Source organism: Nomascus leucogenys, chromosome 19 (genome assembly GCF_006542625.1).
Source record: "Nomascus leucogenys isolate Asia chromosome 19, Asia_NLE_v1, whole genome shotgun sequence".
In the NCBI taxonomy this organism is placed as follows: domain Eukaryota; kingdom Metazoa; phylum Chordata; class Mammalia; order Primates; family Hylobatidae; genus Nomascus; species Nomascus leucogenys.
Window position 1 is genome coordinate 37213079 of NC_044399.1, and position 243793 is coordinate 37456871.

Below are 243793 nucleotides of genomic sequence, written 5' to 3' on the forward strand. Positions count from 1 at the left end.
ACACCCAGCCATGGGTTTAATGTTAAGGAGTCAACAGTATGTATTGAACATAATGTCTTTGATTGGTTGATGAAAATATTGTTATCAGAGGCCAGGCACGGTGGCTCACACCTGTAATCTCAGCACTTTGGGAGGCCGAGGCGGGCGGATCATTAGGTCAGGAGATCGAGACCATCCTGGCTAACACGGTGAAACCTCGTCTCTACTAAAAATACAAAAAAAAAAATTAGCCAGGCGTGGTGGCGGGCACCTTAGTCCCAGCTACTGGGGAGGCTGAGGCAGGAGAATGGCATGAACCGGGGAGGCGGAGCTTGCAGTAAGCCGAGTTTGCACCACTGTACTCCAGCCTGGGCGACAGAGCGAGACCCCGTCTCAAAAAAAAAAAAAAAAAGAAAATATTGTGATCAGAGGCTCGAAGGAACATAACCCTGTGTATCCCCTAGGAGCAATGGCTTGCTATTCACTAATTCAGTGTTCATGGATACTTTATAAAATACAACTACTAAAAATAGGCCGTGCACGGTGTCTCACACCTGTAATCCCAGCACTTTGGGAGGCCAAGGCAGGTGGATCACCTGAGGTCAGGAGTTGAGACCAGCCTGGCCAACATGGCGAAACCCAGTCTCTACTAAAAATACAAAAAATGAGCCAGGCATGGTGGCAGGCACCTATAATCCCAGCTACTTGTGAGGCAGAGGCAGGAGAATAGCTTGAACCTGGGAGGCAGTGGTTGCAGTGAGCCGAGATCACGCCATTGCACTCCAGCCTGGACAATAGAGCAAGACTCTGTCTCAAAACAAACAAACAAAAAATACAACTACTAAAAATAACAATAATTCACTGTCTCATACATAGTGTTGTTGCAGGCTTAACTAAACTATTGCATGCAAGTGTTCAGCAAATTATGGTAACAAACAAATTATGGTAGCAAAATTCTACGGAAAGCTACATAAGGTGATAAGGGGGTGATACTTTAGTATTACATTTCTACTATTTAATAAGAGCTACCAAATGGGAGTTAAGGACCAATGCAGAATGGTGGTAGAGGTTGGGGTGAGACTCGCTCTGGATATATTCTTGTCAGTTTGATTCTGACGCTTATCCAGGACCACATGGCTCAAAGCAAGAGTTTAAGTGAAAGCCATGAAGATCTAGAAAACTTACAAGAAAACTCTCAGGCTAAGCCAGTGGATTCCCGTTGAGAAAGCTTCAAATAGACCATTTCCTTGCAAATAACAGTTTACTTTCACAAAAATAGGTGACCTAGCTCATGATCATAATTAGCCTTCTGGAATTGAATGACAATTGCTAATGCGTGAATATAATTCTCTCCTTTCACTTCCTATACTGGTAGGGAGTTTCTACTCTTCTTCCTCAGAATGTGCATTTTAATAGTAAAAATGCCACATTTTGTTGATTATTACATGACATACATGCTTATGTAACATCATAAAAAGGGCAAGTATTGTACAGATGAAATAGAATGAATTTTCACAAGGGGTTCAGGAAGGAAATCCATTATTCTCATTTTGAAGATGCTGAAACAAGGCCCAGCAATAAAGTTAAAGTTAGGTGTCAGACCTGAGAAAGACCTGTGCTGCTGCCATCTGTGCATTGTATCATTGCACTGTGCTCTGTTCTTACTGGGATGAGGAACAGTGAAGCCTACACATGCCTTTCCATAAGAGGTTGCACTGGTCTTCTTTCAGTTACACCAAGCCTCCAAGCCTTTTTTCTATCTTAATGGCCTTTGTATATGCCATTTCTCTTCCTGGAATACTCTTCTCCATCCTTCCCCTAACTCTTTTTTTTTTTTTTTTTTTTTTTTTAGATGGAGTCTTGCTCTGTCACCTAGGCTGGAGTGCAGTGGTGTGATCTTGGCTCCCTGCAACCTCTGCCTCCCAGGTTCAACCAATTCTCTGCCTCAGCCTCCCGAGTAGCTGGGATTACAGGCGCCCAGCACCACACCCAGCCAATTTTTGCATTTCAGTAGAGACAGGGTTTCATCATCTTGGCCAGGCTGCTCTTGAACTCCTGACCTCGTGATCCACCTGCCTCGGCCTCCCAAACTGCTGGGATTACAGGCGTGAGCCACCGTGCCTGGCCCTTCCCCTAACTCTTATCTTTTGGGTCCTGGTTGAGATGTCAGAGAGACTGTTTGGGTATCCCTCTCCTGCCCTACCTCCCTCATTCTCTTTCACAGTATTTTATACTTTCCTCCAGAGTACTCATCACAATTTGCAATTATATGTCTATTTGTGTATGTATTTGTCTTCTCTAACAGGCTCTTAGCCCTATGCAGGCAGGGATACCATCTGTTTTTGTTGTTGTCTTTTTGTTTTGTTTTTTGTTTTTTGTTTTGTTTTGTTTGTTTTGAGACAGGGTCTTGCCCTCTTACCCAGGCTGGAGTGCAGTGGCGTGATCTCAGCTCACTGCAACTTCCACATCCAAACCCCATGGGCTCCAGCGATCCTCCCACCTCACCTTAGCCTTCTGAGTATCTGGGACCACAGGTGTGCACCACCACACCACCACACCTGGCTATTTTTTTGTTATTGTTTTTGTTTTTGTTTTAGATGGAATCTCACTCTGTCACCCAGGCTGGAGTGCAGTGGCATGATCCTAGCTCACTGCAGCCTCCACCTCTCGGGGTCAAGCGATTCTCCTGCTTCAGCCTCCTGAGTAGGTGGGATTACAGGCGCCCGCCACCATGCCCAGCTAATTTTTGTATCTTTAGTAGAGATGGGATTTCAACATGTTGGCCAGGCTGATCTAGAATTCATGACCTCAGGTGATCCACTGCCTCGGCTTCCCAAAGTGCTGGGATTACAGGTGTGAGACACTGCACCTGGCCTATTTTTTTTTTTTTATTTTAGTAGGATCTCTCCATGTTGCCCAGGCTGGTCTCAAACTGCTGGGCTCAAGTGATCCACCCGCCTTAGCCTCCCAAAGTACTGGGATTACAGGCGTGAGCCACTGCACCCGGCCCCCCATCTGTTTTGTTCTTCATGTTAACCCAATGCCTAACACAGTGCTGCATGCTGCATGTGTAGCAGGCTCTTAAATACATATTAATTGAGAGAATGAATGAATGAAATGTTGTTTATCACATGCTACTCTGGTAAAGGATAGCTTGGGGTAGAAATAAATGTTACTAACAATATTTAAATGATTGATGTTGGGTTTAAGCATCCTCTACGGTTACCCCATCTCTACCCTCACCATCAAGTAGCATTTGTCTACCACATCTAATCTCCTAGTGCCAAGCCCTAATCTCTGTATATTTGGAGACTAGTTTTTGAAACAGATACATGTACCAAGACTGATTCAGTTTACAGGATTTTAGGCTTAGAGGTTCTTACTGAAATAAAGTTTGATTTCACATTATTCTGGATTAACTCCAGGCATTCACCATTCAATATGAATAATTCAATGTTATTCTGGAGTAACTCCAAGGCATTCAACATGCGAAGGAAAAGACATTTGTTTTGTTTTGCTAAAACTGAACTTAAACTATATGAAAGACACAGCTGCATTTATAGATAATTTTGTGCATTTTAGGTATCCAAGAGTGGGCATTGTTTTTGGATGGACATAATATTTCTTTTCTGTTCTTTTTTCTTTCTTTCTTTCTTTCTTTCTTTTTTTTTTTTTTTTTTTGAGATGAAGTGTTACTCTGTTGCCCAAGCTGGAGTGCAGTGGCACCATCTCAGCTCATTGTAACTTCCAAATCCTGGATTCAAGCGATTCTCCTGCCTCAGCCTCCTGAGTAGCTGGGACTACAGGCATGCGCCACCATGCCCGGCTAATTTTTGTATTTTTAGTAGAGACAGGGTTTCACTATGTTGGCCAACTGGTCTTGAACTCCTGACCTCGTGATCCGCCCGCCTTGGGCTCCCGAAGTGCTGGGATTATAGGCGTGAGCCACTGCGACCGGCCTAAATAATATATTATTTCTATTTGTACTGATATCCTACAAACTTTGTATTATATAGTTTAATAATGTATTCTTTCTAATTGTAAAAACAAGTATGTTCTTTGTAGAAATTTTAGAAGATGCAGAAAAGCATGAAGGAGAAGCAAAAAGTAGAAAGAAACAAAAAATATCACTCAGAATCTCATCATTAGAGATAATCCTTGCTAACATTTTGGTATATAGTTTCTCTCAGCCTTATTTCTTTTCTCTCTCTCTCTCTTTTTTTTTTTTTTTTTTGTTTTTTTTGTTTGAGTCAGAGTCTTGCTTTGTCACCCAGGCTAGAGTGCAGTGGTGCAATCATGGCTCACTGCAGCCTCAACCTCCTAGGCACAAGCAATCTTCCCCACTCAGCCTCCTGAGTAGCTGGGAATGCAGGCACATGCCACCATGCCTGGCTAATCTTTTTTTTTTTTTTTTTTTTTTTTTTTGAGACAGGGTCTCACTCTATCACCCAGGCTGGAGTGCAGTGGCACCATCTCAGCTCACTGCAACTTCCGTCTCCAGGGTTCAAATGATTATCATGCCTCAGCCACCTGAGTAGCTGGGATTCCAGGCGCATGCCACCTGCCTGGCTGATTTTTGTATTTTTAGTAGAGATGGGGTTTCACCATGTTGGCCAGCCTGGTCTCAAACTCCTGACCTCAAGTGATCCACCTACCTTGCCCTCCCAAAATGCTGGGATTACAGGCATAAGCCAATGCACCCAGCTGCCTGGCTAATTGTTTACATTGTTTGTAGAGACACAGTTTCACCATATTGCCCAGACTGGTCTCATACTCCTGTGCTCAAGCAATTTGCCTGCATCAGCCTCTTAAAGTGCTGGGATTACAGGTGTGAGCCGCTGTGCCTGGCCAGCTCAGCCTTATTTCTATGTGTATGTTTGGGTAGGTGCACACATATATTTATAATAGTTATCATCTGTAATCCCAGCACTTTGGGAGGCCAAAGTGGGCAGATTGTTTGAGGCCAGGAGTTGGAGACCGGCCTAGCCAACATGGTGAAACCCTATCTCTCCTAAAAGAATTAGCTGGGCATGGTGACACATGCCTGTAATTCCAGCTACTCAGGAGGCTGAGGCACAAGAATCTCTTGAACCAGGGAGGCAAAGGTTGCAGTGAGCCGAGATCACACCATTGCACTCCCAGCCTGGGTGACAGAGTGAGGCTCTGTCTCAAAAAAAATTATCACATACATAAGGATATACTAGTTATTTACTGAATATGCCAGGAAACTTTATTTCCTTTTTAAACATATTCCCTCTTGTAATCCTCTCAACAGTTATATGAGAAGATATTTTTATTCTTACTTTACAAATGAGTAAACGGAGGCTGAGAGTATCAATTTATTTGCTTAAGGTCATGTCATTAGTAAATGGTAGATCTGAGATGCAAATCTAGATCTAAAAGTCTATAATCTCAATCATTATGCTATATAGCTGTGTGTACATTTCTATGTTTTAAATCAAACCGGAATTACCATAGAAATAATTTTGTTTATTTTGAGATGGGGTCTTGCGCTGTCACCTAGGTTAGAGTGAAGTGGTGCAATCACAGGTCACTGCAGCCTCAACCTCCTGGGCTCAAGCAATCCTCCCACCTCAATCTCCCAAGTAGGCCGGGCGCGGTGGCTCACGCCTGTAATCCCAGCATTTTGGGAGGCCAAGGTGGGTGGATCACCTTAGGTGGGGAGTTAGAGACCAGCCTGACAAACATGGTGAAACCCCGTCTCTACTAAAAATACAAAAATTAGACGAGTGTAGTGGCGGGCGCCTGTAATCCCAGCTACTCGGGAGGCTGAGGCAGGAGAATCGCTTGAACCTGGCAGGCGGAGGTTGCAGTGAGCCAAGATCACACCATTGCGCTCCATCCTGGGCGACAGAGCGAGACTCTGTCTCCAAAAAAAAGTCTCCCGAGTAGCTGGGACTACAGGCATGCACCACCATGCCTGGCTATTTTTTTCTAGAGATGAGGTTTTACCATGTTGCCCAGGCTGGTCTGGAACTCCTGGGCTCAAGTAATCCGCTTATCTCAGCCTCCCAAAGTGCTGAAATTACAGGTGTGAGCCACCACGCCTGGTTCTTACAGCATTTCATATGTTTTACTAACTTAATTTTCATGACTTTATGATCTATAAGATTAAGGAATATAAATGAATTAATAAGATATTGTTTATCACACATACACACACTGGTATAGCTTAGATTGGATAGATGTTCTGATGTTTGAGATTATTTTAATCATCTTAATTTTTTTTTTTTTTTTTTTTTTTTTTTTTTTTTTTTTTTTTTTTTTTTGAGACGGAGTCTCGCTCTGTCACCAGGCTGGAGTGCAGTGGCGCGATCTCGGCTCACTGCAGGCTCCGCCCCCCGGGGTTCACGCCATTCTCCTGCCTCAGCCTCCCGCGTAGCTGGGACTACAGGCGCCTGCCACCTCGCCCGGCTAATTTTTTGTATTTTTAGTAGAGACGGGGTCTCACCGTGTTAGCCAGGATGGTCTCGATCTCCTGACCTTGTGATCCGCCCGCCTCGGCCTCCCAAAGTGCTGGGATTACAGGCGTGAGCCACCGCGCCCGGCTTAATTTTTTTTTTTTTTGAGACAGAGTCTCACGTTGTCACCCAGGCTGGAGTACAGTGGTGCGATCTCGGCTCACTGCAACCTCCACCTCCTGGGTTCAAGCAATTCTCCTGCCTCAGCCTCCTGAGTAGCTGGGACTACTGGTGCGTGCCACCATGCCCAACTAAGTTTTTGTATTTTTGGTAGAGACAGGGTTTCACCGTGTTAGCCAGGATGGTCTCTATCTCCTGACCTCGTGATCCATGCGCCTGGGCCTCGTGAGCCACCGCACCCGGCCTTTTGTCTCTTTCTATAAGAACTGTTTTCTTTGCTTTTAAAATGCTGTCTACTTCAAAAGATAATCATCTGGGTTTTATTCTAAAAGTGCTTACCTTTAAATTTTAAAGAACCCCACCTATTTTCAATATTAAAATGAAATAGCAGCTGTTGATTTCTCCTGTGTATGATTGGGGTATTTAGCATACTTTTATTTTCCCTCATTCTTTACCTCCCCCAGCTCGGTTTTATTAATATTATTTGTCCTTTTAAACCTTTATTATTCCTCTTGGAAAAAGACATTTCTTTTTTTACATTACAATTTTTTCTTACAAAAGTTATTTTGGACATTTAAGTAAAGTTCTATTATGTATAAGTCCTTTTATAGTTCTTTTTTGTTTCTGTTTTTTTGTTTTGTTTTGTTTTGAGACGGAGTCTCGCTTTGTCACCCAGGCTGGAGTGCAGTGGCATGATCTCGGCTCACTGCAAGCTCCGCCTCCTAGGTCCACACCATTCTCCTGCCTCAGCCTCCTGAGTAGCTGGGACTACAGGCACTCGCCACCACGCCTGGCTAATTTTTTGTATTTTTAGTAAAGACAGGGTTTCACCGTGTTAGCCAGGATAGTCCCGATATACTGACCTCGTGATCCGCCTGCCTCAGCCTCCCAAAGTGCTGGGATTATAGGTGTGAGCCACCACGCCCAGCCTCTTTTATGGTTCTTTTTTATTCTTAAGTTCTCATTCAGCAGAAGTATATCTTTGAGCAGTTTTCTTTCAGAACAGATAACCTGGGTGGTATCATTTTTTAGTCTTTTATATCTGAGTACTTATTTCTGAGGTCTTCACAATTGCGTGACAACTTAGCTGAATGTAGAATTCTTAAATTACCCTCAGAATTCTGTACTACATGCTTTAATGACTTGTGGCTTACAGGGTTGCAGAATTCTGCCTGGACTGGTAGCTCACACCTGTAATCCCAGCACTTTGAGAGGCTGAGGTGGGCAGATAATCTGATGTCAAGAGTTCAAATCCGGCCTGGTCAACATGGTGAAACCCCCTTTCTACTAAAAACACAAAAATTATCTGGGCATGGTGGTGGGCGCCTGTAGTCCCAGCTACTCGGGAGGCTGAGGCAGGAGAATCGCTTGAACCCAGGAAGCAGAGGTTGCAGTGAGCCAAGATCACGCCACTGCACTCCAGACTGGGTGACAGAGGGAGACTCAGTCTCAATAAAATAAATAAAATAAAAAAACAGAGTTGCAGAATTCTGAGGCCAGCTTGACTTTTGTTCCTTAGAGATAATTTTTTTTTTTTTTTTGAAACAGTCTTGCTCTGTCTCCTGGCATGATCTTGGCTCACTGCACTCCGCCTCCTGGGTTCAGCAATTCTCATGCCTCAGTCACCTGAGTAGCTGAGACTACAGGTGTGCACCACTATGCCCGGCTAATTTTTGTATTTCTAATAGAGATGGGTTTTACCATGTTGGCCAGGCTGGTCTCAAACTCCTGGCCTCACGTGATCTGCCCACCTCAGCCTCCCAAAGTGCTGGGATTACAGGCGTGAGCCACTGTGCCCAGCCTATAGCATCTTTTCATAGTCCTGTGATTTTTCTCCGTGTTTTTTTTTGAGATAGTCTCGCTTGGTCACCCAGGCTGTAGTGCAGTGACACAATCATGATTCATTGTGGCCTCTACCTTCCTGGCTCAAGCGATCCTCTTGTCTCAGCCTTCTAAGTAGCTGGGACATAGAGACAGATTCTCATTATCTTGCCCAGGCTGGTCTCAAATTCCTGGCCTCAAGCGATCCTCCTGCTTCAGCCTCCCAAAATGCTAGGATTACAGACGTGAGCTACTGAGCCTGGCCACCACTTGCTCATCTTAACATAAAGAGGTCTATGCTTGTCCAGCTTTCGATAATACTTAAATGAAGATTGCAGTGAATTCTATTAGAAACTGGAATGTGGCTGGGCGCAGTGGTGCACGCCTGTAATCCCAGCACTTTGGGAGGCTCATCACTTGAGGTCAGGAGTTCAGACTAGTCTGGCCAACAAGGTGAAACCCCGTCTCTACTAAAAATACAAAAACAAAACTAGCTGGGTGTGGTGGTGCATGACTGTTAATCCCAGCTACTCAGGAGGCTGAGGCAGGAGAATCTCTTGAACTTGGGAGGTGGAGGTTGCAGGGAGCTGAGATTGTGCCACTGCACTCCAGCTTGGGTGACAGAGCAAGGCTCTGTCTTAAAAAAAAAAAAAAAAAAAAAAAGAACTGGAATGGGTCTTAGTATATCCCCTTTCCACTGCCCTCACATTACCCTGAGTAATAGGGTGTTCATAGAACTCTAATGGGGTGATAAGATATTTTATAGAAGTAGAATCTTGATCTGACCTCTCCTTCTAATTGGGACCTTCTACATTCTAACTAGCAGAAATTCCTCAAAGTTTCTGGCATATGGAAAATTTTCCCTCTATTTTTATTCCTTTGATCATTTCAATGCGAATTTAGAATGGGGCAATTTAGAAGCCTGTCCTCGCAAAGCCATTTTATTTAAAAACCACAAAATAACACTTTTTTTCTGTGTGAAGAAGGTTAGAAAAAAATGCTCAAGACTCATAATTATATGTAGTTTTAACATTTTTTCATAAAAGGTTTCAAATCCCTTGGGAAGCTACATGGTCTCGTGGGAATTGAGAGAATGGATTCTGATTGTGATATGTAATTTCACTGCAGCTTTGAACAAACCATTTGAACTTCAGATTCTCTAATCTTAGATTTTCTTACGTCATAGTGTGACAGAGAAAGCACTATGAAAAAAATAAATGTGGAAGCTCTTTGAACTGTTCAAAGATAGACAATAAGGAAATCTGAGGGCTTTTGTTATTGTTTGAATGCTATTATAGCTTTGAGCACTTTAGAGCTAGCACAAAGAGTGTGCGCTTGAGGGATAGCAGATGAGGCCTGGTTGCTGGGAAGCCCTGGTATGCAAAACAGCTCTGAAGTATAGTTGGGGTAGAGACACTGCTTTGGACACTGTCATCTTGTGTAAGATTCAAGACAGTGGTTGGCTGGGCACGGTGGCTCACGCCTGTAATCCCAGCACTTTGGGAGGCTGAAGTGGGCGGATCACCTGAGGTCAGGAGTTCGAGACCAGCCTGGCCAACATGGTGAAACCTCGTCTCTACTAAAAAAATATAATAATTAGCCGGGCGTGGTGGCACACGCCTATAATCCCAGCTACTCAGGAGGCTGAGGCAGGAGAATTGCTTCAGCCTGGGAAGCGGAGGTTGCAGTGAGCCGAGATTGTGCCACTGCACTCCAGCCTGGCTGACAGAGCGACACTCTGTCTCAAAAAAAAAAAAAAAAGACAGTGGTAAATGTAGTCTCACTTTTCTGTTAGGTCAAATTACTACACCAGATTTATCTGAAATTAGTTTGCCTCCCCTCTTTATGGAAATGAAGGCCTCTTGGTGGGTTAATTATGCCTCTGTAAACAACATTGGTACTTCTGGCCAGCACAGGCCACAGATGTTGTCTATTTTTGTGAGATGATTTGAAAGTGTGCAAAAAGAAACATCTGTATGGTTATCTCAGAAGTTTAAAGAAAATATCTTATTGTGCCAGGTAAAACTTTTCTGTTCTACCCCCCTTATGCTATTAATCCTTCCTGTATTTTATGATTCAATTGTTAAATGAAATTTCTATAAGATTCAGTATGGAATTTTCCTAATTGTGGGAAAAGATACTATCTTCACTAAGATCCATGACACTGCAGCTATTTCTGCACTATGGAGATAAGTGGCTCTCTCTGTCATTAGTCTTAGACATGTGACTTTTTAGAAGCGATGGACATGAAATGAAGGAATAAGAATTTCTTCCTTATGGCTGGGCTCAGTGGCTCACGCCTGTAATCTCAGCACTTTGGGAGGTTGAGGCAGGTGGATCACTTGACCTCAGGAGTTTGCAACCAGCCTGGGCAATGTAGAGAGATCTCATCTCTACAAAAATAGAAAACATCAGCCAGGCATGGTGGTGTGCGCCTGAAGTCCCAGCTACTCAGGAGGCTGAGGTATGAGGATCACCTGAGCCTGGGGAGGTGGAGGTTGCAGTGAGCTGTGACTGCCCCACTGCACTCCAGCCTGGGCAACAGAGTGAGATTCTGTCTCAAAAAATTTTTTTTCTTCCTTCTGTGCAATGTTGTGTAAATGTATCACACTTGTAACCTATAGGCCAAAACAGAACAGGACAACTTAATTGTTCAACAACTGATTAAATACCTGTTGTATGCCAGACACTGCACTAGGAGCTAGATAAACATGAGCAGCCAACACATAGTTCCCAGGGAGGAAAATTAATCAAATATATTAATTACATAAGGTGTTATGAAGAAAATGTATAGGATACAATAAATGCAAATAAGAGTAGGAGAGGCAAGAAATACTTTGACAGGGCAGGAAGGAAAAGATTATTTGAAGTGACACTTAAATCAAGCCTTAGGATGAGCAGGAATCTACTATGGGAAGAGCAGAATAAACAGAATGTGCTAAGGCTCTGACTTGTGCAAAGACCTAAAAGTCATGATGAATGGTGGTGACACAGTGGTCGAGGAGAGAGTGAGATAAAATGAGTTTAGAGTGGAATAGAGTGATTAGATTTATGTTTTAAGATTACTCCATGTGTTTTGTGGGGGAACGGGTAGGAGTTTGAGAATGAAAGTAGATAGGATGACAGCAAGACTGAGGGGGAAAAAAAGAATGAAAGTAGAGAGACCTATTAGGAGACTATTGTAGCTTAGACTAGGATGTGGAGGAGATAGAAGGAAGAAAATCCAATTAGTATACATTTGTAAATACCGTTGATAGATCTTATCAATGAACTAGTTGGGGGGTGGGAGAAAAAGAAGAAACAAGTATGACTCCCAAGTTTCTGGAGCAAGTCACTGGGGAATGGTGATATCATTACAGATGGTGAAGACCAGAGAGAAAGGGATTTGGAGAAGAAAAACTAAGAGTTTTTTGTTTGTTTGTTTTGTTTTGAGATGGAGTTTTGCTCTTGTCACCCAGGCTGGAGTACAGTAGCATGATCTCAGTTCACTGCAACCTCTGCCTCCCGGGTTCAAGTGATTCTCCTGCCTCAGCTTCCTGCGTAGCTGGAATTACTGGCGCGTGCCACCAAACCCAGCTAATTTTTGTATTTTTAGTAGAGATGGGGTTTCACCATGTTGGCCAGGCTGGTCTCAAACTCCTGACCTCAAGTGGTCTGCCCGCCTCAGCCTCCCAAAGTGCTGGGATTATAGGCATGAGCCACGGCGGCTGGCCAGAGTTTGGTTTTGGACATGATAATTTGAAATGCTTGTGATGTATCTAAAAAGGTATCACAACTGGACAATTGCATGTCTGGAGCTCAGAGGAGAGGACTGAGGACATACATTAGGAGTGAACACTACTGGGATAATATCTTAGCCCCGGAAATGGGTAAGATCTCCTAGGAAGACAATGTAGAGAGTAGAAAAGAGAGCCCATACCAGCACCAATGAGAGGGTAGGGAAAAAAGGAAAGAAAAGAAGTCCCAGAACTGAGCCTGGAGAACTAACCAGGTGAACAGTTATGTTACTGAAAAGAAATGCTGAAGGAAATTAAGAGGAGCATGTGGTTTAGAGAGGAAATTGATGATTTATGTTTGGAACTTGACAAGTTTGGGGTCCTGACTGGGTTCCTGTCATTCCTAGTGTGGTGCCTGAGCAAAACATATAGGTCCCTTTTCAAATGTTAATGCTACATTTATAGTTTATTTTATGATTCAGTCTTATTGTATGTCCATGAATTTTCAGAATAAAACATCCCTAATCACGCCTGAGTTGGAGTCTGGAATGAGAGAAAACAACTTTACTAAGATCCATGATGCTGCAGCTGTTTCTGAATTATGCTGCTAAATGGCTTTCTATTTCACCAATCTTAGACAACAAGCAGCTATTTTATTTTAGTAATGGACATGAGATGAAGAAAGAAGGATTTGTCCAATGTCGAGCAAATGCACTTTGCTGGCAGCACAGAAACTGAGGAGAACACAATGGTAATAGACATATATTGAGCATCTACCATGTGCCAGGCACTGTGCTAGGCTCTGGGAATAACTCAGAACATGACAGACAAGTATAGGAGCTTATAAACTAGTAAGGGAGATGGAAAAAAGTTAACTTACAGATAAAATAACTACAAATTTTGGTGAGTGGTGTGAAAGAAACAAATACAGGAAAAAAGCAGGGGATGGTAGTTAGGGTCTGGATAGGATATTTAGGGCAACTTTCCTTGAGGAGGTGACATTTACTGATTCCTGAAGGATAGGGAGTCAGTCATACCAAGATTAGGGGGTGATGAGCAACCAAATTGTCTTTTGCAGTATTTGGCCCTGAAAACCTAAGGCAGGCCAAATAGCTTGTATTGGAATATTCAGTAGTGGCGCACCAAGAAGTGGGGTGGCTGGGAGTGATCCGCTCCCATGGGGAATATTTTATCACTGACAATTAAAATTACCAGCTGGAGGCTGGGCATAGTGGCCCAGGCCTATAATCCCAGCACTTTGGGAGGCCAAGTCCAGCAGATCACTTGACGTTAAGAGTTTGAGACCAGCCTGGCCAACATGGCGAAACCCCGTCTCAACTAAAAATACAAAAATTAGCCAGGCATTGTGCAGCATGCCTGCAATCCCAGCTACTAGGGAGGCTGAGGCAAGAGAATCACTTGAACCTGGGAGGCAGAGGTTGCTGTGAGCAGAGATTGAGATCCTGCTGCTGCACTCCAGCTTAGGTGACAGAGAAAGACTCCATCTCACTGACTCTGTTTCAAATAATAATAATAATAATAATAAAATAAATAAATAAAATTGCCAGCTGGGCAGGTGGCACACACCTGTAATCCCAGCACTTTGGGAGGCCGAGGCAGAAGACTGCTTGAGCTCAGGAGTTTAATACCAGACAGGGCAACATAGTGAGACCTTGTCTCTCCAAAAAAAAATAAATAAATAAATGAAATTAGCCAGGCATGGTGCCCCATGATTTGGGAGGCTGAGATGGGAGGATCTCTTGAGCCTGCGAGGTTGAAGCTGCAGTATGCCAAGACTGCACCACTAGACTCCAGCCTGGGTGACAGAGTAAGATCCTCTCTCCAAATAAATAAACAAAAATAAATAAAATAGGCCAGGCGTGGTGGCTCATGCCGGTAATCCCAGCACTTTGGGAGGCTGAGGCAGGCAGATCACCTGAGGTCGGGAGTTCGAGACCAGCCTGACCAACATGGAGAAACCCCATCTCTACTAAAAATACAAAAATTAGCTACCTGGGAAGCTGAGGCAGGAGAATCACTTGAATCCAGGAGGGGAAGGTTGCAGTAAGCTGAGATCATGCCATTGCACTCCAGCCTGGGCAACAAGAGCGAAACTCTGTCTCTAAATAAATAAATAAACAAATAAAATGTAAATAAAATTACCTGCACATGGTGATAATAAAAAGTAGGTGGACTTTTAGTCAGTTTTACTATTATTCTAAAATTCTCTATAGATAATGCCCCTATAGTGGACTGAATGCTTGTCCTTAGAAAGATATGTCCGTGTCCTAATCCCCCAAACCAATGGATATCACCTCATATGGCAAAAGAGTTAATACCACCTTATGTGAAAAGATGTGATGAGGGATTTTGAGAATAGGAGCTTGTCCTGGACTATCTGGGTGGTCCTTAAATCCAATGACAAGTGTCTGTAAGAGTGAGTCAGAGGGAGATTTGATGGACAGAAGAAGTGACAAGGGTCTGCAAATTCAAGATAGAAGACATGGTTGGATGAATTGATGGATGAAACAATAGACGGATATATAGAGGGAGGAACATTTACTAAATAACTGACAAATGGTAAATCTGCTTTTACCAAACAGTTGTGGAAATTTCCATGCTGTACTCCTAAGTTACCCATGATTTTCCTTTTGATACATAACAGTGACTTTGATCTAAACAGTTTCATTTTACCTTATGTAAGTATGTAGACATAACTTTCATGCTTGACAAAATGCTCCATAAGTATTCATATCTCTTTGTCTTAAAAGAAACTTTTTAAGGAGAGGGATATTTTATTTTATTTTATTTTTGAGACGGAGTCTCGCTCTGTTGCCACACTGGAGTGCAGTGGCGCGATCTCGGCTCACGGCAACCTCTGCTTCCCAGGTTCAAGCAATTCTCCCGCCTCAGGCTCCCGAGTAGCTGGGACTTCAGGTGCATGCCACCACACCCAGCTAATTTTTTGTATTTTTAGTAGAGATGGGGTTTCACCATGTTGGCCAGGCTGGTCTCGAACTCCTGACCACCCACCTCAGCTTCCCAAAGTGCTGGGATTACAGGCGTGAGCCACTGCGCCTGGCAGCAAGTAAGGCTTTACAATATAATTACATTTAAAGATAAATAAATACATTACAGAAGAGGTTGAGGGCTAAATTTACTTTGGGAACAGATTATTTTTCTTTTTTTTTTTTTTTTTTTTTTTGAGACAGAGTCTCGCTGTCTCCCAGGCTGGAGTGCAGTGGCGCGGTCTCGGCTCACTGCAGGCTCCGCCCCCCGGGGGTTCCCGCCATTCTCCTGCCTCAGCCTCCGGAGTAGCTGGGACTACAGGCGCTCGCCACGTCGCCCGGCTAATTTTTTTGTATTTTTAGTAGAGACGGGGTTTCACTGTGTTAGCCAGGATGGTCTCGATCTCCTGACCTCGTGATCCGCCCGCCTCGGCCTCCCAGAGTGCTGGGATTACAGGCGTGAGCCACCGCGCCCGGCCAAGGAACAGATTATTTTTCAAAAAACTTTTCATTTTGGGCCAGGCGCAGTGGCTCATGCCTGTAATCCCAGCACTTTGGGAGGCTGACACAATTGGATCACAAGGTCAGGAAATCAAGACCAGCCTGGCCAACATGGTGAAACCCCGTCTCCACTAAAAATACAAAAATTAGCCAGGCGTGGTGGCATGTGCCTGTAATCCCAGCTACTCGGAAGGCTGAGGCAGGAGAATTGCTTGAACCTGGGAGGTGGAGGTTACAGTGAGCGGAGATCCAGCCACTGTACTCCAGCCTGGGCGACAGAGTGAGACTACATCTTGGAAAAAAAAAAAATAGTTACACGTTCACAGGAGGTTGCAAAGAAACATATAGGGAATTCCTATGTATGCTTCCTCCAGCCTCTGTAAATGTTGACCTTTTTTTTTTTTTTTTGAGACGTGGTCTCACTCTGTCGCCCGGGCTGGAGTGCAGTGGCACTACCTTGGCTCACTGTAACCTCTGCCTTCCAGGTTCAAGCAATTCTCCTACCTCCACCTCCCAAGTAACTGGGTTTACAGGCGCACGCCACCATGCCTGGCTTTTTTTTTTAATTTATTTTTAATAGAGACGGGGGTCTCATCATGTTGGCCAGGCTGGTCTCGAACTCCTGACCTCAAGTGATCAGCCCACCATGGCCTCCCAAAGTGCTGGGATTATAGGCGTGAGCCACCACGCCCAGCTAAATGTTGACATTTTACACAGCTATAGCATAATATTAAAATCAGGCAGTTGAGACTGGTATAATCCATAGAGCTTATTCAGATTTTACCTGTTACACATGCACTTATTTGTGTGTGTCTGTGTCTGTGTGTGCGTTATCTTTTTGCAGATACTGCGCTGAGAAATTAAGTCATCTAGTTCTTAAGGTACACAGGTATTTATTTTAATAGAACTATAGAATTTGATGCTGTGTTGGGAGAAATGTTTCTTACACCGAAATTTGCTTAAACACAAATAATGTAGCTCAAGTTAAGTTATCTGCCTGGCCCATGTATGCATTTTTTTCATGTATGCATTTTATATTGTCATTTCTGCTGCCCAGAGCAGCCTCCTATCTGCTCAGGTAGGCCATCTCAAGGCAGAACTATAGTCCTGGATCTGGTCATAAGTTCAGTTTCAGATACTGACCAGCAGTAGGGACATGGAATCACAGTAACCAAAATCACAAGTCTAGCAAATGACAAAATTCAAGCATATAAAAATATTTATTAATTTAATAAATGATGAGGAACACCTGTGTGCTGGTTAGTATACTCTCTCTCCCTGTAGACAACTCATATATGAAATAAAATTACATTCAGAATATAGTGACGACATCAGATCAAGCAGAGTAAGTTTGATGAATGAATGCTTTTATACCTGTAGTAGGGTTTGACCCCTGTGAGATGACCCCCAATGATCCCTGCCTCCTACTATTTATAGCTTGTGTGATCCCCTCCCCTTGTATATAGGTTGGGCTGAATAACTCACTTTTTTTTTTTTCAGAGGGAGTCTCGCCCAGGTTGGAGTACAGTGATGAGATCTCAGCTCACTGAAACCTCTGCCTCCCAGGTTCCAGCGATTCCCCAGCCTCAGCCTCCCCAGTAGCTGAGATTACAGATGTGTGCCACCACGCCCAGCTAATTTTTGTATTTTAGTAGAGACAGTGTTTCACCATGCTGGCCAGGCTGGTCTCGAACGCCTGACCTCAAACAATCCACCCGCCTCGGCCTCCCAAAGTGCTGGGATTACAGGCATGAGCCACTGTGCCCAGCCTAAATAACTCACTTCTAACAAATGGATATAGAAGTATTAATAACAGGATGCCCCTTCAGAGATTAGGTTACAAAAAGACAGTAGCTTCTTCTTAAAAACTTTCTCTTGTTCTTTGCTCTGAGGAAAGACAATTGGTATGTTGTGAACTGCCCTATGGAGAAACTTCCAGTGAAAAGTCATGAGGAACTGAGTTCTTCAGTCCAACACCTCATGGGGTTGAAAACTAAGTCCTACCAAGAACCATGGGTGAGCTTGGAAGTAGATCTTCCCACTGATTTCATGAATGACCCTGAGCTAGAGGCACCCAGCTAATCAGCACCCAGATTCCTGACTCACAGAAACTGTGAGACAGTCAATGTTTGTTGCTTTAAGGCACTAAGTTTTGGGGTAAATTGTTAGTAGCAATAACTAACAATACCAATCATACGATGTGAAATACTAATTTGAAGCATTAAAATAGAATAGAGGAAGGAAATAAATTCAATAGGTTGTAGTTTTGTGGGTTTTTTTTTTTTGAGACACGGTCTCATTCTGTCACCCAGGCTAGACTACAGTGGTGTGAACATGGGTCACTGCAGCCTCCATCTCCTGGGCTCAAGTGATCCTCCTACCTCAGCCTCCTAAGTAGCTGGGACTACAAGCACACACCACTATGCCCAGCTAATTTTTGTATTTTTTTTTTTAGAGATAGGTTTTCACCATGTTGCCCATGCTGGTCTCGAACACTTAGGTTCAAGCAATCCACCCGCCTCCACCTCCCAAAGTGTGGAATTACAGGTGTGAGCTGCCATGCCTGGCCAATAGGTTGTAGTTTTTTTTATAGCTTCTTAGACATCAAATCATACTGACTAGATTCTTATTAGTGGCTAATTTAATCCAGTTTATGTTGAGTCTTACTAGTTTTACTTTCAGGGATCACCTTTAGACAAACTTCTGTATGCATCTGACTATTGATTCCAACATACTGCGTATACCTACTGACAACTAAATATTTACTGATTCATTCATACATAAATTCATCACGTCTGCTGGAGATTTAAAATGGCATCCAAAATGGCATACTAATTCCCTTGGTCTTTATTTTGTTTGCTTTTTTAGAGATAGGTTTTTGCTCCGTCACCCAGGCTGGAGTGCATCCAGGCTGGCACAATCATAGCTCACTGTAGCCTTGAACTCATGGGCTCAAATGATCCTCCCACCTCTGTCTCCCAGGTAGCTAGAACTACAGGTGCAGGCCACCACATCTGGCTAATCTTAAAAAAGTTTTTTGTAGCAGGGCGCCGTGGCTCACGCCTGCAATCCCAGCACTTTGGGAGGCCAAGGTGGGCGGATCACGAGGTCAGGAGATCGAGACCATCCTGGCTAACACGGTGAAACCCCGTCTCTACTAACGGTACAAAAAATTAGCCGGGCGTGGTGGCAGGGGCCTGTAGTCCCAGCTACTCGGGAGGCTGAGGCAGGAGAATGGCATGAACTTGGGAGGCAGAGCTTGCAGTGAGCCAAGATTGCACCACTGCACTCTAGCCTGGGTGATAGAGCGAGACGCCGTCTCAAAAAAAAAAAAAAAAAAAAGTTTTTTGTAGAGATGAGTCTCACCATGTTGCCCAGGCTAGTCTTGAACTCTTAGTCTCATGTGATCCTCTCACCTCAGCCTCGCCAAATGCTGGGATTACAGGTGTGAGCTACCATGCCCAACCCCTTGTTCTTTATTTTAGATTAACGTTTATAAGACAGTTGAATGCTGAATTCATTCTTTAAAAATGCTTTTTTCTTTTTACAGAAAAGAAATACATATTCTAAATGTTGAACATTCTAAATGTTCAACATTTAGAGAAATAGACAAACAAAAAGAAGAAAGTGAAAGTCACTTTTTTTTTTTTGAGACAGGGTTTCACTCTTGCTGCCCAGGCTGGCATGCAATGGCGTGATCTCAGCTCACTGCAACCTCCACCTCCTGGGTTCAAGTGATTCTCCTGCTTCAGCCTCCCGAGTAGCTGGGATTACAGGGGCCCACGACCATGCCTGGCTAATTTTTTGTATTTTTAGTGGAGACAGGATTTTACCATGTGGGCCAGGCTGGTCTCAAACTCCTGACCTCAGGTGATCCACCCACCTTGGCCTCCCAAAGTGCCAGGACTACAGGTGTGAGCCACTGTGCCTGGCCGAAAGTCACTTTTGAATCTGACACTTAGAGAGGACTGCTATTGAGATTGAATGTACTTTTTTTTTTTTTTGAGATGGAGTCTCACTCTGTCACCCAGGCTGGAGTGCAGTGGCATGATCTTAGCTCCCTGCAGCCTCCGCCTTTTGGGCTCAAGTGATTCTCCTGCTTCAGCCTCCCAAGTAGGTGAGACTACAGGTGCCCGCCACCATGGCCAGCTAATTTTTTGTATTTTTAGTAGAGATGGGATTTCACCATGTTGGCCAGGCTAATCTTGAACTCATGACCTCAGGTGATCTGCCTGCCTTGGCCTCCCAAAGGGAGGGATTACAGGCATGAGCACCGTGCCCGTCCTGAATGTGCTCTTGAATTTCAGTTGACAGCATTTGCCTTTCCTTTCAAAACTTGGGAAAACACTCTATCCTTGGTTAAACAGATAATTGATTTCTTTAAAACTCAGTTTCCTTAATGAAATATCTGAAAGCTTAGCTTTATATATCTAATCTCTAATAATTCAGTATCACAAACATTTAAGATTTAGTACTAGCCTCGGCAACATGGCAAAACCCTGTCTCTTAAAAAAAAAATACAAAAATTAGGCTGGGCGCGGTGGCTCACGCCTATAATCCGAGCACTTTGGGAGGTGGAGGTGGATGGATCACCTGAGGTCAGGAGTTTGAGACCAGCCTGGCCAACATGGTGAAATCCTGTCTCTACCGAAAAATACAAACATTAGCCAGGCGAGCCGGGCGCAGTGGCTCACGCCTGTAATCCCAGCGCTTTGGGAGGCCGAGGTGGGCAGATCATGAGGTCAGGAGTTTGAGACCAGCCTGGCCAACATGGTGAAACCCTGTCTCTACTAAAAATACAAAAAATTAGCCAGGCATGGTGGTGGTGGGCGCCTGTACTCCCAGCTACTTGTGAGGCTGAGGCAGGAGAATCGCTTGAACCTGGGAGGCGGAGGTTGCAGTGAACTGAGACCATGCCACTGCACTCCAGCCTGGGCAACAGAGTGAGAATCCATCTCAAAAAAAATAAAAATAAAAATAAAATAAAAATAAAAAATTAGCCAGGCGTGGTGGCAGGCACCTGTAATCCCAGCTGCTCAGGAGGCTGAGGCGGGAGAATCGCTTGAACCCAGGAGGCGGAGGTTGCAGGGAGCCGAGATCACGCCACCGTACTCCAGCCTGGGCGACAGAGCGAGACTCCATCTCAAAAAATAAACAGATAAAATAAAATAAAATACAAAAATTAGCTGGGCATGGTGGTGTGTGCCTATAGTTTCAGCTACTAGGGAGGCTGAGGTCAGAGGAGCGAATGAGCCCAGGAGGTAGAGGTTGCAGTGAGCCAGATTGCACCACTGTACTCCAGCCTGCGCAACAGAACCAGAGCCTGTCTCAAAAAAAAAAAAAAAAAATTAGTACCACTTACTGATGTCATAAGCACTAGACAACTTTTTTCCATTATTTTATTTAAACCTCACTGAACCTTGTGTGTTGGGTAATAAGATTACCCTCAGTTTTCAAATGAGTAAACTAAGGTTTAGAGAGATTAAGTAATCTGCCCAAACAAGATCATAAAAATGAGGAGTTTCATGAAAGGGATTCCATCTCAGTTGTTTGACTATAAAACTTATGCTCACACCACTCTGCTGTAGTTTCTCCCTCAAACTTTTTCCCATTATACTTTTTATAAATGCAAAATGTCATTTAAAAAAACTTTCAGTCAGAAAAATCGTCAGATTCCAGTTATTAAAACACCAACCTAATTTATCCACACCTCTGTACCATTCCTTTGAAATTTTTTGAAGTTAGTGTCTCTAGGCAAAAATTTTAAGATCTAAAAGAAATATACATTAATAAAATTCTTTTCCTGCTGAAATAAAACAGTGAATGTTACCAGTGATTTGCCTCATTTTGAAACTGGAACTATCATCAGAGAGCCAATTTCCATTTATATAAAATTACATAATACTGTTTCTGATTATAATTTCTGTAAAGTTATAGCCAATTGTTACTGTTGAAAACTAGATTTTTTTCAGCAAAATGTCCTGCGGTTGTATGGTTTTATTATAATGAAATAAATGCCTGGTTTGGGAAGAAAGAGCAGAGAATATGACCATGGAATGCTAGAGTAGAAACAAATTTAGAGACCACCTACCTCATCCTCCATATTTTAGAGATGAGAAAACTGAAGCCCAGAGAGTTAAACATTTCTGTCTCTTTCAGGTTGTCATAGTACACAAAGTATAAGATTAATGGCCTGTGAAACTTTTCATCTGATAATTGAGACAGTCTTGCAAATATACTTAACCAATTTCTAAAGTTGTATAAATAAATGAAAAAAATTTAAAAATATAATACCTGGTACATAAAAGTTGCATAATACATATTTGTGAGTGAACAAATGAATAAAACAATTTATTACAGCCGGGCATGGTGGCTCATGCCTGTAATCCCAGCACTTTGGGAGGCTGAGGGGGGTGTATCACCTGAGGTCAGGAGTTCGAGACCAATCTGGCCAACATGGTGAAATCCTGTCTCTACTAAAAAATACAAATAAATTAGCCAGGCATGGTGGCACATGCCTGTAGTCCCTATAGTCCCAGCTACTCGAAAGGCTGAGGCAGGAGAACTGCTTGAACCTAGGAGGCGGGGGTTGCGGTGAGCTGAGATTGCACCATTTCACTCCAGCCTGGGCAACAGAGCGAGACTCCCTCTCAAAAAAAAAAAATTGCTTTCATTTTTCAAATTCTCTCATGGTCCTTAAAAAAAAAAAAAAATATATATATATATATATTCTTTACTTTAAAAAATAAATAAAAAATATATATGTATATATTTTGAGACACCCAGGCTGGAGTGCAGTGCAGTGGTGCAATCATGGATCACTGCAGCCTTGACCTTCTGGGCTCAGGTGATCTTCCCACCATAGTCTCTCAAGTAGCTGGGACCACAGGCACATGCCAACACACCCAGTTAATTTTTTGCATTTTTTAGAGATGGGTTTTTGCCATGTTGCCCAGGCTGGTCACCAACTCCTGGGCTCAAGTGATCCACCCACCTTGGCCTCCCAAAATGCTGGGATTACAGGCATGACCCACCGTGCCTGGCTGAAATTATATATATACCTATAATTGTTATATGGAGTTTCGCTTTTGTTACCCAGGATGGAGGGCAATTGCATGATCTCGGCTCACTGCAACCTCTGCCTCCTGGGTTCAAGCAATCTCCTGCGTCAGCCTCCTGAGTAGCTGGGATTACAGGTACCCGCCACCATGCCCGGCTAATTTGTGTATTTTTAGTAGAGACGGGGTTTCACCATGTTGGCCAGGCTGGTCTTGAGCACCTGACCTCAAGTGATCCGCCCGCCTCAGTCTCCCAAAATCCTGGAATTACAGGCCTAAGCCAACGCACCAAGCCTGAATTTATAGTTTATATGCAGTCATACTACATACATATAATTTGTTGCTTTGCTTTTTGTACTTGAGTTACTGGTGTCCACATTCTTCCGTATTGTTATGAAATATAATCCTTTAAAGTACTTACTGCAATTACAATACTTCTAAGTCGAATTCCAAAATGACTATAAGTAGAGGTGAATCCAGGTTTTGGGGAACTCTCATTAAGAAAAAAAAATGTAGCCGGGCACGCTGGCTCACGTCTGTAATCCCAGCACTTTGGGAGGCCAAGGTGGGCAGATCATGAGGTCAAGAGATGGAGACTATCCATCTCTTGATGGATAGAAAGAAACCCCGTCTCTACTAAAAATACAAAAATTAGCTGGGTATGGTGGCATGCACCTGTAGTCCCAGCTACTTGGAAGCCTGAGGCAGGAGAATCACTTGAACCCAGGAGGCAAAGCCTGTAGTGAGCTGAGATGTGCCACGGCACTCCAGCCTGGCGATAGAGCGAGACTCTATCTCAAAAAAAAAAAGAAAAATGCAAAAATTTCTAATGACTTCTGGATTCTGGTCAACAGAAATTGAAGAAAAAAATTGACTTGTGAGATCTTTGGGGAAAAATAAAAAAATATAAAAATAGATTACTTTTAAAATTTCCACAAGGCCAGGTGCAGTGGCTCATGACTATAATCCCAGCTACTTGGGAGGCTGAGGCAGGAAAATCACTTGAACCTCAGAGGCAGAGGTTGCAGTGAGCCGAGGCTGCACCACTGGACTCCAGGCTGGGCGAGAGAACGTGACTGTGTCTCAAAAACAAAACAAAACAAAACAAAAAACCAAAAAACAAAACAAAAAAACCCCCCAAAATCATCCAGGCATGGTGCCATGTGCCTGTAGTCCCAGCTTGGGAGGCTGAGGTGGGAGGATCACCTGAGCTAGGAAGGTCAAGGCTGCAGCGAGCCGTGATGGCATCACTGCACTCCAGCTTAGGCAACACAGTGAGGCCCGTCTCAAAAAAGAGAAAAAACTGTATATGAAAAGTAATAACTACTACAGAACATTTGGAAAACAGAGAAAAGAAGAAAAAAGCACCTATAATTTCATCAGACTTATGCTATATTCCCTTCTTGTGTTTTCTTCGTTAATGCAGATTCCATTTTATAAAAACATGCTTGAAATAAGTAGACCCAGTTATTTTCTTTTCACAAAAGTTTAGTGTTAGGGCATTATTATTATTATTATTATTTTGAGACGGAGTCTCGCTCTGTCTCCAGGCTGGAGTGCAGTGGCGCAATCTCGGCTCACTGCAACCTCCGACGACTCCCTGGTTCAAGCGATTCTCCTGCCTCAGCCTCCCGAGTAGCTGGGATTACAGGCATGTGCCACCGTGCCCAGCTAATTTTTGCATTTTTAGTAGAGACGGGGTTTCACCATGTTAGCCAGGATGGTCTCGATCTCCTGACCTCGTGATCCGCCCTCCTTGGCCTCCCAAAGTGCTGGGATTACAGGAGTGTGCCACCATGCCCGGCCTAGCGTATTATTATAATGGAATATTTCACATTCATGGCAAATCCCAATTATATTTTATATAAAACAACTTCAGAAAAATCAAGAAGAAAAAAGGTCTATGTTTTACTGTTGTATTTCCATTCTTATTTTTAAAATTCTTGTTCTTCAAGATTATGATTCTAATGTATACAAGAATGTAATATTCTGCATTTTTTCTTACATTATATCATCAGCCTTTCTCCATACTACTGCATACTACTAAGGCAACATTCATAGTAACTAGAGCGTCTGAGAATAAGATTTGGTTTCTTAAACTCAGTCAGCACAACTGCAAGTGAAAAGCTAAGGCAGGCAAAAGTGTGATAAATCAGAAATACAGAATGAGTGGTTTTGGTTTGCCTGCAAGTATAATGTAGAAAACCTAGACAGGGAAGTCGGAACTCAGAAATTCAAGCCTTCCAACTAAATGTCTAAGTCAACAAAAAATACCGACACAATCCAAAATTGTATATATACTTTTCTTTCTTTCTTCTTCCTTTTTTTTTGAGACAGGGTCTTGCTCTGTTGCCCAGACTGGAGTACAGTGGCACAATCACAGCTCACTGCAGCCTCCACCTTGAGGGCTCAAGTGATCCTCCCATCTCAGCCTCCCAACTACAGGCACACACCACCATGCCAGGCTAATTTTTAAAAATTTTTGTAGAGAGAGAGTCTCTGTATGTTGCCCGGGCTGGTCTCTAACTGCTGGGTCAACTGATCTGCCTTGGTCTCCCAAAGCGTTGGGATTACAGGTGTGAGCCACCACACCTGACCTGTTTTTTCTTTAATAATTGGGAACGTGGCAGAATATTATCCAATGGTAAAGACTTATTGTGATATGATATTATTATTAGGGTTTTCATTCTCAAAATTGGGTAAATGTACCCCCAAAGAGGTTTTTCTTTAAAATTTAGCAAGGCTGGCTGGGCCTGGTGGCTCATGAATCCCAGCACTTTGGGAGGCTGAGGTGGGCAGATCACCTGAGGTCAGGAGTTCGAGACCAGCCTGGCCAACATGGAGAAACCCCATCTCTACTAAAAATACAAAATTAGCCTGGCACAGTGGCGCATGCCTGTAATCTCAGCTACCCAGGAGGCTGAGGCAGGAGAATCGCTTGAACCCGGGAGGCGGAGGTTGCGGTGAGCTGAGATCATGCCATTGCACTCCAGCCTGGGCAACAAGGACAAAATTCCGTCTCAAAAGAAAATAAAATAAAATTTAGCAAGGCAATACAAATTCTCACTATATAGAACATGCCAAAATTTGGTCATGGTTTTCAGGATTCGATGACATTTGTTGTTGGAAACCAGCTTTTATGTTTTAAATAAGCTTTTGCATTGACATTCATTAATTTCATAGCATAGACTTTTTGCTTTTAAGCTTCTTGTTCCTTTAATGTTGTCCTGTTGTAGGAATTCAAGCCACATTTTAAAAACTCAAAAACGTAACATACATTGAGGAAACAGTCCATATGTCCGTTGCTGAGTGAATGAACAAAATGTGGTATATACATATAATGGAATATTAGCCTTAAAAAAGAGGGAAATTCTGATGTATGCTACTCTGAAGACATTATGCAAAAAAGCTAGTCACAAAAAGACAAATACAGTACAATCCCACTTATATGAGGTACCTAGAATAGTCAAGTTCGTAGAGACAGAAAACAGAACAGTGGTTATCAAGGGATGGAAGGAGGAGGGAAAAGACATTTATTTTTATTGGGTATGAAGTTTCAGTTTGGAATGATGAAAAAGTTCTGGAGATAGACGATGGTCATGGTTCTACAACAATACGAATGTACCTAATGGACCTGAACCGTACACTTAATATTAAGATGGTAAATTTTATATTAGGAATATTTTATGATTAAAAAAATCCCCCAATCTATAACATACATTGGGAAAAGTGCATTTTACCTGTATATTCAGTTTAACAAATAATTACCAAGCAAATATATGTAAAATCACCACCTCGCCCCCAAGATGAAATATTATCAGAGTAACCTGTGTCCCTCCCCATCACAACCCTCTTCCTTCCTGAGTAACCACTATCATGGCTCTAACATTTGCTTTTGAAAATCATACTGTGATGCGGTAATGCAGGATAAATTAAATCTACACTACAAAACGCTACAGAATATTTCTTTTAATTGCAATTTTTCCGTAAGTGCCAAAAAAAAGCCCCACTTAATAACTTTTAAGTGCTCTTTCTCCCCTTCCTTTGCTCTTGAAACTTCTCATTCTAAAACCTATTTTGGTTCCACAGTTGACCTCACCTGCAGAGTTTAATTAAAAAAAAAACAAAAACAATAACAAAAAAAACCAAAAAAAACCCCTTCAGTGTAAATTTTCATTCCTCCCGCTCTCCCTTGCCTCCAACTACAAAGAAACAATGATTTAAACCCTTTGTGCCCTTTTAGAAAATTACACAGATACCCCATTGTGGAACCCTATAATCCCTTCGTGGAAAGGAAGAGATTAGCATATGAATACAAAGCAAAATGAATCCAGAATACAAAATGATCTACTGGATTGTGAAGCTCTTGTATGCTTAAAAATGTATTTATTTCCTCTTTTTATATTGCCCCTTCAGTGGTCTCGGGGTTAAGGGAATTGAGCTTCCCTTTCTGGTTACCCGGAAAAGGATTAAAAACAAAACAAAACAAAAAACAAAAAAACACCAGATTCTAAGAGGTGCAAAGCCAGCAGATGGCTCACAGCGCCAGTGGAATCGCCAGTGGAATCTGCTACCCTCGACACGAGCTTGCTTGCCGGCGAGGAGTGTAGAAAGTGCTGTTCACAGACTGCGTGGTGAAGGAGAGAAAGCGACAGAAAAGAGAGCCATAGTGCTGACGTTGAAGGCCCGGCCCTGTGAGGTTGCACAGGGTAAGTGGCGTTGGCCAGGCGGCAGCGGCGAAGGGGAAGGAAAGAGGATTTGAGCTGGGGGCGGGGCTTGCGGCACAGCGTGGCTCCTGATTGTTGAAGCGCGGCTGCCAATCTCGCAGAATCGCTCGGTTAACCAGTGCGCTGGCGAGACGCGCTCAGATATACTGAGTGAACCCTGAGAAGCAGTCTCAGATCCTGACGGTGCAGCAGCCCGCAGCCTCAGCCAGGGAGTCCCAGCCGCTTTCAATGGAGGAGAAGCCCGGCCAGCCACAGCCTCAGCACCATCACAGCCACCACCATCCGCACCATCACCCTCAGCAGCAGCAGCAGCAGCCGCACCACCACCACCATTATTATTTCTACAACCACAGCCACAACCACCACCACCACCATCACCACCAGCAGCCTCACCAATACCTGCAGCATGGAGCCGAGGGCAGCCCCAAGGCCCAGCCAAAGCCGCTGAAACATGAGCAGAAACACACCCTCCAGCAGCACCAGGAAACGCCGAAGAAGAAAACAGGTCTGGGAGGGAGGACGGGTGGGGGAAGGGGGTTGGGGGTGGAGGACAGGGGAGATGGGGGTGGGGGATGGATCCGAAAAGCGCGGACGAGTTCGGGGTGTGTGTGTGTGTCCCCTCCGGCTCTGGGGATGCCCCTTTCATTCTAGAGCTCCGGCTGAGCAATGGGGTTTGCAGCGCCCTCTCCTTCCCTCCAGCATGGGAGAGGCCCAGCCAGGCCAGCGTGACCTTCCTGGCCCCGGCCCCGGCTGAAGGGAGACCCGCTGGGTCGGCCTTGCAAGTCCAACCTCATTATTCTTTTCCCATTCACCTCCCTTCGTCCCTGGAGTTACCTCAATTTGGGGGCCGTGAGATGGGGTAAACCTACCCCCCAAAAAAATCCCTCGAGGTGTAACTCAGGAAGGCCTAGCGAATCCCGACTCGGATGGTGTCGCGAGACCCTTTTGCAGGCGTCGAGGAGTGGGTAGGTAGGCTGAGTTGAGGAAGTGCCCCTCACCCGCCACCCCAAGCCCACCTGTGGCCTTGGGGCTCCCCGTCTCCGGGGGGGGGCTATTGGGACCCCTCATTTCATGGGTCATTTCCACCACTAAACGCCCTTTTTGGGCGCCAGACCCCGCAGTCTTGTCCCGCGGCTCCTCCCGAGAGCCGGCACCCCGCGCCCGCTCCCCCCAGAGCCGGCGCGGCTGGAATGTTCTCTCCTCCTCGCGGGGCCGCTTCCTGTCCGCCATGTTGGAAGCCGATTCCTGTCACTGACTCCGGCCCACTGAGGAGCGGAGGGGGAAGGGTGTCGAGGGCCACACGGGGCGGCGGAGCCGGGTGACCCGGGATCACCACCGGCCGCAGCCTCGCCCCCTGCACTGCGGGGGCGCCGGCGCCCCCCGCTCCGCGGCCGCCCCTCCCCCCGTCGCCGGCCGGGGTTGTGTAACCCGGTGGCGGCGCGCGGCCCCGGGCGGGTCCCTGGGGTGAGGGGCGGGGGTGGTTGGGGTGGGGGAGGGAAGCGGCCACGAGGGGAGCGGCCTGCGCAGGGCCCCGCGCGCCAGCGGCCGCGTTTCCCGCTCCCGGGTGCGGCGGGAGGCGCGGGCAGTCGGGGCGGGGAGCCGGCCTCGAAGCGGAGCTGAGGGGAAGGAGGCCGCGGGCGGCGGCCCTGGCTCTCCTAGGGGCAGGAGGCCTGGGGGGGGCGGCGGGGGGATTCATTTTGGGTAGAGGCGGTGCCTGAGGCCGGGTGGGGTACCCAGCGGGAACCCAGCTCCCCGGTCACGAGTTTCTCTGCCACAGGAACCTCTTCTCCTGCCAGGTTCGCTCACGACTCCGCCTCTGAGGCTTTCACTTGGGCCTTTTCCTCCTAGCAGCTCATTTTCTACAAAAAAAAAAAAAAATCCAAAAACCTTGTTCCATTCCCCTCCCCACCCAGCACTTACCTTCTGAGCTTGGGTAGTGTCTTTGAGGTGAGGGATTTTAAAAAATGTTAGGATGGGGAAGAGTGCGAGCTTTTTGACCCCTCTTTCTTGTCCTTAAGGGTAAACCCAAGTGGCTCATCCATGAGGTTAGATTACTACCATCTTGCCTCGGATGAGGCTTCTCTCCGTGTTGGAAAGGTGTTTTCCGTATTTTAAAATCGATATTGATCCCCAAACTAATCTTAACAAACGAGAAATTGAGGGTAAAAGTCATGTAAGAAGGTATTTCACGAGAAGTGAGTTTAAAAGTTTATAACACATGCAGATTTTAAAAAATAAGGGCTCTTTATAAATTGAAGAGAAATGAAGCGTAAGAAAGCGTATGTTAAACCCAGCGTATCGAATTTGATAGAAGGAATTGTTGAGAGCTGGAGAAAAACTAAGTGCTTTTTTATTGCAGATTGTAACTTGAGGAGTGAAATTAGAATGTCAGATTTTCCATCTTGGGACTTCGTAGGGACCCGATAGTATGCAATAGAAGTGAACACATACACGCGAGTTAGGTGTTTAATCCTAAAGATTTGGAACAGTTTAAAAACTGTTAGGGACTATATAACTAGATTTTTTAGCATTAGATCTTGTTCAAAAGATGAGAAAATACTACCATATTATGGCTGCATAAGGCAATATTACTGTTGAGATTGAAAAATTGTATCTCATCGGTCAGGTTAATATACTCTTGCCGGACTTCTCTCTACATAAAGAAGCAACCCCTGAACCATTCAAGGTGGTATTCCTCCAAATGTTTCTTATCTTGGAAGGGGTGAATAAAGAGGAGGAAACTGGAATTAGCAGTTTTGACAGAATGTAAACAATTTGGGGCGAATGTATGGTTTGGTCACAGTACTGTTGCTTTGACATGCATAATGCTAATAACCAAGAAAACATTACAATATTTTTGAAATTTATCTGTAACATGTTGAGGTAGGCTTTGGTAATCCATTACTCACAAACCTAAAGAGGAACAGTTTTGTTTTATCCAGAAGAGGGCGCAAGAGGCGGCCAAATGTGTTGAGTAATTTGTTTCTAATTGAAAAGCTAGATTTATCAGAACTCAAGTTTCACTGAGTCTTTTGGAAGTAGGGTTAGTATAAGCAGCCCTAAATAATAAAAGTGCTAGGAGTCCTTTAATTTCTTAAATTTATTCTATAATGTTTACATTTTTCTTAAGTATCTACTATTTAAAAAGAAAATTTCTTTCCGGCATACTTCATACATATCAACAAGGTGGTTATGAGAAAAACTTAATGTAGTTAAACGAGATTTTCTTTTTTTTTTTGTTATTAAAACTTGCGGGTGGGAGCACAGTGGCTTCTAAGCCGGTTTTGCATTGTTTGGTGATTTCCAATATCTGAGTCACTACATACTAGTAATCTTAGGAAGAATTATTCTAGTTAGCTTTGGTTCAGCTCAGTTTGGAGATTGGATTTTTTGCTGTTTCAGATTGCTCATCTTTAATTGAAATCTGAAAAGTTGTGACTAATGGGCCCAAGGATATAAACCTTTGTTTAACCTGTTAGCATGTTAAATGATATAGGTAGGTCTTGTATTCCCTCCAGAGTTAGGTAAGGAGATAAAGTTACATCTGTTAAAAATGATGAGAGCCTTTATTTAGGAACTTCATGCTTTTCTTTCTTTTTTTCTTTTTCTTTTTTTTTTGAGACAGTCTCACTCTGGCCCAGGCTGGAGTGCAGTGGCATGATCTCGGCTCACTGCAACCTCTGTCTCCTGGGTTCAAGCGACTCTCCTGTCTCAGCCTCCCGAGTAGCTGGGATTACAGCCATACGCTACCACGCCCAGCTAATTTTTTTTTTTTTTTTTTTTTTTTTTTTTTTTTTAGTAGAGATAGGACTTCACCATGTTTGCCAGACTGGTCTCAAACTCCTGACCTCAAGTGATCCACTTGCCTGGGATCCTAAAGTGCTGGGATTACAGATGTGAGCCACTGCATCTGGCATTTTTCTGAGGAAAAAAGCTTTTAGAAAACATCCTAAGCAATCATCTCTTTCTTCCTGTTTCATAGTTAAAACTGTGCCACCAAAAATTTGATTTGATTGGCTATCATAGCTTTTCCAGCAGCCAAAAAATTTTTAAAAATGTAACCCTGTGGAATCTAAGAACTCTTAAGAGTTCTAAGAAATTGAAGAGGCTGGTGTGGTGGCTCTCACCTGTAATCCCAGCACTTTGGGAGGCCCAGGCGGGCGGATCACTTGAGGTCAGGAGTTCAAAACCAGCCAGGCCAACATGGTGAAACTGGGCATTGTGGTGCATGCCTGTAATCCCAGCTACTCAGGAGGCTGAGTCAGGAGAATCTGGGAGGCGGAGGTTGTGGTGAGCTGGGATCACATCATTGCACTTCAGCCTGGGCCACAGAGCGAGAGAGTGTCTCAAAAAAAAAAAAAAAAAAAAAAAAACTCTTACAAGATGTATTCTCTCATGGTACAAGTTTTGTGCCAGTCTGTTTTAGGAATGATTATGCCTTGAGTATGTTTTCTTGGGTTACTTTAATACAGTAGAAGAAAATGCCTTTATTTGTTCAGTTTTAGTATTTGTACCTTTTTTTCTAATGTAGAATGAATAAGTCCTGTTGTGAATCTAATAGACTTCTACATTAATTTATTTTGGAACAATGGTTCTCAGACTTATAAAAATAGTATTCCTATTAGACTCCTCATTTCTGCTGCCTTAAATGTGTGTGGAGTGTCCTTCTATTGTGTATCTCTCTTTTTTCTTTGCTTTTTTTTTTTTGAAGCGGAATTTTGCTTTTGTTGCCCAGGTTGGGGTGCAATGGCCCAATCTGGGGTCACTGCAACCTCCGCCTCCCGGATTCAAGCCATTCTCTTGCCTCAGCCTTCCAAGTAACTGGGATTACGGCGTGCACCACCATGCCTGGCCAATTTTGTATGTTTAGTAGAGACGGGGTTTCACCATGTTGGTCAGGCTGGTCCCGAACTCCTGACCTCAAATGATCCACCCACCTTGGCCTCCCAAAGTGCTGGGATTATAGGCGTTAGCCACTGCACCCGGCCTGTATATCTGTTTCTAATGACTTGACCTCAAGATGCTTTTGTGAACATTTCATAAAAAGGTAGATAACTAATAGCACCATTTTGTTACAGTGGAAAACTATTTGAATCACCTATAATAGAATTGACTTTTTATGGTGGTTGAAGGTTTTTTTTTTTTTCTTTTTTCTTGAAAGAGGGTCTCACTTTGTCACCCAGGCTAGAAGGCAGTTGTGGCATCTCAGTGCATGTTCACTGCAGCCTCGATCTCCTGGGTTCAAGCTGTTCTTCTCCCTCAGCACCCCCAGCTGGGAGTGTAGGCACATGCCCCACGCCCAGCTAATTTTTGTATTTGTAGTAGAGACAGGGTTTCTCCATGTTGCCCAGGCTGGTCTTGAACTCCAGCAGTCCGCCTGCCTTGGCCTCCCAAAGTGCTATGTTTACAGACATGATCCACTGGCAGTTGAAGATACTTATTTTATTTTATTTTTTTTATTTTTTTGAGATGGAGTCTCGCTCTGTCACCCAGGCTGGAGTGCAGTGGCGCAATCTCGGCTCACTGCAAGCTCCGCCTCCCGGGTTCACGCCTTTCTCCTGCCTCAGCCTCCCGAGTAGCTGGGACTACAGGTGCCCGCCACCAGACAGGCTAATTTTTTGTATTTTTAGTAGAGATGGGGTTTCACCATGTTAGCCAGGATGGTCTCATCTCCTGAGCTCGTGATCCGCCCGCCTCTGCCTCCCAAAGTGCTGGGATTACAGGCGTGAGCCACCGCGCCCAGCCTGGCAGTTGAAGATTTTTAATTAAACCTGAATACCATAACACTAAAAAATTGGATGCTTTTTATTGTAGTTTTGTTAGTAAATATTTTCTCATCGCATCTTTTGAGTCAAGGCAGTATTGCATAGCGGTAGGAAATCATGGATTGCAGATAGACTGGAGGTCAGATTTCCAGTTCTGTCACTTTGACTCTGGCAGTTTACTTCATCTCTCTTAAAGTCTGTTTGTCCGAATGTAAAATGAAGAAAATATGTTTTATAAAGGTTGGAAACATTGGTACATAGATATTTTGGTTTCACATATTAACAATATGATCCAATATCTGGGAAATGTCAAAATGAAATTTAAGAATACTTTAGAAAAAGTTCACAAGTGTTAGATATTTGTCTGATAGATGCATTGGAAACTGCTGATAGTGACTACCAGCTATTTATGGTTTTGTAGAAATGAAGTCTTTAATTTCCTTATAATACTGTTTCAATAAAACTTGATTTTTGCCCAGAGGGCATCTCTGCTCTGAATTGTAAAGAAAATTTTAGGCCGGGTGCGTGGCTCGTGCCTGTAGTCCCAGCACTTTGGGAGGCCGAGATGGGCGGTTCACGAGGTCAGGAGATTGAAACCATCCTGGCTAACATGGTGAAATCCTGTCTCTACTAAAAATACAAAAAAGAATTAGCCTAGCATGGTGGCGGGCGCCTGTAGTCCCAGCTACTCTGGAGGCTGAGGCGGGAGAATGGCGTGAACCCGGGAGGCGGAGCTTGCAGTGAGCAGAGATAGCGCCACTGCACTCCAGCCTGGGCGACAGAGCAAGACTCCGTCTCAGAAAAAGAAAATTTTGGCCGGGCGCGGTGGCTCACGCTTGTAATCCCAGCACTTTGGGAGGCCGAGGCGGGCGGAACACGAGGTCAGGAGATCGAGACCATGGTGAAACCCCGTCTCTACTAAAAAATACAAAAAATTAGCCGGGCGTGGTGGCGGGCGCCTGTAGTCCCAGCTACTACAGGCTGAGGCAGGAGAATGGCGTGAACCCGGGAGGCGGAGCTTGCAGTGAGCCGAGATTGAGCCACTGCACTCCAGCCTGGGCAACAAAGCGATACTCCGTCTCAAAAAAAAAAAAAAAAAAAAGAAAATTTTATAACAGCCTTGTGATAGTGATGGGTAGATTGATTCTGTTAGATGAGAGGTATTTGGCTTACCGCTTAAGAGGTCTTGTTTTCTCTGGCCTCAGACTTCGGTTTGAATCTTGGCTGAGTTCTACCTCTTGCTTTACTTAGCAGTAGATTGCATTTCCTAGTCTGAAAATGGGGCTGACAGGTGTCTTCTCATAGAGATGTTAAATAATATAAAGCTACAGCTCATAGCATAGTGTCTAGCATACAGTAAATAAACAGTTCTTAAATGTTAGGTATTAGTGTAATTTACATGTTGTGATTTTTTTTTTTTTTTTTAATAAACCCTTTTTTTTCCCCTCCCCTAGGCTATGGTGAACTAAACGGTAATGCTGGAGAAAGAGAAATATCTTTAAAGAATCTGAGTTCTGATGAAGCCACCAACCCTATTTCCAGGGTCCTCAATGGCAACCAGCAAGTTGTAGACACTAGCCTGAAGCAGACTGTAAAGGCCAACACCTTTGGGAAAGCAGGAATTAAAACCAAGAATTTCGTTCAGAAAAACAGTATGGACAAAAAGAATGGGAAGTCTTATGAAAATAAATCTGGAGAGAATCAGTCTGTAGATAAGTCTGATACTATACCAATTCCAAATGGTGTGGTAACGAATAATTCTGGTTATATTACTAATGGTTATATGGGTAAAGGAGCAGATAATGATGGTAGTGGATCTGAGAGCGGATATACAACTCCTAAAAAAAGGAAAGCTAGGCGCAATAGTGCCAAGGGTTGTGAAAACCTTAATATAGTGCAGGACAAAATAATGCAACAAGAGACCAGTGTCCCAACCTTAAAACAGGGACTTGAAACTTTCAAGCCTGACTATAGTGAACAAAAGGGAAATCGAGTAGATGGTTCGAAGCCCATTTGGAAGTATGAAACTGGGCCTGGAGGAACAAGTCGAGGAAAACCTGCTGTGGGTGATATGCTTCGGAAAAGCTCAGATAGTAAACCTGGTGTGAGCAGCAAAAAGTTTGATGATCGGCCCAAAGGAAAGCATGCTTCAGCTGTTGCCTCCAAAGAGGACTCGTGGACCCTATTTAAACCACCCCCAGTTTTTCCAGTGGACAATAGCAGTGCTAAAATAGTTCCTAAAATAAGTTATGCAAGCAAAGTTAAGGAAAACCTCAACAAAACTATACAGAACTCTTCTGTGTCACCAACTTCTTCATCATCATCATCATCTACTGGGGAAACTCAAACCCAATCATCAAGTCGCTTATCCCAGGTCCCTATGTCAGCGCTGAAATCTGTTACTTCTGCCAACTTTTCTAATGGGCCTGTTTTAGCAGGGACTGATGCAAATGTTTATCCTCCAGGGGGTCAGCCACTGCTAACTACTGCTGCTAATACTCTAACACCCATCTCTTCTGGAACAGATTCAGTTCTCCAGGACATGAGTCTAACTTCAGCAGCTGTTGAACAAATTAAGACTAGCCTTTTTATCTATCCTTCAAATATGCAAACTATGCTGTTGAGCACAGCACAAGTGGATCTGCCCTCTCAGACAGATCAGCAAAACCTGGGGGATATCTTCCAGAATCAGTGGGGTTTATCATTTATAAATGAGCCCAGTGCTGGCCCTGAGACTGTTATTGGGAAGTCATCAGAGCATAAAGTGATGGAGGTGACATTTCAAGGAGAATATCCTGCCGCTTTGGTCTCACAGGGTGCTGAAATAATTCCCTCAGGAACTGAGCATCCTGTGTTTCCCAAGGCTTACGAGCTGGAGAAACGGACTAGTCCTCAAGTTCTGGGTAGCATTCTAAAATCTGGGACTACTAGTGAGAGTGGAGCCTTATCCTTGGAACCCAGTCATATAGGTGACCTGCAGAAAGCAGACACCAGTAGTCAAGGTGCTTTAGTGTTTCTCTCAAAGGACTACGAGATAGAAAGTCAAAATCCTCTGGCCTCTCCTACGAACACTTTGTTAGGCTCTGCCAAAGAACAGAGATACCAGAGAGGCCTAGAAAGGAATGATAGCTGGGGTTCTTTTGACCTGAGGGCTGCTATTGTATATCACACTAAAGGTAACTCATTTGTTTCCTATACAAAGATTTTTATTGGCCAATTTAGTATATTGTTTATATTAAGAGAATTTTAAGAGAATTAGTTGTTCATCTTAAGAGTATTTTAAGAGAATGACAATGTGGATAAGCAGCTGGCGTCAAACTAATTCAGGGTCCTTGGAACTAGTATGATTAAAATTTAGAAGAAATGTTCACTTTTCCAACTTAAAAGGATTTTTAAAAATACAAACATAATTGACCTACCTGGTTCAAAGAATAGAAGTGAGGAGAACTTGCTTAAAGTTGTTGATGTTATATTTTCTCTTGACTGAGTGCTTGAAAAAAATTTTATTGAGCATATGTTCTCCTTCCGTGGCTTTTTTTGTCTTTGCCTTTTTGTTTTGTTTTGTGTTTTTTTCTTTGAGACGGAGTCTCACTCTCTTGCCAGGCTGGAGCGCAGTGGCGTAATCCTGGCTCACTGCAACCTCCGCCTCCCAGGTTCAAGTGATTCTCCTGCCTCAGCCTCCTTAGTAGCTGAGATTACAGGCAGGCACCACCACGCCTGGCTAATTTTTGTATTTTTAGTGGAGACGGGGTTTCACCATGTTGGCCAGGATGGTCTTGATCTCTTGACCTTGTGATCCACCTGCCTTGGCCTCCCAAAGTGCTGGGATTACAGGTGTGAGCCACCACGCCCAGTTGTTTATTTGTTTTTGAGACAGAGTCTCACTCTGTCACCCAGGCTGGAGTGCAGTGGTGCGATCTCGGCTCACTGCAACCTCCGCCTCCTGGGTTCAAGTGATTCTCCTGCCTCAGCCTCCCGAGTAGCTGGGATTACAGCCACGTGCCACCACGCCCAGCTAAGTTTTGTATTTTTAGTAGAGACGGGTTTCACCGTGTTGGCCAGGCTGATCTCAAACTTCTGACCTCGTGATCCGCCCACCTCTGCTTCCCAAAGTGCTGTGATTACAGGTGTGAGCCACTGCGCCCAGCCTCTCCTTCGCTTTTTATATCATATGCGTCTTTATTAGTGAGCTCATTTAATAGTTCTAATTTGATTAAAATGAGTAGAAGCACTGTTTTTGAAGAGGAGTCTGATAAGTCTTAGAAGGAGTAGTGGATGCCAATTTGTATCTGGAAAATAAGTTAGACAAATTACAGTGTCAAGTACGATTAGCATAGTTGAGACCAGGCTCTTGGGATTCTCCTTTTCATAGCCCTAAAGCCCAAGTTTAAAGGGAACCAGGTATCTTTCAAGTTTCATGCTAATAACTTTCTTTTCTTTTCTTCTTTTTTTTTTTTTTTGAGATGGAGTCTCACTCTTGTCACCCAGGCTGGAGTGCAGTGGCGCAATCTTGACTCACTGCGACCTCCACCTCCCAGGTTCAAGCGATTGTCCTGCCTCAGCCTCCCACATAGCTGGGATTACAGGTGCCCACCACCAGGCCTGGCTAATTTTTGTATTTTAGTAGAGATGAGGTTTCACCGTGTTGGCCAGGCTGGTCTCAAACTCCTGACCTCAAGTGATCCACCCACCTGGGTCTCCCAAAGTGCTGAGATTACAGGTGTGAGCCACCGTGCCAGGCCTCACGTTAATCACTTTCTTAGAATGTGGTTTGTGTCTTAAAGAAAAATTCGCTGTATGACATAACTGTAATCTAAATCCTTAGAGCAAATAATGAGGTTTAACGATGATGTTTATATCCTTTTGCTTTTGAGAACAGTGGATTTCAGTCTTCCCGTACTTTCCTACCTCTTCCTCCTTTCTCTAACAGAAATGCATACTCCATGCATGCATGTGCACGCTTAATACATAGTGCACATTCCCATTTTAACAATGGCTCATTTAGGCAGTGACTTGGAATTGCAGGGAAAGGGGACCATACCAGATTGTGGGAACTGGGTAATTACCATATTCTCTCTGGAAGAAATACTGCCTCAGGGATGAATAACAAAGTGATTTATGTGACTTTTAAGCAAATTTCCTAGTTTGCATACCTTTCCTTATCTGCAAGCTGGAAGACATTGAGTATAATAAATAGATGTCCTTTTAATATCATTTTACTTCCTTAAAAACGGAAGTAGTAGAATTACTTAATGGAAGTTTAAGAACAGGAATCCTCACAGATAACATTTACCTGATTTCACTTATTCTCCAGCTCTGCTCTTTGGAGGTAAATACAGGAGTTGGTTGTTTTTAGGAATGTTAGGGCAAAAAGATAAATGCTTTGTTTTTTAAGACGTGTATTATACATTAGTTAACCTCTGCCAGGAGAGTTGGGTTTTTTGGTATTGTTTTCTGTGCCGTCTGCCCTCTAGAGACTATTACTGGAAAATGTTTACCAAAGTATTTTGCACTGGTGATCATTGTGTGAGCCTGAGAGGATATCTGGTTGTGTTATGTTCTCTTACCACCTCCAAAATATTTTGGGAGGCCCAGTGTGGTGGGTCATGTCTGTAATCCCAGCACTTTGGGAGGCTGAAGTGGGAGGATCACTCGAGCTCAGGAGTTGAGACCAGCCTGGGCAACAATGTGTAGTCCCAGCTATTTGGGAGGCTTAGGAGGGAGGATCACTTGTCCCTGGGAGATCCAGGTCTGCAGTGAGCTATGTTTGCACCACTGCATTCAAGCCTGGGCAAAAGAGTGAGACCCTGTCTCAAAACAAAACAACAAAATGTGTGGGATATGTTCCAATAGGTAACTGGTTAATAGTTTTTATATATAATTTCTATTATGTGGAATTGCAGGCCATTTTTAAATGGGAATGTTAACTTGAATTTACTCTTTATGCATTTTCCCTATCCATGAGCTAACTGAATATGAAATCAGTGGTATTTAGATAAGCTGAATACCCCTATATGGGTGCAGTTATATTTAGTTTTGCTGGTACTAATGAAAAAATTTGCTTTAGGTAAAGTGTCATCTTGAGTTTTGTATTTGGACATGATTGGAAATTAGATTGGCATCAAAATTTTTACCCCTCTAGAACAATGAATAATACTCAGTTCAATTAGGTTCCAGAGTAGTAAGTTCTTTGAATTCCTGCCAAATGTTGATTGGTCCATTAGTGGTCCATTGGCCACTCATTTTTCTTTACTTGAATTAGATTTGAAGATCTTTTATAAGTGAAGGCTTTTTTTTTTTTTAAGTTAACTCTAAAAGAAGTAATAATCAGTTGGGCTACTGGAATATCCTTTAAGAACATCTGTATTATTTTCTTTGTGCTTTAGTGTAGTTTTCAAGTGTTCAGTAGTAATCTCTGAGTAGTTGAAGTTGGGCTTAGAATTTGGAAGTTCTCTGCATTTCTCCTGACTTCAAAAATAAGCCCTTCAGCAACTTAATTTGGAAATAGTGGGTAAGAGAGTGCGTTATGTCACTTCTTTAAGAATGGTGCGCTATTTATTTAATTTATGTAAAGAAAGATGTGTTTATTTTGTTTTTTGGTGTTTGTGGTTTTTTTTTTTTTTTTTTTTTTTTGAGATGGGGTCTTGCTGTGTCGCCCAGGCTGGAGTGCAGTGTCACAATCTCAGCTCACTGCAACCTCCGCCCCTTGGGTTCAAGCAATTCTCCTGCCTCAGCCTCCTGAGTAGCTGGGATTACAGGTGCACGCCACCACGCCTGGCTAATTTTGTATTTTTAGTAGAGACAGGGTTTTACCGTGTTGATCAGGCTGGTCTCCTGACCTTGTGAGCCCACCTGCCTTGGCCTCCCAAAGTGCTGGGATTACAGGTGTGAGCCACTGCACCCAACAAAGAAAGGTGTTTATTTGACTCAAGGTTTTGGCGGCTGGGAAGTCAAAGTGTATGGCGGCAGCTTCTGGCAAGGGCTTTTTTGTATACAGGAAGTTTTTAGATTAAGCAGTTACTTGGAACCTTAAGCGTACTATGGATTTTTAAAAATTTGAGTGTTAAGTACAATTGAGGGTATGAAGTAAAGATACAGTAGAGCATAAAAAGGGGATTTGTGCCGGGTGCGGTGACTCAAGCCTGTAATCCCAGCACTTTGGGAGGCTGAGGCAGGTGGATCACAAGGTCAGGAGATCGAGGCCATCCTGGCTAACACGGTGAAACCCGTCTCTACTAAAAATACAAAAAATTAGCCGGGATGGTAACGGGCGCCTGTAGTCCCAGCTACTCGGGAGGCTGAGGCAGGAGAAGGGCATGAACCCGGGAGGTGGAGGTTGCAGTGAGCTGAGATCGTGCCGCTGCACTCCAGCCTGGGCGACAGAGCAAGGCTCCGTCTCAAAAAAAAAAAAAAAAAAAAAAGAGGGGTGGGGGATTTGTGTGGATTCTAATTCTTGGGATTTTCCTTTTAGCTGTTTTTTAAAGAGACAGGATCTCATTGTCACCCAGGCTGGAGTGCAGTGGCACTATCATAGCTCATTGCAGCCTGGAACTGGGCTCAAGCTCTCCTCCTTCCTCAGCCTCCCGAGTAGCTAGTACTACAGGTGTATGAGGTGTATGCCACCATGCCTGGCCTCTTTTAGCTTATTATATATGTTATATGTTATGCCATTAACTTTTCTTTCTTTTTTTTTTTTTTTTTTTTTTTTTGAGACAGGGTGTTGCTGTGTTGTTGAGGCTGGAGTACAGTGGTGTGGTCATAGCTCACTGTAGCCTAGAGCTCCTGGGCTCAAGTGATCCTTCTGCCTCAGCCTCCTGAGTAGCTGGGACCGCAATGCCCAGCTAATTTTTTTATTTTTTTGAGATGGAGTCTCGCATTGTCGCCCTGGCTGGAGTGCAGTGGCGTGATCTCAGCTCACTGCAACCTCCGCCTCTCAGGTTCAAGCGATTTCTCCTGCCTCAGCCTCCCTAGTAGCTAGGATTACAGGCAAGAGCCATCGTGCCCAGCTGCCCAGCTAATTTTTGTATTTTTTATATATATATACACATATAGTGACGGTGTCTGTGTATTTTACCTAGGCTGGTCTTGAACTCCTGGCCTCAAGGGATCCTCCTGCCTCAGCCTCCCAAAGTGCTAGGATTACAGGTGTGGGCCACCATGCCTGTCCTAACTTTTCTTTTCTTTTTTTTTTTTTTCTTTTTTTTCGGAGACAGAGCCTCACTCTGTCACCCAGGATGGAGTACAATGGTGCGATCTTGGCTCGCTGCAACCTCTGCCTCCTGGGTTCAAGCGATTCTACCTCAGCCTCCCGAGTAACTGGGATTACAGGCATGTACCACCGTGCCCAGCTAATTTTTTTGTATTTTTAGTAGAGACGGGGTTTCGCCATGTTGGCCAGACTGGTCTTGAACTCTTGACCTCAAGTGCTCCGCTCACCTCCGTCTCGGAAAGTGCTGGGATTACAGGCATGAGCCACCACACCTGGCTGTGATGGCTCTTTTTTAAGAGACAGGGTCTCACCCTGTGACTCAGGCTGGAATGCAGTGGTACGATCCTAGCACGCTGCATCCTTGAACTCCTGGGCTTAAGGAATCCTCCCGCCTCAGCCTCCTGTGTAGCTGGGACCATAGGTTCGCGCAACCACCCATGTTGTCTGGGCTGGTCTGGAATTCCTGCCCTCAAGTGATCCTTCTGCTTCAGCCTCCTTAAGTACTGGGATTACAGGCATGAGCCACCATGCTTAGCTTGTGATGGCTCTTAGTGTACATACCTGGGGCATATAACTGTGCCTTCTTAAAAGTAGTTATCTCAGAATGCTTAGCAAGCCTTTCTTTGACTTGACTTTAAAAGCTTTGAACACTAGATCCTAACTCTTTGAAGTAAACTTTTGATTTTGAAATGGTTGAAAGTCATTTGAAGCCAAGTCGTTGGAAATAATAATTGATATGAGTTGTGTGTTTGGTCAAAGTGCCAATTTAAACTGGGTTGATCTGTCTTACATGGCTATTATGGCACTGAAGGATATGAAGCATTTGAAATGCTGACATTTTGGAATATTCATTTAAAAATAGGCTGGGGCCGGACATGGCTCACACTTGTAATCCCAGCACGTTGGGAAGCCGAGGTGGGTGGATCACCTGAGGTCAGGAGTTTGAGACCAGCCTGGCCAACATGGCGAAACCCCATCTCTATGAAAATACAAAAATTAGCCAGGCATAGTGGCACAGGCCTGTAGTCTCCGCTAATTGGGAAGCTGAGGTGGGAGAATCGCTTGAATCTGGGAGGTGGAAGTTGCAGTGGGCTGAGATCGCACCACTGCACTCTATCCAGCCTAGGAGACAGAGCAAGACTTCACCTCAAAAAATGAAAATAAAAATAGTCTGGGTACCGTGGCTCTCGCCTGTAATCCTAGCATTTTTGAAGTGAGGCAGAAAAATCACTTGAGCCCAGGAGTTTGAGATCAGCCTGGGCAACACAGCGAGTCCTGATTTCTACAAAAAAATTTTAAGCATTAGCTGGGCATGGTGGCATGTGGAGGCTGAGATGGAGGATATCTCCAAGCCCAAGAGGTCAAAGATGCAGTGAGCCATAATCATGCTGTTGCACTCAAGGTTGTGCAACAGAGTGAGACCCTGTCTCAAAAACATAAAGCAGTCGGTATTAAGCAATTGCTTACAGATCTGTGTTGAGGTAGATTAATATGGCACCAATTTGGGTAGACTGGAAGCCATTTTTCTGTTGACTAGAAGATCAGTTTCTTGGAATAGTGCAGGTAGAGGTATAATAAAGGTCTTCTGCTTTGTATTTTCAACCATGTAAATGATCTGAATTTTTAAAAATACTTTATTTTTTTAAAAAGCTTTTAGATTGGGAAAGGGCATAAGGGAACAGATAAGATTACATAACAAGATTTGGGAAACAGGATATGAAGAGACAAATTATGATTAATCCATAAAATTGACAGGGACTAGGTATACAGTTTGGACATTTGTTCGAAGAAGGATCTGAATATTAAATTTTCTCTTCTAAACACAATGTGAATAAGTATTTTCACATTTACTGCATTTTATTGCAATTGCTTCCTGAATGCCTATGGCATCACAGCTGTCTTTCTAATAATTTTATTAGTGTGCGCCTGCAAATTTGACAATTTTAAGATTTGCCTTGATTTTAGCCCTGGTTGGATTCCCTAGATTTGGAAAGGATACCTGTTTATGAGGATATAATAATGTGGGACATATAGGAATGAATGTAACAAATAATTCCTAATAGGGGATAAGGTCCCCATTCTCCCAGTGAGAGAACTCATACTGGCTGTTTAGCACCCATACTGATTGCTTGATGTTTCATGATGTCTGCTTTATGAATACAGTAATAATAAATTTACCTTGATACTGTTGAAAGATCACTTGTAAGGAATTTTTGGAAGTTAAAATTTAACTTCCAATTTCACTAGCTTAAGTCCTGAGTGTGAGGGAAATAACCATCTATGCTGTAAGAAGAGCAGACACTGTTACTATAATGATAGTAGCGAAACCAGAAATTGTTTATTACTATCATAGTAGTAGCAGTTTCATTCCAAGCAACTTTTACCCTTATAAAGTACATGGGGGGCCGGGCGTGGTGGCTCACGCCTGTAATCCCAGCACTTTGGGAGGCTGAGGCGGGCAGATCACAAGGTCAGGAGATCGAGACCATCCTGGCTAACATGGTGAAACCCCGTCTCTACTAAAAATACAAAAAATTAGCCGGGCGTGGTGGCGGGGGCCTGTAGTCCCAGCTACTCAGGAGGCTGAGGCAGGAGAATAGTGGGAACCAACCCGGGAGGTGGAGCTTGCAGTGATCCGAGATCGTGCCACTGCACTCTAGCCTGGGCGACAGAGCGAGACTCCATCTCAAAAAATAATAATAATAAAGTACATGGGATTAGAATAAGTAGAGCAGTAGAAAAGAGAAAAATAACAAAAACAACTTGAGTTCCAAGTTTCTATTTAGGAGTAGTCTGGATAATTCTTCTTATCCTGGTTTGTTGTAGCTTCAGAGAAGAGTTCATTAAGGGGTTTACTGAAAAGGTGGTGACTTCTAACTACCTTAATTCGGAATTACTTGCAAACATGCTGTATTTCTTTTTCTTTTCTTTTCCTTTCGCTTTCCCTTTTTGACAGAGTCACTCTTGTTGCCCAGGCTGGAGTCCAATGGCACGATCTCGACTCACTGCAACCTCTGCCTCCTGGGTTCAAGTGATCTCCTGCCTCAGCCTCCTGAGTAGCTGGGATTACAGGCTTGCATCACCACGCTCGGCTAGTTTTGTATTTTTAGTAGAGACTGAGGTTTCACCATGTTGGTCAGGCTGGTCTCAAACTCCTGACCTCAGGTGATCCACCTGCCTCGGCCTCCCAAAGTGCTGGGATTACAGCCGTAAGCCACCGCACCTGGCCTGAAAACATGCTATATTTCTCTGTGTGGGTATTGTCAAATTGAAAAAGGGTGGTAGAAATTTCTGACAAGCTTCTTTGTAAAAGAATAGGCAAGTATGGCAGACTGGTTAAGGAAAAGGAAATCAGAATAGCAAAACATGGTATAATAACCTGTAATCATCCAAAAAATGGGCAAATCTGAATTAGGAGGGGAAAAGCAGAATTTTAATTTACCATGTCACCATCCTTGCCGAATTTTACAGAATTTGATCCAAAATGGCTTAATAAGGGATTGGAAGGCATGATTAGTGATAAATTGATTTGGGGATTCTCAGTTGTGGGAGTCAGTCTGTTTGGCATTATGTTGGTTTATTATCTATCTCTGGTGGAGCCATTTAATTTAGATGTTAATTTTTGAAAGATGTTCTAGGTTCAGGCGCCGTGGCACATGCAAATCCCAGCATTTTAGGAGGCTGAGGTGGGCAGATCCCCTGAGGTCAGGAGTTCGAGACCAGCCTGGCCAGTGTGGTGAAACCTGGTCTCTACTAAAAATACAAAAATGAGCCAGGCATGGTGGCATGCGCCTGTAGTCCCAGCTACTCCGGAGGCTTAGGCAGGAGAATCTGTTGAACCTGGGAGGCGGAGGTTGCTGTGAACCGAGATTGTGCTGCTGCTCTCTAGTCTGGGCGTCAGAGCGAGACTGTCAAAAAACAAACAAACAAAATGTTCTGTTATCTGAGACAATAGTATTATTCATTTTTAAATGCAAAAAATAAGCTTCTAGTTAGTTTTAGCCCTTTTAGCTTCAGTCTTTTTCCTTGAGGGATTTAATAACTAAATGCTGTATCTGTTCAGTTTGACTATATGAAATTGCTATTTTTGTAGGTCAGAAGAAGTTGAGTGTGAGCAATGCCAAATGGGTCTGCCTAATACTGTTTACAGTTATATTATTACTTCCGGGCTGACTTATGAATAGTATTTGTTCACATCAGTATCTGCTTATTGCACCAAGCCCTGTGGGAAGCAGTAGTGATAAATAGATGAAAGGTGAGAGTTTGTGTCATTAAGAAACTTGGTCTAATAGTGAAACATATGGAAAGAAATGTATTACTATTGTTGGCTGGGCACAGTAGCTCACACCTGTAATCCCAGCACTTTGGGAGGCCAAGGTGGCAGATCACTTGAGGTCAGGAGTTAGGGACCACCCTGGCCAACATGGTGAAACCCCCATCTCTCCTAAAAAAAATATACAAAAATTAGCCGGGCATGATGGCGTGTGCCTGTAGTCTCAGTTACTCAGGAGACTAAGGCAGGAGAATCACTTGAACCTGGGAGGTGGAGGTTGCAGTGAGCCAAGATTGTGTCAAGTGTAATTGGAACCCCTAAGATGGGGGCAGGCTGAGGGAAGGGCAGTCAGGATTCCAAAAAGAAGTGGGCATTAGTCTGTTTAGTGTGCCCAGAGAGTAAGATTACTTTCGGTGGAGGGAAATAATAGTGTTTGAAGATTGCCAGCCATTCAGTTTGTTTAAAGGAAGGTGAATGGTACAAGTTTAAAGTCCATTAACTTAGTTATCTAATTAATCTGTTGATGTACTAGCTATTGTGTCAAGTGCTAGGAGACACAAATTTGGTTTCACAGTGCTAGTAGCTTTTGCTGTAAGCAGTGAGAATCCATTGAAAAGTTTTGAGCAATGTGGTCACTTTCAGATACATATTTGAGACGGAGTCTCACTCTGTCACCCAGGCTGGAGTGCAGTGGCGCGATCTTGGCTCACTGCAACCTCCGCCCCCTGGGTTCAAGCGATTCTCCTGCCTCAGCCTCCTGAGTAGCTGGGATTACAGGCGCGCACCACCACTTCTGGCTAATTTTTGTATTTTTAGTACAGACAGGGTTTCACCATGTTGGTCAGGCTGGCCTCGAACTCCCTGATGGCAAGTGATCTGCCCGCCTCGGCCTCCCAAAGTGCTGGGATTACAGATGTGAGCCACTGCACCCGGCTGTCAGATTTACATTTTTAAAGGAAAAGAATGGTTAGCCCGGTTGTAGAAGACAGAAAGTGAGGCCTGAGTAATGGCAAAGGAGGCCAGTTAAAAGGCAACTGCATAAACGTTCAAAAGATACTACTGCTTGAGCCAGGGCAATGACATTGGGCTAGAGAAAAAGAGATAGATAACTAGAAAGTTGCAAGTGTCTTACCTTTGGTTAAGATTTACCAGAGTTAAACATTGCCTCTGTAAATTCCTTAGTTTGAATTTCCTTGACTCTACCCACTCTTATATCCTACACCTTTACTATAACCCTCCTGGGGTCATTCTCTGTGTCTCAAATGTTGTTCCTTGAGTTCCCTTTTCATGTTACATCAATTTCCCTAGATAATCTCGTCCAGTTCTGTTACTATGTATACTAGGCTTAAGACTTCTTCAGAGGCCAGGCGTGGTGGCTCACGCCTGTAATCCCAACACTTTGGGAGGCCGAGTTAGGTGGATCACCTGAGGTCAGGAGTTCGAGACCAGCCTGGCCAGCATGGTGAAACCCTGTCTGTACCAAAAAAAATACAAAAAATTAGCCGGGTATGATGTCTCATGCCTATAATCCCAGCTACTTGGGAGGCTGAGGCAGGAGAATTGCCTGAACCCAGGAGGTGGAGGTTGCAGTGAGCCGAGATCGAGCACTCCAGCCTGGGTAACAAGAGTGAAACTCCTCAAAAAAACAAACAAACAAAAAAACTGAGTTCAGACCATATATATTCCATATCATCGCTGCAATTCTATGTATATTAAATTGAATTCATTCTCTTACAAAACCTGCTTTTTCTTTCCTGCTCTTAGTGAATTAGCATTAACCCAATTTTTTGTCATTAGATGATATGGACCATTTCTCTTAAGATCTCCATTTTTTTTCTATCTCGCATACTGTCTTCATGTCTTCTTAACATTTATTGGACCCTCTGTGTATTGTTACTTCATCTGTTCTGTTCATTACCTGGAAGAATCATTACTATTTAGTACAATAACCTTAGATTTCTTCAGTGGCTTCCCTTCACCTATATAATTGAATAACAAACTTTACTTCATATGTAGCTTTTTACTCTGTCCCCTGAATAATGTTCTTTCTCTAAATCTCTCATTCTTAGTGACTTTGTGAACCATAGCATCTTTGTTGCAACCACTCAATACTTGGTTCTGCATTGTAGCTCAAAAGCAGTCATAGATGGTACATATACAGTGGATGTGGCTGTGTTCAATTAAAACTTTTGTTGTTGTTTTTTAAGACACGGTTGTCTCACTTTATTGCCCAGGCTGGAGTGCAGTGGCATGATCATAGCTCATTGCCTCCTTGAATTCTTGGACTTGAGCAATCCTCTTGCCTCAGCCTCCTGAGTAGCTGAGACTACAGGCATGTGCTGTTAGCACACCTAGCTAGTTTTTAAATGTTTTGTAGACATAGGGTCTCACCATCTTGCTAAGGCTGGTCTCAAGTGATCCTCCCACCTCTGCCTCCCAAAGTGCTGCAGTTACAGGTGTGAACCACCACAGGCCCTCATTAAAACTTTATTTGCAAAAACAGATGGTGCATAGTAATTGTTTGTTCACCCCTGCTCAAACACACCTTGTTAAAGCACACACATACCACCGACCTTTGTTTATTGCTAATGCTCCTACTGATAACCCACCGTCCCAATGAAGTTGCTTACTAGAGTAAGCTCACAGAGGGCAGACTCTTTGGTTTTGCATCTATACCCTGAGCTGGTGAGTAGTATTTTTTTTTTTTTCAATCAACTTGGAATTAAGAACTTGTGGATAACTGGACATTTCGCTATAGGAAGCATTGTGATAGGGAGGTATTATGTAGAAAGTCTGCTCTAGGAAATTGAACATTAACTTTTCATTTGAGTGGCATAGCTAAATATAAGTTTTGATATAAAGAAATTTCAGATTGGGTGGTGGTAGTGGTTTAAAATACAGAATTTTGACAAAATTGCCTACTGGGTATATCTTAAGAGCAAAAACTTTCACTTAGGTTCTATTAGGTCTAATTGCCTACCTGGGTATATCTTAAGAGCAAAAACTTTTACTTAGATTCTATTAGGTCTGGCCCTGTGGGCATTTCTCAATAAATATTTGCATAATTAGATGCTGTGATCACTCTTCAAAAAGAACTGGCAAGTTAGATTTTGTGCTGTGTGTGTGTGTGTGTGTGTGTAGAAGAGAGCAGTGTTAAAATATCAAGGCTGGGCGTGATGGCTCACGCCTGTAGTCCCAGCACTTTGGGATGCCAAGGTGGGTGGATCACCTGAGGTCAGGAGTTTGAGACTAGCCTGGCCAACATGGCGGAACCCGTGTCTACTAAAAATACAAAAATTGGCCGGGTGCGGTGGCTCACGCCTGTAATCCCAGCACGTTGGGAGGCCAAGGCGGGTGGATCCATGAGGTCAGGAGTTCCAAGACCAGCCTGGCCAATATGATGAAACCTCATCTCTACTAAAACTACAAAAATTAGCTGGGTATGGTGACGTGCGCCTGTAGTTCCAGCTACTTGGGAGGCAGAGGTTGCTGTGAGCCAAGATCTCACTATTGCACTCCAGCCTGGGCAACAGAGTGAGACTCCATCTCCAATATATATATGTGTACATATATATATATTAGCTGGGCCTGGTGGCATGTGCCTGTAATCCCAGCTACTTGGGAGGCTGAGGCAGGAGAATCGCTTGAATCCAAGTGGTGGAGGTTGCAGTGAGCTGAGATCGCACCACTGCTGCTCTTCAGCCTGGGCGACAGCAAGACTCTCTCAAAAAAAAGAAAGAAAAAGAATCAGTTACTGAGGTTGACCATCCCAAATCTGAGAATCTAAGATCCAAAATGCTTAGCGATCCAAAATTTTTCAGATATTCAAAAAGGAAATGCTCCTTGTCCAATAATATAATAGAAACATTCCAAAATCTAAAACACTTCTGGTCCCAAACATTTCAGATAAGGATACTCAACTTGTGTGTGTATGATGATTTTGTATAATTCAAATTGCCTTCCTTAGCCTTCTTTATACTATTCACTTGTTTTGCTTCTCAGGGATAGTCAAAACATTAAATCACACAAACGAGGTGCCAGGCGCAGTGGCTCACGCCTGTAATCCCAGCACTTTGGGAGGCCAAGGTGGGCAGATCACAAGGTCAGGAGATCGAGACCATCCTGGCTAACACGGTGAAACCCCGTCTCTACTAAAAATACAAAAAATTAGCTGGGCTTGGTGGCATGCGCCTGTAGTCCCAGCTATTGGGGAGGCTGAGGCAGGAGAATGGCATGAACCCTGGAGGTGGAGCTTGCAGTGAGCTGACATAGCACCACTGCACTCCAGGCCTGGGTGACAGAGCAAGACTCTTGTCTCAAAAAAAAAAAAAAAAAACCACACAAATGAACACATTTCATATTTAAAATCTGAATTGAGACTTTCATAACCTAAAAGGACAGAATGTAATGTCATCCCTTTCCTGTGTGTTCTATTGATAATGTCGTTTCTTTCTTTCTTTCTTTCTTTCTTTTTTTTTTTTTTTTTTAGACAGTCTCGCTCTGTTGCCCAAGCCGGAGTGCAGTGGTGTGATCTGGGCTCACTGCAATCTCTGCCTCCCGGGTTCAAGTGATTCTCCTGTCTCAGCCTCCCGAGTAGCTGGGACTACAGGTGCCCGCCACCACGCCTGGCTAACACTAAGTTTTTTGTGTTTTTAGTAGAGATGGGATTTCACCATGTTGGTCAGCCTGGTCTTGAACTCCTGACCTCAGGAGTTCAATCCCTCACAAAGTGCTGGGATTACAGGCGAGAGCCACTGCGCCCGGCCATGTCATTTCTTGTTAGTCTTGTTAAGGTTAAGCATAGCATCATGCAAATGCTATTTGGTTCATTTTCCCTTTCTGATCCTAACCTTGTCTGAGTTTCAGGGAAACTTTTAAATTTTGATCAAGTAAATGAAGTTGCTAGTAGTCAAAGAAGTAATTAATATTAAGTAACATGAAGGGAAATTGCATTCACTTCTTAGTTCAGCATTTCTGATAATGCTGATTTCTTTCTTTTTTTTTGTTTTGAGACGGAGTCTTGCTCTTTCGCCCAGGCTGGAGTGCAGTGGCACGATCTCAGCTCACTGCAACCTCCGTCACCGGGGTTCAAGCAGTTCTCCTGCCTTAGCCTGCTCAGTAGCTGGGATTACAGGCGTGCACCACCATGCCTGACTAATTTTTGTATTTTTAGTAGAGACGGGGTTTCACCATGTTGGCCAGACTGGTCTCGAACTCCTTACCTCGTGATCTGCCTGCCTCGGCCTCCCAAAGTGCTGAGATTACAGGTGTGAGCCCCACCGCACCGGGAATATGCTGATTGATTTCTTTGCTAGAAGCTTGGCTTCATAGCTAGTTTTATAGGTACATCATACATCCCTATTTCCCCCTTAGAAGTCATGATCAAACTCACTACTCTAGAGCTCACATTTAAGGGTAATAACATTTTATCATAAATCATTTTTAAATGTATAATATTTGAGTAAAACCTCAAGCTGCAGTAAAGAAGTATCTTCAACTTAGGTGTTTGCAAATAGTTGTTCTGTCTTCTTTATTCTAAAATGCGTATGTTTGCTTTGTTTTTAAAGCAATGTTGTTACTGTAACTCTGAAGTGTATTCTCAAAAAAAAAGGGGGAAGTGCAGGGACAGGTTGAGTTTCCAGTGGGGAAGAAAAAAGGAAATGTTATTTATAGGTGGTTAACATGAAAAGTTGGATTAACTTTTTTCTTTTTTATTTATTTTTTAATAATAGAGACAGGGTCTCCCTATGTTTCCCAGGCTGGTCCCTCAAGTGATCCTCCTGCCTTGGCCTCCCAAAGTACTGGGATTACAGGTGTGAGCCACTACACCCGGCCAATTATTTTTTTTTTCAACATATGACTAAATATAGATTTATCTTTGCAGTAGACAAAGTGAATATCAAGTTATTACTATATACAGAATTCTTCAGGAATTTATTTGCTACAAAATATGAAATTTCTGTGCTTTAACTAAAATAAAAAATATTGGTTGTATTGGATTAATTTTTTTTTGCAGTAGGTCAACCAAGAGAAGGCTTATATTTGGACTTTTTAAAATAGGCCATTCTGAAATCCAGAAATTTGTAAGATAATAAAGACCATTTAACTGTTCCTCATTGTTTGAAACTAATGGAATAAGAAATTATATTGGAGTGTTAAGTGTGATTTCTGTGACTAGAATTCCTGAGCATCATCTTTTTTTTTTTTTTTCTCCAGATTAGATTGATTATAGTTCTCCCCTTTTTAGACATCTCAGGAGAAAGGGAATTTTCCTGCCTTTCTTTGGATAGGTGTCTCTGCAGAGATTTGATGGACATACCATACAACTAGGCTTGGACAATTGGCACCTTTACTGCATACTCCCAGATTTGGTTTCATCACTCTGGTATCTTGAATGGGATTTTATCTGGATAATTATCTTGTTCGTCCTGAATTATTAATTGATCCCAGTATATGGATCTGACAAATTTTCAAAAAGCTGAGAGTACTGTAAAAAATATTTTTTAAAAGTGCCAGGCTTGGCTAGGCGCGGTGGATCACCTGAGGTCAGGAGTTCGAGACCACCCTGGCTAACATGGTGAAACCGCGTCTCTACTAAAAATACAAAAAATTAGCCAGGAGTAGTGGCAGGCACCAGTAGTCCCACTTACTCGGGAAGCTGAGGCAAGAGAATGGCGTGAACCTGGGAGGCGGAGCTTGCAGTGAGCTGAGATCACGCCACTGCACTCCGGCCTGGGGGACAGAGCGAGACTCCATCTCAAAAAAAAAAAAAAAAAAACTGCCAGGCTTGGTAGCTGAGGTGGAAGGATTGCTTGAGCCCAATAGTTAAAGACCAGCCTGAGCAACATAGCAAGACCCCATCTCTACACATGGCATGTGTCTGTGGTCCCAGCTACCTGGGAGGCTGAGGCAAGATCGCTTGAACCCATGAGATTGAGGCCGCAGTGAGCCATGATTATGCCACTGTACTCCAGCCTGGGCTATAGAGCAAGACCTTGTCCCCCTGTGCAAAAAAAAAAAAAATGGTTTTTACACAGAGTTTTAATTTTTGCTAGGGGAGTAGGGAGAGAGGAATATGATTCTACCATTCCCTACCCCTATTTATACACATACAATCAGAAAATAATAATTCTAGATCTGTATCTTATTTTGTCCTATGGAGGGATTATGTTGTGCCTTAACTGTAACCCTAGTCTAGATGTATCCCATCTTAATGAGTTTCACTTTTACTTTTCTTTAATAATTGATTGCTGTTAAATTGGAATGTAGTTATACACATAATAGTTAAGCAGGGTTAAAATAATCTTTTTGTGCTTTCAAAATGATAGTTTTATTACCACAGAAGACTACTTATCCTTAATGTTTGTTATAGTTCATTTGTATTACTAAGTAGTTTGTGTTAATCTCCAGATAGAATATTTCCTTTCAAGGTCCAATTCTTTGGTTCTTGTGTAATAGTCAATTACTGTTGACTATATATAGCCCCCCGAAGCTTTCATGTATTGCAGGTAGAGTTTTTAACTGCATTCTCTGTGTATGTCACTATAATTTGTACATGTACATAATTTTCTCATTTTAAGATGCCAAACTAAGCACATTGTAGACATTTTGGATGAAATTAGAACAAATGATTGTGTGCCATTAATAATAGATGTGGATTGGCATTCTGACCTTAAAGGTTAAAATAAGAGGTGTGTTTAGGGCTGGGCGTAATTAACTGGGCATGGTGGCGCATGCCTGTAATCCCAGCTACTCGGGAGGCTGAGGCAGGAGAATTGCTTGAACCCGGGAGGCGGATGTTGCGGTGAGCCGAGATTGCGCCATTGCGCTCCAGCCTGGGTAACAAGAGTTAATTCCATGTCGGGGGTAAAAATAAATAAATAAATAAATAAAAATTAAAAAGAGGTGTGGTTTAGAGGTTAGAACCACTTGCCTGAATGGTTAAACTAATTAAACATCAATTTTAATTAGTCAAACTTGATGAATGCTTTGTTCAAAAAATTTGGGCACCTCATTGAGGAGTCAGTGGATTACCAAGAAATACTTGGTGTTTTTTAAATAATGATGAGCTGTTATGAGAAGTATTATTTTATCTGTAGCATGTGTCTTGCATATCCTTGCAATTTGTGAAGACAAAATTATTCTGGCATTTGATTTCAGATAATAATAATCTACATGACACTTAAGAATTATAAGAGCCAGCTGGGCTGGCACAGTGGCTCGCGCCTGTGATCCCAGCACTTTGGGAGGCCGAGGTGGGCAGATCACTTGAGGTCAGGAGTTCAAGACCATCCTGGCCAACATGGTGAAGCCCCATCTCTACTAAAAATACAAAAATAGCTGGGCGTGGTGGCAGGCACCTGTAATCCCAGCTACTCAGGATGTTGAGACAGGAGAATCACTGGAACCTGAGAGGCGGGGGTTGCAGTGAGCCAAGATGAGGCCACTGCACTCCAGCCTGGACAACAAAAAGCGAAACTCAGTCTCAAAAAAAAAAAAAAGAAGAACTACAGGAGCCAGGCTCACGCCTGAGGCAGGAGGACCAGTCTGGGCAACAGACTCCGTCTCTACCAAAAGAAAAAAAAAAAATTAGCTGGGTGTGATGTCAGGTGGCTGTAGTTGAGAGGCTGAGGTGGGAGGATAACTTGAGCCTGGGAGTTTGAGGCTGCAGTAACAGAGCAAGACCCTGTCTCTTTAAAAAAAAAAAAAAAAATTATAGGAAAATGTGAATGCTTTGTCTGAACTTCATAGAATTTTGCCATTTTCAACCCTACCTCCAGTCTGGCAGTAATCAGTCTAGGATTTTTAGATTTAAAATGAAAAGCATCGCTTCAGACTTTGCTCACCAAAACTTAGTATGTAATTCTCTTTTTTTCTTTGCAGAAATGGAATCTATTTGGAATTTGCAGAAGCAAGGTAAGAATGATTAGATTACTTAAAATGTCACTAATAAGTAACCAACTGGACATTATTTTTGGGTGGGATTAACAGATGGGTGGTAATTTACCAAATAGACTTTGTATTTTGAGTTATTTAATAACTGCAATGAAAAGGCACTAGCAGCTGGGCAGAGTGGCTCATGCTTGTGATCCCAACACTTTGCGAGGCCAAGGTGGGAGGATTGCTGAAGTCCAGGAGTTCAAGACCAGCCTGGGCAGCATAGCCAGACCCCGTCTCTATTTTTTAAATTAAAAAAAAAAAAAAGTAGGGCCGGGCGCGGTGGCTCACGCCTATAATCCTAGCACTTTGGGAGGCTGAGGCGGGTGGATCACCCGAGGTCAGGAGTGCAAGACCAGCCTGACCAACATGGTGAGACCCTGTCTCTACTAAAAATACAAAAATTAGCCGGGCGTGGTGGCAGGCGCCTATAATCCCAGCTACTCGGGAGACTGAGGCAAGAGAATAGCTTGAACCCAGGAGGTAGAGGTTGCGGTGAGCCGAGATTGTGCCATGGCACTCCAGCCTGGGCAACAAGAGCAAAACTCCGTCTCAAAAAAAAAAAAAAAAAAAAAAATAGTATTAAGAGTGAATATGAAAAAAGAAAACAGCAACAAAAAGACACTACCATACCAGGACTCGTGAGGATGGGGCAATACTGTAAGTGAAAAAAACAGATAAAAGTATCATTTACCTACTAGATGAAGATATGAATGTTTTTTTTTCCCCTCCTGGAAGTAAGACAAGCCATAAATGTTATTAATGTAGGAAACCAACATGAATAAGTATTTCCACTTTTGGCTGGTCTTTCTCTGTATTTGTGTGGTAGACAACAAATAGCCTAAGAATTGAAATTCATAGTTCAGAAAAATATTAGCTGTTATAGGAGCCTTATCTGGGCTGGATATTCTCTGAAAAGATGGTTAGAAATTAAAATAGATTATCCTGATTATTGTGTGCCTTCTTCTTGAATATATTAAAATATGATTATTGTGGAATACGTGAAATAAAGTGAGAGTTTTGTAGTAGTCACAATAGATTTGGGTTTTTAGAACCATGTAACTGAATTGTATCCTATTCCTCATTTACTTTGCTAATTAATATAAGTGAATTTCAGATGGATGTGAAATTCCTAGAATTTCAGGACTTGAAATGTGTAGAAATTCTCTTATTTTACATATTAGGAAAGTGAGGCCCAGTGAGGTTCCTGTAAACTAGAAAGTGGCAGGACTAGAATGTAGGTTCCCCTGATTTCCCAACATTGCTCTTTCTTTTGGAGTTACTTTCTGTGTATCTTACCATGCAAATGAAAAAAACGTAGACTAGAAAATACACCCTGCAGGCTGGGCACAGTGGCTCACGCCTGGAATCCCAGCACTTTGGGAGGCGGAGGCAGGTGGATCACCTGAGGTTCAGGAGTTCAAGACCAGCCTGGCCAACATGGTGAAACCCCATTTCTATTAAAACAGCCAGGCGTGGTGGCACATGCCTGTAAATCCCAGCTACTAGGGAGGCTGAGCCAGGAGAATTGCTTGAACACGAGAGATGGAGGTTGCAGTGAGCTGAGATCACGCCATTGCTCTCCAGCCTGGGCAACAAGAACGAAACTTCGTCTAAAAAAAAAGGAAAAGAAAATATACCCTGCAAAGTAGACCTACCTGTCTTTACTGTAAAATGGCCGTTAACTCTTAGGAATGAGCATGTTCTTCACGGCAGATTTCCAGTGGGTGGCCCTAGGAATCCCAGAAAGGATATTATTATCTCTGGACTAAACTGGATTGATTCTTAGCTGAAGTGGACTTGAGTTTTTCCGATATTATTTTCAAGCCTTTAACATTTTCCATTGGGTGACCAGTTGTATTGACTTGCCTTTTTTTTTTTTAAAAGCATGTATACTTGAAAAATTCTTAGGATAGGTAGAAATTATATATGTGTGTGTGTGTATATATATATAATATATATAATAATATATAGTAAAAACAGTGCCCCTCCAGAAGAAGGGAGCATGCAGCTAAATAGTAAGAATTTAGAATAACCCTGGAGTCTTTTTCCAGACACATTCTAACAGTTTTATATTCTGAATCTGAAAGATCCATAGTCGTTTGTTAGTGCTGAGAATAAAGGCTGGTGTTACTGTGGGAGATTGAGTAAGTCTTGATTAGGACTGAATTGGTAGTTCTGCTAATTAATTTAACGTCAAGTTTTGGTGCCAGGTTTTACTTAGATAGTTCCCACACTGGTTAAAATAAATTTTGACTTCATTTGCTGAGAACAGCAAAAGAAAAATCCAAGTGTTTCTTTTAATATTGGATTATTGGTGACAAGCTTTTTTCTTTGGCTGCTGTTTTCAAATACACTGCTTTTGTAATCAGTAGAAGTACATAAAACCCTTAAGTGAACTCAACCATCTCTGATCTGTAGGAGTTGAGGCTCTCACTGGCTAGAGGACCCTGTACTTGGAATTCATTGGAATTCCAAATAGCTACTTCCAGGTTGAGAAACTGGATCATACATGTGTTAGTACAAAGAGGAAATGGGCTTGAAGTTCTGTTTTCATAAAAAAATTGGGCAGTTTAAATGATGGTTATTTGGGATTGTTATTGGAATATGGGCATTTTGAGATTCTAGACCTTATTTTTATTTATTTTTTTAACCTTTCTAGATCCCAAAAGGATAATCACTTACAATGAAGCCATGGATAGTCCAGATCAATGAAGGACCAGACTGCCTATTTGTAACCTTTCTGCAGCATTAGAGCCATCGTTCATGGGGGACACAAGGCTTTTATGCTCCTAGATCTTCAACGCAGCAGAGGAACCATAAGTAGAATCACAGGATAATATATACAAATATATATATATACATATATATATATATATATAGTTATTTAAAAAAGGCAACTGAAAGTAATTAGACTTCTTAAGGAATCAAATTTATTTCAAGAGACTACACATGGTTATTTAATCTCCGGTACTGAATAGGTTTTTTTTCTTCTGTTAGTTTTTGTTTTTAAGTGTGAATGCAAGTGATTAATGAATACAGACTTAACAAGTGTGGTTCTAAAGTTCCTGCTGTCATCAACTTGGGCAACAAATGACCCACTGGAAAGGCAAATCCACTTAAAAGATTTCTGTATCTTGTTCTGTGACTGAAGTGATACACTAATCATGGGGAACCAAGAATGATTCAACATTTTCCCCTCACTCCTCCCTTGATCTTTTTGGTTTTACTTTAAGCCCTGCGAGAATGCTGGATAAATGCCTTGAAGTTAGCAGGGTGTATTTTTTTAGCGAATATGATTTGCATGTCTTGCCAGGAGTTAAGCGGCCTCTGTGGGGTGTTGGGGAAATACTTTATTTCTTTCCATTTATTTTTTGTGGGGTGGGGATAGGGGAGGGCATTGAAGTTCTACAATTCTGGAATAGTTGATGGTACATAGTTAACTTGGCTTCGGTTACATATTGGACTTTAACAACTGAAGAATCTATGCGTGTCATTTAAAGAAAAGTTTCAGAACAAGCAATTGGCTTAGATATACAATCTGGAAAAATATTCCTGTGCCCGTATTTTAATGTAATTGTATAACTGGGAGCAAAAATATATTCTGCTTTTCAACTGTAGGTGCTCCAGACTTGCTCTCTGTCACTAACACTAAATGTGCTGTTTTCCTTGTTTTTCATCAACCATTTAAGACAAACTTAGACCTTTCTGTAAATTATCTTTTAATTTCTCAGCAAAATCTAAAAGGGGAAGAAAAAAGTCCGTGAAAACTAAAACTTTTCATGTTTTTAGCCAGTGAGAAGGTAATAAACCCTGACTGTAGAAGGTGTGTTTTCATGCAAACTGTACTTCTGAGCTTGTTAGCTTCTAATTATATCTTAATAAATATATTTTATTACTAGAGCAAGATGGGTTTTTAAGGAAAATAATGTGAAATTCTGGAAATTTTCTTTGGGGCAGAGAAAAACATTAGCCCTGTCTTATCATTACATTGCCATCCTGTTGCACTGCAGCTTGTGTATAGCATGCTAAAATAAATTTGTGTGTGTGTGTGCAGAAATTAAGGGTCCAATTGAGATTGGGTGATGTTAGTAGCATAATAACAAGTTGTCTGGCCTGACACAGCATCACATCACACACACAGAAATTAGTATATCCATGTATGTCAAATACAGGTTAAAATATCAGGGCATTTATATAAAGAGTTGTAGTCTTCTGATAAAAGTAGACTGGATCCCCTGGGGTATTTGGGGAGAAAGTAACTACTTTTGCTCTACCCCTAGAAATGTCCAGTTTTGAGTGACTGTAGTATGGATGGGTTTTCTTGTTTTGTTGATTATTTGAGGCTTTTAAAACAAGTAGTTCATGAAAGAAGCTGTTGGACTCAACAGAGAGTAGAGTAACTATCTTTTTAGTCTGGATTTCTGCCCTGCTTAGATTTTAAAAGTATAAGCATGGATTGCCAATTCCACTTGATGTAAACAAAACTTTTATACATAATATATATATATATATATAAAATAACTTATTGTATCAGTCCAGGTTCAGAAACTTGTGGTAGGCCAGTTCCAGATAGTTTCATTTCACCTGTAAACTGTATCACTTTTACTGATATTGTAATTTTCAAATGTATAATATGTTTACAGATGTGCCCTGCATTTAGTCTGCCTTGTTCCTATTTTGATTTTTGTTGAGTCTCCTGCCTGCTTGCCAAAAGCTAGGATGCTTCAGGCCCATGTACAATTGAAAGCAGAGGCATCCTTGAGCTTTAAAGCATTGAACAAACTGGAAAATGCAACATACCACATAACTGAAGTGAAAAAAGTCTGTGTTTTTGTGTTTTTTTAAATAAAAATTTTCAAAAAGTTAAAAAAAAAGACATATAAGGTTGATTAAAGGGAAAAAAGGCTCCAGTTTGTTTTACAGGTTTTAAAGTTCTGCTGTGTGTTCAATTGCCTTGTGTAACCACTTGTCGCCTTAGGGCCAGATTCCCCTCTCCAGTCCCCTTTTTTTAAATGTCCATTTTGCTTGCCTGGAATTTTAAAGTTCTTCTGTCTCACAACTCACAAGAAACTTTCTGGGTTTGTGACATACAGAGGTTGAATGAATATATATTTGAAAAGGAAAAAACAAAAAACAAACCCAGCCCCCACCTGAATTGGGCTTTTTAACTTAGAAGCAACACTTGATTAAACATGTTTAGAAAGCTATTGCTTTTCTAATTTCCTTCCATATCCCTCAGGCCTCAGTGTTCAGAGAAGCCAAAAAGAATGTATCACTTCTCTGTCTGTCCAAAGGTTTTTGAGAGTCTCATTTCTAAATGAAACAATGCAACATTTCACTTTGATTTCTCCACTGAAATTTCCTTGATCATATGGTTAGAGGTATGTAGTTAGGAATGTCTGTTAACTTTCTGAGAACCCTAGTGCCCCATCATATTAACTGTCAGTATTTTGGGGGCATTAGGTTAATAGACTTAATTGCCTAGGTACAAGCAGGACTTTGGGACAAATCTCTTTGTGCTGTTTGGTAACACTTAACTCTATTTGTTGCAATCTTTCTCCTTACGTCCTCACACAATTCCTTACAGAGCACTTATTAAAAAAAAAATCTTAAGAGTTGATCTGTTTTCTGATTATTTTGTGTAAGCTTCTAAACAAACTTCAGCTGTGATCAATTTAGCACATTTAAATAACGTGTTATTGTTTGGTATAAAGAATTTTCCTTCAACTCAGAGTATTAGTACTGTAGCATAAACCAAATACAGTCTAGAGGGGATTTTTAACATCCCTCCATTATAAAGACTGAAAATGGGGTGTGTGGTGTGTGTGTGTGTGTGTGTATGTGTGTGTTGTGTGTGAGGAAAAGTTGGAGATATTAAAAATTAGTAAATGAATGTGTATAAGACATTAGTATTCAGAGAATGAACTTGTATTTATTTTGTGCCATTTGTTTTCATTACACAGAAAAAAGTCAGGTGGTTTAAATCCTTAAAAGGGTAGTATTGAAAAATGGCACTAAGAATGAAATTATGACCTATTTTTTTAATAGCTATGAAGATACTAATTATGGGTGAAGATTTCTTTTTAAATCTGTTTTGATTATTGTAGGCTTCTGTGTCACATACCACTCTTGTAGGTGTCCTCAATAATCCCCTTTTCCCACAAAATACACAGGGTGTATTATCTTTCTCTTTATTCACCCCCACTTTGCTGAACTGAAGTTAATTACATAGCCTTTCTTCTAACCTCCTTAGTAATGAACCTTCACGTAAAATGTACAGCATCTATAGTAGCCAGCCCTTCCTCCTCTACTTTCTAGGAGGGGATAGCCAATAACTAGGAATTTAATGACAGATTTTTTTTTTCTTTGAAATAAATGGCCAGAGAGTTTCTCCATTTTAGAATTTTGTTGTCCTCCTTAATCATCTGCTTACCTAGTTATTACTCAATCTGCAGAAACTTCATAAAGGAGAACTGCTGCATTGTTTTTACAAATAACAGTTTGTAGGTCAAATATGACAAACCTCAACTATGGGAGTTGTCCACAATAAAAATTTTGAAAAAACATTACATAGTGATAATATCATACTTGGTTGTTAGGCTTGTTGCTTCCCCACATCAGAGGCATCTAATGATTTATCTTTTGTAATTGCTGTTAGCTTTTTTAAATAAGCCATTTAGTGTGAAATCGTCATGTATCAAATGGCTACTGGCAAATGGCTATTGGAAATGGACTTTACTCAATTTTAATTCCACTGTAAATAAGGAGGGAGTCATTCCTGCAAGGCTCTCTTCAGAGAAATAGGTTAAAAGTCCAATTTCCAAGTATTAGTATAGTTATGCCATTGGGCCACATCCTCAAATAACAACAGCTGATCCCTCTTGTATGTTAACTGTGCAGAACAGTTATCTTATAGGACAAATATTAATGGTCATTAGGGTCAGATCGGTTGATGCCACACCAGTCAAGGTAGAGTCTAATAGGGCAGTATCTTAATAACCCTACCCATGACTTAACTGTTGGATTTGAAAGGAAAACGTAGGATTTGCTCTTCTCCCCTTACCTGCCACAAAATTTTGATAATTTGTTTAAAAGGGAGAGGCAGAGGAAAAGACTGGAAGCATAAATAGCTGCTCTAAGTTTGCCAGAGGCACATAGCTTAACATTAGTTCTTAATATCGATGTTATTTTTACTAATGTAATTAATCAACAGAGCGCCAAGATTCTTTCATGGTGAAAAGGGTGGGCTTCTGTTTTGGTATCTTAAAATGTTTCTTTTAAAATATACATCACCTGTGTGAGAACCAGGACCACCTGGGAGAGTGATGAATCATTGGCTCCACTCAAAAGCACTGCTTTACTGAGTTTTAAATTTCACACTGTTTTGCTGCTCAGGAAAGATCTTAAAGTAGTTAAAGGATGCCAGCAATAGTGCGAATAGAATTTTCGGTTGTCTGCATAATAAAAACACCCAGTGCAGCATGATTGGTATGTTGCTCTTGCATTATTGGGAGTGGTAAATCAGTTATGGGCTAGAAACTATGGAATAGCCATCCTCATATGTGATGGGATTGCTGATTCAGACTTCCCTGTTTATCCATACAATTTTGTTATGTCCAGAGTTCTAAAGCCATTTTATAATACTGCAGTATCCGCCCCCCCCCCCTTTTTTTTTTGAGACGGACTGTCTGTTGCCCAGGCTGGAGTACAGTGGCACAATCTTGGCTCACTGCAACCTCCACCTCCCTGGTTCAAGCAATTCCCCTGCCTCAGCCTCCCGAGTAGCTGGGATTACAGGCGCACACCACCATACCCAGCTAATTTGTATTCTTAGTAGAGACGGGGTTTCACCATGTTGGCCAGACTGGTCTCGAACTCCTGACCTCAGGCAATCTGCCCGCCTCGGCCTCCCAAAGTGCTGGGATTACAGGTGTGAGCCACCGTGCCCGGCCAAGTATCTCTTTTCTACAGCCTTATTAAACTAACTACATTTATTTTCCAATTTAGTTTTACTTTCAGTGCATATCAAAGTTGTACTCTTCCAACAAACTAACTTGAGGGCAAATTACATAGCTTTCCATGTACCCTTTTTTCCTCAGGTGCTAATCAAAGGCTCTGAAAATGGATACTGCTTTAGTGATGTCTGCTTTATTCTTAAAATGCTTATTTCTTTTGCTAGATGTAAAGATTTGGTGTTAACAAAAGTGGTTTTAATATGTAAATATGAATGAATGCCTTTAGTTTACCCTGTTTGTCTATTATTATTAATCTGTTTTCATTTATCCTCCATAGAGGAGGATCCTTTCATGATCTTGAATACATTTCATTAGATATTGTTGCATTTTAAGAATGAAAATACAACTGTTTTCTGTCTTAGATTAATCCTGCTGCTGCTATGAGAAACTGAAAATCAAGAATGTGATGCACTTTTTACATTACTATATACCATACATATACCATAGGTTGCTTTGATACCTTTCCTGTAGCACAGCCACTAACAAGAGTGAGTGAGTTATAAAATTCTCTTTGGGAGGGAATCAGTACAAGTAACTAATTCTTAGCTGATATTGTCCTATGAAAGACAATAACTTAGGAATATAAGAATTCTGTTAATAGTACACTTTTTGGCCTTAAATGTCTTCTACTACTGAAAATAGTTTAAATCTTAGCTTTGTTTCTATTACTCCCTCTCTCTGCCTCAGAAAGAGGAATTGGGAAGAATGGCTTAAAGGACGTGGTGTCATTGATTTGTTGCTGATCTTTTAGAAAACATTTGTCTATGTAAGCTGGGGACTTATTTTTTGTTTGTATATAGAGGAGAAATAATGCTGCCCTGAACCAATCAGATTTAGTTTAAATCAAATCAGTCAAAACTCCAACTATCTGTTTCTCTTGTCTTGTTACTTAGCAAAGGAAAACTTTAGTTAATGCTACTTGACAAGAAGAAAAGTCATTTCTCAAGCACATACCCAAACTTGAAGGTGATTGAACCCAAAATAATGGGTGGGAAACACCAAACGAGGTGGAGGAATATGAGAAAGATGTGTGGGCCAAAGCTGTCTGGTTATATTTTGATGTTGCCAATATCGCAAAGCCAAAATTTTAATTTGCTTATTTAATATATTTGTTGGCCAGAGATCTATTTTTATATCAATGTGCCTTGCATGTATATTAAAAAAAAAAATTTGGAAACGCCATGTAGTAATGCCTGAGATAGTTGATGGTTCTTACCACCTCACTAATTTTTATGCAGTATGAAATGCTCATTCTATTGCCCAACTGGTGCTCTCTGTTTAAAGTTACAGATCTTGTCAAACTGGAACTATTTTATAAGCTGGGGAAGTGATTTACTTTTTTTGTTGTATCTTTTTTGTTCTTAGTCTGTTAGTGGCTGTCCTGTAGTGGGAAATAGTAAAAGGATTCTTCACTCCCTTTTCTTCTCCCCTCGGCACCTTCTTCAAGTAAACATTTCTTGTGTGCTTTAAAAAAAGTTTCAGCTTGCTGTCTCTTTTAGTGTTTTAAAGAAGTGTTATACAAAGCATTGTTTGCAAAATATAGGGAGATAATGGAGTCCACTTTAATTTGGAATTCTGTGTGAGCTATAATCCAAGTTATCAGCTCTTTCCAACTTTAAAAATTTTGTTAAAAGCACCTTGCTTAGAAAATTTTAAATATTTATGTCTGCAACAATTGTCTCAAAATAATAAACTGTGCAATTCTTGTCATTAAAAAAAAAGATCTGAATTTTCCCTAATGTGACTTGTTAGTTTCTCTCTGTATTTCCTGCCAGTGTAAATGTGAAAGCTTTGCTTGCATTACGTTTTAGAAATGCATTTTGCACACTCGAATTTTGCCGAAGCTCCGTGAAAAGGTTAGATCTAAGTAGATGAATAAAGCTATGCACATGTTTTGAAAGTTTAATTTGTGTGTCATTACCAAAAGTGACCGATTTGTCCTTAATACTTTGCTGTTCTTAGCTTTACCATCTTTGGAAACTTGGCTCAAAGTTATAGTTGGGTTAGTTCATCAGTGGAACTAGGAGAGAGGAAAACTGGCACCTATTTTAATAAAGTTCAATTTAAACGAGAGCTTGACTTGTATCTATTAAAGGGCTTTTCTTGAAACAGGGCAGTTTTGTCAGCTTTACAAATCATTGGATGCTCTTCCTTAGTAATATTTTGGTTTATTTGATCAAATAGAAATGGAAAGTAATTCAAACTGAAAGACCCTTTTTTGTCATATGGAACTTGGTGACGATTTTATGTCTTTAAGCTGGTTTAAAGGTAGGATAGCCTTTTACCTTGGCTTTAGCATAAATTTGGTTTACTGAATTGACTGGCTTAAGATTAGAATTATTCAGTTGTTTGTAAGATCAAAGCACAGGTTGTTTTAAAGATAACGTGTATCTTTTAAAAAATTGCCCAAGCTGATTAGAACAAGTTTAGAAATTGGGTACATTTGGTTCAAGTGCTGCAATCTGCATGTACTAAATAGCTTTACTTTGTGTATGTGTACTTATAATGTGTAGATGTACTACCCAGGTTTTGTCAAATCATCTTTTTTAAAGTTTTTTTTTTTTAATTGCTTCAGAACCTTTGTAGGAGAGGCTAATATGTTTAAGTAGAAGATATTACTGATAGCATTTTCCCCATGCTCCTACATATAAAATAAATATTTCAATTTTATAGCTTTTTCAATATACAGAAGAGGGTTACTTCTTCATCAAGTATATTGTTGCCTTTGAGGACACAGCAAAACCCTTCTATATGTATCTTCATTGATAGTGGCAGTTAAAAACTAAGTTATCCAGTTAAGACTCAAAAGGTGACCCATAATTAATTGCATGGCCTTAAGAGGCAGAAATGCAGGAGTGTAGCAAGCATTTAGATGGCTATGGTTCCTCTTCCGCATCTGTCAGTAGTTCTTTATGTTCAGTCTTAGAACCTATTGGAAGAGCAAAGTAATTTCTCTGTCTTGTGCAGAGGCGCTTAGGAGCTGAGTTACCTCTTAATCTGGGGGAATGGATAATAAGTGGAGTACAGTTATGTTAAAGGATGTTCCCCCCCCTCAAAAAAAAGTTTCAATGTTTGTTTTGCCCAGTCAAAAATATAGATCTTTTCTAGATATAAGAACAGTGACCAGAAATTTTCCTGTTTGCTAAATGCTTAGGTATTTGCTGTAGCTGTTTCTGATGTCATGGATTCTGAGGAAGTGTCAGTTACGTGATGATCTTCCTTTACTGATGTCTTCATCATGTTCAGTGTTTTAAAAATATAAATTACAAACACTCTACAACCATACCCAGATTTACTTATTTTATCAGAAAAAAAACCTTGAGAAATTTGTAGATCAAATTGAGAGACAATAAGTGTACATTGTTGAATAAAAAATTTTAAAGTTTCTGAGGTGTTTGTTATCTTTTGTGTGCTTTAATTTTTTAAAAAGTCTTTACTGACTAATCTTAAATTCAGCTGATAAAAAATTTAAAAAAAAAACTGAAAACTAAGTTTGTGACATTGATAATGATTTTTTTCCAAAGGGTCAAATATGTGAAGAATTTAAGTCTTAAGTGTACTATGGTCCTGTGATTTTTTTTTAATTTTTTTAACCATACAGGTTTTTACAGTGCTTAGAATTAGCTTGCTTATTGAAAAATCTAGAGCTATCCTGCCTTTTTGCAGGACATTAAGCCTTATGCTCTTCCAATTGAAATAAATCAAAATTGAGCTAAGCAGTTGAGCAACTAGAATGTTAAGCTGCCAAGATTCTGGATTTATTCATAACTTTATGTTGAAATATGTGGCAGTACACACTGGAGAAACTTCCTGTTTCTTTAGTACTGATTTGTCACAAGGTGAAAGGAAAATCAATGCCAACTTCAACATTATTAGAAAGAGCAGGAGACGGGAGGAAAAGACATAAAAACATTTACCAAAAGTGTCAGTCACTATAGAGATTGATAACATTTAGGTCATATGCTTTATTGTTCTTTGAGATAAGGAATAATTGTCCTTGGCCTGGTGAGTGACTTGCAAGGACACAAAAGAGAATGTGGAGTTTTATGGAAGCTTGACTTAAAAAATTCTCATCCAGGTGGGCGCAGTGGCTCAACACCTGTAATCCCAGCACTTTGGGAAGCCACAGTGGGTGTATCACTTGAGCCCAAGAATTCGAGACCAGCCTGGGCAACATAGTGAGACCTCATCTCTACAAAAAGTACAAAAATTAGCCAGGCATAGTGGCAGGCACCTGTAGTCCCAACTACTCAGGAGGCTGAGGCAGGAGGATCACTTGAGCCCAGGAGATCGACGCTGCAGTAAGCCAGATCACACCACTGCACTTTAGCCTGGGTGACAGTGAGACCCTGTCTCAACAACAACAAAAATTCTCATCCACAGGCCAGGCGTGGTGGCTTACGCCTGTAATCCCAGCACTTTGGGAGGCCGAGGTGGGCGGATCACGAGGTCGGGAGATCGAGACCATGGTGAAACCCCATCTCTACTAAAAATACAAAAAATTAGCTGGGCGTGGTGGCGGGCACCTGTAGTCCCAGCTACTCGGAGAGGCTGAGGCAGGAGAATGGCGTGAACCCGGGAGGCGGAGCTTGCAGTGAGCCGAGATCGCGCAACTGCACTCCAGCCTGGGTGACAGAGCGAGAGTCCGTCTCCAAAAAGAAAAAAAACACAAAATTAGCCGGGTGTGGTGGCACATGCCTGTAATCCCAGCTACTCGGGAGGCTGAGACAGAGAATCACTTGAACCAGGGAGGCGGAGGTTGTGGTGAGCCGAGATAGCGCCATTGCACTCCAGCCTGGGCAACAAGAGCAAAACATCTAAAAAATAAAAAATAAAAAAATTCTCATCCACTTAGGTGTGATTTATGTGAAGCATGGTAGTTAATTCAGTCTACAAAGTTTTTTTTTAAATGACGTTTATTGTGGATTTCAGCAGCTAACATGAAAGCAATGTCTGTGAGCAGAACATAAAACTTATTCTAGAGTGCTTAGCAAGGTCTCGTGCTTGAGAAATTATCCTACTTGGAGCTTTTAATCAGCTACTCTTGGATTCGGCGAATCGATTGGATCTGCGAAGTCTGGGCATGAGAGCCCCACTCTCTCCAATGTTTATAGTCTCCTCCGTGATGGTCACATTCCAAGATATACTGATACCCACGATAGCCAGGATATTGGTAGCAAACCCAGCTAGGAAATTCAAAGTACATTTTTATTAAAACTAATTAGGAATCTGGTTAATACCCCAAAACCTGAGCCTCTTTACTCAACACAATGGTATGAGATGCTTTTAGGCTTAGAAAAAAATAGCCATCCTAAATGTGTCAGGCACTATTTGTAAGCATAATATGGCTATAGCTAATTAGCCTTAATCATCAAAACAGGTATAAGTAGTCAACGTAAATTCTTGCATAGAGGCATGTCTGGGGGCGATAAATCTGCAACCTTAAGTGGTAGTTGGTATAAAGAACTTGAGATTCAAAATTATGTAGAACTAGAATGTGACATCTATACCGATACGTATGAAATCTGATTAAAACATAACCATTGATGCAACCCCAGGAGTTACTTTGAAGTATATTCCAACCCTGTTTTTGTACTTACGCCCCACTTTGTATCTTCATGGAGCCGACTTCCTTGTTGAACCAACCCATGGCTTGCAAGGAGGGGTAGTCGTCAGAGATCTCCCACTGGCGTCCAATAAAGTTTTCCTTCTCAAAGATAGTCATCTTAGACTCCTTATGATTCTGTAATTCAGAAATTGTTTAAAAATGTTTAGTACTAGTGCTATGGCTATCATATGTTTCAAAATTGAAACACTTTTTTGGATTACACAAGGAAGCACATGATAAAAAGATTAAGGCAACAGATTTGTGAGAAAAAAGTTACCCATAATTTTGTTTATTCCAATTTAAATACCATAACATTTAGAATGTACAAATAACTGATACACTATTTTGGAACAATGAAGAAGATTTGACAGTGAGAAAAAGTACTAACAAAATGCAGCCAACCAAGGGATTAATGTTCACTAATGTGAAAAAAGATCTCACAAATTAATACAAAAAGTAAGCCCAAATATGTATGTGTGCGCTTGCGTGTGTATGTGTGTTGTTGGAAATAACCTGTATGTCCAGTAGGGGACATGAATACTACACAGCATTAAAAAGGCAGAGACTAACCTGTATGAACTTAAAAAATGGACAAAACTGTTTGGTAATAGAAAGTGATAGGGGAACAATTGAGTGGAAAGGGACACCAGGGAACTATGATGAAATGTTCTTTATATGGTTAGGGTGTTGGTTACATGGATCTATATATTTTTCAAAACTCATGAGAATATTCACTTAGGATCTGTGCATTTTACTGTATGTCAGTTATACCTTAGGGTGGGCAAATGAAATGTTTTTAAAAGTGAGATTGAAATAATTTCCAGACAGGGAACTATTTATTTGGATTAGAGCTATTTAGGTTAACTTCTCCACCAGTTGAATTTTGGCAAGACTTTGAACCAAGGTGAGATTATTAACCAAAATCACGAGAAACTCACACATAGACTGAATATTTGGAAAGGTTCTAACTCAACCTAACTCCTAATACAGGGATCATTTTCAACACACCCCTTAAGGTCATCCTGCTTTCTGCTTGACCTGTTTCCAAAGACCAGAAACATCCCAGCCTGATGCATTATTGAGTAATACTTAAGTGTGCAGAACAAGAAGATTATTGTCAATCAATGTAGATCGATACTGGAAGACTTGCCTATTTCTTCAATCATTCCCACTTACTGAAAGGTTACTTCAGCATTTTCCTGTTTCTGCAGTAAAAATGTTACACAGATTGAAATTTAACTGGCCAAGGGTTTACTTTTTGCTACAGGGTAAGCACTTTCACTCATTTACTAGTGTTTCACAAGTTTACTGGGCTCTTGAATATCCACTTATTGCCACCTGTAAGACCCTTAGTTTTAGCTTAAGGGAAGTACCACCTGGTGGAGAAAAATCAAATAGCAGGCTTAGAGAATAAAGTGATGTTTTCTCTTTTTTTACTTTTGTCTTTTTTCCTGCCACATTCAGCATAACTGATGAGAAATAGCATGAACGTCAGTCTGTCCACACCCTCTTGTCCCATCCCTCATATGCACAGAAGTGGAAATTTCAGAGACTCACAGCTGAACAGATGGGGCGGAAGGACATGAGACGCTCAATGTGGTAGGCATTACTCCCACTCCAGGCATCCCAGCGAGGGTATTCTCCTCTCTCCAGGATAAACTGTTGCCCACAGAAGCTGGTATGCTCATAACCAATCCAGCTGCCAAAGACATGTAGTGTTTGTTCATGGTGTTCGAAGCCTATATGGCCTTGGGGAGAAGGCATCTTTTGTTTTAGATAAGTTAATAGTGGGGTAAAATATCAAGCCAATCCTAGTAGAGCTGTACGAAGTAATTTGTCACAAGAATTGAGGAATGAGTTGACAGGTATACTAAGCAGGTTAGTGAATGTAATATTTGTTTGGGGATTATCACTGAAAGGGTCTATCTACTTCACTGGTCTGAGTGAAGTGTATTAGCAAAGCCAATCTAAAATTATATTTCCTGGCTGGGTGTGGTGGCTCACGCCTGTAGTTCCAACGCTTCAGGAGGCCAAGGCAAGCAGATCGCTGGAGCCCATGAGTTGGAGACCAGCCTGGGAAACATGGCGAAACCCCGTCTACAAAACTCAAAAATTAGCCAGGCGTGGTGACCCACTACTGCAGTCCCAGCTATTCAGGGGGCTGAGGGTTGAGCCTTGGAGGTGGAGGCTGCAGTGAGCCATGATTGCCACTGCACTCCAGCCTGGGTAACAGTGACACCTTGTCTCAAAAAAAAATTTTTTTTTCTTTTTCTCCAAATCACCTATTCTCTACCTGTTTCAGGATCTAGTGACTGACTATTGCAAGCTTGTCCAACCTGTTGCCCAAGGGCTGCATGCAGCTGAGGACAGCTTTGAACGCAGCTCAACACAAATTTGTAAACTTTCTCAAAACATTATGAGTTTTTTTTTGTTGTTGTTAGCTCTATGTGGCCCAAGACAATTCTTTCAGTGTGGCCTAGGGAAGCCAAAAGATTAGACACCCCTGGACTATTGCTTTGGCTCAAGCCAAACCTGTTGGCTTCTTCTTAAGAAAGCACAGGGATGAACAAGCAACTGATGGATTACAAGTCTTTTTTTTTCCTGTGACTTGCGAGTTCTTTCTCCTAGTGCCCCATACCTATACTTAAAACTTGAAACACTCAGCTCAAACCCCTTCCTGCCCTGTCTACCCTGGAAGAGACCTCATCAGGCATCCCAGGCTACAGCTGGTAACAAAGCAAAGAGTCAGACTCAAGTTAAGCTGTTGACCTGGGCCTCTGTTTTTCCTGATGTTTTAGCTCTCTTGCCCATTCAATCTCATTTCAGATAACCATCTATGATCAGGAGAACTTTCAGGGCAAGAGGATGGAGTTCACCTCAGTTTTTCACAATTGGGTCTCAGTTAGTGATGACACCTTAAAGTGTTACATCTTTTAAAGGACTGAAGAGCTTAATTTTGGTGGCAAGTAACTTGTGGAAGCCTATCCACATGCAAGGCCAATTCTGCCTAGTCAAGGGGGAGTCTTTTCCTTAGGTATTTTCAGGCTAATGATAAAGGCCTCAACTACTCTGCCCAGTCAGAGGAGAAAAATGAGAGGGTCTCCCTCACCAAGATTAACCATCAACAAGAAACTGCCTGAAAGATGAATCAGGAGCTAATATGTCTCTGGAGTCATGGGGTTAAGGTTTTCTTTTCATAAAGAAATTAGCTAACAGTGTCTGCTCTGGGATATGCAGGAGGAGAGTTAGCCATGAAGAGGCAGCCACTTGACACTTTCTTCTCTACCAATTTTCTGCAGGCAAGAAAAACTCAAGGGTCTTGTGGCTGTTCTGAGGGCACCCGAGGTAGCAGCCTGTGAGCTCCAGAAGCAAAATTTTGATTATTGCCACTGCCCCACCCCATTGTATGTATTTCTTTATCCAGCCCCTGAAATCTAGTACCATGCCCCTGAGAACCTCATGTTCCTTCTAGCTTTGGCTTACTGAATTATGCATGTAGTGATTTCTTTCGAGGCCTCTCTCCGAGAAATGACTAGAGCCTAGGGGAACATCCTTCTTCCCCTATCCCCACTCTATGGTCCCATGTCTGAAGGGGCCTGAAATAAGGGGCTGCGGTTCTGCAGAAGTCCATACTCACGCGCCACATTCCACCTTCAGGGACCGGACGTTATCAAAACTGCGCTCAGAGACGTTTGGACAGGAGCTGGTGAACTCCATCCTCTTGCCCTGAAAGTTCTCCTGATCATAGATGGTTATCTGAAATGAGATTGAATGGGCAAGAGAGCTAGAGCATCAGGAAAAACAGAGGCCCAGGTCAACAGCTTAACTTGAGTCTGACTCTTTGCTTTGTTACCAGCTGTAGCCTGGGATGCCTGATGAGGTCTCTTCCAGGGCAGACAGGGCAGGAAGGGGTTTGAATTAATGCCACTGGTTGGTGTTCATTTGCCCAGAGTAGGGATGAGGTGGAGGGAGGATTGGTTTATGATAGAAATGGTCTGCCAGGGATAATATCTAGACCAATGGACAGGCCAAGGACTTATGGGCTCCCATTCCACCACAGTTCCTTCATAAGCATGGCCCAGAGGCCAGGATTCTGGGAGTCCCAGGAGCTCCTTATAGATTCTTAGCTTCTCCAGCCACACCCCCTACAGAAACTTAGAGTGTAAAGGAGAGTTATGGTCAACCCTTTTTGTACTTTGAGCTAAAACCTGGCTTGTGGACCTGGCCAGAGGACCACTCCCAAAGCTGTGAGCTGGCCTCAGGGTTGACCCAATGAGGAGAGTGGGGAGTGTTGGAGAGAAGCCAATGAGAGGCCTGAGGGTCAGCCACTTTGGCCAATGGTTAAAGCCAACCTCAGGCTGGGAGGCTGAGTCCTGTAATTTATTTGGGATCTAGTAGTAAATATCTTTTTTTTTTTTTTTTTTTTTGAGACGGAGTCTCGCTATCTTTATGGGCCCTCATTTTCTCCATGGACATAACCTTTGCTGGGCTGCTGTATTTTAAGATGACTTCAGTGGGGAGGAGAGAGGAGTTAGGAAACTAGGTATCATCTCCCACCCATCATTGGCGTCCACAGAGAGATCCTTCCTTCGACAGCACTGGAGCTTGTGTGGACCTTTCCCCTACAAACTGGGGTTTTTCTGGTCAGTCACTGCCTTATGGACGAGCACAGGCCTGGGGCCTGCTCTGTGCAGCATCTCACCCCTGCCCTGTTGGATGTGATGGGGGTGGGCTTACCTTCCATGGCCCCAGGGACCCCGGCGTAGGGTTGGTCTGAGCCATCTTGGTGGTCGGAAGGGTTTCTGGAAGACAGAGCACACACGAATGATGTGGCCTCTGGGGAGGAGGGTGAGGTGAGGGAACGCCTCGAAAGGTAAAGGAGACTTGAAGTCTGCAAGACAGACTTTGGTTGGAATTCTGGCTCTGCTGCTCACTAGCTGTGCCTTGGGGTTTTTGTTGTTGTTGCTATTTTGAGACAGGGTCTTGCTCTGTCATCCAGGCTGGAGTGCAGTGGGGCAATCTCACTTCACTGCAACCTCTGTCTCCTGGGCTCAGGTGATCCTCCTGCCTCAGCCTCCCATGTAGCTGGGACTACAGGCGTGCACCACCATGTCCAGCTAGTTTTTGTATTTTTAGTAGAGATGGGGTTTCACCATGTTGGCCAGGCTGGTCCCGAACTCCTGACCTCAAGTGATCCACCCACCTCGGCCTCCCAAAGTGTTGGGATTACAGGCGTGAGCCACCGCGCCCAGCCTGAGCCTCAGTTTTTCCATTGGTAAAGCTTCGACATGCAGTTATTGTAAAGATCAGAAATAATAGGCCGGGCACAGTGGTTCACGCCTGTAATCCCAGCACTCTGGGAGGCCGAGGCAGGTGGATTACCTGAGGTCGGGAGTTTGAGACCAGTCTGGCCAACGTGGTGAAACCCTGTCTCTACTAAAAATACAAAGATTAGCCGGGTATGATGGCACACACCTGTAGTCCCAGCTACTCGGGAGGCTGAGGCAGGAGAATCACTTGAACCCAGGAGGCAGAGGTTGCAGTGAGCTGAGTTCATGCCACTGCACTCCAGCTTGGGCAACAGAGTGAGACTCCATCTCAAAAAAAAAAAAAAAAAAAAAAAACAAGGATCAGAAACAATAATGCAGGTAAAGCACTGACAAGCATTGTGACCCTGTCCTCTCATTTGCTTTCAGATGATAGCATTGCCTCTGTCCGCAATATAAACTCTTTGGCAACCACCTAGGCCAGACCCCTCATGTGACTGGCCAAACAGCCAGCCATGCCAGGATCCCAAGCCCCAAACTCCCTCATAACCTTTCACGGTCTCATCCTTATCTGGCCTCTTTCTGCTTTTTCTTTTTTTTTCTTCTTTTGAGATGGAGTTTCACTCTTGTTGCCCAGGCTGGAGTGCAATGGCGCAATCTCGGCTCACCGCAACCTCCGCCTCCCAGGTTCAAGAGATTCTCCTGTCTCAGCCTCCCTAGTAGCTGGGATTACAGGCACGTGCCACCACGCCCGGCTAATTTTGTATTTTTAGTAGAGACGGGGTGTCTCCATGTTGGTCAGGCTCGTCTTGAACTCCCGACCTCAGGTGATCTGCCCGCCTTGGCCTCCCAAAGTGCTGGGATTACAGGCATGAGCCACCACGCCTGGCCATTCCTTTCTGCTTTTCTATCTCCTAGATCCTACCCAGCCTTGACCTTGCCTCCTCAGGCTTTCCTGCCTTCTCCAGCCCACAGCCACTTGCTTGCTTTCTTGATTTCTAGCACTCATCACAGTACCAATCTGTGTTCTGGTTGGATGTCCTGGTGAGCACCTCAATGGCAAGGCCTGGGTCTTCTGGGGGATTGGTATAGCATCGTGCTGAGCACATGTGGGGATGAGGGATTGGGGGACATTGAAAAAGACTTATTGAAGGAAAGTGAAGAAGAAAAGAGTTACAATGCTTAACACTCAACAATGGCTATCTACATGTCCAGCCCTGTTTTAAATGCCTTACATGCATTCACGCATTTAATCTTCACATAAAGCCTATGAATTAAGAATTATCATTATCCCCATTTTACAGATGAGGATACTGAGGCTCACAGAGGTTAGGTAGATAGTAAAGATGGTAGGATGAGTTTAAAAAAAGGAAGGACAGAGCAAGAAAGAGGAAGGAAAAGAGGGCGGAGGAAGGGAAGAAGGAAGACAGGCAGGTGTGTATTAGGTTTCTTAGGACAGACATTCATGGCCCTCCTCCTGGCTGGTATTGGGCCCAGGAATGATGCATGTAAACTCTGTAATATATTTTTCCATTCTGAATCTCTGAATAAGCAACATTTCCCAGGTCCTGCCCCCATACCTTCTCCCTGCTCATTTCTTGGGGGCCCATGCCCATCCCCCAGCCTTAGTTGCTAGGGCAGTGGTTATTGCTGTATAAGTGACTCCTCTTGGGGTGACAAGAGAAGGCTGCCTTCCGCCAGAGTGCCCCACTCTTCTCCAGCCACCCTAGAAGGCTCTACACACTAGGCAGGAGAACTGGGCCCTCTCCTGGGCATGTCTCTGCAGGGCAAGGAGAGGAAGGGCAAGGGCACCCTGAGGGCCTTACTCACCCAGCTCCTGCTGCTCAGCCTGGGTCTCCATCTGGTACCACTTGCTCTGTGGCCCTCCTCTTTATAGCCCTGTGGCCTCTGGCCTCTGGCCCTGTCAGCACTCTGCTCTCCCTCTGCCTTTGTTCCTCATGATCCCCAGAGCTTTGGTGGCTCAGCTTGCTCGGGCCTTTGTTTAAACCAGGGATACAGAAATCCAGAGAGGCCCCTCTGTTGTGGGCATGGCTGGCTGCTGCAGGCCTTGGCTGCTCTAGTCTTTGTTAATCTCAGAGCAGCCAGGGGGTGAGGACAGAGGTCTCTGCCATGAGTATTTGTCTCTTGTCCTTCTCCAGGTTCCTCACACCACCTTGGGATCTTCCTAAGATCCTAAGACCCTGGGAGACCCCATGTCATATAAAACACATCAAAATGCACCTCACTTCCATACAGGATATGCATTTTTTGTTTAAAAATGTGAAAGAATTATTGTAATTCTAAACTCAATATGAGAAAAAATGGTTCATTATATTCTTGGGAATCTTTATTATGCTGTATTTATATATAACTATGTAAGAGTTGACCTCAATTATAGTTGACTAGCAGACATGAGTCTCTCTGTAGCTATTTTATTAAATATTCCTTTTAATTTTGCAATTTTATTTTAAAATTTTGGAGCTATAACTTTTGGGTTTTTAAAAAAAGAATTAAACCATTTATTGAATAATTCCTATATATTAGACATGTGCTAAGTGCTTTACTTAAAAAGTTTGAATTAAATACTTTTCCACAACAAAAGAAAGAAATACTTTTCCACAGCCACCACAACAGTGCTATTTTCACCTCCATTTTCCAGATGAAGAAACTAAGACAGAGAACAATCAAGTGACTTGCCTAAGGTCACAATATTTATAATGGCAGAGCCAAGACTCAAATCCAGTTCTAACCAACACCAAAGTCACTGTCGGGCACTGCCCCTCCCTCAGGAGTAATGCATAAATGGCCCAAAAAATTCCGGGAGAGGAAAGAGACCTCACCCAGTCCAGGGGCGAGAATTCCTGCCATCCACACCTTCAAAACCAATTTTTTTTTTTTCTTTTTGAGACAGAGTGTTGCTCTGTTGCTTAGGCTGGAGTGCAGTGGTGCGATCTTGGCTCACTGCAACCTCCACCCCCCAGGTTCAGGTGATTCTTCTGCCTCAGTCTCCTGAGTAGCTGGGATTACAGACACCTGCCACCATGCCCAGCTAATTTTTTTGTATTTTTAGTAGAGATAGGGTTTCACCACGTTGGCCAGGCTGGTCTTGAACTCCTGACCTCAAGTGATCTGCCTGCCTTGGCCTCCCAAAGTGCTGACATTACAGGTGTGAGCCACTGCGCCTGGCCAATTTTGAGGTTTTACTGTATTGTTTTAGGTCTTTGGAAATCTCACAGGCCCAAGTTACTATGCGTATAGTACCTTAAAGTGTAAAATGACTTCTCCCAGAAACTTCAGGACACTTGATGAAGGTAAGGTAGGGGAATCGTGGGCCTCCCCAGGGGCCCTGAAGGGGAAGATGTGTTCTTCAAACATCACAGATATTGTGAGAAGCAAGAGGCTGCAATGGATGTGGAGGGCTTTGAGCCAGGCAGATGTGGGTTCAAATCTCAGTTTCCCGGCTGGGAGATTTGAAGCAAGTCACTCAGACTCTCTCAACCTCAAAAATAGAGAGAATATCTGCCTGATACATTGTAGGCTTATGATTCCTTACCCTACTCTCTTTCTAATGAAAGATACTGTTGAAAATTTCATAGCAGCTTGGAGAGAAGAAGAAAGTTCTCCCAATTCCTCTGCAATGTCTCCAGTCCCCGACTCAAGTTTCATCAGTGCCCCCTTTTATTCAGAACCAAAAATCAGGGGGTGAGGTCTGGTATGTATTCGAGTTTTGGCTTCCCTGGGGCACATTAGAAGAATAATTATCTTGGCCCACACATAAAATATACTAACACTAATGATAACTGATGAGCTAAAAAAAAAAAAAATTACAAAACAAATCTCATAATGTTTTAAGAAAGTTTGTTAATTTGTGTTGGGATGCATTCAAAACTGTCCTGGGCCACATACCACCTACAGGCTGCTGGTTGGACAAACTTGCTGTTAGACATGTAAATCTGATGCTAAGCATGGCACATCGCCCCAAGGATGTTTCTGACGCCTTGATTAACTTGTGATGTCTGGACGGATGTCTGGCAGGGGACAGAGTTGCTTTTGGTATCATAGCATGCTCTGGCCACCTGGTGGCTGTGCAAGGGCTTAAAGCACTAGCTGTCTATGGTTGGTGATTCTTCTTTCCTTTCCCTTCTCTTCCTCCTTCCTTTCCTCTTCAGAATTAGGGTCTTTGGGAAACACTCATTTAGTCATTTTTTCAATCATCCACTCAGGCTGGCTTAGGCCCTCACAGTGTGTCCTTATGGCATCCTGTGCTTTTCCAATTACACAAGATCACATTGATCATGCTGCAGAAATTGCTTTAGGAACTAGAAGTACTGGTTTCCAAAGGTTGGGGGAAACTGAGGCACTTGGGCCTCAGATATAGGACAAGACTTTTCATAGTATATTTTTCTGTAATCTTTAAATTTTGAACATTGGGAAAATATCTTCTATTAAAACAAAGTGATTTTAAAAAATAAAACGTTGTTTACCTATCGAATTCTTCCACTAGGCTTCATGCTCTCTAAGGGCAGGAGCCTCATCTGTCTAGTTCACTGGGTTTTTTTTTTTTTTTTTGGTTGTTTCTCTTTTTTTTTTATTAAGACAGGGTCTCATTCTGTTGCCCAGGCTGGAGTGCAGTGGCACAATCATGGCTCACTGCAACCTCCACATTCCGGGCTCAAGCGATCCTCCCACCTCAGCTTCTCAGGTAGCTGAGATGATAAGTGCACGCCATCATGCCCAGCTAATTTTTGTATTTGTTTGTAGAGACAGAGTTTTGCCATGTTGCCCAGGCAGGTCTCGAACTCCTGGACTCAAGGGATTCGCTGGCCTCAGCCTCTCAAAGTGCTGGGATTACAAGGGTGAGCCACTGCACCCTGCCTGGTTCATTGTTACATCTTCGGCTCTAAGCATAACTTCTAGCTCAATAAGTATATTCTGAATGAATGAATGAATGAATGAATGGGTTTTGTGATTCCGGTGGCATAGTCCTTATTGCTAGGAGCACCCTAGCAATGAGGACTGGGTTTGGCCTTCTCACCCCAGCCACAGCTGGCCTGCTTGGACTTCACACACCCTCGGCATTGTAATATAGGGGCTTTACATCCTACTGAATTGCTAGTACGTGGAGACCAACTTAGCTAATTTTTAATTTTTGCGGAGAAGCGGGGCTTTTACGTTTGATTGAAAAGCCCAAACACACATGCACAGAACTATAGTGGGGGTCGGGTGGGAATCAGGGTTATTGTGCGAACAATTTACAAATATCCATCATACATTCCTGGAGTCATAAGTCCTCATCTGGCCTCAATCCACTTTTCTCAATCCCCTTAACTCACAAAAGATTGAGGATTCTCAGCTCTCCAGTACTGACCACCAAGCCTTCCAAATATCAACTCGATATAGTTTTTAACAGAGTTCCAGCGGATTCCCCCTCTGACATTGTCTGGCACTGCTGCTTCCCTTGTGGCAGCCCCCAGCCCCATCTCGTTCCAGGAAAGTTAAAGCAGAGCCACTCAAGGAGTGGGAATGAAGGGAGCAACCAGCTTGGAATCCCTTCTCCCAGGCTGAGTTTGGGTCTCTCCTGTTCATCCTTATTAATAGTAACTACAGCTTACTGAGAATTGACTGCAAAACCAGATAGTGCCTTTGTAATCCTTACCACAATGCCGTGAAGTAGATAATAATACCCATTTTACAGATGAGCTAACTGAGGTTCTGAGAGGCCAGGGAAGTTCTGGGCCAGGGAGCCTGGCAGGGACTTCAGTACATGTCTATCTGACTGCAAAGCCCATCTTCTTTCTTCCTGGCACAAAGTAGGGTGATAATATCTACCTTAACCACTGCTATCAGATGAAGGGAAATAAAGGGATTTAGAGCAATGCTAGGTACTCAGAACTCATCACCACATGGTAATTGCATTACTGATTGTGCCAAGTCAGATACCATCTTTTGCCAGATTCTCATAGAGACAGGTGGGAGCAAGCAGCACAGATTTTAGAAAAAAATTCGGATAAAAAATGTTTCCTTTGAATTTGGAGATTTCACTCCATTTTTCTTGTTTTCCGATATTTTTCTTTATTAAAGTTTAGCAGCGTATTCTGTCAGTCTAGTTTTCTAGAGGGCATGGATCTTTTGGGGACACACAGGTTGCAAACTGTGTTCTCAGCATGCACACTAATTGCACAACTGAATGAGACAACTGGCTGTCCAGCGGGGTGCGCTGTTAGATTTAGAGGTGATATCTGACATTAAGAGGACCATGACAGCTCCCCATATGTAACTGGGACAGTTCGAACCTTGGGCTTCTGGACACCAGGGCTACATGCCAAGCAGCATAGATGCTCAGTGGAATTTTGTGGATGGCTTGGACTCCCTGGCCTTGCCTCTAGGCCGGGGGAGAGGGAGTGAGGTCATGGGGCCAGGGAAGCCCTTGGGCTCAGCACTTTGTGGTAAGTGCACAATGGAGCTGGCCAGGCGGCTGAGCAGCACTTTTGTTGTGTGGGAATAAGCAGGATGGGTACAAAGCAAAGGGCCCAGTCAGCGTTCAGCCTGCACCCACCTCCCCCATGAGGGGCTGCTGCTGCGGGATCTTGTTTTTTTGCCCTGTGCCTTTCTACCTCTTTAAACAGGCAGGGGAGCCAGGGCCTGGCTGGGCCTGAAAAGGCAGTAGGGCATGCACTGGGGGAGAACTTGCCTCCATTTCTTTCTGAACGCTTTCTGAGGTCATCCATTCCTCTGCTTCCAGGCAATAAAGGATGCCAACCTGCTGGGAGAGCTGTTGTCCTAAGGGCCCAGCCTCCACAGCCTGCTTGCTCTGTGTGTAAATGACTCAGAGCATCTCAGTTCAACTCAGTCTAAGTGAATTTCTCAATGCTGCAGATTTAGTCACTTCCTCTCAACTAGAACCCCTATGAAGCAGCTAGAAAAGTAGATACAAGGATGAGACTTGTCTTATTGTGTGACACTCAGCCCACTCTCTCCACTGTAGCCAAGCAGTCCAACTCTGTATCATTCCGGGTTGCTAGACTGAGCAAGTAAAAATATAGGACACTAAATTAAATGTGAATATCAGGTAAATAATGGCTTTTTTTTTTTTTAGTATCAGTAGATCTCAAACATTTTTTTCTACTCAAAAATTATTTGTTGGCCGGGCGCAGTGGCTCACGCTTGTAATCCCAGCACTTTGGGAGGCCGAGGCGGGCGGATCACGAAGTCAAGAGATCGAGACCACGGTGAAACCCCGTCTCTACTAAAAATACAAAAAAAAATTAGCCGGGCGTGGTGGCGGGCGCCTGTAGTCCCAGCTACTCGGAGAGGCTGAGGCAGGAGAATGGCGTGAACCCGGGAGGCGGAGCTTGCAGTGAGCCGAGATCACGCCACTGCACTCCAGCCTGGGCGACAGAGCAAGACTCCGTCTCAAAAAAAAAAAAATTATTTGTTGTTTATCTGAAACTCAACTTTAATTGGGTATGTATCCTGTGTTTTATCTGCCAACCCTAGTCTTATCTTGCTTTTGTCTGGAGCATCCCATGATCCGCCTCTGCCAATCTGCTTCTCTTTTGTCCTTAGGAGAAGACAGTGTAAAGAGTCACCACCTGCAGGAAATCTTCCCTGGCTTACCCAGGCCAACCAGCCAACCACAGCATCCTATAACAAACAGGAGAAAGGAAGAAAACCGATATGTTTTTAAGTCTTTTTCCAAATGTTATCTAGTTTAGTGCTCCCAAATAACCCTGGGAGATATGCCTAACTAGCTCCATTTTCCAATGCAGAGAACTTATGTTATCAACCTGAGGCCACATAGCTAGGAGGTGGCAGAGCCACATTACAAACTCAATTATCTTTGTTTCAAAAATCTGTATTTTTTTTTATCATGTTGCTTATAGGCATCCCTGTTCCTCTTGACTTGTGTGAACAACAGAGTAGCCAGAAAAGCAACTTTATTCTCATCTCCTCGGCCCCTTTATTTATTTCTTTTTCTGGTGGGGCTAGTTTCTCTTCTTTGCCTTGGATGTAAATTTGGATGGTCTCATGGCTTTTCTGGACACTTGTTGGTAATAAAAAGTTAGATGGTTACTTTTATTTTATTTTTATTTTATTATTATTATTATTTGAGACGGTCTTGCTCTGTCACCCAGGCTGGAGCACAATGGCATGATCTCAGCTCACTGCAACCTCTGCCTCCTGGGTTCAAGTGATTCTCCCGCCTCAGCCTCCCAAGTAGCTGGGACTACAGGTGCCCACGACTACGCCTGGCTAATTTTTGTATTTTTAGTAGAGATGGGGTTTCACCATGTTGGCCAGGCTGGTTTCAAACTCCTGACCTCAGGTGATCCGCCCGCCTCAGCCTCCCAACGTGCTGGGATTGCAGGTGTGAGCCACCACACCCGGCCTATTTTATTTTATTTTTTTGAGACCGAGCCTCACTCTGTTATCCAGGCTGGAGTGCAGTGGTGTGATCTTGGCTCACTGCAACCTCCACCTCCTGGGTTCAAGTGATTCTTGTGCCTCAGCCTCCCAATTAGCTGGGATTACAGGCACCCACGACCATGCCTGGCTAATTTTTGTATTTTTTGATAGAGATGGGGTTTTGCCATGTTGGCCAGGTTGGTCTCAAAATTCCTGGCCTCAGGTGATCTGCCTGCCTCGGCCTCCCAGAGTGCTGGGATTATAGGCCTGAGTCACCTCAACTGGGCCTAGATGGTTACTTTAAATCACAAAAAAGACAATCTCAATTTTAAATGCGTATGTTCAGTGTATGGTGGTAGCAACCAAAACTTCAATCTCCATTCAAAAGTAAGTCGTCTATTTGTAATCCCAGACAGGACATGCTTTAGGCAGAAATCCTGGACCCAGGGACCCAGGGAAAGTGAACCCTTTTTTCTTTCTTTTTTTTTTTTTTTTCAGACGGAGTCTCGCTCTGTCGCCCAGGCTGGAGTGCAGTGGTGCGATCTCGGCTCACTGCAAGCTCCGCCTTCCGGGTTCACGCCATTCTCCTGCCTCAGCCTCCCGAGTAGCTGGGACTACAGGCGCCCGCCACCACGCCCGGCTAATTTTTTGTATTTTTAGTAGAGACGGAGTTTCACCGTGGTCTCGATCTCCTGACCTCGTGATCCGCCTGCCTCGGCCTCCCAAAGTGCTGGGATTACAAGCGTGAGCCACCGCGCCCAGCATGAACCTTTTTTCTTTCTCCCACTATTTCACTGGTTTCTGACCCTTCCAGGAGTGGAAGGAACAAGAGAGGAAGAGGGCAGAAAATTTCTTCCTTGACTGGTCCTGTGGTTAGATGGCTTCACACTCTCTGTATCTGGCAACTCTTCACAGCTGTCAGTCTTGTGGGCACTTAATGGTTCTTGGGAGAGCCCCCACTTGCAATAACTTTGATCTAGGTCTATCCATCTCCACTCTGGCTACCTGTTCCTTCTACAGCTCCTGGGCACCTGGTGGTCACCTCCAGTGTCATTCTACTAAGGACACATCAGTCCTCCAGGTCTGAGTTGCTACAGCCCCATTCCAGCTCCCTCTCAGGCATGACCTCCCTCTCATCCATGGGAAGCACTCATACATGCTTTGCTGTGGCCAGTTCTGGCATGTGGGCTTGTTCTTACTCAATCAGCCTCCTTTGCTTGGCCTCATCCCTCAGCAGTTGCCCAGCCTAACTTCTGACCTTTAGATTCTAAACTGCAGGGGATACATCTTAAGCTTTCAGAGTGGGCCCCTTGTAGCCTTCTCCTTTGCCTTGCAGTGAAGCTCCTTCACCCCTTCCCCTGAAGGGCAGTGGGATTCACAACACAGCTATCTCCCAAAATTTTCTTTCTGCCTGTCTCCAATTCTTTTATATTCTTGGTATAAGAAGGAAGGGTAGGCCACACGCTATGGCTCATGCCTGTAATCACAGCACTTTGGAAGGCCGAGGCGGGTGAATCACTTGAGGTCAGGAGTTGGAGACCAGCCTGGCCAACATGGTGAAACGCTGTTTCTACTAAAAATACAAAAATTAGCCAGGGCATGGGGGCACATACCTGTAATCCTAGCTACTGGGAAGGCTGAGGCAGGAGAATGGCTTGAATCTGGGGGTGGAGGTTGCAGTGAGCTGAGATCGCGCCACTGCACTCCAGCCTGGGTGACAGAGTGGACTGTGTATCAAAAAAAAAAAAGAAAAAGAAAAAAAGAAATTTCTGCATAATGGTCTGTTGCACAACTCACTACTTTGGCTTCTAATATCTACCACTTTGGTGACTCAGCCAATTTTTCTTTTTTGTTTTTTTTAGAGACAGGACCTTGCTATCTCACCCAGGCTGAAGTGCAGTGGTGCGATCATGGCTCACTGCAGCCTCGAACTCTTGGGCTCAAGCGATCCTCTCACCTCAACCTCCTGGGTAGCTAGGACTACAGGTGTGCACCACTATGCCTGGGTAATTTTTAAAAATGTTTGTGAGACAGGATCTCACTATGATGCCCAGGCTGGTCTTAAACTCCTGGTTTCAAGTGATCCTCATGCCTTGGCTTCCCAAAGTGCTGGGATTACAGGTGTGAGCCACCACACCCAGCCTGAAATTTCCACAGTAACATCCTGCTCCATGTGTGTGTTCCTTCACGCTGTCTTCAAGCTGCTCAACGCCTGGACTCCCTTTGCTCCCAGCAGGTGACATTACAACCTATTTCATCAGGCATGGATTTCCTCAACTTTCTGCCCCTGGAACCTGCAATACCTGCAGGAGTATCTATTACCACACCCACCTCACCTCTTTATCTCCAGCCCCAGATGATCAGCACTTCCTGTCCTGGATTATATACCTTCCTACCATCTCAGGAACTTCATTTAATCAATAGCCCCCTTTTATCTAGTATTTTAAAAAGCAACTCCTATATTTCATTAGAAAATTATGTATAACTTAAGAAGTCGCCCGGGGCGGTGGCTCACGCTTGTAATCCCAGCACTTTGGGAGGCCGAGGCGGGCGGATCACGAGGTCAGGAGATTGAGACCACGTGAAACCCCGTCTTTACTAAAAATACAAAAAATTAGCTGGGCGTGGTGGCGGGCACCTGTAGTCCCAGCTACTCAGAGAGGCTGAGGCAGGAGCATGGCGTGAACCCGGGAGGCGGAGCTTGCAGTGAGCTGAGATTGCACCACTGCACTCCAGCCTGGGCAACAGAGCGAGACTCCGCCTCAAAAAAAAAAAAAAAAGAAGTCATATTTTCTTGTGTAATAAATATTTGGTGATCAAAGGTATATAATATATGTATATGTTTGTATATTATTTATTTATTTATTTTTATTTATTTTTTGTTTTTTGAGATGGAGTTTTGCTCTTGTCGCCCAGGCTGGAGTGCAATGGCACGATCTCAGCTCACTGCAACCTCTGCCTCCTGGGTTCAAGCAATTCTCCTGCCTCAGCCTCCCTAGTAGCTGGGATTACAGGCGCCCACCACCACACCAAGCTAATTTTTGTATTTTTAGTAGAGACAGGGTTTCACCATGTTGGCCAGACTAGTCTCAAACTCCTGACCTTAAGTGATCTTCCACCCGCCTCGGCCTCCCAAAGTGTTGGGATTACAGGTGTGAGCCACCGCACCTGGCCTACATATTTTTTTAAAACCCAGCAGCGGCCGGGCGCGGTGGCTCACGCTTGTAATCCTAGCACTTTGGGAGGCCGAGGCAGGCGGATCACAAGGTCAGGAGATTGAGACCACGGCGAAACCCCATCTCTACTAAAAATATAAAAAATTAGCTGGGCGTGGTGGCGGGCGCCTGTAGTCCCAGCTACTCAGAGAGGCTGAGGCAGAAGAATGGCGTGAACCCGGGAGGCGGAGCTTGCAGTGAGCCGAGATCACGCCACTGCACTCCAGCCTGGGCGACAGAGCGAGACTCCGTCTCAATAAAAAAAAAAAAAAAAAAAAAAAAAAAAAAACAAAAAAACCCAGCAGCTACTCTGCCCAGAGGTTACCATTTTCAACTTTTTAAGCTTTTTTTCTGGTATTCATCGATTTTGACATTATATATTATAGGTTTTGACAGGTAAGATTTTATCCCTCTGGCCAGGCGTGGTGGCTCATGCCTATAATCCCAGCACTTTGGGAGGCCGTGGTGGGAGAATCACTTGAGCCCTGGAGTTTGAAACCATCCTGGGCAACATAGTGAGACCCCATCTCTACAAATAATAAAAAAAAAAATAGCTAGGCATGGTGTTTCATTCCTATAGTTCCAGCTACTCAGGAGGCTGATGCAGGAGGATTGCTTGAACCCAGGAGACAGAGGTTGCGTGAGCTGAGATGGCACCACTGCACTCCAGCCTGGGCGATAGAGTGAGACTCTGTCTCAAAAAAAAAAAAAAAAAAAAAAAAAGGGCCGGGCACGGTGGCTCACACCTGTAATCCAAGCACTTTAGGAGGCCGAGATGGATGGATCACCTGAGCTTGGGAGTTCGAGACCAGCCTGACCAACATGGAGAAACCCTGTCTCTACTAAAAATACAAAAAAATTATCTGGGCGTGGTGGTGCATGCCTGTAATCCCAGCTACTCGGGAGGCTGAGATAGGAGAATCACTTGAACCCAGGAGGCAGAGATTGCGATGAACCAAGATCACGCCATTGCACTCCAGCCTGGGCAACAAGAGCCAAACTCTTGTCTCAAAAAAAAAAAAAAAAAAAAAAAAAGATTTTATCCTTCTTGTGGCTCTCTCCCCCTCCCCACCATCCTATGGATGTATTATAAATTTTACTTAAATCCATATTCAGCATTTCCTTGCCTATGAGTTTGTAAATATTGTTCACTGCTGACCAAGTAAAATTTAATAACATTTCCTTTCTTGAACCATGTTTTGCTTTTTCTGGAGTTAAGAAAATGCCTAATGTTTTTCGTAGGTTCAGTTTCCCAGCATCTTCATTAAATACTTCTAATACAGGGTGGGGAACATCACACACCGGGGCCTGTTGTGGGGTGGGGGGTGGGGGGAGGGGGGAGGGACAGCATTAGGAGGTATACCTAATGTAAATGACGAGTTAACGGGTGCAGCACACCAACATGGCACAGGTATACATACGTAACAAACCTGCACGTTGTGCACATGTACCCTAGAACTTAAAGTATAATAATAAAAAAAGGTAAAAAAAATACTTCTAATATGATAGTCTACGTTTGAACCTGTCAGATCATGTCTCAATTCCATTTTTCCCCCAGGAGACCTCCTTTCAGGAAGCTTCCCACCTCAGCCTCCCAAGTAGTTGGGACTGCAGATGCATGCCACCATGCCCAGCTAATTTTTGAATTTTTTGTGGAGATGGTGATTTGCCATGCTGCTCAGGCTGGCTTCAAGCTCCTGGGTTCAAGTGATCCGCTCACCTTGGCTTCCCAAAGTGCTGGGATTACAGGTGTGAGCCACCACGCCTAGCCTGGAAGCTTCTGTTTGGTTCCAATCTGGGGAAGTTTCTCCCTATGCTACTCCCTATGCATAGCTACTGCCCAGAGATTTCTCTTGACTGATGTCCTGCGCATTCCCTTTGCTTGCCTTCAGCGTTGAACCCTATATCTTCCTCTTTCGTAGTTTATCCTCTTGTTTTGGTAAAGCACATTCTCTAATAGTGTCCTGAGACATGGTACATAGAGATACTTTTTTTGAGATCAGAATGTCTAAAAATGTATTTTTGTACAGCAGCATTTGATCGAAGGTTTGGCTGGATATAGAGTACAGTAACAGTACTCTACAAATTGTGAAAATACTTCCCCTTTGTCTTCTATGTGCAATGTTGCTATTGGGAAGTATGATGCTATTTTTTTTTTCTTTTTTCAGACAGAGTTTCACTCTTGTTGCCCAGGCTGGAGTGCAATGGCGCGATCTTGGCTCGCTGCAACCTCCACCTCCCAGGTTCAAGCGATTCTCCTGCTTCAGCCTCCCGAGTAGCTGGAATTACAGGCATGAGCCACCATGCCTGGCTAATTTTGTATTTTTAGTAGAGACGGAGTTTCTCCATGTTGGTCAAGCTGGTCTCAAACTCTCAACTTCAGGTGATACACCCGCCTCAGCCTCCCAAAGTGCTGGGATTACAGGAGTGAGCCACCACGCCTGGCCAGTATGATGCCATTTTGATTTCTGATTCTTTGCGTAAGATTTTTTTTCTTTCTAAAAGCTTTTGGATTTTTTTTAATCCCTAAAAATCTGAATTTCCTGAGGCTATGCTTTGGTGAAAATCATATTTTCTTTATTTTTCCGGGCATTTAGTAGACTTTTCCAACCTTAGGAAATCAATGTTCTTCAATTCTTGGAAATAGTCCTGTAATTTTTTTAAAAATCATTTTCTCACTTGTATTTAATGGTTTTTTTTTGCAACTTCTATTGGTTGGATGTTGGACCTCCTGAAATGATACGCTAGTTTTCTTACATATCTCTACTATTTTAAGTGTCTTTGTCTTTTTTGTGACCTTTTTTTTTTTTTTTTAAGACAGAGTCTCACTCTGTTGCCCAGGGTGGAGTGCAGTGGCGCGATCTGGATCACTGCAACCTCCACTTCCAGGCTCAAGCGATCCTCCTACCTCAGCTGGGCCCACAGGTGCACGCCACCGTGCCTGGCTAATTTTTGTATTTTTAGTAGAGATGGAGGTCTTGCCATGTTGCCCAAGCTGGTCTTGAACTCCTGGGCTCAAGTGATCCTCCTGCCTGGGCCTCCCAAAGTGCTGGGATTACAGGCATGACCCACCGCTCTCAGCCTTTTTTTCTGACTTCTAAGAGATTTCCTTGATTTAGCTTTTAACCCCTATTAATTTCCTATTGCTGCTAAAACAAATTGCCCCATAAAAAGGGAACACTTATACACTGCTGGTGGGAATGTAAATTAGTATAACCTCTATGGAAAACAGTATGGAGATTTCTTTTTTCTTTTCTTTTCTTTTTTTTTTTTTTTTTGAGACGGGAATCTCACTCTGTCACCCATGCTGGAGTATAGTGGCGCTATCTTGGCTTACTGCAATCCTCACCTCCCTGGTTCAAGGAATTCCCCTGCCTCAGCCTCCCGAGTAGCTGGGATTACAGGCACACGCCACCACACCCAGCTAATTGTTTTGTATTTTTAGTAGAGACGGGGTTTCACCATGTTGGCCAGACTAGTCTCGAACTCCTGACCTCAGGCAGTCCTCCTGCCTCGGCCTCCCAAAGTGCTGGGATTACAGGCATGAGCCACCACACCCAGCCATGGAATACTACTCAGCCATAAAAAAGAACAAAATAATGTATTTTGCAGCAACTTGGATGGAGCTGGAGGACATTATTCTAAGTCAAGTATCTCAGGAATGGAAAACCAAATACTGTATGTTCTCGCTTAGAAGTGGGAGCTAAGCTGTGGATATGCAAAGGCATGCAGAGTGATATCATGGACTACGGACACTCAGGAGGGGGAGGGTGGAAGGGAGGTGAGTGATAAAAAACTACATATTGGGTACCATGTACACTACTCAGGTGATGTGTGCACTAACATCACCACTTTACAATTCATCCATGTAGCCAGAAATCACTTGTACCTTAAAAGCTATTCAAATTAAAACAATTTTTTTAATTAAAAAAAATGGCTGGACATGGTGGCTTACACCTATAATATCAACACTTTCGGAGGCCAAGGTGGGAGGACTGCTTGAGCTCAGAAGGTCGAGACCATCCTGGGTAATGTAGCAAGACCTTGTCTCTACTTAAAAAAAAAAAAATTGCCAGTTGTGGTGGCTCGCACCTGTAATCCCAGCTGTTTGAGAGGCTGAGATGGGAGGACTGCTTGATCCTGGGAGGTCAAGACTGCAGTAGGCCGGGTGCGGTGGCTCACACCTGTAATCTCAATACTTTGGGAGGCCGAGGTGGGTGGATCACGAGGTCAGGGGTTCGAGACCAGCTGACCAACATGGTGAAACCCCGTCTCTACTAAAAATACAAAAATTATCTGGGCGTGGTGGCGGGTGCCTCTAATCCCAGATACTTAGGAGGCTGAGGCAGGAGAATTGCTTGAATCCGGGAGGCGGAGTTTGCAGTGAGCTGAGATCGTGCCACTGCACTCCAGCCTGGGCGACAGAGCGAGACTCCGTCTCAAAAAAAGAAAATTATTTAGTTCACTTAACAGAAAATACACAGTAAGGTAAGCCTCAGGCTTGTTGATCCAGTGATGTTTCCATGACTCAGATTTTTTCCATCTCCGTCCTACTGAATTCATTGTTGACTTCATCCTAAGGCTGATTGCTTTCATCGTTGTTGGGTGTTTTCCAGTAGCAATTGGGGCTGTATTCTTCATTGTTCACATCCATGGTGGGGGAGCAAAGGGGGAGTTTCCTGAGGTTTTCTATTTTTTTTTTTTTTCTTGGACAAGGTCTCACCATGTCACCCAAGCTGGAGTGCAGTGGCCTGAAAGCTGGAGTGCAGTGGCATGATCACAGCTCACTGTAGCCTTGACCTCCTGGGCTCAAGTAGATCCTCCTACCTCAGCTTCCCAAGTAGCTGAGACCACAGGAGTGTGCTACCATGCCTAGCTAATGTTTTATTTTTTTGTAGAGACCAGGTTTCACTGTGTTGCCCAGGTTGGTCATGAACTCCTGATCTCAAGTGATCTGCCCACCTCAGTCTTCCAAAGCACTGGGATTACAGGGCTGAGCCACCACTCCCAGCTCCTGTGTGTTTCGAAAGAGCAAGGAAGGGGTGGGTGTGGTGGTTCACGCCTGTAATCCCAGCACTTTGGGAGGCTGAGGTGGGTGGATCACTTCAGGTCAGGAGTTTGAGACCAGCCTGGCCAACATGGTGAAACCCTGTCTCTACTAAAAATACAAAAATTAGCTGGGTGTGGTGGCACGTGCCTGTAATCCCAGCTACTTGGGAGGCTAATGCAGGAGAATTGCTTGAACCTGGGAGGCAGAGGTTGCAGTGAGCTGAGATCACACCACTGCACTCTAGCCTGGTGACACAGTGAGACTCCGTCTAAAAAAACAAAACAAAACAAACAAAAAACAAAAAAAAGTACATGTAGGCCGGGCGCAGTGGCTCATGCCTGTAATCCCAGCACTTTGGGAGGTGGAGGCAGGTGGATCACCTGAGGTCAGGAGTTTGAGACCAGCCCGGCCAACGTAGCGAAACCTCATCTCTACTAAAAAATACAAAAATTAACCGGGTGTAGTGGCACATGCCTGTAGTCCCAGCTACTTGGGAGGCTGAGGCAGGAGAATCGCTTGAACCTGGGAAACGGAGATTGCAGTGAGCCAAGATCGTACCACTGCACTCTAGCCTGGGCGACAGAGCGAGACTCCTCTCAAAAAAAAGTACATGTACATTGTATATGATGTATATGACACATAAAATCTGCAAATCAGGCCGGGTGCGGTGGCTCACGCCTTTAATCCCAGCACTTTGGGAGGCCGAGGTGGGTGGATCATGAGGTCAGGAAATTGAGACCATCCTGGCTAACACGGTGAAACCCCGTCTCTACTGAAAAGCAAACAAACAAAAATTAGCCAGGCGTGGTGGCAGGCGCCTGTAGTCCCAGCTACTTGGGAGGCTGAGGCAGGAGAATGGCGTGAACTCGAGAGATGGAGTTTGCAGTGAGCCGAAATTGCGCCACTGCACTCCAGCCTGGGTGACAGAGTGAGACTGTCCAAAAAAAAAAAAAAATCTGCAAATCACTTTCTCCCTTCAACATTATATTTTTGAAATCTGTCCATATGGATACATGTAGATCATGTTGACTCATTTTATGAGCTGTGTAGTACTCCACAGCATGAATATGCTACAATTTACAATCTTACTTTGTATCTCTCTTTTTTCATTATTTTCTTCTTTCTTTCTTTTTTCCCTCCCTCCCCACCTCCACCCCCACCCCAACCTCTTTCTTTTCTTCTTCTTTTTCTTTTTTTTTGAGACAGACTCTAGCTCTGTTGCCCAGGCTGGAGTGCAATGGTGCGATCTCAGCTCACTGCAACCTCTGCCTCCCGAGTTCAAGGGATTCTCCTGCCTCAGCCTCCCGAGTAGTTGGAATCACAGGCACTGGCCACCACGCCCCGCTAATTTTTTTTGTATTTTTAGTAGATACATGGTTTCACCATGTTGGCCAGGCTGGTCTCGAACTCCTGACCTAGGGTGACCCTCCCACTTTGGCCTCCCAAAGTGCTGGGATTACAGACGTGAGCCACCGTGCCTGATCTCTTTTCTTCTTTTTTAAGAGACAGGTTATAGTTATGTTGCTCAGGCTGATCTCAAACTCCTGGCTCAAGCAATCCTCCCAGCTTGGCCTCTCAAAGTGCTTGGATTACGGGCGTGAGCCACTGCGCCTGATCTTTTCCATCACTTTTTGTGCTTCTTGCCCTCTATTCCTGCCTTTTGCTGGTGTTTCTTTTTATTCTCTTTTTTTTTTCCCCTCCAATAATTTGAAAGGTATACATTCTATTTCTAGTATTTGTAAAATTACACTTTCATTTTAAATGTATTCAGTTTCTCTACCCTTCTGAACAAGATAGAGATGGGAACTTTCCATTCCCATCTTCTATGTTAATATTTGGTTTGGTTGTTTATTTTATTGTTTTAGTGGTCGATACTTATTTAGATGTACCAATTTATATATTTACCATTTCTTCTTGTATTTCACTCCTTCTTTCTGGATTTGTAAAGACAGTAAAGACTGATACTGGGCTGGGCGCGGTGGCTCACGCCTGTAATCCCAGCACTTTGGGAGGCCGAGGTGGGTGGATCACCTGAGGTCAAGAGTTCGAGACCAGCCTCAACATGGAGAAACCCCGTCTCTACTAAAAATACAAAATTAGCTGGGCGTGGTGGTGCATGCCTGTAATCCCAGCTATTCGGGAGGCTGAGGTAGGAGAATTGCTTGAACCTGGGAGGCGGAGGTTGCGGTGAGCCGAGATCACGCCATTGCACTCCAGCCTGGGCAACAAGAGCGAAACTCCATCTCCAAAAAAAAAAAAAAAAAAGACTGATACTGAAATAATCTTTTAATAGTTCTTTCAGCAAATTTCTATAAGTAATAAACTTTCTTAATATTTATGTGTCTGAAAACAACTTTACTGCAGCCTTACTTTTGAATGTAAGTATAGCTAGAAATAAGATTCTTGGTTGGTAGTTATTTCCCTCAACACTTTGATAATATGTCATTATCTTCTGGAAACTCCTGCAATGACGTGCAATCCCCTGTCAGTCTGTTTATTGTTCTGATGTAGGTATCTGTTCTCTTTGGTAGCCTTTAAGATTTTCTGTCTCCCTTGATGTTCTGCAATCCCACAGGAATGTGTTAGATATAGACTTGCTTTTATTTATCCTACTCAGGACTTCTGCTTCTTCAGCTGGCAAACTCCTGTCTTTCTTCAGTTCAGGAAACTTCCCCCATTACCTCTTTGTCTGCTGCCTTCCCTCCACTGTTGTGATTTTTCTCCTTCTGAATTCCTGTTTGGAGCTTCTCATGCTATACACCATGTCTTTCATTCTGTCTTTCTTATTTTCTATCTCTTTACCACTTCCTGAATGATTTCCTCATAGTTGTTCTAATTCATTAATTCACTGTATAGCAGGATCTAGTTAACTGTTTACTAAGTTTTGTTTAGCTGGATGTAGTAATGCACACATGTAATCTCAGCTGCTTAGGAGGCTGAGATGGGAGGATCGCTTGAGCTTGGTAGTACAAGGGTGCAGTAAGCCATGATCGCACCACTGCACTCCAACCCAGGCAACGGAGCGAGACCCCTTTTTTTTTTTTTTCTTGAGACGGGGTCTCGCTTTGTTGCTGGGACTGCAGTGCAGTGGCACAATTTCTGGTTACTGCAACCCCGACCTCCCAAGCTCAAGAGATCCTCCCACCTCAGCCTCCCAAGTAGCTGGGACCACAGGTGTGCGCCGAGCTCATTTTTGTATGTTTTTTTTTTTTTTTTTTGAGACGGAGTCTCGCTCTGTCGCCCAGGCTGGAGTTCAGTGGCGCAATCTCGGCTCACTGCAAGCTCCACCTCCCAGGTTCACGCTATTCTCCTTCCTCAGCTTCCCGAGTAGCTGGGACTACAGGCACCTGCCACCACGCCCAGCTAATTTTTTGTATTTTTAGTAGAGACGGGGTTTCACCATGTTAGCCAGGATGGTCTTGATCTCCTGACCTTGTGATCTGCCCGCCTCGGCCTCCCAAAGTGCTGGGATTACAGGTGTGAGCCACCACGCCCGGCCACATTTTTGTATGTTTTGTAGAGATGGGGTTTCGCCATGTTGCCCAAGCTGGTCTTGAACTCCTGGGCTCAAGCAATTTGCTCCGCTCGGTCTCCCAAAGTGCCATGATTACAGGCATGATCCACCACGCCTGGCAACCCTGTCTCTTAAAATAAAATACGATATAAAAGAAATATGTTTAAAATGTTCAAATATTTAAAGGAAGAAGTAGAATGTATATGATGAGGATGAGATATTATGGGGGAAAAGGTGGGTTTGAAAATACGATGAGAGGCTGGGCGCGGTGGCTCACGCCTATAATCCCAGCACTTTGGGAGGCCAAGGCGGGCTGATCACGAGGTCAGGAGATTGAGACCATCCTGGCTAACACGGTGAAACCCCGTCTCTTCTAAAAATACAAAAAATTTTTTTTTTTTTTTTGAGACGGAGTCTCGCTCTGTCGCCCAGGCTGGAGTGCAGTGGCGCAGTCTCGGCTCACTGCAAGCTCCGCCTCCCAGATTCACGCCATTCTCCTGCCTCAGCCTCTCCGAGTAGCTAGGACTACAGGCGCCCGCCACCACGCCCGGCTGTTTTTGTATTTTTAGTAGAGACGGGGTTTCACCGTGGTCTCGATCTCCTGACCTCGTGATCCACCCGCCTCGGCCTCCCAAAGTGCTGGGATTACAAGCGTGAGCCACCGCGCCCGGCCAAAAAAATAAAAAATAAAAATACAAAAAATTAGCCGAGCGTGGTGGCGGGCGCCTGTAGTCCCAGCTACTCGGGAGGCTGAGGCAGAGAATGGCGTGAACCCGGGAGGTGGAGTTTGCAGTGAGCCGAGATAGCACCACTGCAGTCTGGCCTGGGTGAAAGAGCGAAACTCTGTCTCAAAAAAAAATAAAATAAAATACGGTGAGATTGAGATATTATGGGAGGAAAGGTGGGTTTGAAAAAGAACTAAAATTTTAGAAATGAAAAACATATAGACATTTAGGTTTTTTCCTTTTTTTTTTTTTTTTTTTGAGACAGAGTCTCACTCTGTCGCCCAAGCTAGAGTGCAGTGATGTGATCTCGGCTCACTGCAGCCTCAGCCTCCCGGGTAGCTGGGATTACAAGCATGTGCCACCACTCTTGGCTAATTTTTCTATTTTTAGTAGAGACAAGGTTTCACCATGTTAGTCAGGCTGGTCTCGAACTCCTGACCTCAGGTAATCTGCCCACCTCAGCCTCCCAAAGTGCTAGGATTACAGGCGTGAGCCACCACACCCAGCCCAGGTTTTTGTTTGTTTTTTTAACAAAACTTTTATCTAACTTTTTGTTTTCTTTTTGGCCTGGAGTGTTGGCTCACACCTGTAATCCTCACACTTTGGGAGGCCGAGGTGGGCAGGTTACTTGAGGTCAGGAGCTCGAGATCAGCTTGTTTACCAACATGGTGAAACCCTGTATCTACTAAAAACACAAAAATTAGCTGGGTGTGGTGGCGCACGCCTGTAATCCCTGCTACTTGGGAGGCTGAGGCAGGAGAATCGCTCAAACCCGGGAGGCAGAGGTTGCAGTGAGTCAAGATGGTGCCACTGCACTCCAGCCTAGCGACAGAGCAAGATGCCGTATCAAAAAAAAAAAAAAGGGGCCAAGTGAGGTGGCTTATGCCTGTAATCCCAGCACTTTGGGAGGCCAAAGCGGGTGGATCACAAGGTCAAGAGATCGAGACCATCCTGGCCAACATGGTGGAACCCCATCTCTACTAAAAATATAAAAGTTAGCTGGGCGTGGTGGCAGGTGCCTGTAATCCCAGCTACTTGGGAGGCTGAGGCAGGAGAATCGCTTGAACCTAGAAGGTGGAGGTTGCAGTGAGCCAAGATCACGCCACTGCACCCTGGCCTGGCAACAGAGCAAGACTCCGTCTCAAAAAAAAAAAAAAAAATTATTTTTCCTTTTTAAAATAGAGATAGGCTCTCACCATGTTGCCCAGACTGGTCTAAGACTCCTGTCCTCATGCGATCCTGCTACCTCAGCCTTCCAAAATATTGGGATTACAGGTGTGAGCCACTGCACCCAGTCTGAAACACATTTCTTTTAAATTAGCATTTGTGTTTCATGAATTGAAACATTTTTTTCAAACTGTCCTTTTATCTGTGATTTCTGGCGCATACCTTTTCTGATTCCTTGCATCTGCCATCTGTTTATGATGGCATTTGCTTTTTTATTCGTTTCCTAAGGGAGCAGGGTCTTTCTCATTCTCTAGGTTTTGGACGAACTCCTGTGAGGCTATTTTGTGCTTCTCTATGCAAGTATTTTATGCAGTTTCACTGCCTGTGGGTGATTTTTACTAATTTCTTGCCCTGGGTTTCTCAAACAGTAAGTCTGGTGTGTACTCAGGTGCCACTCCTCTGATTGGCACAGTGTTGGAGGTGTGATTTTTTCACCCACAGGCTCTAGGCAGACACCTAGCTCTTTGCTCTGGTGCAGTTTTTCTGGAACCTGTTTTATCTACAAGATAACCCTTTTGTTCTTGACTTTTAGCAGGAAACCTGGTTGCAGCTCATGGGCCTGAGGCCGCATCTCCCATCCCCAGAGGGCATTAAATTTCTGATTCTGATACCCTGGGGGACTCTGGGTTTATGATAAGTGAGGCCTGGGTGTGTTCTGTGATTGGTCATGAGGGACTCACGAAGAGTTTTTTAGGTAAACTTTTAATTAAAATCTAACTTTTCATTGAAATCTATGAATTCATACTATAGAAAAGTGCACAAATCATGAGCAATCAGTCTGATTAGTTTTTATAAAGTCCAGACACTTTGTATAATTGCCACACAGATCATGATATAGAACATTATTGGCAATACCCTCCATGAAACCCCTTTAGCCCCCCTCTAATCACCACCCCGCACCTAAAGGCAATTAGTATTCCAGTTTCTAATGGCATTTCATTTCAACCATTTGGTACTTTATATAAATGAAATCATACGGTATGTACTGTTCAGTGTCTGGCTTCTTTTGTCATTGTATTTGTGAAATTTACTCATGTTACCGCGTGTAGTGTTCTAGTCTATGAAAATACCACAATTTAAAAATCTAGCTGGGGCCGGGGATGGTGGCTCACGCCTGTAATCCCAGCACTTTGAGAGGCTGAGGCAGGCAGAATCACTTGAATTCAGGAGTTCAAGACCAGCCTGGCCAACATGGTGAAATCCCGTGTCTACTAAAATATAAAAATTAGCTGGGCAGGGTGGTGTGCGTCTGTAATCCTACCTACTCAGGAGGCTGAGTCAGGAGAATTGCATGAACTTGGGAGGCGGAGGTTGCAGTAAGCAGAGACTGCCATTACACTGCAGCCTGAGCGACAAGAGTGAAACTCTGTCTCAAACAAAACAAAATAAAATAAAATAAAAAATAAACATCTAGGCCAGGCACCATATCTCATGCCTGTAATCCCGGCACTTTGGTAGGCCGAGGCAGATGGATTACTTGAGGTCAGGAGTTCAAGACCAGCCTGGCCGACATGGTGAAACTCCGTCTCTACTAAAATACAAAAATTAGCTTGGCGTAGTGGCGGGCACCTGTAATCCCAGCTACTCAGGAGGCTGAGACAGGACAATTGCTTGAACCTGGGAGGCGGAGGTTGCAGTGAGCCGAGATTTTGCCTTTATACTCCAGCCTGGGAAACAAGAGCGAAACTTCATCTCAAACAAACAAACAAACAAATGCACACAAAAACCTATTGTAGTGTTGATAGACACTTAGGTATTTCCCCACTTGGAGGCTATTATAAATAGTATTGCTATAAACATGCTTGTATATGTTATCTGGGTAACATGTAAACATGTCTTTTGGGAATATACCTAAGAATGAAATTGCTTGGCCATAAATATGCTCAGTTTTAGCGACACTATCAAACAATTTTTCAAAGTTGTACTAACTTGCAATCCCACCAACAGTGTGTAATAGTTTAGATGTCTATGTGTCACATATTAGAGGATTCAAAACCAGAGGAAATCTTGTCTCTCAACTACACTGGATCAAGAATGTTTTCTTTTTTTTATATGGGGTCTTGGTCTGTCACCCAGGCTGGAGTGACTCACTGCTGCCTCCAACTACAGGGCTCAAGCGATCCTCCTGCCACAGCTTCCTGTATAGCTGGGACTACCGGTTCATGACACCATGTCTGGCTAATTTTTTTTTTTTATCTGGAGAGACAGGGGTCTCACTATGTTGTCCGGGCTAGTCTCCAACTCCTGGCCTCAAGTGATTCTCCCACCTTGGCTTCCCAAAGTGCTGGGATTACAGGAGTGAGCTACTGTGCCTGGCCTCAAGAATTATTCGTGTTCCTTTTTTTTTTTTTTTTGAAACGGAGTTTTGTCTTGTTGCACAGGCTGGAGCGCAGTGGCGCGATCTCGGCTCACCGCAATCTCTGCCTTCCGGGTTCAAGCGATTCTCCTGCCTCAGCCTCCCGAGTAGCTGGGATTATAGGTGCACACCACCACGCCCGGCTAATTTTTGTATTTTTAGTAGAGACAGGGTCTCGCCATGTTGGCCAGGCTGGTCTTGAACTCCCAGCCTCAGTTGATCCACCCGCCTCGGCCTCCCAAAGTGCTGGGATTACAGGCGTGAGCCACCGCGCCCGGCCCATTTGTGTTCCTTTTTAAGGTGAATGAATTGAGGCTGATGTTAGAACCCTGGTGTATATAGTGTATACTTTATGGTATATAACTACAAAGTATTATATTTCAAAATACCTACAACTTTTTTTAACGTTTATCTTGTGCCAGGCACTAAGAGACCATTTCATCACACAAACCTTTGAGACAGGTGTTATTATTATTCACATAGTTCAGGTGAAGCAGCTGCAGCTTAGAAAGATGAAATAACTGCCCCCGGGTCCCAGAGCCTGAAGTAACAGAGCTGGAACAGCCGGACTCCAAAGGCTTGGGCTCTTCTCACTGCACTGCAGATATACATGCTCCTGTGTTTCCTTCCTGAGTGTGGACTCAGCCTTTTTCAAAAAACTCTTTTTCAGCCTCCTAAAGACCTAAGATCAGAGCTATATGTTGCCAGATACGAATACTTAGACCAGGTGAAATTTGTCCAATTGCAGCTTGAAACTGATGCCTTTGTATCCACGGATGAAAATAGGCGAGCAGTCACCTTGAAAAATTCTGTCCCCAGAAGTCTTCTTTCTCTCTAACGTGCTGTGTATTACAATGGCTCAGTGCTGGCCCATAGTGGCACCTCAGTAATACTGGCTGAACGAAATCCTAGAAAAGTTCACAAATTTGTGCGGTTGACGGGACCCTGCTGGCTGCAGCTCCTAGCCTCTAATTTCTGACCACCAGGGGGCATACGTCCGTTTCCAGAGTACCCTTATTCCCAGCAGGCTCCGGAAAGCGGGGTCCCGTGAGGACAGGGAGTCCCCAAGGAAGGGAGGGATTCTGCCAGAAAACTCGGAATTGAGAAAAAAGATACATTCGAACTGGTTTTTTTCAGGGAGTGGTCCGATAGCCACCAAACCATAATCACCTAGGGTGCATGGCTAAAAGGCAAACTCCAGCTTGTTCACTTCAGGCCGAGAGAATCAGACTTTCTGAGGGTAGGGTATAGAAATTATACGTTAAAGCCTCCAGGCAATTCCCCCCCCCCCCGCCCCGCTCATGGCTCTTTATTTGGACTACCTGTATTCAATATTGTGTTAACTGTGTGACCTCAGGCAAGTCAATTAACCTGACCCAATATTGTCATATTAGGGGAACATAAAAACCTAACTCTCAGATATGTTGTGAGTAATAAACGAATCAATCCATCTAGAGAGCTTAGAATGAAGCCCGGAAGCACCTCGGCTCTTATACCTCTTAAGATACGATTATTATTATTATTATTTTTTGGGACGGAGTCTCGTTCTGTCCCTCAGGCTCGAGTGCAGTGGCGCGATCTCGGCTGCAAGCTCCGCCTCCCGGGTTCACGCCATTCTCCTGCCTCAGCCTCCTGAGTAGCTGGGACTACAGGCGCCCGCCATCACGCCTGGCTAATTTTTTTGTATTTTTAGTAGAGATGGGGTTTCACCATGTTAGCCAGGATGGTCTCGATCTCGTGACCTCATGATCCGCCCGCCTCTGCCTCCAAGTGCTGGGTTACAGGCGTGAGCCACCGCGCCCGGCCTAATTTTTAATTTTTTTTGTAGAGATGGGGATTCTTATTATGCTGTCCAGGCTGGTCTTGAACCGCTGGGCTCAAATGATCCTCCTGCCTCAGCCTCCCAAAGTGTTGGGATTACAGGTGTAAGCCACCATGCCTGGGCAGCCTGGGCCTCAGTTTGTACACATATAAAATGAGGGAGTGGGACTAATTGGTCCGTGAGATCCCTTCCAGTGCTAACGTTTTATAAAAACTTCACAGGGGCCAGGTGCAGTGGCTCACACCTGTGATCCCCAGCACTTGTAGGAGGCAAAGTTGGGAGGATTGCTTGAGCTCAGGAGTTTGAGACCAACCTGGGCAACACAACAAGATCCTGTCCCTAAAGAAAATTTAAAAAATTAGCTGGGCATGGTGGCAGACATCTGTGGTTCCAGCTACCAGGGAGGCTAAGGCGGGAGGATCGCTCGAGCTTGGGAAGTTGGGGTTGCAGTGAGCCATGACTGCACCACTGCACTCCCACCTGGGCAACAGAGCAAGATCCTGTATCAAAAAACAAACAAATGGCTGAGCATGGTGGCTCGTGCCTATAATCCCAGCACTTTGGGAGGCTGAGGCGGGTGGCTCACTTGAGGTCAGGAGTTCGTGACCAGCCTGGTCAACAAGGCGAAACCCTGTCTCCACTAAAAATACAAAAATTAGCTAGGCGTGGTGGTGTGTGCCTGTAATCCCAGCTACTTGGGAGGCTGAGGCACGAGAATTGCTCGAACCCGGGAGGTGAAGGTTGCAGTGAGCTGAGATCGAGCCACTGCACTCCAGGCTGGCCAACAAAGCAAGACTCTATCTTAAACAAACAAGCCAACAAACAAAACCCCAAAACTTCACAGAGTTTGAGGATCCTCCTGAACACACACACACACACACACACACACACCACTTCCCTTCATCTATGTTCCTACAGCCCCTGTGTGGTTCATTCACCTCGAATTACATTGCTAACTCTCTTCCCTGCTTTTTCAAGGGTAGGGTCTGTGTCGTCTTCATCCCAGCACCTCAGAGCCTGGCATGGTGCCTACCATATGGTTCCTGTGCAGTAAATATCATTTATACTGGAGAAAGTAGAAATATAAAGTGTGACACAAAGGGGAGGAATGGGGATAATTTTTATTCCTAGTTGGTCTTTTGGGAAATAGTTGTTGGGAGTAGCTAGAGGGGCCTGGAGACCTAAGGAGGGCGGTCTGGTGTATTGGGTGGACCGAGACCTTGGTGCAGGGAATGGGGAAAAGGAAGAGCAGTTTGGAGCGGAGGAGCTTACAATGTGTTTCACCTCCCAGGTTCCTCCTGCAGTTGACCTGCTTTTTGGTTGTTTTTTTTTTTTCAGAGAAGTGGAAATGGGGTCAGGGCCCAGCCCAGTAGCCTGCAGAGGGTAGGCCTGCAAATATTTCAAATATTTAGCCATAGCATCTGAGAGCTAGAAGGAAACACAGAGGTTTGAGGCAGGCTTCTCATTTTTACAACTAAGTAGAAAACTACAAGCCAGAAGGCAGTGTCCCTTGCCCATCAAGATGACGCATCAGGTAGTGATGGCGAAGGAATGTGGGTCTGTCAACTTCCAACCCAGGGCCCTGCCCTGCACCCCACTTCCTCCAACACTTTGTCTGAACAATGAATGACTTGCATGGGAACGTTTTGGAAAGCGTGGTCATGTCTTCACTAGTCTTTGGTTCCGTCCAACCGTCTAGCTGCCTCCTGCATGAGTCCACCTGGATGGCCCCCGGGGCATTTGAAATACAGATAGCCAAAACTGAGCTTGTTACCTTCTCCTGAGTCTTCTGCTTCCCTCTTGTTTCTGCTGTCAGCAAAGGGTGCCACCATTTGTTATTGCATCATCCAGATTAGAAATCTGGGTGCGCTCCTTGACTCCTACTTCTCCCTCGCCCCCCGATCACTCCCAATGCCTGTCAATCCCACCTCCTGCTCGCTCCATTTCATCCCCGTCTCCAGTACTGAGGCTCCAGTTCAGGGTCTCCTCACATCCAGGCAGGCTCCTCATCAGTCTCACTACACTCAGACTCCAGCAGTCCCCAGCAGCTCAAAGTGTCACCTGCAGGCTGTTGGTAAAATACAAACCTGGTCAAATGTTGATTGAAGTCCTGTGGTTGGTGCTAAATGAATGATGATGAACCAGACAGATGGGATCCAAGGGTTGACCAGGGCAAAGGTGATATGGACGAGTATATTCTAATTATAATATACCACAGTGAGGGTTGTGGCAGGGGAAGTGCGGAGTGAGATGTGAACCTCAGGGAAGGACAGCTCCTGAAACTGGTGTGTGGAATGAGTTCATGTGAGTAGATGAATACTCCTAACCTAGTGAGATTTCAACATTTGCGTCTCTCCCTGTGTCTTGTGGGCTGCGTGCACTGTCATTGAGAGTATGTGTGTATGCCTGTGCAAGTCTGTGCATATGTGTGTTTCTGTTGGGGTTGCATTTGGCCGTGAGTGACAGACAACCAAAACAGCGGTGGCTTCAACAAAATGGAAGTTTATTTTTCTCTGACTTAAGGTCCAGACCCAAGTGGTCCAGGATTGCTGTGGTGTCTTGCGTGTGTGTTTGTGTTTCTTTTTTTGAGACAGGGTCTTGCTCTGTCACCCAGGCTGGAGAGTGCAGTGGCGTAATCACAGCTCACTGCAGCCTCAAACTCTTGGGCTCAAGCCATCCTCCTGCCTCAGCCCCTGAGTACCTGTGACTACAGGTTTGCACCACCACACATGACTAATTTTTCTTATTTTTGGCAGAGATGGGGTCTTGCCCTGTTGCCCAGGCTGGTCTTGACTTCCTGGCCTCAAGTGGTCCTCCCGCTTTGACCTTCCAAAGTGCTAGGACTACAAGCATGAGCAACTGCACCCAGCAGGCTGCAAATTCTTTGACACTTCTCTCATTGAGCAGTTGGTCAGTGAGAGACAGCCTCATTGAGCTATAAATAAAAGGTTCAATTACTATAGAAGAAACAGAATCGCCGGGCGCGGTGGCTCACGCCTGTAATCTCAGCACTTTGGGAGGCCGAGACGGGAGGATCACGAGGTCAGGAGATTGAGACCATCCTGGCTAACACGGTGAAACCCCATCTCTACTAAAAATACAAAAAAAATTAGCCGGGCAAGGTGGTGGGCGCCTGTAGTCCCAGCTATGCCAGAGGCTGAGGCAGGAGAATGGCGTGAACCCTGGGGGGCAGAGCCTGCAGTGAGCCGAGATCGCGCCACTGCACTCCAGCCTGGGTGAATGAGCGAGACTCCTTCTCAAAAAAAAAAAGAAAAAAGAAAAAGAATCTCATATTGGGGAAGGTTAGTAGTCTCTGTCACAGCGTGTGTGTGTGTGTGTGTGTGTGTGTGTGTGTGTGTAAAGTTTCTAAGTGTTCTCTGTCCCTTCTCCTTGAATGTTGGTGGACTTGTGACTGCCTTGACCCAAACAGTAGGTCTATTAGCGTAGGCAGAAGTGATGGCAAGTAGCTTCTGAGGCTCAGTTGTAACAGGCCATAGAGCATCTACTTTGATTACTGAAATACTTGCTCCCGGAGCCTGGGCTGCCGTGTAAGAAAGTCCAACTCTCCTGAGAGCTGGAGAGGCCACATGTGGATGTTCCAATTCGCAGTTCTGGCTGAGCCTTCCAGCTGCCCCTGCCAGCATGCCAGACATGAGTGAAGCCGTCATGGACCCTCCAAGCCAACCCGTGTACCAGCTAAACTCCACCAAGTGACCTCAGTCAATGGCACAAGGAGTAAAAAAATTATCCAGCTGAGCGTTGCCTGGAAGATGCACTTACCAACACAAGGTTTATCCTTGTTGACCAGGGAGTAGTCGCATGGCCACACTAGCTGAAAAGAAGGCTGGAAAAAATAAAGTCTTTATTCTGGGCGGACATTGCCTAGGTATAAATAAAAGGCCAATTACTATAGAAGAGGAATCTCGCATTAGAGGAAGGTTAGCTCTGTCACAGCATGTGTGTGTGTGTAATGTAAAGTTTCTATGTGTTTAGCACTGGAAAGTCATTCAATATTTGTTGGTTCTGTTACACAAATGAAGACCAGAGAGGTAGAGTGAGCTGTCCAAAGTCACACAGGAAGTGATAGTGCCCCGGGCCTCTAATATCAGCTCAGGAGCATCCAGGCAGTAGATAGACTAGGAATTTGCAGCTTCTGGTCCCAGGCCTGCCCTATCACCTCCCAGGACTATATTACTGGCACCTGTTCCACCTGGCACCCACTTCCTTGTACCCACACTCACTTCTGGGTGAATGAGGGGACCCTGGATTAGGGCAGTACTTTCCTAGCATCTTCCAGAAAAGAGGGAAGACAGGCAGGAGGTGGCTCCAGCCTAGAACCCTGGGCAACACTTCTGAGTGTGGCCTGGGAAGCCATTGACAGGTGGGCCTGAAGGACCTACAGTTGGACCTTTTGATCCTTGGAAGGAAAATGGCTAGGAAAGACATAAGTCTTTCCTAGCCATCTTCCTGCTTCTGCATAGTGAATCCAGTTCACGCCAGCATTTCATCACATCCTCTTCCAGGGGGCGCCCTTCCCATCTACTTGCTCATGGACAGTGCTTCCCGATGCTGGTGACTGGGCAGCCTGAGGAACACTGGCGAGTCTTTGTGGTGCATCTGAACGGTGTGGCTCAGTGATTGGATGACCCCATGCAAGATGATTTTGCCCTTTGAGGATCAGCTTCCTCTTAAAATGAGGATCATAAGTGCCTTGTAGGATTTTTATGAGCATTAAATGAAATAATATTGGCCGGGCATGGTGGCTCACACCTGTAATCCCAGCACTTTGGGAGGCCGAGCGGGCAGATCACCTGAGGTCAGGAGTTCAAGATCAGCCTGACCAACGTCGCGAAACCCCGTCTCTACTAAAAATACAAAAATTAGCTGGGCATGGTGGTGGGCGCCTGTAATCCTGGCTACTCAGGAGGCTGAGGCAGGAGAATCACTTGAACCTGGGAGGTGGAGGTTGCAGTGAGCCGAGATTGTGCCACTGAACTCCAGCCTTGGTGACAGAGCAAGACTCCGTCTACAAAATAAAAGTAAATAAATAAATAATATAGGTAAAGCGCTTATCACAGTGCCTGGCCATAACAAGCACTTAACACATATTAGCCGTGATTATTATTGCTATTAAGTCCTGCCAGGCTATAATGTCTCTGGCTCTAAGAAAAAGGAAATTGGAAGAAATAATAATAACAATAAGGTCAGACATAGTTATTGATTATTATTATTATTAGAGACAGAGTCTCACTCTGGAGTGAGGCTGGAGTGCAGTGGAGTAATCTTGGCTCTCTGTAGCCTCAACCTTCTGGGCTTAAGTGATTCTCCCGCCTCAGCCTTCCGAGTAGCTGGGACCACAGGAGCACATCACCATGCCTAGCTATTTTTTTTTACTTTTTGTAGAGACAAGGTCTCATTTTGTTGGCCTTGAATTCCTGAGCTCATGTGATCCTTCCACCTTGGCCCCACAAAATGCCGGGATTACAGGAGTGAGCCACTGCACCCGAACTTGATGTGATGTTTTGCAGACCTTACCCATTGTTTCCTTACTGGCATTTTAACACTTCATGGCCACCACTGGCCCCTTTTCTAAGAGCTGGACTGTCCTGTGCTCATTGCCTCAGAAGATGATGCTGTAGAAATAAAGTTGCTTCCTGGCCTAGTTCTCCAGAAACCCAGCCTTTACGGGAATGGAGAGGTTTCTGAACACAGGCCACATAGTTGAAGGAAATACCGTAAGTGAAAGCTGGGTGGGGTAAGTTTAAGGGGAGTGGGCTTCCCTTTAGAAACTAAAGAAGCTTCCTCCAGGCTGGTGGTAGAGGAAAAGGGATGACTGTGTAGGTGGCCATGAGTTCCAGCAAGAAGAACCCTACTGTGTATTTGGGGCCACAGCCTAGGCGAGCAGAAAGAGAATGGCCCCATTGTGAGGCTGGGCAAATGGGAACTTGGCTCCCTGGAATCCTGGAACATCAAGGCTGGCATGAATGTAGTAAAAAAAAAAAAAAAAAAGCCACCAGAAGCCAGGCATGGTGGCACAAATCTGTAGTCCCAACTACTCAGGAGACTGGGATGGGATGATGGCTTTAGCCCAGGAGTTCAACGATACAGCGAGCTGCAATCACGGCACTGCACTCCAGCCTGGGTGACAGAGCGAGATATTGTATCTAAAACAAAAAACAAAAAACACCCATGTGTGAGCCAATGACTAGCTGAACAGTGGATGACATAGAGGCGGAGTGCTTCCACCCCTGCGTTCGGACACTTCGAAAAATTCCTGGTGCAGAAGGAGGGGGAAACTAAAATTGACTGGGATTAAACTGAGTTATACAAAAGCTAATACCTATTTCCTATACCCTGCAGTTGAGGGTGGAGTCATTCCTGCTACACTTGTGTCAAGTACTGTATAATTTATGATGGAGTTTGAGTCAACCCAGATCTGAGTTTGAATTCCAGCTGTGTGACCCAAGGTAAGTTACCTAACCTCTCTGTTCCTCAGTTTCCTCTGCTACAATGTGGGGATCCTAATATCAATCCCATAGAGTTGGCAGGAGGATTTGAATAAGGAAAGGGATGTAAAGTTTTTATGTGTTTAGCACTGGAAAGCCACTCAATATTTGTTGGTTCTCTTACACAAATGAGGACCAGAGATGTAGAGTGAGTTGCCCAAAGTCACACAGGAAGCCATAGAGCCCTAGGCCCTTGGTTTCAGCCTTGGATGCTAAGAGAGGTCAGGAAGGCCAGAGAAGCTGGGCAGGCTTTCTGGAGATGGTGGCCCTCTCTTGGGAAGGTGCTCCTAAACGTCATTCCCAAGCTTCGCTGCTTCTTCCACCAAAATGGGAAAAAGAACTGCTTTGGGGAGGGATAAGCCACAACTCCTGATTCACTCCTGCCAGTGTAGACCAAGATCTCTTGGGGGCCAGGTGGTTTCCAAGCCAGGCCTCATCGGCCCTTCCACACAGGTGACCACACAGGACCCTCAGGGCGTTCACACACCTGTGGAACAAATTTAACAAATCTGGCAGGCCATGGGCACAGCTAGGTCCTGAGTGCTGGCAGTGGGGGGATTCTCGTGGCTTCTGTTGTGCCGAGTGGGCAGGATTTTGAGCACGAGGGATGCCCATTGTGTCTCCCAGCTTTTGTCCCAGCTTTTTCTGAGTTTTCCTCCTGCAGGGCCCCCAAGGCCTGGGGATAAACAGCCCACATTCTGCACATTCCCTGCTCTTCAGTACCCCTCAGCAGGCAGCAGATTTATTTGGACCTCCAGCTCTCAGAGACAACTACTCCCTTTCAGGTAAGAGAATGGTGGGCCTGGCTCTGGGGGTTTCCAGAAGGCAGAACCATACTCAGAGGGATTGAAGATAGACAGGAGCACCTTGCTGATGGGGAGGAGAATGAGGCTCTGGAGCAGGTTTTGTCTATGGGTTTGGTTCAAGTTTTTCTCTCTTTTTTTTTTTTTTTTTTTTTGTCTTCTGGGATCATGAGATGTACAGGCCTTTCATGTCCTACCATCTCTCCTTTGGAGGCTGCAGAGTACAAAGGGCACAGGCTTTGGAGACAGCAGACCTAGATTGAAATCCCAGCTCTGACATTCAGTTTTCCCATCCATAAAATGGGGAAAACTATATATAATTATATATATGGAATAACTATATATATCCTTATTATAAATTCCATATAGCCATTCATTCAAAATGCTTTCATTGATTTTTGAGGAATACTTGTACCAGTAACCAACCTAAGGTTATGAATGATAGACAACTGTTGTTTTGACATGAATGTTGGTTGATACTCCATTTAAGTTAAGGAGTAAGATGAAAGTGAAACAATGAAAATTTTTGTCCTGAATTTCATTCCTTATTCAATGACGTGAGCAACCTCTTTGGTGAATCAGATAGTAGTTTACAAACACTGGAAGAATATTTCCTTGAATTCTTGTGCTATTCATAATATAATGGCTACAGACAAGACACACTATTAAGTTTAATCTACATAATTAACAATTTCTCCATCTTTTTTTTTTTTTTTTTTTTTTTTTGAGACGGAGTTTTGCTCTTGTTGCCCAGGCTGGAGTGCAAAGGTGCCATCTCAGCTCACTGTAACCTCCGCCTCCCAGGTTCAAGCGATTCTCCTTCCTCAGCCTCCCGAGTAGCTGGGATTACAGGCACGTGCCACCGGGCCCGGCTAATTTTGTATTTTTAGTAGAGTCGGGGTTTCTCCATGTTGGTCAGGCTGATCTCGAGCTCCTGACCTCAGGTGATCTGCCCACCTCAGCCTCCCAAAGTGCTGAGATGACAGACGTGAGCCACCGCGCCCGGCCTCCATCAATATTTTAAGTCTCAACAATCAACGAAACAATAGACCAAGCCCTGTTTTGCGGTTTTGCTGATTTCCATAGTCTTACCATGGCCAAGTTCATGCTACCAATGTGACACCACTGAGCATGGAGTTGGGAGGAGATTTACAGCGGCACACCACAGTATTGCACTTCTGCCATACAGATGTAATAGACATTAATAATCTCAAGAACATAGATAATAGGAAAATGTAGTAAAATAATTAGGAAGTTATAGTTTTGTTTTGAAGATTATTTAATTGTAAGTTTATATAATTTAATTTTTTATAATGACTGTACTTAACTGACTCTGAAAATTTGACAATCAGCTCTTGTGAAATGGTGCAAGCTGGCTGCAGCTCACCAGTGCTCAGGAGATAAGGTGGGTTTGTAAATGGGAGAAGTTGGCTGGGTGTGGCTAAGGGAAATTGGGCAGCACCCCCTTTTCCTAAAGGGGAAGCCACTAACCAGGTCCCAAAAGCTATTGCCCATCATGTGTAGGGTTGTCAGATTATCCAATTTTCTTTCCCAGAAATCTGGGTTTTTATGTGATTCTCTTGATTTAAGAAAATTGGCAACAAGTGAAGACATTTTCGCAAACATAGTGCAAGCCAAACAAAACCTATTTGTGTGCAGAATGTAGCCTGTGGGCCCCCTCTGCCTTCACACATGCCTCATGAACTCTCCTGTTAGGGACCCAGGGAGCAGGGCCAGGACTAGGGTGAGGGGAGTGAGGCACTCACTTCAGTCATAGTACTCAATGGGATGCAAAAAACTCAGTAATCAAAATAAACAATATTTTAATGCCATATTAAAAAAATTTTTAGGCGTGGGGTCTTTCTATGTTGCCCAGGCTGGATTCGAATTTCTAGGCTCACACAATCCTCCCACCTCAGCCTCCCGAGTAGCTGAGACTATAGTTGCACCCCACTGTGCCTGGCCAATGCCATACTTTTTAGCAATCAAATTAATGCAAAAAAAATCCATATTGAACAAAATAATATTTTCAATAAAGACAGAATCAGTAACAGCATCATGCCAGGGCACACTGGAGCCTGAGGCAAAAGGAAAAATCCATACTACTGATTTGGGACTAGGGGAGCTTAATGTGCACTTGTTCGTGGAGCTTAATGGCACCATTAGTGCCATTCTCTGGCCCAGTGTTCTAGGGCTTTGGGGAGGGCAAGGATACTTTAAGATTTGAAGCTGGGAAACTTCCTTCCAGGCCTTGGCTCTTCTTGAAGGCTTCTGTTTTCCATGTAGCTCCTAGGAAGGCCCAGAGAATGCTTGCTCAGCAACCTGCCCCAACCCCAGAAGATCTGAGTTTAGAGGGGAAGTGGAATCCATCCACAGTGGAGCCGATTCGCATGACAGGGCTTGTCATTGCTGAGGACCTGGGGAGTCACCACTCCCGACCCTGCAAGGTCCTTGCTGTGTGACTTTGCGCAGCTGACTGGAGCTTCACAATTTCCTAGGATATGGGGCCTATGTTATTCTCCTTGACTTCCAGCCAGTCACGACGTGTTGTTTACCCCTTGTGGAGTTTGACGTTGTATTATTTTTTCTCTCTCTCTTTTTAAATTTTACTTTAAGTTCTGGGATACATGTGCAGAACGTGCAGGTTTGTTACATAGGTATACATGGGCCATGGTGGTTTACTGCTCCTACCAGCTTGTTATCTAGGTTTTAAGCCCCACATGCATTAGGTTTTTGTCCTAATGCTCTCCCTCCCCTTGCCCCCACCCCGTGACAGGCCTCCCGTGTGTGATGTTCCCTTCCCTGTGTCCATGTGTTCTCGTTGTTCAACTCCCTCTTATGAGTGAGAACATGCAGTGTTTGGTTTTCTGTTCCTGTGTTAGTTTGCTGAGAATGATGGCTTCCAGCTTCATCCATGTCCCTGCAAAGGACATGAACTCATTCCTTTTTTTTTTGAGATGGAGTCTCGCTTTGTCACCCAGGCTGGAGTGCAATGGTGCCATCTCGGCTCACTGCAACAGCCATCTCCCAGGTTCAAGTGATTCTCCTGCCTCAGCCTGCCGAATAGCTGGGATTACAAGTGCCCACCGCCATGCCCAGCTAATTTTTGTATTTTTAGTAGAGATGGGGTTTCACCATAATGGCCAGGTCGGTCTCGAACTCCTGGCCTCAAGAGATCCCCCCGCCTTGGCTTCCCAAAGTGCTGGGATTACAGGCGTGAGCCACGGTGCCTGGCCGAGTTTTACATTTTACATCCTAGAATATAAAGGTCAATTCTTTTCTCCCTGGTTTCCAAGCAGAAAAACACTTTGTTTAGCATAGATCAGTGGTTCTCAAATACGGGTGGGGGGAATTTTGTCCATCAGAAGACATTTGACAATAAAGGCATTTTTGGTTGTCATGGTCAGGAGCAGGGGTGCTACTAGCATCTACCGAGTAGAGGCCAGGAATGCTGCTAACCCTCCTACAATGCCCAGGGCAGTTCCCCACACTGTAGAATTATCTAGTCCAAAATGTCAACATGCTGAGGTTAAAGCTGAAGTTAGGAAACCCTGGCCTATAAAGATAGATCTCTGCCCCATTTTCAAAGTTCTCCTGGGAGACTATATTCTCTTCCATTGCCTTAAAGCTCTGGCAACCAGAAACTTCTTTTTTTTTTTTTTTTTTTTCTCACAGATCCATTTATTCATGCCATGAAGTAAACGGTACTTATACAAGTGTACAGTGACATTCCACGCTCCCCGTCTAACACGGCTTGCTTAAATTTACAGGCAGACTGACATTTTCTTTCACACGTACTCCAAGTAAATCTGGTTAGTGATGACCAGGAGCAGGCGCCGAAGCTTTCAAAGCCTTACTTCTTTTATCAGCAGCCCGGATTTTATAAACGATGAAGCCCATCAGCCCCATTCCTATCCAAATCTCCTGGTAAACTTGGGTGTAGTAGGGCTTCATGGGGATCCATACGTTTTTAATAATACTTTGAAGCATCTTGGCGCAGGACAGACGGCTCAGAGCGCACCACAAACCCGCAGCCAATTCAGAAAGCGGCAACCAGAAACTTCTAACTCATTCACTTCTATTGTTATTTTATAACTTTTTTCCCTTCTAACTTCAAGAGAGAGAGAAAATAAGTTCCTCAATCCCCACTCTTTTTTTTTTTTTTTTTTTTTTTTTTTTGAGACGGAGTCTCGCTCTGTCGCCCAGGCTGGAGTGCAGTGGCGCAATCTCGGCTCACTGCAAGCTCCGCCTCCCGGGTTCACGCCATTCTCCTGCCTCAGCCTCTCGGAGCAGCTGGGACTACAGGCGCCCGCCACCACGCCCGGCTAATTTTTTGTATTTTTAGTAGAGATGGGGTTTCACCGTGGTCTCGATCTCCTGACCTTGTGATCCGCCCGCCTCGGCCTCCCAAAGTGCTGGGATTACAAGCGTGAGCCACCGCGCCCGGCCTAATCCCCACTCTCTTCTTGGGCTAACTGGCATTTCCCCCTCGCTATTCTATGCCTTGTTCATTTCTTTCTTTTCCACCCTTCTCCCACCAGGGCTCAAATCAAGAGAAGCAGGGGCTCAGTTCTGGCTTTTGGGGTTTGAGAATGAGCCCCAGCCTCTGCTCTGTGGAGAGGCAGGCCAGGGATACAGGAGCTGACAAGGATGAGCAGGGAGCTCACCAGATGATTAGTAAATATTTGAACCCTGGGGGGCAGGTAGTTTCCTTTTGCCACTCCCTCCTGGATGTCTTTGCTTGGCCAGAAAAGAAGGCCAGGCGTGGTGGCTCATGCCTGTAATCCCAGCACTTTGGGAGGCTGTGGCAAACGGATTGCTTGATCCCAGGAGCTCCAGACCAGCCTGGGCAACATGGTGAAACCCCTTCTTCATCAAAAAAAAAAAAAACAACAAAAATTAGCTGGGTGTGGTGGCGCAGCTACTTGGGAGGTTGAGGTGGGTGAATCACCTGAGTCCAGGGAGGTTGAGGCTGCAGTGAGCTGTGATCGCACCACTGCACTCCAGCCTGGGCAACAGAGTGAGAGCCTATCTCAAAAAAAAAAAAAAGGTGGGGGGGAAGAAAATGTCCAGAAGCCCCCATCTGCCAAGTGCCTCCATCTCCCAGGTGCCTGCTGCCTGACCAAGGAGGCATACATAAACTTGCAGCCCTGCAGGAACTTCTGCTTCCTTAGTGGTGGTGGCGAGGAGTCTAAATACTCAGACGGGGGTTTCTAGTATTTTCTGCCTGAAGAGTGAAGAGAAGGGGTTTGGGGCAGCAGGAGAGGAGCTGCTAAGAGCAATAATAATAGCTTCTATTTATCACTGAGCACCCCTACCAGGTGCCAGGTACTGAGGAAGGTCCTGCCCACCCCCCACCATTTGGTTACATAAGCTTTTTGGGTTTTCTGTTTTTGAGACAGACTCTCACTCTGTTGCCCAGGCTGGAGTGCAGTGGTGTGATCTTGGCTCACTGCAACCTCCGCCTCCTGGGTTTAAGTGATTCCCATGCTTCAGCCTCCCAAGTAGCTGGAATTACAGGCACGCACCACCATGCCCAGCTAATTTTTATATTTTTAGTAGAGATGAGGTTTCACCATGTTGGCCAGGCTGGTCTTGAACTCCTGACCTCAAGTGATCCACCCGCCTCAGCCTCCCAAAGTGCTGGGATTACAGGCATGAGGCACTGCGCCCAGCCATTTTGGTTTTTTTGAGAGAGAGTCACTCTGTCGCCCAGGCTGGAGTGCAATGGCACGATCTTGGCTCACTGCAACCTCCGCCTCCCAGGTTCAAGCGATTCTTTTTTTTTTTTTTTTTTTTTTTTTTTTTTTTTTTTTTTTTTTTGAGACGGAGTCTCGCTCTATCGCCCAGGCTGGAGTGCAATGGCGCAATCTCGGCTCACTGCAAGCTCCGCCTCCCGGGTTCACGTCATTCTCCTGCCTCAGCCTCTCCGAGTAGCTGGGACTACAGGCGCCCGCCACCACGCCCGGCTAATTTTTTGTATTTTTAGTAGAGACGGGGTTTCACTGTGGTCTCGATCTCCTGACCTCGTGATCCGCCCGCCTCGGCCTCCCAAAGTGCTGGGATTACAAGCGTGAGCCACCGCGCCCGGCCTAGGTTCAAGCGATTCTTGTGCCTCAGCCTCCCAGCTAGCTGGGACTACAGGCGTGCGCCACCATGCCTGGCTAATTTTTGCATTTTTAGTAGAGACAATGTTTCACCACATTGGCCAGGCTGGTCTGGAACTCCTGACCTCAAGTGATCTGCCCACCTCGGCCTCCCAAAGTGCTGGGATTACAGTCATGAGCCACTGTGCCCAGCCGATTATATAAATTTTTTGTAGTAAAATATGCATATAAAATTTACCATTCTGGCTGGGTGCGGTGGCTCATGCCTGAAATCCCAACACTTTGGGAGGCCGAGATGGGTGGATCACCTGAGATCAGGAGTTTGAGACAGCCTGGCCAACATGGGGAAACCCCGTCTCTACTAAAAATACAAAAACTAGCCAGGCATGGTGGTGCGCGCCTGTAATTCCAGCTACTCGGGAGGCTGAGGCAGGAGAATCACTTGAATCCAGGAGACGGAGGTTGCAGTGAGCCGAGATCACACTACTGCACTCCAGCCTGGGCAACAGAGTGAGACTCTGTCTCAGTAAATAAATAAATAAATAAATAAATAAATAAATAAATAAATAAATGAAATAAAAATTTACCATTCTAGCCATTTTTAGGTGTACACTTCATTGGCATTAAGTATCTCCATGGTGAGGCACAGCTGTTATCACTCCCCACGCCCAGCACTTTCTCATCATCCCAAACTCTGCACCCATTAAATAATAACTCCCCATTCCCCCTCTCCTAGCCCCTGGGAACCTCTGTTCTACTTCCTGCCTCTATGAATTTTGGGCAGAGTTTATAGTAATACATTATCTCTCATTGTCAATATGTCTTTGTCATTCTATGTTAAAAATCTCTGCTTCACAGATGGGAAAACAGGCCCAGAGGAGTTAAGTAATTGGCCCCAAAGTCACACAACTAGCAAGTGACAGAACAAGGATTTGAACCCAGGTCTGTCTGGCTCCAAAGGCCAGAGAAAGGAGGGGCAAAGAGGGAGAATGGAGGAGCTACCCGAAGTGAGGTACGGGTGAGGAATGGAGGAGGCTTGCGTTTTCTTTCTTTCCCTTCCACTGACAGCTTGCTCCGGGACGCTGACTGGATGTGCCTCTCTCTCTCTCGGACCTACCTAATTTAGGCCTGGAGCTTTGAATGAGAACAGGTGGGTTTCTTTCCTACCTGGTGCATCTGTTTCCCCAGTTTCATCTGACATCCTTCCTAGCTATGGTAAGGAGGAGCCAGCAGTGGGGGAAATTTGAATTCTGGGCTCTGAGTAAAATCTGGCAGAGCTTCCTCCGGAACCTCCCTCCTCTCAGGCCTTTCTGTTCCTGGACAAGTTGACCAGTGTGTGAGTCTATCTGAGCAGCTCCTTTGTGCTGGCTGCTCTGTAGGGCACAACAACAAGATAAGGCTTGATAACAGGGAATGAGGCCAGCCAGAATGTGCACAGGGATCCTGCATAGCAGTGAGCATAAGGAATTCAGGGATGCAGGCATTCGGGGTGGGTTGGAATAGTCAGGGGAGAATTCCTAGAGGAAGTGGGTCTCAAGAGGTGGGTAGGGTTGGGATGAAAGAAAAAGCAAAGAGTGTTCTTGGAGATGGGAACAATTCAGAAGTCTTGGAGAGTACGCCTCTCTCTGGAGCTCTGGGAACCCCAATGATGGAGGAATTCTATCATCTACCCATTCATTCTTTCACTCATTCGTTTAATAAACATATATTAAACACCTACTTCATATTTAGAGTGGCGATGGCCGGGTGCGGTGGCTCACACCTATAATCTGCACTTTGGAAGGTCGAGGCGGGCGGATCGCTTGAGCCCAGGAGTCTGAGACCAGCCTGGGCAACATGGTGAAACCTCGTCTCTACAAAAAAATACAAAATTAGGCAGGCATGGTGATGCACACCTATAGTTCCAGCTACTTGGGAGGCCGAGGTGGCAGGCTGAGGCGGGAGGATCACTTGAGCCTGTGAGGCAGAGGTTGTGGTGAGTCCAGGTTGTGCCACTGCTTTCTAGCCTGAGTAACAGAGTGAGACCTTATCTCGAAAAATAATAATAATAAGAGTAGTGACAAATAAGATACAGTTTCTGCCACTGAATGATTCGCAGTCAAGTAATGGAGATAATTCTTATGTTTTAAATGAAATTTGTGTATAAATGGAAATTACAGACATTATGTTCAGCAGACAATGCACTAAGCAGGAGACCACCATGGGAATGGTCAGTCCTTTCTGGGATAGGATCAGGAAACTTCCTTGGAGAAGATGCTGCTTGAACTGAATGTTGGGAGGTAAGAATTGGCTGGAAGGACAGTGGGGCTGGACAGGCAGAGGAAGAGTGTGAGTGACTGCTCAGGAGTATGAAACTGTCTGCAGGTGTGTAGGGCTTCTAGGAATTCTGAGAGCTGGAGGGTAAGGAGGGCACAGATGGGGCTGGAGGTGTAGGTGGAGGCTAGATTAGAGAGGGTCTTACATGCCATCTTGGGGAGTTAGGCTTTATCCCGAGGACAATGGAAGCCAGTGGAGAGTTATTTATTTATTTTTTCTGAGACAGGGTCTCATTCTGTCACCAAGGCTGGAGTGCAGTGGCACGATCTTGGCTCACTACAACCTCCACCTCCCAGGCTCAAGTGATCCTCCCACCTCAGCCTCCCAAGTAGCTGGGATTACAGGCATGCACCACCACACCCAGCTATTTTTTGTATTTTTTGTAGAGACAGGGTTTCACTGTGTTGTCCAGACTGGTCTCAACTTCTGAGATCAAGTGATACACCCACCTTGGCCTTCCAAAGAGTTGGAATTACAGGTGTGAGCCTCTGCACGTGGCTGAGAGTTTTAAGGAGGGAGATGAAATGACCAGATAACCAGATATGCATTTTAGGAACGCAGCCATTTAGCCAGGCGTGGTGGCACGTGCCTGTAGTCCCAACTACTCAGGAGGCTGAGGCAGGAGAATCGCTTGAACCGGGGAGGTGGAGGTTACAGCGAGCTGAGATCACACTACTGCTCTCCAGCCTGGGTGACAGAGCAAGACTCCGTCTCAAAAAAAAAAAAAAAAAAAATCTATATGAATGCAGCCATCTGAGGGTAGATCAAAGGGACAAAACTGGAGGCAGAGCAAGTTACTAGGAGGTTAGCGTAATAATGCCGGCAAGAGAAAGGGGAAGGTCTGGACTAAGTCTGTGCCATGGACTGATGAGAAGGCAGTGGGTGTGAGATATTAAGGAAGTAGTACTGTGGGGACTTGGTTACCAATTAGATGAGGAGAAGCGAGAGGGAGACATGACGGATAATGATCAGGATTTGGGCAACTTGGATGATGGTGCCATTCACCAAGACAGGAAGAGGAGTAGGTTTGGAGGAGAGATAATAATACTTAATATTAATGAAGTACTTACCATGTGCCAAGCACTTTTCTAAGTCCTTTACATATATTAACTCAAGTAACCCATACAACTCTATGAGGTAAATCCCCTTAGAATCTCCATTACACCGATGAAGAAACAGAAGCATAGAGAGTTTAAGCAACTTGCTCGAGGTTACACAGCTCTGGGTGTCTAAGTCCAAGTTCATAGCCACTATAACACTCCTTTCCAGGACAGTAAGTTTTTTTTTGTTTGTTTTGAGAAAGAGTCTCACTCTGTCACCCAGGCTGGAGTGAAGTGGCACGATCTTGGCTTATTGCAACCTCTGTCTCCCAGATTCAAGTGATTCTCCTGCCCCAGCCTCCTGAGTAGCTGCAATTCCAGGCACCTGCCACCACACCCAGCTAGTTTTTGTATTTTTAGTAGAGCTGGGGTTTCACTATGTTGGCCAGGCTGGTCTCAAAAACTCCTGACCTCAGACAATCGGCCTGCCTCAGCCTCCCAAAGTGCTGGAATTACAGGCGTGAGCCACCACGCCCAGCCCAGGAGAGTACGTTTAATGTGAGTTGGAGATGCCTGTGGCCATCCTAGTGGACTGCATCCTCCAGGACCAGTAAAAGGCTTAAAGTATCTTGAGGAACATCAATGTCTACAGAGTGGAGAGAAGAACAGCACATTGACTCAAACGGAGCAACCAGAGAGATAAGAGTCAAGACAACTTGGCTTCCTAAAAGTTCAGGAGGAAGAGGGAGGGGTCTCAGCACGATCCCCAGGATTCTGTTTAGGGGGAGTTAGGGAAGGCAATCAGTTACAGGGAAGGCTGGGGTCTGGTCTTTACCCTGAGTTTGTACAGTAAGCACGCTACGTACTGCTGCGTAGTAAGCACGCTACGTACTGCTGCGTAGTAAGCATGCTACGTACTGTGTCAGCTGGGTGCAGTGGCTCACGACCGTAATCCCAGCACTTTGGGAGGCTGAGGTGGGAGGATCACTTGAGGCCAGGAGTTCGAGACCAGCCTGGGTGAGATAAGAAGACTCCCCCATGCCTCTACAATATATATCTATACACACACACACACACACACACACACACACACACACACACACATATTTTTTGAGATGGAGTCTCACTCTGTTGCCCAGGCTGGAGTACAGTGGCATGATGAGCTCGGCTCACTGCAGCCTCTGCTTACTGGATTCAAGCGATTCTCCTGCCTCAGCCTCCCGAGTAGCTGGAACTACAAGGCAAGCGCCACCACGCCTGGCTAATTTTTGTATCTTTAGTAGAGTCAGGAGTTGGGGTTTTGCCATGTTGGCCAGGCTGGTCTCGAATTCCTGGCCTCAAGTTATCTGCGTGCCTCAGCCTCCCAAAGTGCTGGAGTGGCAGGCATGAGCCACAGTGCCCAGCAAATTTTTTTTTTTTTAATTAGCTGGGCATGTGGGACACACCTGTAGTCCTAGCTACTCAGGAGGCTGAGGCGGGAGGATCACTTGCGCCCAGGAGTTTGAGGTTACAGTGAACTATGTTCATGTTACTGCACTCCAGCCTGGGTGACAGAGTAAGACTCTGTCTCTAAAAAAATACAATAAATAAATAAACTACATGTTTATTTGAGAGGCAGAGAGTGTTGACAGAAATAATGGGTGTAAATGCCCCACAAGCTATACCCTTGGGAATTTTTTCAGTAATTCTCAGGGTCAGAAGCTGCAGAAATGTAAAGTAAAATGAGATTGTTGCAATATGAGGCCTTAAGGAGAATCCACTGGACAGAGACAGGAGGATGTAAGGCCCGTCTCTTTCAAACCCTGACATAGTAGTCAAAAAACATGTTACCCTGGACTCGGGAAGAAACACAATCTAGGTCATGAATTTCCACCGTGGCATCTTGGGAGAAATATGCCTGGTACTATGTCGATCTGAAGAAAATGCCAAGACAGTTGGGAGGCCCAAAAGCCTGTTGAGTTAGGAAGAGTTCAGTGGAAGCCTAACTGTAATAGAGGCGTGCAGCCTGTCTTGGTGAATGTTGGGCTGCGCTGGGCTCCTTCTGGGAGTCACTGCTTCCATCTTTTCTTCTGCAGTGTCCTTTTCTCTGCCAGCTTGTTCTTCCCGTCCTTGTCAGGCAGCGAGTGGCATGCCTGGGCGTCAGGCACAGATGGAGCTGGAGCTCTCGCTGTGGGCCAGAAATAGCTTTGCAAATATCTGGCTGTGGGGGCATTATGTTTTCGTCCCCTTCCCTTCCTGTCCCCTCACTTCAATTTCTTGTGATTTCTGTGTCCACAGATGAGTGACTGGTCATTCCTGGGCTGGCTCCTGACCCGAATGCAGAACGATTCCACCGTGGTTGGCAAGGTATGGCTCACTGTCCTGGTCTTACACATCCTGCTTGTCGCCCTGCTGGGAAATGCTGTCTGTGGGATGGTCACTGCAAGTTCATCTGCAATACCCTGCAGCCTGGCTGCACCAATGACCACTTCTCCCACTTCCGCTGGGGCTTTGCAGATTGTGCTGGTGGCCATACCCTCCATCTTCTTTGTTGTCTGTGTGCTGCACTAGATGGTGAAGGGGAGACAGTGAGTGTGGAGAGGGGGTACCTGCTGGAAACCGTGCAAGAGATGGCAGCTGGAGGGGCTCTCCCTGGACCCAGGCTGGGGCCCCTTGGGGCTTCTTTCTTTCTAGAGGGGCAGCTCTTAGTAGGAGAGGAGGTTTTTCCCCAAATGCCTTGGGGCTGCCGCCTGGTACCCCAGCCTGCAGTCATACAGGCTCCCAGCTGTCTGCACTGCCCATTGGTGCTGCGGGCGTGCATGGAGCTGGCCTTCCTGGTGGGGTCTACTCTCTGGGTGTGATGTGCCATAGTTGCTTCACTGCCACTCCTCCCCTGTCCCTCCAGTCCTGACTGCTTTGTGTCCAGAGCCATGAGGAAGAAAATCTTCCTGAACTTCATGTGCAGGTGGGGTTGGGCTGCTTCCTCCCAAACCCGGTGGAGTTGCGCTACCTGGGCTGGGTCTTCCCTTGCCAGGCACGCTCTGTGGCCTGCAGCAGCTAGTGCTACTTCTGCTCCACTGTGATGAGGAAGGACCGTGCTCCAGGTGCCCTCCTGCTGGTGAGTGCCCCGGCAGTGCAGGCCCCAGCACCGCACGCCCCAGGCTCACTGCCCGGTGGTGAGAAGCAGCTGGCTTAGGTAGCGGCAGAGACCTGACACTCCCCCCCAACAATGCCACCCAGCAAAAAAATCCTGCCATCCTGCTTGGTCTTTGAGGGTGGGGAAAGTGGAGTGGGAGTGGAAAACCCTGCTTCTTCCTGAAGACGCTACCTCAACAGACACAGTTTAGTGAAGTGATGAAGAGTGAGGCCTCTGGAACCCAGGTTCAAATTCCAGCTCTGCCATTTACCAGCTGTGTAACCTCAGACAAATTGCTTAACTTCTCTGTACCCCAGTTTCTCTACCTGAAAAATGGAAATCATAATAGATCCTCACTCCGACTTCATAGGAATGCTGTGAGGGTGAAATGAGTTTATACATGTAAAGTGCTTACAGATAGTAGCTGGTAACAAACGTTACCCATTTGTATTAACCTCAGCTGCCTACAGCATTGCTTTTGCCTTGCCTAGTTTCCTGGGCCACCCACAATCGTGGAATCAATTGTCAATTCCTCCCTCAGTTGCTCTTATGGCTGTTGGAAGCCAAGTCCCCACACATTCTTCCTTGCAAGTCTCTCCTACACCTGTCCCCTCTGTTGGGTCCCCAAGTCATCTTCCTTGTTCAAGTTTGTATTCTCGGCCCCCTGCACTGCTGTTGCTGAACCTGCCAAGCACCTCTCTGCCTGCACTGCCCTTCCCTCCATTCCAACGTACACCTGCCTCACTGTGGAACCTCCTTGAATTAATCACTTAAAGCTCCTATGCCTGGAAACCAGCATCTTCCACGAGCCAGCCCGGACCTCCTTTTCTAGCCTGATCACCTACTTTTTCCAAAGAAGCCCTCCATTCTAGCCACACCAGGAGCTGTGCCTGGGGCCTTCACAGGCTCCCTCCCCTACCTCCCACCCTTTGCTTGTGTTCCCTCCTGGGGACCTCTGACCTGGGAGGCTTCAGGACTGAGTTCGAATCCTGCCCCGCCAGTCGGTGGTTGTGTGAGCTTGCGTAAGCTACTTGGTCCTCTGGTGATCAGTTTCCTGCTGTGTCAGAAGAGACTAATTATACTTTCTTCACAGGGTCATTGTGAGGATTAAACAAGATACTCTGAGTAAAGTGCAAGGCACACAATGTTCATCAACGAGTAGTAGATGCCATGATTATCACCTACATTCTACTATTATTGCTCAGATACTACCTTTTTTCTGTGCAAACGTTCCTTGACCACTCCTCTGACTTTTTTTCCTCTGTGCCTCCAAGGCAATTTCACTTAACAATTAGTCACGCAGTGTTTTGTGACTTCCCCTTTACTGTGGTCTTCAGCAGTTATTTAAATCCCATCCCGCTGTGTAACTTTGCACACGTCTCTCATTGGTCTTTCATCTCAGTTGCAAGGAGGGGTGGTGATGATGTGCTTTGCAGGAAGAGGACACACACTTCTGCTCCCAGCTTAGCACTTTGCATGGAGTAGGAGCTCAACTCGTATATGCCAATTTAATTAATGTCGAAATCTTTAGGCTACAATTAGAACTGAGTCCAGACTGAGCTGTACTTGAGGCATGTCAGAAAAGCAGAGTGACAGACATTCCTCCACTGTCTTCCACAACTTGGGCCGATTTCTAACAATCCTTTAACAACTAAAAAAGTTCCTCGCAGGGTCTAATTTGAGTCCTGCTTGCTGCAATTGAAGGTGCTTTTCAGCCTCAGATTATTGATGTCTAGGTCCTAAAAAGGGGGGGGGGCGTGGGGGCGGCAGGCGCAGTGGCTCACACCTGTAATCCCAGCACTTTGGGAGGCCAAGGCGGGCAGTTGCCTGAAGTCGGGAGTTCGAGAGCAGCCTGGCTAACATGGTGAAACCCTGTCTCTACTAAAAATAAAAAAATTAGCCAGGCATGGTGGCACACGCCTGTAGTCTCTGCTACTCAGGAGGCTGAGGCAGGAGACTCACTTGAACCCAGGAGGCGGAGGTTGCAGTGAGCTGAGATCACACCTCTGAACTCCAGCTTGGGAGACAGAGCAAGACTCCATCTCAAAAAAAAAAAAAAAAAAAACAACGGGGGCGGGGGACAATATCTAGGATAATTGGAGATGTAAACCTCCTGTGACCCAGCAATTCTATTCCTAAATATATGCACCGGAAAATATCTTGCACAGTTAGCACCTGAAGATATGTCTTAAAATGTTCATAGCAGCATTATTTTGCAATAGCAAAAACCAGAAATAACCATGAATATTTATCAACAGAAGAATAGACAGACTGTGTTATATTCACATCATGGAATATTATACAACAGTGAAATGAATAAATTAGAGCTAATCATATTAATAGGAATCTTTCTTTTTTCTTTTTTTTAAATAATAGGAATCTTTCAATGATGAGGAAAAAGAGCAAGTTTTGGAAGAGTAATGAAAGTGTGGTATTATTTTTACAAACTAGGTAAAATAATATTTTATATTGCTTGAGGATATATGCTATGTAATAAAAGCATATGGAAGTGCATGGAAATAACAAACATCCAATTCAGAATAGTGGTTGCCCCTGGGAAGGGGGAGGATAATGCAGGGTGGTACTGAGTGTTCAAACTGAGTTTGAGTAATTCTTTCTTTCTTTCTTTACCTCCCTCTTTCCATCCCTCCCTCCCTTCCTTCCTTTCTTCCTTCCTTTGTTCCTTTTTTTGGGACGGAGTTTCGCTCTTGTTGCCTTAGGCTGGAGTGCAATGGTGCAATCTCAGCTCACCGCAATCTCCGCCTCCTGGGTTCAAGCAATTCTCCTGCCTCAGCCTCCCAAGTAGCTGGAATTACAGGCATGTGCCACCAAGCCAGCTAATTTTGTATTTCTAGTAGAGACAGGGTTTCTCCATGTTGGTCAGGCTGGTCTTGCACTCCTGACCTCAAGTGATCTGCCCGTCTCGGCCTCCCAAAGTGCTGGGATTACAGGCGTGAGCTACTGCACCCAGCTATTAATTTTTTAATTTTTTGTAGAGATGGGGTCTCCCTATGTGCCCAGGCTCATCTTGAACTCCTGAGATCAAGCGATCCTCCCGCCTTGGCCTCCTATAGTGCTGGATTATAGGCGTGAGCCACCGCACCCAGCCTAAATAGATTTCTAAGTAGAGCCATTTTCCAAGGAAAGAATAATGGAGACATAATCTGGTTTTGTTCCTTCTGTCTCTGCTGGGAGGATTATAGCCCCCCTCTATAAGTGGGAACTCTGAGCTGGAGAGAGGTGACAGGATTTGCTGGATGCTATGTGGGAAATCAGGAGACCCTGCTGCTTCCTCTTTCTTTGAAACAAACTGGATTTGTGGAAATTACTTGTGGTTTTAGAGCCATTGAGACGTGAGTTTTAATCCTGCCTCTGACATTATCTATAACAGCTGTGTGGTCTTGGCCAATCTCTGACCTTTTAAAGCCTCAGTTCCTCATTTAAATAGGAAAATAACAACATGGAGTTTGCAGGGTTGTTGGAAGAATTAAAATGGGAGTGGTCCACCTTGCTCTGGTTTGGTACATGGTGGAAATATAGCTCAGGTCCTTTTTCCCATGCTCATATAATCAGCTAGTCAGTGACCTTCTTCTCCTGGGCCCCATCTGTTCTCAGGGAATTTAGCCAGCTCTTCTGCCTGACTATAATCAGGGCTCTCGACTGAAGGGAAAGCCCCTTTCCATGTAATTTTGACATCTTGTGCCATGGAAATAATTAATACCTTTATTCTCTTAATACATCTATTAATTAAGCAAATAACTACTGGTCAGTATAATATGGCAATCAAACTTTAGGCTTCAGGGTCAGAGATTTGAGTGCTAGTCTTGGCTATGCCATTTACTAGCTGTGTGACCTGGGCAAGTTACTTCTACTGTCTACGCTTCATTTCCTCATCTGTATAATGGGGATAACAGTGCCTACCTCCATGGGCTTTGCTGAGAGTATTACATGAGAACACACGTATGGTGTTTAGCAGTAGCTATTATTACCCTATCATAATCCCAGCAATGTGCTTGGGACTTGGGGGAGGAAAAAGTATAAATAAGACTGGTCTTGAAGCATCACAGTCAAAAGACGTGATGACAAATAAATACCAAATACATTCATTGAATGATAAATATGGTAAAAGAGACAGAAAGTGCTGGAGTCGGTGAGTGACTACCAACTCCACCTGAAGGAGTTGTGGGGCAGCTCCACAGAGAAGCTGACATTTGGAATAGACCTTGAAGAACTAGTGGACTCCCTCAACTTGGGAGATGGGGAAGGATGTTTCAAATTGAGGGGGCGGCACATACAAAGGCATGGTGGTATGTTCTGGCGAGAGCAAGGCATTTCCCATGGCTGCTGCATGTAAAGAGTCTTCTGGGTTATGCTAAGAAGCTTGGATTCTGCTGGGCATGGTGGCTCACACCTGTAATCCCAGCACTTTGGGAGGCCTAGGCAGGCAGATCACTTGAGCCCAGGAGTTTGAGACCAGCCTGGGCAGCACGATAAAACCCTGTCTCTACAAAAAATACAAAAATTAGCTGGGAGTGGTGGCATGCACCTGTGGTCCCAGCTACTTGGGAGGCTGAGGTGGGAGGACGGCTTGAACCCAGGAGGCGGAGGTTGCAGTGAGCCAAGATTGCACCATTGCACTCCAGCCTGGGTGACAGAGCCAGACCCTATCTCAAAAAAAGAAAGAAAAAGAAGCTTGGATTCTATTCCCTAGGCCAGGGGTCAGCAAACTACTGCCCTCGGGTCAAAGAGAGAGGTGGCTGTTATGCTACATGTTTTTGTAAATAAAGTTTTTTTGTTTCTGTTTTTGTTTTCTTTTGAGACAGCCTCTTACTCTGTGGCCCAGGCTGGAGTGCAGTGGCATGATCTTGGCTCATTGCAATCTCCACCTCCAGGGTTCAAGCAATTCTTGTGCCTCAGCCTCCGGCGTAGCTGAGATTACAGGTATGCGCCACCACACTTAGCTAATTTTTAGTCGAGACGGGGTTTCACCATGTTGGTCAGGCTGGTCTCAAATTCCTGACCTCAAGTGATCTGCCTGCCTCAGCCTCCCTAAGTGTTGGGATTACAGGCGTGAGCCACTGCACCCAACCTAGATTTGAGAGATATTTAGGGATTAGATCAATGGGACTTGGTGCCTGAGTGGATGGTGGCTGAAGGAGAGGAAGGAGGCAGGGAAAGTGGACTTCTGGCCCCAGCAAAAGAGGGTTAGGGTTATTAACCAAAAGGAAAAAGTCTGTGGTGAAGGTTGTACATTTCACTTTGGATACAGCTTGGGGTATTTGTAAGTGATGGTGGAAATACCAGGCTGGCCTCTAGAGTAATGTCTGCGTGGAGACTTGGGAGTTATCCACTGTGTGGGAGGTGTTTGGGAGTCCTGAGAATGAACAAGATCTCCCAAGGAGGGAGTGTAGGATCATAAGAGCAAAAGGCAAAGGAAGAAATCCTGAGAAGTGTCAGCAATGAAAATCAAACAGAGGAAGTATATCTAGCCAGGGGATCCACAAGTACTTCTGGAGGCCAAGTTCTAGAAGGAAGGCAGGTCAAATAGGCATTGACTAGCAGGCCAGGGAGGCAGGCTCTAGAATTAGCAATTGGGCGGTTACTGCTTGGGTGACCAACTCACAACTGGAAATTTCTCAGTTTTAGCATTGAAAACTCCCATCCTGGGAATGCCCTCAGTCTCAGGCAAACCAGCAGAGTTGGTCACCCTACTGCTGACCTTACCATGAGTGATGTCAAGAAAAGTTTAGCTTGCAAAGAGCTAGCTTCTGAAGGTATCAATTTTCCATTAAGTTGATGACCTAAGTCTTAAGTGGAACCTTTTTTTTTTTTTTTTTGAGACAGAGTCTTGCTCTGTCGCCCAGGCTGGAGTGCAGTGGCGCGATCACACCCCACTGCAGCCTTGACCTCCCACTCTCAAGCAATCCTTCCACCTCAGCCTCCCGAATACCTGGGACTACAGGCACACCTGGTTCATTTTGATTTTTTGTGGAGATGGTATCTCACTGTGTTGCCCAGGCTGGTCTCAAACTCCTGGGCTCAAGTGACTAGGTTGATCCTTTCTGAATCACTCCAACCGTAATAACAAAAAGCTCTCTTGGTACAGCACTTGACCATTGTATGACCTCATTTGATCCTTACAATAACCCTGCGAGGTAGGAGTCTGTAGCTGCAATTGCACAGGAGTGGAGATGGAGAGGTTGGCATTTGATGATGCACCTGTGCCAAGTAAGTGGCAAAGGCAGGGCTCAACCTCAGCCTTTTGACTCCAGAAGCATTTGCCTGGCTACCTCCTGGTTGTAGACGTCCATAGTTTGGGGAGCTGGGCTCCTGGCTGGCTGGGCTACGGATCCCCTGCTCACTGTAGAATCAGGCAGAGGCCAGGAAATTCTTGGAAGTGTGGAAGGAGCCCCACAGCTATGTATAGATCAGTGCAAGAGTAAGGCTGTAGATTCATAGAAAGGCCACTACATAAACTTATGCCATCAGGGGTTTGTAAGAGGGGCCATATTCTATGCAATAGCCAGGCTCTTAAACAAATTTTTCTTGTGGTAAAATACACATAACCTAAAATTTACCTATTTTTTTTTTTTTTTTTTTTAAAGACAGGGTCTGGCTCTGTCACCCAGGGTGGTGTGCAGTGATGTGCTCATAGCCCACTGCAGCCTCGAACTCCTGGGTTTAATTATTTTATGTATAAAATAGTTAATCTCTGCATTTTAGCTATTTTCTGTGTACATTTAAACTATTTTATGTGTACAATTCAGTGGCATTAAGTACATTCACAATATTGTACAACCATCACCACTATCCATTTCCAGAACTTTAAATAATCCCCAGTAGAAACTCCATACCCATTAAACAATGACTCACAATTCCCCCCACCCTTAGTCCATGGTAACTTCTATTTTCTGTCTCTATGAATTTGCATATTCTAGGTAGCTTATATGAGGAGAATCAAACAATATTTGTCCTTCTGGGTCTGGATTCTTTCACTTAGCATAACATTTTTAAGGGCCATCCATGTTGTAGCCCATATTAAAATTTCATTCCTTTTTATGGCTGAATAAAAATGTGCATATGTTGTATGTATATGCCACATTTTGTTTATCTATCTGTTGCTGGATAGACTCTTTTTATATTCTTATATTTCAAGTGAAGACAATCATGAATTTCTGATAAAGTATCGTTTCAGAGACAACTGGATACTATGTGCTTCCAGATATAAGAAATATTCTTGCCAAAAAAGAAAAAAAAAATCAAACTCAAAGCTGTTCAAGCCTCTAGATCTGTCTACCAATGATAGGATATCAAACTGCACTATGTGGATGCAATAAGCAAAATCCTGACTGTGAGAAAATCTATAGGATAAATGACCATGTTTCTTCAACAAATAAGTTGCAGGGGGAAAACAGAGAGAGATTGAAGGGAAATCTGTAGATTAAAATATACTTAAAAGTCATGTCAACTGACTGCAATGTGTGGATCTTGATTCAAACACACATTTTTAAAAAAAGACATTTATGGAGACAATTGGAATTTATGGAGATCATTCCATCATGGAGATAATAGAATGACGATATTAAAAAATTATTGTTCAAGGCCGGGCATGGTGGCTCACGCCTGTAATCCCAGCACTTTGGGAGGCTGAGGCGGGTGGATCACTTGAGGTTGGGAGCTCGAGACCAGCCCGACCAACATGGAGAAACCCCATCTCTACTAAAAATACAAAATTAACTGGGCGTGGTGGCGCATGCCTGTAATTCCAGCTACTCAGGAGGCTGAGGCAGGAGAATCACTTGAACCCAGGAGGTGGAGGTTGCAGTGAGCCGAGATCGCACCATTGCACTCCAGCCTGGGCAACAAGAGTGAAACTCTGTCTCAAAAAAAAAAATGATTGTTTAAAAATTGGTATGACCATTGTATTATGGTTTTGTTTAAAAAATAATCCTGGCTGGTGCGGTGGCTCACGTCTGTGACCCCAGCACTTTGGGAGGTTGAGGTGGACGGTTCGCTTGAGCTCACGAGTTGGAGACCAGCCTGGGCAACATGGTGAAACTCTGTTTCTACAAAACAAACAAACAAACGAACAAAAATTTACCTGGGCGTGGTGGTGAGTACCTGTAGTCCCAACTACTTGGGAAGCAGAGGCAGGAGAATCACTTAAGCCCCAGAGGCAGAGGTTGCAGTGAGCCAAGATAGTGCCACTGCATTCCAGCCTGGGTGATAGAGCCAGACCTTGTCAAACCCTTATCTTTTAGAAATACACAATGAAATTCCCTTCCTTCCTTCTTTCCTTCCTTCCTTCCTTCCTTCCTTCCCCTTCCTTCCTTCCTTCCTTCCTTCCCCTTCCTTCCTTCCTTCCTTCCTTCTTTCTTTTTTTGACAGAGTCGCTCTGTTGCCTAGGCTGGAGTTCAGTGGTACGATCTCAGCTCACTGCAACCTCCACCTCCTGGCTTCACAGGATTCTCCTGCCTCAGTCTCCCAAATAGCTGAGATTACAGGTGTGCACCACCACGTCTGGCTAATTTTTGTACATATATTTTTAACAGACAGGGTTTCACCATATCGGCCAGCTGGTCTCAAACTCCTGACCTCAAGTGATCCACCTGCCTCAGCCTCCCAAAGTGCTGGGATTACAGGCATGAGCCACAGTGCCCAGCCTTTTTTCTTATTTTGAGACAGGGTCTCACTCTGTTGCTCAAGCTGGATACAATGGTGTGATCCTGGCTCACTGCAACCTCCACTTCTCTGGCTCAACTGAACCTCCTGCCTCAGTCTCCCAAGTAGCTGGGACTACAGACACACATCATGCCAGGCTAATTTTTTTTGTTTTGCATTTTTTTGTATTTTTAGTAGAAGCAGGGTTTCACCATGTCAGCCAGGCTGGTCTCGAACTCCTGACCTCAAGTGATCTGCCTGCCTCAGCCTCTCAAAATGCTGGGATTACAGGCATGAGCCACCATGACCCGCCTGAAATTTTTTTTATTCTTATTTTTTTTTGTTTTTTATTTTTTTGAGTCTCGCTCTGTCGCCCAGGCTGGAGTACAGTGGCATGATCTCGGCTCACTGCAAACTCCGCCTCCCAGGTTCGAGCCATTCTCCTGCCTCAGCCTCCCGAGTAGCTGGGACTACAGGCACCTGCCACCATGCCCAGCTAATTTTATGTATTTTTAGTAGAGACGGGGTTTCACCGTGTTAGCCAGGATGGTCTCGATCTCCTGACCTCGTGATCCTCCCACCTTGGCCTCCCAAAGTGCTGGGATTACAGGCATGAGCCACTGCACCCGGCCTGGCCTGAAATATTTTTATGTAAAATTATTTGATATCTGAGATTTGCTTCAAAATTATACTCAGTGTGGGGGTTGGGGAGTAGGTGGAAAGATAGTTGAAACAATATTTCTGTGAGTTGATAACTATTGAAGTTGTATGCTGTCTACTTGGGGGTTTATTATATTATTTTGTTTACATGTATATGTGTTTGACTTCCTGTTAGTAGCTTTTTTACCTCATTTCAGAGACGTGTTTCTTCATTTTGGACTGATCTTCAGCCGGTACTCTAACAATTTAGCTTTAAGTTTCCTGGAGAGCATTCTCCACCCACACTCCCAGTTTCTGCACAAAGGGTAAAGGATCTTAAGCTAATAAATGCAATAAGCTAATAAATGTTTGAGGAACAACATTTAAAGGTGTGCTTTTGACGTTTGAACAACACGAGCTATCAGGCAGATCTGCAATTCTGTGGACTTTTAAAAAAGCAGACTTGCTTATTTTCAATTCTTTTTGGAGAGTCATATCGTGGTAACTTACCACATGGTAGGCATCATCTTACACACTTTACATTTGCTATATCTTCTAAGCCTCACAGTAACTCTACATATTATCAGCCTCCATTTTACAGATGAAGAAATGGAGATGCAGAGAGATTAATAATTCCTAACACTTGTTAACCACTTACTATGTTTCGAGCACTGGGCTAATTGCTTTAAATGAATTTGCTTATTTTATTATCTCACACCCTTACAAGGTAGGCAATATTAATATTATTATTATGTTTTTTGAGACGGAGTCTCGCTCTATCCCCCAGGCTGGAGTGCAGTGGTGGGATCTCGGCTCACTGCAACCTCTGCCTCCCAGGTTCACACCACTCTCCTGCCTCAGCCTCCCAAGTAGCTGGAACTACAGGCGCCCGCCACCACGCCCGGGTAATTTTTATTTTATTTATTTATTTATTTATTTATTTATTTATTTTTAGCAGAGACGGGGTTTCATCGTGTTAGCCAGGACGGTCTCTATCTCCTGACCTCATTATCTGCCTGCTCGGCCTCCCAACGTGCTGGGATTACAGGCGTGAGCCACTGCGCCCGGCCATATTATTATACCTCTTCTATAGATGAGGAAATTGAGATTTAGAGAGGCTAAGGAGCTTGCTGGCAGCTGCTAGAGCCAAGCATCCTCTCTGTGTGGCCCCAAAGCCCAGGCACTCACCCACTCCACCCAGGATGCAGCCCAGAGCTTCAGGGCAAGCATTCCAGGCTCTGCTGTTTATTAGTCACAGTGCCTTGGGGAAATTAATTCACTTTCCCAAGCCTGGTTTCTAATCTGTGAAATGGGGATAAGAATAGCATCTCCCTAATATGGTAATTCTGGGGATTAAGTGAGAGTGCATTAAGGGGTTAGCATAGTGCCTGACCCATAGTTAGGCTCCCTTGATATAAGTGATTTTTATTACCCAGCTTCTTTCTGGGGTGGAGGGCTTCTTGATTAAAGTCGGATCATTTTAGGACTTTAGGAATCTTCTGGAAAAATTGGCCTTGCCGTGACCATCTGGGTGATTTTATGTGGATACTGCTCTGGCTTTTTTCTGTGCGAAGAGGAGAGGGGTGCTTTACTTTTACTTTTACTTTTACTTAGAGCTAGGGCAGGGTTTATTCTGGCATTTGGGAAGGAAAAGTCTAAAATCAAGTGACCAAGAACCAGAGTTATTGTGTCAGTGTGTTGCCCTGGAGTTTCAGTCTTGCTTAGTGTCTGAAACTGGTTCCTGATTCAGGCAAGAAGAGCTCTCAGGGACACCATATGCTACCTAGAGAGTGCCCTAGGTGTAGACACATGTAAATAAAAGAGTTGTTGACTGGCACGTGGTAGCTCATGCCTGTAATCCCAGCGCTTTGGGAGGCCAAGGCAGGCGGATTACCTAAGGTCAGGAGTTTGAGACCAGCCTGGCTAACATGGTGAAACCCTGTTTCTACTAAAAATACAAAAAGTTAGCTGGGTGTGGTGGTGGGTGCCTGTAATCCCAGCTACTCGGGAGGCTGTGGCAGGAGAATCACTTGAACCTGGGAGGCGGAAGTTGCAGTGAGCTGAGATGGTGCCATTGCACTCCAGCTTAGGCAACAAGAGTGAAACTCTTTCTCAAAAAAAAAAAAAAAAAAAAAAAGAGTTGTTAATATACCTATTCATTTCACTGCCATGGTGTAGGGAAAAGAATGGGCTTTGGAGCCTTAGGGACCTCAGTTTGAATCCTGACTCTGCTACTCTTAGGCTGGGTGCAAGTCACAAAGCTGTCTGTGCTTCATTTCCACAACTATGAGTTAGGAAAGATAACCAAGCTAACAACTGTAGAATGCTTACTGTGTGCTGGGCATTGTTCTTTTTATATATTAAATCATGTAATTGTTAAAAATTAATAAATACAAGGCTGGACAAAATGGCTCACACCTGTAATTGCAGCACTTTGGGAGGCCAAGGTGGGTGGATCACCAGAGGCCAGGAGTTTGAGACCAGCCTGGCCAACATGATGAAACCCCATCTCTACTAAAAATACAAAAATTAGCCTGGTGTGGTGGCACATGCCTGCAATCCCAGCTACTTGGGAGGCTGAGGCAGGAGAATCACTTGAACCTGGGAGGCAGAGGTTCCAGTGAGCTGAGATCACAGCACTGCACTCCAGCCTGGGTGGCAGACTGAGACCCTGTCTCAAGATAATAATAATAAATATTATTTTAAAAATCAGTTTAAGTTCACAGCCAAATTGAGCATAAAGTATAGAGATTTCCCATATGCCCCCTGCCCCCACACATGCACAGCCTTCCGCATGATCACACTCTTCACCAGAGTTGTACATTTGTTATAATTGATGAACCTACATTGACACATCAGTATCCCCCAAAGTCCATGGTTTACATTAGGATTCACTCTTGGTGTTGTACATTTTGTGGGTTTTGACAAATGCATAATGACATGTATTCAACAGTGCGGTATCACATAGAAGAGTTTCACTGCCCTAAAAATCCTCTGTGCTTTGCATTTTCATCTCTCCCTCGACCTTAATCCATGGCACCACTAACCTTTTTATTGTCTCCATAGTTTTGCCTTTTGCAGAATGCCATATAGTTGGAATCATACAATATGTAGCCTTTTCAGATCAGCTTCTTTCACTTATTAATATACATTTAAGTTTCCTCCATGTCTTTTCATGGCTCGATAGTTCATTTCTTTTTTAGTGCCACATAATATGCCATTGTCTGGATGTACCATAGGTTATTTATCCATTTACCTACTGAAGTTCCTCTTGGTTGCTTCCAAGTTTTGGCAATTGTGAATAAAGTTGCTACAAACATCATGTGCAGGATTTTGTGTGGACATAAGTTTTCAATTCATCTGGATAAATACCAAGGAGTGAGATTGTTGGATTATATGGTAAGAATATGTTTCATTTTCTAAGAAACCATCAAACTGTCTTTCAAAGTGGCTACACCATTTTGCACTGCTACCAGCAGTGAATGGGAGTTCCTGTTGCTCTACATTCTTGCTAGCATTTGGAGTTGTTGGCATTTTGGATTTTGGCCAAAATCCAAATTTAGGTAAATAAAGTAGTTTTATCTCATGGTTATCTTAATTTGCTATTCTCTTTTATTTTTTATTTATTATTATTTTTTTTGAGATGGAGTCTTGCTCTGTCACCCAGGCTGGAGTGCAGCGACGCAATCTTGGCTCACTGCACCCTCTGCCTCCTGGGTTCAAGCGATTCTCCTGCCTCAGCCTCCTGAGTAGCTGGGACTACAGGTGCGTGCCACCACACCCAGCTAATTTTTGTACTTTTAGTAGAGACAAGGTTTCACCATGTAGGCCAGGATGGTCTTGATCTCTTGACCTCCTGATCCACCTGCCTTGGCCTCCCAAAGTGCTGGGATTACAGGCGTGAGCCACTGCACCTGGCTTTAATTTGCTATTCTCTAATGACATACAATGTTGAGTATCTTTTCTTTTGCTTACTGCTATCTGTATATCTGTATCTTATATATCTGTATATCTGTATATCTGTACCTTACCTTTGGTAAGGTGTCTGATCAGGTTTTTTACCCGTTTCTAAATTGGGTGGTTCATTTTCTTATTGCTGAGTTTTTAAAACTCTTTGCATATTTTGGATAACAATCCTTTATCGGATGTCTTTTGCATATATTTTATCCCAGTTGTGGCTTGTCTTCTCATTCTCTTGACAGTCTTTTGCAGAGCAGACATTTTTAATTTTAATGAAGCCCAGCTTATCAGCTCTTTCTTTCATGGTGCCTTTGGTGTTGTATCTAAAGAGTCATTGTGATACTCAAGGTCATCTAGGTTTTCTCCTATGTTATCCTCTAGGAGACAGTTTTATAGTCTTGTGTTTTACATTTAGGTATATCATCTATTCTGAGTTAATTTTTGTGAAGGGTATAAAATCTGTGTCTAGACCACTTTTTTTTTTTTTTTTTTTTTTGCATGTGGGTGTCCAGTTTGTTGAAAAGCCCCATGTGTTGAAAAGACTAGGCTTATATAATTTTCAAAACAAATTTTGAGGGAGGGAGTCACTGTTATTATCCCAATTTTTTGGATGAACAAAGTGAAGCACAGAGAGGTGATTTATAAAAAATCACCCAAGGTAACACAGCTAGTACTTGACAGAACTGAGATTTGAACCCAGGCAATCCAGCTCCAGAATCCATGCACTCAACCCCTATCTATAATAATAATGTCTCCCTCACAGGTTCATTGTGAGGAATAGAGATAGTGTCTAGTATATAGTAGGTACTCAGGAAACACTAATGATAGTCATTGTTCTACCTAGCCTGCAAGGTTCCACTCAAATGTCATGTTTTTGGGTTTCTTTTTTTTTCTTTTTTGGAGACAGAGTCTTGCTCTGTCGCCCAGGCTGAAGTACAGTGGTGCAATCTCGGCTCACTGCAACCTCTGCTCGCTGGGTTCAAGAGATTCTCCTGCCTCAGCCTCCCAAGTAGCTGGGATTATAGACATGCACTACCAAGCCTGGTTAGTTTTTTGTATTTTTAGTAGTGATGGGGTTTCGCCATGTTGGCCAGGCTGGTCTTGAACGCTGGCCTCAAGTGATCTGTCCCCCTCAGCCTCCCAAAGTGCTGGGATTACAGGCATAAGCCACCATGGCTGGCCTCAAATGTCATGTTTTTGAAGGTGCTCTTCTCACTCCTCAAGCCAAATAAATCTCCCATCATAGCACCTATCTCATCATCCAAGTTATGCCAGCATGGTGAACCCTACTACTGTCACAGCTCAGCTCTACCTGTTCCCCATGTGATTTCCCTGGAGATATGCCATGTCCGATCTCCTTCTGTGTCACCCCAAGTGCCTGGGGCTGCACTTGGCACTTAGCAGGCAGTTTGTTAAATTGAGTTTGAGTTGCATGTTATTCCAAAATGTGTATCCTGCCTGGGTCTATTCCTCAGGAACTCCTAACTCTTACTCAACTCTCTGCTTCTGAGCCTCCTTGCTCCAGCCTTCCTTGGTCTGTCAGGTTGGGCTGCCCTTGCCTGGAGAAGTTCCTGTTTGGGCTGTCTAGGGAGGCAGCCGCCTTTGTCTGCTACACCCTTCTTCCTGCACCACCCCACTCAGTTTCTTCCACGTTCTGGCGCACCCCACTCCAGCATGGACACTGCCCAGGGAAGTGTCCCCGTTTCTTTCTTTCTCCAAACTCTAGACATAGCACCTATCTTGGAGGCTTGGTATCTGGATGTCCCTTGGCCTCTCCCAGGAAGTATAAACTGTCTTCTTGGTGGGTAGAGCAGCTCACTTGATATTTACAGCACACGGTGGACCCAGGGACAGACTGCATTCCAAAGAGCTTCTGAAAGCGTTAATCTTGGCATTGGTGAACTCCTTCGGAGAGTGAGTGGCACTTACAGCCATGGCCCCTGGGCCCTGGTACGCCTCTTGATCCACTCCATTTTGAGGCAGGGCTGTATCAGACCAAGCTATTGGGAGTCTGTTTTTACCTTGGGGAGTGCATTCTGGCAGTGCCATCTCGGACATGGCAGGCAGTACCTGGTCTGGACTGAGCCTGGGGCACCATCCAGCAGGGCCCTGTGTGTGCCTCTGCAGAGCCACCTTGGGAAGAGGCGGCCAGTAAGACTTAATTGCTTCCTCTAGACAGCACTACCTTGAACACAGCCTGCAGAGTTCGGTGCCTGCCTTGGACAGCCCCTGTTCTATACGTTCATCATGACCCCGGTGCCTGTCCTGGGCAGTGCCACTCAGCCCCTTTCGGACCCTTTTCGGACAGCCTCCAGTGCCCAGTGCAGACAGAAACTCCAGGCAGGGCCTCTCTCAGACACAGCGAGAGGGGCTTCGGAGTCCACTGCGGACGGAGGCTGCCAGGGCAGCGCCCGGCCCGCCTGGCCCACACGTCTGGCGGCGCGCACTGGCGCTGCCAGGCAGGCCGGGCGTTTATTCCCACAGCCGCCAGCAGGGAGCTCCCTTTCGGCTCGGCCTGCGCGGTCGCTGGGGGCGGCGCCGAGCTGCGCCGCGCTGCGCTCTGCTCCAGCCCTGACCGGGCCGAGGCTGCTGGATGCCGCGTCTCCGCCTCTGCTGCCTGCCGGGCGGGCTCCGGTGGCCGGTGAGTGCGGGTCGGCGGCGGCGGCCGCTCGGTGGCGGGCCCGGCTCGGTGGGGCCGCGGGGCAGGCTCCGGCCGGGAGGGCGGCCGGGCGGCGGGGCCCGCCGGCTCCTCCTCCTCCCCTGTCCCCTGGAAGCAGCGGCCCGGACTCCCGGCTCCCGTCCCTGGCGGCGCCGTGGAGCTCGACGCCAGGGGGTTGGGGCCGACCGGGAGCGGCGGGGAAGGAGGACCACCGGCCCTTCCAGCCAACCTGGGGGGCGCAGGGAGGCAGCACAGGGTGGCCTTCAGTGTGGGGGGATTTGGCGTTTGGAGGCGCCCAGGTGGCCCGGAGCTGCGGGGTGGGGGCTGCAGCCTCGGGGGTGTGGGGACTTCTCCTGCCCCCGTCCAGGCCCCCCGATGGAGCGAGCGAGCGAGCGAGCGGGGCGCTGAGGAAGGCAGCGGGGAAGGGGAGCACCTCTACCGACCCTTTTATCCCTCCCAGCGGCCTTCACTCTTTCACTGCCGGGCAGACTGCGGGCTCCTCTCAAAGGAGCAGCTGCTAGACAGCTGGCAAAACAATGGAGACCCCGCTTCCCTGGGCCCCCTCCTCTTGGGACAGAAGATGAGAGGGTGAATGGTGGCAGGCTTTGGGGATTAGGGAGTGCAGGCTGTGCCCTGCGACTGAATGCTCACCTCACCTTTCCCTGCAGAGGGGTGGGGTGCGTGTGGGAAGGTCGGACAGGCTGCCCCAGGCCTCTGGAGAGACCGCCCCGTCGCCCCGCCCTGCTAACCTGTCATGCCAGTTGTTTCGCCAATGGGAAGGGGAGGTGGTAGGGGTGGCTGCCCCCTCACCCTGCCCGTTGTTAGTGGGGGTGCTCTCCTTGGTCCCAAACCCGGCCAGGAGTGTGGGTCCTGTTCCTGGGTGCGATAAGGCCGCAGGGACAGGCCAGGCATTGGGGCTTTGTTGTGGGGGTGGAGATGGGGGAGTTGCCCTACTGCAAGGCACATGTGTCTTGCTGATTAGTTGGAAAGGTTGAGGCCAGAATGAGCTAGAGGTGGGGGGTGGGGGAGATGGGGAGGAAGACAGCCAGTTTGTTTTTGAGCCGGTATTCATTTTGCCTGGCCACTTTGCCAATGGGGCATGTGTTTGGCGCTGGCCTCATAGTTTGTATTTGTGTGGGGAGGGCTGGGGGAATGCTTCCTGAGAGGGACTGTCCTGGCTAGGGCCTTCATGCCCTCAGATGGCCGCCCCGAATTAAAGAATTGGATTCCCTCCCCGCTTCACCCTGCCAATGACTTGGGCTAGTTAGTGTGGGTTCGTCTTGTCTTTTGGAGCCCCTGGCGTGTCTGTGGCCGAGAAGGCCTCATCAGTGCCCCTGTGGCAAGTGAGCTCTGGGAAATGTGTATGCACTGGGCTGCGCTGGAAGGGAGGGGAGGCCACCTGGGTGATTAAGAGCAAGATCATCTGAGCAGGACGGTGAGTAGAGAGCCCACTGAATCAGCCGCCTTTCCCTTGTGCTTTGGAGCCCTTTTCTTGAGCAGGTTGGTGCCCTGTTGTTGTGGCAACAGGCCTGGCCTAATGTTCCCCGCCCTTTTTAGTTCAGGGGCTACGTTCTATCTGGGGATATTGAAAGTTGCTCTCCTGAGGTCTCTGGCTTCCTGACAAGCTTCACTGGCTCTTTGTCCATGGCTTCCCACCTCCTCAGCTTCCCCTCTGTTTTTTTGTGATGAAGACTTTCCAGGAAACATCCTCCTGGTTTCTGGATTTGACATGACGGGTTATATATAGCCTCGGGTGGAGGTGTGCTTGTCCATTTTGGGTTGAGGACATCGGGGTTGTGGCCTCAATTCCAGGAAGACCATGGCTTTGGGGGCAGCTATTGTGTTGAGGGGATTAGGGGAATGAGAAGGGTAGTAGGTGGGGGTGGAGAGTGGGCATGGGAGGGGCCACAGGCTGGCGGTCACTTCCTTTGGGAGCTTTGAACTTTGAACAGTTGATGACCTGGTGCCTGGTGGCTCTGAGTGTCTGGTTTGTTTACTCTCTCCTGGCCTGGCCTAGGTGCCAGAGTGTGTGCCTGAGGGCTTCCTCCTGCGCCCCAGACTTTCCTCATGTGGGTTATGCCCTTCCTGACTCCCACCAGGCTACTCCTGGGCCGTCTGGGTAGCCAGCCAGTTCCCTGGAGGCCCCCTCACTGGCCCTGGTAGTGGCTGTTCATTGAGGACCGCATGTGTCTTCAGAAACTGGGCCTGAAAACTCTGGGTCCCCCAGAGGCAGGTACCTAAAGGTGGACTGGGTGGGGCAGAACTGGGGCTCATGTGAAAGGGAGAATCCACCCTGCTGAGGTAGAGCTGGGAGTTGTTGGAACTCAGGAAGCCTTCATCCGGACTTGGTGTGTCACAGGTCTTCAGGGCAGCAGGGTTGTTCTTAATCCTTCAAACCAGAGGTCTCTCCCCAGCCAGATCCTCTCACCTGGAGTGGACGCCACAGGCAGGAGCCAGAGCATCTATGTGAGCTGGGTTTTGTTGGTGGCCTGGGGTCCCAGGCCTGAGTGTGGTGGGAAAACTGAGGGGCTCTGGCTGGTTGTAGTTTAAAGGTATGGGGCAGTAGGAGGGCCCAGCCCACTGTCTGCTGTAATTGACAGGTTCCCACAGGACTTGGGATTGGTAGGGGGGCTTGGTGGAGTTTAAGTTCTTCTTTGGGTCAGACCCCCGGGTGCTTTAAGATCTGCACACCCCACCCCTATCACCATTTTTTTCCCCCTAGCATTTTCCAAGGTGGCCTGAATTAGAGGAGGTGGGGAGGTGTTGAGGTAGGAGCTGGATTGGGAGGGGTGATGAGCAGACCTGGTGAGCCTCCACTTCCCACCTTCACTTCCCTGCCCTTCTCTTGAGGTAGGAATTGCAGGGCTTAATGTCAATTTCCCTTGCCATTTCAAACAGTTTAGAGTCAGGCAGCAGTTTTGGTTGTTGGACTGATGATTTTACAGGACCCAGGGCCCTTTCTGTCTGCCAAGTACTTTATCATCACTTACAAGAGATTATTGTGATTATTCTCTAATATTCAGAGAGGTTGGATGATGGGCCGAAGGTCACACAGCAAGTCGGAGGCAGAGCGGGATTACAACCTGCAGTGTGTGGTTGAGCAGAATACCTTTCCAGCAGAGGCTGAGGGCCAAATCTGAGCTCTCAGGCCCTTGAAGATACTGTAGCTGAAATAGTGGAGGCCTAGAGAGGGGAGGGGACTTGCTCAAGGTCACACGGAAGGGGATGTTAGCGGAGCTGAGCGCCAGGCGGTGCACCTGGAAGAGCAGCAGGGGACCTGGCGGGGCCGCAGGAGCTCTCCCGCTCGAGTTCCTCCTGGGCCCGCGGGATTGCTGCGTTCCGCGGGAGATGGGATCGCAGCGGGAGGCGCAGCGGGGCTGCGGCTGCGCCGGCCCAGCCGCGGGGAAACGCCAAGTGCCGCCCGGCTCCCCGCGCGGCGGCGTGAGAGCTGGCTAATGTCACGTGAGAAGCGTGCAGTTGGAGTGAGGGAGCACACCTGGAGCCAGATAAGCTCCGTGTGACCTGGCAGGGAGTCACCGGGCGCTGCGGAGCTCAGCACAGCCGGCCGGGAGAAGGCTCCCCCTGGAGCACGGGGCCAGGCCAGGTGCTGGCGACCCCTCCGGCCGTTGCTACAACCCTTGGCGAGGGGCAGAGCCGGGATGGGGGTCCCGGGGCTGGAGGAAACGGCCGCTCAGGGAGGTCAGAGGCCAAGGGAGAGAGGCCGGCTCTCTCGGGAAAGTATTTCCTTTGTATTTATTTATGAGTGTGGTCTGGGAGTGGGGGTGGGCGGACTGGCCTAAGTATCCACCACAGCCAAGTCTGGGCACCCTTGTCTTCCTTGTCTTGGGACCCTAACGTTATAGTTTCCATTTCCTGGGTTTTTTTTTTTTGCCAGCTGCTAGGTGACCCATTTAAATGTGTCCCCACTTACACCCACAAGACACCAGTGAGCTCTATTTTAACCAAGTCCCCCAAGCCACTGAAACTTTTTCAAGACATGAAGGCAATCCTTAAACTGACCATTACCCTGTTTGCGGCTTTACTGCTAGTGGATTGCCTACTAGTTTGTCCATTTTTTTTAGTCTGGAAAAAAGTTGAATCATTAGGTAGGAAGCTAAAGCGTTACTAAAGTGTTACCCTTCTTCTCCCCTACTCTCCAGAGATGACCACTGATAAATTTTTGGATCGAATTTTCCCAGACTGCTGTTTTTTTGAGAAGGAGTCTCGCTCTGTCACCCGGGCTGGAGTGCAGTGGCGCAATCTCGGCTCACTGCGACCTCTGCCTCCGGGGTTCAAGCAATTCTCTGCCTCAGCCTCCCGAGTAGCTGGGATTACAGGCGCCCACCACCACTCCCGGCTACTTTTTTGTATTTTTAGTAGAGACAGGGTTTCACCATCTTGGCCAGGCTGGTCTTGAACTCCTGACCTCGTCATCCACCTTCCTCGGCCCCCAAAGTGCTGGGATTACAGGTGTGAGCCACTGCGCCTGGCCAGACTGCTTTTTAAAAGCTTGTTATATATATTTTAGGCATTATATATGTTTATAGTTTAATATATGTTTTATAAAATATCATCTTATATAAATATTTTAAAAATTTCTGTAGGAGGCCAGACACAGTGGCTCACACCTGTAATCCCAGGACTTTGGGAGGCCGAGATAGGCAGATTGCTTGAGCCCAGGAATTTGAGACGAGGCTGGGCAACATGGCGAGACCCTGTCTCTGCAAAAAATACAAAAATTAGCTGGGTGTGGTGGCACATGCCTATAGTCCCAGCTACTCAGGAGGCTGAGGTGGGAAGGACCGCTTGAGCCCCAGGAGGTTGAGGCTGCAGTGAGCCCAGATCGCACCACGCTCTAGCCTGGAGGACACAGTGGGACCCTGTCTCAAAAAAAAAAAAAAAAGATGAAATAAATGTAGAAGAAAAATGATAGATAATCCCACTCCCTAAAGCTCCTAGGTGTAAGCAAATACACATTTACCAGATGAATGTTCTTGTAAAAAATTAAAATATAGCCCGAGTGTGGTGGTCCATGCCTGTAATCCAGCACTTTGGAGGCCAACGTGGGCGGACCACTTGAAGCCAGGAGTTCAAGATCAGCCTGACCAACATGGTAAGACCCCCTCTCTATTATTTAAAAAAAGAAAAAAAATTAAAATATGGATGAAACACAAGTCTATTTGACCCTTCTAAAATTCCAGTCTCCTCCCCAGAGCATATATTTTTCCTACACACATGCAAATATTGTACACAATGTACATGTAATATATTCACACACACACACATATATATATAGGTTTTTAAATTTTAGCAAAATTATAAACTATCCTGCAACCTGTTTTTTCACTTAACAATATAGTATGGAATCTTTCCAGGTCAGTGTATACAAATCTACTTCATTCTTTTTACTTTTAATTATACAACTGCTCAGTTGTATAATTTAGCTTTTTTTTTCTGAGACAGAGTCTCGCTCTCGGGCAGGCTGGAGTGCTGCAATGGTGTGATCTGGGCTCACTGCAACCTCCGCTTCCTGGATTCAAGCGATTCTCCTGCCTCAGCCTCCTGAGTAGCTGGGATTACAGGTGCGCCACTACGCCGGCAAATTTTTGTATTTTTAGTAGAGATGGGGTTTCACCATGTTGGCCAGGCTGGTCTCGAACTCCTGACCTCAAGTGATCTGCCTGCCTCAGCCTCCCAAAATGTTGGGATTACAGTTGTGAGCCACCATGCCCGGCATTTTTTTTTTTTTTTTTTTTGAGACATAATCTCCCTCCACCCAGGCTGGAGCACAGTAGCACGAATCTTGGCTCATGCAGCCTTGACTTCTAGGCTCAAGTGATCCTCCCACCTCAGCCTCCCAAGTAGCTGGTATTACAGGTGTGCACCACTGCCTAGCTACTTTACAAACAATTTTTTTGGAGTCAGAGTCTCACTGTGTTGTCTAGGCTGGTCTCAAACTCCTGGGCTCAAGCAGTCCTGCCTTGGCCTCCCAAAGTGCTGGAATTAGAGGCCTAAGCCACTGCACCTGGCCAGTTTTACTACTCTCTAGTAAGGACTTTTATATTTATAGACTTGCCTATTATAAACAATGCTGCAAGGATTAGCCGTGTGTATTATGTGAATGTAGCTATAGATGTCTTATAATGGAATTGCCCAAAGAACATGTACATAAATATTTTCATATGCCAGGTGCAGTGGTGGTGCCTGTAATCCTAGCTACTCAGGAGGCTGAGGCAGGAGGATTGCTTGGGGCCAGGAGTTTGAGACCAGCCTGGACAGAATAGCAAGAACCTGTCTCTGAAACAGTTTTTAAAAAGTTAGCCAGTAATGTGGTGCACACCTGTAGTCCCAGCTACTCAGGAGGCTAAGACAGGAGGATCACTTGAGCCCAGGAGTTCAAGGCTGTAGTGATCTATTATTGAGCCACCAAACTCCAGCCTGGGTGACAAAGCAAGACCTTGTCTCTTAAAAAAAAATTTTTTTTTTTTCACAGATACCACTAACTTGACCTCTGAAAATACATTAGTTGGTGCAAAAGTAATTAAGGTTTTTGCTATTAAAAAGTAACGGCAGGCCGGGTGCGGTGGTTCACGCCTGTAATCCCAGCACTTTGGGAGGCCAAGGCGGGCAGATCACGAGGTCAGGAGATCGAGACCATCCTGGGTAACACGGTGAAACCCCGTCTCTACTAAAAATACAAAAAATTAGTTGGGCGCGATGGCAGGCGCCTGTAGTCCCACCTACTCTGGAGGCTGAGGCAGGAGAATGGCGTGAACCGGGGAGTTGGAGCTTGCAGTGAGCAGAGATCGCGCTACTGCACTCTGGCCTGGGCGAAAGAGCAAGACTCCGTCTTAAAAAAAAAAAAAAAGTAACGGCAAAAACCATAATTACTTTTGCACCAACCTACCAATTTGTGTTTCCACCAAGACTTATGAGAGTCCCTGCATCCCATACCCTAATTGGTTGATGTTATCAACCTTGATAGTTTTTACTAAACTGCTAATTGAAAATAGTATACCTCAGTTTTACATGTCTGTGAATGTTGTGGAGGCTGAATGCCTGTTCATGTTTATTGGCCATTTGTATTTCTGCCCCTACAAATTGCCTGTCCATAGTATCCTTGGCACTAGCTACGTGGGCCCTCTGGACTCAAGCCAGTGTGATCCAGCTTGGCCTTGTGCTTATCAAGTTACCTTCACTTCTTTGGACTTTTCTTTCCATGTACAAAGGTTCTGACTTATTTTAGTCATACTTGTGCACTCTGTTATCCTCTCTACTGTGTCATTTAGATGGCAAAAAATGTGCCCTGCTACTATTAGGTACCTGTCTGAGGGTAATTAAATATATTTCATTTAATTCCCCCACCTTAGTTGGTAGGTACCATTATTATCTCCATTTTATAGATGGGGAAATGGAGGCCTGGAGGCCTTAAGTGACTTGCCTGAGATTTCATAGCTATTTACTCAGATTTTTTTTCATTTTTATTTAATTTTTTTTTTTTTCAGACGTGTTTCGTTCTGTCGCCCAGGCTGGAGTGCAGTGGCGTGATCTCGGCTCACTGCAACCGCTGCCTCCCGGGTTTCAGCGATTCTCCTGCCTCAGCCTCCTGAGTAGCTGGGATTACAGGCGCATGCCACCATGCCCAGCTATTTTTAGTAGAGACAAGGTTTCACCGTGTTGACCAGGCTGGTTTCGAACACCTGATCTCAGGTGATCTGCCCTCCTCGGCCTCCCAAAGTGCTAGGATTACAGGCATGAGCCATCGCGCCCTGGCCCTGTTTACTCAGATTTGTTCACAGGTTTGTTACTTGATATCCAAAGCCCGAGCTCTGACACTGGGCTTATTTATCTTTATGTTGCTTGCCTTTAGGAAGTGGCTGATAGATACATATTTTTTCCCCAAATTTTATCACAATGACCTGCAAACATTTAGAAAAGTTAAAGAATTTTGCAATGAATACCCTCCATCTCCTAGATTCTACAATTAACATTTTCCTATCCTTGCTTTTACACATCTTTATCCCTTGGTCCATCCATCAGGCTATAGTTTGTTTTTTTTTATTTTTTTCTTTTTTTTGAGACAGGGTCTCAGTCTGTTACCCAGGCTGGAATGCAATGGCATGATCGTGGCTCACTGTAGCCTTGACCTCCCAGGCTCAGGTGATCTTCCCACCTTAGCCTCCCAAGTAGCTCCCACAGGCATGCACCACCACATCCAGATAATTTTTTGTATTTTGAGTAGAGATAGGGCTTTGCCATGTTGCTCAGGCTTGTCTCCAGCTCCTGAGCTCAAGTGATCTGCCTGTCTCGGCCTCCCAAAGTGTTGGGATTATAGGTGTGAGCCACCTTGCCCAACCTCATCAAGCTGTCTTAAAATTTTACGCATCTCAAAGTAAAATGTAGACATCAGTATGTTTTGCCCCAAATACTTTAACATATATATCATTCACTAGAGTTCAATATTTGTTTATAGTTCTTTTCTTTTGAGTGAATATTTACAACAATGAATGCACAAATCTTTTTTCTTTTTTGAGATGGAGTCTTGCTCTGTCTCCCAGGCTAGAGTGCAGTGGCGCGATCATCTTGGCTCACTGTAACCTCCGCCTCCCAGGTTCAAGCGATTCTCCTGCCTCAGCCTCCCTAGTAGCTGGGACTACAGGTGCGTGCTGCCACGCCCGGCTAATTTTTTGTATTTTTAGTAGAGACGGGGTTTCAGGATGGTCTCGATCTCCTGACCTCGTGATCCACCCGCCTCGGCCTCCCAAAGTGCTGGTATTAAAGGCGTGAGCCACCACGCCCAGCTGAATGCACAAATCTTATGTGCACCATTTGATAACTTGACAAGTGCATATACTTATCAACTCAAACCACTATCAATATACAGGACATGAACATCACCCCAAAAAGTTCCCTCATGCGATCCCACTCCTACCCCCACCATAGGTTAGTTTTGCCTGCACTAGAACTTCATATAAAGAGAATCATACCCATATGTGCTCTTTGTCAAAGACTTCTTTCCCTCTCACTTGACATCATGATTTTGAAGTCCATCCCCATTGTGTGTATCTTTAGTTGTTTCCTTTTTCTTGCTGAGTGGTATTCCATTGCATGAATATGAGCATTGTTTATGCACTCTGATGGACAGATAGATGTATATTTGAGGTTAATGGTCATTGCCTTCAGGATGCTTACTCTCTTAAAGTGATAGAGCAGCTGAGTTGACAGATTGTACTTTGTTTTTGGGGATAGTAAGATCAAGATAGTTTGGGTCCATACCCTAACTTACATAGATGCCTTCCTTTTCTTAAAATTAGGAAAAACTTCTTAGAGTATGATGAGGAGAGAAACACAGAAAAGGAGGTCAGGAAAATTGTAAGGTTACCTTTACTGGAGTGGAGGGAGAGGGTAGGAGAGGAACGGGAGGCAGATGGAAACTGCAGCCTGGGATAGGGGGTAGGAAGGTGGTGGTATCAGAGCTGTTGGAGACTTTGGACCTGAGGCCAGGAGGTGCCGGAAAGTGCAAGGTCTACAAGAAGGCGATGGAGCAGCAGTCGCATTGCAGATCTGATCCTGGACGGGAGGATGCAGGCAGCCAGGCAGCTCTAGACTCGGGAGAGAACCAGTCCACAGCCAGGCCTGGCGATGATGGGGATGGCAGTTGGGAAGAGGTGCCTTGTGAGCTGTAAAGATTGTGGTGGCAGGACAGGGGTGGCAAGGGAAGGGCTGGCATAGCCTCGTTTTCTGAAGGCCCCAGGGTTGGGATGAGAGGGGTGCCTTTCGCAGAAGGTTAATAACGTAACCTGTGTCCACAGGAGACTTAGATATTTAGAATTTTAGAGCCAGAAGAGATCTAGAGCATGTAGTTCAACCTTGAGCAGAGTGACAGGCTCAAGGTCCCCCAGAGATTTTTTGGCAGATCCAGGCCTAGTTACCAAATCTCCTAAAACTTCTAGCCAGCGCCATCCCTTGTGCTGCTGCTGTGACCGTCTGCTGTCCTGCCTGCTGCAATGACAGTGAGGAACAAGCTTTTGCTCAGACTTTTTCGGGGACCTTTCCAGCCCAAAGATCCTAGAATTCTGGGAGATCCTTTCCACTCATATTACTCAGCGATCTAGCCCTCAGCAAAGAGCCAGGATTGGGTAAGCATTATAGACCGAGAATTGGGCATCTTGGTGGGACAGTATTATAGTCAGTTGGGTTCTCTGTGGTTGAACTGGGGCCAAGATACTCTTGTTTGTCCCATCCAAGTCCCCAAGGTGGATTTCTTTCTTCATTTCTCCCACAAGTGCCCCTGGAGTTATCTTCTAAACCATCCGTTTAAGATGGTGCAGGCAGTGGTGGGTGAGGTATAAGGTGGGCAGTAACAGCTGAAGACCCCACATCTTGGTTTATGGTAGATCTGTGCCACACCCCGTCAACATTCAGGAGGAGGGAGACTCCCCTTGTCACAGTAGAGCCCTGAAGAGAGAATGCTGGCTGTCAGGTACTCCTCCATCCCAAATCAGTCCAGACCTACCTGGCCAAGGACCCTGGCTGTGTGCCTTTTGGGCCCTAGATTTCCTGTTTTCTAACTCCCAGGTACTGTGCATGTAGCATTTAGAACCAACAAGTTCAAGGCTGGGCGCGGTGGCTCACGCCTGTAATCCCAGCACTTTGGGAGGCCGAGGCGGGTGGATCATGAGGTCAGGAGATTGAGACCATCCTGGCTAACACGGTAAAAACCCATCTCCACTAAAAATACAAAAAATTAGCTGGGCGTGGTGGCGGGCAGCTGTAGTCCCAGCTACTCGGGAGGCTGAGGCAGGAGAATGGCGTGAACCCCGGGAGGCAGAGGTTGCAGTGAGCCGAGGTCGTGCCACCTCTGCCTCCTGGGTTCAAGTGATTCTCATGCCTCAGCCACCTGAATACCTGGGATTACAGGCGTGCGCCATCACGCCTGGCTAATTTTTGTATTTTTAGTAGAGATGGGGTTTTACTATGTTGGCCAGGCTAGTCTCAAACTCCTGACCTCAGGTGATCCGCCCGCCTCAGCCTCCCGAAGTGCCGGGATTATAGGCATGAGTGGTCTTGAACTTCTGACCTCAAGTGATCTGCCTGCCTCAGCTTCCTAAAGTATTGGGGATTATAGGCATGAGCCACTGCACCTGGCCTTGAATTATATTTCTTATGGACAGCACTGCTCTAGAAAGGAGATGAGTTGGTATGCCAGGAGCAACACAAATCAGGATGCTGGGCAGGGGGAAGCAATTAGCCATTGCACTAGGGCCTTTGGGAATTTCTGACCTTGATACCTTCCTGAGCATTGTACCAGGGTTGAAGGGTCGTCCCTCTCAGTAGACTGGGGATCCCGGAGGGCCGTGCTTGGTTGTAGGGGTGGAGCACACAGAGAGGAAAGGCCTGTCCAGGGCCTGGCAAGAGGCCATTACTAGAAGGGATAAGCTTGTAGATCCTATGTCTGAAACTCAGAGGGGTAGGCTTTCAGAGACAGAGAAAAAATGTCATTTAATTTCCAATTAGGTGGCATGGCCTATTTCTTCTTCTTGTTCCCTGCTGGTTAGAACAAGAAAGACTCTCTTAACTCTTCCCCACCAGGTTTTTATCGGTCCTGTGCCCAGTTAGATGTGCAGGGGGTTGGGTATGTTGGTGGGTAGGTTGCACACACCCTGGGGCTGGGATTTTCTTTCAGGCTACCACAGTTTTCTTCCTGGGGCTATATTTAGGTGTTGGTCTGGGGAAAAGGATGTGAATTTTTTAGGATCCTGTTTATCCAGTGGACCCTGCCCCACCCCCACCTCGCAGCTGTCTATCCTCTGTTTGGTCTGGAGCTTCCCTTCCTTCTCTTGCTGCTTTACTTTGGTCACCCAGGCCCTAGAAAGAACACAATATTTGCCACTGAATCCCAACATCACCATTTATTAGCTGTGTGACAACTAACATGTATTTAATTTTCTGTGTCCCATTTTCCTCCTTTGTACAGTGGAAATAATGATATCTACCTTGCAGGAATATGCTGTGAGGTTCAGAGGAGATAGTGCGTGTAAAGTGCCTGGCATTAGGCCTAGCCAGTGGTAGTCATTAAATAAATGTTGGTTCCTTGAGTTCTTCTGTTAGGCGGTGGTTAAGGGTTCTACTCTAGGGATAACAGGCTCAGGAAAGAGTCCAAAGAATGGGATGTCTGTTGCTTAAACGAACATTGTCTGTGGGAGGTGATATTGCATTGAGTCCCTTTTCTTTTTCCTTTGAGTTTGAATCTTTTTTTTTTTTTTTTTTTGAGACAGGGTCTCACTCTGTTGCACAAGCTGGAGTAGTGTGATCATAGTTCGCTGCAACCTCGACCTCCTGGGCTCAAGCAATCCTCAGATTCCCAAGTAGCTAGGACTGTGGGCATGCACCACCACGCCTGGCAAATTTTTAAAATATTTTTGTAGAGATAGGATCTCACTGTGTTGTCCAGGCTGGTCTTAAACTCCTGGGCTCAATCGATCCTCTTGTTTCAGCCTCCCAAAGTGCTATGATTACAGGCATGAGCCACCCTGCCCGGCCTGTGTTTGAATCTTAAGTCAGGTCCCAGGTTGGCTTGAAGCATTTTCTCACCAGGAGGTCAGGTCTCCCACATACTACCTCCAGATACACCTAAGCCTTGGTCTATCGAAGATTCAAGGAAATGACAGGCTTTGGAATCTGGGCTTTTACCGCCTTATGTAAACCTCAAGTTTCCTTATTTGTAAAATGGGGTAATAATAGTAACTACCTATAGAAGGGTTGTAAGGATTAAATCAATGGAGACAATATTGGGTAAAGCAGAGTGCCTGGCACATAGCTAGCACCCAGTGAGGAGTAGCTGTATCATTTGGTTATGTCTGGACTGGAGACACATGAGACTCTGTTCGAATAACCTTTCTCTCTGTGTGTTTCTGTTTGCAGCAGCAAAGTGGGGCACCAAGGCCCCGTGCTAAGCACTCATAATCCTCTGGGGGTGCTACCCCTACAAACAGCACCCCCACCATGTTTAACCTAATGAAGAAAGACAAGGACAAAGATGGCGGGCGGAAAGAGAAGAAAGAGAAAAAGGAGAAAAAGGAGCGGATGTCAGCGGCAGAGCTTCGGAGCCTGGAGGAGATGAGCCTGCGACGTGGCTTCTTCAACCTGAACCGCTCCTCCAAGCGTGAATCCAAGACGCGCCTGGAAATCTCCAACCCCATCCCCATCAAGGTGGCCAGCGGCTCTGACCTGCACCTGACTGACATTGACTCCGACAGTAACCGGGGCAGCGTCATCCTGGACTCGGGCCACCTAAGCACAGCCAGCTCCAGCGATGACCTCAAGGGTGAGGAGGGGAGCTTCCGTGGCTCGGTGCTGCAGCGGGCAGCCAAGTTCGGCTCACTGGCCAAGCAGAACTCACAGATGATTGTCAAGCGCTTTTCCTTCTCCCAGCGTAGCCGGGATGAGAGCGCCTCAGAAACCTCGACGCCCTCAGAGCACTCTGCTGCCCCCTCACCACAGGTGGAGGTGAGGACTCTAGAGGGACAGCTGGTGCAGCATCCTGGCCCAGGCATCCCTCGACCAGGGCACCGATCCCGAGCCCCTGAGCTAGTGACTAAAAAGTTCCCGGTTGACCTGCGCCTGCCCCCCGTGGTGCCCCTGCCCCCACCTGCCCTCCGGGAGCTGGAGCTGCAACGACGGCCCACTGGAGACTTTGGCTTCTCCCTGCGGCGCACAACCATGCTGGATCGGGGCCCCGAGGGCCAGGCCTATCGGCGTGTGGTCCACTTTGCTGAGCCTGGTGCAGGCACCAAGGACCTGGCCCTGGGGCTGGTGCCAGGAGATCGACTGGTGGAGATTAATGGGCACAATGTGGAGAGCAAGTCCAGGGATGAGATTGTGGAGATGATCCGGCAGTCAGGGGACAGCGTGCGGCTCAAGGTGCAGCCCATTCCAGAGCTCAGCGAGCTCAGCAGGAGCTGGCTGCGGAGCGGCGAGGGACCTCGCAGGGAGCCATCCGATGTGAGTGCTTCCCTGGGCACCTGGGCTGAGCAGGGATGGGGAATGTGGGCACCTCCTGCTGTCGTGCTTGACTGGGTATCGGGAGCTGCGATCAGAGCCTAGCAGTGTGTAAGTGGGGAAGCCCTGCTGCTCTCTGAGCCTGTGGGGAAGCATGAACTCAGGAGAAGGTGCCCCATGCTCATAATCCTCTGGGGGTGCCACCCCTACAAACAGCACCCCCACCATGTTTAACCTAATGAAGAAAGACAAGGACATTAAAGGAATCACACCTTTGTCTCTCAGCCTTGTCTGGGAGCTGAGGACAAGTCCCCAAAGGTGCACTGCGGTAGAGTTCTGAGCAGTTTGGTCAGGCCTCATGGTTTTATGGTTCCCTCCAGTGTTCTGTGTCTGTTGGATTGACCTAACTGAATTCAGCGAAATGCCTTTCTCAAGGGTGCTGGGCTAGACCGAGCTCTGCCTGAACCTTAGTTTCAGCCCTGGAGCCCTTGAGAGAGCTCTGCTGTTGGTTAGTAATTACCATGAAAGTATTCAGCTTCTCCATTACAAGGACGGGTGAGGGGTTTGGGCACCGTATTTCCTGAGCCCTAAATTGGGGTGTATAGGCTAACATGTGTCACTTCCAGATATAAGAGACAATCTGGACAGTAAAATACAATATTTCCATGTTATTTAGATCTTGCGGATAAAAAAGGACAAATGATTTCAAATTAGGGCCGTCATGGAACATCTGAGATGTACAACTGGTATGATTATATCTTTGGGAAACATGACCTCAGGCCAGAGCCTCCTCTTGCCCCTGAGTGAGCAAGGGAATACCAGGTGAGGCTGCAGAGAAAGCAGGGGCAGATCGTGGAGGACCTTGTAAGTTACAGTTGGAATTCAGATTTCATCCCAGTGAAATGGGACTATTGAAGGGTTCAAAGCAGGGGAGTAACTGGATCTGATTTATAAAGGTCACTTGGGCTCCAAGAGTCTTTATTACCTCTCCTGGAAGGAGAAAAAGCGTGGACCTGGAAAAGCAAGAGGGATAAAACCTACACAGATAGTATGTCCTGACTGTCCCTGAGACCCCAGCTGCCCGCACAAAAAGAGCAGCAGGAGGCACAGGAGCAGAGAGGTTTAGATCAGATGGAGGAGCAGATCTCCATGGGGCATCAAGCTCACTAATCCCAGGGGTCTTTTGATAGGGTGGCTACGTAGCAGTTTGAATGTCCTGCCTGGAGATGGTATACGAAGGACAAGTTGACCACCTCTGGCCATCTTCCCCTCCCAGCTGTGGGTTTTAGGACCATCCAGATCTGGCCCCTGCTGCCTGACCAGGACCTTTTGGTACTAAGTGACCAGCCAGATGTGTCAAAGTCAGAGATGGGAGGAAGTGCTAATGGGAGGAAACAGGCAGAGTCCCGGTCCCAGCTTTCTCCCAGGGAGGGGAAGCAGCTGCTAAGGATGGCTGCTCAACCCAGTAGTACCTTGGGCCTGAAGAAGGGCTGGCAGTGGTAGGGTCAGACTGTCAGGAAGCACTGTAGTTGGGTTCCAGGCCTTCCTTTAATCCAGAGCTAGCTGGATTTAGGCAGCTTTGCTAGTCAGGGAAGGGTAGTGAATGGGAGGAGGCCTGTGTGGAAGACCTGGACTCTTCATTCCGGAAGCACACACTGAGCACCTACTATGTTTTAGCCACCAGGTTAGGTGGAACTCAGAGAACCACGAGGTAGAGAGGGAAGAACAAGGAGGGGTCTTTATGTCAGAAGCAAAGACTGGGCTGGGTGGTGGTGGCTCACGCCTGTAATCCCAGCACTTTGGGAGGCCGAGGCGGGTGGATCACTTGAAGTCGGGAGTTCGAGACCAGCCTGACCAACATGAAGAAACCTCGTCTCTACTAAAAATACAAAAATTAGCTGAGTGTGGTGGCGCATGCCTGTAATCCCAGCTACTCGGGAGGCTGAGGCAGGAGAATCACTTGAACCCGGGAGGCGGAAGTTGTGGTGAGCCGAGATTAAGCCATTGCACTTCAGCCTGGGCAATAAGAGCTAAACTCCGTCTCAAAAAAAAATAAAAGAAGCAAAGACTAACATGTTGCCATGCCTGTCTGCGTTCTTCCAGGCTAACACTGCTTTTAACAGATGGAATTTTCTTCTTAAATAGTGAATCCCCCAGGGGATTGTTGCCAGCTCCCTGCTGAACCACAGCAAGGCCTCTGTGGGGCCCTGGGCCTGGCATCCCAGATGCTGTTTGGTTTTCTCTTTATAGCACAGGGATCATCCTGGCATCTCACATTTTCCTAGCTTTCCCTTCCCAACTAGCTGCTGCTATCCCATCCCTGGGGAAGTAGATGGTTTAGCTTTGGAGGCCCTGGTGGATTCCAAGTTACAGCTGGTATCCCTGAAATGCTGGCTCACTCTAGCTCCTATGGGGTAAGCCCAGCTGGTGCCCAGAGGACTTCTTCCCCGAGCCTCAGACTGTTTCATCTGCCAGAGGACACAGTAGCAAACCCCATCCCCATGCATCTCCTAGAGCCATGTGGCAGGATAAGGAGACACATAGGGCTGAAAGAAGCCCGTATCTTTTCTCACCCAGGTAAGTGGTGGGGACTCATGCCACAAGCAGAGAGGAGCAGGGTGAGACCAGCGTTTCCAGCTTCCTGGGACAGGGCTGGGAGTGGCGTGGGGTGCTGCAGCCTCTTCTATACCCTCAGCCTCTATCTCCTCCTCTTCCTTTTACTCCTCCTGCTCTCTGTCTTGGCAGCAGTTCTAATCCCAGTTGTGCACCAAGAGAAGTCTTCCCGCCTCCTCCAGACTCCTGGGAGGGATATCCTGATGACTGTAGCCCCACAGGAACAGCTCTTGCTGGCCACCCTGCCATCAGGCCATCTATCAACTGTGTCCACACATTGCCTGTCCCCAGGGAGCTCTGAGGGAGCTGACTAGCCATCTGTTCTCTTCCTGCACACAGATGGGGCCAGGCCCCCGGCTCCTCTCCATGGCCTGTTTAGAGGGCCCCAGGGAGACACAGCCCCTTGGGTTTCCCTCTCACATGGTGTGTGTCCAGAATGCTGGGTTCACACCTTCATGTGTCCTGGTAGCTGCTAGATGAGGTTCCACTGGGAGCAGGGGTGAGCCACAGTGGTAGGGTAGACTTGTGGCCTGGTAGAAATCAACCAGCAGGCCTGGGAGAACAGCGTTTTCTTCTGCCATCTATCCTTCCACCTGCCTATCCATTAGGGAAGCATTTGTTGAGCACTTAATGCATACTAGGTCCTGGGCTCCAGCGGTGAGCAGCACATAATCCCAGCCCCAAGGAGCTCATAGTTAGCAGGAGAGATGGTCCAGTAGCAGACCATGACATTACCCTCTGAGAAGCTCAACCACAGGAGCCAGTCCTGGTGCTGGCAGTGCAGCAGAGGGGCGTCAAGTCCAGTCTTGTGGATGGGTCAGCCAAAGCTGACATCTGGGTAGTAGATGAGTGAAGGGGAGGCAAGAGGAAGGGAAACGCTGTCACAAACACATGCCAAGGCCTAAAGTTATGGAGAGAGAATCACACGTTTCAGGAATAAGGCTGGGAGACGGTGTGTGGGAAGGGAATGCTGGGAGAAGCACTAGGAGGCATCCACGGGAGCCAGGTCACGGAGGCCCCTGTGAGCCGTGCTGGGGAACGTGAACTTTAACCAAAGGGCACTGAAGCAATTTAATCAGGGAGCAATAGGAACAGGTTTTAGGAAATTGCTCTGGCTGCTTATGGAGCATGCTCTAGGGTGTAGCAAAGTTGGCTGTGGGGAGAGTGGTGAGGGAGTGATTGTGATCCTAGGAGAATGGATGGAGACCTGCACTCAGGTAGAGGCAGTGGGATGGACAGCCATCTCAGACTCGAGCAACTGAGTCACACTCTGGGGTCTTGGTGACCCACTGGTAGGGGCCTGAGGGAGAGGAGGGGTCATGTGACCACCAGAGTACTGAGAAGATGCTACATTCTTTCCCCTTTGATTCCTTAGGGAAAGTTCTTGGGGGGCATCTGTATTTGGATCAGTTACTCTTAAGTTTGCTGAAGGCCAAGTGTTTCCTGAGTCTGGTGAGGTTAGGGGAGATGTTGGTAAAGTTGAGGATCTTAAAACCCCAGTTTGATCAAAATTCCCTCCTCCACTTCCGTAAGTCTGGATGGGAAAGTCAAGGCCCATTGAGAAGGGGCAGAGGCCAGGCTGGAGACTAGGGCCTGGGAGAGGAGAAGGCGAGTCTGTCTGTATCCTCAGTCGGTCCATCCTAGGGGAGGACAAATGGAGTGCCTTAGGACTAGGCATGTCCTCCTGCATCTGGGAGTATAGGACTTTTCTGCTGAGCTCAGAAAAGCCCACCCAGCTAAACCCTGGCCAATGTGGTTGTCCTGCCATGAAGAGCCAGAGGTGCTGGCCAGAAAGCAAGGCTCCTGAGCATTTTTCTTTTTCTTTCTCTTTTTTTTTTTTTTTTGAGACAGGGTCTTGCTCTGTCACCCAGGTTGGAGTACAATGGGACAATCTTGGCTCATGTGCTCAAGCAATCCTCCCGCCTCAGCCTCTTGAGAAGCTGGGACCATAGGCACACACCACCACACCTGGCTATTTTTTTTTTTTTTTTTTTGACATGGAGTTTCACTCTTGTCGTCCAGGCTGGAATGCAATGGCGCGATCTCGGCTCACTGCAACCTCCGCCTCCCTGGTTCAAGCGATTCTCCTGCCTCAGCCTCCTGAGTAGCTGGGATTACAGGTGCCTGCCACCACACCTAGCTAATTTTTATATTTTTAGTACAGACGGGGTTTCACCATATTGGTCAGGCTGGTCTCCAACTCCTGACCTCAGGTGATCCACCCGCCTCGGCCTCCCAAAGTGCTAGGATTATAGGTGTGAGCCACCACGCCCAGGCTAATTTTTGTATATTTTATTAGAGACAGGGTTTCCCCATGTCGCCCAGGCTGGTCTCAAACTCCTGAACTCAAGCAATCTACCTGCCTCGGGCCTCCCAAGTGCTGGGATTACAGGCGTGAGCCACTACACCTGGCCCTCCCTGAGCTTTTGAGAATGGTGGGAAGGGAGAGGAGGTCTTTAAAGGAAGGCTTACCACTCCCTCCCAGCCAAGTCTAGTCGCTGTGGTAGAGGTACTCCTCCTGGTGGACCATGAGGCTGCTAGTTGGAGGTTTTAGTGTGTGGGGTGGAGTTTCTAGTCAAAGGCTTTCAGGCTGTCGGGTTCCTCATGAGGTTGCCATGTTCACGTAAACCACCTCACGCTCAGGTGGGTCTGGGAGAGGGCATGTTACAGTGGAAAGAGCATGGGCTTTGGAGCCAGAAAGACCTGGGTTCGGGTTTTACCACAGTTTATCAAACTTTTCAGAGCCTCAGTGTTCACTTTTCCCTCAGTAAATATTTAACGAAGTTGACCTAAGGACTGGGCACTGTGCTGGCACTGGGGGATTAAATAAATAAAATATAACCTTTCCTTGAGGAAGCATAGACCTAAGTAAAGAAATGCAAAGCTGCTGTCGCAGAAGTCTGTGCAGGCATACGGTGGGGCAGGAGGAAGTTCTGCCTAGGGGGAAGGGGGGGCAATCAGGAGAGGCCTCCTGGTGAAGGTGACCTGTGATCTCTATGAAATAGGCCTATTTTATCCTCCTAGAGGTTGAGAAGGTTAAGTTGGAGAAAGATGCATACCCAGTGAATTCACTCCAATTGCCTCTGAGAAGCAGAATAGAGTTGCAGGCTGAAAGGAGACTTGCTTTTTATTCTGTATATTTTGTGGGTCTTTATATAAGGTAAGCATGTTTATGTTAGGCAAGTTCACGTATGTGAGATGTTGGCAGGTGGTAAATGCTTAGAAACGTTAGTACCTTCCCTTCCCTGTGCCCAGTCTCTAAAGCCATCCAGGGAGGGTAATTTTGCAGCTTCTTTAATTAATCCATCCTAGTGTTCACCCATCCTTGCTCCTGAGGTTTTCTGATGCTTTCGTCCGGACTTTTCCTGTAGCCCTAGCCTTATAGATAGCCATCTGAAGGGAGAGATGGGCTTCTGGGTGCTTCCTATCCTTTTCTAGCTTATTAGAGGCCAGCTTCTCGGGCCTGCAGGCTTGGCCATTGGTGGCCCTGCAGGAGATGGGCAAGTCAGGGTTGCCTGCATCTGGGAGAAGGACAGGAGAGCCCTTTTGCTGTAGGGGAAGCCCTAGACCCCTGGGTAGAAACTGTATGAGCCTCATCAACCTTGTCCCTAGGGTACCTGGCTGCTGCCAGGAGTGGGGCCTGAAGGATTCCCAGGGAGGACTCAAAATGGTCTTGCCTCCAGGTCTGCCAGGCCGGGTTTGGAGCACTGGGCTTTCCTAGGGCCTTCTGGTGGTGGTGGAGCAGCTGTGTGCTGCCTGGCTCAGTGTTCTAGAATGCTTCTGTTCCTGATTTTACTGCAAGTGATCCTTGGAGGGTTTTTGTTTTGTTTTGTTTTGTTTTGCTTTGGGTTTTTGGTTTCTGTTTCTGTTGTTTTTTTGGTTTCGTTTTGTTTCGTTTAAAAACAGGAAAGTTTTCTTCATTTTGTGCCAAAGCTTCAGGCACCCCTGGCATCTGAGTCTCGCCATGTGAGAATCCTGGCTTGGGGGCTCAGTGAGGGACCCTATCTAAGTCCTTTAGGTAATGAAGGGCCAAGGGGCAGGGGGCAGGGGGCAGGTGTCAAGGGCATGGGAAGTGGTGGGTGAAAGGTCTTTGGGATTGTCTGTCCTGGATTAGTGAGATGCATGGGACTGTCAGGGCAGAGCAGTGGACTAGATCATTTCCAGGGCTCCCTTCTTCTGTCCTTGGAGGCACCATTCTACCTTCTTCCTTATGAGATGCTCAATGAATTGCAGCCCTGGAGTACCCTGGCCATCCAGCCCGTGGGTGGTGGGCACAGTGCCCAGGCTGCATTGACCTGAGTATGGGTACATGACATGGTCATGGCTGCTTCTGTGGGCACAGCTTGGAGCCTTGGCGCAGGGGCAGGGTCTTAAAGGTAGCCTGCCCTTGCCCCTTCCTGTCCTGGTCCCTTCCTGCCTGCCCTGACACCCCAAGTCACCCTGCCCTCTGCTCCCTTCTCGTCTCTCCTATTTCCATTGGAATGGTTCTGGAAAATACCAGATAAGCAAACACCCTGACTGGGGGTGGGCGGGGAGTAGGGTGAAGGGGAGTGTGTGGCGGGTGGGAACACAAGTATTTTAAAAATGCTGCAAATCTCTACAGCGTTTCCCAGAAACCACAGGCACGCGCTGCCTGCCAGCAGGGCTCCCGCCACCCCACTGCACTAAGCTGCTGTATTCTACTCACTGCAGTCTTGGGGGGACGGTGGGGACTGGTGACCCAGCTGAGGTGAGGGCTCCCCTGCTGCCTGGGCAGGCAGCCTGGCGCCTCCATTGTCAGTCCTGGGCAGCGGGTACGGTTGTGCCCCAGGCATCTGGCAGCACTGAGGGCGCCCACCATGCCAGACAGCCACTGCGAAAGAGCAGAGTTTTCAGGGCCCCCACCTCTGCTGTGCAATTTGATGGGGGGCAGCCAATTCAAGAGTCCCGCATGGTGTTTGGCAGCAGCTTCTGTTCTGTTAAATACAGGGGACAGTGTTAGCAAAGCTTATTTTTTCAGTTGTGGGCTCTAGTTTGGTTGGGAAACTATTTCCTTAGACCTGGGTCACCCCTCGGGCTCCCTTAATCTCCCGCCATATGTTCTCCAGAATCAGGGCATGGCGTTCTGCCCTGGTGCGACTCAGCCCGGTTGCTTTGCACAGACTCTGGGCCAGGGCAGGATGTCGGGTGTTTGCTGGGTGTTCGCCGGGTGTTATCTGTAGCGCTCAGTATGGTGCATAGTGTAGACACGTGCCCTAGGTGGTGTTTAATTGATCTGGGTAAGACTCAGCCGAGGCAGGGCACAGTGGCTCACGTCTATAATCCCAGCACTTTGGGAGGCTGAGGTGGGCAGATCGCTTGAGCCTAGGAGTTTGAGACCAGCCTGGGCAACATAGCAGAACACCATCTCTGCAAAAAATACAAAAATTAGCCGGAGGTGGTAACGCACACCTGTAGTCCCAGTTACTTGGATGGCTGAGGTGGGAGGATCCCTTGAACCTGGGAGGTTGGGGCTACAGTGAGCCGTGATTATGCCACTGATTATGTCACTCAACTCCAGCCTGGGACACAGAGCAAGACCCTGTCTCAAAAGAAAAAAAAAAAAAAAAAAAAAGACTGAGCTGAACAGAAATGCCTTGGGGCAAGGGCATGAAAAATTCTGGCAAGGTGAGGATCACGTCTAACATTCACTGTAGGTTAGGCACTGTTCTCAGTGTTTACATATATTCACTTATTTAATTTTTTCAACAACCCTTTGAAGGAGGGATCATAACAATCTGTTTTAAAGTGAGGAAACTGCATTACTGAGAGGTTAATTAGGCAAATTGCATAAGGTTGCACAGGTATTAAGTGACTCACCAGGACTTGAACTCAGGCCATCAGCTCTTGACTAGTCTGCTGTATAGGGGAGAGGAAGGCAGTATCCGGATATCCGTATAAATCCACTGCCTAGCTCAGACCTGATTCCTGCTGCCCTGTCACTAAAAGCCTCTTCACCTCCTTGTCATCCTTCCAGAAGGAAGCCAGGAGTGACGAGCCACTCTTGAGCTGTGGTGGTGTGCTGCAGAAGGGTGTGACCATTGCTCTCAGTGTCTCCTGAGGGTTAGCCAGAGGAAGTGAGCCCAAGTGGCAGCAGGCAGGATTCAATCTTGTGGGAGCTGGGAGAGGGAAGGGTGGAAGAGGGACGCCTTAAGAAGAGAAGTGGCACCTACCTTGGCAGTATTTGATGTGGTCCCCAGGAGTGGAGGGCCATATGCTAGATCTGGGAGTCTGGGACGTTGCCCCTCTCACCTTTTTGGCCCATACTGGCATGCTAGTGCTGATCTCCGTAGCACTTGGGGTGACAGGATCCCTGCAGTGTCACCTCTGACCAAGGGCGGGCTCGCCGTGTTGCTCAGGGCCACGCTGTTGTTTCCTCTGTGTGTTGTGGAAAACAGTGGTGGAGCACAGCCTGGCAGAGGGCCTAGCAGGGGTGGGGGCAATGCAGGCTCCTCACTGGCGTCTACCCTTGAGCTCCTGCTGTTCCTTTTGTCTGTAGCCCCTTTCCCTGCCCTCCCTTGTACACTTCTACACATTGGCTTCAGTTTGAATATCACTTGTCCCTGATCCTCCCAGACCATGTCAGGTCCCCACCTGGCAGCACCCCAGCCTTCTCATAGCATTCACAAGATGGTAATTACTGAGTTATCTCACTCCTTCTCCAGTGCTGGAGCATTGCACGAGGGCAGAGGATATTTGTTGAAGGAAAGAAATGGTTCTGTAATCAGGAACTGGTTTCTCATTCTCTCTGTTCGGGCTTCCAGACCAGAACCAAAACTTTAGCTCAGTTTTGGGTCCTGGACCCCTCCTGCTCCAACTGACCTTGGTGACTTGTCTCTAGGACCTTAGCGTGTCCCGTCTCCACCCATGGACTGTTTCTTGCTTGCCTGGGGCCTGGCATCTCTCACAGGACTGGAGGAGAGGCAGCTCTGTGGGCATCCAGGAGCAGGAGCCTGGGAAGGGGGGTCCTGGGGACAGGCTGCCTCCTGCCCCCTGTATCTGTATCCCCATCACCTGTATCTGAGCCCGCATGAAGGTGCCAGGCTTGAGTGAGAAGAAGAGTCAGGGTTACATGGGGGCTATGCAGTGTCTGGCCCAGACGTTGGAGGAATGCGCCTGTCTCACTGGCTGCAGGTCTCTGAGGGGCTGGAATGTGGCCCAGTGGGGCTTCCTCTTCCCTTCTGCTGCTCTCCCTGAACTGCCTTCATGCTGGAATGTCAGCAGGCTGGGAATTTTCACAGCAAGGATCTTGCCCAGTCACAGCAATGGATTCCAGCTGGAGCCTGGGGACAGCTCCCACATGTCCCTACCAGGGAGGAGAGAGTGGGTGCTAAGGCAGCCCCAGTTGCTCTGCTCCTGGGGCCCAGGCTCAGCTCCCATCCCCTCTAGGAGACAGTTTTGGTTCCTGGAACCTTCCTGTTCTGACTGGCCTAGGTGACTTGTCTGTAGGACCTTAGCATGTCCCTACTAGGCCAGGTCAGGGGGAACCTGGGCTTCTGGAGCTGTAGGGCTCAGGAGAGGCAGTGGGAGGCCTTGGAGCCCAGAGACTCCACCTCTGAGGAGAGAACGAGGCTGGCCATGTCCCACAAGGCCTTGCTACCTCTGATGTGAACATGAGTCAGGGAGGGGAGCTGCCTCGGATTCCATCCTCAGGTGGGGCCAGGCTTCTGGACCCAGGTTCTCTGGCCTACTGGGGCCACCCAGCCTCGGTTGGAGGTGGCCCTGCCGAATTCATCACCTGTATCTGTCTTCTATTCTGTGGGTCCTGCAACACCTTCAGGGCCTGGTCCCCTCTCTTAGTGACCTTTCTGGCTCCTGTGCCCTTTGCCCCCGATCTCATTTCTGCTGGCTCCTCCCTCCCACTCCCATTTCTGCAAGGAGCTGACTCACTTCCTCCCTCCCTCCCCAGCACCTCTCACTGCCAGGCCCTGGGGCAAGCAGGGTCCACACAGGGCAGCAGGTTCTTCCCATGGAGCTCTTCTCTGGCAGCAGGACTGAGGCTGCCCCGGCCTTGGGGCAGAAGAGGGCTGCATATGTGGTGGGGAGGAGGCAGAGCTATGTGCTGTAGGAAAGGCCAGATGTGGATGTCCCCAGAGCCTTGTTGCAATCAGGGTGGGACGTCAGGACACCTTGATGAACACTGCTCCGTGTCAGCCCCTGAGCCTGGTTCTGTGGAGAAGAAAGGCTGAAGATAGCACCCTGTGATGATGGAGCCTGTGCTTCTGCAAGGACAGAAGACATGTGCAGGAAGATCAATCTCAGCCCTGGGTGGCATGGGCTAGAGGCCAGGCAGTGACAGCACCGTCAGGCAGCGTGAGACTGTCATGACTCTCCGTGACACCCAGTTTCATGCCCGGCCCCAACACATCAAGGGGAAGGTATCTAGAGATTCCAGTAGAACCTTCCAGGGACATGGCGAGGGGAAGGGTCTGATACCATCTCCTTGTGTGGTTAGTTCTTCCTGCTGGGGTCCCTGCCTTCTGCCCCTGCCCCTCCCTCATGTGTGGACTGCTTTGGTTGTGGAGCTGATTGCAGAAGCACTGGGCCCAGAGCAGTAAAAGATTTCCTCCCCGGCTGGGCTGGCATCTTCTGCCTTGCCCTCCCCAGAGCTGTCCAGGCTGTGGGAGCTAGTGTGCCTGGCACTTCAGGCACGGGGGAAACCCAGCATGTGCTGAGCCTGGCACAGCCCTGCCTCCTCTGAGCAGGCACCTAGGTTCCCTAAAGGACACGGGCACAGGCTGGGTCGAGTCCCCACTCACTTGGCCATGCCTCAAGATCAATAGAGGCAAGAGGGAAACTGGGCCCCCTGCCTGAGAAGCCTGGGGGGACTGCTGTGGCCTGTCTTCCTGGAATCGGTGACCAGCAAACATCCCTATTCCCCTTAGCACTTGGCTTTGCCTGGCAGAGCCCCGATTGCCCTGGCAGCCTGAGATTCTGGCCTCAGGATTTTTGAACAAGAAAAGGGGTTTCTCAGCCGGGCGCGGTGGCTCACGCTTGTAATCCCAGCACTTTGGGAGGCCGAGGCGGGCGGATCACGAGGTCAGGAGATCGAGACCACGGTGAAACTCCGTCTCTACTAAAAATACAAAAAATTAGCCAGGCGTGGTGGCGGGCGCCTGTAGTCCCAGCTACTCGGAGAGGCTGAGGCAGGAGAATGGCGTGAACCCGGGAGGCGGAGCTTGCAGTGAGCTGAGATATTGCGCCACTGCACTCCAGCCTGGGTGACAGAGCGAGACTCCGTCTCAAAAAAAAAAAAAAAAAGAAAAGGGGTTTCTTGCTTAGATGAGGTGAGGGGCAGGCAGGAATGAGGCCTTCTCCTAGGGGTACCAGCCTGACCACCTCACCCCAAATGCCCTTGCCGTCCCTCGAGGGAGGCGAGCCACCCTTTGTGGGCACACTGAGGCCTGTCTACACGCCTCTCCCAGGGCTGCCTGATCACTCTTGCCTCCACCCATCATCACCTAACCTCGACCTGGGGAAGATAACCACAGAACTGGGCTCTGTGGCAGGACACCCAGCTTAGGAATGGCTAGGCGCCACATACACATGCACACACACACACTCTCTCTCTCTCTCACACACACACACTCTCTGCAGAATTTAGAATGGGTTGTCCTTTTCTCCCAGACTCCTCCAATTTCTGCCACTTGCTTCTAGCCCTTACCTTCTCTGTCCAGAGGAAAGCAGCTGGCTTCGCACCAGAGGACTTTGTCTCTGGGGTAGGGGAAGCAGTTTCGCTGCTTTAATCAGGGCTTTGGGTTCCTCCCCCAGCCCCCTTGTCTTCCTTTGATGACTGATTTTGTGGTCTCTCTTCTGTGCCTCTGAAAGAGGGAGCCATCCTATAAAGGGTCCTCTACCCTTTGTCCCGCCCATTTTCTTCAAAATCCCATAACTGCGGCTCTCATTGTTGCTGTAGAAACAGATGCTTGTCAAACATGAAGTTGGTTGGAAGGGCTAGTTTTGGCTGCAGGAACTGCTTTCAGCTCATCTGGGGAGGAGAGAGGAGGAAGAGAGGAGGAGAGAGAGGGCCCTAGGCAAGGACCCACACAGGTCAGGAGTTGTGTGTGGTTGCAAAGGTGTTGTTAACACATTGGTAAGTATTGCCTACAGCTTGGCCTCTAAAGCCAGACTGCCTGGGTCTGAATCCTGGCCATGCTGCCTATTGGCTGAGTGATCTTAGGCAAATTATTTAATTCCTCTGTGCCTCATTTTCCTCATCTATAAAATGAGAATAATCATAGTAGTTTCAGTCCAGTGTGGTGGTTCATGCCTGTAACCCCAACACTCTGGAAGGTTGAGGCAGGAGGATCACTTGAGCCCAGGAGTTCAAGACTAGCCTGGGCAACATAGTGAGACAAGCCCAGACAACGTGGTGAGACCCCATCTCTATTAAAAATAGAAAAATTAGCTGGGCATGGTGGTGTGTGCCTGTAGTCCCAGTTACTTAGGAGGCTGAGGTGAGAGGATTGCTTGAGCCCAGGAGTTTGCTGCAGTGAGCCATGATTGCACCACTGCAGTCCATCCTGGGTGTCAGAGCAAGACCTTGTCTCAAACAAACAAGCAAACACAAAATAATAGTACTTTCCTTGTAAGGTTGTCTTGAGGATTAAATGAATCAATACATATAAACCACTTAGAGCAGTGCCTCAAAATAGTGCCTAGAGTCAGTGAGCCTGGCCAGGCATGGTGGTTCACACCTGTAATCCCAGTGCTTTGGGAGGCTGAAGTGGGGTCTCTTGAGGCTAGGAGTTCAAGACCAGCCTGGGAAAGATAGTGAAACTTTGTACAAAAAGTAAAAATATTAGCCCAGTGTGGTGGTACATGCCTGTCCTAACTACTTGGGAGGCTGAAGCAGGAGGATTGCTTGAGCCCAGGAGTTTGAGGCTGCAGTGAGCCATGATCACACCACTGCACTCCAACCTGAGTGACAGAATGAGATCCTGTTTAAAAAAAAAAAAAGTGAACATTATCATCATCATCATTAATCTGTCTCTGGTACGTCAGGAAGCACTGGTGCCTGGTAGCTTGGTACCCGCAGGAATGTCACAGGTGCTGTTCCTGTTAATGGCTCAGCTCTGCTCACGGGGAGTGTTGGGGAACTGCTTTATTCTTGTCCCCACGCTGATGCTTTTGCCCAAAGTGCCTTTCAGGTAGAGATGGGGAACAGGCCCAAGCTTACTCAGGGCTGCACAGTAGTCTTAGCGAGGGATTGCTTTGGCCTGAGTTTCCAATCTGGTCTGAAGTTTGATTCCAGTTTTTAAAATTGGGCTACTTCTCTGTGACTCCCTCCAGTCAGATTCTTAGCTGATGGCAAGACCTCTGGAGTACCAGGTGTCTTTCTACCTATTTGTTTTCCATTTGAACAAACACCCTACTTTTTGGTCTTTCTACAGTTTATTTTGTTTCTTCACACCTGTCTTGCTCCTGACAGCCCATTTAGATTAGGACTAAGCAGGGATTGAGGCATAAAACAGAAAGACAGTCCTGACCTGCCAGTTCCAGAGTCTGTTCTCTGCTCCTTCCACCACCCATATGAGCGTGCCCAGACTCTCCCACTTGTAATTTTTACTGCAGCAAAACCTCTCCAATGAAGTCTCTGTGATGGAACACAACAGTGGTCAGACCCGCCAATCTGTTCCTTTGCTCTTCTGTGGATGCGGGGCTGTGGGGCTTCTCTGAGCCTCCTCTCCAGCATGTCAGGTATGTCCAGAGTCCATTCTCCACCGTGTCCTCCCCTTCCTACTCCTCCTTTGCTTCATCTAGTTGGTGACACAGGGAGGTGTCCAATTATGGGCCTCACTGCTCCATGGCAGAAATCCTGGCATGCCCTGGACGAGGCTTCATTGGCCTTATTTGCTGTTGAAAGTTCAGGATTCTGTTGGGACTTCTGATTCTATAGGAGTACTAACATCAGATAAGTCCTGCAGCGGGTGACTTGGGGAAGCCCTCAGGCCACTGCATTCCAGATGTCTTACTGGTGCTTGGCCCAGAGAATGCAGAAACAAGGAACCATTGTGCGATTGTGCAGGCACTGAGGGGCTTTCTCCCAGGCCTGGGACGCCTTGGGGTGGGAGCAGGTTTCCATTCAGCCTTGGCTTCTGCTCCCAGCTGGGTATTAAATTGTGACTACAGTCCCCTCCTCCACCTCTTTTGGAGGCCTAGGGAACAAGGCAAGGCATGTGGGGATAGGAGTCTAAGCAGACTCTGGGGTGAGGAAGGGAGGCAACAGCAGGTAGCAGGGGCATCATCTATCTGAAGGAGGCATTGGTAGAGGGACCAGGACACACTGAAAGGGAACCTCTAGACCAGACCTGCCCAACAGAACATTTTGCAAGGGTGGAAATGATCTATAATGCTATCCAACTTAGTAGGAACTGAACCTTAAATTTTATTTGATTTTAATTTAATCAGAAGTATCCTCATTGTTTCCGTTTAACTGGAATTTTTTTTGAGACAGGGTCTTGCTCTGTCATCCAGGCTAGAGTGCAGTGGCACCATCACAGTTCACTGCAGCAAACTCTTGGGCTTGAGTGATCCTCCCACCTCCCCCTCCCAAGTTGCTGGGACCACACCGGCTAATTAAAAAAATATTTTTTTGTAGAGACGGGGTCTCACTATGTTGCCCAGGCTGGTCTTGTGTTAACAACACCTTTGCAACCACATGCAACTCCTGACCTATGGGCCCTTACCTGGGGCCCTCTCTCTCCTCCTGTCTTCCTCCTCTCTCCTCCCCAGATGAGCTGAAAGCAGTTCCTGCAGCCAAAACTAGCCCTTCCAACCAACTTCATGTTTGACAAGCATCTGTTTCTACAGCAACAATAAGAGCTACAGTTTTGGGATTTTGAAGAAAATGGGCGGGACAAAGGGTAGAGGACCCTTTTATAGGGTCTTGCAGAGGCACAGAAGAGAGACCTCAAAATCAGTCATCAAAGGAAGACAAGCGATCTTGCTGCCTAGACCTCCCAAAATGTTGGGATTATGGGCATGAGCCATCACACCCGGCCAACTTCAATTTGAATAGCCACTCATGGCTAGTAGCTACCATATTGAACAGTATGGCTCTAAACAGCTCCCAGAAAGAAATAGTTGGGTGTTCTTGAAGGTTCGTTTCCTCCTTCAGAGTCCCCTGGTGAGGCAGGGGATGGTGGCATTTCCCCTTCCTCTCAGGAAGGAAGATCTGTCCTCTCTGGCAATTTCTACACCTCACCAGCTCTGGAATCCTAATGCCCCAGGGCCAGCAGGTCCCTGGCTCTGTGCCGCCATAACTGGGGCAGCGCTTCCTTTCCTCGCCAAGCATGTCTTCTGCCCAGCTTTGTAACACACAGGTACTCACATGCCCCAGTGGATTTGGCCCAGGCTGTTAGCACGGAGGTGGTGGGTTGGTAGGCAAGGTAGAGGCTTTTGCTTCTTCCTGTTTCTATGGACATAGGGTTTGTGCTTTATTTTTACTTCAAAGGGTTTTAGAAACAGGCCCAATAGAGGCTCCAGAGGTGAACACACAGATTCTCAAATATTTATTGGATGTCCAGTGTTACGAGGAACCTGAGGCTTGTCTAGAGGAACTTCTCTGACTTTGAGAATAAGCACCACAGGCCTCCATCTCTCACACCCTGGAAGACCTTACTGATATTTAAATTGCTGTGGCTGACCCTTAAGCTGGCTTCCTTTTTTTTTTCTTCTGTGGAAATGGAGAAGAGTTGTCATTTATATGAAAAAGAGAACAATGCTTCATTATGTTTATTCCCTCGTGTCTGCCAGAGGGGGTGGGGCGGAGAACATAGTGCATGTGGTACATTTAGGAGACCCAGAAGTGACCCAAGTCCTGATGATATGTGGGGCAGGGCTGTGGCGGATTTTGGGAAACGATCCTCAAGGCTGGCTCATGGCTTTGGGCCTTGGGGGAGCTTGGCAAAGCAGAGGCAATTTGGAAATCCCCAGGGGCCATGAGGAAATCCCCAGCAGCTGAGAGACCCTAGAGAGCAGCAGGCCTGCTGTGGGGCCAGTCAGGTGGTCCCTGCAGTCGGCCGCATATGCCTGCCTAGTCTTTGGGGATTGACTCCGGGTCTTGGCAGAGAGGACAAGCCCAGGCGTCCCTACTTGGGCTCTGTGCCCGAAAAGGTGTGGTGGCACATGGCTCTGAGCAAACCGATGGGTGTGCCAATACAGGGACTGGGTGGGTGTAAGGGCTGGGGGGAGTGTCAGAACCCCAAGCCTCGGCGACCACCTCTGGGGCAGTGATCTGTGGCTCGCCGTCCCATACCCACTGACCTTCCTGATTGCTTGTCCTGGGCCCCTCTCTAGAACAGACTCAAGGCCTTCCTGGCGTCTTTTGACCTTGCATTCATGTATTCATTCATTTATTCCATCAATAAGCATTTACTGAATGCCTACTATATGTAGGAACTGTTTTAGTTTCTGGGGATAGAGCGGTGATAAAAACAAAGTGGGCGCCGAGCTCATCCCTGCCTCTTCTTGCCCTACGCGCCCTGGCGACGGCGAGAGGCCATCTTGCCGCCGCAGCCCCCTCGGGCCGGAGCTCCTGGGGGACGCCTCCTGGGGGTGGGGCCCGGAGGCCGGCCTGGCGGAGGTGAAAGCGGCCCCAGCAAAGCGGGAGGGTAGATGAGAAGAGGGCTGCCACCCTCTGCTGGGCGCCAGCGGCGCTGCAGGGCGGAGCTTCCAGGGCTCTAGGCGCATGTGCTGGGCCTGGCCCCACCCCCTTGGCCCCGCCCAGGCTCCGGCTGGCCGGTGGGCCAACCCGGGAAGTGCCGCCCCGGGCGTGGGGCTGACGCGGCCTTCACAGACCCTGACCCGTGCGTAGGGTGCTGAGTGGCGGGGGTGGCCCTGGGCATGCGCCGTTGGTCACTCCAGGTTTCTTCTCAGCCCTCCCCCTCTCGGAGACCATCCCTAGGCTTCTTAAAGGGAGTCTGCCCTCTGACCCTTCAGAATCCACTGGCTATCGGCATCGGTAGAATTTCATAAAAAATCTTGGCACCTCAATACCAATCGCTGCCTCCTAACACTGCTGTTTCATACGAGGTGACAGTTTGTTACACACACACACACACACACACACATGCACACACACACAAGAATAAAGGATAATTCCTCCCAAGAAAGGGAAGGGACTCCTGCGCTGGCATTTTCTTTGAGACAGGTGTAGACTCTAGTACTGGCACTGGGGCAGCTGGTGCTGAGGACCTCTGAAGTGGTCATCCAGGAAGTGCACCTGCCACCCTAGTGGCTGGGTCCTCCCACTCCAAAAGCAAGTGCTCCAGGCCCTCCTGGGCCTGAGCTCTGAGTGCTTTAAACAGGACTCTCCCCAGCTCCCTAAATAGAGTTCTATTAGTGACACTTTACACACCGCAAATTTGTAATACAAGGATCATATAATTAGAACCCATTTATGGCAGCAGTGCTTATGGACTTTTTCTTAGGAGTTTTGATTTACAGAGGAACTAGAGGGACAAATGGGGTCAGAGAAGTATTCTTTTGTTAAGATATATTTTGTTAAGATATATCTTAACAATGAGATATATCTTAACAAAATATATCTTCCCAAGCTTTAAACCTTGGTATCTTTCATTCCTTTTCTCAATCTCCACCCAGACCCGCTTGTGACCATTTCTCATCCTTCCCCAAATAGTCACCAAGTCCAGCTTATTTTTTCTCTTGAGTCACTCTCTCTTCCCCATCAACTGCCAGAATCCTAGGCAGACCCTTCTTATCTCTCATTTGGCATCACCTTTACCTTGACTTCCTTTTCTTCTGTCACCCAGGCTGGAGTGCAGTGGCATGGTCGTAGCTCACTGTAACCTGTAACCTTGAACTCCTGGGCTCAAGTGATTGATCCTCCCACCTCAGCCTCCGAAGTAGCTAAGACTACAGTTGCAGGCCACCACGCCTGGCTAATTTTTAAGTTTTTTGTAGACGGGTCTCTCCATGTTTCCCAGGCTGGTCTTGAACTCCTGGTCTGAAGTGATCCTCCTGCCTCTGCCTTCCAAAGTTTTGGGATTACAGGTATGAGCCACCATGCCTGGCTACCTTGACTTTCTAATGTTCTTTCACCTTCCAGCCTCCTTTCTCCTCCTCTTGCATCCTGTTAGCTCAGAATGTTCTTTGTTTTTTGTTTTTTAGGCAGGGTCTCTCACTCTGTCACCCAGGCTGGAGTGCAGTGGTGTGATCATGACTCACTGCAGCCTTGACCTTCCCTGGGCTCAGGCGATCCTCCCACTTCAGCCTCCCAAGTAGCTGGGACCACAGGCATGCCACCATCACACCCAGCTAATTTTTGTGTTTTTTGTAGAGATGGGATTTTGCCATGTTGCCCAGGCTGGTCTTGAACTCCTGAGCTCAAGCAATCTGCCTTCCTCGGCCTCCCAGAGTGCTAGGATTACAGGAATAAGCCACCATGCCTGACCTGCTCAGCATTCTTAAGGCACAGGTTAAATCATGCCCCATCACTCTCCAGAAACTTGTTGTGCCTCCCATTGTTTTCCAGGCAGCTGGTGGTGTGTAAGGAGCTGGGCTCTGGAATCTGAACAATCTGAGTTCAAATCACCTGGCCAGTCACAATCTGTGTGATCACAGGCAATTATTTAACTTCTCTAAACCCCGTTTCCCCATTCCACAATTCCCCTTTTCATTACCTCGCAGGGTTTTGAGAGGAAAACCAGCAGCATGTGCCTGGCCATGGCTAGTGCTCGGTGTGTACCTTCTTGTTCCTTTGACTGCCCACCTTGCTTTCATCTCAGGTACAGCTCTTTCAGGTGAGAGTAACAGAAAGCCCAGCTCAACTGGCTTAAAAAGAAGGTATGCGTTGTCACCAGTATCTGAAAAGTTCAGCAGTAGAACCGGCTACAGGCTTAGCCTTATCTGGAAACATTAACAGTGTGACCAAGACCTGAGCTTTTCTGTCTCTCACCCCATCTTCTAGGCAGGCTTGGTCCTCAGACAGGTAATGGCAAAATGTCACAGCCCCAGGTTCTAGTTGTGTGGATAGAGATGTGTGACTCTTTGAATAATCCCAAAGTTTCATTATGTATCCTGGAAACTGATTGGGTCACATGCCCTTCATGAACCTGTAGCCTGAGGATATTCTTATTGGCCAGGATATTCTTATTGGCCAGGGCCAAGTCATGTGCTGGGGTGGGTCCCCAGAGGGGAAAATGGGGTGCTATAATCAGAGGATGGAGTAATGGGTGGTGGGCAGCAGAAACAACACATGTCCACTACAGCACACACCTGCTTGATTTGAGACCCAGCTTCCTTCCCAGCTTTATCCCTCCTTGGTGTCCTGTATGTGTCATACATTTCTTCCAGACTTACTGTCCACATCTCATGCTTTTCCACTTCTTTGCCTTTTATTTTATTTTATTTTAATTTTATTTTTTTGAGATGGAGTCTCTCTCTGTCGCCCGGGCTGGAGTGCAGTGGCGTGATCTCAGCTCACTGCAACCTCCGCCTCCCGGGTTCAAGTGATTCTCCTGCCTCAGCCTCCCTAGTAGCTGCGATTACAGGCATGTGCCACCACGCCTGGCTAATTTTTGTATTTTTAGTAGAGATGGGGTTTCACCATGTTGGCCAGGCTGGTCTTGAACTCCTGACCTCAGGTGATCCACCCGCCTCAGCCTCCCAAAGTGCTGAGATTACTGGCGTGAGCCACCAAGCCTGCCCGGCCCCTCTTTGCCTTTTCTTACACTACTTCACCCTGGAATTCCCTTCCTACCTCACTGCCACATTATAACATTTCTCTCTTTCATTGGCCTAGCTCCAAGTTGTCTGTAAGCTGTCTACCTAATTCCCTAACTGGAACAGATGTTTGCCTCTAAACTTCCCTAGACTGTTATTGATGTCCCTGTTGGAGCACTGAGCACATTCTGACTTGAATTTTAATTATTGGGGTACATTTGTTATCTTCTCTGCTGGTCTGTACATTTTTTAAAATCAGGGAGTATTTAGTTGAAAACAAGAACTAAATTCTCTTCTTTCACTCAGTCACTCAAACGTGCCTCATATTATCTCTGAGCAGGGCCCAGTGCTAGGTGAGTGCTGGGGATAGAGCAATGAACAACACACAACCTCTGCCTCAGGAAGCTCAGTCTGTGGTGGGGAAGCTGAAAAAGAAGCAGGCACGGTGCTTCCCCACAGTGTTCACCTTGAGGTATTACAGTTCACAGCTAGTTGAATAAGTGAACGACTTCCTCCAGCCCTCAGAGCCTCCTGTCTGGCCTGCCCCCAGCTCTGCTTAGCCACTCTGCCTGGTCAAGTGCCTGAAACAGAGCCAAGGACCTTCCACTCACCCACGCCACCAATGTGTGAGAGCAGAGCAGTTGAAGTTGTCACCACACATGGAGATCCCCTTGCTCCCCACTCTATTCCAGCCCGCTTATTGTGCATGCACCGTTCAGATCAGTTGGTTAAATCCATATGGATTTTCGTGGAACACCTGTTGTGTGCGTAGTGCTGAGGAACGGGATGGGATCTAAAGGAAGTAGGAAATGGTCCCAGCTCTCCAGGGAGCAGGCTTAAACATTCAACACGAATCGATTATCATTCAGAACATTAGTTATGCTGTATAGTCATGGCACGTGGACAGTAAACTTCAATAAATTCAACTATATGGTTGTGAAAGAAACTATATTACTGTAGCCTAAAATTATAAAAGTTATATTTTGTATGTTTTTACTATATGCTGTACATGACTATTATGCTTTCCTGCAGCTATATTATATCAAATGGCATACTCAAAATCATGTGTACTATACTTCGTGAGCAGTTTAAGGGATTTTCAGGAGTTTTGGACTATATTCTATTTTTGCCTTACATGCTGACTTTGGAATCTAACCCCAGATAGTGTGTGACTCCACTGTATATAATAGAGCACCATATTGAGTATAACCAAGAACCATATGTATGTAATGTGTTCAGGTGTAGACAGTGAGTGCTATGGTTTATGATAATAATGATATTAATAATTTAATAACTATAATTTGCCAGGCCTCATGTCAGTTGCTTTACATGTACTGCCTTTTCTATTCTTATAACAGCCTCCTAAGGTGGATATCATACTATTTTAAGGCCAAAAAAGTAGAAACTCTAAGAAGTCAAGTAACTTTCCCTTAGGTCAGACAGCAAGAAAGAGGCTGGGATTCAGACCCAGGTGTGTCTGGCTGCCAAGTCCACGTTCTTTGCATTGCCGGGTGGGTCTTGGGTTTCAGGGAAGGCTTCATAAAGGAGGCGGGAGTTGAGATGGGCCTGGAGAGATGGAGAGGGTCAGCCAAGGTAGAGACACATTCGTAAGGAATGGCTCTGGTGGTGACAAGGGCAGGCAAATGAGGGAGAGCCAGGCTGGCTGGGAAGAGGGAGAGGAGACTAGAAAAGTGAAAGTAAAGTCTGAAGAGGGGCCAGATTATAGCTTCCAGCTGTCCTTGGAGGCAAGCTGAGGGGCTTGGGGTGGACTGGCTGGCTGTGGGAGTGCCCACATGGCCTCTGGAGCCATCAGTTAGACTCACCGAAGAAATGGACCATGCCCTGATATTGCACCACCATGCTTTGAGCAGCAGAGGGACTAGCTGTGGTTGCATGTGAAGCTGAGTGGAGACAGGCACACCGACAGACGAGTGACAGCTGATGGCCTAATGAGGTAGGGGACAAAAGAATTAAAAAGCAGACATATGGCCACAAAGGGTGTCTGGCCTTCCTAATATAGGCATATGCAAGGCTTCAGCGTGGTGGTGCCTAAGAGGGGCTGGTGCCCTTGGAGAGAGGCTGGGGCATTGGTGGGGCAGAAGCCAGGCTGCTGTAGCCAGGCCAGGAAGTCAGGAGTCATCATGGTGGAGATGGTGTGCCCTTCAGTACAGGGTGGAGCAGAAATGGATTGGGTTCAAGAAGGAAAGCTCAGAGTTTGAGATCTTTGAGATGAATTAGGAGTGTTGTACTTAAGGAAGCAGGGTATATATGTTGGTTATTTTTAGGATTATAAATAGTATAGAGTTTAGAAAATGACTTAAATCTTTTATCCCTTAAAAAGGGTAGGCTCCAGTTACCTGGAAATTTTGCTTACAATGCCTCGTTTGTTCCCCCGCTTATGATCATAGGTAGATAATAATAGTTAAAATGTATTAAGGCCAAATGTGATGGCTCATGCCTGTAATCCCAGCACTTTGGGAGGCTGAGGCAGGTGGATTGCTTGAGCACAGGAGTTTGAGACCAGCCTAGGCAACATAGGGAAGCCCCATCTGTGCAAAAAAAAAAAAAAAACAAAACAAAAAAAACAAAACTTACATGGTGTCATGGTGGTGCATGCCTGTGATCCCAGCTACTAGGGAGGCTGAGGTGGGAGGATGGGCTGAGCCCAGGAGATGGAGATTTCAGGGAACCAAGATAGTGCCACTGCACTCCAGCCTGGGCAAAAGAGCAAGACCCTGTTTTTTTTGTTTGTTTTAAGTATTGAAAATGAATGTGCTGGACACTGTTCTCAGAGCTATGTATGTACTAATTCTTTTAACCCATGTAATAACCCCACCTGGTAGGTGCTATTATTTTCCCATTTTACAAATGAAGAAATTGAAGCACAGAGGCTGGGCGTGGTGACTCACGCCTATAATCCCAGCACTTTGGGAGGCCGAGGCGGGCGGATCACTTGCGGTCAGGAGTTCAAGGCCAGCCTGGCCAAAATGGTGAAACCCTGTCTCCACTAAAAATACAAAAATTAGCTGGGCATGGTGGCGCACGCCTGTAATCCCAGCTACACAGGAGCCTGAGGCACAAGAATCGCTTGAACCTGGGAGGCAGAGGTTGCTGTGAGCTGAGATGGAGCCACTGTACTCCAGCCGACAGAGTGAGTGAGACTCTATTTCAAAAAATAAAATACAAATGAAAAGAAGTTGAAACACAGAGAGGTCAAGTTGTGTAGTTTACTACATGCAAGAGCCAAGATTAAACCAGGCCACGTGGCCCTGGAGGTCACACTCCTAACCATGGTATGCTGTGAATCATTCCTTTCAAGCCGTGCTCCTCAGACTTTAATGTGCCTCAGTGTCATCTGGAAGCCTAGTTAAAACACAGATGCTGCACCCCATATCCAGAGTTCTTGGTTCAGCAGGTCTGGGTCGGGCTCCTGGAATTTGCATTTCCAACAAGTCCCCAGGGGATGCCCACGCTGCTGGCCTGAGAACTTGGAGAACCAAAGCCCTTTCACATTCATTATGTACCAGTCTCATACTGGTTGGGTAAGAGTCAGTAAAGGTGTAATCCTCATTTTACAGATAAGGGAAATTTAAGTCACCTGCCTGTGTTCACGCAGCTAAATCATTCATTCATTCACTCATTCATTTAACAAATGGACATTTCTGTGCTAGGCCTTATGCTGGCCTTAGAGTCTTGCGGTTCTCAGCCTTGGCTGCATGTAAGAATCACCTGGGGAGCTTTTATCAATAAAAAATCCCAGTGCCTAGCCGGGCGCAGTGGCTCACGCCTGTAATCCCAGCACTTTGGGAGGCTGAGGCGGGCAGATCACGAGGTCAGGAGGTTGAGACCACAGTGAAACCCCGTCTCTACTAAAAATACAAAAAATCAGCCGGGCGTGGTGGCAGGTGCCTGTAGTCCCAGCTACTCAGGAGGCTGAGGCAGGAGAATGGCGTGTACCCGGGAGGCGGAGCTTGCAGTGAGCCGAGATCGCGCCACTGCACTCCAGCCTGGGCGACAGAGCGAGACTCCATCTCAAAAAAACAAAAACAAAAACAAATCCCAGTGCCCAGGCCCCCGCTCCCAGACCAATTATGTCAGAAACTGAGAGGGAAAGGGTGGGCTCCAGGCATCAGTATTTTTTTCAAGTTCCCCAGTGGATTTCAGTGAGCAGCTGAGGCTGGCACCATTGTTCTAAGTAGCCACTGGAGATGTGAAGACCTGTGACACTGCACGTGCTTCAGAAGGGCCAGATGCTTCCCCTGGGGAGACATCCCACTCCCTAGAGAGCAGGACACAAGCGCCGTGTCCTAAGAGTCTGTGTATGTGACTGTATGACAGTGAGACTTGGACAGTGCATAGCAGGTAGGAGGCAGGGCTGGGTTTCCGTCCTCTCTGGCAGTGCTTACCAATCTTTTCATGGAGAAAGTCAGACAATTTATAGAACCAGTGGCCCTTAGAGCTGGCCAGGGGCAAGAAGCATGGGGTATATGCCAGACTGGTTGGGAGGTGGTTCTGTACCAGGGCTTCCTAGCACCACCCCCACCCCATTTTTTTTTTTTTTTTTCCTGAAGAGGAAGAGGGAGGCAATGACTGTTTCCTTTTTTCTGCAGAGCTGACAGCTTCTGAGACTTGCTCTCCCTGTCTTTTGGCCCCTTCTATTCTGTTCTCCAGCTCCCATTTCAGCCTCTCAGCGGGTCCCTAGTCCTGGTCTAGGCATCCCATGGTGCTAACTGGAGAGCCAGGCCAGGATTTCTCTTCACAAGAAACACTGGCTTTTCACAGGCAGCCGTCACTCATTGGCTAGACACCCATGACTTCCTCTGTCTGCAGGGCTGAGGCCCAGCCCACCCTCCTCTCTGCCTGTGCAGTCCCTGGTATGTGTGGAGGGGAGAGGGATGTAAACAGACAGAGTGCAATTGATTCTCTGCATGTCCCCCATGTGCTGATGGCAGTGGGGCAGTAAGTGGGCCTGCCCCTGTGGGTCTCTGCTCCTGCCAGACCTTATAGGACTGCTTTGCGGCTGCTGTTTGGGCACAGTGTGCAGTAGGCCCCATGTGTTGTCTTGGATGTGACGTTAGTGGCTGTCTTGGCCTCTGCCGCAGTAATTAGATGGCTAGGGTAGGCCTGTGATTTGGGTGTTCTCAAGAACACTGTGTTGATTGAATGTTCGTGCATGCTGGTGTGTGTGTGTGTGTGTGTACATGTACATGTACGTGAGTGCACATGTGCTTGTCTCAAGCTTGGCCTGTGGGGCCGGGGGCTGCAGGTCTCAAATTCCTCTGCTATTTTTAGAAGCCATATCAGCCCAGCTGTCCCGGAGCTGGGGTGTGTGTCCATAGGCAAGTCTCACCCTCCCTGTCCTTGCCCTAACCCCCCAACACTGCCTGCCCCCGACCCCAATGGCTTTACCCTAAGAGCCTTCTCCTTCCCTTTCACACACACTGCTGTATCACCCTCTCCCTCCTGGCATACCTGATACCCGCAGTCCTCCGGGCTACTGGCTCCAACCAGGGCTGGGCAGCTCGGGACGGGAGGGGCCGGGGAGAGGGCGGGAACTGGGCGGGGCCACAGCCTGTGCTATTTTGAGCTGCTAACGGAGCCAGAGCAGCATCAGAGCGGAGTCTCCTTGCTCTGGGCTGCTCCAGGCCAGGCCATGCGGGTGAGTGTCCCTCTGACCCCCCACCCCGGAAATGTCCCAGGCTCCTCATGCTATTTCCTCATTTAGGAAAGGAGGGACCTTTTTGTGATTTCCCCAGATGTAGCTGAAGTAGGTGGGGAGAGGGGTGGGGCGGCCTTGGGGCTGCTCTCCGAGCTTCTTGGTAAGAAGGGAGTTAGTTACCCAGCCCCGGAAGCCTCAAAACCCCTCCGTGGCTAGGAGCAGGGCATCCTGGGCCTGACTCATGACTTCAGGAGTTTTGGAGGGGCACTGTCTTCCAAACCTCAGTTTCCTGGGGTTGCATCCACCCCCAAGGCTGTGACACGCCTTCCCCACCAACCATTAGTGCTTTTTTGGCGTTCATTCCTTAGAGCGCTATTTTCTTCCAAAGCCCCAGCCCCCCAGCACCCAAGGTCTTCGGTAGTCTTGTCTCTGCTTTGTTGCTGGTACAGCTCTCTCCTCTCTTCCTCCTTGAGAGGGGATGGTCATTGGAGTTGTCAGGGAGCACCCCTTCTCGATGCCCCAAGAGTAGTCTTAGCATGGCCACCTCCATTTCTGTGCATAGGACACTTGCAAGGGGCACAGATGGCGTGTTGGGGATGCTCTGACTGGCTCTAAGTCTCTTTTTTAGTAGAGATTACTCCAGATAAGTAAGTTCCTTAAAAAAGAAAGTGAGGAGAGACATAGCTGCCCCCAGTCCTTTCCGTTCCCCTGACTCTACCCCTCCCAGCCACCAAGGGTAAGGTTTTCAGTTGTGTCAGCAGTTGGCAGAGTATGTGGGCTGGCCTGGTGCGGAGGTGCATCAGGAGCCTGAAATGTGCCCGTGAGCACTTGTATCTCTCTGTGCTCAGGACTGCCCTGCCTCAGCCCCCAAACTGGCACCAGGGCTGAGTTGTGTGGGCAGTATGCCCAGGGATGGGGGAGAGGTCAGAGAGCGCTCCTCACCCTGAGAGATGGGTGCTTCCTTGTCTAGATTACTCTCCCCCAGCCACCCCAGGGCCACTAGCACCAGGTCACAGATTCAGGGCCATGCACAGTGATATCCAAGCAGACAGCAAAGTGCCCTGCAGAGGGGCAGTGCGCATCCCCAGGGAAGGGAGGCCTCCAGCAGGTTCAGTCGTTGGAGGAGGAAAGCAAGACCTTTCTGCAACTGCAGTTGCGGCAGGAAGCCATTCCAGTGCACCTGCTTCCTCTGGGCTGGCCTGCAGTGAGGCGGGTGCCCGGCTGCTTTCTGTTCCGCCCTGGGGCTGGGGAGGGCTCTGGCTGGAGGCTGGACTGCAAGGGCCAGGTTGTCCCTGCCAAGCTCATCTCCCCCTCCCCCGCTGTCTGGCAGCATGGCCTTCAGTTCATTCCTTAGAGAGCTTCCCTTCCTCTCAAGCAGTTCCATGTAAAGCATATTCAGGTCGGTGGGTGGAGGGGCGGGTCATCATTGGGAACCCCTGCTTTCCTCCCAAGCTGCTGTTCTGGCAGCTGATGTAGGACAACAGTGCAGGTGAACCAGGGGAGATGGAGGGCAGGGCGTGCCTCCATCCCTTAAAGTGAGCAGTGGAAGTCTTTCGCAGGAGACCTCAGTATGAGTCCCAGATCTGCCACTTGCTGCTGTGAGGCTTTGGGCAAGTCACCTGACCTTCTGAGCCTCCTTTTGCTCATTTGTAAAGTAGCAGTCACACAGTCACACTAGTATCTATTTCAGAGGGATGTTGTGAGGATCAAATGAGATGATTCATGTGAGGGATTCAGCACAGCGCCTGACACATACCAAATGCTCAATAATGATCAACTGTTTTTTACTATTATGCTAGTATTTCTTCCCTTCTCCTTTGTTCCTCCCACCCTCCCTCGCCCCAATCCCTAGATAAGTTGGTGCTAGGTTGGTACTGGGAGGAAGAAGTCTCCTGGGAGCTGCCCTCTGTGCCTCTGAATGGGAAAGAAGGAGGAGAGGAGAATGCCCTGCCTCTTGGTCCTCAGAAGGAGAAGCCTTGCGTGTGTGAGTGCTGTCAGAAGCGGCGAGGCGGGAAAGTGACCTCAGCCACCAGCCACGTCTCGGCTTCCTCTGGGCACTCTCTTGAGGGTTACCTGCTGCTGTTGGGGGCTTGCAGTGTGCAGATGTCTGGCGTGGATGCTTGGGCCTCAAAGCATTTGTCCAGGCCGGGCATTCCAGGCCTGAGGGGCTGCCTGAGGCATGGCATTATTCTCCCAGGAGCATTTGTGCCCCCATTCCCTCCTGTGAGGGGCCCAGAGAGTGCAGGTTAAGGGTGGGTAGGCTTTGCTGGCATAGTGGAGGGTAAACCCCAGCTGCTCCCAGAGTGTCAGAAGCCTCCTGGGGCTGAGGCTTGACAGCCCCTCAGCACATTTCTTAGATTTCTCCTCTTTGAGAAAAAATGCTTCTAGCTATTATCTCCTTTGCTTTTTCTTTTTTATTGACTATTTAGCCATCTTCACAATAAAAATAAGCAGTAAGTAACAAATACATAACAAAATAAATACCAGGTGTTCCTATTGTGTCTAATTCACACAGTTTACGAGATTATTATGATCACTCTTTGTATACTATTTGGGTTCCAGTTTTTTTGATTGATGTCATTTTATATGGAGCTTTCCTTATGGTTACATTGTCCACACATTTGTCAGTTTAAATGGCAATACAACAACGGGCTGTACCTAACCATTTCCTAATTCTAGGCCTTTGGGCTCTTTCCAATTTGGAGCTGTTAGATAGAGTGCATCTATAAAAATCTTTGCATTTTTTTTCTTTCTCTTTTTTCTTTAAGTCAGCTCACTGGGCATACATTCCTGAAGATGGAATGGCTAGGCCAGAGGATGATGCATTTTGTGGCTATTGTTCCACAAAGAGCTACTAAGCAATTTCAGTGTCCTTGCCCTCCCCGCAAACCCAGTCATTGAGTTGACTATGTATTTATTGTGAGCAGGTTTAGAGATTATACCTCCCTTGTTTGTACCATGTCCCTGGGAATCAGAATGGGCAAGTGTTGCTCTCTGTAGTTTACATTTGGGGAAGAGATAAGATGGGAATAAGAGGTTTGTGCGAAGAACCGCTGTCCCAGCACTCTCGTGCAGCTAACATTTATTAAGCGCCTACAGTATGATGAGTAAGATGGGTAAGTTCTCCTCAGAGGTGAATCACAGTCCAGGGATGACAAAGACGCACAAACAGCTCCCCAAGATCCATTCTGGTTGGGGCTCCCAGCTCTGCCACTTAATAGTTACAGCGCTCTCGGCAACTCACCTTCTTTATTTCCTTATCTAGAAAGTGGGTTGTTACGAGGATTCAATGAGGAGACCTGTATGAAGTGCCTTCCCCTGTGCCTGGCTCATAGTAAGTGTTCAGTGAGTGTTAGTCTCTCTTGCTGTCCCTCAGAAGTGCCACAGAGGGAGGAGGTGGGTAGAGCTGCAGAGTGGCAGAATCATGGTGGGGTCTCCCTTTTTGCACATCCAAAACCTCGATTTGGAAAGTGGCACACTAGTAAAACACACTATCAATCCATGCTTTGGCTTGACCAGATCTTCTGAACCTCCATGCTGATGAAGTTTATCAACCAGATTTGGCTACCAAGGCTGATGCCTGCCTAACATACCAGAAAAGGTGGGCACTAAGGAAGCAGCACAGGCTTTGGAGGCAGACCAGTGTGGGTTCAATTCTGGGTTCCCCCACTTAACTAATTTCGTGACTTAATCTCTTTCTGAATCTTTTCCCTCATCGATAAAATGGGAATAATAATAATTCCCATATCACCAATCCTCAGATTGTTGTAAGATTTACATTAGAAAATAAATGTTCAATACCTTGTATAGGGCCCATCTCATTGTAGGTGCTCCATGTTCAGTCATGTTGCTGGAAATGGCTGAAATCTCTAGGGAGAGAACAAGTCAAGGAAGAGAGGCCTTAGATCTAAACACCCTTGCTGCAGAGAGCCATTTGTTCCCAGCACAGGTGCTGCCACCATCTTTGGGGCCTGAGTTCCTTACCCATTCTGTCATGGATAACAGTAACTTGATCTTTTTTTTTTAATTTTTGTGGGTACATGGTAGGTTTATATACTTGTGGGATACATAATATATATATATATACACATATATACATATATACACACATATATACACATATATACATATATACACACATATATACACATATATACATATATACACATATATACATATATACACATATATACATATATACACATATATACACATATATACATATATACACATATATACACATACACACACATACACACACACACACACACACACACATATATGTTTTTTTTTTCTTTTGAGATGGGGTCTCACTCGGTCACCCAGGCTGGAGCATGCAGTATTGCGATCTCTGCTCACTACAACCTCTGCCTCCCATGCTTAAGCGATCCTCCCACCTCAGCCTGCCCAGTACCTGGGACCACAGGTGTGCACTACCGTGCCCAGTTAATTTTTTGTGTTTTTGGTAGAGACAAGGTTTCACTGTGTTGCCCAGGCTGGTCTCAAACTCCTGAGCACAAGCAATCCACCCAGCTCAGCCTCCCAAAGTTCTGGGATTACAGGTGTGAGCCACCATGCCCAGCCCATGAGATGTTTTGTTTTGATATGGGCATGCATTGAGAAACAAGCACATCATGGACAATGGGGTCTCCACCCCCTCAAGCATTTATCCTTTGGGTTATAAACAATCCAGTTCCAGGATAACTTGCTCTTGATCCTAAACAAATTCAGTGATAAGGAAGAGAGGAAAACTGTCTAGGCAATTCTGCATGAAAGCCACAGAGAGAATTTCCGCTGGGGAGAGCCCCACATCTGTGTTCAGAGTGATGCTCATAGGAACAGCTGATGCAGAGGAACAGGCCTGGGTGGAAATGGCCCAGTGTCCTCACAGCCTGGGCCAGATGGGACCTCTATGGACAAGTAGGAAAACTTGGACAAGAGATCAAAGATCAAATGAGTTAAAATTACACCAACAGACAAACTTAAAGTCTCTAGCACATTAACTGAATAATAAAACAGAAGTCAACAAAGCAAAACAGAAGTCAACAAAGCAAAACAGAAATAATTAATTGGAAACAAAGCATTTCCTAATTTTTAACTATTCATTCATGATAAGCAGTTTTAAGAATGAACCACTTCTTGGCCGGGCGCGGTGGCTCACCTCTGTAATCCCAGCACTTTGGGAGGCCGAGGCAGGTGGATCATGAGGTCAGGAGATGAAGACCATCCTGGCTCACATGGTGAAACCCCGTCTCTACTAAAAAAATACAAAAAATCAGTTGGGCATGGTGGCGGGCACCTGTAGTCCCAGCTACTCCGGAGGCTGAGGCAGGAGAATGGCATGAACCTGGGAGGTGGAGGTTGCAGTGAGGCAAGATTGTGCCACTGTACTCCAGCCTGGTTGATAGAGTGAGATGAGACTCTGTCTCAATTAAAAAAAAAAAAGAACCAGTTATTAAACTCCACTGACGTGTACTGATTCTTTGGATGCAGGCTCTGCCTGGACTGAGGCAAATTCTGACTTGATTTTTCAAGAGGCCCAGCTCTGGTTTCTAATCCATAGATGGACAGTTTTGCAGTTCTCCAGGCCTCTTGCCCCAGGTAATTGTGTGTTACAGCTGGAAGGCAAAGTCGCTGGAGTCCTGAGGCAGATTCCTCAATTCCTCTCCTAGGTCACAGGCCCGCAGCTTTGGTTTACTGTATTAAGGGTTTGAGTGTCGGCCGGGTGTGGTGGCTCACACCTGTAATCCCAGCACTTTGGGAAGCTGAGGCAGGTGGATCACCTGAGGTCAGGAGTTCGAGACCAGCCTGACTAACATGGAGAAACCCCGTCTCTACTAAAAATACAGAAATTAGCCGGGCATGGTAGCAGGCACCTGTAATCCCAGCTACTCCGGAGGCTGAGGCAGGAGAATCGCTTGAGTCCGGGAGGCGGAGGTTGCAGTGAGCTGAGATCGCGCCATTGTACTCCAGCCTGGGCAACAAGAGCGAAACTCTGTCTCAATAAATAAATAAATAGATAGAGTTTGAGTGCCTCTCCCCACATAGACTCCTAAGGTGCCAGACATGGAGAGGCCTTGAGCCATTATCTAGACTAGCCCCTAATTCTACAGAGAGGCCCAGAGAGGCGAAGTGGCTTATTCAAAGCACACAGCTTCTGGCTGGGCGCGTCGGCTCACACCTGTAATCCCAGCACTTTAGGATGCCGAGGCGGGTAGATCACCTGAGGTCAAGAGTTCAAGACTAGTCTGGCCAACATGGTGAACCCCCATCTCTACTAAAAAGTACAAAAATTAGCTGGACGTGGTGGTGCCGGGGAGGCTGAGGCAGGAGAATCGCTTGACCCCGGGAGGCAGAGGCTGCAGTGCGCCGAGATGGCACCATTGCACTTCAGCCTGGGCTACAGAGTGAGACTGCGTCTCAAAAAATAAAAATAAAAAAATAAAAACAAAGCACACAGCTTCCAAAAGTAGGGAGTGCTATCTTCTGTGCCTACTTTCCTTCATTTTCCTTTAATATTTTATTCCTTACTCCAATGCCCTTTTGAGTTTTGTAATCCTTCCTCCTCCGCTCCATCCCTCCTTTCCCCTTGTTGCCCACAGCATTTATCCTGGCAGGTTCTGGCCTTTAGGAAGACTCTGAGACACTGAGAGACCCTGCCCCTCATTTCTTCTCTGACCCAGGGTACAGGTTACCTTCAGCGCCATGGCCTTTTCATCAAGGTTCGCCTTCTGGGAGCAAAAGGAAAGTTGGATTTTAAAATCTTTATGTTTTTCCTGTGTGCTTGGCATGTTGTATCTGCAGACAGGAGAATGGCTTGTGGGAGAGGGAGCTTTGGAAGCTAGAGATGGACTGGGGCATGTGTGTATAATTGGGGGTGGCAGGGAGAATGACAGGGGCTGGTGAACTCCCTATTCTGGCTGGATGGGCTCCTGCACTGAGTCATGCTCCTCCCCTAAGCCCCACCTCTGGTAAGGTGAGCTGCCTTTTGTCCTGCTGGTGTCCCTCTGGGTTAACCCCTCCACACCCTTCCCACCACCCTGCTGCCTTGACTCACCCCTGGAACGTGGGCTGCTGTGGAGGGACCGCTGGAACTGGGTCTCCCTGATCCTGGGGGCTGCAGTGGGTAGGAGGACAAGGGGCCAAGGGTGGGGAGTCAGGCCAGTTGGCCACCTGGGTCCAGAGGGTGATTCAGGCCGCAGACTTGGGACTGCCTGTGTGTGTGCCTTTATGCGTGTGCATAGTCCCCAGCTGGGCAGTGACCTACAACAGCCAGAGCCCTTCTGGTGGGGGAGGGAGCAGTGAGTCAGCCTGATGCTAAATCCAGAGCTGAGCTCAGAGCTGGGCCCAGTGTTTCAGACACTTGAGGGGCACCCAGTGTTTTCCCCAATGCCACACCTTGGGCCAGACATTTGGGGTCCCAAACTTGAGCCACTGGAGGGAGGACAGATTTGGAACTGGTGAAGAACACAGAGTGGACTTGGAATCTGGGCCACCCCGGCACCCAAGTTAACAGCACTGCATGCAGTAATGCGTGTGTCTGTGTGGTTTGCGAACACTTGTCCTCCCACTAACCTGTGTGCCCCGGAACTACTGCATGGTGTGATCCCTGGGGCAACAAGGGGGGGAGTGATGGCTTGGTGGGGGGCAGCAGGCACAGACCTAGACCCTGCCACTCTTCCTCACTCTGTCCACCAGTCCCTCCCTTCCCTTTCTCTGCTCTGATTCCAATTCTTAAAGAAGTAGGCTCCATTCTGGTGAATATTTGCCATTTCCCCTCGTCCTTGGCATTGTGAGCTAACTATGAAGATTGAGCCCGTTGCAGATAGCTCTGTGGACAAGATGCAGCTTTAAAACTGCAGCGGCCATCACGCCAGCCAGTGCCCCTGGCACTGCTAATTTGAGCTCAAAATTAGCCATAGACCCTGGTTAAAATTGGAGAATCCCCCCAAGTGGATCATGTAAATGATTCTGGATGTTTCTAAGGATTTTTTCCCTTAGGAATCAAGTACTTCTTGCCATGCTCCTACCCACATTGTGCTGGGAAGGAGGGGCACGCTGAGGAGGAGGTAGGGTTGGTAACAGGGCTGTCTTTTTCCTGTGGTCCTAGGTGACACGGGAAAGAGGAGAAATTAAATCCACTAGGACTGCCTGAGCTTTTGGAGGGAGAGATACTGGTGAGGGGAAAGGAGAAGACTCTTTTAAACTTGAGGCCTGGCCCCTCTGAGTCTGTTGTGAGCCAGTTTCTGAACTGAAGGAACCTTCAGAGCTTCCACATCATCTGCCCTTTTTCCAGATGTGTGATGGTATCTGCTGTTTCCACGACTCCACTCCTCCCCTCTGACTCAGGCCAGCCAGCTCCTGGGCTCCAGCACAAACCCCTGGCCACAGTGTCCAGAGCTTAGGCATCTTTCCTTCCTCCATACCCCACCCCTAACTTCAGGGTTGCCTCCCTCGGCTGCGTGGTTGGCAGTTTTGTGGGTCTGAGGTTGAGAAAATATCTGGCCTCCTGAATCTCCGCCTCTGCCCCACTCCCTGTCTCCAGCAAGAGCTCAGCTGAGCTGGGGGAATTGTGCAGGATCAAGAAGCAAGCCAGAGCCAGCCCGATAGGGGCCAACATTCACTCTACTCTAAAAGCTGCTGGCCCACAGGTACCCACACTGGGTTACTTTTACCTCCTCAGTCACTAGATCAGGGGCTTTTTGTTCAAACCACTTCTTGCCTGAGCTGGGGATGACTCTTGTAGTTTGGATGAGTTAAATTAGCTGGATTTTCCCATCCGCCACGTAACCAAAGCCACGATGGTGCTGTGGGTGGACCTCTTTAGACAGCCCCCAAAGTGAGCAAAGTGGCTGGTTGCTGAGGGCAAGGGTACTTGGCTTTTGCCCCCACAGAATCTTCATTCTTGAAGTCATCACTGAACAGTTCTGATTCTAGGATAGGATAGCTCTTGCCCAGCTCTCCTAGCCCCGGTATTCCTAAAGACTCAGGAGTTCCATCTCTTAGGGTGAGGGAGACCCCTTGAATGTTCTCTCCCTGTGCTTTTAGTGCTGGGTCTCCCAGCCTTGACCTGCCAGTGACTTCTTCATCTGCTCCCTCAGGTTAAAGAGGAGGACAAAACTCTGCCAAAGCCTGGCTCTCCTGGCAAGGAGGAAGGGGCTGTAAGTGCATCCCTGAGTTCTCTGAGGCGTGCGTGCCTGCGTGCTTGCGTGTGTGCATGTGTGTGCGCGTGCGTGTGTGTGGGCGTGTGTGTGTTTGCCCCTGCACCCGCTAGCCCTGGACTAGCCTGTGAGACAGCTCCATGGAGTAGGTGGGGATTGCAGGGGGCCCCTTCCTGTGTGGCTCAGCTGGAGAGAATTCTAGTAAAGGGGAAGAAAGTACAGTGTGTGTGATGCCAGCTTCAGGTGTGTGAAGGAGATGGCCAAGGTGCTTTGGGGACCTCCCCTAACCTTCTCCCCAATCCCCTTAAGTTGCCTCCCTTTGGTTCTAGTTTCCTGAACCCTTTGGGCCTGGAGAGGCTTGGGTGGGCAAACTCTTAGGTCAGGGAGCGTCGAATGAGAGCTCAGCTGTTGGGATTCTTCAGCCTGCTCTGGGTGGCACAAGGCAAAGGCATGGAGGGACTTCGCTGCAGTCACTGCTGTCTCTTCCAAGACCCTGTCAGCTGCTTGGTGCAGGTGACCTGGAGGCAGGCTCCAGCTACTCACTGCCTCCAGCCCCAGTGCATTGGGATAAAGACCCTGAATAAACCTGGACTCTCCTAAGGCAAGAGAGGAGAATTGGTTTCTGAACATCCAAGTTTAGAGATGTGTAGTTAGGAGAGGGCAGCTGGTAGCACAGGGGGCAGGAGTGCCCAGGGCTCTGGGGCAAAGCTGGATCACAACACAGATTCTTACTTCATTACCCCAGATGGTGCCTGTCCTGGCTCCCCGCACTTCCTTGGTCAATTTGATTAGCCAAGCACTGTGGCTTCCACCTGATCTGCAAACAATCCTGGAAAGCCAACCTGTGATTTGAAAGGGTTGTGTGTGTGTGTGAGGGAGAGGCCTCAGAGTTGCCCAGAATTTATTTTATTTTATTTTTTTGCAAAACCTACATGTAAAGTGCTTGGAAGAGTGCCATGGCCCATAGTAAGTACTGTGTAAGTCTTACCAATTACCGTCATCATTGTCATCATCGTCATCATTTTCTTTCTTTTTTTTTTTTGAGACAGGGTCTTACTCTGTCACCCAGGCTGGAATGCAGTGGTGCCATCTCAGCTCACTGCAACCTCTGCCTCCCAGGCTCAAGTCATCCTCCCACCTCAGCCTCCTGAGTAGCGTAGCTGGGACTATAGGCACACACCATCAAGCCTGGCTACTTTTTGTATTTTTTGTAGAAACAGTTTCACCATGTTGCCCAGGCTGGTGTTGAACTCCTGAGCTCAAGCAATCTCCCTGCCTTGGCCTCCCAAAGTGCTAGGATTACAGGCATGAGCCACCACACCTGGCCCATCGTCATCACCTTAATGATGGAAGGGGGATGGGAGGAAAGCCAGAAGAGGGAGGGGAGGAGTGTAGGATCCAATGGGTAGGGCCACTGGCCAACTCTGCAGTGCCCTGGCATGCCATTGAGCACTCTTGGCCTAAGAGGTTGAGAAAGAGGCACCTTCAAGCCCTTACTCTCTCTATCCCTTCAGCACAACCAACCTGTAACCAGGGCCTAGATTAAGGCCCTTGGCTCAGCTCTGCTCAAAAGATGGAGCAACTTCTCCTTGTGGCATCCAGAGGCAGCAGCTCCCAGGTGTGCCTGCTGTGAGCATCTTCCTGCATCCAAGCAAGCATGGGCAGGTGGGCCTTCACGGAGCCCAGTGCCCATATGTGTTCTAGAACCAAGATCATTGTTTTGGGCAACAAGGACTCACGCACAGCTCAGCTGGTGACAGAGCTCTGCCTGGCCAACAAGGAGACCCCAGGTTGCCCTTGCGCCACTCAGGCAATGGGGCTGGCTTTATGGGAAACTCTATCCTGCCGTTAGCCAGCCTGGCCTTCCAGTGGCAGTCCCTTGGGACCCAGACAGTTAGCAGCAGTGTGTGGGGGAAGGGTGGGTGCACCAGCTAGAGTATACCAGTCTGCTCCAGGGAAGAATGGAGCTGAGGCTGCTTGAGTGCTTAACCCTTTGTGGGCTATACACACACTCTGGGAGCTAGGGGGTCGCCAATCCCTTGAGAGGTTTGCAGGAGGAAAACTGCAAAGAGACTGGCAGAAAGCAGGCTGAAGTGGAAGCTTCCTGGGCCCTTGCTGGGCTCCACAGTGCTTGAGGACATAGGTGAAGGGCAGACAGTGGCCACAGATGAGGGACGCTGTGAGGAGGAGGCCTGGCATGTCTTGGGGCCAGGAAGAGCTCCCTGATCATTTTTTCCTTCAGGATGGGTAGGCTCTTGGTCTGACTGCCCGGAAAACAGGTGATGGAAGGACCAAGGACCACAAAGGGCGGGAAGCCCTGGAGTTAGGCCTGGGATTGGTGGTAGGAATGGAGGTGGGACTCGGCTGTTTGCCCTCTCCATGCTCCATCTCTGCTGCGTCTGGGCTGTGAGGCAGTGGGCTCGCCTAGATGGGGAGTTGGTTGCTGCCCTAACACAAAGCCAGTAACCCCAGAGCACCTCATAGGCCTCTGTGCCGGCATCTCACAGGTCCATGCTAAGTCTGGGGATAGACAGCAGGTGACAGTAGTACCTGATTGTGCTGATTGTGCTTTGTGGGAAAGAAGCCAAACTCTTAGCTGCAATTGTCCTATCTGGAAGATGCAAAGTGGGCTTCCTGGAGTAGCCTCGTGGAGCCATGTGTTGCTTCGTAGATGAATGGGAGATCTGTTCCAGGGCGTGAGGCCACACCTTCTTATTCCCTCTGCATGGGATGGGCAGGGCTGCAGGGGTGATGCTAATGTCTACCTGTATTTGTATGACTGTAGCTAGAGGGCAGCTCAAAGGAAGGCAGTGGCCCATCTAGGAGTCCTCAGCCTCCCACCAGCCCGATACCCCCAGAGACTTCCCAGAGAGCCAAGAGCCCTGCACCCACACTCGCCATAAACGGCCTGGGAGCTGCCACAGCAGAAGGCCTAAGCGAAGAGGCCCAGGGCCTGTCCCGGAAGCGGGTGGCAAATGCAATGAGGAAGGTGGTGAGTAAGGTGCTGCCCGGCGAGGAGCTTGGGAATGCCAAGGAGACCCCAGGCAGAGGAGTCAAGTCCCCTGAGCACCCGCCTCGAAGCAAGAGGGGAGAAAAGGCAGCTTCTAGTCCCAAGCCGCCACCGCCTCCCCCACCTCCCCCTGCTCCGCCTAAGCCTGAAGTGAAGAAGGAGGCAGCCAAGGATGAGCTCTCCCTGGGCCTGCGGAGCCTGATGTCTCGGGGCAGGAGCAAGGAGCACAAGGCCCGTGGCAAGCAGTCTCCTGGGAAGGGGGAGAAGCCCTCCAGCCGGGAGCCAGGCTCCCCAGACTGGGTGGACTCCCCAGATAAAGCAGGATCCCCAGCCAAGCCTGAAGCCCCAGAGAAGCAGCGCTCCCCAGCCCCACCGGAAGAGCTGGCGGCCCCAGGCTCCACCGGCCCAAAGTCAGACCTCACTGGAGAGCAGCAGTCCAAGTCACCAGTCCCTGGTGTGAAGCAGGAGGTACAAGAGTGTGTCACTAACCACTCCTGCCCCTCACCACCCTCGCTCAAGGGCCAGGCACCCTCACAGCCGGCTTCCCCAAGCCACCTCAACGAACCCCGCATGACCGAGAGGCTGGGCCCAGGGTTGTGTGCTGACGGCAGGGGCTGCATGGCTTTCCCTAACCTAGTGCGGACCCTGCAGTTGCCTGGGCTCTGGCCTGGCGGCTGGGATGGAAACTGCTAACCAGCATGCTGGCCTTGCCATGGGAGTCAGGGCCTGGTCCCAGCTACATGGCGCCAGCTTGAGGCCTGAGACCCAAAGCCGAGAATCAGAGTCTCAGCAGATCAGTTCCGGGCGGAAAGACTGTTTTCTCAAGTCAGGGGTCTGGGCTTGCATTCCCAGCCACTCATCCACTGGGACCTCAGCAAAGTCCCATCTCAGACTTCCTCTGTGGAGTGGGGATAATACAGGTCCAAAATCTCTTCTCTGATACCCTGGGTGTGGCAGTATTTTGGAAATTAGTAATCTTTGTATTTGAGTGCCATACAGTATACATGATGAGCAACAACGTGTAACAAACATTAACATTTCCAAAGCAAAATCTATGAATATTCATACTACAGGGGCATAGAGGATAAACTGCCAGGTTTTGCCGCCAAAATAGTTAAGAAAAATTTTTTGTTTTTCTTTAAAGTTTTGTTTGGGGGCTTTTGAGATTTTGGAATTGCAAATAAGGGTTAATAAGGGTTTTAAGTAGCCAGAAGATTAGAAATGATACAGATAATGCTCCAAGCCGGTCCCTGGCATGGTGGGTGCTCCATAAATGGTAGCGTTGATAGTGGTGCTAACAGTTGTTATTGATGCCCTCACTGCCATCACTGCCTTCTTTAGGCCTGGCCAGCATGACCTTCTGGCAACAGGACTCTTGAGGAGCCCTGTGCTTGGATGGCAGATGGGTACAGTGGGCCCCTTGGGATATAGGGACAACCCCATCTTCCCAGAAAGTGTTCTCTGGGTGGGGCAGGAGGCTGAGAAGCAGGAGGGAGGGTCAGCCCAGCCTCTTTCCCTTGGAAAGTGTTGCCTTCTTGGCTGGCCTCTGAGTTGGGGACAGTTTTCTTCAAGCTTCCCTTTTGTGGACCCTGCTGAGGCCTCCCAGGGTGTGGGGGAGGAGCATCAAGTTTTGCCACTACTTCCCTTGCTCATGCAGGCTCCTTCTGGCTGGAAGGAGAGGGGTCTGGAGGGTATGGGGGAACAGCCTGAGAGGCCTTGAGGCCCTCCCTGACTGTTACCTCCTGGAACCTGGGGAGCCTTGTTGCTCCCCATTCTTCTGGGCATTGCAGCACTTAAAGAAAAGCCAGCCGCCGCTTCCCTCACCCACCTGGCCCATTCTGAATCAGGGAAGTGCCTGTTCCTGCTCACCGGGAGGAGCTGGCATGGGCATTTTGGGCAGGGTACGGGCAGAACTGTTGTTCGCTCTGGGGAACCCATAAGCAGGTGGGGAGTGTCATGGTCCTGTTCCCGGGCGGCTGCCCTCCCTTCCCTCCGCCCTGTCCCTCCTCCCTGTCCCTCCTCCTCTCACAAGGGAGGAGTTGGGAGCTGAAACATGCCCTGACCTGGAGTTTAGCCACCTGTCACCTGGGCCTGGGGCAGGGTCCAGAGGGCATGTGGGATAATAGGGCCATTTGGTGCTCAAGATAGGCAGGTGGGAAGAAATAACCCCAGAACTCCCAGGCACTTGTTTTTTGTTTTTTTTTTTTTTCTAATATGATGGTTTAAAAACTCAGATTGCCACGCGGCTTGCTCCCTGGCCCTGCTCCCCTTCCCTGGTGGGTCCCAGTGGCTTCCTGGGCTGGGAGCTCTGCATGCTGTGGCCTCGCCATTTCTGGGCTGGGACTAATAGTGGTTTAACCTTTAGGCAGGAGCTGCCAAGGTCCAGCTGACCCCCGTGGAAGAGGCCCACCAGCGGCTGGAGAGGATCTTCACAGCTTCTGTAATGCCACTCTTGTGTGTGGGTCCCAGTCCCTGGCCGCCCTCTTCCTGAGGCTGGCGGCAGGACCCTGTGTGTGTCCGTAGGCGCGCTGACCATGAAGGTGGCTCCGTGGCAGCCTGTGGGCCCTCATGTTGTGCTCTCTCCTAAAGAAATGAGAGAAGTGCTCTGGGGAGAGTGGTTCCTCCAGAGAGCCCAAAGTCCTGTGCATGTGGGAGGGCGCCCCTCCTCGCTCAGGGCCCAGTCCCTTTCTCTGGCCACATGGTCCTGCCTCGAGGACACGTGTTGGTGTCAGGGCCTGACACCGGGTGGTAAGGAAGGGTGCTGTCGCTATTTTTGATGCCCTGGCTCTCCAGACCCAGGTGGGGCCTGATAACTCCTTGCCCATTTCTAACCGGTAACATCCAAGTCCTGGTTGACTCGCCTTCCTCCCCAGAAAGGCTTTTCAGGGCTTTAAGTAACCAGAGAGGTCACGGCTGGCTACAGGGTTTGCCCACAGTGCCTTGGCTCTTGGGCAGCTGTCAAGTGGTCCCCAAGTTGGATCTAGATGGGGTCGGTGTGCCTGGCTGGCAGAGGTGGGAGTGCTATAGGGTGCGTCGGGGTTGAGGAAGAGATTCTAGACTGGAAGCTTCTGGGAGCTGTGTTCTATGAGAGGTGCAGGGTGACAGCTCTGAACGCAGCCCGTGGCCTGGGGAGTGGCACCCTTGGGCTGTGTTAGAAGGCAAGGAACAGCTCTGTGCTCGTGGCCACAGGGGAGCTAGGCTGAGAAATGCCCTGGAGATAAGGCAAGAGGCTGGCAGGGGGCCCAGGCCTTGGGTGTGGTGAGGTGGCCTGGCCTGGTAGACACACAGAAGAGGGAGTCTGATTCAGAATAGACCGGATGGCCAGCCCAGGAGAGACTGCAGCCAGAGGCAGAGTGGCAGACCCCTGCCCGGGCCACTGGGAATGACTTAGAGGAGCATCTTCTCTGAGAGGCCTGATGGTCACTAGTGTCTCTTCACCTTCCTGGCCTCTCCTTGACTGGGTGCAGTTCACCTGCTCAGGCCAGCTCCCAGGTCCTGGCACCAAGCTCCCCCACCTTCACCCCGAGCCTTGGACAACTAGAGAGTGCCGGCCCACTTGACTCAGGAGCACTTGCTAAAGGGGGCGTGCCAGTGGTCTGCTTATCTTCACCCTTCTTCTCTCTCTCTCCTTTGCTTGCTGTCGGTAGCTGGACTCTGAGGCCGCCTCTCGTGCCCACAGCCAGGTAGGGTGCTCTCCCCCGACTCAGGAGCCCTCCGCTCCCTCCGGTGACCACTCAGCGCCCCCAGCCTGCACCTGGGCTGGCGTCTGTGCTTGGGCCTCCTGCTGGAGTGTAAGGCCTCTTTCCCCTCCAGGCTCACACCCTGTGTCTGGGAGGACCCCAGCGGGAGGTAGTGCCGGGAGCTTGAGATGGTGCAGCTCTGTGTCAGGCCCCTGGGGAGCATCTAGACCAAGTGTCACCCTTCAAGTTGGGCCCATGTGGCATATGGTTCTCAGCCACTGGATCCCAAGGGGGGCCTGGTTGAGTTCTAGGTGTTTCAACTATGCTCACTCTGGAGGGAGAAAGCTGAAAAGCTGGAATCTCTGCCCTCTTCCCAGCCCATGCCTGAACATGAGACATTCTCTGTCTCCACCTCCTGGCCAAAGTGAGAAACCCATTTTCAGATGAGCTTTAAAGGAGTTAGTTACAGGCTATGATGTCACCTTCTTCATCAGTCCCCAAATACCTGGCCCATAGAAGGTGCCTATTCAACACAAAGGTCTCCCCTGTCTTATGTGATTTGAAAAAAATATATATATACAACATGGTAATTTTTTTTTTTTTTTGAGACAGAGTCTCGCTCTGTCGCCCAGGCTGGAGTGCAGTGGCGCAATCTCGGCTCACTGCAAGCTCCATCTCCTGGGTTCATGCCATTCTCCTGCCTCAGCCTCCCGAGTAGCTGGGACTACAGGTGCCTGCCACCATGCCCGGCTAATTTTTTGTATTTTTAGTGGAGACGGGGTTTCACCGTGTTAGCCAGGATGGTCTCGATCTCCTGACCTCGTGATCCACCCGCCCCAGCCTCCCAAAGTGCTGTGATTACAGGCGTGAGCCGCCGCCCCCGGCCATGATTTTTATAGTTATAGTTCTTCAGATATAAAGAACTAGCCTTTTTAATGTCCTCACTTAACACACCAAAATGTTGCCAGCCACGTGGTGATCCTCCTATTCAGAGTTATTTCATGGGTCCATGAAACCCAGAGATCTGGGAGCCACTGGTGCAGCCCAGCCCTCCTACTCCAATCTGGGGAAGGGCGATCCAGCACTGGAGGGATCTGTCTAAAGCCAGAAGCCAGCCTGAGAGGAGAGCCCACATCTCCTTTACTTTCAACTCCAAGAAATGTGACAAAGAACATACTTCTTATGTTTTCTTATCTTTTCCTGATTTCTCACCCAGGGGGTCAGGACCCAGGCAGTGTCCATGCTTGGGCCTCAGGTTTCAGGCTGATTGTGCCTCACAGCTGGGGCCCTCTGAGAGTGTAGGGGCTTGGGCTAACCTGAGGGTGGGTCCATGCCACTGGGGTGCCCATCCCCCACCCACGGCACGGGACGACCTTGCTGCCATTTCGCCCACACACAACAAGAGGAGCCCAATGGGAGTCCCTTGTCTGTTTCCCCAGCTCCCCCAGACACTGTTTCTTCCCAGTTCAAGTGTCCTTCTTAGAGGGTGCCAGGTTTGACAGCCCCACACCCTGTCAGTACCTGTGAACGCTTATGTCCGAGTTGGTGACCTCCTGAGGCCTCTGGGGGCTCCTAGCCCCTTTACACCACTCCTGTGCCTGTCTGTATAATGTGTAAGCCTCTCCCTGTGTTTGACAGAGCAGGGCAGGGCTGCCCCTACCCCCATATCTCTGGCCGCACTGCCTCGTGCCTTTGTGTGGCATTAGCGTGTCCACTAGGTCTGTGTGACGGGTCTTTGCTGACGGTGGCATGGAGAAGGAGCAGGGAGGCTGGTGTGTGCACCTGGGCACTGTCCCCCACCCGGGTAGAGCACCCTCTGGAGGGGAGGGCCAGGGCTAAGGCCAGGGCTCCCAGCCCACCTGTCATTCTGTACTTCGAAGTCCGGGCGACTCCCCACTGAGATCTGAGGACATGCCCTCTCCCAGCTTGGCAAAGGAGGCCCTATCATTTGGATGAAGGGAGAAGCTGGGCATGGAAGATCCCAGTAGCTGTGGCTAGGGTCTAGGGCCTTGGACTCAGGACACTGATCTCCTGGGCTTGACAGGGTGGAGGGGCAGAGGGTGGCTGAGGGAGAACCTGGTGATTTGCTTTCCTGGGGTCTCCTCTCTCCTGGGCACAAGCTCCCTGTGTCCTTGTCTTGCCAGACCCTCACTGATGGTATGGTCCCTAGCCTTTGTGTCCTGTCTTCAGGGCTCCTTAGAGCCACCCCTGCCTCCTAGCTTCCCCCCACTCTTTCCCGGACACCTCTGATGTCCCTGTGTTCTGTGTCTGTCACCTAACTCATTCCTTGCCCAGTGGCTTGTCTCAAAGCCCATGCCCTCACTCATCTCCCTTCTACGGCTGTCGTTGTCCCTGTCTTCCATAGCAGGGCCTGTTTATTCTTCTCTCTCTCTGACAGGCGAAAACAGAAGAACAGATTGCAGCGGAGGAGGCCTGGAATGAGACGGAGAAGGTGTGGCTGGTCCATAGGGACGGCTTCTCACTGGGTGAGTCTCGGAGGGTCCGGGGCCACATGTCAGGACTCACTGGTCTCAGGGCTGGGCAGCAAATGTGCCTTCTGCATCTGGTGAGGGCTGAGCAGTGAGCAAGGAGAGGCTGGTGATGCAGTGGGGAGGAGGGTAGGACCGAGGAGTTCCCAAGTGGAGTAGCAGAGGCTTCCCAGGCCCATCCCAGCTGTCTGTCCCTCCCCTGCAGCCAGTCAACTCAAATCCGAGGAGCTCAACTTGCCTGAGGGGAAGGTGCGTGTGAAGCTGGACCACGATGGGGCCATCCTGGATGTGGACGAGGATGACGTGGAGAAGGTGGGCAGGGGGCTGGGTGGGGGGAGGAGGCTCAGGAGTGCACTGGGCAGGGCAGGCCAGGCCCATCCTCTGGCAGTGGAGATGGGCTCTGCTGCTCCAGTGCCCACCCGCCTGTCCTCCCACACAGGCTAATGCTCCCTCCTGCGACCGTCTGGAGGATCTGGCCTCACTGGTGTACCTCAATGAGTCCAGCGTCCTGCACACCTTGCGCCAGCGCTATGGCGCTAGCCTGCTGCACACGTATGCTGGCCCCAGCCTGCTGGTTCTTGGCCCCCGTGGGGCCCCTGCTGTGTACTCTGAGAAGGTGCAGCACCCTCAAGGCTACCCTGCAGACTCCTGGTCCCACCCCCTGCCCTGGCTCTCTGTCCTTCCCCTGTGGCATCCCACTGGGCTCCTGTCCACTCTCACAGTTGACCTTGGGAAGAGGAGTCATTTCAAGAGATGGGGGACAGGACCTCCCCACAACCTTTGATGGAGTCCAGGACTTAGCGTCTGCATTTCCATGCACAGCGTTGGCCTTGGAATCCCTGGGCACTACAGGAGGGAAAATCCAGAAAGATGTGGACCTTGGGGGTGAGGGTTGTCTTAATGGGATCAGCTAAGAGCCAACCCCTTCTCTCCCTTGCTCTCCTGCCTAAGGTGATGCACATGTTCAAGGGGTGTCGGCGGGAGGACATGGCACCCCACATCTATGCAGTGGCCCAGACCGCATACAGGGCGATGCTGATGAGCCGTCAGGACCAGTCGATCATCCTCCTGGGCAGTAGTGGCAGTGGCAAGACCACCAGCTGCCAGCATCTGGTGCAGTACCTGGCCACCATTGCGGGCATCAGCGGGAACAAGGTGTTTTCTGGTGAGGCAAGGACAACGGAGAAAACTGAAAGTGGGATGAGGGGAGGAGAGGGATGAGGGTTCAGAGGCTGAGAGAGCACCCTCTTAAGTGCCAGATCTTTTTCTCCCTGGCCTTTCCATCCCCCTGAAACTCCTCTGTCCATGGGCAGTTCTGGTCTGAATGGCCCCAAGCCTTCATACCTCTGGAGCTCCTAGCTGGGGGATAAGCTGCCCCTGGCTTTCCTGATGTCCCCTTGGGCCTGTATTCTGCAGTGGAGAAGTGGCAGGCTCTGTACACCCTCCTGGAAGCCTTTGGGAACAGCCCCACCATCATGAATGGCAATGCCACCCGCTTCTCCCAGATCCTCTCCCTGGACTTTGACCAAGCTGGCCAGGTGGCCTCAGCCTCCATTCAGGTGAGAGTGCTGCCCAGGACTCGGGGTAGTAGGACACAGGCCACATGATTTCATGACCTAGAAGTCAGGCTGTCTCCCATGCCTCATTTTCCTGGGATTCTACCCCAACAAAATTGACCCAGGCATGGGCAGGGTTGGCCCGTGCTATCCAGAGGCATCACCATTCTGCCCTCAGGGCCTCCTGCCCTGGATGGGGCCCAGTCCAGCTTTCTGCCCAGTTCCCTTCACTCTCCCAACCCTGGGGTTGTCCTCACTCTACTGCTGGGCCTCAGCCTTACACCCACTTTCTGAGATTCATGCTCGGGGCTTCTCTCGGGCCGATTTCACCCAGCAGAGCACTGGCTTGTCAGTAAAGTAAGGCCCAGCCAAGGCTGATTCCCTCCCATGCTAAATACCTCACCACAAGCTCCCATTTCCAGAAGGCAGGCACCTGGGGGTTGGGCAGAGCAGCAGGGCCCCTTTGGGAGCTGGGCCTGTCTTCTTCCACCTCATTCTGGTTTCTGTCCCCCATTTGATCCTAGAGGGATCTGGTATCTGATTGAGCACCTTGGGAATAAGATGCACCTGCTTAATTGAGCCAGATGTGGTAGTGCATGCCTGTGGTCCCAGCTACTTGGGAGGCTGAAATGGGAGGGTCACTTGAGCCTGGGAGGTTGAGGCTGCAGCGAGCTGTGATTGCGCCACTGCACTCCAGCCTGGGCAACAGAGTGAGACCCTATCTTAAAAAAAAAAAAAAGAATTAAAAGACAAGATGCACGTTGGGTGCAGTGGCTCACGCCTGTAATCCTAGCACTTTTGGAGGCTGAGGTGGGTGGATCACCTGAGGTAAGGAGTTCAAGAACAGCCTGGCCAACATGGCAAAACCCCATCTCTACTAAAAATACAAAAATCAGCCGGGCGTGGTGGTGCATGCCTGTAATCCCAGCTACTCAGGAGGCCAAGGCAGGAGAATTGCTTGAACCCAGGAGGCGGAGGTTGCAGTGAGCCAAGATCACTCCACTGCACTCCAGCCTGGGTGACAGAGTAAGACTCCATCTCAAATCTAAAAAAAAAAAAAAAAAAAAAATGCAGCTGCTTGTTCCCTAGGGCCTAGAGGACCATGGGTTTGATACCTTCTGATGTGGGGTGGGAAAAACTTGATCTGGCACTACCCTCCTTACCCACACATCCATGCTGTGTCACAGACAATGCTTCTGGAGAAGCTGCGTGTGGCTCGGCGCCCAGCCAGTGAAGCCACATTCAACGTCTTCTACTACCTGCTGGCCTGTGGGGATGGCACCCTCAGGTGAGATGGCTCAGAGGGTGTACAAGAGTGCTCTGAACTCCAGCCCACTGACTGGGCTCCTGGACCTTGATTGCATCCAGGATTAAAGCCACTTGCTCGCATCCTGCACTGTTTGGTCATTGCATGTCTGCTGTGTGCTAGGCTCTGACCTAGACCCCAAGGACAGTGAGATGGATGAGACGTAGTCCCTGCCTATCAAGAACTCCCTGGTCCTGGGTACTGGGGCCTGGCTATATGGGAGGGGAACAGCCAGCCCTTCAGTGTTGCCAGGGCCTAGCTAGGATCTCCATTACCCATGAAGCCAGTTCTGGAAAGCAAAGCACACTGAGGTGCCGGCGGTTGGGGACTTGCCTACCGTCGCATGACTGGTAGGGGGCTGAACTGGTATTTGAGTCCACACTGGGGCCAAAAGCCCATGCCTCTTCCAGTGCCCTCCAGACTAGCCCTTCCTGCCCCACGTTGGCTGCCTCTGCCACGCTCTTCCCTTCAGACCTTTAGATTTGCCGTGTGTGTTCACTGAAAAGAGATAAATGAGGCTGAGCCAGCAGCCCCAGGCCATTGTTCTCTTTAGCCCTTCTTGTAACTGAGGGCATGGTCTCTGCCTTGGCTGGACTCACGGTTCGGGCAGGTTCCCTGCTCCCTTCCGGGGGCCAGGTTGCATCCTCTCACCAGGGCATGTCTGGTGGCCTGTCCTCAGGAGAATGGTGCTCTGACCAGGCATCCAGGCCAGTTAGGAAAGCAGTGGCAGCTGTCCCGCCAGTCGGGGATGCTGGGATGATGGGCAGACAAAACTTGGAGTCTGGAAGCTGAGTCTGTCTGTCTCCACCCTGGGGGGAAATGGCCTTGGCATGGGGACCAAGTGCCATGCTGACGCCTCATTTGTACCCCTAGGACAGAGCTCCACCTCAACCACTTGGCAGAGAACAATGTGTTTGGGATTGTGCCACTGGCCAAGGTGAGGGGTCTGTGGGGTCTGGGTTGGCAGCCCTGGGCCTTGGGGGGTAGGAGAAGCCTCCATGGGTCCTGTGGGAATAGTGGGAGCCCAGCTCCAGCTGCTGGCTCTACCCAAGCCTTGCCCTGGGGGCCCAGCCTCATGGGGGTGTGCTGGGAGGGACGGGCCTTTGAGGTGGTCTATCTCCACAGCCTGAGGAAAAGCAGAAGGCAGCTCAGCAGTTTAGTAAGCTGCAGGCGGCCATGAAGGTGCTGGGCATCTCCCCCGATGAACAGAAGGCCTGCTGGCTCATTCTGGCTGCCATCTACCACCTGGGGGCTGCAGGAGCCACCAAAGGTAACCTGCAATGGGCCCCAGTCGGCTGGCCTGTCCCCTGGGTGACCTCATAGGGGCCCTGCCCACTCCCAGTTTATTCTTGCCCAGCACAGACTTAGCCGTTCCGGGACACCCCTCTTTTGCTTGTGCCTCTTCTCAGCCCCCCACATCAGAGCAGAAAGCCCAGGAAGCATCTTTGGCAGTGAAGGCCCAAGGCCTGGACTTAGCTGGCTGTGCCGGAGGGCACCGTGAGGAAGCACGGAGGGCTAGGGGTTCAGAGGCTGAGGGATGAGAAGGGCACTAAGGCAGGGCAGCCCTGCTGGAATAACCCTCCTTCTTGTTCCCTTCCTGACAGAGGCCCCCGAGGAGCAAGCGGGTAACTGACCTTGGCCCCGCCCTTGGGTGTAGGGGCCGCTGTGCCCTGTCTTGGTGCTTGCCCAGGGCTTTCTAGGGGCTGGGCTTGTTCTGTTGCTGCAGAGAGGACTGGTCTGGGGAGAAGCCCGGAGGTTGAGAGTGGAAGGGGAGCCTGCAGGCTGTGGGGTGTCTTGGAGTCCCAGGAGTAGCTGCTTCTCCTGCCGGTTTTGGATCTGAATCCTGGAACCTCTCGGGATGCCCACCATGGGGTGGGGTAGGGTGGGCGTGCTTCCTGGGGCCTCCCGAGACCAGTTTTCCCCAGTCCTCTTCCCTTGTCTCCACTGGTTGGGCAGCTGTGTATCTTCCACTTGCATGTCAGGGTGGCGGCCACTAGGGGGCAGCAGGCACCGTGGTAACGAATGGGCTGCAGCTTTGGCACTTGCGCTTGGGGACCTGGCCTGGCTTGGAGGAGCTCTGCTCCATCCTTCAAGATGACTTACGTTGGAGGGTGGCGATTCGAGCACCTCTTCACCCCTTTTTTCTCCAGTTTAGGGAAAGGGGATGCTGGCGCTGAACAGCACCTTGGGCTTTGGCTTTGTCCCCTTCTGGGATGTGAAGGGCCCCAGGCTGCTCAGCTGGAGTGAGAAAGTCCTGGCAGGTGGTGGGTGCATGGAGGAATGGGTGCCCAGGCGTGAGGCTCCATGCAACCCCAAGAAGTGGCATCCCTGCCCAGGAGGAGCCAGGCTCTAGGTTAGAGAAGTTTTCTCGAGAATGTGGAGGATGGACAGGCAGGCAGGCGTGTGGCTGTGTGTTGAGGGAAGTTGCTTCACTCTGAGGCAGCGACAAGCCTAGCTTTCCTCTAACCTACCCAGCCCCAGCTGCAAGCGGAGAGCTCCGGGTGTCAGCACAGGGACCTTCTCAAGCAATGTCTGTTAGCGCCTCAGAGCTTCCAGTGTTTTCCAGGGGGTGTGTGTGTGCGCGCACGCACACGTGTGCACGAATGTCTTTGTGGGTCTCTTTCTGTGTGTGTCAGTGTGATTACACCCACAAACATACTCCCTGGAGACTGTGTGAGTGTGTGTGCGCGCGCGTGCGCGTTTGTCCCAAGTCTGACTGTGGTTGTGTTTTCTTGCCTGCTCATCCTCACAACACCCCCGCCGCACGGTCCCTCCGAGGCGGCGAGCTCCATCGATGACTGTTTGCTAACACACTCTTTTTCTTTGCATGCTGCATGCTGGTCCTTTGCCTTACAGAAGCTGCTGAAGGTAAAACCTTGTTTCTTGTTAGCTTTCCCTAATTGCCGTGATTAGACACATGTTGGCTGAGGCACATATGTCTGTGCGGGCTGTTCCCTTTCCCCTGCGGCTTTTTTGCCTCCCCACTGTTGGGCCATCAGTGGGTGTTTGTGGTCTCCACTGGCAGATGCCAGGGGGCAAGAGGGAGGGTTCTAATGCACCCAGGGAATGGGGAGGCATGAGCGATCTCTCAAGATAAGTCCCCCACAGGCACACAGGGTTCTTGTGCCCATCCCAGGTGAGCTGGTTCATCCTCTGACTCCGCCCTTCCCCTAGTTGGGCACCCCCGGAGCTGAGCCATCTGAAAAGGGATTTTTACAGCTGGTTTGTTGCCCTCTGGTGGCAGCGTGTGGAGTTACCTCCTCCTTTAGGACCTGCTCATTCTCTCCATCCCCACGGGACACAGGAAATGCTGGCCACTGCTAGCTGCCCCTGTTCTGCCTGAAGCCCATCAGGTGTCATCAGGGCTGGTTTTTGCCTCCAGAAGATGCATAGTCATCAGCTGGTCATCAGGTCATCAGCTGGCCTAAGGAAAAAGACCCAGGATGCCAGATCCCTTTTTCCACTCCACAGCTGGGCGCAAGCAATTTGCCCGCCATGAGTGGGCCCAGAAGGCTGCGTACCTACTGGGCTGCAGCCTGGAGGAGCTGTCCTCAGCCATCTTCAAGCACCAGCACAAGGGTGGCACCCTGCAGCGCTCCACCTCCTTCCGCCAGGGCCCCGAGGAGAGTGGCCTGGGAGATGGGACAGGTACCCTTTGTCCCTTGGCTGGTAGTTGTGAGCGTGAGGCCTCATCCAGGGCTTGCTGCCATCCCTGGGGCGGGAGGGGACTGCTGGAGTGAACAGATGCTCTGTCAGTGGCAGAGGCCCCGCCGCAGGCCCCGTGCTGACTGGGCCCTGGGCAGGTCAGGGGCTTACCCAGGTGGGGAGCACTGGGGAGAAGGAGATAGCGCTGCTCCCCCTGCCCCACAGGCCCGAAACTGAGTGCACTGGAGTGCCTTGAGGGCATGGCAGCCGGCCTCTACAGCGAGCTCTTCACCCTTCTCGTCTCCCTGGTGAACAGGTGAGTGCCAGGCAGGACCCAGGGCTTTTCCTGCTTTGGCAGAGGTAGAGTAGATGCCTTTGTGCCTTGTTGGCTGACGCAGAGCCGGTCTCCTCCAGTAGGGGCTCCCTGTCCCATGGGCTATGAGCAAGGCCAGCACACCCCCCCCACCAGGGTCCTGGGCACCTGGGCAGGGATAGAGGTCTGGCTTGGGCAGGGTGGGGCTTCCTGGTGCCAGGGGCCAACCAGCGGGGCTCTGACCCAGGCTGTCCCTATTCAGGGCTCTCAAGTCCAGCCAGCACTCGCTCTGCTCCATGATGATTGTCGACACCCCGGGCTTCCAGAACCCTGAGCAGGGTGGGTCAGCCCGCGGAGCCTCCTTTGAGGAGCTGTGCCACAACTACACCCAGGACCGGCTGCAGAGGCTCTTCCACGAGCGCACCTTCGTGCAGGAGTTGGAAAGATACAAGGAGGTAGCTCTGGGGCCTGGGCCTCACTAGCCTCAGATTCTGGCCTTGGCACCCCCAGCAAGGGCATCTGTAGATGCAGGTGTCACCTGACTCTCCATTTCTGTCCTCCTGCACTCTCTGGAGCAGGAGTCGTTCCTTGCCCCCTTGTCCTTGGCCTCTGGCTTTGGCTACGTTCTTACTTGTTGGAGAGTTTACTCTCCAGGAAGCCTACAGGTGCATTGAGGGCCCCCAGGAGGCCGCCCTTGGCCTCTTTTGAGGCACCTCCCAGGCCTGGTGATTGCCACTGTGTGGTTCCTGCTCCAAGTGTGTCTGGGCCTGGCCTTCCCGTCGCCCTTCCCTGATCTGTGAGGGTGCCAGGTGATGACTTAGTGCCTTCTGTGAAAGGGTGTCCCGGATGGGACGAGAAGTGGAAATCCTGCCTCATCTGGAAGTGAGTTGAGTGAATTGTCAAGATATTTATTTGGGGCGAGAGAGGATTCAGAAGGAAAATGGCAGTTGTCTTCAAGTGTTTCAAGGATGATTGTGTGAAATTGAGAGTGGGCTTGCTCTGTGTTGCCTAATCAACTGATGTTAGTAATGAGAATGTGACTCTGGCTTAGGATAAAAAGAGGTTCTGAGAATTTTAGCTGTGCAAAAAATACAGTGTGTTGCCTTGGGAGCCGTTTCATTTGGGATGATGGAGGGAGCTCCTGCACGGCACAGAGGAGGTTGGCCTTGGCTGATCTCAGAGTCCCTTCCCAGCCTGCTCACAAGACTATTCCCCCCAACGTGACCCCCATGCTCAGTACTGCTTGGCCTTCTTTCCCAGGAGAACATCGAGCTGGCGTTTGACGACTTGGAGCCCCCGACGGATGACTCTGTGGCTGCTGTGGACCAGGCCTCCCATCAGTCCCTGGTAGGAGCTCCAGAGAGGGTTTTGGCAAGCCTTTCCTCTCATTTCCCACCCCTCTCCCCGGGGTGGAGCCCTCCCCATCTGAGCTGCTGCCGGGGGTGCCACTGTGGGCTGAGAGAGGGTCCAGCAGCTTTGCCCAGACACCAACTACTCTGTGGCGCTGGGGCTCTGCCCCTCAGCACTCAGGCAGTCTGGCCAGGAAGGTGGCACTTTCTTCTGCCCTGGTGCCCTGGGGAGCAACAGCCCACGGGGGTCCCAGTCAGGCAGGAAAGCATATCTCCTTTCTCAGCAGCTGAGGCTCGGGCCCCAGCTGGTGACTGGCTGAGCCTCCAGTGTGTCTGCTAGGAGCCCTGGTGACCAGTCCCAGGTGGTGAGGGCCCAGACCCCAAGGACATAGTCATTCCCTCCCATTGTCCCCAAGTAGAGGACTGGTGCAACCTAACAGAGCAGGGCCAGGAGCCAGCCTCCCGCTCCCAGGGTAAACAGTGCTAAACTGTCAAACGCCCTCTGGTGGACTGTCATGGATATGAAGCCTCGCCCCTCAACTTTGGGGGCAGGCTTTGTCACCCTTTGTGCTAGTGTCCAGGGCACCTTGGCACTCGGTGGGGGACTGGCTGGCCTAGCAAACTCTTGGCATTTGGCGATTGTCCGCCATTAGGGAAATTGCATAAGGTGCTTTATTGGAGAACTGGCATTTTTGCGAGGTTGCCGACCTCCCTCCTCTGCTTTGATTCCTGCCTCTCCCTCCCTCTTCTCTGCCATAAGGCCCTGCTTGGCTTGGACAAGTGGCAGGGCTGAGAAAGAGTGAGTATCCCCCTGGGGACAGATGTTTAAAGTGCCCAAGCACCGCGTCCCCTCAGGGAAGTGAATTTTCTTTTCCTGACACCTGGGCTCCTGTGGTGGCCTCACTCAGAACTGTTGTGGTTCCCGGGAGAGGGGGGATGTCAGCATGAGCAGCAGGGGTCAGGCAGCGTGTGGGAAGAGCTTGGCCCTCCTTTCTCTTCTGTGGTCTCCCCTGACTAATGGGCCTTGGCATGGGGCAGCTGCACCCCTGGGGAAGGGGCCCTCGGTGCCAAGCCTGTCTTCCCATCTCATGGCTTCATTGCTTGTTCCTGCTACTGGGTTCCTGCCACTAGAGTTGCCTTGGCCTTTGGCCACATTCTGCTTCCTTCTGGTAATCGTGCCAGCTCCCCTGGGCATCTGTGGGGAGCAGATGCAGGCAGCTGGGGTGAAAGAGAGGAAAAACGGCCCTTTTCTCACTTCTTTTTTCCTCCAGCCCCTAAAGGCCAGGCCAGAATAGGGTGTGGGGAAGGTTCCATCTTTCCTGCCCAAGAAAGATGCGGGAACTCCATAGAAAAGGCACCTTCAGGCCAGATGTGGCCACAGGCCTAGTTTGTTTGGCCTTCATGGGATATTGGAAATTAGAATTGGATATTTCCACCTTCTCTTGAAGAACCAGAGGGTTTATCAATGCTGGGCCAGTGTTCTTCCAGGAGAGGAGCTGGCTGCAGCGCAGTGGTGGTTTTCCCCTTTGGGTAGGGACATCTGCTCTCTAGCTTGCCCCAGCCTCTACCCGTTTTGGCCGCCACGTCCGTCAAGTCACCTGTCTTATGCTTTTGGCCCTTGAGTGACCCTGCAGTGATCCCGCTGGCAGCCATCTGAGCCCCCTCTGGGTTCTCTCCTTTCAGAGACCAGGATTAACCCCACAGCTGTCACTTACTGACAGCTTCCTTAGGGCCAACCCTTGTGCTCAGGGCCTTCCAGACTTTATCCCACTGCCAGGGAGTGAGAGCAATATGGGGTTCATCCAAGTCCCTGGTGACCTCTGAGGGGACGAGGGTGGAGGAGGGCCTCGGGGCGCAGGCTTGGGCCAGCAGGAAGGCTGCAGTCTTTGGTGACTTTGGACTGCAGTGCTAAGCACCCTCTTTTGCTGTGGGCTTCCCTCTGCTGGCTTTCTTGGCTCCCCTTTCCGGCTGCCTGCCTCCTCCACAAGGTGTCAGCAGTGAGCGGCAGGAGCTGCGGCATGTGTGTGCGTGCATGTGTGCACGTGTGTAGCATTCTGTAGGGTGTGTTTGGGCCCAGCACCACCCTGGCCCCTTTCCCACAGCTCCATATGACAAGGAGGGATTTCCTTCCTTCTCTGTAGGTCCGCTCGCTGGCCCGCACAGACGAGGCGAGGGGCCTGCTCTGGCTATTAGAAGAGGAGGCTCTGGTGCCAGGGGCCAGTGAGGACGCCCTTCTGGAGCGCCTTTTCTCCTATTATGGCCCCCAGGAAGGTGACAAAAAAGGTAGGTGGCATCCCTAGAGGGTAGCTCCTCTGCTTCCTCTTACACACAGGTGGGTCCAGGTGGCACTCCCTGGGAGGAGGGCCTCACTTTGTGCCTGTGCCCTGACAACCTAAATCTTGCTTCTCCCACCGTCAGGCCAAAGCCCCCTTCTGCATAGCAGCAAACCACACCACTTTCTCCTGGGCCACAGCCATGGCACCAACTGGGTAGAGTACAACGTGACTGGCTGGCTGAACTACACCAAGCAGAACCCAGCCACCCAGAATGCCCCCCGGCTCCTGCAGGACTCCCAGAAGTAAGACCACCACTCCCTCTGCCCCTGTCCTGTACCCAGGACTGTTTTGATTTTGGGGCTCCCTCCCCCTGGGGTTGTCTCAGAGGCCCCCTCACTAGCAAAATAGATGGCCTTCATTCCTGAGAGGCAACAGCCCAGGGCACTTGGCCTTGAGGAGCTGGAGGGGCCTCTTGGAGTAGAGGTGGGAGGCAGACATGGTGGGAGAACCTATGGTTTAAATGTGAAGAACATCCCCAAGTCAAAGAAGGCAGGAGTGGCCTTAGAAACCCCCAGCCCCACAGGCCCTGAGTGGCCTTAGAACCCCCAGCCCCACAGGCCCTGAGTGGCCTTAGAACCCCCAGCCCCACAGGCCCTGAGTGGCCTTAGAACCCCCAGCCCCACAGGCCCTGAGTGGCCTTAGAACCCCCAGCCCCACAGGCCCTGTCATCTGCTCTACTCTTCAGAAGATGGTTAGTGGGCACCCACCCTGCAACAGGGGCTTCTAGGTGCTTGGCAGATAATAGTGAACAAAACTGAACTCCCTGCCCTTGTGGAATTTACATTCTAATGGGAGAGACAGATAATGAACAGTAAACATAATAAGTAAATTATATCATATGTTAGAAGATGTTGAACCCTAACCCCTCCTGTCACATTGGAAACCCTTCCACACCTTTGCCCTCCCTGACGAGGGGAAGTAGATGAGTAGATCGCTCCCCTCTGTCCGATTCCTGTCCACCTCTTGGCTTCTGCCCACCTCTGGCTTTCTCTCCTTACTGTTTGAAAATTTCTCCAGTTTGTTTCTCTGTAGGGTGTGGGGCATGCAGTTCAGGTGGCCGGGCCCCTGGACGTGGCTGAATGGGACTGTTTGGTGTTCTGGGGCCGTGGGGGAGGAGTGGCCTTTCCCGCTCCATCGATGTGACTGCTTTTCCTCCCTTATCCTCCCACCTCCGGCAGAAAAATCATCAGCAACCTGTTTGTGGGCCGCGCAGGCAGTGCCACGGTGCTCTCTGGCTCCATCGCGGGCCTGGAGGGCGGCTCGCAGCTGGCACTGCGCCGGGTCACCAGCATGCGGAAGAGCTTTGCCACAGGCATGGCGGCTGTCAAAAAGAAGTCACTGTGCATCCAGATGAAGCTGCAGGTGGTGAGTGCCAGCCGGGCCCCTGCAGGCAGGCCTGGGGACTCTTCCTTACCCCTGGTAGGCAGGCCTGGGGACTCCGAGCACACTGAGGCCATCTGGTGCCCACTCAGCGTCCCGCTGTGACTCAACGGCTGCTGGTGGGGTCTTCTTTTCAGTGCTGCCACCTGTGAGTGGCCACCCAGGCCTGGCGAGGGCAGAGTTGTCCAGGTTTAGCATGTCCTGGCTGGTGCTGGGGCCCCTGCTGCCCCGCGAGCAGTGGAGATGCTGGCACCAGTCCCTGCTCTTCTGAGCACAGGCCATCAGAGCCCACTGAGGGCAGTCCCTTCCCCTCGGCAGGACGCCCTCATCGACACCATCAAGAAGTCAAAGCTGCATTTTGTGCACTGCTTCCTGCCTGTGGCTGAGGGCTGGGCTGGGGAGCCCCGTTCCGCCGCCTCCCGCCGAGTCAGCAGCAGCAGTGAGCTGGACCTGCCCTCGGGAGACCACTGCGAGGCTGGGCTCCTGCAGCTCGACGTGCCCCTGCTCCGCACCCAGCTCCGCGGCTCCCGCCTGCTCGATGCCATGCGCATGTACCGCCAAGGTGGGGCCTCCTTTCCTCTCCACTCTGGGCTCTCTTTTCCAGGGCTGGCCCTGCCCGGCCCCACCTCCCACCTGGGACCCGTGGGCTGCAGTGGGGCTGCTCCTGTCTTTACTCACGATCCTTTCTGCTCTGGTCTCTCCTCGTCTCTCCCAGCCCACAGCCCCTTCTTTTATCCATTTCTTTCCATCCTGCAGAGTCCCCGCCTCCTCCTCTCCCCTCCATATTCAGTTCTCTTCATCCCCCTCCCTTCCCAGCTCCACCTCGCACCTTGTCATTTGTCCACAGCTCCTTTTCTTCCCACGTCCCTAGTTTGGACAGTTCAACTTTGCCCACAGCAGCAAACCCAGTGCCCTTTCAGAGCCATCTGCCCAGTGAGAAATGAGGTGCTAAATCTTTCTGAAGTACTTAAAATTCCCAAGAAAGGTCAGACAGACCCTTTTTTATGGACCCATCTGAAAGAGGAGACAGAGAGGTTGATAGTATTAGTGGTTACTTAGAGTCCTTAGAAGCTGTCGTCGGTGGCTGGGGGCCGGGATAGCACACTGCTATCATTCCAGATGAGGAGATTGAGGCTCAGAGAGGTTAAGTAGCTTGCCCAAGGTCACACAGCTCCTGAATGGCAGAGTGGGATTTGACCAGGCAGGCTGGCTGTAGAGTCATGTCTCATGTCTCTCAAGTAGGGTGGGTTTTTTTTTTTTGGTTTTTTGTTTTTTGCCTGAGAAGTTACGAGTTGCTGGGTTTCTGCTGTTTTTCTCCTTCGCTAGAAGAGCAGGTAGGGTCCCACCCACCCACAGCCAGGTCTCCTTCAGGCATTCCCATGGGCACCGTCACTTTTCCTTAGCAGCCCAAGCCAGGAAACAGGCTCCCTGCCCTGCTCTAAATAAATCATCGATCTGTCCCCACGTCTTGATATGGAGTTGGTGTTTATTATTTCAAAACCAGATTGTTACTGCTCTGAACCAAAATCAATGTGCTTTACTCAAACAAGCAGATCGATGAGGCCAGCAGCGGCAGGCCCCCCTTCCCTCACCCGGCCCCCAGCCACCAACGATAGCACTGATGATTAATTAAGATGCCAGGCATCCAGACCTGCTATCCTGGCCCATCAATTTAATTGCAATTCAGATACAATCAATAGCTCACTTTGTCTTGGCCCCTCAGCAGCCCCCACCTCCTGTTTCAATTATCAGGCACATGCATCAGCCTCACCTCCCAGCTGGAGGGTTTCCCAGAGCCAGCTAGCCCGTCATTGCTGTGGAGCGAGCCCTTGGCTAGCTGTTAGGAGTCCAGGTTTGGAAGCCAGTTCTGCCCCCAGCGGCAGCCTTTGTGACCTTGAGCAAGCCAGTCGCTCCTCCCAGGCCTCCGTTTCTGTGTCTGAAAGATGAGTTGGATCTGGTTTAAGATCCCTTTCTGGTTTGAAATTCTGTGATTTTGTGGGAGTGGAGTTCGTGGCCCCCCACCCTGGGCTCTGGTAAGATCAGGGTGACTTGGGGTCACCTCCTGCTAGCCACTGCTCTGACCTTGCTCCAAGCCAAAAGCCACTTTGCTCCAAGCCAAAAGTCAGGTCACACCTCCCCTGACCTGAAGCCCAGACACTCTTCAGGGAAAGAGAATCTACAAGTCTTTTTGATCACCTGGCCTAGGACTCAAGGTCAGGGTGAGGCAAGGAGGGCGGCCTTTCTGATGTCCTGCTTCAGTGGACAGAGGGGGAAAGGAGTGTTTATTAAATGCCAACCAAGTGAGTCACACTGTGCTTTTTACCTTGTTTCTCATTTAATCTCCATGACTACCATGCGAGATAAGTGTGAGGGCCCCTGTTTAAAGGTGAAGCTGAGGCTCAGAGAGGTTGAGTGACTGGCCCAAGGTCACGTGATCCTAAGAGGCAGGGCCAGGAATCCAGCACGTAGCCAATGCACGATTCCTCTCAGCTACTCTCTGGTGCCTTTTTTTTTTGACAGAGTCTTGCTCTATCTCCCAGGCTGGAGTGCAGTGGTGTGATCTTGGCTCACTGCAGCCTCTGCCTCCTGAGTTCAAGCGATTCTCCTGCCTCGGCATCCCGAGTAGCTGGGACTACAGGCATGCACCACTGTACCTGGCTTACTTTTTTGTACTTTTAGTAGAGACAGAGTTTCACCATGCTGGCCAGGCTTGTCTAAACTCCTGGCCTCAAGTGATCCTCCCACCTTGGCCTCCCAAAGTGTTAGGATTACAGGCATGAGCCACCACGCCTGGCCTGGTGTCTTTTTTTTTTTTTTAAGACCATAAGACATTATTTTGTCTGGGTTATCACTGAGGCATAGACTTGGAGGGCTGGAAAGCATCTTGGGGACTGGGACGTAGCCGTCCTCCCAGTTGGTCAGCTACCCCACAACCCCCCATTTGCATACCTCACTGACTAGGAGCTTACTTCTCTCTGAAGGAGGCTGTTCCTTTTTCGGGCCTTCCTATCCCCCTGTGGAGCAGGCCTGATTGTCCTCCTGACCTCCTCTTCCTCTTCCCTGCCTCCGCCGTCACCTTTCTAGGCCTGCCTTCAACCACAGGCTCCCCACCCCCTGCAGTTTCTTCCCTTTTGGTGACTCTCCACTGACTGCCCAAGCACAGTGGCTACTGGGGTGTGTTGGGAGCAGGCGGCGTTGACAGGCCTGGCTCTGGGCTGCTCTCTCCAGGTTACCCTGACCACATGGTGTTTTCCGAGTTCCGCCGCCGCTTTGACGTCCTGGCCCCGCACCTGACCAAGAAACACGGGCGTAACTACATCGTGGTGGATGAAAGGCGGGTAGGTCCAGGTCCCCAGACTGCTCTCCCTCTGCCCAGGCCCCTCAAGCAGCTGCCCTTTCCAGACTCATCTGCCTTCCCTTCCCTGGAGACTGCTCATCTGGCCCTGCTCAGGCTCCCAGTTTTGGAAGCACCCAGCTGTGTCCTGGGGCCCAGACCGTAGGAGCTGGAGAAGAGCCACCCCCTCCTTGGAGGCCTGAGCTGGGGGGTGTCTGCTCGCTGGTGAGCCAGACAATCATCCAGGAGCAAGCAGGGCCTGGGTGCACTGAGGGTGCATGAGAATTTGATGGCACCTGGGCCCCCATGTCAGGGATTGGTTCTTGAAGCAGGAAGCTGTCCAGGGCTGGGCGAACATTCCTCCTAGAAGGAAGGTGGATATGGCGAGACCTCCGTGGTGCCAGGTGACATAGGCTGCCGGACCGTTTGCCGGCCCTGGTTGGTGAACCGGTGGCTGCGAAGGGGTGTCCCTGCCCTTCTGGGCTATCACCTTGAGCCCCAGAGGCAGCCACTTAGACAGTCACAGGGCTCCCAGAGCAGAGGACCCCTCCTTTACTGTGCTCGGGCCTCAGGCACCCAGCCTGATTCCGAAAGCACCTCAGACCTTAGGACGGCTTCCCTAAACGGAGGGGATGCTGCAGAATGGGGCAGAAAGCCCACAGAGTGCCCAGCCTGTCTCTGTGTGTATCCCCCTGCCCCTCCACCCCTGCCTTAAGACCCGAATTCATGGAGGGAGCTTGGAAGAACTTCCCTCATCCTTTGGCCTGCTGGTGGCCTGGGCAACCTCGTGTGGACATAGATGCCCGTCCCACACCCCCTTCTCACGGGCCCTCAGCCTCCATTCCAGCCTCCCACCTGTGGCTACACCAGTACCTCATCGGCTCTGGAAATGCCCCACCTACAAAATCATAAATCCCAGCATGGCCTTCTCTGACCACAGCTTCCTGCCTGCTGGTCCCACTCCTCTCTTCCCCTCAGGACACCCGCTCTCTGGCTCCATCAGAACCTCTCTTTCTGGATCACACTCCATTTCTCTGTGAATTGTCTCCTTTTTCCATGGTTCACTCTGCAGTCACTCGGCCTCCCTCGCCCTCAGCCCTCCTGAGCCTCCCGCAGCGCCTGGCCTGCCCAACTCCCAATGAAGTGCCAGCCTCTGGGTGTCCGCACTCCTTGCTTTGGGCTCCGAAGGGTGGTGGGAGAAAATTATACAACTTTGTGGACTTGACTTCCTACAGGTTCATGGTCTTCAGCCTTTGGTGGGCCCTCGGGGGGACCAGCAAGTCTTCTAGATGTCCCCTCCTTATCTGGCTGTGACTGCAGGCTTCCTGTCTACTATTGCATTCTCCATCTTTCTTCTCAAATCCTCCCCACCCCACCTTCCTGGCTTACCTTCCCAGCAGATGCCTAGCCTTCAGATCTCAGGACATCAGGCTCCAGCTTCTTCTGCCTCCTGCAAACCTCTCTTCCTCGGCCTCCTTCTTCCCGTACCCCTTCTGTCTTGGTGGGGAGGGTCCCTCTCGTCCAGTCCCTTGATCCTGTGCCTTGGAGTCCGTTTCCTTGGGTCTCCCCAGAGACCTGTTCCATCAGTGTGAATTCACTTCTCTCTCTTCTTCCTCTGGCATCTCCTTTTCCCCTGGCCCTTTTCTCTCCATGGAGAAACTCCCCACAGACTTGCAGGTTTTACTCTCTGGAAGGAGCCTCTGTCACCTCTGTCATCGTCTCCCTGGACTGTGCTCTGCCTCCTGCCTGCGCTGGGCTTTCCTCTGCTGCCCTCACTGCCCATGGCTGCCTGGTCCCTCTCCCTGATGCCCTGGCACAGCTCTTCTTATCCTTCACGCCCTCCATATTGCCAGAACCAACTGGCACTTTTCTTTTCTTTCTTTTTTTTTTTTTTGAGACGGAGTCTCGTTCTGTCGCCCAGGCTGGAGTGCAGTGGCACGATCTCAGCTCACTGCAACCTCCACCTCCCGGGTTCACGCGATTCTCCTGCCTCAGCCTCCCAAGTAGCTGGGACTACAGGCCCACACCCGGCTAATTTTTTGTATTTTTAGTAGAGATGGGGTTTCACCGTGTTAGCCAGGATGGTCTCGATCTCCTGACCTCGTGATCCACCCACCTCAGCCTCCCAAAGTGCTGGGATTACAGGCGTGAGCCACCGTGCCCGGCCCAACTGGCACTTTTCTATCCCTCTGTTACTTGAATTCTTAGTAGCATGGGGCTCCGTTCTTTCTGGGACATTCTGTCCTGGGCCTCTTTGCTGCCACTCCTGGTTTCCCCCTTGACTCTGTTCTCACTCCCTCTGAGCTGCTCTTTTCCATTTGCCCCTGAAGTAAAGAGGTGTCTTCCTCAGGACTCTGTCCTTGGCCATATGTATTTTCTATTCTGCACCCTCTTCCTGGCCATCCTCATTCACACTCATCACTTCAATTATCACATATATATTGATGACTCCCAAATCAATACCTCTAGCCCAGGCCTCTCTCCTGAGCTCCAGACATACATTTCTATCTGGCTGCCTTCTGGACTTCTCTACCCCTATCCCTTATGGCATCTCAGACTCCGCTTGTTCAAACCAAACTCATTCTCTGTCCCCACAAGCTGCCTCTTTCTCTTATATTCCCTACTTTGGGGAATGGCATAATTATCTGCTTAGTTACGTAATTCGGAAATCTCAGTATAGCCCTAGATTCCTCCTTACATACCCTATCCCCGTATCTGGCAAGGCTCTGTCTCCTTAACACCTGCTGCATGTTTTCCTCTTCTTTTTCCCTTGGGCCGGGCTCTAGCCTCCCATCCTGTGGATTACTGCCTAAGTGGGATGGGTCTCCATCCATCTACCCATTTGCCAGTGAGACCTCTACCAATGCAGACCTGATCATGCCCATCCCTAAGAGAACCCTTCAGGGGCTCCTGAAGCACATGGGGCTCTACGTGCTTTGGCTTCAGCCCCCTCTAGTTGCACCTTCACTACCCACCCCCCGGTTCCAGTGAGCGACTTGGAGTTTCCTTAGTGCATTTTGCTGTCTTGTGCTCCCAGGCCTTTGCGTACACTGGTTCCTCTGCCTGAAATGCCCTCTCCCCTACTTTGTCCAGCGAATTCTCACTTGTATCATAAGTTCTCAGCACAACCAAGAGCTGTCTGAGGTGCCTTGTGCAGGTGCCACCTCCTGTGGGCACTGCACTAGTTCACTTGTCTTGCTCCCCAGCAAGATGGTTTGTTCCTCTTGTAGTCATCTCTCTGTCCCCAGAGTCCAGCCCAGTGCCTGACACTGAGGAAGCCCACCCAAGTGCATGAACAACAGACTGTCTAGGAGGAGGGAGGGGAAAGGCCAAGGGCCTGGAGGAAGCCCTGCATGGTGAGGGGAGGCCCAGGCGGGCTGCCTGACAGGGGCCTCTCTCCACAGGCAGTGGAGGAGCTGCTGGAGTGCTTGGATCTGGAGAAGAGCAGCTGCTGCATGGGCCTCAGCCGGGTGAGTTGTCCCACAGGAGGGCAGTCAGGCCTCACTCCAGGCGCCCCTGCCAGGTGGCTGGCCCACTCCTCCTGTTCTCCTTGCTCAGCCAGACATCACCAGCCTCCTGGTGCCCTCTGAGTCTTGCCCCCAGCTCCACCCCGCCCAGCCACTCATGGGCTGCCCCCTTCAGGGCCAGGGGCCAGGGAGCTAGAGGTTTCAGATGCAGCAACCTGGCTTTCCTTCCTTCTGGAGAACTGGCTTATTCAGTGCCAGGAACACCGCTGTGATGTCAGGAGAGAGTGGGCGGAAGGTGGCCCTGAACTTGGCCCGAGTCCTGGTGTGGGGAATGGGGGAGACAGGAGGGCTGGACCCAGAGGATGTGGGCCGGAAGAGGCAGGAGGCCTTGGGTAGACCCCCTGTGGAGAGTTATCTGGGGCTGCTGGGTTCCAGAGAGCAAGCAGGACATGGTGAGGCTGTGCCACCACCACCTGCCCACAGGCCGAATTCCTCATCTGAATGGAATGCCATGCGTAAAATGCAGGCACGCCGGCCCCTGGGTGCCAGTCTGCCGCATCGCTCCTCACCAAAGGGTCAGCTGAGCGTTCCTCCCATAGGCAGGAAGCCCTGCATGCCCCTCTCTTCCGAGCCTGGGAAGCTTGGACAGGTGGCACCCGCATGTGTGCTCCAGGGCCAGGGTGGACAGGAGGCCAGTGGGGAGCCAGAGAGGGCTCTGGACCGGTTGTCTGGCAGCAGAGAGGGAAGGAACTCTGGGTTGCAGGGCCCCGTGGGGCGTGTGCAGTGGAAGGAGGTGCTTGCAGAGGCTTGAGTCTCACTTGTCCTGTGTGCTTGGTCCTCTCGGCCCTGCATGTTGAGTCACTTTCCAGGCTCCTCCTGCCCTCCCTCACTGTCAGTCGCTCCCATCTCTGTGTCTTTGCGTCTTCCCCTCTTTGCTTCTGCCGTCTCTGGCTTTCCCTTTGGCCCCAGCAGTCCCTGCTGGTCTCTCTTCCTTGGTTTCTAGTTCTGTTTTTCTGTTTCTCTCCTTGTTCTCTGTGTGTTTGTGTCCCATCCTCTCTCTGTGTCATTTTCTGGTTTGTGTCACTGCTTTGTCTACCTCTGTGTCTGGCTCAGCTCTTTTCTCTCTGTCTGTTCCCCCCCTCCTGCTTTTTTAACCTGGGGCCGTCTGCTGTCAGGATTTGCTTCAGCTGCAGGGTCTCTCCCTGGGCCCACTCACCCTGGTCTTTCCCGCCAGGTTCCTGCCTCTCAAGCAGGCTGAGCTGCTGCTGGCTGCCATTGGGGATGGCACCTCCTCCAGCCCATGCCTGGGTCCCCAGGCCTATCTCAGGCAGGGCAGGAAAGGGCCTATACAGGCTGATCCTCTTCCCAGCTGCCGTCTCAGACCTTCTGTCGTCCTGAGCCATGCCAGGTGCCTGGCTGAGGCAGGCAAGCCCCAGGGCCCACTGTCACTCAAGGGCAGAGCTGGGCCAACATTGGGTGCCTGCTCACATCTAGTATGGGAAAGAAAGTTCAGGTCGTCTAGGCTCTGGTTAACACTGACTCATGAGCGAGGATTCCCTGTGTGTCACATTGCTTCAGAGGAGGGGGGTCTTCATCTGAGCCATGGGACCCTGAGAGTTTCAATAAGGACTTTGGGGGGCTCAGAGCCTCCTGACATTGTAAAATTTGTATGAAAGTGTATTTTGGGGAGGAGATGGCCCTGAGCTTTCACCCAATACCCAAAAGGACCCTTAACCCCGCAAATGTTCAAGAGAGATCTGAGGCTCACTGCTTTGGCCTCTAGACCATTCTTTCTCTTCTCATTGTGTCTCTGGGCCATTATCCACCCCCCACTCCAGCACCTCACTTCTGCCCTGGTCAGGTGGCTATGTGTCCTAACCAAGCGTGTTTGCTGTCCCCCAGCAGGACTTGGATATTCCTTACCCCCAGCGGGATTTCAGGCTTGCACATTATATGAAATTAAGCAGCTGGGGGCCAGGCATGGTGGCTCACGCCTGTAATCCTACCACTTTGGGAGGCTGAGGTGGGCAGATTGCCTAAGCCCAAGAGTTTGAGACCACCCTGGGCAACATGGTGAAACCCCATCTCTATTGAAATACAAAAAAAGTATCTGGGCGTGGTGACAGGCACCTGTGGTCCCAGCTACTCGGGAGGCTGAGGCAGGAGAATTGCTCGAGCTCAGGAGGTGGAGGTTGCACTAAGCAGAGATTGCACAATTGCACTCCAGCCTGGGCGACAGAGCAAGACTCTGTCTCCAAAAAAAGAAAGAAAGAAATTGAGCAGCCAGGCACGGCAGCTCATGTCTGTAATCTCAGTACTTTGGGAGGCTGAGGCAGGAGGAGTACTTGATGCCAGGAGTTCAAGACCAGCCTGGGCAACATAGGGAGATCCCGTCTCTAAAAAAATACAAAAATTAGCTGGGAATGGTGGTGCACACCTGTAGTCCCAGCTACTGGGGAGGCTGAGGTGGGAGGATAGCTTAAGCCTGGGAGGTAGAGGTTGCAGTGATCCATGATCACACCACTTTACTCCAGCCTGGGTGACAGAGCAAGACTGTTCAAAATAAATTTAAAGAAAAGAAATTGAGGCTCAATTAGAACTTAAGACCCATGGGAAACCCCATGTTCAATGGTCGGATTTAGGGAAGTGTCACAAAGGACCGAGCTGGCTTTTTCCAAGGCCAGCCTCAGGGGACCAGGTTTCTGTGGAGTTGCCAGAGGCAGAGCTTTCTCAGCAGAAAGTTTAGGCCCTCTCTTTGCATCTTTGCTGAAGGGGGCCTTGGGATACTGTGTCTGTTGGCTCTGAGTGCATTTATGTAACCTGTGTTTCCCATCATGTTCACATCTTCTCTTTGCCCCACAAAAAGGAATTTTCTGTGTTCTGTGCCAGATGGAGGTAGGCCTATACCTAGATGTCTCTGCCCACTCTCATGGATACAGAGTCATTTTTTTCACCCAATCCTTCCTGTTTCACACACACTCCCCTTTGTGGCGTGTGGCAAATTTTACCGAGCCCTATCTCAGGGCAGCACAGAGTGTTAAGGAAAGGCTGGGCGTGGGGGCACCCAGCTGGTTCTGCATATGCCTGCCCTCCAGTCCCCAAACCTGTATGACAGGTCCCTCAGCTGGGCCAACCCCCGCCTACCTCACTGGCTTCTTCACCCAAGAAGGTGAAACTTGGGTGTGTTGGGGGGTGGCACATGAAAGAGGAGACCATCTGAAATGAAACTAGCAGGGAGGGGGAGGAGAAGTCAGGAGCTTCCCACCACCCCCCTTCCCATTCTCCCCGCTTTTCCTCTGCACACTGCTCCCCAGCGCTGCTTCTCACACAGTCATCCTCCAGCATCCACTCCCCCTGATCCCAGCAGTCGGGAGTCAGAAGGGGCTGGAGCCCAGGTTGGGCCCTGCAGTGGGCTGTGGGCACAGGGGGCATTGACAGGGTTGCTGGCAGTCCTGGGTGAGGAAGCCCTCACAGATGTGGCAGGATGCCCCCTCCTTGTCTGACCAGTGACTGCTCCATTTCCTTCCTTGCCCCAGGTATCTTCCCTTTACCTTCCCTCTCCTTTAATCTGTCTTTGAAGTTAAATTTCACACCTTACTCCTCCCCTGCCAAAACCTCCCCAGCGCCTTCTCCCTCAGCCTTCCCAGGGCCTCTTCCTGCTCCTCCCCTCCTCTCTTGGACAATTGGATTTTGAGGCTCTTCCCAAGCCAAGGGCTGTACTCCCTGGCCTGCTTGTTGCTCCAGTTCCTTACCTTCCCCCCCTTTCCTCTGCTGGGCTGGCCCAGTCTCCTGCCTTCACCTGGCCTGCTTTTTCACAGGTGTTCTTCCGGGCGGGCACCTTGGCACGGCTGGAGGAGCAGCGGGATGAACAAACCAGCAGGAACCTAACCCTGTTCCAAGCAGCCTGCAGGGGCTACCTGGCCCGCCAGCACTTCAAGAAGAGAAAGGTGCTGCTCTAGGGACATCCCCTCCCCCTCCCCAACCTAGATGGGCACAGCCAGGTTCCTGGGGTGGGGGCTATAACGGGGAGAAGAGGCAGGAACTTCCCAGGGCACCATGTCCTGGGCCAGGGTGGGGAAGAGGCAGCTCCCTGGTGCCAGCAAGTGTGCTGGTGTGCCCAGCGACGGGGCCTGGTTGGAGGGCTTTGTTGAGGGGTAGGGGAATCAGGGCCCAGGCAAAGGTGGGCTCTGGATCATAGGCTGCTCCATGAAGATAAGGAGCTGTGTCAGCGACTCCTTTTCCTATTAGCAAGTCCATAAAACAGCCAGCACTGCCGCCTCTTGTGTTTCAGCAAGATTAGGTTTTATAGGATAGCTAGGCCAGGGTGCTGGAAATAATCAGGCAGTAAATAAAGCAGATGAAATTATTCCTAATGGCAGCGGAGTGGCTAGTGCCCAGCACAGTGCTCCCAGGGCTGGGTTCTGTGCTGCCCATCCTCTGAGGGATAGAGGGAGCCTGGGGCAAGGGGGAGCATAGGAAGTATCTGACTCGGGGTCAGGGGGCCAGAGGAGCAGCCCTGGGGGCCTGTGCTGGTGCTGGGGAGGATCCTGGGCCGAACTTGGCCAGGGTGACTGAGAGCCCCGCTGTGCACCACCCCCACCCCACCTGCAGATCCAGGACCTGGCCATTCGCTGTGTACAGAAGAACATCAAGAAGAATAAAGGGGTGAAGGACTGGCCCTGGTGGAAACTCTTTACCACAGTGAGGCCCCTCATTGAAGTACAGCTGTCAGAGGAGCAGATCCGGAACAAAGACGTATGTGACAGCCTGGGAGGGCCAAGTCTCTGGGTAGGGGGAAGCCTTGCCAGTTTATCTTGGGCTTTCAGGCGCTTCTTTTAGTCCAGAGAGCTGGCATCCTTGAAATGTGCTCATCAAACAGAAGATGTCCCTCTGGGGTGCTGGCTGAGCCCCTGGGCAGCCTCTTACGATAAAATCTTGGGCATCCCTAGCTTACTGGGAAGGGTCTAGGGACAGGATCCCTGGGAGGCAGTGGCTCTGCTACTGGGGACATGCCTCCCCCATGGTGTCCTGGCCCAAGCTTCATCGGCTTTGTTCACTACAGGGGTGCAGACCCAGGGCCCCAACCCCTCGCAGTGCCTTTGGCTCACTTTGCCCTCTTTGGTCCACCCTAGGAGGAGATCCAGCAGCTGCGGAGCAAGCTTGAGAAGGTGGAGAAGGAGAGGAACGAGCTGCGGCTCAACAATGACCGGCTGGAGAGCCGGGTGAGTGACTCCTGGCACCACACCAACTGGGCATGGCTGCAGCGAGACCCAGCCCCTGCAGGTCCCCCAGGTGTTCTGTCTGAGTGAGGCAGGCACTTCAACTGGTGGTGACTCCCTCCCCCAACCCCAGATCTCAGAGCTGACATCGGAGCTGACAGATGAGCGTAACACAGGAGAGTCCGCCTCCCAGCTGCTGGACGCGGAGACGGCAGAGAGGCTCCGGGCTGAGAAGGAGATGAAGGAACTGCAGGTGAGGGCAGGGCCTGGGTGAGAACAGCAGGCTGGTGACTGCCATACCCTAGTGCCCATTGGCTCCCCCCAAAGACAGTTGGCATCTTCACCCCTAGCCCAGCATCCCTGTCTGCCCTGGGTAAGCATGTGATCATGGTCTGTGTGGTTCGGGGAGTGGGTATGAGGGGACGGAATGGCACACCCTGAAACCCTGTCTTCTGCAGACCCAGTACGATGCACTGAAGAAGCAGATGGAGGTTATGGAAATGGAGGTGATGGAGGCCCGTCTCATCCGGGCAGCGGAGATCAACGGGGAAGTGGATGATGATGATGCAGGTGGGCCTGAGGCCCAAGGAGCTCGGCAGTGGCCTGCAGTGCGAGCCCTGATGCCCACCCCTGGGTAGTCATGCTCCTTGTCCAGGCCTGTCTCCCCTGCATAGGGCTAAAGTGAAAGAAACAAATGAGAAGGCAGAGGTGCCAATAAATGCAGGGGATTGTTAGGTAGAGCTGAAAAAACCACGATCATGACAAAGACTGAGGGCCGTGGTCCCAGCAGTCCCTTGGGGGGCACAGCACATGTAGCCACATCTCCCGCTCTGGTCTTCTCCTGGCTGGTGGCTCCTTCTGCCTTGGGAGGAAGCCGTCATTGCAGAGAGCTTTCTGAGCCCTAGCTGACTCCACCTGCTGCTTCCCCTGCCCCATCCTCCTTCCCCTCTGCCCCTTCTGGGGACTCTCAGCACCTCCATCCTCCCTTGTCTGCCTCAACCCCACAGGTGGCGAGTGGCGGCTGAAGTATGAGCGGGCTGTGCGGGAGGTGGACTTCACCAAGAAACGGCTCCAGCAGGAGTTTGAGGACAAGCTGGAGGTGGAGCAGCAGAACAAGAGGCAGCTGGAGCGGCGGGTGAGGCTGGGGAGGAGCCGAGGCCTGTGCCTGGGAGGGCCAGGAGGGGACTGGTGCCTAGTGTCGGTCCAGTGAATGCTGGGGGCAGGCAGGCCTGGCCTGGGACGGATCAGGGAGGCTGGCATGTTAGCTTCTCGGTGCAGGGGCAATCAGGAGCAAGCTATCATTAGAGCTTCTTCAGTTCCCTGGGAGACCCGACTTCCTCCCGCATCCCTGGGTCTTCCCCTCACTCACCCACTTCCCTCTCCTCACCTTCTCCACCAATGCTTCTGGGCCTCTCTGTATATGCACCCCATCTTGGCCCCTAGCTTGGGGACCTGCAGGCAGATAGTGAGGAGAGTCAGCGGGCTCTGCAGCAGCTCAAGAAGAAGTGCCAGCGGCTGACGGCTGAGCTGCAGGACACCAAGCTGCACCTGGAGGGCCAGCAGGTCCGCAACCACGAACTGGAGAAGAAGCAGAGGAGGTGGGTGGGCCCCCTGCCCTGGGCCCAGAGAACCTTCTGGAGCAGCCACAGACAGGACTGCCTCCTCGCCCTCCAGGGAGGAAAGAAGGAAGGACCTGAATTTGTCCAGGGGCCTTGCCTGCCTGGTCACTCATCTTGGAACGTGAAGGGGCCCCCTCCTGACCTCCAGGGTGGACTCAGGCTGTGTCCCCACTGAAGGCCTGCCCAGGCCTCTGCTTTCAGAGGTGCTCCCCACATCAGATGCCTGTCATCTTGTGCCAGGCCCCATCAGGAAGGGCATCAACCAGGGCCTGTGCAGGAACCTCTATGTCCCTGCCTCCGGCCCCCAGCTCTGCCTCTCCCTCACTTGCCTCAGCTACACAAACACACTCTCCTGACTAATGTTGTTAAACTACCGTGCCACTTCCATCTCATTATGGTAATGACACAAAGGAGGGGGGTGGCCCTCACAGAAGAAAATCCAATCTAAATTAATTTCCTGGGCTGGGAATGAGGATGGGACGCCTTCATTAGCAGTACTGAGGAACCCACACACCCTAGGAACAGCAGGGTGCCCTGGGGAGCGGGAACAGCGCCCATTTCTCCTCTGCAGGGGAAGGGCTTCTCAGCAGAGGCACCAGTTGCCTTTGTGAAGGGGTATCCCCACACCCACAACCCTGGGAGTGAGGATGGCAGAACAGAACCTTTCCAGTGACCCTGGGTTACCCCCGGCCTCCTGGACCCACCACCATCTTCCCAGCTGGGGGAAACAGGAAGGTTTTCTATTCCTCCCACCTGACACCATGACCGCCACTTCCCTCATTCTCATCTCTGCCCCCACCCTACCGCTTTACCCAAAGGCTGGCACCCTTAGCTCGACCCCCCTTCTGAGCAACCGACGACAATGCCAGCTTGGCCTAGTTACCGTGCTGCCATGCTCCCCGCTGGGCAACTTACTAGGTTTCAGCTGCCCGGAGTTTTCTTACCTTTTTTGATGTGGGGTTGGGGTAAGGGGAGCGTTCAACTTCCACAGGAACCTGATTAGCTATTCAGGGAAGGTGTTAAAAGGAATTTGAGCAATTTGCTCCATATTTAGTGGGAAATGGAAGGCTGGCAAGTGGAGGAGTGAAGAACGAGGCCCCCTGTGTACCCGTTGAGGCATGTGGCCAGCTGGGCACAGTGGGAATGCCAGCTCGGAACCCACTATGGAGTGTCCTGGTGGTGTCCTGCTGGCACTGCTGGGGTGCGTGGTCCTGGGCAAAGGCTGGTGCCCAGAGGCAGGGGCAAGGAGCCAGCTGTTGCCCTTACAGTTGCCGAACCAAACTGTGGAAAATGAGTTAGTGGAAGCAGGGTGCTAATCTCTACCCTTTTCCCACCCCACCCTCACCTGTGTCCCTCATTCTTTGATGTGTTGAAATGGAAAGTGTAGAGACTTAACTCCTGAGAGGGCCTGTTAAGCAGTCTGTGAGTCCCTCTTAGGCCTACTTGGCGAAAGGGCTCACCTGAGTGCTCCCTAGCCCAGACCCAGTTGCCCGATAGGGCCTCAGTGGCCTGACCTGCCACCTCTAAATGTCACCGCTGCCTTACAACTGGCCCCACATTAGGGCTGCATGGGTCCCCCCACCCCTGCTTGGGTCCCGTCCATAGCACCACCTCTTGACAGTCTCTGTGTGGGAGACCCCAGCTCTTCCCCATCTGATGGAGCCGCCACGCTCCCTCGCAGGTTCGACAGTGAGCTCTCGCAGGCGCACGAAGAGGCCCAGCGGGAGAAGCTGCAGCGGGAGAAGCTGCAGCGGGAGAAGGACATGCTCCTCGCTGAGGCTTTCAGCCTGAAGCAGCAACTAGAGGTGGGTAGGGCCACCCACCGTCTGTGCCCTGTCCCCCTCACAACCTGGGGTCAGCCCTGCACCAAGCTCATCTCCTTTGCTCCAGGAAAAAGACATGGACATTGCAGGGTTCACCCAGAAGGTCGTGTCTCTAGAGGCGGAGCTCCAGGACATTTCTTCCCAAGAGTCCAAGGATGAGGCTTCTCTGGCCAAGGTCAAGAAACAGCTCCGGGACCTGGAGGCCAAAGTAAAGGATCAGGAAGAAGAGCTGGATGAGCAGGCAGGGACCATCCAGATGCTGGAGCAGGTACAGGAGGGCTTGGCCAAGGGAGAGGTGAGGTGCAGCGAGGCCACCACTATCCCCACAGCCAGCCTCAGGCATGGGCCAGAGGATCCTGCCTCCATTCATTCGTGTGTTCACTCACTCACCTACTCCCAAAATGTGGAGTGACCACCTGATCTGTGCCAGCCACAGTATGAAGACGCGCTCGTGGAACTTCCCACAAAAACAAATCTGATGGAGCTGTAGTAGGGAGGGGCTCAGGATGCATGGCAGCTGAGGGCCACAGGCCCACCCAGCCTGCCACCCAGCCACCAAGGCAGTTCAGGGAGCTAGAGCCTGCAGGCAGACGGAGAAGGTGCAGGACTGTCCCCACCCCAGCTGCCTCTCTCTGGGCCTATGCCAGACCTCTAGTAAGGGACTTCAGCTGCTCTGGAGAAGCTGCTGCCACGGGAGCAAGGTGCCAGCAAAGGGAACTGGCTGGTGGACGTTCTCAGCCCCTGAGCCTAGGGAGAGCCATGCACAGGTGGGAAGGGGGTGGGCACTGCTGGGGAGGGAACCCAGACCCTACTCCAACCACCTCCAGGCCAAGCTGCGTCTGGAGATGGAGATGGAGCGGATGAGACAGACCCATTCTAAGGAGATGGAGAGTCGGGATGAGGAGGTGGAGGAGGCCCGGCAGTCGTGTCAGAAGAAGGTAAGGTATCTGAGTACTTACCTGTCCAGCGTAAACACCTGTTCCCATCACCGCTTTAAAGTAAGGAGCTTTCTGCCTCCCTACCTCAGCCACATTGTCTTCCATTGTCATTCTGGGCCAGGAAGCGCGTCTCGGGATCCTAGCATTGGCAGGGATGTATTGGCTCAGAGTCTGTAGGGAAGCTTGGGCCCCTGAGGAACTAACACTCCCTGCTTTCTGTGCCAGGGGCAGCCCCCTGCACCCCTGCTGTGCTGTGCTGCGCTGGTGCTGCCTGCAGTCAGCCAGCCTGGCCAGACAGGTCTCCACTGTGTGGCAAGGTCTCCTACTCTGTCTTAGCTAGCCACTGCATGTGGCCTGCCATCCCTCCTTGCCCTCCCAGGCTGCTTTGAAACCCTAGAAACGTGGAATTTAGGTTCTGACCCCTCCACCAACATCATTGTGCTCAGGCCTGCCCCACTGTTTTCCCGGAGTGGGGAACCCAGAACGGAAGGGGCCTGCTTGGCACCAGGCACTAAAGGGACGGATGGGTCTCTGTCCCCACGGTACTCCAGTTAAAACAGATGGAGGTACAGCTGGAGGAAGAGTATGAGGACAAGCAGAAGGTGCTGCGAGAGAAGCGGGAGCTGGAGGGCAAGCTTGCCACCCTCAGCGACCAGGTCAGGGGATGCTCCACCCACCAAGCCTGGCCGGCTGCCTGCTCATACGGCCTGAGGAGTGGGGATCCTAGGGATGGGGAGCCACGAACAAAGCTGTCGGGGGTGGGGGTGCTGCAAAGAGCCCATGGTCATCCCTCATGGGATGGGGGCATCACCATACATTGGCACACCCAGCCCTTTATCACTGGTTGGCATGATCCTGGCTCTTCCAGCATCCTTATGGGGACACTGATAATGAGGACGTGGTGAGGAGTGGGCTTGGGGAAGATAGGAGGAGGCCCTGTGCGGAGCCCAGAACCCCAACTGCTGGTGCCCACCCAGGTGAACCGGCGGGACTTTGAGTCAGAGAAGCGGCTGCGGAAGGACCTGAAGCGCACCAAGGCCCTGCTGGCAGATGCCCAGCTCATGCTGGACCACCTGAAGAACAGCGCTCCCAGCAAGCGAGAGATCGCGCAGCTCAAAAACCAGGTATCCACAGAGAGCACACGGCTGATCCAGGCACAACAGAGCTTACCTTTTCCATTCTCTTTCTTATTTTTTATTTTTTTTGAGACAGAGTCTTACTGTCACCCAGGCTGGAGTGCAGTGGCGCCATCTCGGCTCACTGCAGGCTCCGCCCCCCGGGGTTCACGCCATTCTCCTGCCTCAGCCTCCCGAGTAGCTGGGACTACAGGCGCCCGCCACCTCGCCCGGCTAATTTTTTGTATTTTTAGTAGAGACGGGGTTTCACCGTGTTAGCCAGGATGGTCTCGATCTCCTGACCTCGTGATCCGCCCGCCTCAGCCTCCCAAAGTGCTGGGATTACAGGCGTGAGCCACTGCGCCCAGCCACCTTTTCCATTCTCTTTCGCTCTCTCGCTCCTCTCAGTGGCTCTTGAGTCCTTGGGAAGGAAAGTGACAGGAAAGAGGGGAGAGCCACGTGTAGCAGCTGGACTCCCCAGGCTCTTCTTGTGCCTTACTGTCTCACCGCCCAGCCTGGGATGGTGTGGATGGGGCCTGGTGCCCACCAGCCCTGTCACGGGAGGAGACCCCCACGCATGCACCACCACACAGCCATGGCCCTGGGGTCTGAAGTGAATGGAGGAGGAGAAGGAGGGCATCCGGGCTCCCTCTTTCCTGTACAGCCCTCCTGTCCCCAAGGAATGGCTGACATCTCTCCCTGGGGCGGGGGTGGTCTGTGTCCAGCTGGAGGAGTCAGAGTTCACCTGTGCGGCAGCCGTGAAAGCACGGAAAGCAATGGAGGTGGAGATCGAAGACCTGCACCTGCAGATTGATGACATCGCCAAAGCCAAGACAGCGGTGAGGGGCCAAGGTGCCCGGGGCGGAGCTCGGGGGCCTGAGGCAGAATAGAGCTGCCTCTGTGGCCCCCTTCACCCCAGACAGGTGCCTCCACATCAGGACTTGTGACAGGTCCTTTCACGCCAGGACTTGCTGCAGGAAGAGTAGGCCTCCCCTCCTCTGCGTCTCTCCATGCTGAGCAGAGGCCTTGGGGAGGAGCAGGCGGAAGAGGGAGCCAGCAAGGGCCCATCTCCCTGTTTAACCACCTGCCTATGGGAGCTTGGCCGCAGGCCCCAACACCATAAATAAAGGCAGCTAATGTGGCTGAGGGATGTAAACAGGTGCCTAGAGATTAGCAGAAGCACCGATAAGAGGACAGGATGGCTTGGCTTCCTTCCCCTTCCCCCTGCCCAGCCCACTGACAAGCCCAAGCGGCAGCTAATTAGAGCTCTTATTTAATGCCTCCCTTTTAATTTCCCACTTCTCCCACGGCCTGTCCATCGGCAGAGAATTCATTACTGGGATGTGGCCAGTACAGGCAGCTCCCTGAGCATCACTGGTCCTGGGACCCACCCCAGTGGGCGGGCTCCTTGGGCAGGGAATGGGGCAGGGAAGGAGGCTGGGCTGGGCTGGTGGCTTCATAGCCCCTGAGCTAGTCACCTGGCTGCTGAGAGATGCCAGTCTCACGGGCTTGATTTATCCCCATGACATTTGTGCTCCTCAGCAGTTTTCAGGTGAGTAATTCAAATTCCTTAATTGTGTTAAAAAAGGTTGTTATAAAATTACCATTTTATTTAAATCTGAGTTAATAAATTCCTTGGCGGAGGCTTCCCCAGCTCCCCACAGCCCAGTAACAAGATGGATGGGGCAGAGAAGGAGCCAACACAGTCATTTTGGTTTGGAATTACAGGCTAATAGATTCATTCATTTCCTGAAGCTGCTGTTGGATCTCTCTTCCCCTCCCCCAAGGAGGGGACTGGCTGTGGGGGCTGGATGCCCAGGGAGTGGGCGGTCCCAGGGAAAATGAGAGCCTAAGCCAGGAGACCTTCGCAGACTTGAGGGGTCCTTCCCTGGGGCCTGAAGGGGGCAGAGTACATGCAGGCCAGGGCCTGGACTGATAGTGCCAGGATGATGGGTCATTCGTTCTGGGCAGACCTTTTCTGCCTTCTCATTAGCCTCAAAGGAGCTGCCAGGAAGCAGCTGTCATTCAGCTCAGAGGCCCAGGGTCTGCCTGTACTGCACACAGCCCTTTCCCTCATCTCCCTGGTCCAGAGCAGGACAGGCAGCTCCCTGAGCATCACCAGTCCTGGGACCCACCCCAGCGGGCAGTCTCAGCCCATTATCTTCTCTACAATGCCCCTGCCATTGGAGGCAGCTGGAGCCCACAGGCACACTGGGCCTGAGGCCCTCTGATCTGTCTTTGCCTCTGTCCAGCTGGAGGAGCAGCTGAGCCGCCTTCAGCGTGAGAAGAATGAGATCCAGAACCGGCTGGAGGAGGATCAGGAAGACATGAACGAATTGATGAAGAAGCACAAGGCTGCTGTGGCTCAGGTACCCCTGCCAGGAGTGCCCATCACACTCTGCACCGTCACCATCCTTCTGGTCCTCCTCATGGGTCCTCCGCATAACCGCTTGTTTTGGGAGGTGATGGAGTGGGAACCTCGGTCCCCTGGTGTTCCAGCTGGGCTGGGCTGGCTGAATGTTTATGGGGGATCCTGCTTCTGATGCTCTCACTCCTTTCCCAGGCTTCCCGGGACCTGGCTCAGATAAATGATCTCCAAGCTCAGCTAGAAGAAGCCAACAAAGAGAAGCAGGAGCTGCAGGAAAAGGTGAGGACCAGGGGCTCCCTCGGGAGAGAGAGTGCCAGGGTCACTAGGTATGGGAGGAACCCCCAAGTTCACCGTTTAGAAGGCGCTTTTCTCTGCCATCAGTAATCCACAGAGCAGCGTAAATGAGGAGCAAGAGCTAGGCTTGGAGCCATGTCACCATAGCAGACATTTGGGCTTCCCCTGCCTCATTTCCCATCTCTATTCCCTCTCCGATCCTTAGCTTTCTCCTTTCTCTCCGAAGGGCAAGATCTGTGCCAGGCGCTGGGGCAGATGGGGGAGGCCTCTGGCCCAGGGCTCCACTCTCTTTCCTCCCAGGTGCATCCCTCCCTCCCCCCGCCTTCTGGTCACTGTGGTGATATTGCCTGCCGCAGACACAGCCTCCTCCCTTTCTGGGCTCAGTTCTTTCTTCTCTTCCTGCCCCCCACCTCTAGCTACAAGCCCTCCAGAGCCAGGTGGAGTTCCTGGAGCAGTCCATGGTGGACAAGTCCCTGGTGAGCAGGCAGGAAGCTAAGATACGGGAGCTGGAGACACGCCTGGAGTTTGAAAGGACGCAAGTGAAACGGCTGGAGGTGGGTTGGGTTCACACTTCTCCCGGGCTGCACCAAACAGGGCAGAGCTGCCCCAGCACTGGAGCCATGCATGCTCAGCAGGGCAGGGCAGGCCCCCAGATAGTCCTCAGAGGCCTGTGCCTCGCTGTCAGGCCAGCTGACGGGCAGGTGCTTCTCTCCCGCCCCGCCTGGCCTGCTCTCTGGCTACCGTGGAGCCCGCCTGCTTTACATTCTGTTTCCGTGCTTGCTTTCTGCCAAGGGACCAGAGCAGCTTAGCTCTTCGTCTTCATATTTTCCTCCACCACGAGCTCCCCGCGCCTGTTCCCCTCAACCGGTTCTCTGGCAGGGTCATAAATATGCAGCGGATGGTGCCACTTCTGTGCAGGCTGGAGTCTGTTCTCTCATCTGCCCTTGCTCTCCTCCTCTCCCCTTCCCTGCTTCATTCCATTTCTTCCTCACTTCTTCTGCCCTCCTGTCTCTGCTTTTTTTTTCTCTCTCTCTCCCTTTTTCTTGATTATGATCCTATTCTTTCTTCTCCCTTCATTTTTTTTTTTTTTTTTTTTTTGAGACGGAGTCTCACTCTGTCGCCAGGCTTGAGTGCAGTGGTGCGATCTCGGCTCACTGCAACCTCCACCTCCCGGGTTCAAGCGATTCCCCTGCCTCAGCCTTCCAAGTAGCTGGGACTACAGGCACGCGCTTTTTTAAAATTCTATTTTAGTAGAGACGGGGTTTCACCATGTTGGCCAAGATGGTCTTGATCTCCTGACCTCATGATCTGCCTGCCTTGGCCTCCCAAAGTGCTGGGATTATAGGTGTGAAATATTTTATATTTTTTCCTCTCCCCAATCTTATTTCTCTTTCTTATCCTCTTCCCATCCCATTTTCCTCTCCCTTTATTATAAGGTTCATTCTCTCTTCTTCTCCTTTTTTTTTTTGTTTTGTTTTGAGACAGGGTCTCGCTCTGTTGCCCAGGCTGTAGTGCAGTGACGTAATCATGGCTCACTGTAGCCTTGATCTCCTGGGCTCAAGCAATCCTCCCATCCTCCTGCCTCAGCCTCCTGGGTAGCTGGGACCACAGGCATGTGCCACCATGCCTGGCTAATTTTCGTATTTTTTGCAGAGACGGGGTTTTGCCTTGTTGCCCAGACTGATCTTGAACTTCTGGGCTCGAACAATCGAGCCCAGCCTCCCAAAGTGTTGGGATTACAGGCATGAGCCACCATGCTGGAGCAATCCTTTTTCTTTCGGTCTCCCAAAGCCAGTATGGGCCAGCCCCTTCTATCTCTGGCAGAGCAGATAGCAAGAGAGAGGCAGAAAGGATTATCTCCTGGGTTTACATCCCTCTCGCCTTAATTTTAAGTTCTCCTTGAGTTTATAAGCCTTTGTCTCCACACCGTTGGTTCTGCCTGGGCCCTGTGTTGATGAGTGTGGTGGTTGAGGCGCAGCCCTGTCACCTCCTCCATCAGCTCGCAGTCCATGGAGCAGGCACTTAGGTAGGGACAGAAACAGGTGGTCATCTAGAGGGCATTAATAACCTGGACACAGGAAGAGAGCACAAGTGACCCTCCCAAGGTGGGGTCACAGTCCTCAGGAGAGCTGGAGAGAGTTAGGGGAAACTTAAGAATTTATTTTCTGCCCACCCCAACCCCAGGCTGGCTGATAATATTTTGATCCCCATTTTACATACAGGAAGGGTTAAGTAGGTTGCCGAAGGTCACAAAGCTGTGAAGGGACAGAAGAGGCCATTGGTCTGGTGGACACAGGACAGACCCACAGGACTTGTCTCCTTTTCTCCTGGGCCTAGTGCCTTCCCGCACCTCTATCCCTCAGGTTCCCTTCTGCTCAGAGAGTTTTGTGGTTTAGACTCATAGGATGTTAAACACGAACGGCCCAATCCTGCAGCCTGGCTGTGTTATTTTAGGGATATAGAGGCTGGGGGCCCAGTCAGAGGTAGAACCAGGATTACAAGCAGATGCGGGGTTCTTCCCTCACATTCAGCCCCTCTCTCCAGGTCATTTTTTGCTCAGCATCCCACTGCCTGGCAGGAGATTCATTAGGCTTAGAGAGATGCTCTCTGCTTGGAATCTGATGATTGTTTAGTCTCTCCTAATTCGGAACTCCAGCAAAGCCATTTACCTCTGAGCACAGGATCTAGCTTTTGGGGCCTCTGGGTTCAGAGTCCCTGCAGGAAGCCCTGCTGACCTGAGAGGACTCTACATGCAGTGCCAATACCGACAGGCCCACAGGCTGTACCCAGAACACTCCCTCAGTCTTGGTGTAGTAATAATGATAATAGCACCTTTCATCTTTCAAAGTGCATTCACATTCATTACCTTATCCTCAGAAGACCCCTGGGGGTTAGGTGTTATTCTCCCCACATTTTACAGAAAAGCAAGGGAAGCTTTGGGATTGCTTGCCCAGGTAGCCAATGAATGGTGGAGCCAGAGCTCGACCCCAGGCCTCCTGACCCAGAGCTCTGCCACACCACCCTCTGCCTGGCTGATGGGCCTACCTGCTGTGTCTTTCTTCCCCACCTACCTATCCAGAGCCTGGCTAGCCGTCTCAAGGAAAACATGGAGAAGCTGACTGAGGAGCGGGATCAGCGCATCGCAGCCGAGAACCGGGAGAAGGAACACAACAAGCGGCTACAGAGGCAGCTCCGGGACACCAAGGAAGAGATGGGCGAGCTCGCCAGGAAGGAGGCTGAGGCGAGCCGCAAGAAGCACGAACTGGTAATGCCCCCTGTCCCCCACGGGGCCCACATGGCAGCCCCCTGACTAGCTGCTGAGTGCATGCCTCACTCTGGCCTGGTTGGGGATAGGGTGCAAAGAAACTGCACACGAGTCAGAGAATGGGAGGGAGGAGGAGCATATCAAGAGGGCAGGCCAGGAAGCCAACGGCACTGGAGGCTCCCTCAGGTGAGGCTTGGACCCCACAGCCCAGCAGCAACAGAGCGGAAAAGGCTCTGGAAGCCTGTGTCAGCCCTCGGGTAGCACCCCCATGACCGGAAAGGATTTGAAGCAGGCTTCTTCTGGGCATCTAGGAGAGAAGCTAGCCCTCCTGCAAACTGGGCTGCCCCCTTCCTCCTAGGAGATGGATCTAGAAAGCCTGGAGGCTGCTAACCAGAGCCTGCAGGCTGACCTAAAGCTGGCATTCAAGCGCATCGGGGACCTGCAGGCTGCCATCGAGGATGAGATGGAGAGTGATGAGAATGAGGACCTCATCAACAGGTGAGAAGTGGCCTCTGGGGCATCTGCAGCCAGCACGGAGGCCCTTTTGACTGCCTCTGGAACCAGCCCACCAGGTAGAACAGTTGCAACCTCTGCCTCCCCATGAGCAAGCCGCCAACCCACCCTCCCTTTACTGCCAGACCCCAGCACAGCCTGTCCTTCAGGGGCAGAGGGTGAGACAGGTGCACCCTGATTGAGGCCACCCAGCCAGTCTCCCCTCTCCAGGACCAGACCCTCCAGCTCTGCCCACTCAGGATGAGTTATTCCCCCGTTTAGCTGCATTTCCGATGGCACCTGCCCCACTCTGGGGAGAGCAGAGATTTAAAGGCTGTGGTGCCTTGTTACTATGCCAGAGATTTTCTCATAAAACCCACCCAGGGAATGGTTTGGAGAGAAAGAGATTTGTAGTCTTAGGCTGAGGAGACAGTCACGAGGAAGGAAGGCCGGCAGTGCGGGGTGGTGCCAGGCCGTGGAGAAGCTCCCAAGGCTGCCCTAGGCGGACCCTAGACCTGCCCCCTTCCCGCCTTAGGGCTGGGGCCCATCCTGCAGGCAGGTCTGGGGCAGCAGGGAGCCTGCTGCTTTGGGGCAGGGGAGAGGTGCCAGGGGCAGCCTGCATCAGGTTTTGAGGACAGTGCCATCACGCATCCCCCTACCTGGTCTCAGCCAGCCAGAGCTGGCACTTGCTGAGGGAAGAGAGGTCTTCAGCTAAGGGGTCCACCTTGAGTTGCCCATTGATTTCATCTGTTTCCTCTGGACCCCTTGCCCACCGTTTTCCTTCTATTTCCAGTTTACAGGACATGGTGACAAAGTATCAGAAAAGAAAGAATAAACAGTGAGGACTGGAGCGCATGTGCTCTCTGCCTGTCCTCGCGGGTGTCTAACCACCCTAACACTGGCTCCCACCCCGGGGCCGCTGCACGCAGCATGTGGATACAGCCTCCCCGCAGTCCCACCTCACTGGTCTCTAACGCTAACACGCTGACTCTATCCTCGGGGGAGGCAGGGAGCAGGCAATGAGGTGTGCTCCCCAGAAGGCTGGGGCTGGCCCGTGCACCCTCGGTGGGCAGGATCGGGGGGCTCCTGCAGAAAGGAAAGTGCAGCCTATTTGAGAAGTTTACCTTCCTGAGCTCCAGCACGTTCCTCCCTCAAAAACCAAGTGTGGCCACCTCCCTGGCCTATTTCTCTGGGGGGCAAAGTCTGTTTGGGCTGGATCTGTCCACATCCTTGGGCTCCTTGGGAGCCTGAGCTGCCTGAAAGAAGCGGGCGTGTTTCATCTTTAAAGGTCCACCACCTTCTCTTGGCAGACAAGGGTAGAAGGTGAGGGGCCTCTCCCAGTTTCTTGTTTAGAGAAAGCATTCAGGCAGCTAATCATGGGCTGCTCGCCGTGGCGGGGGAAGAGAACACAGCCAGATGTGTTTACTTTACTCCCTGCGGTACCGTGGGCAGAGGGAGGCCCCAGCGGGCACTTGTGCTGGTGCTGTCGGGTGGCGGGAAGCCCAGGAAATCCAGTCCTCTCTTTTCCCGCTTTCTGGGTGGGAGCTGGACAGCGGATGCAGATGCGCAGGCCTTCAGGCAGAGTGGGCTGATCCTCCATCAAGTTCGACAGGGTTGTTTTTTGGCGGTCGTTTTTTTAGCATGGCATTGGGTTTCTTCCCCCACTCTCTCTTGCCTGATGGGCCTCCTCCCCTGGCCAGGATGGGCTGGTGGCAGCACACAGGACTCAGTGAGAGCTAATGATAAATGTAATAGTGTGTAACAGTGATAGAGGGCCGCCGGAGCCTGGTTGTCACACACAATTAATATCCCCCGCCGTTCTGTCTCCGTTTGTTTGTTCCCCCGCGATTCGGCTCCCAGTTAACTAATAGCACATGAGCCCGGACATAAATTGTATTTGACGTGAGGTTTAATTCTGACCATTTAAAATTTCAACTGCCCCTGAGCCTGCCTGCCCCTGGAGTTTGTTTACGGGCCTGATTATTTAAGGAAAAGAACGTCTTCTAGATGCTTGCAACTAAAGGGAAGGCAAGGGCAGGCAGGCCAGCTTTGCAACCCATCCACTGTTCTGAATGTAAGGAGGAAAATTCATATTCTGGGCCCACAACTGTCTGTCCCCTGTGTGTTTCAACCCCATCATCCTTCGGTGGCAAGAGCTTCAAGGGCTGATAAAATGCTCATTTAAGATCATATTCTAAACCACTGCCAGGCAGGCACACACACAGGTGCACCGCGCATGCACACACACTCACACACACTGGTGCGTGCACCCACCACACTGGTGCATCCTCACATAGACGCATGGGGACGTGCAGCTCTAACCAGGTTGTGGCTGATGGCAGAGAGGTGGTGTGGCTCCTTCCTCAGCAGCTCTGGGCCCCAGCTGCAAGTTATTGAGCCCAGCGCACTAAGGCAGGCAGAGAAATAATGTTTCGATTTACTTAGAGATACAGTTGTTATTGCCATAACCTTAATGAAAGCAGTAAACAGCACGGTATTAAGGGAGATTTATACAGAAACGCTTTTAACATGTAGACATAGATTTTGCGATGCATACAGCACCTCCTTTCTAAAGGCAATCAATATGGTTATGAACGGTGGTGATAAATTATAGGCTGTGAAGCTAGAGAGGGAGGTTTTTTGCACAGGTGTATAAATCAGGTGGTATTGGCGTTCCATGGGGCCCATGCACCACAGTAAATCTGCCAGGCTCGGACGGGCACAGGGCTTGCATTAGCAGTTTCGAGGTTGTCTGCTAAACTCCTGTTTACCCGGGGCATCAGCCAGCCTCGTCTTTAATTCTGTATTTGATGGAAGCCCATAAAATATGCCTCTTTATTCCCCTCTCTATGAGCTGGGCTCTCTCGTGGCCCCCAGAACAGTCTGCTGGTTTTGTGTGTGTGTGCACATGTATGCACACTTGCCTGTGTGGCTATTTATTTAAGAACATAATTCAGGAATGGAGCCATTCCTGTTGACACAGAGGAAAGGAAATTTATATCAAGGAGAAACCCTAGCCTATCCATAGCAGGGCAACTTGGTGAGCAGACGTTCTGCAGAATTTTAGAAAAAATCTTACTCAGAAGCTATCTCCAAGCCCAGCTGCTTCGTGAGGGGGTGGCCATGACTCCAGCCTCAGAATTGGACTCCTTTGGGCTTTCTTGCAAGTGCTAAGGTCAGCTCTGCCAGATGAAGCACTTGTGAGCACGGGCTGGGGGCTACCTGAGGACGGAAGAGGAGATCTTGAGCGACAGGGCTCTGGTCTGGGACTTTCTGAGCCCAACTGGGTCTCCAGGGACAATTTAGATACTGAAACTGTTGCTAGTCCTCTGGAAATGCCGATGCCCCCCGCCCCTTTTCCTTTCTCTGTCTCTTAAGAGCCAGAGAAGCCACAGGGTGGATCTGGGATGTGGCCTGGGCCTCCTTAACCTAGAGCCCAGGTTGGTGCTGCCATCCACTAAGGAGACCTCCAGGTTCAAGCTAACTCCAAATCCTATGAAGCCCTTCTCTTCTGCTCTGTGGCTGGCAGCCCAGCTCTTGTAACAAAGGCATGGAAATTGACAGCAGCTATAGCCACAATCTGAGGAATGGCAGACAAGAAACAGCAGAGTAGGCCTCAGGGAGTCACTGAAGGACCCAGGGCTCCTCTTTTTAGCTCAAAGCCATTTAGCTAAAATTGATGAGTGGATGGTCTTTAAGTCATTCTCCTTCGATTGGTCAGCTGAACAGTGGCCTGTCACAGATAACTGGCTTGGGAGCTGCCTCCATGCTCCTGAGGGTCTTCTTGGTGGTTGTCACACAGTGTGGCTGCTGAGTGGGGACAGGCTCCTTGTGAATGGTGTGCTCTGTCTAACCTCTCTCATTCCCCCCCCCACCCCGCTGACTCACCGACGCGCATGCTGCCCACATCCCCCCTGCCTAAGACACTCACTGCATCCCCATCTGCTCCCCTCGTGGGCAGCAGGTGCCCATCCCTTGCCTGGCCTTGCCTACCTTTCTGCTCCTCATCCCTACAGTGAGGGAGACTCGGATGTGGACTCGGAGCTGGAGGACCGTGTCGACGGGGTCAAGTCCTGGTTGTCAAAAAACAAGGGACCTTCCAAGGCAGCTTCTGATGATGGCAGCTTAAAGAGTTCCAGGTGAGCATATGGCCTTGAGCTGGGAGGAAAAGCCACCTTGTGCCACAAGGAATGGACAAGTAGCGCCTGGATCCCATGAGGGCAGGCCTGCCTCTTGCCTGGCATTTGTGACTGCGGCCCGGGCATGCTCCTGGCATGTGCATGGGCACAGGAGGTTTCTTCTTAGCCAGGGCTGCGTCGCCGTTATTTTTTCCAGGGAATATTTTCCCATTAGGCTCCAGGCTTTGGTTTGATGTAAGTTAAATGTCACCTCCACTTATTCATTCAACAAATGTTGATCAAGCTTCCTGATAGTTCAGACCCTTGGAATCAAAACCGGGATGGGGCACAGGGGACTCTTGATCCCACAGCCCTGTCCAGCTCTGGATCTCTGACATCTTACTGTGAATAACAGCAGAAGAGGCACCAGTTCCAGTGATTCTTGACCCAGTTACAGGCACATTTCTGTCTTTTTCTGCCCATTCTCTCCTTCCTCTAATCTCTTCACTGTCCCCACTTCTTTCCTCCTAATACCCATCCACTGGGGGAATGTGCTCCCCTGTTTTCTAGCCAGTCATAGTCCTCCGATCATACAGACAGCTACCCCTGGAATCCAGAGCTTCCCCTTCCCCATCTCTTTCCTACTGGCCAGTGTGGCAGCAGGGAGAAAGAACAGCCCTCGCCCCCCCCACCGCCCCACAAAGCCATATCTCTGCTCCCCCCACAACATAGAATCCCAGCCCCCAACTCAAGCCCATCCTGATCCTCCAGGAGACACCCTTCCTCATCATCTCCCAGAGACAGCAGGTAGACTGGGTAGAAAAAGTAACATCTCTCCCTCCCTTCTCCAGCTCCCCCAGGGCCCCTTCCCCAAGCCTGGCCCCTCACCAGAAGCACCCAGCAGCCCCCTCTAATTGGTTTAATTTATTCGGCCAAACAACATTTTGTTATTGCAGATAATGCCGGCTTCCCCGCCCCACTGCCGTGGTTCACCACGGCGTGGCACGAGGCTCCAGGTAGTTGACAATGAAATAAATTGAACTAAACGTTTAGAGGGGAAAAGTGATGAAATAGAACAATAGTCTAATTTATATGACATTCTCCATGAAGCTATTTTCACTGATGCAAATTATTTTGCTTCATTTCCTCCGACGCTCTCACCACCACTTTGCCAGGGCTGCTGCCGTTTTCTCCTCCTTTCGCCTCCCTCCCCCTGTGTCTTTATTCTCTGGGTTTAATACTTGTTCCTCTCTCTCTCTCAACCTCCCTCTCTCCCTGCTGCCCTCATCCACGGCTGGCTCTCGCATCCTCCCTCGGAACGGCCCTCCACAGCCTCTCTAAGGAGGCCCCGGGGGTGGAGGAGAGGCCGTCCTCCGTGGTGAGCTCCCTAAGCTATCGGAAGCGGCTCACCCTGAAGGACTCCATCGGGGGCACCGGGGACGCGGATTCGCTCTTCACCTCCCTGAGCGAGCGGGCAGCCTCCCCCGAGAGGCCCCCTAGGAAGGCCCATGTCGGCCCCAGGGAGGAGCCAGGCCCAGGCAGGAAGTCCGAGGAGCCGGAGGAGTGCGGCTCCGCCCTCTCGGGGACCGGGGGGCGCGCTGGCCGGGGGCCGCAGAAGCGGTGGGACTCCGACTTCAGCCGGGCCTCCACCGTCTCTGCACCGGCCAGCCGGGCCTCCTCGGCCACGCGGCGGGGCTCTGGCGAGGACAGGGCTGGCTCTTCCCTGAGCTTCTCGCTGTCGGGCTCGCCCGGTTCCCGCCGCAGCACCTCCCGGCTCGACAGCCTCTCCAGGACGCTCAGCCCTTCCCTGAGCCGGGCCTCTGGCCGAGGCCGGGAGAGCCCTGATTCTCGCCTGTCCCTGGGCCGGAGCTGCATAGAGGAGTGGGATGATGGAGCCAGTGTGGCCCTGAGCGAGGCCTGCTCGCAGTACAGCCACCCGTCGCTGGCCCGCAGTCTGTCGGTGCCACCCCGGCCACGCAGCTCTGCTTCAGCCGTGGATGAGCCTCCCACCTCCAGCGTCCGCTCCGTCAGCCGTCACTCCTACCTGGACCCAGACCTGGAGGCTGCCATCAACGAGGTCTTGAGCTACAAGCCTGTTCCATTCCAGCGGAGCAGCCTGGAGCCCGACTCCGACGAGGATGACAGGAAGAGCATCCAAAGTGCCCGCAGCGCGCAACTGGACCCCCCGGAGCGAGCTGCTAGCATCCGCCGCTCCGCCTCTGCTGCTGATGTGTCCCGGTCCCGCAGCGGCCGGAAGAGCCGGAGCCGGCGAAGGAGCAGAAGGAGCAGCTCCAGCTCCAGCTCCAGCTCTGAAGCTTCCTCGGAGCACAAGAGGCGGAAGAAGGGGCGCTCTCGGAAGAGCAAGAAGTCCAAGTCAAGAAGAAAGAGAACGGAGACGGAGTCTGAGTCCTCCTCGTCGTCATCCAGCGGCTCGACCGTCTCCAGCCACAGCCGCTCCAGTGTGAAGAAGGGCCCAGCTGCAGAAAGTGAAGAAACTGGGCAGACACACCGGCCGTCGAGGAAGGAGGAAAAGAAGCGCAAGAAAGAGGTGGACAGCCTGATGATGCGGTACCTGTACCGGCCGGAGAGCGACTAGCGCAGTAGGTGGCACCTGGCCTGGGTTCAGCATGGCGTGTCGCACCCGGTGTGAACTAACGTGCTCCCTGTCCCTCAGGCCGCCACCCTAGGGCCCACCCGCACTCCTCTTGGGCATGCCTGGGCTCGGAGAGCCTCCTGGCTGCCTTAATGAGCAGGGGCCAGCCAAGCTGGTCAGTCATCCTGAGCCCTGAGCCCTGTCAGCTGAACTCGCTGGTGATGTCATAGCTCCCACTTACAAGTCCTGACCCTGAACCAGGGACTGTCCTTCATACCTTCCACACTTTGGTCACTTATCTCTCACGGTAACTCCGTAACAAAAGTCTGATTAGCCCTGTTTCATAGAAGATGAAGCTGAGGCTTGGAGAGGTTAAGTCACTTGCCATGTGGTCACGCACAGCTGAGAAGGGTTGTTGCCAGGGTCTGAATGGGGTCTGCCCAACTCCAGCACTCTTGCCCTTACCCACTCCTCCACGCAGCCAGTGCAGAGCACTTCAGCAACATGTTTGTTGTGTGTGCCCAGCAGCACCCATTTAGGAGCTTTCGTTCATGGCCCCCAACAGGCTGGGGCCAGGAAAGGTCCCAAGCTGATACCCCAGCTGTGGTTGGTGCACATCAGTGGCCCTAAGCTATTATTGGGCCTTTTGCTTAGCTCTCCCTCCCCTACCCCGCCCCCACAAAGCTACCTTCCTCTCTGGCATAGATCTCAAGCCTAGGAGTACAAGGCTCCCAGGGCTACAGCCCACACGGCGCCACACCCTACAGCAGACCCAGGAGATGCCTGACTCGCTCCCCAGCCCTCCCACCAAAGGCCCACACATGGGCATCACCTCGGTTCTACTCATCTTGTAAAGTTCTAATGAATAGAAATTAGCAGCTACTGAGTGACAGCCTCCTCCTGGCTCTCCTGCCTCCCCCAGCTCTTCTCCCTGTGGGGAGGGAGATCTAGCAGTTAGGCCCTTTATGCCCACACCCCCACCATGGAAGAAGGGCAGAGCCTGACTCATTGGAATCCCATTGTTGCCAGTTTCCCTGGTGGGCGGTGACATTTTAGATCACCCTGCTTATGTGAAGCTGTTTTTGTCATGCTGCCCTCCCAGGGCAAGCTTGCTGCTTCCCAGGAGGTATGTCCCCTGAGTGCAGCCCCCTGGGGCACAGACATTTGTCTCCCAGATGCATGAACTAACACACCTGTCGCATGCTTGTGCTGTGGAGTGGCTGGACACCTAGGCTGACTTTGAATGGATTATACCAAACGGACTGATGTAAGACCTTTTAAGGAATGGAGCAAGTGGAATGGCTCAGCCCTGCTCTGTCACTTCCCCCATGCAGCAGATGGTTACTGGGTGCTCTGGGAGGAACAGGAAGCATCTCTGTTGTACTAAGGAACCAGTGTTGGCTCCACAGTAAGACAAGAGTCAGCCGAGCGTGGTTATTCACACCTGTAATCCCAGCACTTTGGGAGGCTGAGGCAGATGGATCACTTGAGGTCAGGAGTTGAGACCAGCCTGGCCAAGATGGTGAAACCCCGTCTTTACTAAAAATACAAAAATTAGCCGGGCGTGGTGGCGCATGCCTATAGTCCCAGCTACTTGGGAGGCAGAGGCAGGAGAATCGCTTGAACCCGGGAGGCTTGGAGGTTGCAATGAACCGAGATCGCACCACTGCATTCTAGCCTGGGCGACAGAGCCAGACTCCATCTCAAAAAAAAAAAAAAGAGTCAAAATATTTGATCAGGCATCTCAGCCTTCCTCTTAGCAGCCCTGCTAAGTGCCCCACACCCCTAGGGCAGGAAGTCAGCTGATGGACCCAGGAGAGAAGTTTGGAAAGCAAAGAGGGCCAGGCCTTTTTGCACACTGCGCCTCTACCCCCAGATGGACATGGGCCTAAAGCTGGGCCATCCCACACTGGCAACTGGCAGATTTCAGATCCCAATGCCCTCAGCCCACCATCACCCTTGACCCCACAACCAGCAATAACAAAAAGACCAAAAGCCTGTTTCTTCCACCAGCCACCAGCGCAGTTCCTCTTTTCCACCAGGAAAGCTGGAGTAGTCCTGATGCCATATATACCATCCCCTCCAAGGAGGATTGGATTCACTGTTGGTAGAGTGGCACCAAGCCAGAACCTAGCCAACCAACACGGAGCCACAGGGAGAAGGCCAGGGGAGGGAGGACCTCGGTGGCACTCAGCATCAACTGGCTTTGGGGCGGGGGCATGGGATGGAGCAGTCACTTAGCTTCCCATCTGGTGATAAGGACCAGCAAGAATTTGCAACAGGAGCGCAGCTTCTGTAGCAAAGTCAAGGGGAGGGGAGCTGCCGCCCTGGGCTTGCCTGGCAGGAATTAGCTTATGTACCAAATTGTTTGTGACAGCACTGAGCAGGAGACACCGGCTTGTGGGGAGGAAGACTTTTTTAAACAATTTGGTTAAAATGTTCAAATTGCCAGCCCTGACTCTTGCCCTGGAGAGGAAGGCAGCGGCCTGCTGTTGACTCCCTGATGGCTGGAGCAGTGGAAGCCACTAAGAATGGCTAAAGGTCACCCAAGCTACAGGCAAGGGCAATCTCGTGGGTCCGCAGCCCAAGGCAGAGAGAGACATGGAGTTTACCACCTCCCCGGCAGCTTCTGCCACTGCCCAGCGTCTTGATGAAACAGTATGGAAACCCGGCTGTCATTTATCCAGGTGTCTGCCTAGCAGGCACAGGAATGTGGGCTTGGGGACTGGAGCCCCCACCTTAAAAAGAGGTGAGGCAATGGAAAGGACCAGAGGGGCCCTGATTCAGCAATTTAAAGCGCCTCTGAGCTCACCAGCAGCACCTCATTTGCATCTGGATTCCAGCCCTGGCATCTGCCTGGCCCCCCTCTGCTCACAAAGTAACCCCACTGTCTTTCCACAAAGCCAGGCACTCCTTAGCCTAACGGCAGACCCTAGCCCTGAGTGCCCAGAAATTCTATGTAAAAAATGAGAACCAAACCAGGCTCCCACTAATTTAGAATTCAAACAACCCCAAAGCTCAAATAACCCCAATTTTTTTCTATATTGCATAGTCATCAGTGAGCTTTATAATTTTGTCCTAGAAACCCCCCAGAGTCCTTAAGTGCCTTTGGCCTATCAAAGTAAGACTCATTTATGTTCAGTCTAGTTTGTATTAAATGTGTTTTGTGCTATCCTGATTCCTTTAAAAATGGTAATTCACTCATGAGAAATACGATAACTATTAACCAGACTGCCCCATTCCTGAACCATTTTGCATAATTGAACATGTATTCTATCAGTCTTTTCCTTTCCCCCAGGGATAGAGACCGACCTCTCTTTACATAACCCCTGGGCACTCGCCCAAGCCAGCAGGAGAATTCAGGTTTGGTCTTTTTTTTTTTTTTTTTTTAATCTCAGGTCATCCAATCGAGTGGCAGGGTGAAGTCATCCAAAGTCTTTGAGGTCTAAGAGTCCCAGATTCAAGTTTACATACTGGCTGTGTGGCCTTGGGGAAGATCCTTTCATCTCTTTGGACCGGCTTCCTCGTAATATTTCATAGGGTTATTGTGAAGAGTAAGATAGCCTATCTCACACACCTAGGCCGTGTCTTACACATAGGAGTACTCAGTGACCAAATCTTGCCCTCTGCATCTGTCACTGCCACCTTGGGAAAAGCTAAGAAGGTGGTTCTTTCTGCAGAACGTTGACCTTCCTCTTTTGGTTTGGGGATAGAACTTTAAAAGGGCTAGTAAACAAAGGTCCCTTTTCAGCTTAAGTCAGAATTGTAGGCAGCAGGGAACATGGAACTCCTGCTTGCCCAAGTTGAAACTCTAGGATCTGGAGGCAGGGCTGCAGCTCCAGGGACCACGCTGAGTGTGGGGCACCAGTAGGAGAGGAGCCACACTGGGCTGTGTTTTCTCCAGTGGTGTTGAAACGAGAGTGCACTTGAACTGACGGAGGCAGTGGAGGCAGGAGGAGTAGGGGAAAGGTGGCCCCAAGGCTTTGGGAGAAAGAAAAGAGAAGGTGAATGGAGCTGTGAGATGAGGTCCCCTCTTCCCTATTCAGTGCCATGATCCTGCTTCATCCGGGGTAAGAGGCCTCTTCACATCTGGGATAGCTGGAGGCCTCCAGAGCCAGTGGCCTGATGAAGACTCTGAGTTATGTTATTGTACAAGAAAGGGGCTTTTCCCCTTGGGCCACCCTGAAACAGGTCTTCCCAGCCTCTGCTTCCTGAGCCTCCATTTCTTGTTAGTAGATGATGGCATGGTCAAAGGTAAAAATTCTCACAGGCCTCAGGGAGCCATCATTAGGGGAAAGGGTTCAGATCTGGGAGTATTTGGCAGGGAAAGTGCCTCCTTCTCAGAAGGCATCTTTTTAGGAATCACTCGCCTAAGAGAGCCCCTACCCTAGACAAGTTGTAATCACCAGACCTGCAGTCTCCAGGCCAATGTGGTTCATGGACTGCCTGCTCCAGAGCCTTCTGGGGAAGGACTGAAAATGCAGAATTGCCGGGTTGTACCCAAGAGCCAGCGATTCAAGGTTTCTAAGAGGAAGGGCCCAGGAGCCTGCATCAGGTTCTTATACACGCTCGAGTCCAAGACTCACTGCTCTCAGCATCCCTTTCCTCGGAGCTTTAAAAGCTTCCAGAGTCTCCTTCCTCTTACCACTTTGTAAGCCAAGGAAGGTTTTTACTTAACAATGTTTGGCTTTTGGGGAGAGCTCTGACGCAGCTTTGTGGGCCTCCAGAACCAAAGGCGTGGGTGCTTAATGGTAGGAGTGTCATTTGTCCCTAACCTTATTCCTCTGTCCCTGCAGCCCCACCAGCTACTGGAAGTCCCTTGCCCCTGATCGGTCAGATGATGAGCACGACCCTCTCGACAACACCTCCAGACCCCGATACTCCCACAGCTATCTGAGTGACAGCGACACAGAGGCCAAGCTGACGGAGACCAGTGCATAGCCCAGGGGAGTGGTTCGCAGCCCTCTCACCCCACGGCCTGTGGCTGCCTGGGCATCTCTCCCAGGAAGTGCTGGGGCACCGGTCTCCCCCACGCGACTGCTGATCTGCATGGGAAACACCCTGACCTTCTTCTGTCAGGGGGACTTTCCAGGCTATGGGTGTCTGGTGTCTCCACGTGGAAGAGGTGGGGGAAAGAGGAGTTTCTGAAGAGAACTTTTTGCTCCTCTCTGTCTCAAAATGCCAGACTCTTGGCTTCTACCCTGGGTACAGGGGGGGAAGTGGCAGGTGGCCTGGCACTGCATGGAGCCAGCACTTTGACCTCCCTCTCAGCTCTCTGCTCAGGGACGGTGGACAGGTTGCCTACTGGGACACTCTAGGTTGCTGGGTCCATGGGGAGGATTGGGGGAGGAGAAGCAGTGCCTTCCCTCTCGTGTGGGGTGGGGGCTCTCTCTTCTTGGTGCCTGCTGTCTTTCTACTTTTTAATTTAAATACCCAACCTCTCCAACACAGCTGCATCCCTGAGAGTGGGAGGGGCTGCAGTGGTAGCTGGGGCTCCCAAGAATGACGGGAATGTCATCTCCATCTTCACCCTTCAGAGAGCAGTCCTTTCTCTGTGCAGCTGGAGACGCTGGTGAGGAGAGCCGGGTCCAGGTTCTTAAGAATGAGGTGGGGAGGGGCTCTCCGGTGCTGCTGGGCTGGGTTGAGCAAGCCTACGAAGACGTGTGTGTGGACCATCCGCACCTCCAGCCCCCACCCCACGCTCTTTGTCTCAGCATGTTATGTGCAATGACCTATTTAAGATAAACCCATTCCAACTACAGCAGTTCAGGGCTGATCCAAGCCCTGCCTCCCTCCTGCTCTGTCCAGGTGGTCTGGACCATAAACTCAACTTGAGAGGGAAGGCTTGGGGTTGAGGGCTTATGATCAGAAAAAATGAAGATGGAAGTTTTGGCCGGTGCTCATTAGACATGAGTCCTCACTCTGTGTCCTGAGCCCGTGTCATTCTTCTTCCAACCTTCCTGCCCCCACACACTTATCCCAGACACAACACCATGTGGTCTGGAGGTCCCAGTCCCCACCCTAAAAAGGTTATCCCTGAGAACTCCACCAGACTTGGGAGCCCAAGGGCAGTGCCTGGTGCTGCTCCCATCTGCCGCCCCCCCTTCTCTCCTGCAATTGGTTTGTACTCACTGGGCTGTGCTCTCCCTTGTTTACCCGATGTATGGAAATAAAGGCCCTTTTCCTCCTGGCTGCGCCAGTTTTCCTGCCTATTCCTTCAGGCTCAGGTAAAGTCCAGATTGGTCCTGGGGGTGGTGGGCAGAGGCAGGATTCTGATGGGGACCGCGAGGGCGTCACCCTGGTCTCTGGCCTGCTCCCCAAAGTGTCAGACCAGTGCCACTTAAAGAGCCTCGGCAGTTCATTTTGGGGCAGGCAGAGGTAGTGGGATGAGGGGATTGGCCGAGGAAGACACAAGCCCCACCTTTTATGTGAAGAGCCTAGGGACTGTGATTCAGGTTAGCAAGGGTAGCAGAGACTGCAAGCCTCATCCTCCCTGGCCTCCACAAGGGAATGTTGAGGTCCCTCTGATTGTTAAATCTCACCAATTACAGAGATTTCTCTTCTCTTCTCTTCTCTTCTCTTCTCTTCTCTTCTCTTCTCTTCTCTTCTCTTCTCTTCTTCTCTTCTCTTCTCTCTTCCTCATTCCCTCCCTCCCTCTCCCTCTCCCTCTCTCTCTCTTTCTTTCTTTCATTATCTTTCTTTTTGGATTCAAGCCCTTCTCATTAGAACATTTTTTAAAAGCTTAATTTTAGCCATTTTAAAGGTGACTTTTTGATCAAAACTTGGCAGAACTAGCTCGGGCCCACAGGGCAACGTGAATAGGTTGGGAATGCTGTCTCTGCCCTGCTCAGTCCCTGTCTTCATGCCCCACTCCATGCTTTGTTCCTTCATTGACAGCTAAGAGGCAGCTCATGCAGAAAGGCAAGAAACAAATGACACCCCTCCTCCTCTTCTACCTTCTACCTTCTCATTCTGTAATGTGGCCAGTTATAATCCCTGAATGAATAAAGTAGTTTGGACAGATTGGTGGGAAAAGATAGCAAACAGTCCAAGTGCTGAGGCTCTGGTAATGTCAGCCATCCAGAAAGAGTCCAAAAGGGAAGAAGGGAGAAAAGTCTCCCCCAAAATGGATGGGACAGAGTGTGAAGTGGATCTATCTCGAATGGAGACTGCCCCCTCCATTGCCCCACGATAGAACAGAGAAGAGGATGGAGACAATAGTAAAAGGGAAGTTACTTCTTTTCTTTTGGAGACAGAGTCTTGCTATGTCGCCCAAGCTGGAATGCAGTGGCATGATCTCAGCTCACTGCAACCTCTACCTCCCGAGGTTCAAG

The 243793-nt window shown here is 48.6% G+C and overlaps 5 protein-coding genes across 17 annotated transcripts; 3 read left to right on the top strand and 2 right to left on the bottom strand.

Annotated features, from left to right (window-relative positions):
• The first annotated feature begins 27161 nt into the window (after positions 1-27161).
• NUFIP2 (nuclear FMR1 interacting protein 2) lies at positions 27162-66000 on the top strand. Its single transcript, XM_003277069.4, has 4 exons — positions 27162-27917; positions 34632-36353; positions 54543-54575; positions 57259-66000. The coding sequence occupies exons 1-4, from the start codon at positions 27641-27643 to the stop codon at positions 57309-57311; spliced, it is 2085 nt and encodes a 694-aa protein (XP_003277117.2). The 5' UTR covers positions 27162-27640; the 3' UTR covers positions 57312-66000.
• A 1465-nt stretch (positions 66001-67465) lies between these two features.
• CRYBA1 (crystallin beta A1) lies at positions 67466-75351 on the bottom strand. The gene is made up of 6 exons (XM_003277068.3): positions 75320-75351; positions 72960-73024; positions 71860-71978; positions 69780-69921; positions 68215-68357; positions 67466-67800 (listed from the first exon to the last, which is right to left on the bottom strand). Exons 1-6 carry the CDS (start codon positions 75348-75350, stop codon positions 67653-67655), a joined length of 648 nt encoding a protein of 215 aa, XP_003277116.1. The 5' UTR covers position 75351; the 3' UTR covers positions 67466-67652.
• Positions 75352-110761: 35410 nt separating this feature from the next.
• Positions 110762-111155, bottom strand: LOC115831506 (ATP synthase subunit ATP5MPL, mitochondrial). The gene has a single exon (XM_030799851.1). It carries the CDS (start codon positions 111101-111103, stop codon positions 110927-110929), a length of 177 nt encoding a protein of 58 aa, XP_030655711.1. The 5' UTR covers positions 111104-111155; the 3' UTR covers positions 110762-110926.
• A 7719-nt stretch (positions 111156-118874) lies between these two features.
• MYO18A (myosin XVIIIA) lies at positions 118875-242649 on the top strand. Of its 13 annotated transcripts, XM_030799398.1 has the most exons (45): positions 185712-185727; positions 187536-188228; positions 190126-190200; positions 191408-191443; positions 193839-193926; positions 194135-194241; positions 194369-194545; positions 194881-195094; positions 195346-195488; positions 196673-196773; positions 197665-197728; positions 197917-198061; positions 199648-199659; positions 200263-200439; positions 200662-200752; positions 201012-201204; positions 202010-202096; positions 204240-204381; positions 204517-204676; positions 205613-205799; positions 206133-206376; positions 209043-209152; positions 212553-212618; positions 216434-216562; positions 217227-217370; positions 217748-217837; positions 217968-218087; positions 218293-218404; positions 218842-218969; positions 219278-219432; positions 221135-221258; positions 221344-221544; positions 222104-222214; positions 222766-222870; positions 223192-223338; positions 224055-224168; positions 225582-225698; positions 225893-225976; positions 226408-226545; positions 229071-229256; positions 229615-229754; positions 230542-230586; positions 233765-233887; positions 235199-236466; positions 241256-241338. In XM_030799398.1, exons 2-44 carry the CDS (start codon positions 187731-187733, stop codon positions 236460-236462), a joined length of 6894 nt encoding a protein of 2297 aa, XP_030655258.1. In that variant the 5' UTR covers positions 185712-185727; positions 187536-187730; the 3' UTR covers positions 236463-236466; positions 241256-241338. The 13 variants fall into 13 exon arrangements, with proteins under 13 accessions (XP_030655252.1, XP_030655251.1, XP_030655259.1 ...); XM_030799392.1 differs by lacking the exons at positions 185712-185727; positions 187536-188228; positions 190126-190200 and adding exons at positions 118875-118922; positions 148535-149614; XM_030799391.1 differs by lacking the exons at positions 185712-185727; positions 187536-188228; positions 190126-190200 and adding exons at positions 135477-135592; positions 148535-149614.
• TIAF1 (TGFB1-induced anti-apoptotic factor 1) lies at positions 241414-242651 on the top strand. The gene is given in 2 exon segments (XM_012503495.2): positions 241414-242118; positions 242121-242651. Coding segments are annotated over 2 exon segments (351 nt in total). The 5' UTR covers positions 241414-241961; the 3' UTR covers positions 242315-242651.
• The last annotated feature ends 1142 nt before the right edge of the window (positions 242652-243793 follow it).

Coding starts and splice junctions, on each gene's coding strand:
- NUFIP2 (XM_003277069.4), top strand. CDS start 27,641: ATGGAGGAGAAGCCCGGCCAGCCACAGCCTCAGCACCATCACAGCCAC. Junction 27,918..34,631: donor AACGCCGAAGAAGAAAACAG/GTCTGGGAGGGA, acceptor CCCCTCCCCTAG/GCTATGGTGAACTAAACGGT. Junction 36,354..54,542: donor TATTGTATATCACACTAAAG/GTAACTCATTTG, acceptor TTTTCTTTGCAG/AAATGGAATCTATTTGGAAT.
- LOC115831506 (XM_030799851.1), bottom strand. CDS start 111,103: ATGCTTCAAAGTATTATTAAAAACGTATGGATCCCCATGAAGCCCTAC.
- CRYBA1 (XM_003277068.3), bottom strand. CDS start 75,350: ATGGAGACCCAGGCTGAGCAGCAGGAGCTGG. Junction 71,979..72,959: donor GGTCCCTGGGGCCATGGAAG/GTAAGCCCACCC, acceptor ATCTCATTTCAG/ATAACCATCTATGATCAGGA. Junction 68,358..69,779: donor TCCGCCCCATCTGTTCAGCT/GTGAGTCTCTGA, acceptor TCTGAATTACAG/AATCATAAGGAGTCTAAGAT.
- MYO18A (XM_030799392.1), top strand. CDS start 148,616: ATGTTTAACCTAATGAAGAAAGACAAGGACAAAGATGGCGGGCGGAAA. Junction 200,440..200,661: donor TGGCCTGGGAGATGGGACAG/GTACCCTTTGTC, acceptor CCTGCCCCACAG/GCCCGAAACTGAGTGCACTG. Junction 205,800..206,132: donor TCCAGATGAAGCTGCAGGTG/GTGAGTGCCAGC, acceptor TCCCCTCGGCAG/GACGCCCTCATCGACACCAT.